This window comes from Sciurus vulgaris, assembly GCF_902686455.1.
Source record: "Sciurus vulgaris genome assembly, chromosome: 15".
Lineage (NCBI taxonomy): Eukaryota > Metazoa > Chordata > Mammalia > Rodentia > Sciuridae > Sciurus > Sciurus vulgaris.
In genome coordinates this window covers 62,959,258-63,247,615 of record NC_136476.1, presented here as the reverse complement: position 1 = coordinate 63,247,615, position 288,358 = coordinate 62,959,258, and the positions used below count along the sequence as shown (strand labels likewise).

General features: G+C 38.2%; 2 protein-coding genes across 4 annotated transcripts; both read right to left on the bottom strand.

Annotated features, from left to right (window-relative positions):
* Positions 1–37,417: 37,417 nt before the first annotated feature.
* On the bottom strand, positions 37,418–62,826 carry LOC306645562 (choline transporter-like protein 1; the record flags this gene model as incomplete). Its single annotated transcript, XM_079113472.1, is given in 9 exon segments — positions 37,418–39,809; positions 42,288–42,368; positions 44,097–44,163; positions 44,165–44,331; positions 51,537–51,674; positions 59,724–59,807; positions 61,183–61,339; positions 62,091–62,258; positions 62,804–62,826. Coding segments are annotated over 9 exon segments (909 nt in total). The 3' UTR covers positions 37,418–39,785.
* Positions 62,827–85,514: 22,688 nt separating this feature from the next.
* On the bottom strand, positions 85,515–222,133 carry SLC44A1 (solute carrier family 44 member 1). 3 transcript variants are annotated; one of them, XM_079113291.1, is made up of 15 exons: positions 222,090–222,133; positions 171,228–171,317; positions 136,827–136,963; positions 125,107–125,200; positions 118,196–118,365; positions 116,204–116,293; positions 113,233–113,372; positions 111,503–111,689; positions 110,318–110,483; positions 109,407–109,563; positions 107,937–108,020; positions 99,730–99,867; positions 92,256–92,492; positions 90,431–90,511; positions 85,515–87,916 (listed from the first exon to the last, which is right to left on the bottom strand). In XM_079113291.1, exons 1-15 carry the CDS (start codon positions 222,116–222,118, stop codon positions 87,893–87,895), a joined length of 1,824 nt encoding a protein of 607 aa, XP_078969417.1. In that variant the 5' UTR covers positions 222,119–222,133; the 3' UTR covers positions 85,515–87,892. The 3 variants fall into 3 exon arrangements, with proteins under 3 accessions (XP_078969417.1, XP_078969416.1, XP_078969415.1); XM_079113290.1 differs by lacking the exon at positions 222,090–222,133 and adding an exon at positions 218,175–218,471; XM_079113289.1 differs by lacking the exons at positions 85,515–87,916; positions 222,090–222,133 and adding exons at positions 160,997–161,139; positions 218,478–218,653 and having other exon boundaries at positions 89,885–90,511.
* Positions 222,134–288,358: the final 66,225 nt, after the last annotated feature.

The window sequence follows — 288,358 nt, the reverse complement described above, 5'->3', positions numbered from 1 at the left end:
CAAAAATGATAAAAAAAAATAAGTGTCATCTAAAAGTCAATTTCTTTTTACTCAATAATTCATTCAGAGTTTAGGAATGTGTACTTAACAAAAAGGGTAGAGAGATAAAGATTTCTACACAAGGATGATCGCTGTAGCTTTATCAATATCCCTTAATTTTTCAAGGAAATTGCAAAATGTGATTACAGAATGATTGTACAAAATAAAGAATATTTTAATGAAAGAATACTGTAAATCATTAGTCCTGTTTTCAAGGAACTCTTAATAATAACATGAGGAAGCTCTCATATAGTAGGTTTATTAAGGAAACAGTTGAGAATCGAACCCAGTGCCTCACATGTGCTAGGCAAGTACTCTACCACTGAGCCACAACTCCAGCCCTAGAAATTTTAAAATACATTTGATATCTTCTAACATTTTATGTTTAGTATTACCTGAATTAAGTAAGCAATAGATAGATATTAGACAGATACACACCTAAAGGAAATATGCCAGAGGATTAAAGGTTATTGTTTGAGGATTATAAGACTAAATATGACTATTTTTGTATACATGTATATTTTGACTGTAATTTTTTAAATTTTTGAGATGGGGTCTTGCTTAATTGCTTAGGGTCTTGCTTAATTGCTGAGACTGGCTTTAAATTTGCAATTCTACTGCCTTAGCCTCATGAGCCACTGGGATTATGAGCGTTTGCCACCACATTTGGCTTTGGGCTGTATTTTAACTTTATTGTTGTGATTGGTATTTTTTATTATCTACACTGAGCTAAGTGTTTTTTAAAAATCTATTTATTTTTATTAGATCTTTATAGTTATACATAGTAGTTGGGTTCATCCCAACAAACTCAAACATGCATGGTACATTTATTTATATGTAGTCATTTTATTTACTTACTCGTTTCTTTACTTATTTATCAATTTATCCATGTAATAATTCGTGTAAAAAGATTGGGCTTGAATAGTGCTGTGGCAGATAATAAGTATGACTTTGACAAATTACCAATCTTCTCCAGCCTCTTTTCTCATCAGTAAAATGGAAAGAATACTACCTGTTCTGCAAGATTACATGGTGTACTGTATATAAAAATCCTGTACGATGACTCACTAGTAAAGGTATTGAAGAAATAGCAGTTGGTATTAATTGATTATTGTTAGTTTTTAAAGTGGAAAAAGGTTTAAGAAGCAAAAAAGTAGTGGGGAACTGAAATGTGGGGCAGTTAGGGGAAATATTTTTAAATAATGTCGTAGCAAGAGCTTTAGAATATGTTGCATTCTTGTTAGCTAAAACAAGTGTCAATGTCAGCATATATCAAAGATCAAACAAAAAACATAATGTTAGGCATAATGCAATGCTCTGGGTAACCCCTGCAAACTAAGGTACTTAGTAACTCTCACATTGCCACCTTGTGGAATTAGTGATACATTACATGTCCCGTGAAGATTTTATTTTGAAGCAAAATAAATGGAAAGGCTAAATTATACAAACATTCTCGTATAAAAACCAAAACAAAACAGTATTTAACACAGTAAGAGCATATGCAAATTGCTCAAGCCCACATTTATTTTAAAAGCAATTTTCTCTCATTGTAGAAAGTGGTGTTACAGGAAGATTGGCAAACGAAAATAATCACTATAATTCTATCACTGTAATGCAATAACATAATTTAAAAATTACTTTTATTTCATTCCAATTTATTTTTAAGTTAATATTATATTGTTAGAATTTTTCATGCTATTATATTCTTCATGATGATTTTTAATGACTGTATAACACTGTATTGAACAGATTTGCCAGAACTTGACCCCTTAATGTTGGACATTTAGCCTGCTTCCAAGGAAAAGGAGTCAATTGTGATAGTTTCTGTTTAGGTAGATACTTATCTACTTAGATTTAAAATTAAAGTGTGTGATTACGAAGATAATGTGTGATCAGATTTTAAAAGATAAGCAAAAATAAGAAAACAAACTGCAGTCAGTTTCCCAACCCAGATAACTACTCTAATACCCGGAAGATTTTTTTACACACATATGGGGAATATACGTAGTATATGTTGACTATTTTTGTCCTGAAGATTGAACCTGAGGTCTTGCACATGCTGGGCAAGTGCTCTTCCCCAGAGCTCTACCTTAGCCCTTTTTATTTTATTTTGAAACAGGGTCTCACTAAGTTGCCCAGGTTGGTCTTGAACTTGTGATCCTCCTACCTCAGTCTCCCAAGTATCTGGGATTACAGGTGTGCACCACCAAACCTGGTTTACATTGGCATTTTAAAACAAAATGAAATTATGTTACTAGAACTTGCTCTTTTCACTTAAAATTATATAACATACAACTTTCTTGACAGTTATATCTATTGAAAGCATGATTGTTATGACTAAATCATGTTCCATTATAGACTGAGTAATTTTGTTTTCAGTACTAGGGAGTGAACCCAGGGCCTTGTGTGTGCTAGGTGATCACTCTAGCACTGAGCTACATCCCTAGCCCCACTCCCCATTATCTAGATTAGTTAATGCACAGACAAAATGATGCTGTGCACAGGACTAAGTTCTGATTTATACATTGTTGAACATGGTGTTTACAATTTGATGGGGGAAATAGGCATTAAATAAATAAATAGGGAAAAATACATAAGCATAATTCTTGATTAAATGCCATGAATGAAGCAGGCTACTATGAGAGAAAATAACAGGGCTATACAAGTTGGTTGCAGAAGGTCTGAGGGAAAAGTAAATTTGGACTTGGAGGCTGAAGAAGTGGACATTGGAAAAGCAAAGGAAGAACATGCTAGAAATAGGCAGCATATTTAAAAGACCTCAGGTAGAAAAATTCTTAGTAAGTATTGAAAGTGAAAGATGGTCACTGTGGCTACCATGGTAAGCCTGCGACAGGTGAAGCCAGAGGCCTTCTGTGCCATGGTAGGTGTATTGTGTTTTAATCTGTGAGAGTAACACATGAATGATGGTTTAGAAAGCTCACTCTGCCTGGTAGGTGCTGGAGAATGGAGTGGGAAGCAAGAGTGTGACGGGGAGACTAGTTAGGCGAATAGTTAGGCAAGTACCACAATAATCCAAACGAGATGAAGGGGGAATGAAGCAGGGTAGACCTAACGGATGACTTGAGATATAAAGGAGTCATATCTTATGTTGGTGTGGGGAAGTTGGTTAGTCCTGAGAGTTAGCAGTGGACACTGCATCAGAATGGCTGCTAATACTTATGGGCTGTGAAGTAGGAGGAAAGTTTTTAAAAACTCTACCCCTGTTCTCTGCCCATCCCTTGCACTCACCCACAAGTTCACCTGTGGACACCTGAGCCCTCAGATCCACACTCTATCCACATCATCCTCCATAGCCATGGCCAGAATTCCCCCAAGAGGAAGTTCCTAAGAGACCCATTCATACCTTGTTGGGGGTGGGGGGAGTTCTGGGGTCCTGGGCTTCTGGGATGTGATCTTGGGCTTTAGTCCCCTTAGCCCCATGGAGTTCTTGCCCCATGGAAGAAGACCAGGAAGAAGAGGACAACAGCAGGATTCTACTGTTCAGGATCTAGAGGTGGATACTGATTGCAACTCATCAATAGTAAATTTGAAAAATATCTTAAATCATTCACGTAGTATTGCATGTATGTTGCGTGAATATGACCCTATATCATGTTGTCCATGTTCTCTATGGCTCTCAGTTTAATTTAATCTTTCACGAAGTTGGTGGAGTCAACACCCACTTACCTGGCTACTTGGACAACGTGCTACCTTCTGTATCCACACTGAGCGAACCCTTAAAAGTATTCACACCTTCTTTATACATGGGCTTTTAGGTTTGGTGCCTCTAGTACCTGCTTTAATACATCTGTATCTTCCTGTATACTTTGGAGAATGATAAGACTTGGAATGACATGTTGAAAAAGACAGAGAGAAATTTAAAAATGAATCTAGATTTTCAGTTTGAGCAGTTTGTTTAACAAGTGGTACTATTTGCTGAGATGGAAAAAGCTGGTGTAGATGTCACACAACCCACTGATGCCATTCCTTATTGTTGGATACTTGGGTTGGTTGTCCTATTTTATAACTAGGAAAAATACTCTGATTTGGAGGAAAATCATATCACTAATTTCTAAGCAGTTTCTGGGTAAAGGGCATGAGTGCCAAAAGACATATACCAATGGACCTCTATTTTATTTATTTATATGCAGTGCTAGTAATTGAATCCAATGCCTCACACATGCTAGGCCAGAACTGCTACCACTGAGCTACAGTCCCAGCCTGTCAAACAACTTTTAAAGGACTTGTTAACACTAGGCTAAAGCTAACCTACTTGAGCTCTAACTCTCCTTCCCTGCTACTTCCCCTCTCTCCCATGTTTTCTTTGACCTTTTAATAATGAACTTTTGTTAAGTACCTACTATGTCTTATACAGGTCTGACATAAATCTACCTTGTTCCTTATTGGGGGCTGGGAGATGACTGGGGAAAAGAAAATGCTGCATCAGACTAAACTTTTGATTTTGGATGACATGGATATCCTACCCAAAAACTTGTTTGGCACTGAGTACGAGGCCAGATAAATTGAAATTTCTTCTTCATTCAGGTCAGGTTGGTGATGTTGCTCTGAGAGTCTAAAAGAAATAAAATGTTTAATTTTGTGCAAACCACAAATAGGACAGTGAGATTAGGCTTTGCCCCAAACAATTTTATAGGGTACCATTTTACCATAAGTCTTTAGAACATTATGCAAATTTTGTACCTTAACCAATGGCCACGTCAAGCCTCCAGTTCATGAGGCAGGATTGCCCTATTCAGGGGTCTAACTCATGGCTCCTGATAGAGAAGGATGGAGCAGGAGACCCAAGGTCAGGGCAGGAATTCTCCAGAATGAGGGCCCTTTTTAGCACAGTAGGATAAACTCCTGACCCTTTATTTGAGAGTATTTTTTATACTACTTGACTTGAGTACCCACTTTGCTAGCAGTTAACTCTGACCTTGAGGAAAAACAGGAGTGGGCAGACTTCTTTACCGTTGTAATTTGAGAGAGTTCAACCTGACTACAATATTGCTCTACTCACAATGGCACTTAGTGGAAGACGTGAGCATGAACAGCTCAGGTTTACTGCTCTCAAGGGTCCACAGTTATTGGAAGACTTAGATCTTTGCAAAGCTGGAAAACAATGACAATGCATCCATGTGTTGAAGTCATCACAGGGAGATTCCTGGAGTATTGTGAACCTAACACAAGACTTGATTATGAGTGTTGCTGCTAACTTGTCTAAACACGGCTATCATGCAAGCTCCTGTGATCGAGAATGGCTATAGACAGTTAATGACCGTGGCTCTAATGCTTCCTTAAGAAACTTCTTGAGTTTCTGAGTTGTGCTCTCATCTTTAAAATAGGAACAACTCTATGTCTCACGATTTTTGTAAGAATTTAAAGAGATGATTCACGTAAAGCCCTTACTACAGTACCTTTTGCATAGTATTTAGCAAATGATAGCTGTTCCTGAAGCAATGTGTGCTATTCTAGTACATCTAATTCATAAAATATTAATGCATTTTATTTATCATACTGTATGTTTGAAAACTACAGGAACCATTTCCAGGTGTTGTTTTGTAATGAAAAACAAGTCATTTTTAAGTGAAACTCTCCTTAGAAGTTTTAACATCTGCCTTTTTAAAAACACAGGTTGAGTATCCCTAATCTGGAAATCTGAAATCCAAAATGCTCAGGACTGGCATCATGCTACAAGTGGAAAACTCCACACCTGACCTTTCATGAGGGTCACAGTCATAACTCAGGCACACTAAAAATACTGAATAAAATTACTTTCAGGCCTGGTATGGTTTGGTGTCCCTGTAATCCCAGGAACTCAGGAGGCTGAGATAGGAGGATCCAAGTTTGAGGCCGGACTCAGCAAGTTAGTGAGATCATGTTTCAAAATATGAAAAACTTAAAGGGCAGGAGATGTAGCTTAGTGGTAGATCACTCTAAGGTTCAATCCTTCAATATTCCCTTCCACAAAAACAAACAAATTGCAGGCTATGTGTATAAGATATATATGAAACACAAGTGAATTTTATATTTAGACTTGGGTCCTATTCCTGAGACAGCTCATTAAGTATATGTGAATATTCCAAAATTTTAAAAATCTGAAATCTGAAACACTTGTTCTAAGCATTTTGAATAAAAGTTACTTAACCTAGATATGAAATGGTCAATCCTTTGGAACTCTAGATAGTTGTTAGTTTATTCCCAAAATTATACTGTAGTTCTGCGTCTTTCTGAATGGGCTCTTGCAGAGCCTTGCTCAGTTGAATGCTAAGGCAACACAACAGCAGATCTGTCTAGACCATCAGTTTTAGGTAAACTGATGGCACTGATCCTAATCGGTTCAATTTTCTGGCACTTCGTAGACTTCCATATTTTGGAAGGAAAGAAAGACATCTGAAAAAAGATGCGTGTTTCCCAGGAAAAAGAAGAGTCTTTGTAACTTTCCCTCATACCCCACCATGCACGTATGTCTCTGGGACAAATTACAGAATGTTATAATTTCAATTTTCTATGCCCAATAAAGGACCAGCATTTTGTAAACAATAATGGTCATAGATGACCCTGACTTTTATTTAATCAAGCGTTCTAACCTTCTCCCTTCTTCCTAGTAATCTATTGAGAAGTAAAACAGGACACTCAGTCCTATTTTATCTCTTCCTGCCAAAATCTCGGGGTGCTGCGTGACAAGAGAGTACATTCTGTCCAGAACAGGGGATTCTGGAATGGGTAGAGCTCTGGAGACCTTGCATTTGTTCTGAATAATGACCAATTAAGGAGACTCTGGCCAGTGCGCCAAGACCTGAGGAGCTGTCTGGACACTGGCTACTCCAGAGACGAGCAGGGACACTGTGTGGCTGGTCCGGCCACAGCAGCAGCTTCTGCTCTCTCCCCATCAGAGCAGGCAGCTGGGAGGCATGCTACCTCCTAGGAAGACTTCCCAACTGGGAAAAAGCAGGAATGGCTGTTCATTTCTATTAAGAATTAGTGGTTGGCTCTCCCTGCAGGTTGTGTGTTCCAAAGCAAACGAGAAGCTTCCCAGAATGCAGGATGTTCAATCCTTCTAGATTCCAGACTGAGACATGTGATCTAACCCAAGACCTTTTTCTCCTGATGTGTATTTCCTGCCAGATATTCTCTTTGTAAAACTGCAATGAGGGTACAATCCCTTTCCCACCCCGTGAAGCTTCTTTAAATGCTAAAATCAAAATTACTTTGGACATTTTTTAAAATCCTTCAAGTGCAGACGAAGCAGGGTAATATTTCAGGATCATTATTATCCCACTGTATCAGGCACCAGCTTTGTCTTGTAGCCACTCGTGGGCAGGTACTTCTATTTTGGTACTGCTATTCAGAAATACTAAAGCTTTGCAAACTAGCATGTTTCCTACTGCATGTCTATGCTAACACTAGGGTTCTTCAGCTTGTAAATCTTTTTCTTTTGTACTTTTTAGTCTTTTGTTGCTTGGCCCTATTTTCATTGTCATGTTTACTGCCAAAATTTTTTCAGTTACAGTTTGCCAACATCTTGGCATTTCCAGGCTATTAAAAATAGATAAATAGAACAGAATATGTGCAATGTGGACCACCCCCACCCCCAAATGTTATCCCTCTAAGTCAAAGATTAACTTTGGACCAAATCTTTGAGAGTAATGTCCTTTAGGCTGCTGACTTAGCTAATGAACAAGAAACCACACTGTGTTAGGCAATATCTGCCAATAAGAAAGTCAGACACTGGCAGGAGTGGCTGAGACCCTCTCCTGACTTGGGGCTGGGCCAGTCAGGCAGAAGCTGCTTATCTGTGTAGATAGGACAGCCCAGCCCATATGCCAGGAAATTCTGGCTTTGGGGATCACATCAGTGTGGTGGCCCACATCTGGTGAGCAAATATTGACAGAACTGGAGTCCTCTTGTGTGGGGTGGGGTAGGGGACAGATTGGTTAATGACTGTCAGGTTCCATACCTAAAAGAGCTCAAAATCTTTGCAGAGAGATTGGGACAGAAACTAAGAAAAGTGCTATTATTTAATTAACCTGTTCTAGAGGTAAGCTCCACAGGACAGCACAGAACAGCATGAACTAGTGACCACTTATCACTGTCGCAGTCTGAAGGCTGTGTGTTTCTGGGTCTTTTGATGACTCACTGGTCTCAAGGGAAGGACAGAAAAAGAAGGGCAGTGAACTAACATTTATTAAGGACATGCTATGTGTTGGGCACTGGTGTTAGGATTTCATGCACATTTTTCTCATTTAATCCTCAAGGGAAGGTATTATTAGTTCTTTTTGCCAAGTAAAGAAAGAGAAATGACTTGTCAACATGATGGGGTGGGCAAGATCCCAATTCACGTTCATCAGATTCCAAATCCCATGCTTTTCCCACTAGTCCAGGGTAAGTGACAGGATATGCATGGTGTGGCTGAAGACTGAGCAGGAGGGAGAGACAGAGGGACTGCTTAGCCATCCTGTATGAGGGCAGGTCTTGAGTGTGTGTATGATCACAAGGTGAGCAACTTACTCTGTTGTGGAAACAACAGGGAAATATACCATTATCACTTATTTGTAAAGGTGCAAAATTATGCAGAAAATCACGAGTTGGTTTATTTCATACCTCAGTTTCTGAATAAACTCTTAGACTCAATAAGGACATCAATTTTCCTAGGGTCTGTGCGATGGGAATGCTTTGTGTAGCACTGCTAAGGGGAGGAGACGGAACCTCCGAGATAAAAGGCACAGACATCCACCTCTATCAAATATCTACACTAAAAAAAACAAAAACAAAAACAAAAACAAAAAAAAAAAAACACACACACACACAAAAAACACAAAAAACAACCTGTTCCAGCACACAGGTCAAATCTAATTGCCAGAATGCTAATGGACTTGCCAAATAGACTGGGAATTTTTGTGTTGAATCTGCATAAAATACCTAACAGACCCGATATTAGTCAGGAATTCTAACCCACTTGGATTTGATCACTGTCAGATAAATGAGAGGTCCTATACTTTGGGCACTGATATTTCCAGTGGAATGAACAATCCAATAAAAAGCAAATCTTAAACTCCTCTGAGGTTACTCTCCACCTATTGAATAAAACTGAACCTTCCTTGCATGTGGGTGAGGCATAGCTGACTCCTTGGCCTCACCTTTCAGAACTGCCAGCTCTACACTTTATAACAGCAAATGATTGTGAGGCGACCCCTTTCCAAGTAGATGCACCTTTTCTTAGCACGGATAAGTCTCTCTTCTGGGAACTTCTTACCTGGTAAAGTCTGTTGCCCACCTTGTTCCTTGACCCCACTCTCTAAATAGGATGAAGTGCCACCACCTTCCCCAATGCTGTGACCCACCACACACACTTCCATGGCTATGATACCATAGAAGGTTTTTTCTTTATCTTGTTTGGAATCTTCAACGAAGGATAAAAATTGACTTACTATTTCCCTAAAAAAGCACAAGGAATAAATTTCCTAGTTGAGAAGTTCAGTAAATGCTTTCAGTGGAAATCCAAAACTTAATAGTTTTTCAAATAAACATAATATAGGAACATTTGTTCTAAGAACATGTAAATGAATTGAAGGGCAATATTTTTCAAGTAGACATTGATTCTGCTCCAAAGCTACTAAAAAGGAGATACTATACTAAACCTACCTTCCCCTAGATATCAGGGGCTTTGGATATATTGATTATCAGTGTTAGAATTCAAACACTAAAATGTCGCACCCTCAGTATTGCAGGTCCCAAAAGAAAATACTTGGATAGTTTCAGGGGCTGTTTGCTAATTACCGCTCTCAACCAGCAGGTGTCGCCAGAGACAAGTACATTTGCTACGGCTGCCAACTCAAGGACCTACCAAAAATCCTGCTCCAGCTGCAGTCTGGCCTCCTCTTAAGGTCCAGTCAGTTTGCAGAAACTTCAGCTGCAATGACTAGCATGCAGGCCCAGAGTACTCAAGGCTTATTTTACAGGAGAAGCCTCTGGGATGGGGATGTATGTGAAAATGCAGAGTCCTGGGCTCCAGCTGGACTGATTTTAGGAAGCATGGAGTGGGGCTCTGAGTAATTTCCATTTTAAGTATCACCCTTTATCCTCCCCGCATCTTCTATTGTGAGGCACTTGCAGAAACCCTAATTGGCTCCCTAAGCACACTATCTATTATCACCTAATAGCCTCGACACAGAGACAACCAGGCTGCAAAGGGAGTCACTTGTTCATTCATTCAACAGACATCTGTAGAGCCTTTCCATCTTACCAGGCACCATCTGATACCTCCACAAAGTCACGCAGCTCATCCTGCTATCTCAAGTTTGAGATTACCATCAGGGGATCAGTCAAGGAATCCAGAGAAGTTCAAACTTTCTTTATCTACCCCATCAAAGAACCTGGTTTCCACCACGAGAGGAAAATGATCTCTTTTTCCCATTAAAAGCATTCATGTATTTACAGAAAATGTTGCCAATAAATTCATTCCTAGTACGTAGTTTATAGGATACTAGCATTTCAATAACATACTTGGGAATGGGTCTTATCAATATGGCTTTAAACACACAAAAAATAATAAATCCATTAGTATCTGAAAATCAAAATGCTGCTATGTTTTACTGCCATGTTACTTTTGTGAATCCAAGCTAAATAAAAAAATTCTAGTGGTAAAAAAGCGGGATAAATTACATGGCAACAAATGAAATACAAACATTCCATTAGGAACCCAAAGTTGCCACAATATGGTTATGGGGGGAGCGTTGGTTAAGGGAAAATGCACTTTTAGAAATTTTAATGAAATCATGCATCTCAATGCAGATGGCAGGTGAACACCACCACCACCACTAGCTATCCAGTGAACCAAACTTGGTATCCCCTGTATGTACCCACTTTGTCTTTTTTAAACTTATTATAAAACTTATTATAAAATATTATCTGAAGAAAGAAATTAAGGAAGACCTTAGAAGATGGAAAGATCTCCCATGTTCTTGGATAGGCAGAATTAATATTTTCAAAATGGCCATACTACCAAAAGTGCTATACAGATTCAATGCAATTCCAATTAAAATCCCAATGACGTACCTCACAGAAATAGAGCAAGCAATCAGAAATTCATCTGGAAGAATAAGAAACCCAGAATAGCTAAAGCAATCCTTAGCAGGAAGAGTGAAACAGGGGGTATCGCAATACCAGAACTTCAACTATACTACAAAGCAATAGTAACAAAAACAGCATGGTATTGGCACCAAAATAGACAGGTAGATCAATGGTACAGAATAGAGGACACAGACACAAACCCAAATAAATACAATTTTCTAATACTAGACAAAGGTGCCAAAAATATGCAATGGAGAAAAGATAGCCTCTTCAACAAATGGTGCTAGGAAAACTGGAAATCCATATGCAACAGAATGAAACTAAACCCCTATCTCTCACCCTGCACAAAATTCAACTCACAATGGATCAAGGACCTTGAAATCAGACCAGAGACCCTGCAGATTATAGAAGAAAAAGTAGGTCCAAATCTTCACCTTGTTGGCTTAGGATCAGACTTCCTTAACAGGACTCCCAGAGCACAAGAAATAAAAGCAAGAAGCAATAACTGGGATAGATTCAAACTAAATAGCTTTCTCTCAGCAAAGGAAACTATCAGCAATGCGAAGAGAGAGCCTACAGAGTGGGAGAATATCTTTGCCTCTCATACTTCAGATAGAGCACTAATTTCCAGAATATATAAAGAACTCAAAAAACTCTACACCAAGAATACAAATAACCCAATCAACAAATGGGCTAAGGAAATGAACAGACACTTCACAGAAGAAGATCTACAAGCAATCAACAGATATATGAAAAAATGTTCAACATCTTTAGTAATAAGAGAAATGCAAATCAAAACTACACGAAGATTCCATCTCACCCCAATTAGAATGGCGATTATCAAGAACACAAGCAACAATAGGTGTTGGTGAGGATGTGGGGAAAAAGGTACACTCATACATTGCTGGTGGGACTGCAAATTAGTGCAGCCACTCTGGAAAGCAGTATGGAGATTCCTTAGAAAACTTGGAATGGACCTACCATTTGACCCAGCTATCCCACTCCTCGGTTTATACCCAAAGGACTTCAATCAGCACACTACAGAGATACAGCCACATCAATGTTCATAGCGGCTCAATTCACAATAGCCAGACTATGGAACCAACCTAGATGCCCTTCAATTGATGAATGGATAAAGAAACTGTGGCATAGATATACCATGGAATATTACTGAGCTATAAAGAATAATAAAATTATGGCATTTGCAGGCAAATGGATGAAATTGGAGAATATCATGTTAAGTGAGATAAGCCAATCTCAAAAATCCAAAAGAGGAATGATCTCACTGATAAGTGGATGATGACACTTAATGGGGGGTGGGAGTGGGACATGAATGGAGGAAGGAGGGACTGTATAGAGGGAAAAGAGAGGTGGGAGGGGTGGGGGGAAGGAAAAAAATAATGGAATGAATCAAACACCATTACTCTATGTAAATGTATGAATATGCAAATGGTATGCTGTTACTCCATGTACAAACAGAAACAACATGTATCCCATTTGTTTACAATAAAAATAAATTTAAAAAATATTATAAAATATTTAAATTATTTAATTAATTTATTTAAATAATTTTTAATTATTTATTTTTTAATTTTTTACAGACTGCATTTTGATTCATTGTACACAAATGGGGTACATCTTTTCATTTCTATGGTGCAGTATGTAGATTCATACCATTTGTGTAATCATACACGTACATAGGGTAATGATGTCTGTCTCATTCCAATTTCTCCTACCCCCACTCCCTCTCATTTCCTTTTATGTAATTTGAAGTTCCTGCATTCTTCTCTTACCCCCCACCTCCCACTCCCATAATATATCATCATCCACTGATCAGGGAAAACATTCTGCCTTTGGTGTTTTGGGATTGGCTTATTTCATTTAGCATGATATTCTCCAATTCCATCCATTTATTTGCAAATGCCATAATATTATTCTTCTTGGTTGAATAATACTCCATTATGTATAGATACCACAGTTTCTTTATCCATTCATCTGTTGAAGGGCATCTACGTTGGTTCCACAATCCAGCTATTGTGAATTGAGCTGCTATAAACATTGATGTGGCTGCATCACTGTAGTATGCTAAATTTTCTTTGCACTAGAAAAGACTTTAAAGGTCACTGAACACAGCCTGTCACTCTGCTCAGTCCTGCTTCACACCATCCTAGGTGCGGTAGTCTCCCAGTCCCTGCACTCTTCCTTTTTGGCCAGAGTTCACTTATTCCCCTGGATCTTGCAACTCTGCCAGTTCCGAGGAAGTTTTCTTCACATTCTGTCTAATAAGCAGGGAAAGTCTCCATCAAAAAGACTGTCAACTCCTAGGACTTAGCAAAATGCCTGGGTTAGGACAGAGCGTCAGCTGCCTTTATGTGAACCTTGCTACAGTGGTTAAACAAAGAAGGGATGAACTCTCCAGGTAACAAGTCCAGAAGGCAGCAAGCCCAAGTCCAGAGAGTTATGCAAGTGTTGTCCTCCAGAAACCCAGCTCCTTCGGTCTTCCAGTTGTGCCATCTTCAGTGTCTGGCTTTTGTCCTTGTGGGTAAGATTACTGGTGTTCCTCCAGTATGACATCTGCATTCTACGTAGGCCAAAGAAGTGGGCAGACAGGATGGAAAGCACCTGTGTCAGGAAGGCGAAATGTTCTTGGAGAGCCCCATTATACTTTGGCTTATATCCCTTTGGCCAGAACTATGACACATGGCCACTTGAAGCCTCAGGGCACTTTACTAATCAGAATGATATCTGAATTACGTTCTTGAGGAAGAAGGGCAGAACCAATATTGGGTAAGGGCAATTAGCAGTCACTGCCACAGTCTGATAGTTACAGATTATTAACACATGTTAATTGACTAGTGAAACAGAAATCTGTCTTCACAATATTAGAGCCCTTTTACAGGCACAGGATATGACTATAGAGATGTTTTTTTTCTAATGTCCTTTCAGATACTTAAAACAGGGACTGTTTCTTGCCCATCCCAAGATGTCTCTTTTCCAAACAGATGTCTTTTCTAGGTTTTCTTTGAAAACACTCCCACTTGTTTATGTTCCAGGTGCAGACTGACCTACAAAAAGTAATGCAGAGTCACAATCTTCTGCTGGATACTGTGCTATTAACAGAGCTTAAAATCCCCTGCACTGAAATATCCCACTGTCAATTCATAGGAGGTAAGCCTTGCAGTCAGATGCTTCTGGGGAAAGGGTAGGAGCAAGTGGGACATACATCACTGACTCCCTCCCTATGAATTCCATCATCTCCTTAATAAGACTTAGACCATTCAGAAGGTCTCCAAGCCACATTCATCTCATTTGGCCACTGAGAGGCTGCTTTTATGGACACTGGGAAGCACCTTACATTATCACTGCTAAACTCCATGCTATCAGATTTAGTCCATTGCTCCTGAGCTCGGTTATTCAATGAATTATATAGTCAGCATTCAGTCACCTTAAAAACAGGTTATACTTTTGGTCTTGGTTAGGATTTTATTCACCTATTAAGGAAGTCCCCTAAATAACAGCTGCTCCCATAAGACAAGTTTATTCAAGTAGTCTGGAGGGTGTCAGCCCAGAGTTGACACAGTGTGTGCCACAGTGTCAGAGATGCAGGTACCTCCTATCTTGTTGCTCTGTCATGTGGGTCTTCTGTTTTCAAGGTCACTTCATTATCCAGGATGGTTGCTGGATTTCCAGCTCTCCTGTCTGAATACCAGCCAGCAGGGAGGAGGAAAAGCCAGGAAAGGGCTTTAAACACATTTCCTGTTAGTCACATGTCATCCCCACTTACATCCTGCTGACCAGAACTGAGTTTTGGGATTATAGCTTAGCTCCAAGGGAAATGTAGTCCTTGCTCAGCATGGCTATGTGTCCATTTAAAAATTAGGTGACTACTACCATCAAAGACTAAGAGAAAGGATATTGGGAGATAGCTGGTAGTCTTGGCCACTCCTTCCATTTCTTTATTCACATTGGTGATATGAAAATTAAACTATTCAAGACTAAGGACAACAAGTGTTCATATTTATTGTGCATTTATTATGTGCCAGGCTTTGCTCTGGGCACTTTCCATGTAATCATGTAGCTAATCCTCACAAAACCCTTTTAAGTAAGACCCTATTTTTACCCTATTACATAGATGGGAAAACAGAGGTCAAGAGAGCCTAGAGCCCAAGGTCATATAGCTCATAAGGGTTACTGCTAAGTTTGGAGTCCAAGTTCTTAATTAACTAAGTACAATGCATTGCCTTTGGGCAGTGTGAGAGAGGCATAAGCATGTCTTATTTTGGTAACTGTTATTTTGGAATTTTTTGTCACTCATATCTGGAGTCTGCCATCTCTGCTAGAGACCTTCCTTGGGTTGAAATTAATTAGCGAGCCATGGGCAATCCTTCAATTAATGACTACTCCACCCCTATTTCTTCTCAAGTCTGTTAAGCAGCTGAGTCTTGCCCTTTATAATTAGGAAAAATAGGGTCAGATCCCAGGACCAGCTTTATGCTTAGGAAGAATGGGAGACGCATCCTACCTAAGGCGGAGCAAGCGTGGCAGCCCAGCAAACCCATCTCCTGGCAACTGGAGTGCTGCAGCTTCAAAAGCTCTGGAGCAAGAAAGACCTCAGGGTGAATTCTCCTTGACCTCTCAACGTCTGTGGAAAAGACCCCTGTGTGTGTTTGTTGTGAGGAGAAAAGTGCCGGGTATGCGCACACACAGCGTATCGGGTGGAGTCTGGCACCTAGCAGGCATCTGCTGCTTTATTACTTGGTGATGACTAGTGAACACTCCGACCTACTTTTGGATCTCCAGGCATCCATGAAGGAGAAAGAAATGTGAAGGATCAGAGGCAGAAAAGATGGTGAGGGGGATAAACTGTGTCACATCCTTTTAGAAATGTTTCTCGACTTCAGGGAATTTATCTGAAGGAACAAATTCAACTGAAACAAAAACCTGGGTGCTAGATTTTCAGGACAATCCCAGCAGCTAAAACCTCAAGATCACCTATCACACACGGGGAAAGGAAGGACTTGCACTAAGGAATCATGGGAATCATGGGTAGCCTGTAAGAGAAGAGGAATTGAGGCCCTGCTTCAATGTGGAGAAATATTTAGGATTTCATATGGAAAAAGGAAGACATAAGTGGCATGATACATGTTTGCAACTATACCTACATGTCCATTTCCATGTAAGACTAGAAGAAAGGAACTACCATTTGAATACATTCTCCAAAACCCATGTGCTGGAAACTTAATCCTTAATGCAACAATGTTAAGAGGTGGAACCCTTTAAAAGGGATTAGGCTATAGGCAGATTAATGTCATTATTGGAGTGAGTTTGTTATTGTGGGAATAAAAGGATGAGTCTGGCCCCTCTTGATCTTTCTCTCACCCTCTATTTCCCTTCCACCTTCAGCCTTGGGACGATGCAGCACAAAGGCCTCCTCAGATGCAGACCTCTTGATTTTGGACTTCTCAGCTTCTAGAACTGTAAGAAATAAATCTCTGTTCTTTATAAATTACCCAATATCAGGTACTTTGTTAGAGCAGCACAAAATGGACTAAGACAGAAAGTATAAAAAAATAAAAATGGATTTGGTACAAGAATGTGGGAAAATTACAATATATCCAACATTTTCACACACTTCTATTGAACAAAGCCAACAAGGGGGCTGGCTGTGTAGTTCAGTGGTAGAGCCCTTGCCTACAATGTGCAAGGCCCTGGGCTCAATCCCCGGACCACGGAACAAACAAACAAAACCAAAACATTTTAATGAAGGATTCCAAAGTTTCATCAGGGAGAGTTAGTTTTTGGTCTTTTTAGTAATAGCTCTCACAATGAACCCAGGCCTTGGTTTCTAAATACCAATTTCCATTGAAAGGAACTCCTCAAGACTCCTTGAGGACCTGGCTGATTACAGTGCCAAGTTAGGGAAAGCACAAGATGAACCTGGAACATCTGGTTGTGTCAGTAAATAAGAAAATACTCAAAGAATGTAAGGACAGGTCAGAAGGACGGGAGCCAGCATGAGCGAGGTCTTACTGGTCAAGTCAGAGAAAAATTGGGCATAAAAATAAATGATGGTAATAAAAAAAGAAAGAATCCAGACTTTGATATTTATTTATTCACCTAATAAATATTTATAAATAAATGTAAGTATACATAAATATTTATTAGGTGAATAAATGAGAGAATTAGGGAAAGCTCTTCCTTATTAATACAGGTAGGAATTAATGATTATGGAAATGGAAAATCACTGGCCAAAACTACAGCAAAAGTTGTTTGAAAAAGTACATGAATACATGCTAATGCCAGGGGGTGAGGTTGATGAGAAACAGGATTTTTACACAGTCTCAAAATATCTCTCCATAACACACTCTTTAACACTCCTATTAATTTACAAAGGGAGAACTCGTGAATCTATAGTGTAGAGGTCAGGAAGGTCCCCTTACCAGATGAGCTACCTTAACGTCACAATGATGGAATGAAGGATACCCGGTGCCTCCACATCCCTGGGAAGAACGTGGCACGGTGTCTGTGCTATTTTTGCCAAAAATGCAAAACTGAATCTAACTACTGGCAAACTTAGGACAAACCCAAATTGAAGAACATTCTGTAAGACAAGTAGTCTCTTCAAAACATTCTGTAAGTCAAGATCATGAATGACAAAGGCAGAGCAATGGTTCCAAATGAAAAGAGATGGAAGAGGCCTGGGAACTAAATTTAATGTATGATCCTGGAGGGATCCTGGACTAGAACAAAATTTTGTCTTTCACCATAAAGGACATTAGTGGGGCAATTGTCAAAATGTAAAGGTCAGCAGAATATGGGAAGTGGAGGAAGGAAGGAGGGACAAGGGGGCACAAGAGGAAGAGTGAGAAAGAGAGAAATCAATACAGCAAATTAATAAAATAATAATATTTAGGGAATCAGAATGAAGAGCATATAAAAATTCTTTGTACTATTCTTTCAGCTTTTCTGTATGTCTCAAATTATTTCAAAATAAATTTCAAATATCATTAGTTTTTACCTTTATTGTGGTAAAATATACATAATATTAAATTTACCATTTTAGCTATTTGAAAAGTGTACAATTCAGTGGCATTTAATGCACTTATAAGGTCGTGCAATCAGTACCACACCATAGTTCCAGAACATTTCCATCGCACCAAAAGGAAACCCTGTATCAACTAAGCATCCCCCCTTCTCTCAAGAGTCTGGAGTTCTCTCTTTATGAATTTTGTGTATTCTGAACGTTTCATACACATGGAATTGTACAGTGTGTGGCCTTCTGTGTCTGGCTTCTTTGTGTACATTTGTGTACAACTTTTTGTTTGGGCATTCGTTTTTAATTATCTGGGCTATACACCTGGGAGTACAATTGCTGGGTCATATGGTAATTCTATGTTTAACTTATTAAGAAACTGCCTGACTGGTTTTCCACAGTGGCTACAACCCTTTACATTCCCACCAGTAATTTCTCCACACTCTTGCAGCACTTGGTATTGCCTGTGCTGATAGCTATTTTAGGGGTGTAATGTTACATTTCATTGTTGTGATTTGAATTTCCCTAACACCTAATGACGATTCTTTTCATGTCCTTCCTGGCCATTTTTTTTTTTTTTTTTTTTTAACCTTCTTTGGAGAAATGTCTACTGAAGTCTTTTGCTCATTTGGAGTTGTTTTTTGGTAGTTAAGTGGTACATTCTTTATATATTCTGGACACTAGGCTCTTATTAGACCTATGATGAACAAATATTTCTCCCATTCTGTGGGTTTCTTTTTCACATGTTTATGCCTTTCAAATGAAAAGATTTTTAATTTTGATGAAGTCTGATTCACCTATTTTTCTTTCGTTGCTTGTGTTTTTGTTATCATATCCAAGAAACCAAAATTCAAAGTCATGAAGATTTACCCCTATGGATCTTCAAAAAGTGTTCTAGTTTTAGCTCTTGTATTTAGGTATTTGACCCCTTTTTGGATTAATTTTTGTGTACCTTGTGAGGTAGGGGTCCAAATTCATTTCTTTTTTTGCATTTAGATATCAGGTTGTGCAAGCATCAATTATTGAAATTTCAGACTATTCTCTTCTCATTGAATGGTTTTGGTACCCTTGATCACAGACACATGGATTTATTTCTGTACTTTCTATTATACCCACTTCAATGTTTACCTTTATGTCAGTATCTATTGATTATTGTAGACTTGTGGTAAGTTTTGAAATCAGAATGCCATGATTCTCCAACCATTCTTCTTTTTGAAGATTCCTGTAGCTATTTGGAATCTCTTGAAATTCCGCTGAATTTTCAAACACTAGTTCCACTTCTGAAAAGATTGGGATTTTGACAGAAATGACATTGACTCCGTAGATCACTGGGTAGCACCACCATCTTAACAATATTCATTTCCAATCTATACACATAGATGTCTTTTCATTTACTTATTATGGAGTTTTATAGGTTTCTGTGTAAATGTTTTGCACCAACTTGTTTAAATGTATTTCTCAGTATTTTATTCTTTTTTTTGGTGGTTTTTTTTTTTTTTTTTTTTCTTCTCACTTGAGCAGCCGGGGATTCGAACCGCAGTCCTTGCGTATGCTAGGCGAGCGCTCTCCTAAAGGAAGTATTTTATTCTTTTGAAAGTATTAAAAACGAAATTTTCTTCATTTCTTCTCCAGATTGTTCACTGCTACTGCATAGAAACAAAACTGTTCTGTAGTTTCCTTTCTTTCCTATTTGGCTTTGGTATCATTGCAATGTTGGTCTCATAGAATGAGTTAGGAAGTATTCTTTTCTCTTTCATTTTTAGGAAGAGTTTTAAAAACAACGGTGTTAATTCTTCTTTAAACATTTGGTAATTCATCAGTGAGGTCATCTGGTGCTGGTATTTTTTTTTGGGGGGGGTGTAGTTTTTGATTACTAATTCAATCTATCTAAGTCTGCTCAGAATTTCAATTTCTTCTTGAGTTAGTTTTGGTAGTATGTGTGTATCCTAGGAATTTGTCTATTCTATCTACCTTATCTAATTTGTTAGGGTACAATTGTTCATAGCATTCTCTTACAAACTTTTAAAAAATTTTTCTGCAAAGAGTAGTAATGTTCATACTTCCATTTCTGATTAAATAATTTAAGTCTTTTGTTTCTTAGTCTAGATAAAATTTATTAATTTTGTTGACTTCTTCAAAGAGTTGACTTTTGATTCCTTTATTTATTCCTTCATTTGTTTCCATTCTCATCTGTATTCTTTTTGCTTGCTTTTAGTTTGCTTTTCTTTTCCTAGTTTCTTATTTAGGTTAGTGGTTTGAGATCTTTCTCTTTTAATGCTGGCATTTACACCTATAAGTTTCCCTTTAAGTGCTGACTTAGCTGCATATCATAATTAGTATATTGTATTTATGTTTTCACGTATCCCAAAATATTTTCTTATTTCCCTGATTTATTTATTTTTTGACCCAGTGATTATTTAGGAGTGTTGTTTAATTGCCAGAGATTTGTGAATTTATGATATTTTCTTGTTATTGATTTCTAAATGCATTCCATTTTGACTTAGAATATACTTTAGATGATTAAATCTTTTAGAATATACTGTAATTTGTTTCAGATCCATTGTAGAGTTTAACCTAGGGATCATTCCATATGCTCTTGAGAAGAACATTGTTGGTGGAATAATCAATAGATATTTGTTATATCTAGTTGTCTTATGGTGTTGTTCAAGTTTTCTATTTCCTTGATTTTCTGTCTAGTTGTTCTATCCATTTTGAAAATGAGATAGTGAAATCCAAATTATTATTATTGATTTTTCTATTTCTTCCTTTAATTCTCAGTTTCTGTTTCACATATTTTGGGCTCTCATATTGTGTGCGCTCGTGTTTGTAATTGCTGTATGTTATTGATGGGGCTTTCTTTTATGGTTATAAATGTCCTTCTTCTCTAGTAACAATTTTCACCTTAAGGACTATTAAGATGGCCTTAAGATATTTGTATAGCCACTCCAGCTCCCTTTTGGTAACTATTTTCATGAAATATCTTTTTCTATCCTTTCACTTTCAACCTATTTTCAAACTGAGTCTCTTGGAGACACACTATATGGACTATGATTTTTAACACATCCTGCCATTCTGCCTTTTAACTGGAGAGTTTAATCCATTCACGTTTAAAGTCACTACTGACAAGTTAGGACTTTTCCTGCCATTTTTCTTTTTGTTTTCTATATGTCATATCTTTTTTTATTCCTCAATTCTTTCTTTCTTGTGTTTAATCTATTTTTGTAATGTATTACTTTTTATTCTCTTCTCCTTTCCTTCTCGAAAAGGTTTTGGTTCTTTTTTGAATGTTACTTTGGTGGGTTAACATTTTAATAGGTCTAGTTTGAGTTAACACCAATTTAGCTTCAATAATACACAAAAATTGTTCTTATGCAGCTCCATCCTCCCCCCTTGTGCTGTAATTAATATATGGTATTTTTCTTTAAAATGTGAATGATACCTCAGTCATTTTTGTTAACAAGTAAAACTCAGGGAATTCCAGGTTAACATTTTTGCCTGTGAGCTAGTTATTGACACAGAAAAAGTTTCATTCTTTTGTTCCACATTATTCTGCTGTGCTTTGTCCAAATAAACACTTACAAGCCAGTGGTCATCCAGTTTCATGTGGAGTCTCTTGCCCATAATTTCACTTGGAAAGACCAATCCTCAAAGATTGCACTGTGCACAGCTTTCCGGTGTGGCTCCTGGGATACTTTTGCTGATTTTTCACACAGCTTTTAAAAATTGATTTAGTTGAGCAGTAAAGGTCACATGTTTCCACCTGAATTTTTTCCTTCAATTCACTGACTTGCTAGAGCTGGAATTTCTGATAAGATTTCAGTTGAGGTTCTAAAAAAAAACCAAGATTGATAGCTTTTCCAATACCAACAACTTAATTTCCTTGACTGCTGTGATGTTCAGCACCCTTGCCCAAGTTCTCCTCCAGCTCCAGAAGTGCTGAGAAAGACTGAACTTACCCAGCTACTCAGTGTTGGGCTTCAGAGTTCTGGTGCCCAAGCCAAACACGGCCTTCTTCTTGTTGGGCACATCTTAGGAAGAGTATATATAACAGCTTTATACATTTTTGTGTGCCCACTCAGAGAGATTTATAATTATTATTTTTTGCATTTGCCTTTTAAATCATATAGAAAGATATATATATATATATAATTATATATAAATAAAAATAAGTTTTATATTTACCTATATGGTTACCTTATCAGTGTTCTTTAGTTTTCTGTATGGCTTGAGTTACTGTTCTTTCATCTTTGTCTGAGAAATGTTCTTTAGAATTTAAGGGCAGGTCTGCTAGCAACACACTCAGCTTTTGTTTATTTGGAACTATCTTTTCTTTGCTGTCAATAAGAAATTTACTTGTTTAAAAAAATCCAAATGCTAGCATTCTCTAGAAAAATTTAAGTTTTCTTGTTATAAAGTTGAACCACTGAAACTTGTTCACTGAAACGTTTTGACTTGCATTAATGCTTTACAACCCTGCATTTACATTAAAAATTCATACACAAATGAAAATGGAAAAATGGCCAATACCTGATTTGTGTTCCCTATTTTTCTACTGCAATCATATACTTAGGTACCTTTTGACCCCATGGAAAAAAATATCCAACGTTCAGAACTACTAATAACAGGAAGAAGAGAAAAAAATAATTGTTTTTTTGAGAATGAAATGTTCCCCATCATAGTGAATTCTTAGGCACGTTCTCCATTTATGAGGCATACTAACTAGTTAGATGTCTTTTGGCGTAATTGTTACACGTTTGGCTTGGATAACACATAGGTTGGTGTCTTCAAAAGGCCAACCGGATAGGCCTCACTTTCCTCCTGCAAAGCACCAATAGCTGGTCTCTGGAAGCGCAGATCTGTTTTGAAGTCCTGAGCAATTTCTCGCACCAGACGCTAGAAGGGGAGTTTATGAAGCAGAAGTTCAGTGGACTTCTAATAACCTCTAATTTCACTGAGTGGCACAGTCCCAGTCTGTAAGGATGAGGTTTCTTCACCCCTCCAGTAGAGGGCGCACTCTTGCGAGCGGCTTTTGTAGCCCATTGTTTCCCGAGTACTTTACCACCTGTTGATTTGTGGGCAGTCTGCTTTGTAGGATCCGGTGGTGAGAAGACCGCCTTACTTACCCCGCTTCTCCTTGGGCTGGAGCTGGATGAGGTAGAGTCCGTGCTGGCTTTAGAGAGCTGTGGCAGCGAGGCCACGGCAGCCTATTTGGGAATATCTTGCTTTCTCTTGGGGTTTTGAAGAATGGTTTTGCTGGATGAAGAATTGATTGACATTTTTTTTTTCTTTCAGCACTACAAATATGTCATCTCACCGTCTTACGGCTTCCATAGTGTCTGATAAAAGATTAGGACATAATTTTACTAAGACTCACTTGTATGTAATGAGTTGCGTCTCTATTGCTCCATTCAATATTTTGGTCTTTGTTGATAAATTAATTCTAATCTGTCTTGGTGTGGATCTCTTTGAGGATATTTATTCTACATGGAGTTTGTTAAACTTCTTGTCTGTGCACGTTTTTTTTTTTTTTTTTTTTATCAAAGTTAAAAAGCTTTCAGCCATTTTTTCTTCAAACATTCTCTCTGCCCTTTCCTTTCTCTTCTTTACCTCTGGAACTCCCATTATGTATATGTGGGTATGTCTGATGGTGTTACAAAAGTCTTCTAGGCTCTGTTTGTTTTTCTTCTTCTCTTCTTTTTTTAGTCTTCCAACTGAAGCGTCTCTGTTCTCTTATCTTTAAATTCAGTGATTATTTTCCTCCCTCCCTCCCTCCCTTCCTTCCTTCCAAGTGAACCCACGACCTTAGTGCTCTGCCACTCAGCTATATCCTCGCCCTATTTTAAAATTTTGAGACAGGGTCTTACTAAGTTTCCCAGGCTGTCCTTGGTCTTCCAGTCTTCCTTCCTTAGCCTTCTGAGTAGCTCAGCACCACCAAATCTGGCATATTCAGTGATTCTTTTTCTCTGCTTACTCTAATTCCTTGTTGAACTTTGATAGTAATTTTTTTTTCCATTTCAGCTTACTTTTCAACTCCAGAACTTCTATTTAATTCCTTTTTTAGAATTTCTATCCCTTTGTTGAGAGTCTCTATTCACTAAGATGTTGTACTCTTGGTTTTCACTTTTTTTTTTTTTCCTGCTTGTTGTGGGTTGTAGTTGCTGATTTGTTTAGTGACTTTTCTAAACTACTTTTTGATAAAATTGTATTCTCCCTAAAGATGGGTGTGTATGGTCACTGAAGTCTCTACTCAGCTAGTGATTTGAGAGATTTTTCTTAAATGCTTAGTGCCAAAATAAAACAAAACAAAAAATCATCTTCCAGTCTTTGTAGGTTCATCCTGTGTGTGAAAACTCCTTAATGCTGAGCAAGACATTTTACAACCCTGCTTTAGCTTCCACTTCCTGCATGCATCCTAAGTATCAGTCAGGGGTGAATATTCATGGTCTTCTCATCCCTCCACCGTAATCTAGCCCTGGATGTGTGGCATTCTAAATTTCCTTGAAAGCAGAGGAATTTTCAAAGTCCTCATTCCCCACATATGTCCTTCCCTAGCCTCTCTCTTCCCAGGCTTTTTCATCTGTCTGTTTCTTGCCACATATTCCTCACACCAGGATGCTTCATCTACTATTTGCCTTTAAGTATTTTTGACAAATATCACTGGTACAGTTACTTCAGACTGAAGAAGGTTCTAAGGGAGGTGAAAAAAAAAAAAAAAAAAGACAAATCTCTGAGCTGATCCTTCAGAAAAGGCATCACACAGGTCAAAACAACAACTATGATTTTTTGAAAACAAGGTTCACGCTGGTTACTCTGGCACCAGGAAGCCACATCAGAAACATGTACCATGCCATTGTCCCCACAGCTGCTACTGAGCTGGTGAGTGGGGATGTGATACAGATTAAGTTAAAATGCTCTCTTACTTAATTTTTTTTTTTTTTTCATTTAGCAGTCTCCTAGTTGTAAGTTTTTTTTTATTAGATTCCAGAGTTTGACAAAAGTTGATTTATGATTTTGTCAGCTTGGTCATTTCCTTTAGTGGAAGAAGTTTTTGAATTTCCTAATCTGTCACTTTAGCCATATCACTTCACATTAGCTTTCATGTATAAAAGGACACTCCAGCTTGTTGTGTCAATCCTATATTCTCAGCTTCTAGTACATAGTAGATACTCAAATGTGTTAGGTGATGACTGAGTGGGTGAACAAATTATCACTTGACTACAAATCTTCACAGACATTATTATTCCCATTTTACAAAGGAAGGTACTGAACCTCAAAAGGCTTTGTGACTTTCCCAGTTTACCCATCTTATGCAAGTGGCAGAGACATTCAAATGCACATTCATGATCCCAATCTCTTGTTTTCTTTCTTATATTATGCTGGCTCCTTTAGGCATCAGAAATAAGGAGATAACAACTCTGCTGCATTGAACTGCTTTCAAAGTATATTCCTATCCATTACTTCATTTAATTATAATAATAATCCTACTGCATGGACTGAACATATTTCATTTTCAGATAAGGAAATTTTGGCACAGAGAGGACAAATAACCTGTAATTGGATTGGAGAAAGTGGAGATGAATCCAGATATTCCAACACTTAATTCAGTGCTTTCTTCATTGTTTATCTTTACTATAAGTAAACAGGGCTTTGAACTTAACATGGTTATTTCTAGGTGAAAAGTAACTGATCTTTCAGTGCAATACTGCATGCAAACCAGGACTTGGAGATTCATACTTGACTCCCATCCTTCACTTGGCCACTTTACGCCAATACACTCTCTGATTCTACCTTTCCAGTAGCTCTTCCAGATATCCTTTTTTCTCTATTCTGCTGCTGGTGCCCTAGTTGAAGATCTCAACCTTGCTCATTTGGCATAATATAAAAGTCTCCCCACTGGTTTTCCTGACCCAGAATAAACTCTTTCCACACTGTATCCCCCTACTGCAGTGAAGAGTGATTACCCCCCTAAATTACCCTAAATTGTAAATATCATCAAACACTCTCTTTGCTTATAATTCTTCAGTGAGTTCCCATTTTCTTCAGCATAAAATTTAGTAACATGGTATGGTCCACAAGATCCTAGACATCTGATCTCTTCTGACTTCTCCAATTGCATATCCCACACCCAGTCCTCAGTACAGACTCACAGACATGTCATTTTTTCACATATGCTGTTGCTTTGCTTGGAACACTTTCTACTGTCCCTTCCCCAAAGGCTTATTTACTTATTATATGCCCGTTTCCTTACTGCTCCCAGTTAACTTCAGGGGGTGTCTCCCTGTCACTCTGGGTTAGAACTGTTAGAGCAGCTCGCACAACATCATATTACAATCACCCGCTTACCCCTCTGCTTTCCTAAATGGACTGTACATTTTTCAAGGGCAGAGATTGGGATTTTCATTTCTGTATCCTCAGCGATACAGGACTCATTAAATGTCATTAGAATAAACAGACTACCTTTCTGTTTTACTTACACTTAACTCCTGAGTCACATCTGGATAAAATATGTGGGAAGAAATTCAGTTAAAGCATCAGAAAATTACATGTTGGGACTCTACCAGCTCAGCACCTCCAAACCCCCATTCAAAAGCCATTTGCAGATTGTTTTTGCTTTCACAGTAGATTGAAGAATGCATATATCTTTCTCTACCAGTGAATACAACTCTATAAGTCTCCGTGTTTTCCTTTCTTTTCAGGTTGCTCAGAAGCTCAGAGAATTAAATGCCTCAATGTACTGTGATCATGTTAGTTCCTACAGTATACCATATTTGTTTCTTCTTATGTCTTTGCTTTCATATTTTCATTTTAATAGTTTTTTTGTATATACATCTTTTGGAAGAAAGTTTACATATTTAAATATGTCTACATCTATATAGACAACATATTAAAACATATTGAACGTTATTTCTTATTAGCATAGAAGCAAAACAGATGGTTAAGGTAACAATGCAGGAGAGCAGAGCTGGAGCCCACTGAGGCCAAGTTTGTCTGCAGCCATGTAAGCCACTGTTAGGTGGGAACTCTCAACTGAAAACCAGATGTTAGGTAGATCCATTCATCAGGGGATGGAAAAAAATTTTTGCTGGTGCAGAGAAATATTTCCAAGAACCTCTAACTCTTGTCTCACAGGATCCTTGGTGTCATTACAGAGATTTTGTAAAAGATGGCATTGAGAAGAAAATGTAAAATTTCCAATGTCAGTGAATTAGAGAATCAGAGCCTGGATGCAGTTGACCATCTGGCACAAGCCCCATCTTTCAACGAAGAAGTGGCGTACCCCATTAGAGTGTGGGCCTGCATGGTTTATTTTCCCTTCCTCCCCAATCTAGTCACCAGGTCTGCTGGGTTCCCCACTGGAACTCTCCTCTTCTCCACTTCCTTTCAGGCCCTGGCTCAGGCCTCTTCCTCTCCCAAATCTCCCCCTTCTATTTCTACCTCCATTCCAGCCTCCATACTGCTAGATGACTCTGCTTAGGACCTGTCGGAGACTTCCTGTGGCTCAAGCTCAGGTCTGCACACATGCCTGCAAGGATCCTGTATCCCCCCCAGTGCTACCTCTAGCTGCACATCCACATATTCTTTGCCCTGGACATCCTGAAAGCCTGCATTTCCTGGTGTTGCTGATTGCCCATGCTGTTCTGTTCTCTCTGTGCAGAGGCACCCCACTGTCTTTCATCATCTGGCTAATGCTTGTTCATCTTTGTAGACTCAGCCTTCGATCGCTTCTTCTGATGACCCGAACACCTTCCTTGTATTCCCAAAGCACCTTCAACTTCTCATCATAACTCTTGCTGCTGTCTGTCTCCCTCATTAGTCTGTGAGTTACTTAAGATCAGGGAGTATTTACCGCTGAGCTCCAGGAATACAGTTCTGCCTGACCAGAGAAGCCTCAGGAAATGCTTGTTGAATGAAGTGACTACTGAGGTGGACGTGCTTAGGAAGAGCATCTGAAAGGGACCTCTTGCTTACCACATTTCCACAAAATGTGATATGTGGTCTCACCAACTCCCACAGTCTATTATTTCTGTTATTTTTTCTAATCCTTCTAAACTTATCAAATCCTCTCCGTTCTTTCCCTTGTCTAATTAAAAAAATATCCTTAATCCATTTGGATTTGACTTAGTTTGAAAGCAAATTGTCCTAAATACCATTTATTAAAAATTCTTTCCTTCTTTTTTCATTTGAATATTCATTCTCATCAATAATAGGATGGTGGGAGACTTTAATTCTATTCTGCCACTTGTCTATTATCATACTAGTTTAGTTACTGTCACCTTACCTGCCTATTTGTTTTTTAATACCACTTATTTTTTCATATTGAAATATGACAGAGGAATTTTTAAACATAAACAAGGAAAGAAAAGTCCAGTTAAAGTTACTCTCACAATAGAGATAACCTCTATTATCCTTTTGATGTAACGAAGTGGTTCCTTAGCTAACTTCATCTTCCCAGATTAACTGACATTCTCCCACCTTCTGTAGAATGTACTGGTTGGTGTCTACAGTATGCTGAATGTTCCTGGAGAGGAGCTATATCTGGGGCCCTGTGTACTCTGTTCTCAGCATCAGTGGGGTCATGCTTGGCAAGAGTCGGCTGTGTTTATTCTCGTATGTTGTGCAGGTGTGGTGGTTACTCTAATGGTTTACTTAAATATTATGTATATTGATAAAAACAATGAATATGAAAAGAGAAGCTTCTGTGAAACTAATGCTTTGAAAAACTAAATGCTTTTGAAAGATTCAATAAAGGTAAAATGCTAAAAATACTGCTCTTGGGTTACATCTATAAGAAATAAAAACATTGGAAAGACATATAAAAATCCAGGAGTCTACAATCTGTGGGTTTCCTAAGTATCTCTAAATTTCTCAATCTATTCTTAAAAATCAGTATTTTACCTTATTATATTTTGGGTGGTATTATTAATGCAAAAAAGATAGTAGACAACTTCAGAGGAGTCCAGAGTGATAAAAGAGAGAATTGATATACCTATGTCAAAGATTGGTCAGTGCACAACACATCTTGTAGTTTTAAAAAATTCAGGGAACTTGTAATAACTAGAGAGGTCTTCAATTTCTATTGAACTTTTTGAAAAGCCTATGAAATGGTCTAATAGTGAGGTATGCTTTTTCTGGAATCCTAAATTTAACCTTAGGTGAATGTCCTAAGTAATTCTTTTCCTTAACCAAAATTTCCAATTAAACCCATTCAATACCACTGTCAATAGAATTGATAAATACAGCATCTAATATACCTTCATTTTAAGATATTTAGAACATTGTATTTTCCATGTGAACATATTATAAATAGTTTTTGTTCTCCCCTACCCCTTTTTTACTGACTATATTGTGAATGTGATTCCAAGTGATTGACTTTTTTTTTTTTTTTTTGGTACCAGGGATTGAACCCAGGGGCACTTAAACCACGAGTCACATCCCCAGTCCTTTTTTATATTTTATTATACAGGATCTCACTAAGTTGCTTAGGACCTTGATAAGTTGCTTGAGGCTGGGTTTGAACTCAAAATCCTCCTGCCTCAGTCTCCCAAGGTTGTGGATTACAGGCATGTGCCACACAATTACCTGGCTCCAAGTCATTGATTTTTTTTTTTTTATTAAATTTTTTATTTTAAAAATTTGTTCTAATTAATTACACATGACAATAAAATGCATTTAGACACATTGTACAGACGGAGCACAACTTCTTCCTCTGGCTGAACATGGTGCAGAGTCACACTGGTAGTGTAAAAGTCATTGACTATTACTATGTCATTGTTAATGTCTGCCCAGTCTCTCCTATTGAAATTCTATTTATGCTTTCTCTTATTTAACATTTTAACCCTATGTATCTTTCTTGATCTCCTCTTTGCAAGGACTGATAGAGAGCTTGGAGTTTAGCTTTACACTAGGATTTTCTTTTTTTTTTTTTTTTAATTTTAATTTATTTTATTGTAAACAAATGGGATACATGTTGTTTCTGTTTGCACATGGAGTAACGGCATACCATTTGCGTAATCATACATTTACATAGGGTAATGATTTTTGATTCTTTCTGTTATTTCCCCCCCCCCCCTTCCCACCCCTCTGGGATTTCTTAAACAGCTAATCTCCTTTCAATTTTCACTTGTATTTTTTTTTTAAATTTGGGTTGAAACTGTTTTATTTTGTTGTAAGCTTCAAGAATCCTTCCTAGAAGATGGACAGAGTAGACCAACTCCAAATCCTTCCCATCCTGTCTCCCAGTAGAGGTTACAGGATGCAATATGAGCTTGACTGAAAGTCTCCCTTTTACATTAAAGGCAATTCCTCTTCATGGTGGCCTCCTCGTCTGAAGGACCTGGCCAGGGAACTTGTAAACACCGAGAGCGCTTTAGATTTCTACTTAATTTTTTGATACTTCTATGAAATGGTCTAATAGGTAGGTCTACTTTTTTTGGAATCCTAAATTTAACCTTAGGTGAATCCCCTAAAAGTTATTTTTTTCCAGAATTTGGATAACTAATGAGACATAATATCAATCAATCAAAGTTGCAATGTACTTCTTAACTTCACTATCACTATCAATGGCACAAAAACAAAAACAAAACAAACAAAACAAATACCCAAAAGCTAACCAACCAAACCCTACGAAGTGGTACAATCCCATGGGTTAGTAGTTATCAGCACCTGATTGTAAGATAGAAGCCAAAGAACCTCATAGGACACTGGCTTCTTTCTGAACTGTTCAACATCTAGAAAAGCTTTGAGCTGTAGAGCTGTTTGAAGATAGCTCAAAATTTTATTGCTACTTACTTACTGAGCTGGGGTGCACAATACAGTCATGCACCTCATAAAATTTCTGTCGCTAATGGACCATATACACAAAGGTGGGTCCATGACATTACATCAGCTAGTGACGCTGTAGCCTTCCTAGTTTGTGTAAACACATTCTGTGACACTTACACACATCATTGTCTAATGATGCATTCCCTAAATGTGTCCCTGTTGGCAGGTGACACATGACTACCTTGGATCTCCTGAAAGAACCCTCTGGATTTTTCTTTATTTTGGGAAGACTGAGGATAACTAGAGTGTACTTTTCATAGCCTACAGAGAAAGATTTCTTGGTAGCTTTTAGGAGATGTGAAGATTTTCAGACTCTTTAAGATTATATAAGAGAAATTATGCAAATGTTATCCAGAACTGTTCCCCAGAGGAAAAAAACAGTCCAGGACTGGTCAGTACTGTGCAGTATCTCAAACACCTCCAGTGTCTGAGGACTCCTCACGAGTGTTCTCTAACAACTCCTGGTATCACCACCAGGCCTGTCATCATATGACGTTAGCTAATGAGGGGCAGTATGCAGATTAGCCTTTCGGGGAAAATCCAAATTACCCCAACAAATTAAGAGGGGTTTATTGTATTTTGACAGGTCTTCCACTTAGGAAGAACATCCCTTTCTTAGTCTCTAACATCACTTAGAACAACTACTCTTAAGCAATCTTGATTCTTCCAGATTGTAATGGGAAACAGTTATGCCTGAATGACAGCACCCCACAGTACACACACCCACTAACTCCGTATAAATCAAGGCTTTGGTTCACGTTCAGGGCGATGCACCAGGCACAATGTTTTCCATGGGGACATTATCAATGGAAGGTCTTTTACTCTGACTGAAAATTGAATTCAGTTCCAACCTTAGCATTCACACGGCCACTCAGACTCCAGCTATGAAGCCTGGCTGTGCAGTGGATGAACGCTGTACTTCAGAAATTGGTTTCAGTGCATCTATATTTCATACCCCATGGATCCTGAACATGCTGGAAGACACTAGACAAGAAGAGCTGGGAAATTCTTGATACTCTTGCAGCACACCAACCTAATGTGAAACCATGATCACTTCCTATCAGTCACCACTATGGGCACAAGGAGGGTGTTATAAACCAGTAGACAATGACAATTCTTTCCTATAAAATTTATTTATTACATAAAAAATTCTATACATTTGTTAGACTAAAATACAGTTTTCATATAATTCTGGCAATTGAGTCAGTACACAGAGAAAAACTTGCAATTAGATCAGCACTTTTTTTTTCTAGTTCATATTTCTGCACAAGAAAAAAACATTTCAAAGCTCCATTTCATATAAGCTCATCGTACTCTGAAGCCAGATGGAATGCCATCCAATTCAGAGCTCTTAGAAGTTATTTCTCAGCAAGATTTGATAACTCCAGAAAGTTAATTGCTGAATATACATATTTTTAAGTCCTCTGAGAGCATAGTGCTCCATCTGTAAGAGTTTGCAGTGTGTCGATGACGACAGTCACAAACACCAGGGCTACAACTGTGTGTGGGGCATGTTTCAAGCACCTACATGGTTGTTTCCCCACATGCATACAGTGTAGGGACACTGTACAAGAAAACACCGCACAAAATGTTAAGGTAAGTGATCCCCAACTGTGTAATTCATGGAAGCTTAACTGCAGTCCTCCAGTTTGTATGGACAAAGACAGGACATGACATGATTTATGACACTCTGAAACAGGATGCAGATGGGGAAAAAAATGGACGAAAGGGCATTAGAAATATGTGGCACCACAACTTACTTCTCATGCTGGATTATATAGCAGGAGAACTCAAGACACTGGTGGGCCATTTTTCTGTTTATATCACCCATAAAATGGTCTGGGCTTGACGGTGGATGTGAAAACACAGTGCCCGAGAGACCAGTAGCAGGTCCCCTATTATATTCACTGGTCTTTAAAATTTGGTTGCCTTATTCTAAGAGTTCTGTCTTAAACTCAAGTTTGGAAAGGTTATGCCAAAGCAGCACATGGAAGCTGGGCCTTTGGTCTTTAGAAGAAAGGCTTTTGTCTTTGGTTGTTTTTCCAGAGCCACTGCCGTCCTGCTGGATACTCTGCACACTTTTCTACCTGCCTTCACCTTTGTTAGTAGGAGAAAGTTTTTTCCTCCTGTAATGAAATCAGCTAACAATCCACTTGAACTTCATTAGGTACAAGACCTGTTAGAAGTGTATTTAGTAGTCATGGATATTCTGACAGTAAAATTGAAAGGCCTTTTCATTAGGGAACTCCCAGCACTCTCACAAAGAGAAGAAGATCAGGAAACGTCAACCCAGCAGAATCTAGTACTATTAGGGCAACACAGTAGGAAAAAAGGTAACTTTCCCCACATGGTTACCTCCAAAAATCAAAACTAGTAAAACCAAGAGGGGTCAAAAAGACGTTCTGAGCACAGAATACTGGAACCTAGAGGGAGGAGGAAATTTACCTAACAGTCCCTAATAGTCCCTGTTATCACCACCCTCCAAAGCTGCTCTATTATTGTCAGATTCTTACACAATTTATGAAAAAGTCCTGACCTGATTATCAGCATAATAAATAAGAAGAGCCCTTACATTCTTTTGTGGCAAGACAGTCCCTGGCACCCCTTCTATCTGCCCATTTATTCCCCAAGTCTTTTCAATGTTAACTAATTCAAACTATATTTCCAGCTCACAGGATAGGGCTAAGACTCATACGCAAAGGTCAGAATATTTTCTTTAAAAGTCATACCAGACTATGACAAGTTTAAACTGGACACTGGCTCTTTTCTGTTGCACAAAGAAAGTGCTACCAGTGGTATCTCTCCATTTGCTGTTGTGGAAGTTTCATTAGATCCTTTTCTAGGCGTGTAGGGGACAGGAAGCTGAATTTTCTTTGCTTTTTTAACCTGCCAGTTAGGACATTTCCACTGCTTTCTTCAGCCTAATTATGTAGGGAGCAATCTGCTGTCTGATAGGAAAATCATGATCCACTGGAATCAGATCTTAACAGAACTTCCATCTCCCTTAAGGCTTCCTGCTTTCTTTTTCCAAAGGCCCTTCCTGAAGAGCTGCCATGTAGCTGCAGCACCCTCACCTACCAGTAAGTTGTAGATGTGGAGAATTCCATATGCTTCCCTAGAGAAGGAAGAGGAGTGGACATGGGAAATGGAGGCCTGGCCCCACTAGTTCAGTAGTTCAAGGCTGCTCTAGAGAGTAGAAAACACTCAAAACAGGAAATACCTCCCTGATTTAAGTTGTGTGTGTGTCGGGGGGCAGGGGGTGGGGTTGGTAAAACACCTTTAGAATTTCCACCCCCAGCATCTACTCCTTCAATTTTTTATTCACAATTTTTGGCAAGTATGTACTACATACACTTGAGTTTGCTAATTTATCATTATCTTCAACTGTTCTGAGTGATACTGACATATTTTAAGACAGTGATATACTGATGACACTATATCACATGCCATATCTACAATAAAAATAATCAAGTGTTTTGGTAGATGGATAATTACAAAGATGCTATTAATTAGTTCTTGGATTTTTCTGTTGTTATCATTCATTGAAAGTAATTTGGTACCTTGCAAAAATACCCCCAGAACATGCAGACCCTCACATGTCTAAGAGAAGAAATCTTACTATTTTTGAAAATTCAGTGTTGACCATATTGTTATTCATTCAGATCAAAGTGTAGTTTCTATATCCAAACCTGGTACTAAATTACACAAAATCTTAAGTTATAAAAATTCCAGACCAGAGATGAAAAGTATCATCTTAAAAAGATCTTTAGTGGAAGCCTAGCCATTTCTGTGAGCATTTAAAATGTTCACAGATGTGCTATGTGCATTTAAGAGAAAGTCCGCAGCTTTCGTAAGTTGGAAGGGACCAATGGCCCCTCAAATGTACCTGTTTTTGAATATCAAATATTGAATTCAGATCTTAGCAAATATAAGTGGAAAAATTCTGAACATTTATAAATTAACATTTGTGTGTTCAACTAGATCCTGATTAGATCATGACTAAAAGTTTCATTATTCTGAGTTCCTTGGTCTGGAGGAAATAATTTAGGTTGTAAAACATCAAAACTGAAGAATAGCCTACTAGTTGGGTTCCAAACAATTTCATATGTTTTAAGCAAGTTTTCTAGTGAATTCCCTTAGAAAATACCAAACTTAAATTCTGTCCATGTAATTTACAAAAGTGGCAATTGTTTGTGTAAAACTGAAACTAAAACATCATTTGTCTATTTTTATACATATGAAAATCAACATGTGGAGGAAGAAAGGGCACTATAGTATTTCTATAGAAAAGAAAGGTTTTCCACAGAAATTCACAATGTTAAATAAACTTCATATTGAAGTTTTCTATAAGAAAGATATTTCCAAAGATTTAAATCTTGGAATAAAATTGTCTTCTTGAAGTAAAACATGGAGTACAAGAATTTTGCTCAAATTTGTGAAATCTGAATGGGAAAAGTGTGCTATTTTAAATTTATTAGTCCATACAACATAATTAGTTTCTGTTTTGTTTTCAGAGGTTCTTAGCTTTAGACTTCCTCTTAATAAACCCAGGGTTTCTGCTTTTTCAAAGTTTGGGCTATGCGCCACTCAACAAAGATGAGTTAATTCCAAAAGCAGTCACTGTATATGAACAATGCCTATTTTTCCAAAGGGCTAACATGCATTTCTTAGTACACAGAACTACATGAATATGCATTTAAAGCAAAAGAATTCTATGCTATGAATATAGAATACACAAATCTCTGCTTTATGCATTTACTTATGAACCCACAATTCTCCAATATATATTCACAGACCTCATCTTAACTCTCGAAAAGCATTTCTGTGTCAGATGAAATATATAAAAAGAATACAAATATTAACCATGTCAGGTACACTAATAAGCCTCCAGACTCTGAGGATTTTTTTTTTTTTTCAAAGACATAAGAAAGCAGTAGCGAACTTACTTATTGAAAAGTGAAAGCTTAAAGAATGTTTTTTGAAGGAAACTTTCAGGGGCTGTGTTAAAGCTGTTGGACACTCCAATTCAAGTAAGAAGGTTTCTGACCAAAAACAACATAAAATAAACTGTTCAAGCCACTGTAACTTACAGTTCTGGTTTTGGAACTGATCTTACAATATCACTTCACGTTAGGGAACTTCTTGACAGAGCCTTTAGTAGTGAGTGAGTCTGCATGGTAGAAATGTGTGAAGGCTCAGGGTACTGTATGGCCTTGCAAATATTTGATGAATGCAATTCCTGTGGTTGTTTTGAGTAAGAGGGAAAGAGGTCTCATTCTGGGTTAAAGGAGCTCAGGACCAGGATAAAGAGGTTAGCTCCTCACCACCTACTCCTGGGTCAAATTCTGAAACTGCCCTGGGAAGGCAAGGGAGCCCTTGGTAGATACCAAGGTCGATGGTGTTGGAAGAACTTATAATCAAGGGTTTAATGCCCTTCACTGGGGGTGGGGAGGAGAAGAATAGATCATCACTATAAAGAAGAAACTTATTTCCAGCATATTTTTAAATAGGACTCAATACTTCCCTCCTCCTTAACCATTATGGAAAAAGTTTGGGACCAACACAGTTAAGCTACTTAAGTTGCAGTGACTTAGGACTTAATTATCCTGTATGATAGGATAAAAACTTCAATCCTAAACATTAACAATTGCACTAATTGGTTTAAATCAACAATCTACTTTGAACTCTGTTCATTCATGCAGATTTTACAATCTCAGTGCCCTTGCTAAATTACTAATGTTTTCTTATTATTGCACTAGTAAGGCCTCCAACCGAAGATGGGTCTCTTGGATTTACACTGAAATTGAACCTTTTACCTCCATATTATATTACAGCACAGTTTATTCTCGAGGAAGGAATCTAGAAGGCCTAAACTACATGCCAGAGCATTAACTATCTGATGGCAGAAACCACAGTGACACTCTGGACAGTACTACCATTTACAATAGGGGAGCCTAACTATAAATCTAGAGATAGGACTCCTAAATGCAGTTTTGTAGAACCATCACAGAAAAGGACACAAATCACAACACAGAATCGATGGTTTATAAAATTATTCAGGTATCCACATTTCACAGATAATTTTTGATCTTCATCTATTCTTCTCACTTGGGCAGAAGATGGAGGCAGTGAGCAAATAGCAATAAGGCAGCCCACAGTTAGCTGAAGAATGACTTGCAATGAATGAAGGAGGCAGCAGGAATATCTGAACACAACTGCAAAACATTTAAATATTGCTGAAAAGCCTCTAGGAGGCTCTATCAAATTAATCATGTAGTGAAGCGCATGTGAGAGTGAGAGATGCATCAAATATCTCTCTGTGTGTGCCTGCGCAATATATGCATATTTGCATATATCTATATGGCACACAAATTTACTTAGGGAAAACAGCCTGGAAATTAATTTGGAACTCAAATGACATGGTTACACATAGATCATAATTTCTAAACACAATGTTAGTAAAACAAAATTTATTTGTAAAACAGGACCTGTTATATAAAATGGCACACAATCAAGTTATACAAAAATACAAAATTTCTTTCTGATTACAGTTCTAGTTGCAAATGATAATTAGAAAGCATTCCTGGTGGCTTCCAAATAGCTGAGATTGCGAGCACATGAAAACAGGGGCAGCAAAAGTCCATGATGCAGGGATGTCCAAGTGAGTAGAACCTAGTTTCCAAGTTCAAGACTTCTGTCAGGTCACTTTGGAGGAAGACCTCTGAAAATAGCTAGCTCCTGAAATGTCTTCCATTTTGATACCCATCTTCCAGACTTTTGCCAACTCTAAATTTAGTTCCCAATGTTTCTGAATGTCCAAAATCTGTGGGCTATGGAACAGATGGTATTCTGAATTTTCTTACATGATTTGCTCTCTCACCTATTTGGACAGTTGTTAGTTACATAATTATATTTATTCCATTTCAAATGATATAAAAGAGTAAAGTGACACTGTTTGGTGACACTAGATGTTAAATGTTAACTTCTGGAGAATTATTTTTCAAAATAGCTATGCTCACAATGTTGGTTTCCCAGATCTTGCTAAGACATGAACTCTTAATTGTGTGTATATAGTTTTTCTTTTTTTTGAATCCAGATTCTTATTGCAAATATTCTGAAAAATCAGAAATATTACATGAGCTTTGAAAAGAAACCAAGGCATTTAGCAAATTTTAGCCTAGCTAGAGTAAAGAACACTGATACTTAAAAAAAAATACAATTTACCTTTTGCAGCAATTTAAAGGTCCAACCCTTTGAAAGGAAGCACATTAGCAAACAGCTGCTTATTAAGCCCTAGTGACATTAATTGTATGCATTTCCATAAAACCAGTCTACTTCACTGTCTAATTCTGGTAGGGGCAATGCTTTCTTTCAAAAGATTCTCCTTCCATGGAATGATAAAATGCTGAGGCTTTTTTTTTTTTTTTTTTTTTTTTTTTGTACAGAGCCTGTATTTAGTGCAATAAGTTTAAAAAATTTGCTCTGAAATATTTACTTTACATTAACAAAAAGCCTTTTTTAAAAAAATTGTAACAAAAAGGAGTTATCGCATAAACAGATCATGAATTATTCTTAGCAAATTACACTTTTTTTTTCTTAAAGCATTCACCATTACAATAAGCAGAACAATGGAATATTAGCCATTCATATCTGGTAAGCTTCAGGAATAAAAAACAAAAACCCAAAAAACCCCAAGCCCACTCCCAAACATAAAGAACATTCACACTCAAGGATCAAAACATGAACCGATTCTTTAGTTAAATTGTATAACTCTGGATATGCAATGGATTGCCAAGGAGAGGAGCACCTGCCAGTGTGTTTTCAGATTTTATAGCAAGCATTTGAATAAAATGGCCGTTTAACCCTAAGCCACTGTTTCCTCTGAAGCAGCCCAAGCACTGGAATTTTCAATGCTTTATGTTCTGGGTTTCTATTCCTTTTTTATTTCTCCCAGCATTAGTAAATCTACAAATCAATACACAGAACTTAAAGGCTAAACTTGCTGGGTGCCCCAGCTTCCTTTCAAATCAGGCACACAAATGTGTGGAGAATGTTACTAAAGTCAAGGGAAAATAAAAGAGAAGAAAAAAGAAAGACAAAATGTAAGAAAAGAGTTTGCATAAGAAAGATTATCTACCCTTTTCTTTTTTTCCTACTTTCTTTTATAGAAGCATTAGGGTAAACTACAAATACCTGAGGAGTTGGTTACTTTTTAATGTTGGCTGACAAATGTATGAGCTATTTATGAAAATTCCCATAATGGCCCACCTGTATGTTTCTAAAGTAAAATGACATGGCTTCTTTGATTGGGGGAAACTGATTGGAGAAAATCCTTATTTATCTGAAAGCACATGCCTAGTCTTAATGCACTAGGACTTATGCCTCAGTTAAATAAGATCTTGATTTTATACACACATCAGGGAAATCATCCCTGACTAAACTTTAGACAAGAATTTGGTACAATAATTTTATCTAATTTAAGTAACTAAAGTTAAAATCTCCTCTAAGTTTAAAAATGTTAATCAGATATGAATCTAACATTTCCATTAAGACAATTACAATTGAAAACATTAAATGACGGAAGTTGCCTTGTAAAAGCCACCCGTATGAAAGGAGTACATGTTTGACAAAAATAAGCATAAAAAAGGTATTAAATCCCTGTTCCTTTTCTCTGATTTTGGCTGATTATGTGTGTGTATATATACATACATATATATACACACATACATATACATATATACACACACCCACACACAAATACATAGTTATGTGTATATTGTTTTGGAATGTCAATGGGTTCCATAACCGTCGGCTAGGTTCAAGCAGAACTTGCTCCCGAAGCCTAGAAAACAAAGTCATACAGAGTATAATCTTAGACAGTTACCATTAAAAGGAGGTCATGAATGATGTTACAGATATACACATGGTCACAAACAGCAAAAGAGCAAAATGGATTGACTCCTTCTCCCCTGGGGCTGAAATTCCTACGAATGTTAAAGGTCACATTTCCTTCAGGGATCATCTCTGAGATGTGCACAGCATCATTTTCTGGCCTGTGTCCCTATAGAGCCCAGGCTTCCCCCCTTTTTCCTCTGTAAGTTCTAACCTATACGATAGCAGACAACGGGTAAGTTTTTCTAAAAATCATTTTTAAAGAACTGTAGGAAGACCTCATTGATCTTTAATCTTTCCTGAACTTGTGAGGCTCTCTTAAGAGAAATTCCAAGAATACTGGCAGTTCTCCTAGGTATTTCAACGATCCCCTGTCAAAAGGAAAGTTTTAAACCTCACTTTCCGGAACATTATTTTATAGGCTAAAAAAACCCTAAGTTAAAATACCCCATATTAAGGAAGAAGACAGACAGTAGCAGTGTTTCTAGACATATTACAAAAATAGGCATGATGCTCTTCCATAGAACTTTCACTTAAGAGAATAATGTGAGCAAATATAAATAAGCAAATCTATATTCTATCAAGCCCCAAATTTTGGGGGGCAGTTTCTTTGATGATTCTTTATGGAACAGGGGACAGTGACAGTAGGGGTCAACTCTAATCATACTGTGAGAGAGAGAGAAGAAAGATATGGTACTAATTCTTAAAAAATAAAGTTACTTTAGTCAAGCGCAGTGGTATAAGCCTATAATCTCAGCGGCTCAGGAAGCTGAGGCAGGAGAATCACAAGTTCAAAGCCAGCCTCGCAACTTAGCAAGGTCCTAAGCAACTTAGCATGACCCTGTTTCAAAATAAAATTTTTAAAAGCATCGGGGATGTAGTTCAGTGGTTAAGTGCCTCTGGGTTCAATCCCCAGGGCCATAAACAACCAAACAACCAACCAACCAACCTACCCTGTGAGCAACATTTCACATTTCTCTTTCTGGAATTTGAAAACCATTTAAAACATCATACTGAGGGACCAAAATAATGCAATGTCCAAAGCATCAAAAGAACAATGCACAGAAAAGATGTATTTTGGGACACAGTGGAGGGTTTTTGTCATTCATTGGTAAGCAACGAACTGATGAACAACATAAAATGAAAACAAAAACTGAAAGAAGATTTAAATGCATCGTTGGATTAAAAGACACTGTTTTAGAACTGAAAATACTATTAGGAAAAAGACTCTTCCTAAAATTTTTGGTTTCTGGCAGAATGCCACATAACTTGGGCCATTCTTCTAGGATTATTGCCTATAAATTAGGAGTTTAGGTAAAAAAAGGGATATTTGCATTCTGGTCTACCACCATTCATCTACCATTTACTAAAGAATAATATGGAAATATATACCAAGACAAGGTCAAATTAGCTAGTCCTCAGCTTCTAAATATTTCTCCCTTTCTTTAAATGCTTATTACTGGAGAAGGCTTTAACAAAGTCTCAATCACTGGAAAGACAGAAAGGGGGAGAGACAAACTAATGTTTTAAGGTTTTTGTATGTCCTTCTAAGTTTTAGGCTTAGAATCTTTATTTCTGGAGCAATGAGGACAACCCAGCAACAGAGGGAAGGAAGCTTTCCTGCATCCTCCCTTTCTCACAGGGTGGGCAGCATCTTTGCTGCTGTCCTGATTAGGAATACCTGCCGGAGACATCTGTGGTTATACCACGGTGAGGATGTCTATGGCAAAAGCAACTCAGGATTTGCATACTGATTAACTTCAATTTGCTTTTTTCAAATTAGAGTAGGACTATGTATAAAATTAGCCAGAGAAATTCATCCTTTTCACAAGTAAGCTGGGAGAAGACTAGATGGTTTTACTGAGAGGGAATGTGGGTTTGATGGAAACAGCCTTGTTTGCTACAAAAAAAAAAGCTTAAGAAACAAATAAGGTACAATTCAGGCAACAGAAGAAAAAATCAGCAAAGGGCAAAAGACTGCAATGTAAACAGAACATATTTTCAAAAAGGAGGAATATGAAATTTTAGCAAGTTGAAAGGAATTGGTATTATCACCTTCCAAAATGATAAAAATCAAACCGTCAGTTCACACGTACACCCTAATGTTCAGATGGATGAAAACCTAACACTGACAGTTGAAAAACAGAGAAACAGCAGTTGCACCTTAGGGACCAAACTGTTACCCCCCCCCGTAACACTGGTGAAGATGCTGTTCCTTTCAGCTTACTTTTACAGAAGGTGGTCTCAGCTGTGACAAGAATTCTGCCATCCAAGTGATGGGTAAGCACACAAACAGAAAGAGCAGCACATCCTGCGTGATACAGATAACAAAAGCTTCTCCTGAAGAAGTGCAGTCAGTGAAGACAGAGAGAGAGAAGAAGTGAAAGTGAAATTCTTGGAGGGCGGCCGCCTCCTCATCTCCACCTACCATCGGCTTTAGCTCTCTGGCATCAGCGACGCCTCCCTTACCAGCTTCCTTCATTGCTTTCCTACTGTTTTCCACAAACTCCTGCAAATATGGACCACATAGCATAAAATTTGGGATCTTTTCAGATTTCAGTCAGTAGATGAATTTCTAAAGGACGTTTGCATATTTGACTCAATCTTGGTATAGCAGTAAATAACATAGAGTATTAAACATAAAAGCTGTTAAATTTGTAGGGATGGATTAAAATCTGCTGTCGTAAAGATCTTCTTTCCATCTATCATTGTGACAATCTCACCCAGGGTCCAGGAGTTAGCATTAGTTCTACACTGAGGAAAGAAAAAACACCTATCATTTTTAAGATACTATTTTTTTCATACTTAGAATATTGCTTTATTTTTCCATATCAAGGTTAAATGAAACAAGAACAATTTATTTCATAAGTCTCCACTTTTAAAACCCAGGAGGTAAAAGCAATAATACTTCTAGGCACTTTTTTTTTTTTTAACCCAAACTATAAATACGCCATTTAAAAATGTCTATCTGGTTTTGACATTACTTCCTAAAGCAAGAGACTAGAACTTGTGGTCAGAAGTAGTTAAAATAGAAATATGCCCAAAGGAAACATTTCTATTCTGTCAAAGTTTATGGAGTACTTCCTCATTAAATATCCTTATCATTCTTACAGAGAAAACTGAACAGGAAAAAAAAAACAAAACAAAACTATTTTTACACTGCTTTTGATCAGTAGCTTAAAAAAACAAGTCTTCTTCTAAATGCTTTAATCGCAAGAGAGATGCAGTGCTCATAGATCACATTCCATTATGAAAACAACCAGTTAGAATTAATTTAGGCATTAGGAAAAATGTCCAAAATTTAGTTGATGATTTTCTCAGTAAAAGTGATAATTAGTACCAAATAGGTCAGCTAAAGCATGTGGAATTTCTGCTACTGAAACAAATCTAGCTCACTTATTAATATATTTATTTTCAATTTAATTGGGTAAATCATACTCTTGGAAAATAAGTTATTATTTCAGTATTTTGTCTTTAATATTACCTATTCTGGAGATAGGAATATTTTACATTATTGTTAAAAAGCACCTTTTATCTTGTATCACTTAACACTGAAGAAAATAGTACTTAAACCATTCTAACATAGTTTAAAATCATTTAAAATTTTTAATTGAGACTCTAGTAGAGGGATCTACAGAGGTTACATAACTAAGAGAAATCTGAATAAAGTATCTGTGTCAAGATTCCGATCTTGACTAATATGAAAAGACAAAATAACGTACTGGTTAGAGGTCAGTTGTCTGTATTCATTAGAAATGCCTTCAGTTTGGACTGGTATTTTAGGGTGATGACTTTTAACTAGGGTTGACAGCAATAGCATTTGGAAAGGTGGTGACTGGTGAACGACAGGTACTAGGAAATAAGACATTTTGTCCTTAATCCCCATTTCAGGAAAAGGCACTTAGAACATCAGTGGCCCATGTTCTAATTCAAGGGCTACAAGGCAAGTTTAAAAGTCACTCAAATCCGTCTGACTGCAGAGAGAGCAGCAGTCTAGGACAGTGTGTATTAAGGACCACTAATGAGTACGGCTCTAGCTGGGTGGATCTGAAATGATCTTTGTGCCAGGAAGGCCTTCTTCCCTGATTTCTCCATGCATAGTCTCATTCACGAGTGAGTGCTACAGGTTGAATTCTGAATTACTCTGTTGCATATTGTGGAATTAAATACAGAGAAAGATATGCAATAATTTTTATATTTTTGTCCCTCGGCAGTAGAGGGCAATCGAGGTACTTACCATCAACACTTTATCCATATAGAATTCTCTGCCAGGGCTCCCATCATTGTATTTTGTATCAATGGCAACACAAGAATAATACATCCACTACCATTTCATAAATGGACAGGAAGCAATGAGCGACTAGGAAAGCAAAGAGGCAGACGATGATCAGAGGCAGCACCCATACTGTGTAATCCTGCTGGTAGTTGAGCAGCATAATCCCAGCCAAACCTGTGCTGCAGACTATCAGCACCTGAAGCAGAGAGAGCAAAGACCACACTTAATATTCTACTAGAAACCCACCATTTCTCATCACTTGCAGACTTAAAATTCTCTTTACTATTTGTAAAGGGTCATTCCATCTCAAATTAAGAAGTATAGCCAGACATGGTGTGCACGTCAATAATAGCAGCCACTTGGGTGGCTGAGGCAAGAGGATCCCAAGTTTGTGGCCAGCCTCAGCAATTTAGTGAGAACCTGTCTCAAAAAGTAAAAAGGGCTGGGGATGTAACTCAGTGGTAGAGCATCCCTGGGAGCAAATCTCAGTTTAAAAAAGCATAATTCATAATACCCATATAAACCCAGTTTTATATGTCATATGATATAAATTTTAAAAATCATATTTTAAATGACTTTGGTTCACAGTAAAAAAATAGAGTTTTCCAAATAGTGTACGGGTCTCTCTTTAGAATCTGTGGCAATTTTTAAGATAAATATATGTATATTTTAAAAAATTATACATATTCTTAGCACTCGGTAAAAAACTATTGACATTGGTATTGGTATGTAATTTTCCTTGGCATTCTTACATATATGAAATAGTATTATATAAACAAATCAAAATGCTCTTCATTCATATTTATAGCATCATTATAAGTGCTTCATAAATACTCTACTACATAATTTCATCTATGGGTGATTTAAAATTTATTTACCCATTCTCCTTCCTGTTGGAGATTTATATTGTTTTCAGACATAAATGATGCTGTAGCAAACATCTCTATTCTTAGAACATTTCCTGTGTTTTGTGTTTTATTTTATATAGAATATGTGGCAAATTTTTAAAACTTTCCATAAAGTGTAGATTTGAACTGTGAAGAAAAGATTGCCAAAAATACCCATGCTAGAAAAATAAGAGAAATAACCAATGTGTTATTGTCAAGAACATTCTGATGTTTCATCATCTCATACATAGCATTTTCAATTTTTATGGTTATTTGAATACTTTTTAGTTCAGCTTTCCAATAACTTAATAATTATTTATGGTAAGCACTATCAACCTGACTTTATAGACTGAGAAACACACTCAGAGATTCTAGCCAACCTGTGCAAGGTCACAGAGCAAAGAACAGATTCCATTCAAGTAAAGGACTTAAAATGCCAACCCACTGCTCTTTCCAGGTAAAAACTCAGCAAATATTTAGATACTGACACATACCAGTAATGGATTGTACTGAATCCTAGACACACACTTCCTTAGCCCTTTAATTAGCCTAGCATCAGACACTAAATAAAGGAAAAAAGAGTACTCTCTATTTGCAGCCACCTTTCGTTACTTAGTGCTAAGGACAGGCAAACTTCTGCATCCTCGCACTGTTAATCAACAGAGCAACTCTCATTCACTGTTATCTCAGTCACGAGTTATAATGCATTAGATGATACATTGGTTCAGCTATAAATCGATCCCTCTCAGATACTTTTATGGAGCAAATCTGGGTTTGCCCAAGTTTAAGACTCCTCCCACCATTTTTATAGCAATATACCTACGAATCATCTCTTACGGTGGCTTATTTTCTGGGGTGGTTTTCACAGATGGTTAATGTAGTATTCATTTTCTTTCACTCCTGTGGTTTCAATTTTTAGAATGAGTTATTTCTTATACTGTCTTCAAGTTTTACATCTACCCTGTTAGAAAGCTGGGGTTCTTTATGTCCTTATGATGCCACTAAAAGTTAAATCACATTGGAAATGCTAAAGTCAACCAGAGGAAGAAGGTATTGCTCAACAAAGTAATGAGACCAAAAGCTACTGAGATTGAAGCCTGGATATTATGTCATGTGAAAAATAACTTCAAGAACCAGTGACAGGCAAAAAAGTCATATAAATGTGATAAATATTATGCATTTATTGAAGCAGGATATAATAATGGTTCTCAAACTATAGACAAGCAGATTTCTGGACTCTGACCCCAAGAGTCTGATTAGTTGACTGTGAAATAAAGCCTGCAAAATGCATTTTAAAAAATATCCCAGGTACTGATGAAGTACACAACATTCATCTCAGGAAGTGCTGGTCTAAATCTGTGATCTTCATGGTGGGGAACATGTGTTCTAATATGTATTCAACAGGATCACCTGGAACTTCTATTTCTATTTCTCATACATTTAAATTTTCTTTTTTAGTATGCTTTAGAATGCACCAATTAGTAGAAGCTGTAAACATGTCATAAAGGTAAATGTGTTAGGGAATTGTGCTCAAACTTCGTTTTCTAATAGGGCACATAATTTAAAAAGTTTAGATACTCCTGTTATAGAGGACAAGTTATTGGGGATTCAGCAGAAGAGATTCAAACACAAGAGGGTATAAGAAGCAGGAAGGAAAGGACACCAGCTTTGGAGTTAGAAAGAGGTAGATTTGAATTACAGAGCTATTACTTTAGCTTTGTGACTTTAAGGAAGTTCATTTAACCTTTCTGATCCTGTTTTTCCATATTCAAAAGAGACAATAATACACATCCCATGATTAAAACAGCATTTGACTCAATGCTTGACAATATCTGTCCCCCCTTCCTTTCTTTTTTGCCACTATTAAGTCCTGCATTTATGATGTTCTTTCATCTTGGAACCCGTATTTTGAAACATTTTGTTTACCAATAAAATAGCACTTATGAGCAATAATTCACTTTTTTTCTTTCTTTCTATTTTTGGTATCAGGAATTGAACCCAGGGGCATTTTACCACTGAGCCATATCACCAGCCCTTTTTAAAATATAGGGCTGGTGATGTGGCTCAGTGGTGAGTGCTTGGTTTGCATGTGTGAGGCACTGAGTTTGATTCTTAGCACCACATAAAAATGAATAAATAAAATAAAGGTATTGTGTCCATCTACAACTAAAAAAAATTAAAAACAACACTTTATTTAGAGACAGAGTCTCGCTGAGTTGGGGAGTACCTTGGTAAGTTGCTGAGGCTGACTTTGATCTTGTGATCCTCCTGCCTCAGCCTCCTAAGCCACTGGGATTACAGGCATGCGCCACTGTTCCAGTCACATTATCATTTTTATTAATCCAAGTCAAGTAACTTGTCAATTAAAAGATGTAACTAACGTGAGAAAAGGTTTTACCAAATAGAGGTAAAATAATTTCACACAGAAGAGATTATTTTGTTTTTTGGAGGGACAGATTTATTGGGGGCAAATATCAATAATTTTTGGACTTAGAAATACTTATGAGCTTGTAAATTTCTATTCTAATGCAAACCTAGAGGACCTATGGTTTCTTCCAAATCTACCTCATTCTTCTAGAAAAATCATTGCTGTTCCATAGAAATAGGATCTATGACATTACTTTTTCGTTCTGTCTTGAATTTCAAAGTTTTTAAAATTCAATTTTAAGTTTTAAGGTAATGGTGAATCTATCTGCAGTTGTAAGAAGTGACACAGAGTGATTCCATGTATGACTCATCCAGTTCCCTTCAATATGACAACCAGTACTGAGGTTGACACAGTCAAGATATAGACAATACCCACAGTATCACAAGGATCCTGCGCTCTGCCCTATTACAGCTATTTTATAGCTATTTACAATGAGGACCACCACAGATACATTATCCATTCTCAAGATGCTGTCCTTTCAGGAATGCTACATAAATGGAATCATACAGTATTAATCTTTTTGAATTGGATTTTTTTTCACTTAAACTAATTCTCTCAAGATTCATTCAAGTTGCTGCATGTATCAATAGTAGAGGTTCCTGGCATTTATCTTTTATAATGTTTACTATGGCTCCCTGCTCAGAAACTACTTCTGCACACTAGCAGCCATTCAACTGTAACAAAAGAAACTCTTTTCAAAAGATTTACTGGATTCTATAATCAGAAGTATATTCCTTAAAAAAGGAAAACTAAATAATCCTATCTTAGTATGTTAGAAGCCTGGAAGATATTTTTTCCTTTTTTAGTTTTTCTTTTAGGATTTTTTTTAAATAAAAATTTATCTTTTATGATTTTTAAAGTCCTTTTCAATGATGGTATTAGTATCATGTTGAAAATATATCTTTCTGGAAAGCAATTTGGTAATGCAAACCAAGAACTCCAATTAATTCTAATTGTAGGATTCTAGGATTCAAATAAGCCAGAAATGATGTGGGCAAGAATTCAGACAAGGAAGATTCACGGCAACATATGTTAGGAAAATATTGGGAACTTTTTGACTGTAAAACCAGGGGATAGATTAAATAAATGAAACAATAACTGTATAAATATGGTTAGAAAAATTTAGTATAACAGGAAAAACTTAAAATAACAAGTGAAAAGAGGAATATAAAACTGCCTTTTCTACTTGGTTTTAAATCAAATTTATTGACCAGTATATAACTGGCACCCAGAATAGCCCACAGCATTTGCTGGTAAACACTTAATATTGCTGAATGAGGGGTTGGGGTTGTGGCTCAGTGGTAGCGTGCTCACCTAGCATCCATGAGGCCCTGGGTTCAATCCCCGGCAACACATAAAAATAAAAGGTATTGTGTCTACCTACAATAAATGAATACTTTAAAAAAATGTTATTGAATGAATAAAAGGATATTGAAAATCTACAGGAAAAATTCTGACAAATCACTAGACTGCTGAAAAACTCAAAAGCAATTTTAAAACATTGTATTTTATCTTCTATATATTTTTCATTATAAAAAGAATGAATACTCAATGTGGTAAAGAAAGGGATTTGAAGTCATCCATATTTTCAAAATCCAAAGGCAATTGTTGTTAACCTTTTGGGTATTAATTTTCTTTCTTTTCCTTTATGCACATTTTATTTTTAATCAACTTTTTTTTTTTGGTGTTGCTGGGGATCAAATCCAGGGCCTCATTCATACTAGGTATGAACTACATCTCGAGCTCTTACACACATTTTAAACAGTACTGTGATAGTCTTACTATAGTTTTACTCAGTTCTTTCCATTAATTATATTGTATTTTAGCATCATATTATAAACTCATAATAAAACATGTTTATTAGGTGAATAATAGTCTGTTGGCTATTATGCCTAACCAATTCCCTAATGGTAGGCATTAGATTATTTACAATTGGTCACTTTTATACTATTATAAATAATAAACTTTTTTGTATTTAGAACTATTTCCCGGGGTAGTTTACCACCATCAAAATTAGTAAGGGAGGGAAGGAAGGAAGGGAGGGAGGGAGGGAGGGAAAGAAAAGAAAGGCCCAAGGGCAAATTTAATGTCAGCTGAGGCAATTATAGTACACAATGATCATCTTGGAAGTCAGACAGGCCTGAGTGGAACCGGTGTTCTGCACGTTCCAGTTCTCTAAATTTGGCCAATTTAGTTCTGTCTCTGAACTTTGGTTTCCTCTGCTATAACATGAATCCCGCCTCACAGAGAGGGCCAGTGTTGCCTTCACTAAAGCTCCTTGCTCAGCACCCAGTGCTGCAAGCACCTTAATCAGAACTTAAGAAAATCACCACCATCACCGTTATCACCACTTACTAGAAACTTTCCCCTTTCCCTCTAAGTGGCTTTTCTCTTAAAAAAAAAAAAAATGCCATGTGTATATATATTATATGTTCTGATTCTACTTCATCTCTTTCTAAACTCTAGACACAAATTATAAATATGTTTAAAAAGAATGAATCTGCAGTCTTTTGGAATTAAACAGAAAGCACATGAACAATAACAATGTCAGATGTTGTTAGTCCTTAACAGACTAATTCATTCTACCAACACTGTAAAATTTGTCTTCTATATAAAAACATAATAAGAGTAAATTCAATATAATATTAATTTAATTACAAACTTTCAAAATAATTATCTGTCGTTTTCTTCTGTGTTCAGAGGAAGGTTGCCTGCAACCCTACCCACTTAAAACTACACAGTGCTGTCAGGTGCAATGGTGCACGCCTACAATCCCAGCAGCTCGGGAGGCTGAGGCAGGAGGATCATGAGTTCAAAGCCAGCCTCAACAAAAGTAAGGTGCTAAGTAATTCAGTGAGACCCTGTCCCTAAATAAAATACTATAGGGCTGAGGATGTGGCTCAGTGCTCAAGTGCCCCTGAGTTCATTCCCAGGTACCAAAAAGCAAAACAAAACTACACAGAGCTGTGCTTTTCCATGCCAAAGATCTTTTCCTTTTCAAAAACATTTTAAAAGTGCAATAGCTGGGGTGACCTTAGTGTTCATTAGTAAGAGAAGGTTTAAGGACAGCATTTGATGGAATGTGGAACATAATGATAATGAGTAACTAGGAAGATGATCAAAGCAAGATGCAAATGTATATGATATACTGTGCAGTAAAAAGGGGAGGACAGACAGGCATGAAGGTTATGATGTTGTACTACAGAAACAAGTCCATGAAATAATACTGGAGGTGATATACAGAAATGGTAAAAAGAGTCAGGAGGTTATAGTGGAGATATTTCAAGCCTTATTGTTTCCTCATTTTTTTCAAAATTTCTGAGTATTTTATGGTTGGAAATAACAGGTACAATGAAATTGAATTATAATGGATGCTATTTATTATTTTGCAGATTTTAATAGTATGGCATAAATTTTCTCTTCTCAGACACTTCTAAGGAAAGCAGAAGTCTCATTCCCTAACAGCTCTATTTTAAAAGGGTTTATATACGGTAACAATGATAGCTAACCGTCACCAAAAATTGCTAACATTCACTAAAAATGTACAACGTGTTGGGCACTGTCCTAGATACTCTATATGTATCAGCCAGTCTACTCTTCACAACTTTACAAGTTTGGCTCTATTATTGTCCTAATTTTACAAATGGGCAAACTGAGGCACAGAGAGGTTATGTAACGTGTCTCAGATTCCACAGCTAGTAAGTGATAGAGTGATGATTTAAAGCCCGGAAATCAGGCTCCAGACAAAATACTACCTTAATCTTAACATTGACTGTCTCTGAATTCTTTATTGTTCAAAATATGTAAGGTGAAACATGGGCAAGATACTTAGCTTCACTGTGTCGCTGTTCCCCCATGAGAATAACAGTATTTAGCATATAAATTTGTTGTGAGGATTAAATAAGCACAATACATGTAAAGAGCATAGAAAAGTATCTGATGCATGTTAAAGACTTTGTAAGTGCTTGCTTTTATTAAATACTTTTAGTTGGGCAAGGTTTTTTGTGTGGAGGGGGGTTAGGTATTTTTAAAACTAAAAGGCACATTTTTGCAAAAAATTTACTCAGACAATACACTTGGTCTTACCTTGCCTAGGAATAGCATGAAGTCTCCCACTGTGTTGATGGCAGCCACTCGCAATGCATTCTCCACCAGAATGACAAAGGCATCCTTTGCTGAGGTGCAGAAGTTGGTGCTGTTGATAGCGGTGGCTGTATATGCATTCTGGACAAAAGAAAATGCAGTATTTCATCAATAAATTGACTTTTTAAGCATCGCATAGTTAAAACACAGATTTTAAGAGTATTTTGGAGTCAAACCCACGGCTTCACTGAGGTTCAAGTTGAAATTGAGCACAAAGAATATTAAACACTGGGGAAAAATCTAATATGACAAAAAGAGCTTTCCAGGTAGCTTAGTTTCAGCCCTTTTAAAAGTTATTTATTAAAACACACACACAAACCTTTCTAACATCCATTTACCTCTTCCCAGTCTTAGTAAATCAAACATAATTTAATCTTTTCTAGATGTCAGGTTCGTGACTATGAATATCAGTGATACACTTACACCATTTCGGCGGTGGTTTATAAATGGCAGAGGTAAGTGTGAGCACCAGATAGCTGTGCGGTATTATGCTGAATGCCCATCACCTTCTGCTGGGTGGCTTTCCTCTATGCTCTTGCTTCTCACAGCTCTTACAGGAGACAGTCATTTCATGCCTGGCACTTTTTATACCTTCCCATTCTGGGAATAGGACCCCAAGCCTCATTTGAGAAAATAGTCCTTTTCTAATTAGTCTAAGTGGGGTTGACTCCCTCTTCAGCTCTGGGTGTGGGCCATCCATCACTGATATGAGCCAATCCGTGTGTTCTGCCCACCTGGCCAAATGTCAGGCTGTCATTACATAAGCTAGTCAGACCCAATGAAGGTAAAAGAGATGATCCCTGGGGTTTCTGGGAAAAAGAGGGTTCCTGTCTTCTCCACAGGCATGGGTCTCCTGAAGGGTGGAGTCTGATGGGCATAGCTGTTTTGCCAACTAACAGGAAGAGCTCTTGGAGCTCACAGTGTGAAACTGAGGCTTAAGTCAACACCACAGAAGTCAGAACAGAGAATCCAGGTACTTGAACCTGGTAACAGTATTTGCATCCCCCACAAAGCCAGGAAACTAGTCAACTTTTTGAGTATAGAAGCTAATATATTGCTAATAATAATATGTTGTCCTCTTGCTTAGGCTGGATTGAGCTGGGCATTCTGTCTTGCATAATACCAAATCCCAACTGATACACTTTCATTCAATTACACCTGTGTCTGCAGCCCTTGTCTATTTGAACCATTGGATACAGACTCTCATTTTTTTGCAAGACATTCTATTTTCTGAAAATAAACTTGCATTGCTATGTCCTAAAAAACGTAAATAAGTATCACTACATCAAATCCATCTGAGTCTTAAGAAGGGAGAGTATATGGAATTAATGATTAAAACTTTTGGTCTTGAGGAATTTTTGATTTAGTGTTGACTTAAATAATTAGTATGTGCAAACTACTGTAATTGTTGAAAAACTGCTAGACTTGAGGGTTTACTTCATAGTATTCAGTGTTAAGTTTTTTAACACTGAAACTTGGAAGAGAAAGTCTTTAATTTCTGAATATTCTATTGTACACTAGTATGCTTGTTGGTTATTATGAACCTGTACGAAGATAATGTTTCAGTTATTGAAAATTTAATTTGCCATTGTATGATAAAGTTCACTGATAAAAAATGTAATACATTCCAGGGCCAAATGAAGAGAACCATACTGAATAGGTCTTTCCTTGTGGTTCTTAAACTTTTTTCAGAAATGGAATAGTAGGAAATTACAACATTCTTTGATAAATATAGTAGAGTTGTATAAATTAGGGTAATTCCCTATCAGAATGTTACTATATTACATTTGTATGTTTTTATGTCAAAAGCTAACATAGCAACTATTTTTAAGAAATCATACTATCAAGGTTTTCTGTTAGCATTCATTCACTGCTCACTCCTTTATATGTCATCTGCCAGTGCTTCTTATAGTTAAAAGATAGCAGGGACCAAACAGTTAACTATATAACTGCAGTGCTCCACATTTTTCCAACTCATACAAAAACTTCTTTTGAAACAGTCTGTGAAATGCCTCAGTGATATAAAAATAAACTCTACTTTTGATCTTGTGTAACAGTAACCCTGCTGAAAAACCATGAAGAAGAACTGCCCCAGCCAGACCTATTCTCAAAGAACACAGAACAGTTCCCAGTGCTCACTAATTCTCTAAGTATTCACAAAAATACCCATTTACCAATTTATTCTGGAGCAGGGATGGTCAAACCACCACCTGCGGGCCATATCTGGCCTGCTGACTGCTTTCATAAATAGCGTTTTCCTGGAACACCGTCCCGATCATTTGTTTACATGCTCTTGATGGCTTCTTTCAGGCTACAAAGGCAAAAACTAAGCAGATGTGAGAGGCCATGTGGCCCATAAAGTCACAATATTTACTCTCTGGTCCTTTACAGAGAAAAATCTGCTGACCTCTGTTCTGTCAAAGATCAGTATTGATCTCATTTACAAGGGGACCCACCTTCTTATCTTTTTCAAAATACAAACAACATGTGCTCATTTCAAGTTTTAATAACTTCTTCCACAACTTCTAGTCTTTTAGCATCTCCCACGACAATTCTTTAGTTCAAAAATTTAACTGACAGCGCTCTTCTATGATCAAGGATGTAACTCCGGAAGAGAAACACCTTACTTTCCATAGGTCTAATCAATCACTTATTAATGACAGGTTTTCAGGCAGAATATAATCTACCATAACTGCTATTTATACTGATTTGAGATACTTCCTAATATTAAAAAGCATTAAAATGTTCAGAATCAAAATGGGATGACCTGTTTAAACCAAACCCCAAATGAGGAACAACCCATTCTTCGCTGTGCTGTTTGCCCTTTCCAGTTTCACCAGGAGTCTCCTGGAAACTGAAGACAGAAACAAGAGAAGAGGAGGTACCCCATTCTCTCTCTTATCTCTGGTCAGCTGACTTCAGCAGGGGGCCAGACACTTTCTAACTAAACTATAAAAAAGCTTCTGAGGTCATCTGAGAATTATTATTCCTCCTTTTGCTTCTTTCTTCCCTCTCCATCCTGCCACATCCATCTGCTTTTAGAGTAGTGGCCTATTTATATGTACATAGGAGAGAAGCTGCCATAATGCCATTTCTCCACCCTGGGTTTCAGGGTAGAATAACCTCACAGGGATTTAATCATGTTGGCATTAATTCTGCAGATATGGTGCAACACCTCTGTATTCCACCTAACTGAAAAAAAGTTGGTGATTATTTTGCTAGTTCTTTCACCTACTCCCAAGGCAGGAAGATCAGCTGTGTGAGAAACAAAAAGGTCAAGGTGACCTCTTCAGGAAGAAAAATGTGCTATAGATGACAAGCAGGACAAAGAAATTTCCCTCTGTTTCTGTACCTCCTAGTCTGAAAGGATTCATGCTAAGGTTCTCAAGAAGTTCTGAGTGGTGTTCCCTGATAACTTTTCTCTGAGCTTTCTGCAGACTACTTTTTGACAGTCCATCTACTTTCTCAGTTTTCCTTAACCTGAGGAAAACGAAACTGTCCCCAAGAGCATCAGATCAACATTTAGCCCACATCAAAGATCTGCTCAGACAGGACCCAGGCTTGAGAACACTCAACTTCCAGAAGTTAGATAAGGACAACCACCATCCAGGAATCTTTTGAAAAGGATGCATGAGCCCCAGTGACCCTTGGAAGTATTTTTGCATGACAGAATTTAGTGGAAAAGTCATGGTTACGTGGAAAAAAAATTGCTAAGGCAGAGGGGTCTTCATGCAGATAATCAAGACTGCTGGACACCTGTCCCAGAGCACAGTTTCCACATTTTCACACCTTTCCTTTCTTCACTGAAGGACACAGAAATTCTCTTAAAGTTTAAAATAGTTACATGATGACTCCCTTCAGAGGGAAAAGTCAGACAGCAATGGTAAGAAAAGGGAACATAATGTGGGCAATTCCATGTGTGGATTCTTATAAACTGAGGAAAGGGTGATTATAAACATGCCTTCCTTATTTGGAGACAGGGATAAAGGGCCATGCTATGTTCTGAACACCTGAGCTCTTCCCTAGTTCATAAGTTGAAAGTTAATTACCAAAGTGATGGCACTGGGAGGTGAAGGTGAACAAATGGGATTAATGCCCTCAAAAAAGAGGCTCCAGAGATCCGTCTTGTCTTTTCTACCATGCGAGAACATAGCTAGAAGGTAGAATTTATGACCCAGGAAATTGGTCTCATACGACACCAAATCAGACACTGCCCTGATCTTAGGCTTCTCAGTTTCTTGACCTATGAAACACATTTCTGTTGTTTATAAGATATTCAGTTTATGGTATTTTGTTAGAGTAGCCCAAATGGACTGAAATAGATTTAATAAAGTTTTGTTTAAATTCTTAGATGTTAAAAAAAATTCTTAGACTTTTTTAAAGGTTGTAAGAATTAAAAATACTTTGCGAAATGTTACCATTTAGATATGGAGTATCCCCCAAAAGCTCAAGCGTGAGAAAACGCAAGCATTTTCAAAGGTAAAATGATTAGATTATGTCAGGTGTAACCTGATCAGTGGATTAATGCTCTGATATATATTAACTGGTGGTAACTGTAGGTTACAGCTGGAAGAAGTAGGTGGCGGAGGTGTGCCTTCAGGGTTTATATTTTGTCTTTGGTGAATGGAGCTCTCTGCTTCCCAACTGTCATAAACCGAGCAGCACTCCTCCACCACACCCTTCCACAAGGATTTCTGCCTCACCTTGGGCCCAGAGCTATGGCATCAGCAGACAATGGACTGAACTGCTGAAATTGTGAGCCAAAATTAACTTTTCCTTTCCCAAGTTGTTCTTGTCAGGTCTTTTGGTTACAGTGATAAAAAAGCTAATTAAAACACAAACCTTAATTAAATGTTCTTTAAATTCATTACTTGTCTCAGTTTAAAACATGAAAATTTGAGAAGTCTGAATATTCTCTATACTAAACTCTCTCTGTATGTATATATATGTACATATTTTTATGTTGCACAAAAAGGTGGATATACTTACATGGGAGGCAGTGTGATATAAAGGAAAGAGCTAAGTAAACGTGGATTTGAAAACCTCCTTACCTCTAAGTCATGTGATCTGTTACAAGATGCTTGTTTTAATTTTCTCATCTATATGACAGAGGAAATAATGCCTGCACCACAGAGTTCTTGAAATTGATAATGTATATAAGGTATTTAGTATGGCATCAGGTGTGTAGTCTACTAAAAACTCATTCTCTGTAATTTCTGCTCTATACTATATAGACAAATCTTTATAAAATTAGAGCTCATAAGTCAGAGAACAGATATCCAATATTAAATGTACTATCTACAAATGGTAAAGTAAAGCAAGGCCTGAGTGATACAGTGCCCAGCAGAAAACACATTATGGTTGTAAAAATCTATCTACCTAAAGTGAATTCTGCTAGACTAGATGTATCATCACCTTCATGTCACATTACACACCTGCAGAACAAAGAGCAGTTCACAGTTCACTCTGTGTTTGCAAAACTCTAGCACCTCTGTTATAAATCACATGGCCTATCAACACTCCTCTTTACTACTCCTGTAAATTCTCTAAAGCAGTGGCAGAGAACTGGTGGCCGCTGGATAACACATATGGTATAGCTCTAAGGTCTATTTACCCTGGTGCACTCAGAATTTAATTATCAATATTTTAATAGCAGGAGGCAAAACACAGACATACAGAATTCTTAAAAAATTAGGAAAAGAAAGAAATTGTCTATAAGTTCTCACATTACCACAGTCTGTAAGACCGGGGGCAGTGACTGCCTTCCCTAGACAGAATATGAGCTCTCCAGTTAACCACGGTCTCCACTGCATGCTACTGTCTCAGATCCCAGCCTGTTTCATTCATTATATTACCTCAACTAGGCCTTGCATGTGTTTGGATTTTCCCCTGCCCAAGGCTTTTGATAAGTTGCATGCAGATCTCAGAAAAGAGAGCAAAAGTGAGGACAGGAGGAAACATGAAGGGGCATTAACTCTTCATTACCCATTTTCCAAAGACAAAACAATTCTAAACAGGAGATGCTGCATGCACAGCATTAGGCACAGAGCCTGGCAGATGGTAAACACTACTCAATAAACGTTAGCTGGTGGATGCTCACCCAGCTGGAAAACATTTCATAGAAAGAAGGCTTAAAACATTCTACCCATTCTTTTGCTCAACCTTTTGTGGCAAGAAGTTTTCTAATATGTTGACCTCATTTTAAATGAAGCCTTCCTTATGAGCACAGGAGACATGAATCACTGCTGATGACCAGTCCCCACACTGCAGCACTTCACATTCCCCCATGGAACTACTGAGTTCAGAATTCTCCCTAAAACACTGCTCGCCTGTTTGATTACTATTTTAATGCTTCCTTTTGAACCTCAGACACCATACCAACAAAACAAAGATCCAAAATGGACAAATCTGGTATAGGAAAGACCAGCCTCTTAAGACCACAGTACTGTCAGTGACTGTTAGCTTAGATATGTTGGAAACAAAATTTCTTTCACCTGGTTACTGACTATCTTGACATTACGTTTACTTCCTTCAGTTTAACTGCATATCTCCTTTTGAGTTGCTTATTTGTAGTTTTGCATCACCTTGTTAAGTCTTTTTGAAACCAAATATTCACTAGTAAAACTCATAATTCATTCAGAAAACAAAGACCATCTATTGTGCACCAGGAATTGTGCTAGTTTCTGGGAAGACAAAGAAAAATAAGATCCCTGCCTTTAAGGAGATGAAAGTCTAAAGTGACCATAAAGAAGGAATACACAATTCCAAATTCTTAGTGTTTTCACAAGGTTGAACTGGTGCTTTGGAAGCTGTGATGGGGTTGGCTGATGAGGGAAAGCTTCCAGGAGGGAGGCAGTGCTTAGGCAGAAGCTCAGCGGGAGCTGGTCAGCTGTAGGAAGGAAGTCATTCCAGGCACATCTGGGAAACTGCAAAAGCAAAGGGTGCCTGGGAAAGTGGCAGGAACCGAGCTTAGGAGGCAGGGCTTTTCCTCTCTCTCTGAGGAAAAGATAGGTACAAAATGTTATGATGATGTTTAGTGAGTCCATCAACTTTTTGATAAGGATAACTTAACTTCAAACCAGATTTCAAATAATATTTTTTTCAGGTTGTTATAGGTGTTACTAGTTATTTTAAAATAAACTTCCAAACTCTTGTACATCCATAGGAAATATTATAATCAGGAAAGTATGTATTTGGCTACAAATGCCATACCTATTTTCCTGTATTAACCATAGAGCCCAATAAAGCAAAGTCCAGGCATGCTCAATCCAGGGCCCCAGGACTGTCATCCTTTCAGCTATCCTGGAGTGAATGGAAAGTGTAATGCTAGAGCTAAGTGGTGGGAAAGCCGATCATTAGCGGTAAATGGTGAGAAAGTCAATTTTGCCTTTGGCCTATTAGATAAGGGCATAAATACATTAGAATTGATCTTTAGGGAATGGGAAAGGCGAGAGAGGGAGGGTAGGAGGGAGGGAGAGAGAGAAGGAGAGAGAGGGTGGGGGGCGGGCAGGTATTCCACAACAATCCTACATGCTCAAATATAGAAAGACAGTCAACCTACTCTCCCAAGAACTATTATCTCATAAGTATCAATTCCTCCAGACAACCTTAGAAACAGCACTTCCTTTGATAATATTTCTCTGGCACCACAGTGCTTAGCAGTTGAACCAAAAATAAACAAACAAACAAACAAACAAATAAATAAATAAAGGAGCAACACAGCATACTGGTTTTTGAATGACAGTAGATAATTGCAAAAAAGAAACAAATGTCACAATAGCTTTACACTAAACTAAAGCTTTCAACACAGCTAAAATAATTCAAGAATAACAGTGGAAAGATTCTTAGATAAAATTTTAAAAGGATGTGAATGTCTCATCAGGAAAAAACCTAATGATGTTTCACTCGTGTAATGAAATTAAGATTAATATAATAATGAATCTGTTAAGAACACATATTAATTTGAAAAAGAACAGGATTCAAGTATGTCTATACTTGATCAAGGCACAATGTACAATATAATACCACACACACACACACACACAAAACATCTTTCAGTTAAGTTCAATTTTTTAATCTTGGGGGCAGAAACAACCTACTTTTGAAAGTGAAAGATTTAAAATATTTTACCTGATTTAAATAATTTAGGCACTTTTCAAGACACCAAAGGCAACAAATGCAAGACTTCAGTATACATCGTGCACAAGCATTTTCCTGGACAGGGGGGAAAAAGTGAAATAATTAAAAAAAAAATAACCAAACCATCATATAGAACACTTCAAACGTTAGAAAAATAAATTTAAATATTATAAACTAACTTCAAAGCCTCCACATCCACCCTTTTCTTCTTTAAAACATAATGGCTGCATTGTTTTTGATCAATTCAACATTTATGTAGTCCTCATTGCATGTATGACACAGTGAGGTATAGAAGACCAGTCAGGGACTTACAATCTACTAGGAGAAGAAAATGCTAAACATAAGAGGTTAGAACAAGAATATGATAAAAATACTAAGTGTAATAGTGGAAAATGGAAAGACTATTGCATGGGAGATGGGAAGAATCAGGAAGGTTTCCAGGAAGAGGTGGTCTTTGAACAAAACTGTTGAATTGCATGTTATTCTCATAGTAAATATAGGGAATTCCTTATATATTCTGGATATTAACCCACTGTCAGATGTACAGTTTACAAATATTTTATTCTACTCTGTAGGCTGTCTCTTCATTCTATTCTGTTTCCTTTGCTGTGCGGAAGCTTTGTAGTTTGGGATAATCCCAATTATCAATTTTTGCTTCTGGGGCCTTATCTAACAAATTCTTGCCCCAACCAATGCCATGGAGCATTTCCTGTTTCCTTCTAGTAGAGTTGATCAGTGGGTACAAAATTACTGTTGGATAGGAGGAGCAACTTCTAGTGTTCTATTGTGTAGCAGGGAGACTATAGTCAACAATACCATACGGGATATTTCAAAACAGCTAGAAGAGATGATTTTGAAAGTTCTTACTACAAAGACACAACAAACATATGAGGTGACAGGTATGTTAAACATGAGGACATGCTTATCGCACAATGTGTAAATGTATCAAAGCATCACACAGTACCTCATAAAATAAAATTAAAAAGTAAAACAGGACCCGTAAATCCCAGCAGCTTGGGAGGCTAAATCAGGAGAATTCCAAGTTCAAAGCCAGTCTCAGCAACTCTGCAAGGCCCTAAGCAACGTAGCGAGATGTGGTCTCAAATAAATAAATAAATAAAAAGAGGGCTGGGATGTGGCTCAGTTGTGAGTGGCCCTGGGTTCAGTTCCTGGTACCAAAAAAAAAAAAAATGTATAGGGAAGAAGATCTAAGGAGGAAGGTGTGTAAGTCAACACAAGAGAAGCACAGCACATTACTGGAGACCAGTGATTCAATGAATTTTGCCAGAGCATACAGAATGCATGAAGGGAGATGAGGAGGAAGAATAGGATTCCACTGTGTGCAGACTGAAGAAAACATTCACACACAACTTTGCATTTAGCATTGTTGGGTGCTCAAACTGTGGAACTGAAGTATGGCATGTGCCCAGAGAGAACATTTTCCCCTTACCTTTCCTTTCAGCTGACTGTGAATGTACATAAGGATCATTCGTGGAATTTTGACTAATGTAATAATGAAAGATCCTTTTGCCACAGTACCCAGGTGATAACGGATAAGGCGATTCACTGATGCCAGAATAGGTGTAAATGGCAAGTTCCTTTTATCCCTATTTTAAAAGTGACCAAAAAGATAATTAAAACAAGGTTGGGACCAGGAAGAAAACACAAGCACGGTTTAAAGTTCAGTGCAGTTCATTATTCTTATTCCAGCTTTATGACAAAATTGCAAAGTAACATTTTACGAATGCAAATGCTACAGATGCATCACGTAAAATTAATGTTTCATTTCCCTATGCTAGTTTTATGTGGTTCTTATGCTCTATGACTTCAAGTTAAATAAAACTGTTCTCTCAGAGATTTAATTAATGGATACTGAAGGAGTTATTTATATAATCAGAAAATGGAGTTTAAAAAGATGTTTAACACAGATATGGTACCTCATTTTAATAAAAAAAACTATGAAGACTATAGCTTTAATACTCAGCTCTGAAGTCAGCAGAGGGGACTCGCAACCCTTCTTCATAAACCCAAACAAATTTATAAGTCCTTTGGTGGATATTTATATAAAGCAGAAGGACATTTGGTACTATTACAAAGTTTACTTTTTTAGTAAATTATATCATGACCTGCTATTCTGATAAACTGAGACAATTATAGAAAAGGGCAAAGAACAAAATAATAGCCTCCTACTTTCTCACCTCCCATAATTATCAGCAACAACACTCACATTCATTTCCAGCTATTTTTTTTTTTTAAAGAAGTGAAAGTCACCAGCCTCAGTCCTGTTCCCTCTTGCTCCCTGACGCAGACGTGAGTGCTTAGATGAAACTGAGTTTTCCAACACGTACAAACTCTCACCTAGTAAAATAGTATGTCACCACAGCTCCTGCCACAGTCATTTGCTGACATGCTAGAATAAATTCACTGATCCAGATCAGGCCCACCACGTACCACTCCAAACAGATGTCTTTTCTAGGTTTTCTTTGAAAACACTCCCACTTGTTTATGTTCCAGGTGCAGACTGACCTACAAAAAGTAATGCAGAGTCACAATCTTCTGCTGGATACTGTGCTATTAACAGAGCTTAAAATCCCCTGCACTGAAATATCCCACTGTCAATTCATAGGAGGTAAGCCTTGCAGTCAGATGCTTCTGGGGAAAGGGTAGGAGCAAGTGGGACATACATCACTGACTCCCTCCCTATGAATTCCATCATCTCCGTAATAAGACTTAGACCATTCAGAAGGTCTTCAAGCCACATTCATCTCATTTGGCCACTGAGAGGCTGCTTTTATGGACACTGGGAAGCACCTTACATTATCACTGCTAAACTCCATGCTATCAGATTTAGTCCATTGCTCCTGAGCTCGGTTATTCAATGAATTATATAGTCAGCATTCAGTCACCTTAAAAACAGGTTATACTTTTGGTCTTGGTTAGGATTTTATTCACCTATTAAGGAAGTCCCCTAAATAACAGCTGCTCCCATAAGACAAGTTTATTCAAGTAGTCTGGAGGGTGTCAGCCCAGAGTTGACACAGTGTGTGCCACAGTGTCAGAGATGCAGGTACCTCCTATCTTGTTGCTCTGTCATGTGGGTCTTCTGTTTTCAAGGTCACTTCATTATCCAGGATGGCTGCTGGATTTCCAGCTCTCCTGTCTGAATACCAGCCAGCAGGGAGGAGGAAAATCCAGGAAAGGGCTTTAAACACATTTCCTGTTAGTCACATGTCATCCCCACTTACATCCTGCTGACCAGAACTGAGTTTTGGGATTATAGCTTAGCTCCAAGGGAAATGTAGTCCTTGCTCAGCATGGCTATGTGTCCATTTAAAAATTAGGTGACTACTACCATCAAAGACTAAGAGAAAGGATATTGGGAGATAGCTGGTAGTCTTGGCCACTCCTTCCATTTCTTTATTCACATTGGTGATATGAAAATTAAACTATTCAAGACTAAGGACAACAAGAGTTCATATTTATTGTGCATTTATTATGTGCCAGGCTTTGCTCTGGGCACTTTCCATGTAATCATGTAGCTAATCCTCACAAAACCCTTTTAAGTAAGACCCTATTTTTACCCTATTACATAGATGGGAAAACAGAGGTCAAGAGAGCCTAGAGCCCAAGGTCATATAGCTCATAAGGGTTACTGCTAAGTTTGGAGTCCAAGTTCTTAATTAACTAAGTACAATGCATTGCCTTTGGGCAGTGTGAGAGAGGCGTAAGCATGTCTTATTTTGGTAACTGTTATTTTGGAATTTTTTGTCACTCATATCTGGAGTCTGCCATCTCTGCTAGAGACCTTCCTTGGGTTGAAATTAATTAGCGAGCCATGGGCAATCCTTCAATTAATGACTACTCCACCCCTATTTCTTCTCAAGTCTGTTAAGCAGCTGAGTCTTGCCCTTTATAATTAGGAAAAATAGGGTCAGATTCCAGGACCAGCTTTATGCTTAGGAAGAATGGGACGCATCCTACCTAAGGCGGAGCAAGCGTGGCAGCCCAGCAAACCCATCTCCTGGCAACTGGAGTGCTGCAGCTTCAAAAGCTCTGGAGCAAGAAAGACCTCAGGGTGAATTCTCCTTGACCTCGCAACGTCTGTGGAAAGACCCCTGTGTGTGTTTGTTGTGAGGAGAAAAGTGCCGGGTTGCGCACACACAGCGTATCGGGTGGAGTCTGGCACCTAGCAGGCATCTGCTGCTTTATTACTTGGTGATGACTAGTGAACACTCCGACCTACTTTTGGATCTCCAGGCATCCATGAAGGAGAAAGAAATGTGAAGGATCAGAGGCAGAAAAGATGGTGAGGGGGATAAACTGTGTCACATCCTTTTAGAAATGTTTCTCGACTTCAGGGAATTTATCTGAAGGAACAAATTCAACTGAAAAAAACCTGGGTGCTAGATTTTCAGGACAATCCCAGCAGCTAAAACCTCAAGATCACCTATCACACACGGGGAAAGGAAGGACTTGCACTAAGGAATCATGGGAATCATGGTAGCCTGTAAGAGAAGAGGAATTGAGGCCCTGCTTCAATGTGGAGAAATATTTAGGATTTCATATGGAAAAAGGAAGACATAAGTGGCATGATACATGTTTGCAACTATACCTACATGTCCATTTCCATGTAAGACTAGAAGAAAGGAACTACCATTTGAATACATTCTCCAAAACCCATGTGCTGGAAACTTAATCCTTAATGCAACAATGTTAAGAGTGGAACCCTTTAAAAGGGATTAGGCTATAGGCAGATTAATGTCATTATTGGAGTGAGTTTGTTATTGTGGGAATAAAAGGATGAGTCTGGCCCCTCTTGATCTTTCTCTCACCCTCTATTTCCCTTCCACCTTCAGCCTTGGGAATGCAGCACAAGGCCTCCTCAGATGCAGACCTCTTGATTTTGGACTTCTCAGCTTCTAGAACTGTAAGAAATAAATCTCTGTTCTTTATAAATTACCCAATATCAGGTACTTTGTTAGAGCAGCACAAAATGGACTAAGACAGAAAGTATAAAAAAATAAAAATGGATTTGGTACAAGAATGTGGGAAAATTACAATGTCCAACATTTTCACACACTTCTATTGAACAAAGCCAACAAGGGGGCTGGCTGTGTAGTTCAGTGGTAGAACCCTTGCCTACAATGTGCAAGGCCCTGGGCTCAATCCCGGACCACGAAACAAAAACAAAACCAAAACATTTTAATGAAGGATTCCAAAGTTTCATCAGGGAGAGTTAGTTTTTGGTCTTTTTAGTAATAGCTCTCACAATGAACCCAGGCCTTGGTTTCTAAATACCAATTTCCATTGAAAGGAACTCCTCAAGACTCCTTGAGGACCTGGCTGATTACAGTGCCAAGTTAGGAAAGCACAAGATGAACCTGGAACATCTGGTTGTGTCAGTAAATAAGAAAATACTCAAAGAATGTAAGGACAGGTCAGAAGGACGGGAGCCAGCATGAGCGAGGTCTTACTGGTCAAGTCAGAGAAAAATTGGGCATAAAAATAATGATGGTAATAAAAAAAAAGAATCCAGACTTTGATATTTATTTATTCACCTAATAAATATTTATAAATAAATGTAAGTATACATAAATATTTATTAGGTGAATAAATGAGAGAATTAGGGAAAGCTCTTCCTTATTAATACAGGTAGGAATTAATATTATGGAAATGGAAAATCACTGGCCAAAACTACAGCAAAAGTTGTTTGAAAAAGTACATGAATACATGCTAATGCCAGGGGGTGAGGTTGATGAGAAACAGGATTTTTACACAGTCTCAAAATATCTCTCCATAACACTCTTTAACACTCCTATTAATTTACAAAGGGAGAACTCGTGAATCTATAGTGTAGAGGTCAGGAAGGTCCCCTTACCAGATGAGCTACCTTAACGTCACAATGATGGAATGAAGGATACCCGTGCCTCCACATCCCTGGGAAGACGTGGCACGGTGTCTGTGCTATTTTGCCAAAAATGCAAAACTGAATCTAACTACTGGCAAACTTAGGACAAACCCAAATTGAAGAACATTCTGTAAGACAAGTGGCCTCTTCAAAACATTCTGTAAGTCAAGGTCATGAATGACAAAGGCAGAGCAATGGTTCCAAATGAAAAGAGATGGAAGAGGCCTGGGAACTAAATTTAATGTATGATCCTGGAGGGATCCTGGACTAGAACAAAATTTTGTCTTTCACCATAAAGGACATTAGTGGGGCAATTGTCAAAATGTAAAGGTCAGCAGAATATGGGAAGTGGAGGAAGGAAGGAGGGACAAGGGGGCACAAGAGGAAGAGTGAGAAAGAGAGAAATCAATACAGCAAATTAATAAAATAATAATATTTAGGGAATCAGAATGAAGAGCATATAAAAATTCTTTGTACTATTCTTTCAGCTTTTCTGTATGTCTCAAATTATTTCAAAATAAATTTCAAATATCATTAGTTTTTACCTTTATTGTGGTAAAATATACATAATATTAAATTTACCATTTTAGCTATTTGAAAAGTGTACAATTCAGTGGCGTTTAATACACTTATAAGGTCGTGCAACAGTACGCACCATAGTTCCAGAACATTTCCATCGCACCAAAAGGAAACCCTGTATCAACTAAGCATCCCCCCTTCTCTCAAGAGTCTGGAGTTCTCTCTTTATGAATTTTGTGTATTCTGAACGTTTCATAACACATGGAATTGTACAGTGTGTGGCCTTCTGTGTCTGGCTTCTTTGTGTACATTGTGTACAACTTTTTGTTTGGGCATTCGTTTTTAATTATCTGGGCTATACACCTGGGAGTACAATTGCTGGGTCATATGGTAATTCTATGTTTAACTTATTAAGAAACTGCCTGACTGGTTTTCCACAGTGGCTACAACCCTTTACATTCCCCACCAGTAATTTCTCCACACTCTTGCAGCACTTGGTATTGCCTGTGCTGATAGCTATTTTAGGGGGTTGTAATGTTACATTTCATTGTTGTGATTTGAATTTCCCTAACACCTAATGACGATTCCTTTTCATGTCCTTCCTGGCCATTTTTTTTTTTTTTTTTTTTTTTTTTTAACCTTCTTTGGAGAAATGGTCTACTGAAGTCTTTTGCTCATTTGGAGTTGTTTTTTTTGGTAGTTAAGTGGTACATTTCCTTTATATATTCTGGACACTAGGCTCTTATTAGACCTATGATGAACAAATATTTCTCCCATTCTGTGGGTTTCCTTTTTCACATGTTTATGCCTTTCAAATGAAAAGATTTTAATTTTGATGAAGTCTGATTCACCTATTTTTCTTTCGTTGCTTGTGTTTTTGTTATCATATTCCAAGAAACCAAATCAAAGTCATGAAGATTTACCCCTATGGATCTTCAAAAAGTGTTCTAGTTTTAGCTTCTTGTATTTAGGTATTTGACCCCTTTTTGGATTAATTTTTGTGTACCTTGTGAGGTAGGGGTCCAAATTCATTTCTTTTTTTGCATTTAGATATCAGGTTGTGCAAGCATCAATTATGGAAATTTCAGACTATTCTCTTCTCATTGAATGGTTTTGGTACCCTTGATCACAGACACATGGATTTATTTCTGTACTTTCTATTATACCCACTTCAATGTGTTACCTTTATGTCAGTATCTATGATTATTGTAGACTTGTGGTAGTTTTGAAATCAGAATGCCATGATTCTCCAACCATTCTTCTTTTTGAAGATTCCTGTAGCTATTTGGAATCTCTTGAAATTCCGCTGAATTTTCAAACACTAGTTCCACTTCTGAAAAAGATTGGGATTTTGACAGAAATGACATTGACTCCGTAGATCACTGGGTAGCACCACCATCTTAACAATATTCATTTCCAATCTATACACATAGATGTCTTTTCATTTACTTATTATGGAGTTTTATAGGTTTCTGTGTAAATGTTTTGCACCAACTTGTTTAAAATGTATTTCTCAGTATTTTATTCTTTTTTTTGGTGGTTTTTTTTTTTTTTTTTTTCTTCTCACTTGAGCAGCCGGGGATTCGAACCGCAAGTCCTTGCGTATGCTAGGCGAGCGCTCTCCTAAAGGAAGAGTATTTTATTCTTTTGAAAGTATTAAAAACGAAATTTTCTTCATTTCTTCTCCAGATTGTTCACTGCTACTGCATAGAAACAAAACTGTTCTGTAGTTTCCTTTCTTTCCTATTTGGCTTTGGTATCATTGCAATGTTGGTCTCATAGAATGAGTTAGGAAGTATTCTTTTCTCTTTCATTTTTAGGAAGAGTTTTAAAAACAACGGTGTTAATTCTTCTTTAAACATTTGGTAATTCATCAGTGAGGTCATCTGGTGCTGGTATTTTTTTTGGGGGGGGTGTAGTTTTTGATTACTAATTCAATCTATCTAAGTCTGCTCAGAATTTCAATTTCTTCTTGAGTTAGTTTTGGTAGTATGTGTGTATCCTAGGAATTTGTCTATTCTATCTACCTTATCTAATTTGTTAGGGTACAATTGTTCATAGCATTCTCTTACAAAACTTTTAAAAAATTTTTCTGCAAAGAGTAGTATGTTCATACTTCCATTTCTGATTAAATAATTTAAGTCTTTGTTTCTTAGTCTAGATAAAATTTATTAATTTTGTTGACTTCTTCAAAGAGTTGACTTTTGATTCCTTTATTTATTCCTTCATTTGTTTCCATTCTCATCTGTATTCTTTTGCTTGCTTTTAGTTTGCTTTTCTTTTCCTAGTTTCTTATTTAGGTTAGTGGTTTGAGATCTTTCTCTTTTAATGCTGGCATTTACACCTATAAGTTTCCCTTTAAAGTGCTGACTTAGCTGCATATCATAATTAGTATATTGTATTTATGTTTTTCACGTATCCCAAAATATTTTCTTATTTCCCTGATTATTTATTTTTTGACCCAGTGATTATTTAGGAGTGTTGTTTAATTGCCAGAGATTTGTGAATTTATGATATTTTCTTGTTATTGATTTCTAAATGCATTCCATTTTGACTTAGAATATACTTTAGATGATTAAATCTTTTAGAATATACTGTAATTTGTTTCAGATCCATTGTAGAGTTTAACCTAGGGATCATTCCATATGCTCTTGAGAAGAACATTGTTGGTGGAATAATCAATAGATATTTGTTATATCTAGTTGTCTTATGGTGTTGTTCAAGTTTTCTATTTCCTTGATTTTCTGTCTAGTTGTTCTATCCATTTTGAAAATGAGATAGTGAAATCCAAATTATTATTATTGATTTTTCTATTTCTTCCTTTAATTCTCAGTTTCTGTTTCACATATTTTGGGCTCTCATATTGTGTGCGCTCGTGTTTGTATTGCTGTATGTTATTGATGGGGCTTTTCTTTTATGGTTATAAATGTCCTTCTTCTCTAGTACAATTTTCACCTTAAGGACTATTAAGATGGCCTTAAGATATTTGTATAGCCACTCCAGCTCCCTTTGGTAACTATTTTCATGAAATATCTTTTTCTATCCTTTCACTTTCAACCTATTTTCAAACTGAGTCTCTTGGAGACACACTATATGGACTATGATTTTTAACACATCCTGCCATTCTGCCTTTTAACTGGAGAGTTTAATCCATTCACGTTTAAAGTCACTACTGACAAGTTAGGACTTTTCCTGCCATTTTTCTTTTTGTTTTCTATATGTCATATCTTTTTTTATTCCTCAATTCTTTCTTTCTTGTGTTTAATCTATTTTTGTAATGTATTACTTTTATTCTCTTCTCCTTTCCTTCTCGAAAAGGTTTTGGTTCTTTTTTGAATGTTACTTTGGTGGGTTAACATTTTAATAGGTCTAGTTTGAGTAACACCAATTTAGCTTCAATAATACACAAAAATTGTTCTTATGCAGCTCCATCCTCCCCCCTTGTGCTGTAATTAATATATGGTATTTTTCTTTAAAATGTGAATGATACCTCAGTCATTTTTGTTAACAAGTAAAACTCAGGGAATTCCAGGTTAACATTTTTGCCTGTGAGCTAGTTATTGACACAGAAAAAGTTTCATTCTTTTGTTCCACATTATTCTGCTGTGCTTTGTCCAAATAAACACTTACAAGCCAGTGGTCATCCAGTTTCATGTGGAGTCTCTTGCCCATAATTTCACTTGGAAAGACCAATCCTCAAAGATTGCACTGTGGCACAGCTTTCCGGTGTGGCTCCTGGGATACTTTTGCTGAGTTTTCACACAGCTTTTAAAAATTGATTTTAGTTGAGCAGTAAAGGTCACATGTTTCCACCTGAAGTTTTTCCTTCAATTCACTGACTTGCTAGAGCTGGAATTTCTGATAAGATTTCAGTTGAGGTTCTAAAAAAAAACCAAGATTGATAGCTTTTCCAATACCAACAACTTAATTTCCTTGACTGCTGTGATGTTCAGCACCCTTGCCCAAGTTCTCCTCCAGCTCCAGAAGTGCTGAGAAAGACTGAACTTACCCAGCTACTCAGTGTTTGGGCTTCAGAGTTCTGGTGCCCAAGCCAAACACGGCCTTCTTCTTGTTGGGCACATCTTAGGAAGAGTATATATACAGCTTTATACATTTTGGTGTGCCCACTCAGAGAGATTTATAATTATTATTTTTTGCATTTGCCTTTTAAATCATATAGAAAGATATATATATATATATAATTATATATACATAAAAATAAGTTTTATATTACCTATATGGTTACCTTATCAGTGTTCTTTAGTTTTCTGTATGGCTTGAGTTACTGTTCTTTCATCTTTGTCTGAGAAATGTTCTTTAGAATTTAAGGGCAGGTCTGCTAGCAACACACTCAGCTTTTGTTTATTTGGAACTATCTTTTCTTTGCTGTCAATAAGAAATTTACTTGTTTAAAAAAAATCCAAATGCTAGCATTCTCTAGAAAAATTTAAGTTTTCTTGTTATAAAGTTGAACCACTGAAACTTGTTCACTGAAACGTTTTGACTTGCATTAATGCTTTACAACCCTGCATTTACATTAAAAATTCATACACAAATGAAAATGGAAAAATGGCCAATACCTGATTTGTGTTCCCTATTTTTCTACTGCAATCATATACTTAGGTACCTTTTGACCCCATGGAAAAAAATATCCAACGTTCAGAACTACTAATAACAGGAAGAAGAGAAAAAAATAATTGTTTTTTGAGAATGAAATGTTCCCCATCATAGTGAATTCTTAGGCACGTTCTCCATTTATGAGGCATACTAACTAGTTAGATGTCTTTTGGCGTAATTGTTACACGTTTGGCTTGGATAACACATAGGTTGGTGTCTTCAAAAAGGCCAACCGGATAGGCCTCACTTTCCTCCTGCAAAGCACCAATAGCTGGTCTCTGGAAGCGCAGATCTGTTTTGAAGTCCTGAGCAATTTCTCGCACCAGACGCTAGAAGGGGAGTTTATGAAGCAGAAGTTCAGTGGACTTCTAATAACCTCTAATTCACTGAGTGGCACAGTCCCAGTCTGTAAGGATGAGGTTTCTTCACCCCTCCAGTAGAGGGCGCACTCTTGCGAGCGGCTTTGTAGCCCATTGTTTCCCGAGTACTTTACCACCTGTTGATTTGTGGGCAGTCTGCTTTGTAGGATCCGGTGGTGAGAAGACCCGCCTTACTTACCCCCCGCTTCTCCTTGGGCTGGAGCTGGATGAGGTAGAGTCCGTGCTGGCTTTAGAGAGCTGTGGCAGCGAGGCCACGGCAGCCTATTTGGGAATATCTTGCTTTCTCTTGGGGTTTTTGAAGAATGGTTTTGCTGGGATGAAGAATTGATTGACATTTTTTTTTTCTTTCAGCACACTACAAATATGTCATCTCAACCGTCTTACGGCTTCCATAGTGTCTGATAAAAGATTAGGACATAATTTTACTAAGACTCACTTGTATGTAATGAGTTGCGTCTCTATTGCTCCATTCAATATTTTGGTCTTTGTTGATAAATTAATTCTAATCTGTCTTGGTGTGGATCTCTTTGAGGATATTTATTCTACATGGAGTTTGTTAAACTTCTTGTCTGTGCACGTTTTTTTTTTTTTTTTTTTATCAAAGTTAAAAAGCTTCAGCCATTTTTCTTCAAACATTCTCTCTGCCCTTTCCTTTCTCTTCTTTACCTCTGGAACTCCCATTATGTATATGTGGGTATGTCTGATGGTGTTACAAAAGTCTTCTAGGCTCTGTTTGTTTTTCTTCTTCTCTTCTTTTTTTAGTCTTCCAACTGAAGCGTCTCTGTTCTCTTATCTTTAAATTCAGTGATTATTTTCCTCCCTCCCTCCCTCCCTTCCTTCCTTCCAAGTGAACCCACGACCTTAGTGCTCTGCCACTCAGCTATATCCTCGCCCTATTTTAAAATTTTGAGACAGGGTCTTACTAAGTTTCCCAGGCTGTCCTTGGTCTTCCAGTCTTCCTTCCTTAGCCTTCTGAGTAGCTCAGCACCACCAAATCTGGCATATTCAGTGATTCTTTTTCTCTGCTTACTCTAATTCCTTGTTGAACTTTGATAGTAATTTTTTTTTTCCATTTCAGCTTACTTTTCAACTCCAGAACTTCTATTTAATTCCTTTTTTAGAATTTCTATCCCTTTGTTGAGAGTCTCTATTCACTAAGATGTTGTACTCTTGGTTTTCACTTTTTTTTTTTTCCTGCTTGTTGTGGGTTGTAGTTGCTGATTTGTTTAGTGACTTTTCTAAACTACTTTTTGATAAAAATTGTATTCTCCCTAAAGATGGGTGTGTATGGTCACTGAAGTCTCTACTCAGCTAGTGATTTGAGAGATTTTTCTTAAATGCTTAGTGCCAAAATAAAACAAAACAAAAATCATCTTCCAGGTCTTTGTAGGTTCATCCTGTGTGTGAAAACTCCTTAATGCTGAGCAAGACATTTTACAACCCTGCTTTAGCTTCCACTTCCTGCATGCATCCTAAGTATCAGTCAGGGGTGAATATTCATGGTCTTCTCATCCCTCCACCGTAATCTAGCCCTGGATGTGTGGCATTCTAAATTTCCTTGAAAGCAGAGGAATTTTCAAAGTCCTCATTCCCCACATATGTCCTTCCCTAGCCTCTCTCTTCCCAGGCTTTTTCATCTGTCTGTTTCTTGCCACATATTCCTCACACCAGGATGCTTCATCTACTATTTGCCTTTAAGTATTTTTTGACAAATATCACTGGTACAGTTACTTCAGACTGAAGAAGGTTCTAAGGGAGGTGAAAAAAAAAAAAAAAAAGACAAATCTCTGAGCTGATCCTTCAGAAAAGGCATCACACAGGTCAAAACAACAACTATGATTTTTTGAAAACAAGGTTCACGCTGGTTACTCTGGCACCAGGAAGCCACATCAGAAACATGTACCATGCCATTGTCCCCACAGCTGCTACTGAGCTGGTGAGTGGGGATGTGATACAGATTAAGTTAAAATGCTCTCTTACTTAATTTTTTTTTTTTTTTCATTTAGCAGTCTCCTAGTTGTAAGTTTTTTTTTTATTAGATTCCAGAGTTTGACAAAAGTTGATTTAATGATTTTTGTCAGCTTGGTCATTTCCTTTAGTGGAAGAAGTTTTTGAATTTCCTAATCTGTCACTTTAGCCATATCACTTCACATTAGCTTTCATGTATAAAAGGACACTCCAGCTTGTTGTGTTCAATCCTATATTCTCAGCTTCTAGTACATAGTAGATACTCAAATGTGTTAGGTGATGACTGAGTGGGTGAACAAATTATCACTTGACTACAAAATCTTCACAGACATTATTATTCCCATTTTACAAAGGAAGGTACTGAACCTCAAAAAGGCTTTGTGACTTTCCCAGTTTACCCATCTTATGCAAGTGGCAGAGACATTCAAATGCACATTCATGATCCCAATCTCTTGTTTTCTTTCTTATATTATGCTGGCTCCTTTAGGCATCAGAAATAAGGAGATAACAACTCTGCTGCATTGAACTGCTTTCAAAGTATATTCCTATCCATTACTTCATTTAATTATAATAATAATCCTACTGCATGGACTGAACATATTTCATTTTCAGATAAGGAAATTTTGGCACAGAGAGGACAAATAACCTGTAATTGGATTGGAGAAAGTGGAGATGAATCCAGATATTCCAACACTTAATTCAGTGCTTTCTTCATTGTTTATCTTTACTATAAGTAAACAGGGCTTTGAACTTAACATGGTTATTTCTAGGTGAAAAGTAACTGATCTTTCAGTGCAATACTGCATGCAAACCAGGACTTGGAGATTCATACTTGACTCCCATCCTTCACTTGGCACTTTACGCCAATACACTCTCTGATTCTACCTTTCCAGTAGCTCTTCCAGATATCCTTTTTTCTCTATTCTGCTGCTGGTGCCCTAGTTGAAGATCTCAACCTTGCTCATTTGGCATAATATAAAAGTCTCCCCACTGGTTTTCCTGACCCAGAATAAACTCTTTCCACACTGTATCCCCCTACTGCAGTGAAGAGTGATTACCCCCCTAAATTACCCTAAATTGTAAATATCATCAAACACTCTCTTTGCTTATAATTCTTCAGTGAGTTCCCATTTTCTTCAGCATAAAATTTAGTAACATGGTATGGTCCACAAGATCCTAGACATCTGATCTCTTCTGACTTCTCCAATTGCATATCCCACACCCAGTCCTCAGTACAGACTCACAGACATGTCATTTTTTCACATATGCTGTTGCTTTGCTTGGAACACTTTCTACTGTCCCTTCCCCAAAGGCTTATTTACTTATTATATGCCCGTTTCCTTACTGCTCCCAGTTAACTTCAGGGGGTGTCTCCCTGTCACTCCTGGGTTAGAACTGTTAGAGCAGCTCGCACAACATCATATTACAATCACCCGCTTACCCCTCTGCTTTCCTAAATGGACTGTACATTTTTCAAGGGCAGAGATTGGGATTTTCATTTCTGTATCCTCAGCGATACAGGACTCATTAAATGTCATTAGAATAAACAGACTACCTTTCTGTTTTACTTACACTTAACTCCTGAGTCACATCTGGATAAAATATGTGGGAAGAAATTCAGTTAAAGCATCAGAAAATTACATGTTGGGACTCTACCAGCTCAGCACCTCCAAACCCCCATTCAAAAGCCATTTGCAGATTGTTTTTGCTTTCACAGTAGATTGAAGAATGCATATATCTTTCTCTACCAGTGAATACAACTCTATAAGTCTCCGTGTTTTCCTTTCTTTTCAGGTTGCTCAGAAGCTCAGAGAATTAAATGCCTCAATGTACTGTGATCATGTTAGTTCCTACAGTATACCATATTTGTTTCTTCTTATGTCTTTGCTTTCATATTTTCATTTTAATAGTTTTTTTGTATATACATCTTTTGGAAGAAAGTTTACATATTTAAATATGTCTACATCTATATAGACACACATATTAAAACATATTGAACGTTATTTCTTATTAGCATAGAAGCAAACAGATGGTTAAGGTAACAATGCAGGAGAGCAGAGCTGGAGCCACTGAGGCCAAGTTTGTCTGCAGCCATGTAAGCCACTGTTAGGTTGGGAACTCTCAACTGAAAACCAGATGTTAGGTAGATCCATTCATCAGGGGATGGAAAAAAATTTTTGCTGGTGCAGAGAAATATTTCAAGAACCTCTAACTCTTGTCTCACAGGATCCTTGGTGTCATTACAGAGATTTTGTAAAAGATGGCATTGAGAAGAAAATGTAAAATTTCCAATGGTCAGTGAATTAGAGAATCAGAGCCTGGATGCAGTTGACCATCTGGCACAAGCCCCCATCTTTCAACGAAGAAGTGGCGTACCCCATTAGAGTGTGGGCCTGCATGGTTTATTTTCCCTTCCTCCCCAATCTAGTCACCAGGTCTGCTGGGTTCCCCACTGGAACTCTCCTCTTCTCCATCTTCCTTTCAGGCCCTGGCTCAGGCCTCTTCCTCTCCCAAATCTCCCCCTTCTATTTCTACCTCCATTCCAGCCTCCATACTGCTAGATGACTCTGCTTAGGACCTGTCGGAGACTTCCTGTGGCTCACAGCTCAGGTCTGCACACATGCCTGCAAGGATCCTGTATCCCCCCCAGTGCTACCTCTAGCTGCACATCCACATATTCTTTGCCCTGGACATCCTGAAAGCCTGCATTTCCTGGTGTTGCTGATTGCCCATGCTGTTCTGTTCTCTCTGTGCAGAGGCACCCCACTGTCTTTTCATCATCTGGCTAATGCTTGTTCATCTTTGTAGACTCAGCCTTCGATCGCTTCTTCTGATGACCCGAACACCTTCCTTGTATTCCCAAAGCACCTTCAACTTCTCATCATAACTCTTGCTGCTGTCTGTCTCCCTCATTAGTCTGTGAGTTACTTAAGATCAGGGAGTATTTACCGCTGAGCTCCAGGAATACAGTTCTGCCTGACCAGAGAAGCCTCAGGAAATGCTTGTTGAATGAAGTGACTACTGAGGTGGACGTGCTTAGGAAGAGCATCTGAAAGGGACCTCTTGCTTACCACATTTTCCACAAAATGTGATATGTGGGTCTCACCAACTCCCACAGTCTATTATTTCTGTTATTTTTTCTAATCCTTCTAAACTTATCAAATCCTCTCCGTTCTTTCCCTTGTCTAATTAAAAAAATATCCTTAATCCATTTGGATTTGACTTAGTTTGAAAGCAAATTGTCCTAAATACCATTTATTAAAAATTCTTTCCTTCTTTTTTCATTTGAATATTCATTCTCATCAATAATAGGATGGTGGGAGACTTTAATTCTATTCTGCCACTTGTCTATTATCATACTAGTTTAGTTACTGTCACCTTACCTGCCTATTTGTTTTTTAATACCACTTATTTTTTCATATTGAAATATGACAGAGGAATTTTTAAACATAAACAAGGAAAGAAAAAGTCCAGTTAAAGTTACTCTCACAATAGAGATAACCTCTATTATCCTTTTGATGTAAACGAAGTGGTTCCTTAGCTAACTTCATCTTCCCAGATTAACTGACATTCTCCCACCTTCTGTAGAATGTACTGGTTGGTGTCTACAGTATGCTGAATGTTCCTGGAGAGGAGCCTATATCTGGGGCCCTGTGTACTCTGTTCTCAGCATCAGTGGGGTCATGCTTGGCAAGAGTCGGCTGTGTTTATTCTCGTATGTTGTGCAGGTGTGGTGGTTACTCTAATGGTTTACTTAAATATTATGTATATTGATAAAAACAATGAATATGAAAAGAGAAGCTTCTGTGAAAACTAATGCTTTGAAAAACTAAATGCTTTTGAAAGATTCAATAAAGGTAAAATGCTAAAAATACTGCTCTTGGGTTACATCTATAAGAAATAAAAACATTGGAAAGACATATAAAAATCCAGGAGTCTACAATCTGTGGGTTTCCTAAGTATCTCTAAATTCTCAATCTATTTCTTAAAAATCAGTATTTTACCTTATTATATTTTGGGGTGGTTATTATTAATGCAAAAAAGATAGTAGACAACTTCAGAGGAGTCAAGAGTGATAAAAGAGAGAATTGATATACCTATGTCAAAGATTGGTCAGTGCACAACACATCTTGTAGTTTTAAAAAATTCAGGGAACTTGTAAATAACTAGAGAGGTCTTCAATTTCTATTGAACTTTTTTGAAAAGCCTATGAAATGGTCTAATAGTGAGGTATGCTTTTTCTGGAATCCTAAATTTAACCTTAGGTGAATGTCCTAAAGTAATTCTTTTCCTTAACCAAAATTTCCAATTAACCCAATCAATACCACTGTCAATAGAATTGATAAATACAGCATCTAATATACCTTCATTTTAAGATATTTAGAACATTTATTTTCCATGTGAACATATTATAAATAGTTTTTGTTCTCCCCTACCCATTTTTTACTGACTATATTGTGAATGTGATTCCAAGTGATTGACTTTTTTTTTTTTTTTTTGGTACCAGGGATTGAACCCAGGGGCACTTAACCACCGAGTCACATCCCCAGTCCTTTTTTATATTTTTATTATACAGGATCTCACTAAGTTGCTTAGGACCTTGATAAGTTGCTGAGGCTGGGTTTGAACTCAAAATCCTCCTGCCTCAGTCTCCCAAGTTGCTGGGATTACAGGCATGTGCCACACAATTACCTGGCTCCAAGTCATTGATTTTTTTTTTTTATTAAATTTTTTATTTTAAAAATTTGTTCTAATTAATTACACATGACAATAAAATGCATTTAGACACATTGTACAGACGGAGCACAACTTCTTCCTCTGGCTGAACATGGTGCAGAGTCACACTGGTAGTGTAAAAGTCATTGACTATTACTATGTCATTGTTAATGTCTGCCCAGTCTCTCCTATTGAAATTCTATTTATGCTTTCTCTTATTTAACATTTTAACCTATGTATCTTTCTTGATCTCCTCTTTGCAAGGACTGATAGAGAGCTTGGAGTTTAGCTTTACACTAGGATTTCTTTTTTTTTTTTTTTTAATTTTAATTTATTTTTATTGTAAACAAATGGGATACATGTTGTTTCTGTTTGCACATGGAGTAACGGCATACCATTTGCGTAATCATACATTTACATAGGGTAATGATTTTTGATTCTTTCTGTTATTTCCCCCCCCCCCTTCCCACCCCTCTGGGATTTCTTAAACAGCTAATCTCCTTTCAATTTTCACTTGTATTTTTTTTTTAAATTTGGGTTGAAACTGTTTTATTTTGTTGTAAGCTTCAAGAATCCTTCCTAGAAGATGGACAGAGTAGACCAACTCCAAATCCTTCACATCCTGTCTCCCAGTAGAGGTTACAGGATGCAATATGAGCTTGACTGAAAGTCTCCCTTTTACATTAAAGGCAATTCCTCTTCATGGTGGCCTCCCTCGTCTGAAGGACCTGGCCAGGGAACTTGTAAACACCGAGAGAGCTTTAGATTTCTACTTAATTTTTTGATACTTCTATGAAATGGTCTAATAGGTAGGTCTACTTTTTTTGGAATCCTAAATTTAACCTTAGGTGAATCCCCTAAAAGTTATTTTTTTCCAGAATTTGGATAACTAATGAGACATAATATCAAATCAAAGTTGCAATGTACTTCTTAACTTTCACTATCACTATCAATGGCACAAAAACAAAAACAAAACAAAACAAAACAAATACCCAAAAGCTAACCAACCAAACCCTACGAAGTGGTACAATCCCATGGGTTAGTAGTTATCAGCACCTGATGTAAGATAGAAGCCAAAGAACCTCATAGGACACTGGCTTCTTTCTGAACTGTTCAACATCTAGAAAAGCTTTGAGCTGTAGAGCTGTTTGAAGTAGCTCAAAATTTAATTGCTACTTACTTACTGAGCTGGGGTGCACAAGTACAGTCATGCACCTCATAAAATTTCTGTCGCTAATGGACCATATACACAAAGGTGGTCCCATGACATTACATCAGCTAGTGACGCTGTAGCCTTCCTAGTTTGTGTAAACACATTCTGTGACACTTACACAACATCATTGTCTAATGATGCATTTCCCTAAATGTGTCCCTGTTGGCAGGTGACACATGACTACCTTGGATCTCCTGAAAGAACCCTCTGGATTTTTCTTTATTTTGGGAAGACTGAGGATAACTAGAGTGTACTTTTCATAGCCATACAGAGAAAGATTTCTTGGTAGCTTTTAGGAGATGTGAAGATTTTCAGACTCTTTAAGATTATATAAGAGAAATTATGCAAATGTTATCAGAACTGTTCCCCAGAGGAAAAACAGTCCAGACTGGTCAGTACTGTGCAGTATCTCAAACACCTCCAGTGTCTGAGGACTCCTCACGAGTGTTCTCTAACAACTCCTGGTATCACCACCAGGCCTGTCATCATATGACGTTAGCTAATGAGGGGCAGTATGCAGATTAGCCTTTCGGGGAAAATCCAAATTACCCAACAAATTAAGAGGGGTTTATTGGTATTTTGACAGGTCTTCCACTTAGGAAGAACATCCCTTTCTTAGTCTCTAACATCACTTAGAACAACTACTCTTAAGCAATCTTGATTCTTCCAGATTGTAATGGGAAACAGTTATGCCTGAATGACAGCACCCCACAGTACACACACCCACTAACTCCGTATAAATCAAGGCTTTGGTTCACGTTCAGGGCGATGCACCAGGCACAATGTTTTCCATGGGGACATTATCAATGGAAGGTCTTTTACTCTGACTGAAAATTGAATTCAGTTCCAACCTTAGCATTCACACGGCCACTCAGACTCCAGCTATGAAGCCTGGCTGTGCAGTGGATGAACGCTGTACTTCAGAAATTGGTTTCAGTGCATCTATATTTCATACCCCATGGATCCTGAAACATGCTGGAAGACACTAGACAAGAAGAGCTGGGAAATTCTTGATACTCTTGCAGCACACCAACCTAATGTGAAACCATGATCACTTCCTATCAGTCACCACTATGGGCACAAGGAGGTGTTATAACACAGTAGACAATGACATTCTTTCCTATAAAATTTTATTTATTACATAAAAAATTCTATACATTTGTTAGACTAAAATACAGTTTTCATTATAATTCTGGCAATTGAGTCAGTACACAGAGAAAACTTAGCATTAGATCAGCACTTTTTTTTTCTAGTTCATATTTCTGCACAAGAAAAAACATTTCAAAGCTCCATTTCATATAAGCTCATCGTACTCTGAAGCCAGATGGAATGCCATCCAATTCAGAGCTCTTAGAAGTTAATTTCTCAGCAAGATTTGATAACTCCAGAAAGTTAATTGCTTAATATACATATTTTTAAGTCCTCTGAGAGCATAGTGCTCCATCTGTAGAGTTTGCAGTGTGTCGATGACGACAGTCACAAACACCAGGGCTACAACTGTGTGTGGGGCATGTTCAAGCACCTACATGGTTGTTTCCCCACATGCATACAGTGTAGTGACACTGTAACAAGAAAACACCGCACAAAATGTTAAGGTAAGTGATCCCCAACTGTGTAATTCATGGAAGGCTTAACTGCAGTCCTCCAGTTTGTAATGGACAAAGACAGGACATGACATGATTTATGACACTCTGAAACAGGATGCAGATGGGGAAAAAAATGGACGAAAGGGCATTAGAAATATGTGGCACCACAACTTACTTCTCATGCTGGATTATATAGCAGGAGAACTCAAGACACTGGTGGGCCATTTTCTGTTTATATCACCCCATAAAATGGTCTGGGCTTGACGGTGGATGTGAAAACACAGTGCCCGAGAGACCAGTAGCAGGTCCCCTATTATATTCACTGGTCTTTAAAATTTGGTTGCCTTATTCTAAGAGTTCTGTCTTAAACTCAAGTTTGGAAAGGTTATGCCAAAGCAGCACATGGAAGCTGGGCCTTTGGTCTTTAGAAGAAAGGCTTTTGTCTTTGGTTGTTTTTCCAGAGCCACTGCCGTCCTGCTGGATACTCTGCACACTTTTCTACCTGCCTTCACCTTTGTTAGTAGGAGAAAGTTTTTTCCTCCTGTAATGAAATCAGCTAACAATCCACTTGAACTTCATTAGGTACAAGACCTGTTAGAAGTGTATTTAGTAGTCATGGATATTCTGACAGTAAAATTGAAAGGCCTTTTCATTAGGGAACTCCCAGCACTCTCACAAAGGAAGGAAGAAATCAGGAAACGTCAACCCAGCAGAATCTAGTACTATTAGGGCAACACAGTAGGAAAAAAGGTAACTTTCCCCACATGGTTACCTCCAAAAATCAAAACTAGTAAAACCAAGAGGGGTCAAAAAGACGTTCTGAGCACAGAATACTGGAACCTAGAGGGAGGAGGAAATTTACCTAACAGTCCCTGTTATCACCACCCTCCAAAGCTGCTCTATTATTGTCAGATTCTTACACAATTTATGAAAAAAGTCCTGACCTGATTATCAGCATAATAAATAAGAAGAGCCCTTACATTCTTTTAGTGGCAGGTAAGACAGTCCCTGGCACCCCTTCAATCTGCCCATTTATTCCCCAAGTCTTTTCAATGTTAACTAATTCAAACTATATTTCCAGCTCACAGGATAGGGCTAAGACTCATACGCAAAGGTCAGAATATTTTCTTTAAAAGTCATACCTGCCTATGACAAGTTTAAACTGGACACTGGCTCTTTTCTGTTGCACAAGGAAAGTGCTACCAGTGGTATCTCTCCATTTGCTGTTGTGGAAGTTTCATTAGATCCTTTTCTAGGCGTGTAGGGGGCAGGAAGCTGAATTTTCTTTGCTTTTTTAACCTGCCAGTTAGGACATTTCCACTGCTTTCTTCAGCCTAATTATGTAGGGAGCAATCTGCTGTCTGATAGGAAAATCATGATCCACTGGAATCAGATCTTAACAGAACTTCCATCTCCCTTAAGGCTTCCTGCTTTCTTTTTCCAAAGGCCCTTCCTGAAGAGCTGCCATGTAGCTGCAGCACCCTCACCTACCAGTAAGTTGTAGATGTGGAGAATTCCATATGCTTCCCTAGAGAAGGAAGAGGAGTGGACATGGGAAATGGAGGCCTGGCCCCACTAGCTCAGTAGTTCAAGGCTGCTCTAGAGAGTAGAAAACACTCAAAACAGGAAATACCTCCCTGATTTAAGTTGTGTGTGTGTTGGGGGGCAGGGGGTGGGGTTGGTAAAACACCTTTAGAATTTCCACCCCCAGCATCTACTCCTTCAATTTTTTATTCACAATTTTTGGCAAGTATGTACTACATACACTTGAGTTTGCTAATTTATCATTATCTTCAACTGTTCTGAGTGATACTGACATATTTTAAGACAGTGATATACTGATGACACTATATCACATGCCATATCTACAATAAAAATAATCAAGTGTTTTGGTAGATGGATAATTACAAAGATGTTCTATTAATTAGTTCTTGGATTTTTCTGTTGTTATCATTCATTGAAAGTAATTTGGTACCTTGCAAAAATACCCCCAGAACATGCAGACCCTCACATGTCTAAGAGAAGAAATCTTACTATTTTTGAAAATTCAGTGTTGACCATATTGTTATTCATTCAGATCAAAGTGTAGTTTCTATATCCAAACCTGGTACTAAATTACACAAAATCTTAAGTTATAAAAAGATTCCAGACCAGAGATGAAAAGTATCATCTTAAAAAGATCTTTAGTGGAAGCCTAGCCATTTCTGTGAGCATTTAAAATGTTCACAGATGTGCTATGTGCATTTAAGAGAAAGTCCGCAGCTTTCGTAAGTTGGAAGGGACCAATGGCCCCTCAAATGTACCTGTTTTTGAATATCAAATATTGAATTCAGATCTTAGCAAATATAAGTGGAAAAATTCTGAACATTTATAAATTAACATTTGTGTGTTCAACTAGATCCTGATTAGATCATGACTAAAAGTTTCATTATTCTGAGTTCCTTGGTCTGGAGGAAATAAATTTAGGTTGTAAAACATCAAAACTGAAGAATAGCCTACTAGTTGGGTTCCAAACAATTTCATATGTTTTAAGCAAGTTTTCTAGTGAATTCCCTTAGAAAATACCAAACTTAAATTCTGTCCATGTAATTTACAAAAGTGGCAATTGTTTGTGTAAAACTGAAACTAAAACATCATTTGTCTATTTTTATACATATGAAAATCAACATGTGGAGGAAGAAAGGGCACTATAGTATTTCTATAGAAAAGAAAGGTTTTCCACAGAAATTCACAATGTTAAATAAACTTCATATTGAAGTTTTCTATAAGAAAGATATTTCCAAAGATTTAAATCTTGGAATAAAATTGTCTTCTTGAAGTAAAACATGGAGTACAAGAATTTTGCTCAAATTTGTGAAATCTGAATGGGAAAAGTGTGCTATTTTAAATTTATTAGTCCATACAACATAATTAGTTTCTGTTTTGTTTTCAGAGGTTCTTAGCTTTAGACTTCCTCTTAATAAACCCAGGGTTTCTGCTTTTTCAAAGTTTGGGCTATGCGCCACTCAACAAAGATGAGTTAATTCCAAAAGCAGTCACTGTATATGAACAATGCCTATTTTTCCAAAGGGCTAACATGCATTTCTTAGTACACAGAACTACATGAATATGCATTTAAAGCAAAAGAATTCTATGCTATGAATATAGAATACACAAATCTCTGCTTTATGCATTTACTTATGAACCCACAATTCTCCAATATATATTCACAGACCTCATCTTAACTCTCGAAAAGCATTTCTGTGTCAGATGAAATATATAAAAAGAATACAAATATTAACCATGTCAGGTACACTAATAAGCCTCCAGACTCTGAGGATTTTTTTTTTTTTTTCAAAGACATAAGAAAGCAGTAGCGAACTTACTTATTGAAAAGTGAAAGCTTAAAGAATGTTTTTTGAAGGAAACTTTCAGGGGCTGTGTTAAAGCTGTTGGACACTCCAATTCAAGTAAGAAGGTTTCTGACCAAAAACAACATAAAATAAACTGTTCAAGCCACTGTAACTTACAGTTCTGGTTTTGGAACTGATCTTACAATATCACTTCACGTTAGGGAACTTCTTGACAGAGCCTTTAGTAGTGAGTGAGTCTGCATGGTAGAAATGTGTGAAGGCTCAGGGTACTGTATGGCCTTGCAAATATTTGATGAATGCAATTCCTGTGGTTGTTTTGAGTAAGAGGGAAAGAGGTCTCATTCTGGGTTAAAGGAGCTCAGGACCAGGATAAAGAGGTTAGCTCCTCACCACCTACTCCTGGGTCAAATTCTGAAACTGCCCTGGGAAGGCAAGGGAGCCCTTGGTAGATACCAAGGTCGATGGTGTTGGAAGAACTTATAATCAAGGGTTTAATGCCCTTCACTGGGGGTGGGGAGGAGAAGAATAGATCATCACTATAAAGAAGAAACTTATTTCCAGCATAATTTTTAAATAGGACTCAATACTTCCCTCCTCCTTAACCATTATGGAAAAAGTTTGGGACCAACACAGTTAAGCTACTTAAGTTGCAGTGACTTAGGACTTAATTATCCTGTATGATAGGATAAAAACTTCAATCCTAAACATTAACAATTGCACTAATTGGTTTAAATCAACAATCTACTTTGAACTCTGTTCATTCATGCAGATTTTACAATCTCAGTGCCCTTGCTAAATTACTAATGTTTTCTTATTATTGCACTAGTAAGGCCTCCAACCGAAGATGGGTCTCTTGGATTTACACTGAAATTGAACCTTTTACCTCCATATTATATTACAGCACAGTTTATTCTCGAGGAAGGAATCTAGAAGGCCTAAACTACATGCCAGAGCATTAACTATCTGATGGCAGAAACCACAGTGACACTCTGGACAGTACTACCATTTACAATAGGGGAGCCTAACTATAAATCTAGAGATAGGACTCCTAAATGCAGTTTTGTAGAACCATCACAGAAAAGGACACAAATCACAACACAGAATCGATGGTTTATAAAATTATTCAGGTATCCACATTTCACAGATAATTTTTGATCTTCATCTATTCTTCTCACTTGGGCAGAAGATGGAGGCAGTGAGCAAATAGCAATAAGGCAGCCCACAGTTAGCTGAAGAATGACTTGCAATGAATGAAGGAGGCAGCAGGAATATCTGAACACAACTGCAAAACATTTAAATATTGCTGAAAAGCCTCTAGGAGGCTCTATCAAATTAATCATGTAGTGAAGCGCATGTGAGAGTGAGAGATGCATCAAATATCTCTCTGTGTGTGCCTGCGCAATATATATGCATATTTGCATATATCTATATGGCACACAAATTTACTTAGGGAAAACAGCCTGGAAATTAATTTGGAACTCAAATGACATGGTTACACATAGATCATAATTTCTAAACACAATGTTAGTAAAACAAAATTTATTTGTAAAACAGGACCTGTTATATAAAATGGCACACAATCAAGTTATACAAAAATACAAAATTTCTTTCTGATTACAGTTCTAGTTGCAAATGATAATTAGAAAGCATTCCTGGTGGCTTCCAAATAGCTGAGATTGCGAGCACATGAAAACAGGGGGCAGCAAAAGTCCATGATGCAGGGATGTCCAAGTGAGTAGAACCTAGTTTCCAAGTTCAAGACTTCTGTCAGGTCACTTTGGAGGAAGACCTCTGAAAATAGCTAGCTCCTGAAATGTCTTCCATTTTGATACCCATCTTCCAGACTTTTGCCAACTCTAAATTTAGTTCCCAATGTTTCTGAATGTCCAAAATCTGTGTGGCTATGGAACAGATGGTATTCTGAATTTTCTTACATGATTTGCTCTCTCACCTATTTGGACAGTTGTTAGTTACATAATTATATTTATTCCATTTCAAATGATATAAAAAGAGTAAAGTGACACTGTTTGGTGACACTAGATGTTAAATGTTAACTTCTGGAGAATTATTATTTCAAAATAGCTATGCTCACAATGTTGGTTTCCCAGATCTTGCTAAGACATGAACTCTTAATTGTGTGTATATAGTTTTTCTTTTTTTTGAATCCAGATTCTTATTGCAAATATTCTGAAAAATCAGAAATATTACATGAGCTTTGAAAAGAAACCAAGGCATTTAGCAAATTTTAGCCTAGCTAGAGTAAAGAACACTGATACTTAAAAAAAAATACAATTTACCTTTTGCAGCAATTTAAAGGTCCAACCCTTTGAAAGGAAGCACATTAGCAAACAGCTGCTTATTAAGCCCTAGTGACATTAATTGTATGCATTTCCATAAAACCAGTCTACTTCACTGTCTAATTCTGGTAGGGGGCAATGCTTTCTTTCAAAAGATTCTCCTTCCATGGAATGATAAAATGCTGAGGCTTTTTTTTTTTGTACAGAGCCTGTATTTAGTGCAATAAGTTTAAAAAATTTGCTCTGAAATATTTACTTTACATTAACAAAAATAGCCTTTTTTAAAAAAATTGTAACAAAAAGGAGTTATCGCATAAACAGATCATGAATTATTCTTAGCAAATTACACTTTTTTTTTCTTAAAGCATTCACCATTACAATAAGCAGAACAATGGAATATTAGCCATTCATATCTGGTAAGCTTCAGGAATAAAAAACAAAAAACCCAAAAAACCCCAAGCCCACTCCCAAACATAAAGAACATTCACACTCAAGGATCAAAACATGAACCGATTCTTTAGTTAAACATTGTATAACTCTGGATATGCAATGGATTGCCAAGGAGAGGAGCACCTGCCAGTGTGTTTTCAGATTTTATAGCAAGCATTTGAATAAAATGGCCGTTTAACCCTAAGCCACTGTTTCCTCTGAAGCAGAAGCCCAAGCACTGGAATTTTCAATGCTTTATGTTCTGGGTTTCTATTCCTTTTTTATTTCTCCCAGCATTAGTAAATCTACAAATCAATACACAGAAACTTAAAGGCTAAACTTGCTGGGTGCCCCAGCTTCCTTTCAAATCAGGCACACAAATGTGTGGAGAATGTTACTAAAGTCAAGGGAAAATAAAAGAGAAGAAAAAAAGAAAGACAAAATGTAAGAAAAGAGTTTGCATAAGAAAGATTATCTACCCTTTTCTTTTTTTCCTACTTTCTTTTATAGAAGCATTAGGGTAAACTACAAATACCTGAGGAGTTGGTTACTTTTTAATGTTGGCTGACAAATGTATGAGCTATTTATGAAAATTCCCATAATGAGCCCACCTGTATGTTTCTAAAAGTAAAATGACATGGCTTCTTTGATTGGGGGAAACTGATTGGAGAAAATCCTTATTTATCTGAAAGCACATGCCTAGTCTTAATGCACTAGGACTTATGCCTCAGTTAAATAAGATCTTGATTTTATACACACATCAGGGAAATCATCCCTGACTAAACTTTAGACAAGAATTTGGTACAATAATTTTATCTAATTTAAGTAACTAAAGTTAAAATCTCCTCTAAGTTATTAAAAATGTTAATCAGATATGAATCTAACATTTCCATTAAGACAATTACAATTGAAAACATTAAATGACGGAAGTTGCCTTGTAAAAGCCACCCGTATGAAAGGAGTACATGTTTGACAAAAATAAGCATAAAAAAGGTATTAAATCCCTGTTCCTTTTCTCTGATTTTGGCTGATTATGTGTGTGTGTGTATATATACATATACATATATATACACACATACATATACATATATACACACACCCACACACACAAATACATAGTTATGTGTATATATTGTTTTGGAATGTCAATGGGTTCCATAACCGTCGGCTAGGTTCAAGCAGAACTTGCTCCCGAAGCCTAGAAAACAAAGTCATACAGAGTATAATCTTAGACAGTTACCATTAAAAGGAGGTCATGAATGATGTTACAGATATACACATGGTCACAAACAGCAAAAGAGCAAAATGGATTGACTCCTTCTCCCCTGGGGCTGAAATTCCTACGAATGTTAAAGGTCACATTTCCTTCAGGGATCATCTCTGAGATGTGCACAGCATCATTTTCTGGCCTGTGTCCCTATAGAGCCCAGGCTTCCCCGTCCTTTTCCTCTGTAAGTTCTAACCTATACGATAGCAGACAACGATTCGGTAAGTTTTTCTAAAAATCATTTTTAAAGAACTGTAGGAAGACCTCATTGATCTTTAATCTTTCCTGAACTTGTGAGGCTCTCTTAAGAGAAATTCCAAGAATACTGGCAGTTCTCCTAGGTATTTCAACGATCCCCTGTCAAAAGGAAAGTTTTAAACCTCACTTTCCGGAACATTATTTTATAGGCTAAAAATAAACCCTAAGTTAAAATACCCCATATTAAGGAAGAAGACAGACAGTAGCAGTGTTTCTAGACATATTACAAAAATAGGCATGATGCTCTTCCATAGAACTTTCACTTAAGAGAATAATGTGAGCAAATATAAATAAGCAAATCTATATTCTATCAAGCCCCAAATTTTGGGGGGCAGTTTCTTTGATGATTCTTTATGGAACAGGGGACAGTGACAGTAGGGGTCAACTCTAATCATACTGTGAGAGAGAGAGAAGAAAGATATGGTACTAATTCTTAAAAAATAAAGTTACTTTAGTCAAGCGCAGTGGTATAAGCCTATAATCTCAGCGGCTCAGGAAGCTGAGGCAGGAGAATCACAAGTTCAAAGCCAGCCTCGCAACTTAGCAAGGTCCTAAGCAACTTAGCATGACCCTGTTTCAAAATAAAATATTTTTAAAAGCATCGGGGATGTAGTTCAGTGGTTAAGTGCCTCTGGGTTCAATCCCCAGGGCCATAAACAACCAAACAACCAACCAACCAACCTACCCTGTGAGCAACATTTCACATTTCTCTTTCTGGAATTTGAAAACCATTTAAAACATCATACTGAGGGACCAAAATAATGCAATGTCCAAAGCATCAAAAGAACAATGCACAGAAAAGATGTATTTTGGGACACAGTGGAGGGTTTTTGTCATTCATTGGTAAGCAACGAACTGATGAACAACATAAAATGAAAACAAAAACTGAAAGAAGATTTAAATGCATCGTTGGATTAAAAGACACTGTTTTAGAACTGAAAATACTATTAGGAAAAAGACTCTTCCTAAAATTTTTGGTTTCTGGCAGAATGCCACATAACTTGGGCCATTCTTCTAGGATTATTGCCTATAAATTAGGAGTTTAGGTAAAAAAAGGGATATTTGCATTCTGGTCTACCACCATTCATCTACCATTTACTAAAGAATAATATGGAAATATATACCAAGACAAGGTCAAATTAGCTAGTCCTCAGCTTCTAAATATTTCTCCCTTTCTTTAAATGCTTATTACTGGAGAAGGCTTTAACAAAGTCTCAATCACTGGAAAGACAGAAAGGGGGGGAGAGACAAACTAATGTTTTAAGGTTTTATGTATGTCCTTCTAAGTTTTAGGCTTAGAATCTTTATTTCTGGAGCAATGAGGACAACCCAGCAACAGAGGGAAGGAAGCTTTCCTGCATCCTCCCTTTCTCACAGGGTGGGCAGCATCTTTGCTGCTGTCCTGATTAGGAATACCTGCCGGAGACATCTGTGGTTATACCACGGTGAGGATGTCTATGGCAAAAGCAACTCAGGATTTGCATACTGATTAACTTCAATTTGCTTTTTTCAAATTAGAGTAGGACTATGTATAAAATTAGCCAGAGAAATTCATCCTTTTCACAAGTAAGCTGGGAGAAGACTAGATGGTTTTACTGAGAGGGAATGTGGGTGTTGATGGAAACAGCCTTGTTTGCTACAAAAAAAAAAAAAAAAAAAAAAAAAAAAAAAGCTTAAGAAACAAATAAGGTACAATTCAGGCAACAGAAGAAAAAATCAGCAAAGGGCAAAAGACTGCAATGTAAACAGAACATATTTTCAAAAAGGAGGAATATGAAATTTTAGCAAGTTGAAAGGAATTGGTATTATCACCTTCCAAAATGATAAAAATCAAACCGTCAGTTCACACGTACACCATAATGTTCAGATGGATGAAAACCTAACACTGACAGTTGAAAAACAGAGAAACAGCAGTTGCACCTTAGGGACCAAACTGTTACCCCCCAGCCCGTAACACTGGTGAAGATGCTGTTCCTTTCAGCTTACTTTTACAGAAGGTGGTCTCAGCTGTGACAAGAATTCTGCCATCCAAGTGATGGGTAAGCACACAAACAGAAAGAGCAGCACATCCTGCGTGATACAGATAACAAAAGCTTCTCCTGAAGAAGTGCAGTCAGTGAAGACAGAGAGAGAGAAGAAGTGAAAGTGAAATTCTTGGAGGGCGGCCGCCTCCTCATCTCCACCTACCATCGGCTTTAGCTCTCTGGCATCAGCGACGCCTCCCTTACCAGCTTCCTTCATTGCTTTCCTACTGTTTTCCACAAACTCCTGCAAAATATGGACCACATAGCATAAATGTTGGGATCTTTTCAGATTTCAGTCAGTAGATGAATTTCTAAAGGACGTTTGCATATTTGACTCAATCTTGGTATAGCAGTAAATAACATAGAGTATTAAACATAAAAGCTGTTAAATTTGTAGGGATGGATTAAAATCTGCTGTCGTAAAGATCTTCTTTCCATCTATCATTGTGACAATCTCACCCAGGGTCCAGGAGTTAGCATTAGTTCTACACTGAGGAAAGAAAAAACACCTATCATTTTTAAGATACTATTTTTTTCATACTTAGAATATTGCTTTATTTTTTCCATATCAAGGTTAAATGAAACAAGAACAATTTATTTCATAAGTCTCCACTTTTAAAAGACCCAGGAGGTAAAAGCAATAATACTTCTAGGCACTTTTTTTTTTTTTAACCCAAACTATAAATACGCCATTTAAAAATGTCTATCTGGTTTTGACATTACTTCCTAAAGCAAGAGACTAGAACTTGTGGTCAGAAGTAGTTAAAATAGAAATATGCCCAAAGGAAACATTTCTATTCTGTCAAAGTTTATGGAGTACTTCCTCATTAAATATCCTTATCATTCTTACAGAGAAAACTGAACAGGAAAAAAAAAACAAAACAAAACTATTTTTACACTGCTTTTGATCAGTAGCTTAAAAAAACAAGTCTTCTTCTAAATGCTTTAATCGCAAGAGAGATGCAGTGCTCATAGATCACATTCCATTATGAAAACAACCAGTTAGAATTAATTTAGGCATTAGGAAAAATGTCCAAAATTTAGTTGATGATTTTCTCAGTAAAAGTGATAATTAGTACCAAATAGGTCAGCTAAAGCATGTGGAATTTCTGCTACTGAAACAAATCTAGCTCACTTATTAATATATTTATTTTCAATTTAATTGGGTAAATCATACTCTTGGAAAATAAGTTATTATTTCAGTATTTTGTCTTTAATATTACCTATTCTGGAGATAGGAATATTTTACATTATTGTTAAAAAGCACCTTTTATCTTGTATCACTTAACACTGAAGAAAATAGTACTTAAACCATTCTAACATAGTTTAAAATCATTTAAAATTTTTAATTGAGACTCTAGTAGAGGGGATCTACAGAGGTTACATAACTAAGAGAAATCTGAATAAAGTATCTGTGTCAAGATTCCGATCTTGACTAATATGAAAATACAAAATAACGTACTGGTTAGAGGTCAGTTGTCTGTATTCATTAAGAAATGCCTTCAGTTTGGACTGGTATTTTTAGGGTGATGACTTTTAACTAGGGTTGACAGCAATAGCATTTGGAAAGGTGGTGACTGGTGAACGACAGGTACTAGGAAATAAGACATTTTGTCCTTAATCCCCATTTCAGGAAAAGGCACTTAGAACATCAGTGGCCCAGTGTTCTAATTCAAGGGCTACAAGGCAAGTTTAAAAGTCACTCAAATCCGTCTGACTGCAGAGAGAGCAGCAGAGTCTAGGACAGTGTGTATTAAGGACCACTAATGAGTACGGCTCTAGCTGGGTGGATCTGAAATGATCTTTGTGCCAGGAAGGCCTTCTTCCCTGATTTCTCCATGCATAGTCTCATTCACGAGTGAGTGCTACAGGTTGAATTCTGAATTACTCTGTTGCATATTGTGGGAATTAAATACAGAGAAAGATATGCAATATATTTTTATTAGTATTTTTGTCCCTCGGCAGTAGAGGGCAATCGAGGTACTTACCATCAACACTTTATCCATATAGAATTCTCTGCCAGGGCTCCCATCATTGTATTTTGTATCAATGGCAAAACACAAGAATAATACATCCACTACCATTTCATAAATGGACAGGAAGCAATGAGCGACTAGGAAAGCAAAGAGGCAGACGATGATCAGAGGCAGCACCCATACTGTGTAATCCTGCTGGTAGTTGAGCAGCATAATCCCAGCCAAACCTGTGCTGCAGACTATCAGCACCTGAAGCAGAGAGAGCAAAGACCACACTTAATATTCTACTAGAAACCCACCATTTCTTCATCACTTGCAGACTTAAAATTCTCTTTACTATTTGTAAAGGGTCATTCCATCTCAAATTAAGAAGTATAGCCGGACATGGTGTGCACGTCAATAATAGCAGCCACTTGGGTGGCTGAGGCAAGAGGATCCCAAGTTTGTGGCCAGCCTCAGCAATTTAGTGAGAACCTGTCTCAAAAAGTAAAAAGGACTGGGGATGTAACTCAGTGGTAGAGCATCCCTGGGAGCAAATCTCAGTTTAAAAAAGCATAATTCATAATACCCATATAAACCCAGCTTTTATATGTCATATGATATAAATTTTAAAAATCATATTTTAAATGACTTTGGTTCACAGTAAAAAGAATAGAGTTTTCCAAATAGTATACGGGTCTCTCTTTAGAATCTGTGGCAATTTTTAAGATAAATATATGTATATTTTAAAAAATTATACATATTCTTAGCACTCGGTAAAAAACTATTGACATTGGTATTGGTATGTAATTTTCCTTGGCATTCTTACATATATGAAATAGTATTATATAAACAAATCAAAATGCTCTTCATTCATATTTATAGCATCATTATAAGTGCTTCATAAATACTCTACTACATAATTTCATCTTATGGGTGATTTAAAATTTATTTACCCATTCTCCTTCCTGTTGGAGATTTATATTGTTTTCAGACATAAATGATGCTGTAGCAAACATCTCTATTCTTAGAACATTTCCTGTGTTTTGTGTTTTATTTTATATAGAATATGTGGCAAATTTTTAAAACTTTCCATAAAGTGTAGATTTGAACTGTGAAGAAAAGATTGCCAAAAATACCCATGCTAGAAAAATAAGAGAAATAACCAATGTGTTTATTGTCAAGAACATTCTGATGTTTCATCATCTCATACATAGCATTTTCAATTTTTTATGGTTATTTGAATACTTTTTAGTTCAGCTTTCCAATAACTTAATAATTATTTATGGTAAGCACTATCAACCTGACTTTATAGACTGAGAAACACACTCAGAGATTCTAGCCAACCTGTGCAAGGTCACAGAGCAAAGAACAGATTCCATTCAAGTAAAGGACTTAAAATGCCAACCCACTGCTCTTTCCAGGTAAAAACTCAGCAAATATTTAGATACTGACACATACCAGTAATGGATTGTACTGAATCCTAGACACACACTTCCTTAGCCCTTTAATTAGCCTAGCATCAGACACTAAATAAAGGAAATGAAAGAGTACTCTCTATTTGCAGCCACCTTTCGTTACTTAGTGCTAAGGACAGGCAAACTTCTGCATCCTCGCACTGTTAATCAACAGAGCAACTCTCATTCACTGTTATCTCAGTCACGAGTTATAATGCATTAGATGATACATTGGTTCAGCTATAAATCGATCCCTCTCAGATACTTTTATGGAGCAAATCTGGGTTTGCCCAAGTTTAAGACTCCTCCCACCATTTTTATGGCAATATACCTACAAATCATCTCTTACGGTGGCTTATTTTCTGGGGTGGTTTTCACAGATGGTTAATTGTATTCATTTTCTTTCACTCCTGTGGTTTCAATTTTTAGAATGAGTTATTTCTTATACTGTCTTCAAGTTTTATACATCTACCCTGTTAGAAAGCTGGGGTTCTTTATGTCCTTATGATGCCACTAAAAGTTAAATCACATTGGAAATGCTAAAGTCAACCAGAGGAAGAAGGTATTGCTCAACAAAGTAATGAGACCAAAAGCTACTGAGATTGAAGCCTGGATATTATGTCATGTGAAAAATAACTTCAAGAACCAGTGACAGGCAAAAAAGTCATATAAATGTGATAAATATTATGCATTTATTGAAGCAGGATATAATAATGGTTCTCAAACTATAGACAAGCAGATTTCTGGACTCTGACCCCAAGAGTCTGATTAGTTGACTGTGAAATAAAGCCTGCAAAATGCATTTTAAAAAATATCCCAGGTACTGATGAAGTACACAACATTCATCTCAGGAAGTGCTGGTCTAAATCTGTGATCTTCATGGTGGGGAACATGTGTTCTAATATGTATTCAACAGGATCACCTGGAACTTCTATTTCTATTTCTCATACATTTAAATTTTCTTTTTTTAGTATGCTTTAGAATGCACCAATTAGTAGAAGCTGTAAACATGTCATAAAGGTAAATGTGTTAGGGAATTGTGCTCAAACTTCGTTTTCTAATAGGGCACATAATTTAAAAAGTTTAGATACTCCTGTTATAGAGGACAAGTTATTGGGGATTCAGCAGAAGAGATTCAAACACAGGAGAGGGTATAAGAAGCAGGAAGGAAAGGACACCAGCTTTGGAGTTAGAAAGAGGTAGATTTGAATTACAGAGCTATTACTTTAGCTTTGTGACTTTAAGGAAGTTCATTTAACCTTTCTGATCCTGTTTTTCCATATTCAAAAGAGACAATAATACACATCCCATGATTAAAACAGCATTTGACTCAATGCTTGACAATATCTGTCCCCCCTTCCTTTCTTTTTTGCCACTATTAAGTCCTGCATTTATGATGTTCTTTCATCTTGGAACCCGTATTTTGAAACATTTTGTTTACCAATAAAATAGCACTTATGAGCAATAATTCACTTTTTTTCTTTCTTTCTATTTTTGGTATCAGGAATTGAACCCAGGGGCATTTTACCACTGAGCCATATCACCAGCCCTTTTTAAAATATAGGGCTGGTGATGTGGCTCAGTGGTGAGTGCTTGGTTTGCATGTGTGAGGCACTGAGTTTGATTCTTAGCACCACATAAAAATGAATAAATAAAATAAAGGTATTGTGTCCATCTACAACTAAAAAAAATTAAAAACAACACTTTATTTAGAGACAGAGTCTCGCTGAGTTGGGGAGTACCTTGGTAAGTTGCTGAGGCTGACTTTGATCTTGTGATCCTCCTGCCTCAGCCTCCTAAGCCACTGGGATTACAGGCATGCGCCACTGTTCCAGTCACATTATCATTTTTATTAATCCAAGTCAAGTAACTTGTCAATTAAAAGATGTAACTAACGTGAGAAAAGGTTTTACCAAATAGAGGTAAAATAATTTCACACAGAAGAGATTATTTTGTTTTTTGGAGGGACAGATTTATTGGGGGCAAATATCAATATATTTTTGGACTTAGAAATACTTATGAGCTTGTAAATTTCTATTCTAATGCAAACCTAGAGGACCTATGGTTTCTTCCAAATCTACCTCATTCTTCTAGAAAAATCATTGCTGTTCCATAGAAATAGGATCTGTGACATTACTTTTTCGTTCTGTCTTGAATTTCAAAGTTTTTAAAATTGAATTTTAAGTTTTAAGGTAATGGTGAATCTATCTGCAGTTGTAAGAAGTGACACAGAGTGATTCCATGTATGACTCATCCAGTTCCCTTCAATATGACAACCAGTACTGAGGTTGACACAGTCAAGATATAGACAATACCCACAGTATCACAAGGATCCTGCGCTCTGCCCTATTACAGCTATTTTATAGCTATTTACAATGAGGACCACCACAGATACATTATCCATTCTCAAGATGCTGTCCTTTCAGGAATGCTACATAAATGGAATCATACAGTATTAATCTTTTTGAATTGGATTTTTTTTCACTTAAACTAATTCTCTCAAGATTCATTCAAGTTGCTGCATGTATCAATAGTAGAGGTTCCTGGCATTTATCTTTTATAATGTTTACTATGGCTCCCTGCTCAGAAACTACTTCTGCACACTAGCAGCCATTCAACTGTAACAAAAGAAACTCTTTTCAAAAGATTTACTGGATTCTATAATCAGAAGTATATTCCTTAAAAAAGGAAAACTAAATAATCCTATCTTAGTATGTTAGAAGCCTGGAAGATATTTTTTCCTTTTTTAGTTTTCTTCTTTTAGGATTTTTTTTTAAATAAAAATTTATCTTTTATGATTTTTAAAGTCCTTTTCAATGATGGTATTAGTATCATGTTGAAAATATATCTTTCTGGAAAGCAATTTGGTAATGCAAACCAAGAACTCCAATTAATTCTAATTGTAGGATTCTAGGATTCAAATAAGCCAGAAATGATGTGGGCAAGAATTCAGACAAGGAAGATTCACGGCAACATATGTTAGGAAAATATTGGGAACTTTTTGACTGTAAAACCAGGGGATAGATTAAATAAATGAAACAATAACTGTATAAATATGGTTAGAAAAATTTTAGTATAACAGGAAAAACTTAAAATAACAAGTGAAAAGAGGAATATAAAACTGCCTTTTCTACTTGGTTTTAAATCAAATTTATTGACCAGTATATAACTGGCACCCAGAATAGCCCACAGCATTTGCTGGTAAACACTTAATATTGCTGAATGAGGGGTTGGGGTTGTGGCTCAGTGGTAGCATGCTCACCTAGCATCCATGAGGCCCTGGGTTCAATCCCCGGCAACACATAAAAATAAAAGGTATTGTGTCTACCTACAATAAATGAATACTTTAAAAAAATGTTATTGAATGAATAAAAGGATATTGAAAATCTACAGGAAAAATTCTGACAAATCACTAGACTGCTGAAAAACTCAAAAGCAATTTTAAAACATTGTATTTTATCTTCTATATATTTTTCATTATAAAAAGAATGAATACTCAATGTGGTAAAGAAAGGGATTTGAAGTCATCCATATTTTCAAAATCCAAAGGCAATTGTTGTTAACCTTTTGGGATATTAATTTTCTTTCTTTTCCTTTATGCACATTTTATTTTAATTAATCAACTTTTTTTTTTTTGGTGTTGCTGGGGATCAAATCCAGGGCCTCATTCATACTAGGTATGAACTACATCTCGAGCTCTTACACACATTTTTAAACAGTACTGTGATAGTCTTACTATAGTTTTACTCAGTTCTTTCCATTAATTATATTATATGTATTTTAGCATCATATTATAAACTCATAATAAAACATGTTTTATTAGGTGAATAATAGTCTGTTGGCTATTATGCCTAACCAATTCCCTAATGGTAGGCATTAGATTATTTACAATTGGTCACTTTTATACTATTATAAATAATAAACTTTTTTGTATTTAGAACTATTTCCCGGGGTAGTTTACCACCATCAAAATTAGTAAGGGAGGGAAGGAAGGAAGGGAGGGAGGGAGGGAGGGAAAGAAAAGAAAGGCCCAAGGGCAAATTTAATGTCAGCTGAGGCAATTATAGTACACAATGATCATCTTGGAAGTCAGACAGGCCTGAGTGGAACCGGTGTTCTGCACGTTCCAGTTCTCTAAATTTGGCCAATTTAGTTCTGTCTCTGAACTTTGGTTTCCTCTGCTATAACATGAATCCCGCCTCACAGAGAGGGCCAGTGTTGCCTTCACTAAAGCTCCTTGCTCAGCACCCAGTGCTGCAAGCACCTTAATCAGAACTTAAGAAAATCACCACCATCACCGTTATCACCACTTACTAGAAACTTTCCCCTTTCCCTCTAAGTGGCTTTTCTCTTAAAAAAAAAAAAAATGCCATGTGTATATATATATATATATGTTCTGATTCTACTTCATCTCTTTCTAAACTCTAGACACAAATTATAAATATGTTTAAAAAGAATGAATCTGCAGTCTTTTGGAATTAAACAGAAAGCACATGAACAATAACAATGTCAGATGTTGTTAGTCCTTAACAGACTAATTCATTCTACCAACACTGTAAAATTTGTCTTCTATATAAAAACATAATAAGAGTAAATTCAATATAATATTAATTTAATTACAAACTTTCAAAATAATTATCTGTCGTTTTCTTCTGTGTTCAGAGGAAGGTTGCCTGCAACCCTACCCACTTAAAACTACACAGTGCTGTCAGGTGCAATGGTGCACGCCTACAATCCCAGCAGCTCGGGAGGCTGAGGCAGGAGGATCATGAGTTCAAAGCCAGCCTCAACAAAAGTAAGGTGCTAAGTAATTCAGTGAGACCCTGTCCCTAAATAAAATACATACAGGGCTGAGGATGTGGCTCAGTGCTCAAGTGCCCCTGAGTTCATTCCCAGGTACCAAAAAGCAAAACAAAACTACACAGAGCTGTGCTTTTCCATGCCAAAGATCTTTTCCTTTTCAAAAACATTTTAAAAGTGCAATAGCTGGGGTGACCTTAGTGTTCATTAGTAAGAGAAGGTTTAAGGACAGCATTTGATGGAATGTGGAACATAATGATAATGAGTAACTAGGAAGATGATCAAAGCAAGATGCAAAATGTATATGATATACTGTGCAGTAAAAAGGGGAGGACAGACAGGCATGAAGGTTATGATTGTTGTACTACAGAAACAAGTCCATGAAATAATACTGGAGGTGATATACAGAAATGGTAAAAAGAGTCAGGAGGTTATAGTGGAGATATTTCAAGCCTTATTGTTTCCTCATTTTTTTCAAAATTTCTGAGTATTTTATGGTTGGAAATAACAGGTACAATGAAATTGAATTATAATGGATGCTATTTATTATTTTGCAGATTTTAATAGTATGGCATAAATTTTCTCTTCTCAGACACTTCTAAGGAAAGCAGAAGTCTCATTCCCTAACAGCTCTATTTTAAAAGGGTTATATACGGTAACAATGATAGCTAACCGTCACCAAAAATTGCTAACATTCACTAAAATGTACAACGTGTTGGGCACTGTCCTAGATACTCTATATGTATCAGCCAGTCTACTCTTCACAACTTTACAAGTTTGGCTCTATTATTGTCCTAATTTTACAAATGGGCAAACTGAGGCACAGAGAGGTTATGTAACGTGTCTCAGATTCCACAGCTAGTAAGTGATAGAGTGATGATTTAAAGCCCGGAAATCAGGCTCCAGACAAAATACTACCCTTAATCTTAACATTGACTGTCTCTGAATTCTTTATTGTTCAAAATATGTAAGGTGAAACATGGGCAAGATACTTAGCTTCACTGTGTCGCTGTTCCCCCATGAGAATAACAGTATTTAGCATATAAATTTGTTGTGAGGATTAAATAAGCACAATACATGTAAAGAGCATAGAAAAGTATCTGATGCATGTTAAAGACTTTGTAAGTGCTTGCTTTTATTAAATACTTTTAGTTGGGCAAGGTTTTTTGTGTGGAGGGGGGTTAGGTATTTTTAAAACTAAAAGGCACATTTTTGCAAAAAATTTACTCAGACAATACACTTGGTCTTACCTTGCCTAGGAATAGCATGAAGTCTCCCACTGTGTTGATGGCAGCCACTCGCAATGCATTCTCCACCAGAATGACAAAGGCATCCTTTGCTGAGGTGCAGAAGTTGGTGCTGTTGATAGCGGTGGCTGTATATGCATTCTGGACAAAAGAAAATGCAGTATTTCATCAATAAATTGACTTTTTAAGCATCGCATAGTTAAAACACAGATTTTAAGAGTATTTTGGAGTCAAACCCACGGCTTCACTGAGGTTCAAGTTGAAATTGAGCACAAAGAAATATTAAACACTGGGGAAAAATCTAATATGACAAAAAGAGCTTTCCAGGTAGCTTAGTTTCAGCCCTTTTAAAAGATATTTATTAACACACACACAAACCTTTCTAACATCCATTTACCTCTTCCCAGTCTTAGTAAATCAAACATAATTTAATCTTTTCTAGATGTCAGGTTCGTGACTATGAATATCAGTGATACACTTACACCATTTCGGCGGTGGTTTATAAATGGCAGAGGTAAGTGTGAGCACCAGATAGCTGTGCGGTATTATGCTGAATGCCCATCACCTTCTGCTGGGTGGCTTTCCTCTATGCTCTTGCTTCTCACAGCTCTTACAGGAGACAGTCATTTCATGCCTGGCACTTTTTATACCTTCCCATTCTGGGAATAGGACCCCAAGCCTCATTTGAGAAAATAGTCCTTTTCTAATTAGTCTAAGTGGGGTTGACTCCCTCTTCAGCTCTGGGTGTGGGCCATCCATCACTGATATGAGCCAATCCGTGTGTTCTGCCCACCTGGCCAAATGTCAGGCTGTCATTACATAAGCTAGTCAGACCCAATGAAGGTAAAAGAGATGATCCCTGGGGTTTCTGGGAAAAAGAGGGTTCCTGTCTTCTCCACAGGCATGGGTCTCCTGAAGGGTGGAGTCTGATGGGCATAGCTGTTTTGCCAACTAACAGGAAGAGCTCTTGGAGCTCACAGTGTGAAACTGAGGCTTAAGTCAACACCACAGAAGTCAGAACAGAGAATCCAGGTACTTGAACCTGGTAACAGTATTTGCATCCCCCACAAAGCCAGGAAACTAGTCAACTTTTTGAGTATAGAAGCTAATATATTGCTAATAATAATATGTTGTCCTCTTGCTTAGGCTGGATTGAGCTGGGCATTCTGTCTTGCATAATACCAATCCCAACTGATACACTTTCATTCAATTACACCTGTGTCTGCAGCCCTTGTCTATTTGAACCATTGGATACAGACTCTCATTTTTTGCAAGACATTCTATTTTCTGAAAATAAACTTGCATTGCTATGTCCTAAAAAACGTAAATAAGTATCACTACATCAAATCCATCTGAGTCTTAAGAAGGGAGAGTATATGGAATTAATGATTAAAACTTTTGGTCTTGAGGAATTTTTGATTTAGTGTTGACTTAAATAATTAGTATGTGCAAACTACTGTAATTGTTGAAAAACTGCTAGACTTGAGGGTTTACTTCATAGTATTCAGTGTTAAGTTTTTTAACACTGAAACTTGGAAGAGAAAGTCTTTAATTTCTGAATATTCTATTGTACACTAGTATGCTTGTTGGTTATTATGAACCTGTACGAAGATAATGTTTCAGTTATTGAAAATTTAATTTGCCATTGTATGATAAAGTTCACTGATAAAAAATGTAATACATTCCAGGGCCAAATGAAGAGAACCATACTGAATAGGTCTTTCCTTGTGGTTCTTAAACTTTTTTCAGAAATGGAATAGTAGGAAATTACAACATTCTTTGATAAATATAGTAGAGTTGTATAAATTAGGGTAATTCCCTATCAGAATGTTACTATATTACATTTGTATGTCTTTTTATGTCAAAAGCTAACATAGCAACTATTTTTAAGAAATCATACTATCAAGGTTTTCTGTTAGCATTCATTCACTGCTCACTCCTTTATATTGTCATCTGCCAGTGCTTCTTATAGTTAAAAGATAGCAGGGACCAAACAGTTAACTATATAACTGCAGTGCTCCACATTTTTCCAACTCATACAAAAACTTCTTTTGAAACAGTCTGTGAAATGCCTCAGTGATATAAAAATAAACTCTACTTTTGATCTTGTGTAACAGTAACCCTGCTGAAAAACCATGAAGAAGAACTGCCCCAGCCAGACCTATTCTCAAAGAACACAGAACAGTTCCCAGTGCTCACTAATTCTCTAAGTATTCACAAAAATACCCATTTACCAATTTATTCTGGAGCAGGGATGGTCAAACCACCACCTGCGGGCCATATCTGGCCTGCTGACTGCTTTCATAAATAGCGTTTTCCTGGAACACCGTCCCGATCATTTGTTTACATGCTCTTGATGGCTTCTTTCAGGCTACAAAGGCAAAAACTAAGCAGATGTGAGAGGCCATGTGGCCCATAAAGTCACAATATTTACTCTCTGGTCCTTTACAGAGAAAAATCTGCTGACCTCTGTTCTGTCAAAGATCAGTATTGATCTCATTACAAGGGGACCCACCTTCTTATCTTTTTCAAATACAAACAACATGTGCTCATTTCAAGTTTTAATAACTTCTTCCACAACTTCTAGTCTTTTAGCATCTCCCACGACAATTCTTTAGTTCAAAAATTTAACTGACAGCGCTCTTCTATGATCAAGGATGTAACTCCGGAAGAGAAACACCTTACTTTCCATAGGTCTAATCAATCACTTATTAATGACAGGTTTTCAGGCAGAATATAATCTACCATAACTGCTATTTATACTGATTTGAGATACTTCCTAATATTAAAAAGCATTAAAATGTTCAGAATCAGGGAAATGGGATGACCTGTTTAAACCAAACCCCAAATGAGGAACAACCCATTCTTCGCTGTGCTGTTTGCCCTTTCCAGTTTCACCAGGAGTCTCCTGGAAACTGAAGACAGAAACAAGAGAAGAGGAGGTACCCCATTCTCTCTCTTATCTCTGGTCAGCTGACTTCAGCAGGGGGCCAGACACTTTAAACTATAAAAAAGCTTCTGAGGTCATCTGAGAATTATTATTCCTCCTTTTGCTTCTTTCTTCCCTCTCCATCCTGCCACATCCATCTGCTTTTAGAGTAGTGGCCTATTTATATGTACATAGGAGAGAAGCTGCCATAATGCCATTTCTCCACCCTGGGTTTCAGGGTAGAATAACCTCACAGGGATTTAATCATGTTGGCATTAATTCTGCAGATATGGTGCAACACCTCTGTATTCCACCTAACTGAAAAAAAGTTGGTGATTATTTTGCTAGTTCTTTCACCTACTCCCAAGGCAGGAAGATCAGCTGTGTGAGAAACAAAAAGGTCAAGGTGACCTCTTCAGGAAGAAAAATGTGCTATAGATGACAAGCAGGACAAAGAAATTTCCCTCTGTTTCTGTACCTCCTAGTCTGAAAGGATTCATGCTAAGGTTCTCAAGAAGTTCTGAGTGGTGTTCCCTGATAACTTTTCTCTGAGCTTTCTGCAGACTACTTTTTGACAGTCCATCTACTTTCTCAGTTTTCCTTAACCTGAGGAAAACGAAACTGTCCCCAAGGAGCATCAGATCAACATTTAGCCCACATCAAAGATCTGCTCAGACAGGACCCAGGCTTGAGAACACTCAACTTCCAGAAGTTAGATAAGGACAACCACCATCCAGGAATCTTTTGAAAAGGATGCATGAGCCCCAGTGACCCTTGGAAGTATTTTTGCATGACAGAATTTAGTGGAAAAGTCATGGTTACGTGGAAAAAAAATTGCTAAGGCAGAGGGGTCTTCATGCAGATAATCAAGACTGCTGGACACCTGTCCCAGAGCACAGTTTCCACATTTTCACACCTTTCCTTTCTTCACTGAAGGACACAGAAATTCTCTTAAAGTTTAAAATAGTTACATGATGACTCCCTTCAGAGGGAAAAGTCAGACAGCAATGGTAAGAAAAGGGAACATAATGTGGGCAATTCCATGTGTGGATTCTTATAAACTGAGGAAAGGGTGATTATAAACATGCCTTCCTTATTTGGAGACAGGGATAAAGGGCCATGCTATGTTCTGAACACCTGAGCTCTTCCCTAGTTCATAAGTTGAAAGTTAATTACCAAAGTGATGGCACTGGGAGGTGAAGGTGAACAAATGGGATTAATGCCCTCAAAAAAGAGGCTCCAGAGATCCGTCTTGTCTTTTCTACCATGCGAGAACATAGCTAGAAGGTAGAATTTATGACCCAGGAAATTGGTCTCATACGACACCAAATCAGACACTGCCCTGATCTTAGGCTTCTCAGTTTCTTGACCTATGAAAAACACATTTCTGTTGTTTATAAGATATTCAGTTTATGGTATTTTGTTAGAGTAGCCCAAATGGACTGAAATAGGTTTAATAAAGTTTTGTTTAAATTCTTAGATGTTAAAAAAAAATTCTTAGACTTTTTTAAAGGTTGTAAGAATTAAAAATACTTTGCGAAATGTTACCGTTTAGATATGGAGTATCCCCCAAAAGCTCAAGCGTGAGAAAACGCAAGCATTTTCAAAGGTAAAATGATTAGATTATGTCAGGTGTAACCTGATCAGTGGATTAATGCTCTGATATATATTAACTGGTGGTAACTGTAGGTTACAGCTGGAAGAAGTAGGTGGCGGAGGTGTGCCTTCAGGGTTTATATTTTGTCTTTGGTGAATGGAGCTCTCTGCTTCCCAACTGTCATAAACCGAGCAGCACTCCTCCACCACACCCTTCCACAAGGATTTCTGCCTCACCTTGGGCCCAGAGCTATGGCATCAGCAGACAATGGACTGAACTGCTGAAATTGTGAGCCAAAATTAACTTTTCCTTTCCCAAGTTGTTCTTGTCAGGTCTTTTGGTTACAGTGATAAAAAAGCTAATTAAAACACAAACCTTAATTAAATGTTCTTTAAATTCATTACTTGTCTCAGTTTAAAACATGAAAATTTGAGAAGTCTGAATATTCTCTATACTAAACTCTCTCTGTATGTATATATATGTACATATTTTTATGTTGCACAAAAAGGTGGATATACTTACATGGGAGGCAGTGTGATATAAAGGAAAGAGCTAAGTAAACGTGGACTTGAAAACCTCCTCTACCTCTAGGTCATGTGATCTGTTACAAGATGCTTGTTTTAATTTTCTCATCTATATGACAGAGGAAATAATGCCTGCACCACAGAGTTCTTGAAATTGATAATGTATATAAGGTATTTAGTATGGCATCAGGTGTGTAGTCTACTAAAAACTCATTCTCTGTAATTTCTGCTCTATACTATATAGACAAATCTTTATAAAATTAGAGCTCATAAGTCAGAGAACAGATATCCAATATTAAATGTACTATCTACAAATGGTAAAGTAAAGCAAGGCCTGAGTGATACAGTGCCCAGCAGAAAACACATTATGGTTGTAAAAATCTATCTACCTAAAGTGAATTCTGCTAGACTAGATGTATCATCACCTTCATGTCACATTACACACCTGCAGAACAAAGAGCAGTTCACAGTTCACTCTGTGTTTGCAAAACTCTAGCACCTCTGTTATAAATAGCACATGGCCTATCAACACTCCTCTTTACTACTATCCTGTAAATTCTCTAAAGCAGTGGCAGAGAACTGGTGGCCGCTGGATAACACATATGGTATAGCTCTAAGGTCTATTTACCCTGGTGCACTCAGAATTTAATTATCAATATTTTAATAGCAGGAGGCAAAACACAGACATACAGAATTCTTAAAAAAATAGGAAAAGAAAGAAATTGTCTATAAGTTCTCACATTACCACAGTCTGTAAGACCGGGGGCAGTGACTGCCTTCCCTAGACAGAATATGAGCTCTCCAGTTAACCACGGTCTCCACTGCATGCTACTGTCTCAGATCCCAGCCTGTTTCATTCATTATATTACCTCAACTAGGCCTTGCATGTGTTTGGATTTTCCCCTGCCCAAGGCTTTTGATAAGTTGCATGCAGATCTCAGAAAAGAGAGCAAAAGTGAGGACAGGAGGAAACATGAAGGGGCATTAACTCTTCATTACCCATTTTCCAAAGACAAAACAATTCTAAACAGGAGATGCTGCATGCACAGCATTAGGCACAGAGCCTGGCAGATGGTAAACACTACTCAATAAACGTTAGCTGGTGGATGCTCACCCAGCTGGAAAACATTTCATAGAAAGAAGGCTTAAAACATTCTACCCATTCTTTTGCTCAACCTTTTGTGGCAAGAAGTTTTCTAATATGTTGACCTCATTTTAAATGAAGCCTTCCTTATGAGCACAGGAGACATGAATCACTGCTGATGACCAGTCCCCACACTGCAGCACTTCACATTCCCCCATGGAACTACTGAGTTCAGAATTCTCCCTAAAACACTGCTCGCCTGTTTGATTACTATTTTAATGCTTCCTTTTGAACCTCAGACACCATACCAACAAAACAAAGATCCAAAATGGACAAATCTGGTATAGGAAAGACCAGCCTCTTAAGACCACAGTACTGTCAGTGACTGTTAGCTTAGATATGTTGGAAACAAAATTTCTTTCACCTGGTTACTGACTATCTTGACATTACGTTTACTTCCTTCAGTTTAACTGCATATCTCCTTTTGAGTTGCTTATTTGTAGTTTTGCATCACCTTGTTAAGTCTTTTTGAAACCAAATATTCACTAGTAAAACTCATAATTCATTCAGAAAACAAAGACCATCTATTGTGCACCAGGAATTGTGCTAGTTTCTGGGAAGACAAAGAAAAATAAGATCCCTGCCTTTAAGGAGATGAAAGTCTAAAGTGACCATAAAGAAGGAATACACAATTCCAAATTCTTAGTGTTTTCACAAGGTTGAACTGGTGCTTTGGAAGCTGTGATGGGGTTGGCTGATGAGGGAAAGCTTCCAGGAGGGAGGCAGTGCTTAGGCAGAAGCTCAGCGGGAGCTGGTCAGCTGTAGGAAGGAAGTCATTCCAGGCACATCTGGGAAACTGCAAAAGCAAAGGGTGCCTGGGAAAGGTGGCAGGAACCGAGCTTAGGAGGCAGGGCTTTTCCTCTCTCTCTGAGGAAAAGATAGGTACAAAATGTTATGATGATGTTTAGTGAGTCCATCAACTTTTTGATAAGGATAACTTAACTTCAAACCAGATTTCAAATAATATTTTTTTCAGGTTGTTATAGGTGTTACTAGTTATTTTAAAATAAACTTCCAAACTCTTGTACATCCATAGGAAATATTATAATCAGGAAAGTATGTATTTGGCTACAAATGCCATACCTATTTTCCTGTATTAACCATAGAGCCCAATAAAGCAAAGTCCAGGCATGCTCAATATCAGGGCCCCAGGACTGTCATCCTTTCAGCTATCCTGGAGTGAATGGAAAGTGTAATGCTAGAGCTAAGTGGTGGGAAAGCCGATCATTAGCGGTAAATGGTGAGAAAGTCAATTTTGTCTTTGGCCTATTAGATAAGGGCATAAATACATTAGAATTGATCTTTAGGGAATGGGAAAGGCGAGAGAGGGAGGGTAGGAGGGAGGGAGAGAGAGAGAAGGAGAGAGAGGGTGGGGGGCGGGCAGGTATTCCACAACAATCCTACATGCTCAAATATAGAAAGACAGTCAACCTACTCTCCCAAGAACTATTATCTCATAAGTATCAATTCCTCCAGACAACCTTAGAAACAGCACTTCCTTTGATAATATTTCTCTGGCACCACAGTGCTTAGCAGTTGAACCAAAAAAATAAACAAACAAACAAACAAACAAATAAATAAATAAAATAAAGGAGCAACACAGACAGCATACTGGTTTTTGAATGACAGTAGATAATTGCAAAAAAGAAACAAATGTCACAATAGCTTTACACTAAACTAAAGCTTTCAAACAACATCTAAAATAATTCAAGAATAACAGTGGAAAGATTCTTAGATAAAATTTTAAAAGGATGTGAATGTCTCATCAGGAAAAAACCTAATGATGTTTCACTCGTGTAATGAAATTAAGATTAATATAATAATGAATCTGTTAAGAACACATATTAATTTGAAAAAGAACAGGATTCAAGTATGTCTATACTTGATCAAGGCACAATGTACAATATAATACCACATACACACACACACAAAAACATCTTTCAGTTAAGTTCAATTTTTTAATCTTGGGGGCAGAAACAACCTACTTTTGAAAGTGAAAGATTTAAAATATTTTACCTGATTTAAATAATTTAGGCACTTTTCAAGACACCAAAGGCAACAAATGCAAGACTTCAGTATACATCGTGCACAAGCATTTTCCTGGACAGGGGGGAAAAAGTGAAATAATTAAAAAACAAAATAACCAAACCATCATATAGAACACTTCAAATGTTAGAAAAATAAATTTAAATATTATAAACTAACTTCAAAGCCTCCACATCCACCCTTTTCTTCTTTAAAACATAATGGCTGCATTGTTTTTGATCAATTCAACATTTATGTAGTCCTCATTGCATGTATGACACAGTGAGGTATAGAAGACCAGTCAGGGACTTACAATCTACTAGGAGAAGAAAATGCTAAACATAAGAGGTTAGAACAAGAATATGATAAAAATACTAAGTGTAATAGTGGAAAATGGAAAGACTATTGCATGGGAGATGGGAAGAATCAGGAAGGTTTCCAGGAAGAGGTGGTCTTTGAACAAAACTGTTGAATTGCATGTTATTCTCATAGTAAATATAGGGAATTCCTTATATATTCTGGATATTAACCCACTGTCAGATGTACAGTTTACAAATATTTTATTCTACTCTGTAGGCTGTCTCTTCATTCTATTCTGTTTCCTTTGCTGTGCGGAAGCTTTGTAGTTTGGGATAATCCCAATTATCAATTTTTGCTTCTGGGGCCTTATCTAACAAATTCTTGCCCCAACCAATGCCATGGAGCATTTCCTGTTTCCTTCTAGTAGAGTTGATCAGTGGGTACAAAATTACTGTTGGATAGGAGGAGCAACTTCTAGTGTTCTATTGTGTAGCAGGGAGACTATAGTCAACAATACCATACGGGATATTTCAAAACAGCTAGAAGAGATGATTTTGAAAGTTCTTACTACAAAGACACAACAAACATATGAGGTGACAGGTATGTTAAACATGAGGACATGCTTATCGCACAATGTGTAAATGTATCAAAGCATCACACAGTACCTCATAAAATAAAATTAAAAAGTAAAACAGGACCCGTAAATCCCAGCAGCTTGGGAGGCTAAATCAGGAGAATTCCAAGTTCAAAGCCAGTCTCAGCAACTCTGCAAGGCCCTAAGCAACGTAGCGAGATGTGGTCTCAAATAAATAAATAAATAAATAAAAAGAGGGCTGGGATGTGGCTCAGTTGTTGAGTGGCCCTGGGTTCAGTTCCTGGTACCAAAAAAAAAAAAAAAAATGTATAGGGAAGAAGATCTAAGGAGGAAGGTGTGTAAGTCAACACAAGAGAAGCACAGCACATTACTGGAGACCAGTGATTCAATGAATTTTGCCAGAGCATACAGAATGCATGAAGGGAGATGAGGAGGAAGAATAGGATTCCACTGTGTGCAGACTGAAGAAAACATTCACACACAACTTTGCATTTAGCATTGTTGGGTGCTCAAACTGTGGAACTGAAGTATGGCATGTGCCCAGAGAGAGAACATTTTCCCCTTACCTTTCCTTTCAGCTGACTGTGAATGTACATAAGGATCATTCGTGGAATTTTGACTAATGTAATAATGAAAGATCCTTTTGCCACAGTACCCAGGTGATAACGGATAAGGCGATTCACTGATGCCAGAATAGGTGTAAATGGCAAGTTCCTTTTATCCCTATTTTAAAAGTGACCAAAAAGATAATTAAAACAAGGTTGGGACCAGGAAGAAAACACAAGCACGGTTTAAAGTTCAGTGCAGTTCATTATTCTTATTCCAGCTTTATGACAAAATTGCAAAGTAACATTTTACGAATGCAAATGCTACAGATGCATCACGTAAAATTAATGTTTCATTTCCCTATGCTAGTTTTATGTGGTTCTTATGCTCTATGACTTCAAGTTAAATAAAACTGTTCTCTCAGAGATTTAATTAATGGATACTGAAGGAGTTATTTATATAATCAGAAAATGGAGTTTAAAAAGATGTTTAACACAGATATGGTACCTCATTTTAATAAAAAAAACTATGAAGACTATAGCTTTAATACTCAGCTCTGAAGTCAGCAGAGGGGACTCGCAACCCTTCTTCATAAACCCAAACAAATTTATAAGTCCTTTGGTGGATATTTATATAAAGCAGAAGGACATTTGGTACTATTATAAAGTTTACTTTTTTAGTAAATTATATCATGACCTGCTGTTCTGATAAACTGAGACAATTATAGAAAAGGGCAAAGAACAAAATAATAGCCTCCTACTTTCTCACCTCCCATAATTATCAGCAACAACACTCTCACATTCATTTCCAGCTATTTTTTTTTTTTTAAAGAAGTGAAAGTCACCAGCCTCAGTCCTGTTCCCTCTTCCTCCCTGACGCAGACGTGAGTGCTTAGATGAAACTGAGTTTTCCAACACGTACAAACTCTCACCTAGTAAAATAGTATGTCACCACAGCTCCTGCCACAGTCATTTGCTGACATGCTAGAATAAATTCACTGATCCAGATCAGGCCCACCACGTGATACCACCACATGTACTGCAGAGGCCCGGAAATTCTGAACTCCACGAAGCCTTGTTCATTCTGAACAGCGCTGCCTAGGAAAATGTCAAGGAAGGAAAGAAGTGGCACATAAAGTACAAACCAAGAAATGTGGCCATTCGACACAAGTCCATCTCATTTCCAACAAAAGATCCCTAGCCCTCATCCCCAAACTTCATGCTCTTACTGCTATTTCATTAGGAGACAAAAGCAATAATCCCTTAAAAAGGTGTGAAATGAAACATACAATTATGCATTTTGGTTTCCTTAACGGTACCATATAAAGCTTTTCAACGTTGATTTATCTGAATATCGTTCTTATTTATTACACTGTCATGAATTTATTTAGGCATGAATTTTCAAACACTTCAGTGTTTTTCAGAGTTAGGACTTCTCCAGTAATTATAGATCTAAGTTAGTAACTAAGTTTAAAAATTAAGATTATATTCTTTGTGATGAATGAAAAAGAAGTTGCATAGAAGTTTATTATCCTCACAATTAATTCCATGTAGACTTAGACTTTGATATTGAATAAAGCTACCAGCAAGTCAGAGAGTGTAACTATGAATGAACTGTATCATCTGCAGGAGCCCTAGTTATATTCAGGGTATTTCCAAACTAGGAAATCCCAAAAAGCAAGTTGGTCTTTGGCACTAACTGGGCTTTGAAGTAACTCCAGAGAGATGCTGCACTCATTGGTTCATTCCAGAATATCTGAGTCAATATAGAACTCACTTCAAATCCTCAAACACCTCAAAATTAGGCTACAATTTCATGCCTTACCTGGTCTAGACCCACACTGCTAGGATGCTCTAAAAATCATGAACAGGAAGTAGGTTACTGAAGAGTCAATACCACTGCTAGATCTGATGGTTACTGGACCTTAAACAGCAAACTTGCCAAGAGTTATCTGATTGTGTGTGTGTGTGATGCTGGGGATTGAATCCTCAGGGCCTGACACATGCAAGGGAAGTGCTCCATCACTGAGCTATAGCCCCAGCTCAATTTGATGTTTTACAATATTTAATGCAAATTAGATTTATTGCTAAGAGAAAGAAACAGCACATCTTCTTACCGGTGGTGCCAAGAAAAAGAAGTGTCATGATCCAGTACACCCAAAACAAGACAAGAGCAAAGAAAGTCCAAAAGGGCTGGAAGACTAGCAGAGGCAGGTGAATGAAGACCTTGCCAGCCACGTGGAACAAGGCAATGGTGAGAGCAACACGCTTGCGCATAACCAGCATTATCAGGAATAAGATCACCTGAGTGGGGAGAAGGGAGGGAAAGGTCCAGTTAGTGTCCTGCAGTGGAAACAAACGGAAAGTGGTGGAAATGTTTAATTCAATCCTTCAGACCCAAACCTGGAAGTATCATTTTCTGAATCCCAAGAATACTTTAAGTTGGCATCTCTCTTAGAGTATTAATGGCTCCTAATTGTATTATGGTTACTAAGGGTCCTTCAAAGCGAACCACAGAGAATTTCTCAATTTATTAAATCCAAGTTCCTCCACCTTTCCCTTTACCACTTACTACTATCAAAATGCTTTATTCGTCAGTCAGAATGAGACCCATTTGAATAGGTACATTCCTGTCACTTTGAGAAACGGGGAAAGGACAATATGCTATCACTTTAAAAGCATGGTAGGCTGGGCACAGTGGCCCATGCCTGTAATCCCAGATGCCAGGGGGGCTGAGGCAGGAGGATTGCAAGTTCAAAGCCAGCCTCAGCAACTTAGTGAGGCACTTGGTAACTCAGTGAGACCCTGTCTCTAATAAAATATTAAAAACAGGGCTGGGGATGTGGTTGAGTGGTGAGCACTACTGGGTTGGATCCCAGTACCTATAAAAAAAAAAAAAAAAAAAAAAAAAAAAGAGGTATTTATTTGTATCTCATCTCTGTTACTGAACCAAGAGCTCCTTAAGAGTGGGGTCCAGGCAGATTCACCTTTTCCTTCTCCCTCTCCCCACACCCTCCCCCTAGTAGCTAGCACACAGAACTTTACTTGGAGCATTATTACCAAGTATCTTTTGGTACAACAATTCTGTGTTGGCTTTGTTTTTTGTTTTTGATGCTCACAAAATGCTTGGTATTGCTCCTAGGAATGGATAGATTTTTCTCCACCTTTCTTCAGAAAGGAGGTAACAGCTATGTACATGTATGATTACACAAATGTACTTCATGTACAACCAGAGAAACAACAGTTGTACCCCATTTGTGTACAATGAATCAAAATAAATAAATTATTAAAAAAATAAATTTTAAAATTACCAAAAAGAAAAAAAGAAAGGAGGTAACAGGGAATTAGAGATATTAGTATTACTTAACCATATGATAATTCAATTTTTACTGTGTAATACCTGAGCAGTGAATCTGACCTATATTTGTGATATATTATACATCATTAAAAGATAGATTTAAAAGGAAAAAAATGGGAAAAAAATTCATGAACAAGTAAATGAAGTGATAACAATTTTCAACATACTTCTCTACCATTAAGAGAATTGGTTTTTAGACAATATCTTATGACAATAATAAATATGTTCTTAGAAAATGATAATGTAAAAATTCCAGGTGGAAATCTCTCAAAAAGCAGGCAGGATAGAGGAAAACGTTGATCACAAGCGCACTCTTTAATTAAGGAAGGCTCCAGCGGACCTGAAAGCATTTTGTATACTGTGTGACAGAGGTTTCATCTAATGGAGATCAGGGTTAGGACTGCAAAGGCCAGAGGTGAGCTTCTGCTTCATTAATGATCACCTGCTATTAAAAATAGAACTGAAAGATACACCTGAGCCTGTACTCACGGTGAACACTGTAGCTGAAATGGCATAGATGAGGAGTGCCCGAAGATTGTCTTCAGCTATCTGAAGCTGTTCAGGAATAACAGTTTCTTTGGGAGACCTTCTTTGTTTTGCATACAGCCACCACAGTACACCTGTGCCACCTGGAGATAAAAAACAAAACAAAACAAAACAACTGTTTTTGCAATAATAAGCACAAGAAAATATGTGACATAAATCCTCAATTTTCTGAACCTTTCCTGCATATCACCATGGGACTGGCGCTGTGGTAAACCGTTTTACAGGAAGATATATGGCTCACTTTTTGCCAGCTTTAGGGAAATACCAATTATTCCATTACTGCCCTTCACATTAAGCACTTCCAAATCCTCTAGTGTATCAAATAAACTATCTTCAAATATATTTATCATTGACTTTGAAGCTGCGAGAGAGCCAGTTAACAGACACCTCTAAGAGGAAATGGTAACCCTGGTGCCTAGTGCTGATACAGAATCATACCATTGATTCTGTGTCCATGTTTGTACAACGAATAAATGAAGATCAAAGGAATACTTCCCACCAAAGATAGAAGCAAAGACAGGAAATATTTGATAGCAGTGGGAGTTAGGAATAAGCATTTCATCTCTAATACTGTCTCATAGATCAGAGAACCAGACTGAAGGGGGAGGCAAGCCCATTCCATATAAGAGAGCTGGATTACATACCATCATTCAATCCATTCTGCAGACATTTTTGAGAACCTAAAGCAACTACTGTTCTATCTGGGGATGGAGCAGTAAATAAAACCAAATCTCCACTCTCATTGCTCATGAGCTTATATTGTAGCAGGGAAACAAAAAATAAGGAAACAAGTGAAAACACAGTATACTGGAGTCTAAGGAAAAAACCTGATAAGAAGAATAGTGCTTGGGTTGAGAAGGCACTGCAATTTTATATAACATTGGTAAGCAAGGCCTCACTGGGAAGGTGACGTCTGAGCAAGAGACCTGAAGCCTGAGTGAGAGAGAGCGCACAATCTATGAAACTATCCAAGGGAAAAATGTGTCAAGCAAAGTTCTAGGATGCTGAGGTGGGACCATGGCTAGTATAGACAAAGGAGGAGACCACTGTGACATCCCCAGTGTCAAGGAGGAAAGTGGTAGAGATGTGGGCAGAGGCAGCAGTGGGTCCCCTGTAAGGCCTAGTAGGCCACAGTAAAAAATGAAGATTCAGAGCAGAGCTGTGAACATAGGTTGGATAAGACAAATGCCAAAGATATACAAAAAACTGGGTTAAGCTTCATGCACATCAACCTGTCCTACATCTGGATTCACATAAATAATTAATAGGTCAAAGGGAAAGCCCATGTCCTGTTGGCAAATACCAAGCATGAACTTTTTTTGTCTTGAAGATATAAAGAATCCAAAACAACCAGAAGTCTGTGAAAAACACTTCTTCCCTCTGAAATCCTGCACATACAAGAAAATTGTCTGGAAAACTATGTAACATATTCAAAAAATGGAAGAAAATGTGTTCTCTATAAACAGGAATAAAAAGTTACAGGGAAAGCTGAAGTTCAAGGAAAACATGAGATAATGATGATAATGTCAAGGAGGACAGAGACATTGTTCACTATAGTCATGGAGACATCATGCACTAGGCACTTAGATTTGTGTTAGATTAACTCAGCTAATCTCTTTATGGTTATGACCTTATTTAATCACAACACTGTTAAGATGTTATTATTAACTCTACAAATGATAAAACTGAAATCTAGTAAAGTTAAAGGATGTGCCAAATGTCACATATGTAGGAAGTGGCAGAACTTTGATTCAAAATTTAGATTTATTACAAAATCTATTCATGTAAACACAGAATTTAGATACTACAGCTATAAACTGAAATGAAACCAAATGTGGTAGAGATGGAAGAAATACAAATAAAATAAAATTGGAACAATGAAATTCAGAACTTCATTTTAAGAAGCCAGGGACAGAACTTATAGTGAGTCAAACTTATAGTGTGAGTCAGATTTCACACGTGAAGGAAAAGGCAATTTTAGATAAGCAAGAACTGTGAAAATATATAGTCCATAGGTCCTTCATGAAAAGCTTACTTGAATTCCAGTCACTATAAAGATGAACCAAAATTAAGAATCCAAGAATGAAGGTGTATGAAGACAGGACCAGAAGTTTCTAAAACTAGTCCAAGAAAGCTTAAATATAAATATACTTTCAAAAATTTTCAATGCAAACATTTACGCTTTTTTTAAGATAAAAAATGTGAAAATAATATTTTAACTTTAATAATGACCTGAATACAAAAGCTCAGATTATTTGACAAGACTAAAAAGTGGGCATGAGTAGAAGGGAGTGGGAGATAAAAGGAAGAAAAGTTTATGCTAAATTTTAAAAAGGCAAGTGAAAACTCAACATGTGCCATTTCAGCTTTTAGTAATCATAGATTGCTTGATTACAGAGTATTTTTCTAAAAGCATATATTACCAATCATAGAATAAAAAATATAAAAATATAAAATATATCATCAAAAGCAAAGGTGAAGTTAGAGAAAACAGTCATATAGCAAAGATAGAGAAAATAAGAAAGCAAAAATTTCAGGTAAACATAAAACAGATAACAATAGTAAAATGAAAGATATCAGTTAGGATTATAAATTAAATGAGATATCTTTACTAAAAGTTTGAGTTTCATATTCAGCTAAAATTTTTTATCTGAATGATGTGTGCATTTGTGTGCATGTGTGTACACATATATATACATAAACATACATAGGAGAAAGTTCTGGACTTTAAATGGTAACAGTGGTGAAAAGAGGAGGGGAATATAGTTATGAAATTCTTAAAGCAAAATAGACATACTTTAAGGAGGAGCTATTATTGCACATAAAAATAAAATTTCAATTTTCTTCTTTATATTTCGATTTGCCATTATAGAATGAGTGAGGTACCATGAAAACAATAAAACAAATAACTTACCAAGTGACCCCAGTATGACCAGAATTGTTAAGATCCACACAAGTACTCTTGATATATACCTGATTATCACCATCAAAATCATTGATAGAACTGCAGGGAAGATAAACAGAGAACACATACAATATTACTTGAAAACATAGCATATAAAGAGAAGCCTCTTCAATTGTTGTTTTTTTTTTTCTCCAGGGAAATAATTTGTTGCTATTCACTAGTTCACAACCACAATTTGCTACTTATACCACTTAAATAGCATCATTTGAAACCAAAGGCACCTAACTGTGTGGGTTTATAAACTACAGAAAGGAATACATGCAAATGCACATGGTGACTCAAAAACAGCACAAGACTGTTGTGGACTCACCAGAAGGAAAACATCAGACATGCAAACATACATGCCAGCACACAAAGTATAGAGAATGACATGTCATGTTGGTGACAAGAAAAATTACCACATGTAGACAGAGATTAGTTAAGTTAGTGCTATACTGCCTTGAGTGAAGTGTGCATTTTAGGACCAACTTCTCTGATGGTCAGTCAACACTAGATGGCATTTCATCTTTATCTGGAATTTTATCTTTAACTCCAGAACTCCAAGGGAGAATATGACCCTATAGGATAATATCCTGAAGCCTACTGAGACCAAAATCCCTCTGACCTCATTTCTCAACTGATTAAAAAGCTTGTCCTCAAAAATGAGCAAAGTTTAGTTTGAGTTACTTAGCCAATACCTTTATCTGTTCCAAAATCCCAATGTGCTAAAATCATGGGTAGAATTCTCAAAAAAGAAAGGGAGGATTTAAACCTTGCAAAGGAAATATATTTCTGGAATAATAATATGTATATCTTTAATGATCTACAAACAAATGAGCAAAGGTATTTTTTGTTTATATTACATTCTTAAGTCTTACTTATAAAAATGGAGTTTTAATGGTTTCACAAAATTATTGTCACTATTTTTAAGGTTTGGATTTTATTTTTGGTTTGAATTCAGCTGTTTTAGAAACCAAGTAATTTTTATATAGTCTAATAATCAAGCTGCTTTGGGCCATTTGGAACGTCAAATAAACAGGTAGGATCTCTGTCTAGGAATATTATTAAGGTACTCACTTTTGTAATAAATGTACAGGAATGAAAAACAGATGGGAGCCCTTTATATATCACAGAATTAGATTTTCATATGGGCGGCATAATTTCATTTGAGTCAAGTACTACCTAAGCAAAAAGAAAAACTCTCTAATGACAGGGAAGATGGAAATACAGCTTGTATCTTTTCAGTGACCATTGCTATTAACAGTCATCAATACTAATTTTACTTACATAATGAAACAGTTGGTTCCTACCAGTTTACTTCTCTCAACTATGAAGGTCTATAAACTCCAATATGCCCTCATATTGTTCTAGAGCAATAAAGTGAGTCTTCATCTTGAAAATGAAATATTTATTTAATTATATTATCTATCTATTGACTAGAAACTCAGTGGCTAACAAGTGGAGATTTCCTAATTTTTCCAGCAGTATAGTGATACTATGAGTTGTAGCAATGAAAAGAAAAATCACAAATTTCAAAAGTAATCTATAAGAAATCTATATTCTTAGATGGAAATAGATAAGAGAAGAGGTGGCCTCTTTTATAAATAAATATACATTTTAGAATCATAACCAAAAACATAGGGTTGTTGATTCATTAAAAGAAGCCGCCTGCTATCAGATTTAAAGTTAGTCATAGACTTAGTCACTGAAGTTTGGGAAAATACGTTTTCCCTAAGGAAAGAAAAAAGAAGGGAAATAAGTTTCAGATATATATATATATATATATATATGTATACATACGTTTATGTACATGTTTATAACTATATATAATCTGAAACAATTATTTTGGCTATGGGAAGTTAAACATTTTACAAGTATCCCCAGTTGTATTCATACTTTGGCTAAAAGAACAGTTTTCTACTGCGGTACTATGCAATAGCTAATAATGAGAAAAACAATTACCTAGTGATAACAAGCAAAGTCCCAATATAATTTCTTTGCTGGTCATTACTCCACTAATCAGCCTGTGTAAGACACTATTGTCACTGACAAAGGTGATCAGGGCCTCTGCAAACTTGGCATAGCAGGAAATGTTCACAGGAGCACAGCGATGGAAGAATGGAATAGGTGCACTGGTGACACAAGAAAAAAAAAATCAGAAAAAAAATTACTCCTACTTAATATAAATGCCACATCAAACACACAAATGAAAGGTGAATATGGCTGCAATACACTCCACCCTCCACACATCCTTATGGGAGCTAAGAGCTATGTGCTTAATGCTATGAAGATGACTGTTATGGGGAGTGAAGCAGTCTTACCACAAGCCTTATCAAAGAGGGTGGAGTGCATGTTCCAACAGAAGACATTACCCTCCCCTTCTGAAAAGAAACGCACACATACACATACACACACAGAACTACCAGAAGCAAAACCACTTGAACTCCTCATCTACCAGTCAAGAGGCAGATGACAAAGCTTACAGACATATATTTCATTGAACTGAAAATGAATTTTGGCCATAAGCAATTTAAAAGTAAAAAACACACATGCTTGTACTTGAAATGTGCCACCATTAATAGACTGTTTTCTCTAACAAAACAGTAATATAAAACTTTAGATTAATAAAATGTTCAGGGCACAAACTCAGTAACTCTTATATAAACAAAGTCATGCCAAGACATCAACGTACAGCATAGTATGCAGCTACTTAAAAAAATAACTGTGAGAGCTAATATATAGAAATGCTTATAATGTAATAATACAAAGGGGAAATTATGTCTAATGTGACAGTGACATCAATCCATATAAAATTATAAATTAAATAAAATGGGATCAGAAAAAGAATATTAAAAAAGTGAAAAATATCTGACATGTTTGGAATTCTGTACTATTTTTTTTTATGTTACTAATAATTCAAGATTATATGTGTTCAAAAAATGGGGAAATAACCAATTATTTAATCAGTTAACATTTAATTCAAGCTTACATGAACAACAGATTTGACTTATAAAGAAACAACTGTGCATGAGCTGTGACATAAATTTGGTTTGTAATAACATGGTTCTGCTTCAACTTCTGAGAGGACAATATACATCTAATCAGTGAGAGAATTTTAAAGGCGTATGGATATACTTTCATTGTGCCCTGTCAAGAGTCTTAGAGAGCCCGTATGTGTGATATGCACTTATGGGTGCATTAACTTAAAATTTAGCCATCATTAATTAAAATGAAACCGGTTTTTGAATTGTTCATAGAACTAGCACTGGCAGGTCTGACATCAGATTTTTGATTAGAATGACGTAACTGTGTTCTCATTCTTGGCTGGCACTGTATCTTGATCTTTAGTGGATATGATTATATGATTGGATATCAAATTCCAAGCTTTCTAATCTCAGCAAAACAACTTTGTCTGACCTGAAGCAAAATACAATTATTTATTTTTAAATAAGAATGAGAATAATTACCTATCAATTTTCCTTAAATGTCAGTAAATGAGTACCAAGAATAGGTAAGAATAAGTAATCTCTTCTATGCTGTTATACTCATGAAACAAAATCACTGATTTAGCCTTATTTTAGTTATGCTTCAGTAAAATGTATCCCAAAAATGATGATGTACAATATGAATTAATCACTTAAAATATTATCTCATGTCCTTGGCTGTGGATTTGTGGATACCTCCAAAATGGTGTTAGGGAAAGTTCATGCCAAAGATTTGACATTTTATTAGGAACTGTAGGAAGCCAGACCATTCTGTATAATGTTTGAATTACAGGCAGGTAAGTCGTCGTTTTTTGACCAAAAGTTGTTTCACTAATAATGTAAAAAGATACTAACTTAGAAGAATCAAAAAGGATCATAAATTTCTAAGTTGGTGGAGGATGATTTGGGGTAGAAGTCTTTACTGACAACTTTGTTGTAACACAACTTTCTTATCTCTGCAAAGTTAACATCTTTAAGAACTTTTCTAACCCTGCTTTTAATTAAAGCCTGTCTCTCTCTCTTCAAAACTAAAATCCTCTCTGCTCCAGAATTATCTACATCTTCATCTGTGTTACCCTATCATCTCTGATGAAGCCTCTGCTTTACTCACTTGCCTCCATCCTTGAATATAAAATGTGTCCACCTTAAGGATTCTGCTGTCTATTTCTTGTTGATAGTGCTCACTAATTTTCTTGGTCCCACTCATTTCCTTTTTCCTGTCAGATAACTATAAAAGCCCACATTCTCCTCACACTGCAGAGCTGCGTGTTATTCCATTTCTTCATTAGTTTGTCTATCTGCCTGCTGAAAGGGTAGGAGTAAGGACTCTATAAATCTCTTCAGATCACCACCACCACCATCCAAGAACTCACCTACAAATCAATGACTCTAAAGTACATAGGAGCAGCAGAGCCAGTATATTCTGCTTTGCAAACTCAGGAGGAGGGTCATTGATTTGAAAAGGAAGGATTATTTTCTCAAAATTCTAATTCTTTTCATTTAGGAGGAAATGATGAGTAATATCTGCCCTGAACTTACCCTTTTGAGTAATTTTAAAAATATATATAAACTCTTAACCTTTTGGAAGGAGTATTTTTATAAATATCCTTCGAAGAATTGGGGTAAAATAACAACAGTCTTTGACCCTACAATTTAATCTATGTCAGTTAAAATAAAAAAATGATGGCTCGAAGTTTAAAGGGAAAAAATTAGCACAAACCGATTAACTGCTTTGTTTAGTTTATAGTCAAAATCTGCTCTTGGTCCTAATGAATAACAGAAACTGAAGGCAAATAAAAGAGAATATAATATATGAACACATTGTTCAAAAATAAAATTAAAAGCTTAGCTAAAAAGAAGATTCCCTTGTTTGTCATTCTTTTTTCTCACCTCTTCCCCAAACAAAAACAACTTTACCAGACATGGGATTTTGATACTTGAATTTATTTTTCTTCTTCTTCTTCTTTTTTTCCTGCTGGCAATTGAACCCAGGGCCTTACATGTGCTAAGCACGTGCTCTACCACTGAACTACACCCTCAGCCCCTGGGATTATTTTCTTATTTAAAAAAATGTGAATAATCATGGCATTTAAATGGTTTCTCCTACATTTTACCATTTAAATCCCATTTGATTTAATGAATTTAAGATGAATTAGCTCATATCGTATACCTCTGAGGAAATAATACTGCTGAGAACCTAGTGTATGAGATCATTTCTACTTTAGTGTCTAACCTAAATGACACATTCTGTGCTTCTTAATTAAGAAGAAGAGCATAAAGTATTCTATTTACAGTAAGTCTTCCTACCTTTAAAAGCATAGACTATTGAATGTTTAAGAAGTCAATGTAGTCCCATTAGGAACTGATGTTGTTTCACATTATTGAAACATTAGTCGACAAGAACAAAATGAATTCATAATGAGTCTTTAAAAGATTTTTAAAAATTAACCACTCATGGGCAAATTGTATCTTACATTGGCAAATATACCATACATTTGCCTTTAAGTCCAGATTATCACAGATAATAAGCCCCCTAAAGTATAAGGACAAAGAGTGTCTACTATCTCTTGTCCATATGCTCCACAAAAGAAGGTAGGAGTTGTCCCTCATACAATTATTTTATAATCTCAGGCTAAAAATAAACAACTACCCACAATTTCTAGCTAAAGTTTTATTTAAGAAATAATACCTATAAAGGATTCCATTAAGATCCCTATAGAATACAAAAGGCAGGAAATAAATAAGTCAGGAAGATAATATTTTAATGGCAATAAACAGTGGTTTTCATACATTTCTATTTTATTTGTTTTTCAGCCTTCCTTTACTCTTGTACTCCTTAAAAAACACTTAACCATGGTATAGACTCTACAAGATGCTGCACTCAAATTCTGATTCACAGCAACAACAACAACAAAAATGTGGCCTTGGCCTCATCTTCCATCTACTTATCTATGAATTAGGGTCAGTATCTGTAAAGGTTTTTGTGAGGGTTAAATTAAATAATACGTGTGAAAGTATATTGGCTGGCACACAGCAGATTATTTGTAAATGTTAATTTGCTCTTGAATTTTCAACAATATGAATAAACAACATTGTTTTCTTGAATGTCCATTTCTCACCTCCATATCATATTATTAATTCCCTGGTACCTTGTAAATTTTGTGGCATCCAGAGGTACTCTAATGATGAATAAACTGAATTTATGTCATCTAATACTGCTGTTTTTCTCTGGTTATAAGCAACAATTAGCATTGTAAACAAACAGGATAGCTACTGCTCATATTGTTGCCATGCTTGGCATTTTACCAATAAAGAATTTTATGAATCTGGATAAAATATTGGGCTGTCTAGGTATTTGCTCTTAAACCAAAATAATCTTTTGGTTATTATGCATCATTAGAGTGTCATTGCAAATTAGTTTACAATTGTGTTTTCCAAACCAACTATTGCCTATTGCTGCAGGTCTTTGGGTATCCAGGAAGGTTGAGGCAAAGAGAAGGGCTCTAAAAGTTTAGAGAAATGATACTTCCTAAGCTAGGCACCAAACACAATAATGGATATTTAATAGGTATTATCTTTTTTTTTTTTCAGTGCTAGGGATTGAACTTTAGGGCCTCACACATGCTAGGCAAACACTTTTACCACTGAGCCATATCCCCAGCCCTATATTATCTTATTGAGTCTTAATTCTATAAAAGAAGTATGAATATTCCCATTTCACACAAGGGAAGCCTTGGTTTTCAGAGAGGCTGAGTCTCGTTTGAGCTGACAAATAGAAAATGGTGATGTGACATTAACCTCCAGGCTGATATGGACTCAAGTTCATGCTCCTGTGTGAGATGTGAAAGATGTTGAGGGTTACTTGCTTACATCAGTTTTGCCTGGTGTTAGACAATGTTAACAAAAATGTAGTCATTACTAGACTGTGAGTTGAAGGACAGAGTCCAGGTCTTACTCATTTTTGGAGACTTGGTGCCTAATGCTCTGTGTAGAATGGGATAGTGTGTCTAATTTCTTTTTTATTAAAACAAATATATCTTGTTCTCATATCCTTTCACTTTGTTTGCCAAATGCTAAATAACTCTGATATTTAAAAGCTTCTATTTGTCTTCCTTCTGTTGACTGTTTCTTCTCTTTTACTTTACAACAAGCTTAGTTTAGACAGAAGTGGTAAGATACTTAAGACTGGGAGGTATTATACTAAGTGAAACATAAAGATCTTTGAACACAGTGTAGAATGAGTTTGTAAATAGTACAAGTTCAGCAATTTGTCTTCCATTAGTGAGGTACATGATGACCCTGTTAGAAGCCAGGTCCGTCCACCTATAAAACTTAACGCCCCTGATACCATGCTTTGCCTTCTAGTAAATGTTCAGAGGATGCTGTGAAGTGTGTGTGTAGCCAGGACTGGGACACCCAATATAACTAGGAACAGGCAGTGCTCAACACAGGGGAGTCAGAGGTCCAAGTGGGGGAGGATTCAAAGTATGAGCCCAGTCACCTGTCCTGGCCCACCCACAATTACTACAGGAGCAGAGCAACCTTCTTTCCATACCCAAGCTTTCTGATTATCCTACCATAGTATGTTTTGGCCTTGAAAGAAAGACTCTATACTCAAAGTGTAGACATAAAACAAACTTTGTCAGTTAGGTAGATAAATGTATAGGGCTTTTCTTGTTTTTATATCAATAACTTTTCTCTGATAACTCTATTTAAAGGACCTCCTTTGCTTCACTGTTGCCCCCTCCCTCACATCCTTAATTTTCATGAGCACAGCTTCCTTACCTGTCATTTTAAGACCATAATTTTTAGGTCCCTTTTACTGAGTATCTTTTAAAATAGTCCCTTTACTTTTATATCTATAGGCTATAAATTTTGACTTTCAATAGCAACTTCACAAGACTCAAAGAGCTAGAAATCAATTTAACTGATATACCCATTTTCTACTATCTAACAGAAAATTTCAAATTCAAGTTAATAAAGCACAAGTTATAGCCATAAATGTTCTTTTAAAAAGTAGACACGATCTGCTTTCGTGTTTCAAATTTCAAAATTTTTTACCCAGTTGCTCCCTATAATATATTAAGATATACTGAAAGTGGCTTAGAGTCATTTTTTCTGGGGAAGTTCTCTCATGCCATTCTGTTAGCAGTTCACACTATGGCTCTCAACACCAGACATATTCCCAAGTGTGCATGTATGTGTATACACACACACACACATATATACCTACGTACCTACATAATTCCACAAATATATTCTACAAGGCTTCAGAATTTATTTTTAAAATCTACTTTTAATTTAAAAATTCACTTTCATTTTAATTACTGTGAGATCACTGTTACATCCATCGCATGCAGCAGGTACTTAATAATAAATGTTTGTTGAATAAGACCTTGGATAATACATGGCAAACAGCCAAATACAGAGAACGTACCTAAAGGATATAACTTCAAACAACATATGGAGAATAGTTACTGGCATGCTTTTTAAATTTACAGTGTAAATTAAAAAGCAATCCCAGAAAGTAATACTAGGATTAACCTCAAAGGATCTTTGGAGACTGTGAGACTTGGTTTCTAAGTCTGTTGCAGATCTGATAATGATTCAGCAGTTTTGTGTACTTGAAAATTATGGCATGGGAAAAAAAGTAAGCTTCTAAAGAAATTTAAAATAACAGAACAAGAAAAGTTGTTTGGGTGTGCATTTTTCTAAAGATGAAAAATACATGCTGTTATGTCTTTTGCTACTTTTAAAATTTTGTTGTAAAAATACTGGACGTGGGCAACAGGTATCATCAAAGTGACTCCTTTCTCAGAATAACACATATAACGTGAAATTTACCTACAAAAACAAGTCACAGGTTAACAACTTTGCAATAAAATTTACCTCGCTGGAACTGGAAGTTTGGGGCAAAGAACTGAAGATTTTGAAGATGTAGTATATTCAGAAGGCTTTAGGTTGTAGCTACATAGTGCTGAGCCTGTTGAAAGAAAAGTTACATGTTAACTGGCAGAACAGAATCTGAACAAATTCTCTTCTGATTCACTTTAATTTTAGATGTTAATACAACTTTTCAACATTATAGAATTCATAAGCATCTGATTTGGTCTATATCATTAGTCCTCAATCATTTAAAACTCTCTAATTACGGATAATGTAATTTTTGTACAAAGTTTAATTAATATTAAAGATAATAACAAACAACTTTTTTTGAGTTATCTGCCCCTACGTTAGGTTCTATGCAAGCTGACATATATGTATACATCATTACCATAACTCTTTAAGGTAGGCATTATTAAGCCTACATTAGAGGAGGAAATACAGGCTAAGAGATAAGGTAAATAACCTGCCCAAGAACACAGAACAGTAAGTGGTAGAACTGGGATTAAACACATCTCTTTGATGATGCTCAACTGCACACATTCTCTCTTCCTATGCTTTCCACTACTAAATATTTAAAATTACTGCATAAAGCACATGCATTCAGATAATACATTTCTTTTTCTTACATAAAAAGCAGGAAACACTCCTACTGTAAATAAACTGAACAACTGATAAAACTGATAAATTTATATGCGATTCCCAGTTTTCAGAGTTTAAGATACCTTAAATCCAACTGTAGATTGGTTTAACAAAGAGCCATTTATTTTTCTGATTATATGGCTAATACATATCTAAGCAGTACTAAAGATTTAGAGGGATAGAGTCCAGCAGATCTAGCATGCATTATTTTACTGACCTGTTCTATAATAAAATGACTAGGATCCTGGAAGACTCATTGAACAATAGGTTTTGGTAAATGAGGAGATTTACATTCCAGACTTAAAGATGCCAATGACCTACTGCATTCTATCACATAATAGGCTTATATCTGGTTAACTAAATTTCCTACCAGATTTCTAATTTGAACTAATATCTTATTATTAAATACAAACAGAATAGCTTTGTACTTGCACTATAGCAATAATGGACTTTATACTGTACCATGTCACCTCCATGGTGATGGAGGGGACTTAAAATACAATGTGAGGCAAAAGTGGCAGACTTCATCACTGAATTAATTAATGGAAAGGGCATGTGATCATGGGAAGGAAATGTAAGGGAAGACAGAAAAATGAACACAGCCTGGTATGCTGGGACAACAAAGTTGGCAGTGAGTTTATTTCAGTTATTTCTTGTCTGACCAATGAAAATGATTTTTGAAAAGTCACAAACCACCATTTAACTCAGCAATGCTGCCTCAAATCAGCAAAAACCTAAGTGTTTAACTATGTGGGCCATAATAATACATTTATATAAATATATGTAGCATGTATTTTATACAAATATAATTCAAGTAATTTGACAATGCAATATATATATATATATATACACACATACATACACATATTTATTTATTTATACATACATACATACATACATACATACATACTTGGACAGGGTCTCAGTAAGTTGCTGAGGTTGGCCTGGAATTTGCAACCCTCCTACCTCAGACTCCCTGAGTCATTGGGATTATAGGTGTGTAGCACTACACCAAGCCACAGAAGTATTTTTAGAGAAATAGATACTTGAAAGTTATGTAGCACTGTTTCTCATACATTTTTAGCTTTTGATAAGACTATAGGATACTAGGTTTAAATTTTTTTTTTTTTTTTTTTTTTTACTGTTCTTTTTCATTTTAATGGCAACTTTTTAAAGAAGTTAAGCACGTGAGCTAGGAACATGGCTTGATGGCAGAGCACATGCCTGACATACTTGAGGCTCTATCTCCAGCACCATGAGAGAGAGGAAAGAAAGAAGGAAGGAAGGAAGGAAGGAAAAAGAAAAGAGGAAGAACAAGAAAGGAAAAGAAAAACATTAAGAATGGAAGTTGTTTTTAAATATTTAACTCTTCTGAAGTATTTTCTCAGGTTTGAAGATACACTAGATTTTATTTATAGCGATTTTAGAAAAACGTGACAGCAAGGGCAAGTAAACACTTTAATCCTAAAATAGCTGTGAATCCTATATTAGAATCGCTTATGAAAAAATAGCAACCATGCCAATAACTGCAGAGCACTCAATGTGACCGTCAACTTCTCAACCTGAATTGTCAACTTATTTCTTTCAGAGTCCAAGATGGAATCAATTTGCACAATATAAAAGGCACTAACTAAAGCACTTTGTTGTCAGTGCTGCTAAACCCACTGCTTCATCTGAATTCAGTGAACACCATTTCCATCCTCACCCTTTTTCATTTAGAAAAGAGGTCAGCAGGTGCCACAGAGTTCAATTTTATAAATACTTTCCCAGGATAATACTCAATAAAAGAATAATAGCCTTATCTCTGATGGCCTTCTGGGACACAGGCCAGTACTAAGCAGATCCTGTACTAAATAAGTTTAAGGAAAAAGATCTTTACAATGTGTTAGTGTAACAAACATAAGAATCATTTTGCTGTTTCCTGATCAAACAGTTGATGAACAGAGGAGGAAGAACATTAAAACAATAATGACAAATATTTTACAACCGTTTTTCTTCTCATGTTTATCAGCTAATGCATTTTCAGTGAACATTTTAAAGGTAGTATTTACTTTTTTACAGTGGAAGTATAAACAACACTTTGCACAAGAGGTTTAGACATAAAAAATAAGAGATAAAGTTTTCCTTCAGATGCAAAAGTTAGGTAAAAACCATACCTGAGTAATGACAAGTCAAAAACTAAAAAACAAGGGCTTATCTAAAGCACACTGCAGGCAATCCAGGTAATTTAGCCAATGTTATTCAAAGGCTATCAAAATGAGAGATCTTAGGAACCCAATTTGGGTATACAAACACTTATCATGGCAAATGGTTGCTAGGATCTTCAGAATGTTTAAATACTACAATTTTTCAAATGGCTTATAATATTTAATTATTTATTCTCTAGCTCAATATCAAGTAGATCAACTCTCCTAAGAGGTACATTTCTATCACTACACTCCAAAACTTACAGATTCAGAAGGAAAAAAAAAAAGCAGCACTTTCATGGTCTTACAAGCAATCATTGGCATATTTAGAAATAGAATTCTTTACTCTTAAATCACTATGCTTCTTTTGTGTCATTCTTAATAATCAAAATCAAACAAATATTAAGTAATTTCTTGGGAAAACAAACAAATAATAAAAACGTGTTCCACAAATACTTCAAAAACAATATGTTTGAAGAAAAATTACTTTCATCACTTATTCTCCTCCTCTATATTTTCTATCCTGGTTAATGGTTTCACTTTCCATGAAATCCCCAAGGTGATTTCATGCAAGTCACGTGTTCTCTTTTTTACCTATCATCTTCTCATACCATTCAAGGTGTTCAAGATACCAAGTCCTGTCAATCACACCTTCCTATGTAATCTCAAATCTTGAGCTGAGAAGGTCAGTTTAAATTCGCTCCTCAGAGGGTTTCTTGTCTCCCTCTGCACATGACCTTCAGAATGCAGATCCCTTCTGTTACAGCCCTACCCTCAGGATAAAGTACACACTCCTTGAATTCAAGGTCTCCTAAAGCAGGATTCTACCTAAAACTCCAGCTTCACCTCAACACAATGAACTATTTAGAATCAATTCTGTTTATCAGGCTTCCAGACTTCATAACATGCTATTCTTTCTGCTCGTTTTGTACTTCTTAGCCCAGATCTGAGTGCTAAAGTTTAAGCAGAAATTCTACAGAGTACTCAAACTTCACTTTCTCTGCCAAGCTTTCTCTGACCCACCCAACAAAGCTATTTGCCACTTAGCTCTCTTATAAAACATAGCGTATTATTTTGCACTTTGCTTTTGTTTACTTATTATCTCCATTTTTAGAGTATGTTCTTGGAGAACTGGGACCTTGTTGTGGTTTTGAAATATCTTGGACTCCATCTACTGGTATCTAAGTAACACCCAAAGCCTTCTATTTAATAAAACAGACATCCTGATTAGAGGGAAAAAATTAAATAACTGTTATAAGTCTCCTATATTTTGGTGTTGCATGTAACATATAATTTTCATATGCTTTCTACTGTTCATAAAAAATATACTATCTAAAAGGGTTTTACAACTTTGTTATTATGACATTTTGTGCTAGGCAATGCTTGGTTATAGGGGGGCTTTCCTGTGCCCCCCTATAGGGGACATTGATTCACTTGGCAAATATGTATGTATAGTACATATGTGTCACTAGAGTCTGACAGGTCTCTATTCACTAGATTACCCTTGCCCAGTTATGACAACCAAAAATCTCTCTAAACATTGCTAAATGTCTTTGGGCAGGCAAAAGCACTCTTAGTTTTTAACTGATGGTTTAAAACATAAAATTATTTGAAATAAAGACATATAACCAAGAGTTGATGTATTGGGGGCTACTTTTTGGGCTGTAAAATTATGTTTAATTTGCTATCTCACGTGTATAATACATTAAAATTAAGCAAAAAAATATAGTCCTTGAAATATGATGGAGAAATTTGCAGTGAGTAGCAAAAAAAAAATCTCAATGCAGATCAGTTTTCATTATGAAAAACAAATTCTACTGCTTTGTGATGTCCAATGAATTTAATCTCTCATTCTCTAATTGGAAAAGTATATATATTTACATGCGGGAAGAACAGGAGACACTTTTTCTAATTTCAATTCCTAGTAACCTGAAAAATCTAGATGTATTTATAATTTCCAAGAAGCTTCATCTATTAGCCAGCTGAGGTATGACATCACCTGTTAACTACTAGTGGCACATCCTAGGCACACCATAAATATTTGCCAAGTGAATTAATTTTGAACATCTTCTATGTGCAAGACTTCTACTAGGTATTATGGAGAACAAGGAGAAGTCTGACTTTACTATACTTCAAGCTCCTTGAATGTGGGACTGTACTTTGTATCTTTGGCACATCCTTAATGGGTACTAATTGTTAGATGAAGGAATCGGTTTAAATTCTATATCAATGTGTAAGCATCTCCCCCTAACCCCACTTTCTTTGACCTGGAGGCAATTAAATTAATTACTACAACTGATAATATTGTTTTTAAATATATTTTTTAGATGTTGATAGACCTTTTATTTTATTTATTTATTTATATGTGGTGCTGAGAATCAAACCCACTGCCTCGTACATGCTAGGCAAGTACTCTACCACTGAGCCACAACCCCAACCCCAACTGACCATACTGTTCATTTATAAATGTTATCAAGTCCAAGCTTTTGACTGACTGTGCCAAAAAGAATTCCTACTAACTCTGTGGTTTAAGTTATACTATTACTGACTGGTAAGAAAAAAGGCAATATACTGATTTTCTACCAATATTGACTCTAAGCCTAATAAGTGGATAATGATAACCAAAAGTCTTATTAGTATTCACAAACAGCAATTTTTATCTGAATGGATCATATAGTTTGTCAAAGTTTTAAATGGCAAAAGCAGTGATCATTAAGAAAGCACCAAACTGCACAGCCATACAACAAGTGAACATGGGCTGGGCACAGTGGCACATGCCTATAATCCCAGTGCCTTGGGAGTCTGGAGCAGGAGGATCATGAGTTTGAAGCCCACCTCAGTGACTTAGCAAGGCACTAAGCAACTCAGCAAGACCCTATCTCTAGATAAAATATTTTAAAAGGCTGGGGATGTGGCTCAGTAGTTAGGCACTCCTGGGTTCAGTTCCTGGTTCTAAATCAAACAAAAAATCCAAAAGAAAGGTGAATGTGCTTCAAATGGCAGTTCATAAACCTCTCAGAATTCTATAAAATACAGTACATTAAAGAAGCACTCTCAAGTGGTACTGCTTTTTCACACGCTATAAATGGGATGCAAACAAAAGGAAAATAAGATGTCTGCTACAGTTAACCATCGTGCTGGGAAGACAAAATATATATTATAAAACAGTCTGGCAAGAGTAATGGAAAAGATAATAAGAATCTCATAAGAAGCATCCACACCAACTGAGAACATGCAGTCATCCTCTAACTCACAGGTTATGTGCATTTATTTCTAAATCGCTGGTTAGTATTTGGATAGTAAATGGAAAAGAACAAAACAACATGCAAAGCCTCTGGTGCAGTGCTGGTACATAGTAGGCACCAATAAATGACACGTTGAAACAAAACCCAGGGCTTAAATTATCTAAGACTCAGACACCCATTCAGAATAATGGGGACTATTGGCCGGAGATGGTGGGCCTGAAGCAGAACTAAAGAGGGGAGAGAGAGAAAGGTGCTGGAACAGGCACGGCTCCCCTTCCATCACCACCTGTCATGGCATGGTTGGGATGAGACGAAAACTGCATACAAAGCCAAAGTCAGCTTCAGAAGGAGGGGGATTTGTTTCCCCCTACAATATATGCACCATTTGGGTTTTCAAAATTAATGATTAAATAAAGGAGAAAAGAAAACTGTTCATTAGAAATTGGAGGGAAAGAAAGTGAGAGTGAGATGGCATTCATGCCCTGCTGAAAATAAGAGTGCAGACCGGGAGCTCTTAGCAGATGGTTTCAATTTTCTCGGTAGGGCATAAGGTTAGGAAAAGAGGATGAACAAGAGGGCTTAAGGGAAGAAAAGGTATGAATAATCACTTGGAGAGTGTGTGTAAGAGAGATAAATGAGTAAATAAGATGAATTATTTAGAGATGAATAAAAAGAACTGATTTCACAGCAATTCTGGTTAGACTGAAGCTAAACAATTTACCTGCTGGGGGCAACTCACATGGATACAGAATGGAGCATAAAACTTGTTGAGAGAATGAGAAATTATTAAGTGGCAATAGAGATGAATAGGGAAATCCAGTCTTTCAGAAAACATTTATGGATATCTACTATGTAAGCTCTTATATTAGGGCCTGGATATTCAGAGATGAATACAGCATGATCCTACCCCTTGAAAATTTATCAATGACTGCAGGAAGATGAGAAAGAACTGAAAAATTTGATACTGAATCCTTATGGTACTTGACAACTTTAATTTTTTAAAGAATATTTTACAATTATTTTCTTTTCTAGCATCATGTATATATTATTCATGTCTTATATGAATCATGAACCATAAAGACAAAATGGACATTTGTGACCTACCACCCAACTCACAGCCTAAATTGTATATCTTCATATTCATCTAAATTCTTCTGCCTGCTTTCAAAGCTCTTTGTATAAGGCAAGTTCTCCAGAAAAGTAATCTAATTTCCAGGTATTTCTTCTGAACTCTATTTTAGTCAGACATACTTGACAAAGGCTTTCCAAAACTCTATCCAAGAAGCAAGTCCATTTTCTTGTCAAAGAAACAAAGATTTGAGGAAATATTTTACTTGCCTAATAAATGCATTTCTTTTAAATATTGCTATAGGATCCAAGAGCTTCCCCTTATAAAATTTTCAATAATTTCTAAAGATAATAAAAGTTCATGTGAATGGATGTTGGTAAGTGCTAAAAAGTACTTTGAAATGTTGTCATGGAAACTTAAAATTCTTTGAAAAGGATTTATATTGTATTTTCATTGTGGTAAGACAGAAACTTATTATTTTACATTGCATTTTAAAATCAGGTTTAGAATTAGCATATAACAAGTTACCACCTCACCCAGGATGCATTTTTTAAAATTATGGTAAATACACATAAGATCTGCTGTCTTAACCATTTGCAATGGTATGGTTTAGTACATTATATACACTCACATTGTTGTGCAACTCTAATTTACCCAATACACAGTGACTTCCTACTCTACCCTCCCCATAGCTTCTGGCAACTGCCACTCTACTTTCTGCCCCCATGAATTTGTCTATGCTAGGGCCCTCATATCTGTGGAATCCTACAGTACTTGTCCTTTTGTGAATGGCTTATTTCCCTTAGCATAATGTTGTCAAGTGTCATCCATGTTGCAGCATATGGCTGGGTTCTCTTCATTTTTAAGGCTAAATATTTAACTGCATGTGTATACCACATTTTATTTATCTTTCTATGGACATTTAGGCTGCTTCCACCTCTTGGCTGTTTTTGAATAATGCTGCAATGAACATATTTGTGCACATATTTTCTTGAGGATTCTGTTTTTTTATTCTTCTGTATATATGCCCAGAAGTGGGACTACTGGATCATATTAGTTCTATTTTAAAATTTTTAAGGAACTTCTATACTGTTTACCATAATAGCTACACCATTTTCATTACCACCAACTGTAAACAAGGATTCCAATTTTGCTATAGCCTCATCAACACTTCTTTTTATTTTTTTTTTCAAGTGGTAAATCTTCATATGGCCTGAATATTAACCCTTTAAAAGATGTATTATTTGCAAATGCTTTCTCCCATTCGGTGGGTTGACTTTTCACTGTTCATTTTGTCCTTTAATGTGTAGAAGTTTTTAATTTTGACACTGCAACTTTTCTAGTTTTTCTGTTGCTTCCTGTGTTTCTGGTATCATTTAGTGCCATTCAAGAAATGATGACATCCAATGCCATTAAGTTTTCCCCTATGTTTTCTTCTAAGAGTTTTATAGCTGTAGCTCTTATGTTTAGGCTCTTCATGGACTTCTAATTATTCTTTCTTACAGATTTGAAAATTTCCCACTTACACCTAAATCATCCCTTAAAGACACTCCTCTGATATTAATAATTGAGACTTGTATACTTTAGATAAAAGGCCTATGTATTCTCTAACAGAAATATAACTGTAAGACGTGGATATAGGTACCAATGAAAATTACCAGTTCCTTTTGAATCAACTTGTACTTCAAATGATGGAAAAGTTATAAATATTGGGGGAGGAGGGCATAGTTAATGCAAAAAGCAGAGAAAGAAATCTCGCAGTGATAAAGATCATATTGGAACTAAATTTTACCAGGTCCAGTTTTAAGTCACCAATCCAAAGAAACAGCAGAGGTTTTTCAGAGAAATTCAAAAATTCCAACTTAGGTTTTTCTCCTAAAATAAGACATATGGGCCCCACTCCACAAGCTCCCTCTCCATTTGAACTGTACAGCTTTTCTACTTGCCTTTCTGAAGTTACCATCCTCTCCTATGTGCTTCTTGATGCTGCCATCATTTTTTATACTGAACTTACTGACTTATTTTATACATAGCAACTCCCAAACCTAAGGCTGCTTTTGTAGCTGGGCACTGATTTAAGAAGTCTGTTTTCTGAAATAATGTTTATTGATTAAAACTTCTTGAACATTTACTTTATGCAACACAGTTGTGGAAAATGCAAAGCTGCAAAACCCATGAGGAGCATTTTCTTAAACTAGACCTAAATAAACCACACTGAGGATCAGTTTCATTTGGAAGGACACTGGCCTGTGGACAATACATGCCAACAGGAAGGCATGGGTCATCTCTCCTAAAGGGACCATTGAGCAGACCACATAACTGAGCTGAAGCTAGCTCTTTGACCCTCTCGATGACAGCTCAGCTTCAAGATGCCAAGGCTCACATCCAGTAGGCTTGAGGGGACATGTTGAAAGAGGACATGCTTATGTTTAGATCAGAGCTTTGATTGCCAGTATAAGACATAGAGACTTTTGTTTTTCACCACTGATAATTTCTGAGCAATGGGTTAGTGTTGGTTAAAACTCTAAGAACATTCACATGAGAGCAGTATGTAAAGGAGTTAGAACTAGAGAAAAGGAGGCAGTAAGACTATTACATTACAGTAGCAGAATAACGGCAAGAGTAGCAGCCAAGACCATTTTTTAGCAACTTGTTATTTTCCATACAATGCTGTAAGCATTCTTTCTCCATGTATTGACTTGTCATGAAAATCCTAACGAGGTACATTAAGTATATACATTATCCCTGCACCACAGATGGGGAAACTGAGGTACAGAGAGGTAAAGCAACGTGCCCAGAGTCTCACAACTATTAAGAAGAAGGAGCAACAGTTGAACCCAAACAATCTGACACCAGAGCTCATACTCTCAACCACTCAACTACACCACCTATCAGGTAGACAGGTCTACTCCTACTATCCAGGAGTTGGAAAAACCCTTCAGGAATAACTCAGACTTCCCTAAGAAACCTGATAATGATAAAGCTGGTAGATCTGCTAAAAGGTTTAGCAAGGCAAACATGTGGGGCTATAATGTGGGAATTGAAAATGAGATCTTGAACTGTAGCTGGCACCTCTTGATTCAGTGCCTATCACAGGTCCAGTATTATTCACGCATCATCTCATTTAACCTTCATAATCTATGAGGGAGGTACTATTTTTAATTTACATTTTTTTTTTTTTCAGATGAGGAAGTCTAGGTTCAGAAGAAGCTCTCTCTCATTTCAGAGCCAATTAGTGACTGGATCAGAATTGGAATCCAGATTCGAATCAATAGCGCGCCGTGCCCCTTCTACCTACCATTTTATGCCCAGGGCAGGGAGTGGTAGCCCAGGGATGCTACCAGTCTTCCTGCCCTGAGAAGGCCAGCATCCCATCCCACCCCATCTATTAGATGCAGGAGGCAGGCTGCCGTGTGCATAGTTATAGCCCCAGGCTGTTTCTCCACCCAACTAAAAGTTCCACCAGATGAATACAAGTCAGCTCTTGTTCCAAGGAACCAGAAGCAGCCTTGGATTTGGGAAGGCCTGAGGAGTACTAACCACAAAACAAAACATGAAACTTCAGGAAGCTCAAAAACATGGGCTTGCGGGGCCAGCAGCCTATAGCCCTCCAAATTGGTTTAAACAAAAATTCTCCCAAGATAACTGAAACAAGCTGTTTGGAGCTGAGGATAACACATTCGGAGATAAGACTCTCAAGGGAAGAGAGTGGATTACATGTAACTGACTCTTCTGGTTTTCTCAGCTAATTCCCACACATTTAACCTCAAAGTTCCTCAAAACTATTCTTACAAATACTATGACTATGACATAGTGCTAAATTTAAAAAAGCAGAACACAAAGTTATATGTATACTAACACACTGAAAAAGAACTGATGGAAGAATTTTGATTTTTATTTTATACTTTTGCCTGAATTTTTCAAACTTCCTTTAATATGTGCATATATTACACTGTTAATCACAGGTTAAAAAATACACACACACACATACATACACACAAACTAAAATACTTTTAATCAACACTTGTCAAGAAAGGAAAACACCCAAATTTTAGAGAGTAGTCTAGGAATTCCCAAATACTCATCAGGTTATATCAAAATCATCTGAAGCATTTATAAAAAATGCAAATTTCCAGAACCCAAAGAGCTACTCAGAATTTCCACAGGAAGTGTCCAAGAATCTAGTTTTGTTATTGTTTGAGTAAAGGTGTGAGATAATCTATAGTATGGTCAGTTTTTGTTTTCTTGTTTTTTTCTTTTTCTTTTTTGAGATGGAATCTTGTTTTGTTGCTCAAGTAACCTGGAACTCAGCTCACGTGAGCCTCTGGCCTCAGCCTCCCAATAGCTGGGACTACAGGCATACAACACAGAGTCCAGTGAATCTAGACTTTTAATAAGCTCCCTAGGTTGACTCTAATATTTTTAAATAAGGAAATCCAAAATTACTTCATTTCTCTTTTTCTTTTGAAGGTTCTTTGATCACTTATTTAATGTTAGGACAAATTCACATGGGTATATAAACACACAATATTTAACAGAAAGATAGATAACTAGAATGTAGATGTGTGTGGCCTAAAATCTCACCATTTGTCTCTGCAAACTTCTGGACATCACTCAAGGTTTTCAATTCTTGTCTTGGACATGCTGCTACACACAGTGCTACAGACTTAATCTTCCGGTTTATCAAGTCCAGATTGCATGGATCCAAAAAGAATACATACCTAAAGCATGGAGAAAAAAACTGAGATATTATTTCACAAAACACATTCTATTTCATTGTATTTGATGAAGCCTAAAAGCAAAGAACATTTATTCCATACTCTTCTACCATAAACATTTTACAAACCTAATCATAATTATGTAATCTTTAGAAAATAACTACTTATAATGTTAACAGTGGGAATGGGGTAATTGAAGGACAAAGTTTTCAGACTATATTTTTCTAATAGTAACATTTTTGTCATGTGTACATATAGGTTTCATCATCAGAAATTATCTATTTAATAGTCTCATTGTCAAACTTGTACCAAAAGTTATTGGAATATCCCAATACTGCCATATGACATGAATTATAGTTTTTATGTAAGTTATAAATTAATTTAATTTTAATAATTAAAATTAATATTTATATGAATATATTTATATGAATTAACATATACTGAATTGATATATAAAGTTGAATGGAAACAAGAAAAATACACCAACATTTCAGTCATCTCTAGCTGATTTTGATTTTCTTTTCAGAATTATTTCTAGAAAGAATGCAAGTTACTTTTGAATGGAGATAATGGCAATAAATACTATTTATTTAAAAAATCCATTACAGATAGAAAAAAATAATCCTTCAATCCTAAATTATTCCCTCTGGATCCTGGATATTTGTATTTTTAAAAAGAGAAGGTTATATAAATCACAGGGCAACAGATAATTTTAATGTGATAAAGCAGAAGAAATGATAAAGACTGCAGATGTTATCTCTTGCCCAAAGAGAAAGTGAGGCCCCAACACTCTTAGCTGAGAGAAGCAAAGGGTGATGCTATGGAGGGAGGAAGGGAGCAAGAGGAGGAATGCTTGAGTTAAGAACCTCCATCCCCAGGCTCACTTTTTTTGAGTCCTTGGAAAGTCTTATAAAATCACATCATCTGTCATAGTCTTTACCATAATGTGACTCAAATCTGCAACTGGCAATGTAACCAAATGTAAGGATTAGGGTATCACCTCTCAGCCTTTTGGCTACGATCAAGTGAAGAATAAGGCAAAAAAACTGAAAAGCAAAAAGAGTAAAGTCAATGCATGTGCAAAGATAGACACTATAAAAGAATACCAGGGGGGAAAAATCAAGTCGAAAAAAAGGGCCGAGGGAACCAGAGAGGCCTTTGCACACTTCGGTGCTGTGAGGGGACCAGGAACCCAACAGGGAGGGCAGGTAGAAGCTATAGTACAAAGTACCAAACCAAACAACAACAAAAAGTCACCCTCTTAGTGACTCCAAAACCACTGACGTTCTAGATAGATAAAAAGAATGCAGAGAAGCCAAGAAAGGGATGTGGTTTACAAGTGGAATTCGTGGACGGTTTCCATGGCTAATGACGGGAGGCAGTAAGGGCATAGAGAACTGTTTCTGGCATCCTTAGGGTAGAAAAACACATTGCCTTACTAATTCTCCCTCCATCTGTCCTTTGCACCTCATCGAGCATGTCCAGGCCTGGGACTGGTACTATGAACTACACAAATCCAGAATCTGAACAGGGAACACCCAGGTCTTGTGGAGGGTCCTAAAACCTTTGAATCAATGACCATTGCTACCACCAGCACCACTATTAATACCATTAACAATAACTGTAATGGCAGCCAAATTGACTGTGTACTTACTGTGTACCACACGCTGCACTGAACCCTTCACAAGTGTCAACGATTTTATCCTCACAATCCTGTGGTGTCTTGGGAGGTGGAAATTGGGGTGGACCCAGGGTGGGGGAGAGGAGCTACGAGCAAAGTTCTAAGTGATGAGGAATGCCCTGAGAAGTGTCTGGAAAAATCACATGACTATAGAAAAACAGGCTTAAAGAAAAGGGAAAGGCCAGAGGCTGCCAGGGCTTTGCAGCTGGGCAGAGACTCTCAGTGATACCCTCCTGAGAGCACACTGTCTGATTGTCTGGTGAGGTTCTGCCTCCTCCACCACCAAAAGTGCCGCAACTTGTATTTATGTTGAACTCTAAAACACATCCCCTCCATTTTCACTAGTGACCGAGGAGCAGCCTCACACCATGCTTTAGTCAGACCAACCTGAACTTGCTTTCTGTTCTCTCTCTTACGATGGGATCTTGCTAGCCTTTAACTTGTGATCTTCCTGCCTCAGGTTCCCAAGGAGCTGGGATAACAGTCACTAACCACTGTGCCTGGCTTTTGGTTTTCTCTTTTAATAGCTCTTTGACTTTGGGAAACATATTTATCCTTCTAAACCTCAGTTTCCTTTTCTGTAAAACTGCACATCACCTATTTCATAGTTTGCTGTAATGTTATTGATAATATATATAAAGTATCCAACATATACATATGCTCTGTGATTCCTATCATTAAGAAAACTACTTGCCTTTCACAAATTTTACATTTGATAGCAAGGCACTACATTCAACACTTTCTTTCTGATATGAACATAAAACAGGATTATAATACTAATATTTAGTTTTCATTTGGAGTATTACTAAGACTGGTAACTGTTAGGTTATTAGTCTTAATGAGAACTAAGTAGGTCTCTAGAACAGGTCCAGCACAAGGAAATAAGAACAAGAGGATGAAGGGAATTCCACAATGACTATATAGCACTGTAACACTAACACTGTACTTTTTTTTTTTTTTTTGGTACTAGCAATTGAACCAAGGGGTTCTAAACCACTGAGCCATATTCATAGTCCACAGTAAGTGGAAAATTCTACAAATAGTTCGTTAAGTTTTAAATAACTTTTACTATAGTATATTGTTATAACTTCTATTATTATTATTGGTTATTATTTTAATCTCTACTCATGCCTAATTTATATTGTATGATAGATACGTATACATAGGAAAGAACATCATATTCATATAGGGTTCAATAGTGTCTGTAGTTTTGGGAATCTGCCTAACATCTTAGAATGTATCCCCTGAAGATAAAGAAGGACTGCTGAGTGTAACTAAAAACTATGAATCACTGGTTTTCAATTGAGAAGGTAAGAATCATAGGTTAAAAAGCCACAAAACATTCTATAAAGATTTCTCAAAACCCAGTCTAGTTTCATTCCCACCAGGCAAATGGTGGGGACAGGGATGGGCGTGTGAATTTTGTAAAAAAGGTTCTCAGATGACATTGATGACACACTTTGGCCTCTCTGCCCCATCCCTTCAAGACAGCAAACCAGTGTCACAGGTAATTTATAAATCTAAGTTAAAAGGAAGTTTTTCACTGCTATTCTTAATGGTTCTTTTACTAGCCTTATTAAAAACTTAATAATAGCTTTGTTGAAGTTTCACATCCTTTAGAGGAACTGCAATAAACAAAATACCAAAAGTGGGAATGAGAGCAAGATGGGAAGCAATATTAGAGGAAAATACTTCAGACACTAAACAGCCTAGACACCTGCAGACTTTAGCACATACAACACACACACAACACAATCACGTGAGACAGAGAATGCAAAGGAATCGCAAAACACCCTAAGCAAGCTTTGAACTGAGAAGTTAGAGGGAAGTAGGAAAAGAATGCTCAGACCAAAGTGTAAAGCAAACATTAAAGAGGGCAGCAAGTAAAGCGTGTAAATACTTATTACAGTGGAGGTGGCTTCTAGCATTGTTTTTGGGAGATAGAAAATAAATTCACTTTAAATTGATAATTTTGAAATACAAGAACAAATTATGTCCTAAAGGCAGGAAAAGAAAAAATGTCTAAGTAAAACATTCTGTCCACACAATGAACAAGAACACAGATGAAACAAAGCAAAGGAGACAAGGGAGGGACACAGAAGCTCAGGAAAAGGGACAAGGGACTTCTGAAAGTCACCTGTGTGCACAGCAAGAAGGTGAAAGTGAATGATGCCAGAGAGGGCTCAAAGCTAGCTTAAAGCTGGATTTTGCATTTACTTTCTTCACTGAAGATAAAAGAAGGTACAGAAGACCTACCAAGAATTCACTGAGTCACAAAGCATCTTAGGCTCCGTCCTTACAATAACCTAATCCAATAAGTGGGGGAACTGATTTAGAAATCAGGCAGCTAACATAAGGCCACATTAGTTGACCCCTGGGGAGACTGATGTCCAAGTACTACTCTTTCCAATTCAAAGTAGAAAGTGAGAATATATGTAATGGAGAGTGATCTGGGGCTGATTAAATCAGGTTACTCTTCTGGGATCTCCAAACACACAGTCCCACCTGGACAAGATGCAGGGCTCTGCTCTAAGTAGATGATACTCATGTGATAAGAATTAAACAGGATGACATGAAAGGAAAACCTCCCATTCGTTTGATAAACATTACTAAGTATTTACTCCTGCAGTAAGGAGTAAAAGATTCGTAGAACACAGTTTTTGAATGCAAGTAACTTACAAGTAGCCTAGAGAGGAAGAGACAAAAATATAACTAATTGTTTCAAAACCACATGATGCATGCCAAGGTTGAGATGGCAGTGGAAACCGTGTAGCTCTGCGTGGTTGGTAAGGGGTTAGAGGAAGCATTAAGAAGGAGGAGGCAGTATCTTAGCTACACTTTGAGCAGGAATTTTCCAGACAGATGGGGAAGGGAGCACTCCAGGCAAAGGAAACTGCATGCCTAAAAGCAGAGAAGCATGAAAGAGCATATTTAAGGAACTGCAAATAATCTGATAAGGTCGACTATAGGATGAGGCATCAAAGAGCTGTGCGCCAAGGAGAAGCAGGAAGCCAAGAGGTCACCACCCTCAGACTCTGGAGGACCTTACAGCTCCACCCCTTGGGGCAACATGCACTCAAATGGCCCCGGCACAGTGATGCCCTGGCAAACCGAGCCCCTTGGGTTGAAGGCCAGGGTGGGAATGGCTGGGTCACAGCAGCACTGCTCCAGAGATGAGCCTTTGCCATTAAACTGCCTCCTGCTGCCATGGCAACTCTCTGCGGCAAGGCTTTTTGGAGCAAGAGGTGGCAAGCAGATACTGGGTCTGCTGGCCGCCTCCTGCCGAATTTGGCTGCTCTCCTCTCTAATCAGGACGAAAGCACGGCAGCACGGAAGCTGGAGGGCTGGATGAAAAGCCCTCCACTGCCTTCTGCTTTAGTGATTCCTGATGCGGTGTCTTTCCCGAAGGGGAATAAAAATGGAGTCTGATCATTTTTCCAATTATTACCTCATATCAATTTACGATTTACAGCCCCTTTCTACAGAGTGTGCTGCTGTCGTGAATCACATGAAAGGAAAAGCACCATAGCCTAGCAGAGGCTTCTGCTGTTACTAACTAGAGGTTACAGAGAGCCCCGAGGAGCTATACTCCACCCACGGAAGATTCTGCACGGAGGAGGCCTCTTATTTTCCTGGGGGTGGGAGATGCCAGCAAGGCAAGTCCAGTCATCTCTGGGGTGGGATCTGAATGCCCACGAAGAACCGTGTTATAATAGGAGAGAGTTCTTTGCAGGGCCAGCACACCAAAGTCGGTGAAACCCAACTAAGCTATCCCAACTAACTGCAACACATAATTAACTTAAATCCTCTCAGCCCCCAACTTTCAGGAACAAAGCTAAGAAATAAGTTGAGAGCAGCAATTTGTCTTCAAAATAGTAACTGCAGGGGTTGAGGGTGTAGCTCAGTGGTAGGGTGCTGGCCTAACATGCAGGAGGCCCTAGGTCCATCTCCAGCACCAAAACAAAACTAAACTAAAAGCCAACAAATCCATAACTCCAGATGGTGGCAGAGGGAGTTGGGAGTTGTACAATGTTCACAATACCCTCAGCCTGCATGAAGCTATGGTCTGAAGGTTTGTCCCCTCAAACCCACACAGTGAAATTTAGTTGTTGCTGTGATGGTATTAGAGGTGAGACCTTTAAGGGGTACTGCCCTTGTGAATGGACTAAAACATTATCTGGAGAGTGATTACTAATTATAGGAGTGGGCTACTGAGGAAAACTGGAAGTTTGGTCCTCTTGTGAGTGAGAGAGGAGACAATGTTCTGAATGAACATTCATTCTCTCTCAATCACTATGAGATGCATTCTATCATTTTATGATGCAGCAAGAAGACCCTCATCAGATGTAGCACCTTGATCTTGGACTTTCCAGTCTCCAGAACTGTGACTCAAATAAATTCTATTGCTTATAATTGACCCAGGCTCTGGTATCCATGATAGCAGTAGAAAATGAACTAAAACAGACCAGAAAACAGAAAGAAAGGAGACCTGTGGTAACTGGAAAGCCTGACCTATTTAGGCTGAAGACAGGGATGTCCCACATCTTCACCTCCCTCCCCAATCCTGAAGAAAAGGTAGAAATATCCTGAGAAAGATGTACCACAATTACAAATGCTAAGAATGAACCTCATCAATCCCCAAAGAAGCAACTGCAGCTAACTGGCACCCCAGCCTCCTTCGCCTGCACTTCTCTGGCCCTTGATTTACAGACAAACTGCTAAGAAGAGAGACCTTCATAGTCCCTTCTCGTAGTTCAGAGCATCAACTGAAAACAAGTTCAAGTAACAGAGGACACCCAAGGATCAGACTGAGAAGGCAACACTCAGAGGAAGTTTGTCTCTCTGACCTTAACTCCCATTGGTCTCCCCTAGTCCCCTTTCTAGTCCTCAGACTATTTGGCACACACCTTGAAGCCTTTGCACCATCTGTCTGGAATTTTCCTTCTCTAGACAGCAACAAGGCTAGTCCCTCACTTCTTTGAAATTTTCATCCAAAACTCATCTTCTCACTGAAGACTTCGTTGGCCACCCTAAAAGGCCAGCCCTTTACTCTGATGCGCCCTCTTCCCTGTTTATTCATTTCTCCTCAGCACTTTCATTCACACCCTGGGTATTTTACTCATTTATTTGTTTATTATCTGTCTCCACCAAAAAAACTGCCAGCTCCAGAAGGCAGGGATATTTGACTACTAATCACTATATCTTTAGTGCCTAAAATAATGCTTGGTACAATGAAGGAGCTCCATAATTATTTACTGAATTAATTGATAGATGGTGATTGTACAAGATTTTGTCAAGTGAAGCCGAGGTCAAGAGAAAAATGGTAAAAAGATATTTTAGGTAGAGAGAAACTCTCTTTTATTCAACAGAAATTTATTAAACACCTACTCTGCCAGATAGAGGATTAAGTAAGCACTAGAGATAGAATGATAAAGATCACAAGCAAGCCTCTTACTTCCCAGCGTTCACAGTCCAGAAGTGAGGGAAACAGCTGAAGCTCTGGACAGCAGAGGAGGACCCGGATGGGTCTCATGAATGGAGACTAGACGTCCACAGAAGAAGTATCTAAAGCCAGAAGTACAGAGTGGTAAGAGTTAGCCAGGAATGGAGGAAAGGGGATGAGCAGGAGGAAATGAGCCCCCAGGGCATAAAGTGAAAGGAAGCATGGCTCAGCTGAGATTATAAGAAAGGTCAGCATGACTGATATACGCACCACGATGGAGACATGGTGGCTGGACAGGAGCTGAAGCGAGGCTGTCTAGGGCCTTCCAAGTGCTATTAATGGAGTTAACGAGTTTGGAGTCCATGCTAAAGGCCCTGAGAAGCTGTGGGGAGTTTATTAGCTGCAATACACAGAATGACTTAAAGGTGAACAAGACAGAAAGTAAGGAAACTAGTCAGGAGGTTTCAGGATTTCCACCAAAAAATGAGGCCTTGAACTCGGGTGGAAATGGTAACAAGCAGGAACAGATTTTAAACAATTTAAACACAATTAAAAAAATACTTGATGACTGATATATGTAGAGGAAATGGAAAAATTGAGGATGATCCTTAGTATTAATTCAGACCAGGGTGGCTGGGGGATTCTGGTTTGGGATCCTGGTTTGAGATTTTGGGATTGAAACAAAACAAAACAAAAAAAAGATGGGAGCTTTTCTTAGAAAGGATAAAGATGTGAAGTATCTGTAGAGCATCTGAGTGGACCTCAAAAGTTAAAGTATCCGAGCAGAGAACCCTGGACAAGGGCAGAGATTTGGGACCAATGAGCATATAAATGGTAACTTACACCTAGAAGCAGAAGAGGTCACCAAAGCGAGTGTAGTTGAGATTCCTAATCTGTGACCCTCCTGAAATCGTAAGCAATTTCACAAGTATTTTCCTCCATAATTCACAGTTTTGAACCAACTGTCAGTGGCACAGAAAGAGATGAAAAGTAAGACCCTCACACACACAAATCAAAAAAAGGAGCCAAAGATATACTACCATAACAAGACAAAGGCATAAACTGTAAAAGCATAGGAGAAAAATGATTCTTCTATTTAGCTGTAAAGCTGGTCTCCTTATATTGAGGGAGAAATCACTGCCAGAATAAAAACCAGGAATCACTAATGGTAAATTGTGTTTCTCATAATAAGCGGAGACAAGAAAATAAATAAAACACCTTTTAAAAACATTTCACAAGAGCTGCAAGAAAAAAAGACTTTCTCTATTTAGCCATATTAACTGGAAGAACACCTCCAAAAACAAGTTCAATGTCAATACTACATAATCAGAAGTATTCTCAAAATCAACTTTTCAAGCAATCATACTGAGAAACAGTATGTATCATGAGATGAGGGCAAGAAAGTCCATTTTCTCTTTAGTTTAACAAGTTTATTGAGGTATAATTAACATACCGTAAAGTTTGCCTTTATCAACTGTGCAATTCAATGTTTTAAGTGTATTTTACTGAGGTTTTCACTAAAATCTAATTTTAGAGTATTTTCATCACTCCAAAAGAAATTATTTATTAGCAGTCACATTCTCCTACATCTCTTGTCTCTCAACTCTACACAATTATCAATCAATACTTCTTCCCCTAGAAATTTGCTTCTTCTAGACATTTCATGAGTGGAATCAGACAGTATGTGATATTTGTACCTGCATTCATTTATTTAGCCTAACACTTTCAAGGTTCTTCATGCTATAGTAAATACCAGTTCTTCATTCCTTTTTATGGCTGAATAATATTCAGTTCTGTAGATATACCAGTAATGTTTTGTTTATTCATTCATCAGTTGATGCACATGTGTGCTGTTTTTCCTTTGAGGCTATTATGAATAATTCCATCAACATTTTCATGGGCAAGTCTTTGTGTGAACATATTTTTAATTATTTTGGGTAGACACCAAGGAGTGGGACTACTAGATTACATGGTAATTCCATGTTTAATATTTTTTTTAAAAAACGGCCAGACTGTTTACCCTGAGCAGCTGCACCTTCTATATTTCCAGCAGCAATGTATGGGGGCTCCAATTTCTCCATATCTTTGTCAAAACTTGACACCGTATTTTTCCATTACAGCCAGCTATTCTAGTGGACGTGAGAGGCAACCCACTGTGGTTTTGATTGGCATATTTTTGATGTTATGGTTTGGCTATAAATTGTCTACCAAAAGCACATGTGTTGAAGGCTTGGTCCTCCAGTACAGTACTGTTTGAAGGTGCCATTTTTGGGAAGTTATTTGGTTATGAGGGCTCTGACCTCATCAACTGATTGATCCGCTGAGGGATTCATAGCTGAATGGAAATTGAGAAGTGGCAGAAACTGTGGGTGGTAGGACCTAGCTGAAGGGAGTGGGTCCTTGAGGCCATATCCTTGGGGATTATATTTTGTTCCCAGCCCTTCCTCCTGCCACTGCTTCCCAGCTCCTATGAGATGAATGGCTTGTACCAGAGGCTCCTGCTGCCATGATGTTCTGCCTTGCCTCAGGACCCAAAGCATGGAGCCAGCCAGCCACAGACTGAAACCAGGAGCCAAAAATAAATCTTTCCTCCTTTAAATTGACGTTCTCAGGTAGTTTGTCACAGTAGCAAAAAGCTGCCTAACATAATGGCTCATGTTATTGAGCATCTTCTCATGTGCCTATTCATGTACCTAGTCATTCAGGTATCTGTTTAGGGGAAATGTCTATTCAAATCCTTTGTCCTTCACACATTTCTTTTCAATCTTTGTTGACGGCAGAGTGAGGTAGAGACAGGCACTAAATATTGTCACAATATTATGAAAAAAAATATGTTACAGGAAAAAACAAGCGTAAAAGTAAAAAGAAAAGACCACTCAGGAGAAAATACAGGAGTCAAAAGATTAGTGGCAAAAAAGAACATACAAGTTGGAAAGAGAAACCTGTGGCCAGAATGGTGAGCTCTTGAATTATGTGGATTGATTTTTTAGGTGGATCAATTAAGGTGATGACAAAGACCATGCTGTGACTATGGATGAAGTGAATCCTGAGAGTCTCCACCGAAAAAATTTAAACTACTTCCCCGGGCTAGAGTGAGAATCAGTGAGAAAGATGATGGGCAATGTACATGTGAAGTTGGGTCAAATAGCTGCTTTTCCCCATCTGGCACTGCACATTCATTCCCAAACACCCTAGGAAGTGGGTACTACTACTGTTAATATTATAAACAAAGCTCTTTAGTTCAAACATTATTCTTATTTTCTACAATGTAAATTATCCTTTGGCGGTCTACTGGATCTAACCCTATGGATACATCCCCAATTACATGAAAAATTTTACTACTATTAAAAAAAAACTGCAAATACTGTTTTCATTGTGTTGCTTTTATCTTTGTATCAGAGAATCAAATTTTTCATCATCCAAACATGCCAACCTTGGTATTACTTACTTTCTTTATAGCTTTAACAATGTATAAATTATCTCCTCTCTAAAGCAAAGATAAGTATAATATTCATTTCAAAATATTTAATTCATCTGGAATTTAGTTTGCATGGTATGAGCTAGCTTTCTTTGTAATATCATTCAACTTAATATTTTTTGTTAAACACTGATTGCTTCCACAGGTTTTATTTTACTTGATATATATATATCAATCCACTACCAGTTTATTTCTTCTATTTCTATTTTGTTTCCATCATTGCTACTAACCTATGTTTAGGTAGTCTGTGGATGTACTCTGGAAGAAGTTTTAGTTTAGAATGGCTAAACTCCTTTTATTCCTCTCAAACGCACACAATTATTAATGGCACAATGAAAACTATAGATATGTAATCTTTATTCAGTGAGGAATCCTTCACTCCCACATATTTTGTTTGACCAGTACACTAATTGTCAACATTGAAAAATCAAAAGATCCTACAAGTCTTGTGAGCTCCCTCCCAACTCTTCTTCCTACCAACAGATTTCTGGACTCCCCTGAAAATTTGGCATCACAGGCTCCTCTATGTACATGCCAAACCCCAGCCAAAACCAAGTAGCAGCTATCTCCTCTATATGAGGCACACATACAAAGTTCAGAGGTCCAATATTTCCTATTGTGTTATACCCAGCCCACTTATGCAATTTATAGTGTCTGCCTAGAGGTTTCTCGATTTTTAACCCCTAGTGAAAAACTCACAAGTTTGTCTTTCTGCCTTCAAAATCAGACAATTTCCAACTAATCTAGTGCTCAACTTCAGTAACTACACTTAGCCTAGACTTCTGCTATAATCTCTTCTGCACTTCTATTGTGGCTCCCAAGTTCGATTTCCTTGTCTTTTAATAAATGCACCTGATTTTAATCTTCTCAAATTATTGTGAGAATAATTTAAAAAGCATTTTTTTCCTCTGAAATTCTTAACTGCTTTTTTATTCTGCATTTTATATTATTGATCAAGTTAAAGTCAACATCCAATTGGGATCTTAATTGATACTGTGTTAAGTCTATAAATTAACTTTAATACTGTCATCTTTATTAAGACTATTCAACCAGAAATAGATTAAATTTATTATTTGTTCTCTCTTTTTTCTATAAAGTGTTATAAATCTCTATATTTGGCCACACACACACACACACACACACACACACACACACACACACACACACTCTCTTCTTGGCTTTTATTTTTCAAAAAAAACAAGTATTATCTTTTTCCTTTTATTTTTCTGCATAGTGATAAACGACTGAATTTACTTAGACACATGTTTTATAATGTATAATTTAAGCACCTCATTTCAAGGTGTTTTTATTGCATCTCCTAAACATTCAATGTGATAGTCCCCTGTCATTGGCAAATAGTATTATTTTCTCTATAATGACCTACACACATTCCATTTGTCTCTTTTATAGGATTTGTTGCAACTAGTTATTTGAAACAGCAGTATAAAAAAGGTGACATCCTTGTTTGTTTAATTTGAGGCAAACTATTTCTATTACTCTATAATACTGGTGGCTATCCCTACTAGGAACTCCTTTTGTTCCCGCAAACTTAAAATAAAAATCTATTTTCAACAAAGATGTCAGGATAAATCAAAAGGGAAGATAGCCTTTTCAATAAATACTGCTGAAATAACTGTAATTTTGTATGGGGGTTGGGGAAGAAAATCATAACTTTCTATTCACACCATATAAAAATTAAATCAAAATATAGACAAAACCACACAGGCTAAATTAAAAAAAAAAATTCTAGAAAAAAATCTTTGTGAACTTAGAGGCACAGAAAAAAATCTTTGTGAACTTAAAGGCAATGATTTCCTAAATAAAACACAAAAATACGAACCATTGATTAAAGTGGATAAATTTGACTACATCAAAATTACAAACTTTTCCTCTTAATGGCAAAAGATGCATTAAGAGAACAAAAAGGCAAACCACAGATTGGAGAAAGCATTTGCAAAACATATACCTAACAAAAGCCTTATATCCAGATTATATGAAGAACTCTTACAAGTCATTAAAAGAAACCAATTTATTAAAAAATGTGCAAAAGGTATTAATACTAAGGAGATTGATGAATGTTTTGATTAGTGCTCAAAAAGATGCTCAACACCACTAGTCATTAGACGTGAATTGAAAACAATGAGATACCACTACACACCCATCAAAATAGCTGAAAATAAAAAAGACTGATGATACACTTGTTCATGGGGAGGTAGAGCAACCCCTAATCCACCCACTTTCCTAGTGAGAATGCAAAATGGGGCAAACACTCTGGAAAACAGTTTGACAATTTCCTATAAAGTTAAATATACCCTCACAATATGACTCAGCAATCCCAGTCCTAACTATCCACCCAAGAATAATGACATATTTGTTCATAAAAAATCATGTACACATTTTCAAAGTAGTATCATTCATGATAGTAAAAAAAAGTTTTAATATAAAAATTTTAAAAAGATGTACACATAAAAAAAATGTAGTATAGCCATGCAATGGAATACTACCTGGTAATTTAAAAGATCCACCTACTGATGTATTTAAACAGCACAGATAAATCTCATTAACCTTATGCTATGTGAAAAAGGCAGAGACAAAACATTACATACTCTATGATTTCATGACAGTCTAGAAAAAACAAACCTATACTAACAGAACAGATCAGCGGTTGCCTGGGGTAAGGATGGAGGCAAGGACTGCATATATTTACCAAATGGGTGAATTTTATCATATGTAAGTTACACCTCAATAAAACTGCAAAAATAAAATACATAAAATATCTTCTTGAATGTGCACTTTACAAAATTTCAATTTAATCTACAGTCCCAGTGTGTAGTAAGAATTTAACTTTACTTAGAAAGAAGTTCGGACTTTGACCTTGACTTCCTGGGAGTTAATCTCTACACCTCTTAGGAGTGTCCTTGTTTACTTGTGGTCTTGGGTCATGGCAGATAGTCTGACAATGTGATTCAGAGTGAGGGCGGGCCACATCAGATAGCATGTAGGGCAGGGGTTGACCACTCTACAAAGACCAACAATGGCATGTATACTGGGAGTTTTGGATCACATGTGGTATCAGATTGACCGGAGGGGCTGGAGGCTAAAGATTGAGTCGGAGGCAAAATCACGTCCCAATAAAATTGCTGAACACTGGGGCTCAGTTGACCTTTCCTAGTGGCCATATTCTGTGTGCACTGTTACACATCAGTGCCAGGAAATTAAGGTGCTCTGACTCCACTTTGTTCTGTTCTCCAAGAGTGTGAATATTGGAAGCTCTGCGTCTGCACTCCTTTTGTTGACCGACTTTAATCTGCATCTTCTCCCGGTACTAAACTCTAAGCAGGAGTATAATAGCTTTCAGTGGGTTCTGTGAGTCTTTCTTTCTGGCAAATTACTGAACCTGAAGGTGGTCCTAAGGAATCCTGAATTTGCAACTAGGGTTAACTATGTGCCTTCTAACTTTTCAGGTGCTCTCAACTCTTACACCCAGATGAATATAAATAGGTAATGAATCAAGGAATGTAAAATTCATAGTTAAAGTTGTTAATTACCTAAAGTGCATAATAAAGATCATGATGTACGAGCTTATGGACAATGAAAAAAGCTTTTAAAAATATTTGCAGGTATCAAGTTAACTTGGAACCAACCGATATAGTGAAACTCTGGATTGGGCATGTAGATCAGCTGTCTAACTTAGATATAGCAAGTATACATTCACTCCTAGTCAGGCAGTACAGAGACATACCAATTGCCCCAGGCTTGCCTACCTACATCCATGTCATCTAATTCTGTAAAGTGGCATTCCACCTCCCTATTTAGAATCAGCAAAACATTTTGGCTGTTGACTTCTGCATTTCTCAACATATAGACAGATCTTTCGAATTGCTAGCATAATCCATAGCAGGTATTATCCTAGAAGCAGAATTACAATAGCAAAAGTAACATCTGTACTTTTGTAAGGAGATAAAATTCAAGCTTAAAGAGTAGTGTGGTCACAAAATATAACATCAACAAAAAACATTTTCCAAAGATGTCTCCTTTAAATTTGTCTTCTGAAAATTTAGCTCTCTCTTTTATAACTTCTAACATTTTCCATAGGAGAAAATGAAAGTTTTGAAAAAAAGTTCATAAATAATACATTAGGTTTCAGTTTAGAACATCATAAATGTTACTATTTCTGAATGCTGGTAAATTTGTGGAAGCACAAATCCAAGTTCACAGGAGGTATCTATCTAGGCTGCTCTTTCACATAGTAAGCTGAACTAGAAGAAGTGGTAAGTTAATGCTGGAATCATAGTGACAGGAGACAGGACAGTGTTTTCCCTTGAAGTAAAGATCAAAATCTTGAAGGGTTTAGAATACCACCATTTGCTCAAAATTGTCCCTAAGTGTGGGAACTAGAGATGAGCTCCTGGGCTGGTATGAGGAATGTGTAAACTCAAGCACTAGCACACCACATGAATGTACCATCTCTTATCCTCTATGCTTCTACAAACCCCATGCAACAGTCAAGAGCTCCTTCCCATGTGAGCCAGTCTTCACCTGGCTTTAGCTTGGCCTGTAAGAATTCCAACCTACAGACTCAGTTGGCTGTTCCTCAGTCAACAAGAACCAAGCCTGGCCTTCTACTCAGAATTCCATCCTCACTAGAAGGTGTGCTCTGGAGCCACCTGTCAGCCCAATAGTTCTCATGACCATCCATTCACCAGCTTCGCTCTCATCACTTATGTGTAACTGAGACCAACTCTGTGTGATTTTTTCCCTGACAGGATGCAAGCCCTGCCCTGACCTCAACCTTTTTAACTAGGGCTCTAAAATTGTTTAAAACTGTCTGTCCCTTAGCCCCCAGTCACTGGCTGACCCTTCAATCCTTATGTACAACCTATAATGAAGATGCTGCCCTAAAAAAAGGTCAGCAGGATTCAAGAAGAGTTTCACCAGATATTGCTGGAAGGCTGACTCCAGAAGATGAGAATGACTTCCAGCTGACAGCATGGAAACATACCTTGGCCCTATAGCCACCTGGAACAGAACTGTCAACACCCGAAGGAGTCTGGAAGACAATTCATTGCCCAGAGTCATAAGAAAAAATTGCAGCCCCGACAACTGAGCCTATGAAACCTGGACCAAAGAACCAGCTAAGCTGTGCTGTGTTCCTATTTCTGATTTACAGAACTTCATTGTTTTAAGTTGCTTAGTTTGTGGTAATTTGTTACAGCAACAATAGAAAACTAACAGTGGTCCCAGTTCTACCATCAAATTGACTTATGTTTCTTTCCTCACCAGCCTGCTGTCAGGAACCCAGGAAAATGGAGTCACCCAGCATTCAGCAGACACTGATACAAGATGATCCCATTGCACTGTCGTCATTTATCTCTGCATTCTGTCTTCCTCACCAGAACAAGCTCTTCAAGGATAGAGACTACAGTTTTTTTTAATCTTTTTCATTAATGCAAGTAATAGATATTGCTTGTAGAAAACTTAGGAAAAGAGAAATCTAAAGGAATATAATATAATTCAATAGTTCATCACACTGTTAACATTTACATGTCATTCCATACTTTTCTAAGTACATGTACATTTTTACATATATCATTAAAGTCACGCTGCCTCTACTGTGTTATAACTTACTGTTCCCTTAATAACATATGCAGATACTCCCTGCTGATGGACATACGTCCACAGATCATTTTTTTCTGGCTCCACAGTGCCTCAGATGGCATTGCCCTTATACCTCTCTTCACAAGGCTTTCTTCAGCTGAAATAATCTGTGGTTACATGACGAGTTTATGAAGTTCTGCTTTCTCTATTAGATTTCAATTTCCATGAGATAAAAGTGTGTCTATTCAGTTCGAGAGCAAACATAATCTCAAGTCCCTAAAACAAAGAAGACGGCCAAAAAATAGCTTGTGAATGAGTGAATTTACACAAACTCCATTTTTCCCCCCAACCATTTTGGCCATTTCCTATTTTATTAATACTAAAAGAGGTCTCTAGGCTGGGGATATAGCTCAGTGAGAGAGTGCCTGCCTAGTATACACGAGACTGTGGGTTGGATCCCCAGCACCACAAAACCAAAATAAAATGAACCAACAAAAAATTGGAAATATTAACCTAAAAAAAAAAGTCTAGCACACAATTGATTTTTCAATTAATTTTTGCTGAGGGTTAAATAAAATAATAGAATTTTCAGGAATGTAAAAAATGTAAAGAGTATTTCTTTAATACATAGCAACTCCAGTCAAATCAGGAGGCACAGAAATAAATCCTAATCACATAAACACAAAGAACTATACTTAGCTGATAAAAAGACTGTAAAAGCAAATATTTTAGCAAATTTCATCTGTAATTAGTTTTTTGTTTTTTTGTTTTTTTTTTTTTGCAGTGCTGGGGATCGAACCAGGGTCTTGTGCTTGCAAGGCAAGCACTCTACCAACTGAGCCATCTCCCCAGACCTGTAGTTAGTTCTTTTTCAAACAGGGACAGGTATGCACAATCAACAGATTTGATAACTCTTTTAAAAGTTTTCAAAAGAAGCATGTTTTACACATTGACAAATTAAAGAAAAATGTTTTTTCCTAAAATAGGTGGTTATATGACATAGTATGGGCACAGAAAGCTCAGAAACTAGAAACTGTTTTAAGAGCGAACACCTTCTTCATATTAGTACAACATCATTACCAACCCCCTAAATAACCTTTATATGTAAGTCAGTAAGCTAATCAGTGATCCTAGGGTAGACTGAATCACATACACTGAACCTACAGAACTCTGAGCTTTAAAGGTGATCAATGACCACGAAAAGTCCTACAGTGTATCCACGAAGATCATAAAAACAAAGTTTCTCTAACACTACTGTTCATGAGTCAATCAACTGTCTTACCAAAAAAAAAAAAAAAAACCCATCAGTTTTAAATGAGGTGTTTTTTAGTAAATATTTAAAACATACAAATGGTAAAAAAAAATGTGAAACAAGAACAACATATTTCATCATCACTATTCATATTATTTATCTGACAGAGATAGAAACAGACAAGATTGCCTTCAAATTATTCAAAGCCTTCATAGGTTGTAGAGGTGCTGTGGTTCCTTTCAAAGTCTCTTTAGTTATAATTTTATCAATTTATATAACCTGCCCTTTTTCTCTCTATCTTCCCATGAGTTTCTTTCATTTCCAAATGCTGACATTAAAGGATCCCCAAATGAAAAAGATGGAAAATCAGAATCACTGTACAGTTCACCAGGGACACTGCAGACTAACACAAAGAGCACTCAGCTGAGGGTGAGAGCAGAGTGCGGGCCTGCTCTTACAGACAGTCCTCCAGATCCATGGGTTCTGGGTCCCTGGATTCTGTACCAGTGCATTTAACCAACTGAGAACTGAAAATATTGGAAAAGAAAGTGCCTCTGTACTGAATATGTATGGACTTTTTTTATCTTGTCATTACTCCCTAAACAATACAGTGTAATAGCTGTTTACATTATATCAGGCATTACAAGTAGTCTAGAGATGATTTAAAGTATACAGGAGGATGTCTGTAGGTTTCATTCAAATACCACTTATACAAAGGACTTAAGCATCCACAGATTTTGGTGCGTGGAGGTGTGTATGTGTGTGTCCTGTGGATACTGAGGAAAAAAACTATCTTTCTTCCGTCTCTCCTATTGCCTAGACCCCACTTTTTTTACTCGTAAAATGTAGGAGCTCAATGATCCCAAGGGCCTTCTAGCACAAATATTTTCAGCTGTGAACTTACAATGAGAATGAGAACAAAAGAAGTAAAACACACTCAGAATTGGAGTTTTCGCTTGGTATCTTGTTAAGATGATGCAGGAAATTGAAAAAGGTGCCAAATAAAATGCTTACAGACACTGTACTCATACACAGATACCATCACCCTCCTCAGACCTCTAGTTCACCTACATCCTGTTAACACGGATTATCTGAAATGTGAGAGGCATTTTAGGATCCCAGAGCTTTAACCAATGATTGGAACTTTAAACGGCTTCCTCAGAGGAAAGACTAAAAAGATAATGAAAAAATTAAATTTGTGCAAAAATCTGTCTTTAGAACCACTATGTACAAATCAATATAAATAAAATACACTGAGAACTTCTTGGAGTAACAAAGAATGTGAACACTAAACTCTGTCAGGATTGTTTGCAAGATGGAGAACAGAATTCTAATAAGAATAGCATGCCTAAATTAAAACAATTAAAAGCAGTTCCCCAGTCTCACCCAGCTTTACAATATTAACAGCCAATGCCACATCACCATATTCTCTCCCACCCTGGACATGGGAACACAGCACCCCACCCCTGCTCCAATCTTCTCCCCAGAGACCAAGAAAGCTAGACCTTCTGTCCCAGCACAATCCCTTATTCCACCAATTCAGGTATATTAGAACTAAATAGGAGCATCCCTGTTCTGTGTCCAAACTTATATGGAAGACAGGGGGCTTCCTCTATGGGAAGAATTTTAATAATAATAGCACTCTCTCTAGCTTCCCATTTCAAGATGTGGTTGTTTGCTCCGAGGGCTCCCCTACACACTCCTGCCCTAATCCAAACGTGATGCCATCTGCAATTAAGCCTTCACCAGAGGCCAGGGTAGCTTTCTGATCTTGGACCTTGAACTTCCAAAATTGTGAGCTAAATAAACCTTTTTCTTTATTAAAAAAAAAAAAAAAAAAGAGTAATAATAATAATTTTTGGTCTCAAAATTGACACATACACTCTTAGGTTGCTTACATATTACAGAGCTGAAAAACAGTAGACAATCTAGAATGTGGCAGAAAAGATATGTCTTTTGGAATCGCCAGAGTTCAAAAATATATTCCTTCCACCTTATTCCTCAACATCAAAAAAAAAAAAAAAAAAAAAAAAGAAAAAGTTATAAACCCTACCTATGTTCTGTGGTAGTATTATTACAAAAAAGCTCAACTACAAAGCAAGACATTCTCATTTTAGGATTTAGTTGACACTCACAAATACTTGATGGGCTTTAAGGAGCTTGCACATTAAATAATCTTAAAGATTCTTTAATCCTTGACACTTTCTGGTTCTAAGATAAATGAACTTTTCTGAGTTGACTCAGTCTTAGAACCATATCTAAGCATTATTTTTATGCAGAAAAGTTTTAAATATCTCAAGCAACTGACTTAAAAATCAGCTTAATCTATTTGAAATTAGTGTTTTCATATTATCTCACAAAATACTGTCTGCCATCTTTCTATGCATCCTTATTACTGCAACAAATGTATTAGCATGTCAAAAATACTACTTGGAGAAAAAGAACCCATTATAATTGGAATAAGAAAATATTACTTTTTCTTTATTCCTAATAGAATTCTTTTAGTCATCTTGGCATCTTAAACATTCTAGTTAAAACAGATCAAAGTTATCCCCTTCTGATTTTTCTCCTGATTTTCTTCTTTTCTTTATTATTACAATGAAATAAGCCCTTCTTATGGAACTCCTAGGTGCTCAGCTCTGAGGGCTAAAGGAAATACGGTGTTTCAGGAGCAGAGCTGGCAGGGTGGCAGACAGACTGTAAGAGGCCTCTGCTCTCCCTGTGTCTGACTGTGCCCTTGTGTCATCCTCTCTTCCTTGGGTTTTCTTCTAATCAGTGGAATATGGCAAAGAGGGATGGATATCACTTAGGACTGTAACTCTGATCTTTCTAGCAAACTCTCTATTGATGCTCTCACTGTTGGCTCTGATGGAGCAAACTGCCCATCCACATGGCCTGTACTGAGGGGGCCTCCAGTGGCAGCCAGCAAGTCCAGCATCCTCAAGGAACTGTATGCTGCCAGCAACCACTTGTACCTGGAAGGGGAGCCTTTCCCCTCTGACTGACCCTTACTGACCCCTTGACTGCAGCCCTGAACAAACTGAGGAAGTTGAAGGCCAAGGCAAGCCACATCTGGATTCCCAAGCTGAGATGAGAAACGCTTCTTGTTTAAAGCCACTAAGTTTATGGTAATATGGTTACCTAGCAACCGACAATTAATACAGACAGATGAGAAACACAAAATAATTAGAGAACAAATTGAAGGCAACAGAATAACCAGTATGAGATAGGAAAAGTTCAGGTAATCAAAGTAAAGGAAAGCTCACTATGTGATGGGTTACTTTTGAAACATTTCATAAAAAGGTGAGTTGTGAGTTTCATTGTGTTTCAAAGAATCAGATTGGCAGACAGGCAGAAGGAATACCACAGAGGTAGAATTAATTGAAGGTCACGGGCAATAATAACAGCACACTGTGGAACAGTGAGAGAGGTCTGGAGAGGTGAAATGGGTCCAGACCGCAGAAGGCCTGGAATGGCGGAGGCTGAGCGGGCTCATCTTTGATACCACAGACAGCAACAAGAAGGCAAAGGCTCTTGAACAGGAAAATGACAAAATAAAAGCCCTGTTTTAAAGAACTTAATCCTATTACAGCATAAAGGATGGAGCAGATTAGAGATAAGAAGACCAAGAATAGATACGCTTGCACAACAGTTTTCATGAGAGGCTAACAAACAAGTGGAAAAAGGTTCATAGTCATTAATAATCAAAGACATACAAATTAAAACTATAAAGCACCATTCTTTGGTCTATCAAAATAGTAAAGAAGAAAAACTAATAATACCAGTAAAAATAAAGCAGTCTCAGACACTGTTGGTGGGAATATAAATGGAACTGTCTTCATTGAAAGTCATTCTGCAATATGCATTAATAATCTTAAAATATTCAGATTCCCAAACTCAGTTATTCATTTCTTAGAACACACTCCTGAAGTAAATATATTTTCTCATTCTGCAAGCATTTAACTGGGTGCCTACTACTTTCAGGCTTTGAGATGTGCCCTGGGGATAGAGCAGTGAATAAAACAGTGAATAAGAGCGGCTGCTTCTCTCGTGGCACTTAGGAGAGACACACATCCAACGAGCCATGGAACAATCAATGTGTAATTGCACATATTACAGGATACAATGCTTAAATTCTGAGATCAAAGAAGACCTCTTTGGAAGTGACATTTATGCTGAAAGCTGAAGATTAGTAGAATTTAGCCACATGAGAAAGGAATGTTTTTTTTTTTTTTTCTTGACAGAGGAGGCAAAACTTATGAAAGCAAGAGAGAATTAGCTGTACCTGACTTTGGAGGACTCATCTGTTGATTTATTCAACAAATAGGTATGAAGGTTCAAGTAAGCATTAGGTGCTGTAACAGGGACTAAGGATCGAGGATGAGAGAAAGTGATCAACACAGAAAACTGGTATAAAAACACTCTAGAGCTACAGAAGGGCCTGGAGTTCATAGTGAAGCCAAAGAAGTATAAGGAAATGAATGGCAAAAGAAGGAAGTCAATGCATTTGACATGTGAAAGAGGAGGATGGAATAAAGACAATAAACATGAAGACTACTGCCTTCCTTTCACTTTCCAAATCCAAGTACTATACACTTACCTCAAAGGGTATGTTAAAAAATTTACCATTCATTGAAAATAATTGCCATTTACAGACAGAAATACTTAAGTGGATTAGTACTACAATGCTTATAAGGTAGAAAAGGTATAAGCAGAGATGGAAAATAAATTTTAAACATGTACAGATGAGTTAAAGAATAGCTATAGTTGAGAAATTATGCTCCCTAAAGTTATATATGAACGGTTCTCAATGATGCTAAGCATTCAGGGAAGAATGACCACTGTCTCAGAATGATATGCAGTTCCTCTTTATAAGAGACCAACGTGTACATAGAATAATCCAAGGACTTGAAATCTCTGCTACTGGCCTGAGGAGTCATGAAAAGGTAAAATGTGAAGAGTGGCATTTACACAAATCTTATCATAAGACTATGCTCAGAGTCATTAGCAAGTTACCAAGAAAGCCATAAAAATGATTACAATCCCTGTGAGCAGTGCACCTGATAGAGGAGAGCCCTTTGCTTCTTATTTCCTCAGTCACCTAATTTTATATTTTATATTTGGTATAGGTCAACAGTATTAAAGAGTTAAACAATATTTTACAGCATAGATGCTCCCTGAAAGAAAAAACAGCAGAACTCTGTACTACTTTTGCAATGTCTATTGAGTTCAAAATTATTTCAAGATAAAAGGTAAACAAAAGAGATATGGATAATTTTGCTAGAAAAAATAACACAATATCTAAAATTTGTGTTAAATTCAAGGAGCAATCGTAAAGGAGAAAACATTAAGCAATCTTCCAAATTACTAAGAGTCTAATTTTTCCTTCTCTTATGGGATGCAGGTGCCTATTAAGAGAGAAGCTTGTAGTCTGCTCTGGATATTCTACTGCCCACCAGTCACATGGCCTCAGAAAGTCACTGCAGTCTCTAAGCCTCCATTAGACCACCTCACAGGGTGGCATATACTTGTCCACTCTGGCATGCTATACAAATATTCATTATTATTACTAAAATTTTGTTTACTTTAGCTGCATTCTCTCTCCTTCATTTAAGGATGCAATATTTCAGAAATAGTTATTTGAATTTCTTCAAGTCTACAAAATTATCAAATTGATCTTACACAGAGGGATTGAGTTTTAAACAATAGATTTACACAACAATAAATAGCTATTTCAAATTATCCTCCTAGAAAATAGGTGACATAGCTTTAAAAATGTTTATGTCTGCTTAGCCTTTTCCTATAAAGTATATTAGACTGATTAGTCTGGTTACCTTATAATTAATTTTGTTAATTCTGAAGATATGGTTTGATACTGGAAAAAAATCTAAAAAATTTTGATGGGGTATAAATGTACAGTTTGAACAATTACACTGGCATCATACATAAAATATATTAGATGAAATATATTCTCCCCAGACATTAAAAATAAAATAGTAGTGCTTTTGACAAAAAAAGGCAATTAAGTCAGGAATCTCAAGAAACCCAAAAGATGAATATTGAGAACCCAAAACAAATTTCACAGTTTGACAAGAAAAATATATCTTTTATAAAATTGGAAAGTGATGTGTACCTACAAATGATGCATCACAAAATGTTACATTATAACTTTAATTTTTCTATTTATTATCATCCCTATTTCTCATCAAGTGTAATCTTAGAAAAATACTGTTATTTTCTGGGTTAAAACAGTGCAACCCAAAGGCTAATGGGAAAACAGAGTACAAGAGTAAGCTTCCCAAATCAAGCTTTTAACCATTCAAACCTCAAGCTACTAAAGTAAGTCCATTTAACATGGCAGCTAATTTTGTTTCCCAGAGGATGTATTTGTTGACTGAAAACAGGAATGATTCAAATATGCAGTTTAAAAACAAACAAAAAACACCAGCAAAAGTCATAAAAATATTCAGTAGATTTATCTTTAAAGTAGTTAAAAAAAAAAAAAAAAAAAAAAAAACCACAGGATTTTCTCTGTGTCTCCTTCAAAGTTTCCACAGTGTTCATCATTCAGCAAGTCTACTCACTTCCGGTGGGTGTGGTCCATGCCACTGTATGGTATTGCTTCCAACTTTGCATTTTTCTGCCCACAGATATTTCCATAGCTGTCGTATCCTGACACTAGTCTCGCTGCTGCACCTGTTGCTACTGAAAAGCCACATATAAATCCCTAGGAAAGAAACAGAAAAAAAACACACACAAATAAACCATTTCAATACCAACAGTCACTACTCGATATGATAATGAGTTTCTTTTGTCTGCTGAAGGGAACAAAGAGCTATCTTTCCTTATTGCAAACACTATTCCACTGTTTTCCTTGGATTGCAAATGAGCAGCACAAAGAAGTCCACAGGGAAATACTATTTACTACCCTAACAAAACAAATCTCCAGCTTTCACATCATTAGCTCATCTCTGCATTTTATAATAATAATGGCAGTCTCTCTATGTTGAACACCTGCTCAATGCCAGGCTCTGTACTAGGTACTTATCACGAATTGTCTCTAATCCCCACCATGAAGAAACTGAGGCCCAGAGAAGTTAAATGAGCTACTAAGCCCACAGAAGCCAGGAAAGATCTGAGCACAGAATCAAATCCAGCTTTCTTCATTCTTTTGTTTTATTTGGTTGTAAAGGGACTCTATTAAATGAACAAGAGCAAAATATAAATGAAAAAAATCCAAAAAAAAAAAAAAAAAGGTTTGTGGGTTTTGAATCATTTTCACTTCAGTGCACACAACACTTTCTTATTTTCTTCATGCACTAAAGCTGTATACAAGCCAAGAACTCTATCACCAAGCACTGCTGAGCTCTTCACATTAGAGACTCAAGGACAGTAAGTGAAGCACTGGCTTTGTGTACTGCAAGGGTCACTTCATTTTGTGGGAATATGCTTCATCACAGTACCAAAGGCAAAGGAGAGAAACTTCAGAACCACATCATGCTTGCTAAGTCAGGCATGCGCTGACCAAAACAAAGCAGTAAAAGCCTACATGCAACAGCAGATTACTGGGCATGGGAACTGGAAGTGAGGGGAATCACTGCTGATGAACTGGTTGTACTGTGGGGAAAGACTGGGGTTAAGAAATGTTTGTGCAGCCTGGTCATTAAAAGGGTAAGTTTTTGTTATCTGCACTAAAGTGGCTAGGAAGGCAGAGATCATCACTGCCAACTATCCTGAGCAGTACTTATCTAAATAGTGCTGCTCGATCGCAGGCCACAGTGGTAAACACTATACTCAACATACAAACTCTTCAGAGAACTATAGTTCCCCCTGTAAGAATACTTACCTAAAAAACTAAACAAAACCCTTCTACTTTCATTGTGCAGGTGAGGGAGGTGAGAAAGAAGAGCCGTGAGTGTAGCTCTTTTCAGAAGAAACTTCTTACAAATATGTAAGAAAGCAGACTCATAGAGACTATGCCTGATTTGCTATTCTTTGGCTCTCTGATCCTGGTCAAGGATCTGCCTCAAGTTACTCACCTGTAAAATGGAGATAAAGAGTAAATAGCTCATCAGGCTATGGTAAAGGTTAAATGACACAACCCACTGTGGTAAGAAATCTTCCAGGCATATAGTAAGAGCTCAATGAATATTAGCTATTAATGCTATTAGAAATGAGAAAATGCTATATGGGAAAGACTACAGGCTTTGGAGCTAGATAGCTAAACCTGTGTTATGAATGAAATACTGATGACTTAATTTCCTACTTGTGTGATGTTGGACAAACTTGCTTAATGCTCTGTGCCTCAGTTTACCCACTTTAAGTTAGAGCTAAAACCACTTACCACAGGGCTGTTAAGAGAATTTCTTGAGATTATATATATAAAGTGTATGTCTCAATACACTTTGGTACCCTTCTACCTCAAAGCAGCACCGGTTTAGGCAAAGCTGGTCAGTACCTACATTCCCCTGTTGCCTACCTCCCTCTCTCCTGACTCCTCCAAGGCTCCAAGGGCAATCAGTCCCACTGGTGTTAATCAAGTCCCTGTGTTAAAGTCTTGGTCCCTGTCCTGTGGTGCTGCCAGGAGGTGGTGGAACCTTTAAGAGGTGGGCTTAGTAGGAGAGCTTGAGGTCACTGGAGAAGTGCCCTTGAATAGGACTGTGTGACCTCAGTTCTTTCCTTCCTATTGCTCTGCCACATGTTGCGAGGTGCCAATACAGTCCCAGAAGCACACAGCCAACCAATCAAGGACTAAAACCTGTAAAACTAGGAGTCAAGACAAATCTTTTTCTTTATATATTGATTATCTCAGGTATTCATTACACTTCCAGAATGTGAACACACTTTCCACTGTATTTCTTTAATAAGAAGCATCAGGGTAATAAAAAGGGAATGGACTTAGAATTCAGAAACACCTGAATTCAAATTCTCTCTACCACTTAACTACCTGTGACTTTGATCCAATTACTTACTTAGACTCTGCTCTGTTCACCTCCAACACTGAGCAATACCATCTACCTCACAGCCTAATGATGAGGCCTAAATGAGGTAACATATATCCAATTCCTAGCTGAATTCTACTGCATGACAGGTGTTCAATAAATGGCAGCTGTTCATGGTAAATTTGAATGGAAAAATCAGACTAAGGGGGATAACAATAGTAACAGGAGACTAACAAAAGTCTCTGCTTCTCTGTTTTAGAACAAAAATTTCTAGGGGGAAAAGGAGAAAAACAATATCAGTAATTTTATTACTACACAAACTACTCAGACCACAATTAATCTTCTTTCACTACCACTCTCAAATAGCAAAGCTGTTACATAAATAAAAGGTTAAGGTCTTTTACTTCTTATAGGAATTTTTTTTATGTTTGATAAGTATGTTGTTAAAGATTCTTTAAACAGTTTTTGATTTCCCTTTCTGACTATTTTTAACAGTACTGTTGGACATTTGGATTTTTTTCTTTATCACAAGCTACTGCACATCCCTCCAGGATGTAGGCAGGGTATAAATTATAAATGTTACATATATATGCTAAAATGGGACACTGAAATATTTTCACATAGGTCATTTAAACTTCTTAGTAGCTTCCAGAAACATCAGAATAGAGAGGGTGAGAAGCCGAAGGCAGAGAAGGAAGGCAAATAGCAAGATAATAAGACAGGAAGAAACCATGACTATTATCCTAGGGACTTCCTCTACAGCACAAGCAATGACAATGGGGAGCTAGGCCACATACAATTAAAATTACAATCTCCTTAAAAAGAAAAAAGCTAAAACCCAAATGCAGGAAGCAATGTAGTTTCAGAAGAGAAAAAAATATAGTACATAAAATTAAAACATGGTGAGAGAAACTTTATAAAATACACTCGATAATTTAATGGCTTCACAGAGAGGGGAGGGAAAAGGCTTCCCACAGAGGAAAATCACATTAATGAAGCAAATGATCAGGAGGGTAAGGAAAGCTTTTATAAGCATGGAATAGAAAGCAATCACTAGAGAGAAAGTAAGCCAGTTAGTAAGGAAGAGAACCATGGCTAAAATCTTAAAATGACTGAGTTGCTGAAGTGTTTTCAGGACTATTATTTTAAGAGAGAGGAGGAGCAGAAAAATCCACTCATATACAGGAGGTGAATGGAATCAGGTAAAAGCATACAGGGGCGATGGGTCATGGGCAAGACCTAGTGACTAGTCAGTGCTTACCGCCTCCGTGGGAGAAAGACAATTTGCTAATTAACAAACGGTGCTCATTTCCCCCTCACATCACAAGGTCTAGTTCTATTTAAGTAAAAGCTTTTGCTTTGCTTAGATTCATTCAGTACTAGTGGAAGGAAGGAAGGAGGGATGGAATCAAGGAAGGAAGGAAGGGAGGGAGGGAGGGAGGGAGGGATGGAAAAGAAAAAAGAAAAAAGAGGACACACTTTAATTTCACAAGTGTATGTGGATTTCACACTTAGAGCTTCTTTTTTTGGTATTGGGATTGAGTCCAGGGACACTACCACTGAGCTAAATTCCAAGCCCTTTTTACTTTTTTTTATTTGTCTTGTTTTGAGACAGGCCCTCACTAAGCTGCCCAGGCTGGACTCAAACTTGTGACCCTCGCACCTCAGTCACTGGGATTAAAGGCAAGCACCAATGTGACCAACTCACACCTAGAGCTTTTACTAAGCAACTGAGAAAAGAGGATGGCCTTAGTTTGGGGGGTAGAGGGACAACAAAAATAATGTATGGAGGGCAGAGGTAGTATGTGAATGTAACAAAATGTTTCAAAATAAAAAAGATGGGGGAAAATGAGTTGAGGTTATAGCCCTCTCCCAGGGGTTAGGGAAAACTTTTCCTGACTATCTCTCTGTCAAACACCACCTCATTTATGTCCCATATCTCAATCAACACTTGGGGTCAATCTCTTAACAACTGATCCGCAGCACTTGACTTCTATTTCTTTTCTTCTGAGAATCCTGAGACAAGAAAGGCTATTAGGACCCAGGAGATAGGCAAAAGCTGAAGGCCTGGTATAGAACTAATATTTCTTCAAACATACTAAAAAAATAATAAAACTTTTGCCAGGGTGCCAAACTTCTGGATTCCTTTAAAGTTTAATAGAATTTATTGCTTCTAGAGAGAGAAGAGGCAAAAAAAAAAAAAAAAAAAAAAAAAATCAAAATCTAGGAAATGTTCACTCAATAAGCATTTATCGAGCATACACAAATGCAAGTCTCACCCTAAAAGTCCTAAAAGCAGCTGGGCACATTGGTGCACACCTGCAATCCCAGCAACTCAGGAGGCTAAGTCAGGAGGATTGCAAGTTCAAAGTCAGCCTTAGCAACCTAGTGAGGCCCTAAGCAACTTAGTGAGACCCTGACTCTAAATAAATAAATAAATAAGGGCTGGGGATGTGACTCAGTGGTTAAGTGCCCCTGAGTTCAATCTCTATTCCCCCCATCACCCCCAACTACCACCAAAAAAAAGGCCTAAAAGCAATGAAATGTTCTCAATCAAAAAAGAAAGTAATGGGGCATTCAGGAGCAAAATGAGAGGCTCAATTTCACGGAGAGCTAGAACAATGAATAAAACAGACAAGGAATACTGAGATCTGATCCTGGCTTTGCCACTAATACAACTCTCAAGCCTGGGCAGGTTAACTTTGAATTCTCTAAGTCCACTTTCTTATTGGTCCCAAAGATTGGACTAGATCAATCGCTTAAATCATTCCTCTTCCAAAATTTTATGATCCTATGGGAAAGCAGAGACAGTTAAAATTTTAAGAGTATTCTTGCAGGGAGAAGTATAAACTCACTTGGTTTACTATTGTAACTGAGAGAAAAATAAAGAGTAGATTAAAAACAAACATTTTTAACTGAACTATATACTTAAAAATAGTTAAAATGATAAATTGTACACTAGGTATGTTTTACCACAATGTTTTAAACAAGAAATGGACTTAACAAAAAATAGGTAGTTATTTGATTAAGCCACCTTATGGTAATTCTTGGCATGCTGTTCTTTCTATTCTATGATCCTGGATAAGAACAGACCATCAAACAGGTGACTAAATACTGCAGTGAATCTCTCTGTGTGCCACACACTCAACCATAGTTAATGAGGTAGAAACATCATGCCCCAGGAACTACACTAATGCTATAAAATAAAAAGGTCCTTGAAAGCAGTCTGAAGGGCCAACCTATGCAATGTCTCTTAAATCCAGCTCCCGTCCAGATCATGGTCTAAAATTCTAATTTTGCATTTCTAGCTTATCCTTACCTACAAGTTCTATCATGTCCATTCCATATTTTCTGATTCCACACTTCCCCAAACTATTTTCTTTTTCTTCATATCTCCACTAGTAGCAGCATTATCTGATAGGCTCCACACACAAGATAGAGCGGGAGGACTCCTTGGTCTCTTCTCTCCATCCTTCTGTCCCTCACCCTAGCTTCCTAACTCCACAGTAGAGGGAGGAGTAATGCTTAGATATTTGGTCAAAGTCTGAGACACTGATGAGATCACAGTTTCTGGCATACAGGTCCATGTTCTGAACAACTTTTTCTGTTGTTCTTGATTCTAGGCAATAAAAGTATAAAGTCTACCTCTTGAGGACTTCTCTCCTGGCCACAGTGAAATCTTAAGCCAGGTATGGAACATATTGAATATACCTCTGTACTTCTGTTTCCTAATCTGTAAAACGGGGAAAGGATAACAATAGTGTATACTGCACTGAGTAGTTGTAAGATTTAAGTGAGTGTTTGTGTCCGGTGCTCAGTGAAGCGTCTAGCCCCTGGTGAGCAAGATTGACTGCTTTCCATGGAGGCACTCCTGGTAGGTCATCCGGTTTCCTTTCTTTCCTGCCTTAGTGTGGTAAGCTGACCTGGACTGGTATGGTATGTAGCTCTCCCTTTTCTCTTCCTCTATTCTCTTCTCAGATATACCTTAATCCAAGAATGAAGTAAGACGATCCCAGATGGGAAGGAACTTCAGCCCATGTGGCCTGAGTCATTTTTACCCAGGAGTGCTTCCTTGGGCATAATCAAGTGCCTGCTGGGTGACTGTTTATTCATGCAGCTCTTACTCCCTAATATGTACAAAAACCATGGTTGGGAATCCAGGAAGAATTGGAATAGGATTTGAGCTAAAAAACTCTACCCTTAACCCCAACACAAGAACCTCACAGTAACCCTTGCTCTGCCTCTCATTTGTAACATTAAAAGCCACTGACATTACTGATCTTACATCTCTCTCTCCTCCTCCTCTCCTTTACCACTACCTTATTTAAAAATTTCACCTTACTGGGTGTGGTGGCACACACCTGTAATCCCAGCAGCTCAGGAGGCTGGGCAGGAACATGATGAGTTCAAAGCCAATCTCAGCAACTTAGCAAGGTCCTAAAGCAACTCAGCAAGACCCTGTCTCTAAATAAAATATAAAATAGGGCTGGGCATGTGGCTCAGTGGTTAAGCACCACTGGGTTCAATCCCTGGTACCTACTCCTGCCCCCCAAAAAAATTTTCACCTCTTACCTGGACTGTTGCCCCAGCCTCCAAAGTGGCCTACCTAAAATTTCTTCCTCCTTTCATCTTCAATAGTGGCTGCCAGGGTCACACTTCTAACCCAGTCAAATCACTTCTTACTCAACACTACTGTGGCTCAACAATGCCTATAACAGAGAGTCTCAACCTTGGCTGAACACCAGAATCACAGAGATTATATCATAATCATTGAGGTGAGCCCCAGGAAAGAAATCTGGTTTTGTTTGTTAGCATTCCAGTTGATTCTCATGCACAGTTAGGGTAGAGAACCACTCGTTTACCACCTTCATTGAAAACAGAAATTTAGAAGTGCAATGCTACTTGTGATTTTTTAGAGCAAGGTAAGCATATGCCCACTAATTTCAAAATTGTGATGAAAGTTTAAACATGGAAGATGACAAGCTCTCAAGAAGTCTGATGCCAATTTATTTTGAAAACCCTCCACATTCTAGACAATTCAAGCATAGAAAATCCTTGAAACTAAGGGAAGAAATAAAAAAGAGTATCAAAAATGAGGAGGAGATAAACATGTATAAATAAGGATTTCATGACAGAGAAGAGTGAAAGATGACAACATTTAAAACATTTAAGAGCTTTAGGTATCAAGGAGTGAGCAAAGACCTACAGGTAAAGACAAGAGAATAAAGACATGGTTTGAACATTAGGCTTCAAGATAACTGCGAAGTAGCCTATAAAGGAAGAGGGCACGTAGACCAGTAGGTGAAAAGAACACACCCAGAAAGTTCCAGTCCTGCTTTGTCTTTGCCACTTATTAGACAAGCTAAGCTTAACATCTCTATACCTCATCTATAAGCTGGGGATAAAACCTATTTCACCAGGTAACTGGGAGAATTAAAATAAGATAAACACACATATGTGGAGCATAAAACAAGGCTCAAAAAATCTGTACAGAAAGTTTCCTTTAAAGTACAGGGTGAGCATCCCTAATCTGAAAATCTGAAATCTGAAATGCACCAAAATCTGAATTTTATAGAGTGCCAATATGAGCAGTAAGTGGAAAATTCCACAAATGACTTAAGGTGATGTCCAGCAGCCAAAATGCAAGTACACTAAAATAATGTATAAAATTATCTCAGGCTATATGTATAAGGTATACACGAAACAAAAATAAATTTTGCCCAAGACCTTATTATGTATATGAAACTGTTCCAAAATTTTTAAAAAATCTGAAACCTGAAACACTTCTGGTCCCAAGCACTTGGTATAAGAGACATTCAAAATGTGCTAGAGAATGAACTCCATGGGAGCATAAATCTTCTAAAAAAGACATATAAAATAAATACTTAGAAGCCAAAAGAACTTAGAACCTCTGCTATGCCAATATCATGGGCAACAGAACGTGGAGATTTCTCGAGTTTCTGCATGGCAAAATTTGATATTATCTCAATTCTATAAAAGTAATCTGTTCAAAAAAATCATTCCAAAACAAATAATGCTATGCCTGACATTTAAAAGTACACACAGTGGGTCTTAATTACCATCACACTGAAATCAACATTATATTAATTACCATTGCATTAAAACGTTTCAGTAAACAAATAACTCCTTACTCTCAAGTCACTTCCAAATCAGTCTATTAACATTAATGACTGCACTTTCCTGAGCTATTTTAGCACAGAAAATCAAAAGCACCTTGGGTGGCATGGTACATGTTTTTATAAATATAATTTTGAAAGGTCAGCTGCTATTTGTCCCAGGGTTGCATTCAGAAGGTGAGGAAAGGCTATGGACTAATTCTATTATCAAAGAATCTTCTCCACATCTGCATGAATATTTGTGCATACCACCTTTCAGTTGCCATCCTATTAGAATGCCATTCCATTAAGTAAAATCTTGAACAGTACTCCATAAGTCCTAAGTTAGGAAATGAGTATTTTGACCCTTTCTAAATATCATTTATTTGGAAAAGCTGCACTTTTATCTTTAAAACGAACACTTTTTACTTTACTGAATTTCTTATATCTCATTAAAATTTACTGCTTTCTTTTCCTTGGTTCACGGGCAGAACTGGTACCTACAGTTATGACCACTGGCCAAGATTATGGTTGTTCTGTGATTCACAGATGGCACTTGTGAGGTGAGTAGTTATAGAGAGACATAGAATAAGGTTTCCGTAAAGGTCTTCATAAAAGTGTGGGAAGAAGGGAGTTGAAAATACACCTGACTAAGACAAAGGCTGCCTGAGATAGTGTACTTGCATTTTGAGTTGCAAAAGACTAAGAAAAAAAGCAATACTGTATCTGCTCTATCCCCTCCACAAGGAGGAAAAGGGAGGTAGAAAACAGCACTGGCCCCAATAGAGACCAGGCTTCATTCCCAGCTCAGCCATTAACTAGCAGTGTTGCCTGGGGACAGACATTTCCATTTCTGGGTTTGATGTTTTAATCTATAAAGTGAGGGTGATGGACCAGAAGAGAACTTCCAAGTCCTTTCTAAATAGCTCTAAAACAGCTGTTTGTCTTTTTACCAACCCGCACCCTGGCAGTGACTCCAAAGCCAAGGACGTCTGCATCAGGCACGTTGGCAAGGCAGAGCAGTATGCCAGCAAATAACCACATGCCCAGCACTGTGCACTAGGGACTCTGCTCTTCATCCTCTATGCTCATTGGAAAATCACCTGGTCTCTTGATCTTCCACTGAGAAATGCACTCATTACACAGTAGATTGCAGGGGCCTCACATGGTCTGAAGGAGAAAGAAGCAGTGAGGAACCACCTCCTACCTAGGAAGAACTAAAAAATGTCAGAACTGGAAGTACTGTAGATATCATCTAGTAAAACACCTACTTTTCTATAAAGGAACACCAAGCCTTTGAGAGAACTGACTGGTCCAAAGATAACCCTCGGGCTTAAGTGAATGGGTTGAGTAAATCCTCAGGATTCTTAGCTCCATGGCCAGGGATGATCTGCTCACCACTCCATCAAGATTACTGTTCAAAGAAACTTAGGTCAGATACTCTGGCCTTCCAACATGATCTATCGAATGAGAGAAGAGTCCCAGTTGCTCCTTGACTTTGATCTCAGCTTTCATTTTTTAAAAAATCTATCTACCAATCATCAATCAATCAATCAAGGGATACTAGATATCATTGAATTGTTTTGAGAGGGAAATAACCTGCTTAAATGGTATCTTAGGCCCTCCAATTATAAGCAATGCAAAAGGGATAAAATTCATACACACAAGCATATACAACAAGCCCTCTCTTTAAACCAACTCCCCATTGTTCCCTTGGATAGAAAGTATGGGTTTGGATCATTTGTGAATTTCCTTACCATCCCAATGCAGAAGAGGACAAAGAGTAGCAGCCATGGTATGTCTGTGCAGCTACGGTCCTCCAGTGGCTTCCACTCTCGTTTGGAGCTCTAATTGAAAACATAAAACAAGAGAGCGTGGTCAATGTTAAGTGTGATTAAAATTGGAAAGGCAGGGCTGGGGAGGTAGCTCAGTGGCAGAACATTTGCCTACAAGGCACAAGACCCTGGGTTCAATCCCCAGTATACCAAAAAAAGGTGAGGAGGGCACAAATATATCATCATATACCTAGCTCTCTTCTTAGCCAGACAAGTTTACGCAACTCAACTGTCACCTCTTCAGAAAAACTTACCCTAACTGCCTCAGCTGACCTCCACTGGCTCCACTTCCATGCCTCTTCCCCGTCAGGCACAGATCAGTGCTTTTTTTGGTACCCCTGCTGGAGTATTTAGTATGCTAAACTGTTATTCTTAGTTGTCAAGCTGTGTCCCCAGCAGATTGCAAGTGTTTCAAGGGAAGAGGGCAGTCTCATTAACCAGCACCAAACGTGATTCCTAAGTGTTTATGATATGTTCTCAGGAAGGGCTTTTTAAAATGAATAAACTCACAAATGAACAAACTCTTCCAACTTCAATCTTAGTGCTAGCTTTTCTTTGTGTGTCCAGATGCTACACTTAAAAAAAGAAAAAAAAAAAAAAAATTAGAACGTGCTCTCTATATGTTCTCTTCTGGGAAGAAAGCCCATCAAAATGAATTTCTATTCAGGGGTAGATTCTTCCAAGTAAAATAAAATTCGAGAAGGAAAAATTCAATTTTTCTAGACAGATCTGAGCAACTCCTGAATAAGTGTCCATGGATTTCCACTGTGTTCCTAGAAAACATTGAAGAGTTCCTAGATTAAACACAGATTCCCTAACTAAAGAACTAGAGAAATTCTAAACGTTAATTTGCAAAATATTGATTGGAATTCCAAATGCATTTTTTTTCTTATTTGCAATAGTCTTGTGTTCTTAGGTCAGCTCACGCATTCTTTTCAATCAAAACGTACCTGAAGCAACACCCCTGAGCCTTCTAGAACAAACATCCCTGAGTCTCATGGAAACAAGAGTAGAGAAGGTAGCCCTGAGAAAGCTAGGGAATGTTCCTGCAGCAAAGAGTTAAGGCCTTGGCTTCCAAGAAAAGATCAGGAAGCTGTCTGGAAGGCTTGTCAGTAGGAAGGGGCACCAGCAGCAGGGGGCTGGAGATAAGGGAGCCCTCTATAATTAGTGCTTGAGTGTAATTAGGCATAGTTCTTCCTTCTAGAACAATGTCTTAAACTGTATATCCTTTGATAATCTGATGAAAACTACAGATTATTTTCCTGAAATATATATTTACAGAATTTTCATAAAATTTCATGGAATTCGGGCTCCAGTTTAGGAAACTCAACTTTAATATAGTTGCTAAATGACAATGAGGACAGAGAATCAGCTCCAACCACTTTCTCCTGCCTGACCCCTAAAGTGTTAACTAGACAAGTGTCTTATTACTGCCTTCCACTGTTCAATTGTTGCAACCAAAACACAGAGCTTGTTCCCAGACACCCACATGAGAAAACAAAAGAGCGCTAGTTAGTCATGGAAAATAACCTTGCCACAAGACTCTAACTAGCATTAAAAACCAAGAATGAGTAGGCAGTTTTTTCCAGAAGAATGCAGCACTTTCTGGCATAATGGCTACAGAACTTCTCTCTCCCTGGCTCTGTCATCAGCTAGTTATATGACTTTAAAGAAACTGCTTTATCCCTTGGGTGGCAGGAAGGAGCCCTTGGGTTCCTTCCAACTCTAAAAATCTATGATCAGAAATGGACTTCTGTGACAACTTTTGTGATGACAAGAAAAAACAACTGTAAAATAATCTGACTTTATTCCCTGTGTTATTCAAATAAGAATGCCAGTATTGTGGTCTGCATTTTGGAAAACAGTGGCTCACAGTGGGAACAAAGAATGTTTCTTTGTATTAAATAATTTTAGTCTTGAATAATGCCTATTCTAGCAAAACTACTCACAAACAGAATTTGGACACTTTTTTGAAATTCATATTTACTCTGTAATAATTTGTACATTAATGGCTACTTTTTTAAAATAAATTTTTTTAGATGTTGATGGAACTTTATTTTATTCATTTATTTATATGCAGTGCTAAGAATCGAACCCAGTGCCTCACATGCTAGGCAAGCACTCTACCACTGAGACACAACCCTAGACCCTACTTTAAAATACTTGGTCTTTTTTTTTTTTTGGCACTGGGGATTGAAATCAGGAGCACTCAACCATGATGCCACACTCCCAGCCCTATTTTTTGTATTTTACTGAGAGACAGTGCCTCACTATTGCTGAGGCTGACTTTGAACTTGCAATTCTCCTGCCTGAGCCTCCTGAGCTGCTGGGATTACAGGCATGTGCCACTCTGCCCAGAATATTCAGTCTTAATAAACAGTGTGGGGGTGGGCTCAGGTTGATTAAGCAGTTTCTTTAAAACAATTTCTTCACTCTTTTCACCTCAGACCAACAGTTTGCTGATGCATCTATTTTCATCTACAACATCAAGGAAGAGGGATTTCACTCTTGACGAGAAGCATACAAAGACTCAACATCTCCACAATTCAACTCGCTGTGTGTGCCACTACTGAGCCAAATACGCCATCTCTCACTGGGGCCAAGACGTGGGGAGGCGGTGGAGGTACACATGAAAAAGAGTGATCGAATCCAAACCAGAGAGGAAGAGCATAAGGACCATGTGATCACCCTCACTCCAACAGAGGCCGGCTGCTCAGGAGGGGTGCTCCTTCACAGGGTTGTTTTGAGGACAGACTGTGACATCCCTCACCTAGGGAGCACTCAGTTGCTTGGTTATTGTTATTACTTACCAATATTCTCTTTTCGGTTAACCCACTCCATATTGTTACAATATCCTCTTGCCAGGAGGCTCTTTCCACAAAAGGGGATAAAATGAATATAATATTAGACTCTCCTTTCCCCATAGCCATACTAAAATTTTGACTTCATAGTGGCCTATTTTATTTTAGCTACCACTCTTAATGCTATGGGTGGGTGACTGATTACCATTAACCAGACAGTAGACCTAAAGCTTGACATGCCTCATCTTCCACCTTCAAAACTGCTCTCTGGTGGAGGCATCATATCTATTTCATAGAGGAGGAAACTCAGGCTCTGAAATAAATATTCAGCCCAAGGTTGGAACATTTGGACTACCGGGATTTGAACACACGTCTGTGACTCCAAACCAACTCCAACGAAACTATTATCCTTTAGTCAGTTAAGAGCAACAACTTTCATTAGTGTTTCCTCACTGCAAAAGTTGGAAGCCAGGCTGATAATTTAAAATTCTGTAAGTGCAAAGAGAGTGAGTGAGACGTGTTGAGCCATGAAATTTCTCAAATGAGTCAGGAAACCCCACAGTTGAAAAATTTTAATGATTCTTTATCAGATTTAACCAAGTGGCAACTGGATTTAATGCTATGTTTCTTCCAATTAAAATTCCACATAGAAGTAGCAAAAGTAAAACATTTTGCAAAAGTACTTCTTAAATGTGATTTTTACGCCTTTTTCAAATTTTACATGAGATTAATACAGGCTGTCAATAAATGTTAGATCTCTCCCCCTTCACAGAATCATGCAGTCCAAACATTTAATGACAGTGACTAAGATCCAGAGAAGGAAAGAGAAGGCACTTGTCCATGGGAACACATTTATTTTATCCATGATCTCCTAATTCTCAAAACAATTCTATCATTATTATATATTCCCAACTTTCCTATTTTGTAGAAGAGGAAACCACAGTTCAGGGAAAATAAATGAAAAGTCCACGTCTGAAACCCGAGTCCTCAAACTCCAGCAGAGAGAAGCTATTAGAAATAGCTCAGGAAATGCTAAAAATTAAAAAATACACATGGTAACAGATGAAAAATGCCTTTGTCAATCTCACTGCTAAATTAAATATAGCCATGGAAAGCTTCAGAAAACTCCAAACATGTCAAATACCCTAACTTAAAAGACAAATCAAAACAAGAATGAACATTAAAGAATCCAAGAACTAGAGGATAATGTATATGATCTAACATATGTGTAACTGAACCCAAGTAGAGCATAGAGAGGCTGAGGAAACAGCTCAAGATATAATAACTGAAATTTTTCTAAAAATAATTTTAAAAATCAGAGAATTCCAGACAGAATAAATATAGCACACACAAGCACACGCATATACACACACACCTATACACATATTCAAACTGTTGAAAATTAAAGGTACAATGATCATACTGAAGGTAATCAGAGGGGTTTTAAAAAACGAAAAAGACACATTATATTCAGAAAGACAAAGATTACAGCAGACTTCTTTTTATAAACTATGCAACATAGAAAACCATGGAATGGCATCTTTAAGTTGCTGAAAGGCATCACAGATCCAGCATCAATACCTAGAAGAAATGCCTCTCAGAAACAAAGGCTTCAGACAAAAAGTTATTAGCAGCAGATCTAATCTACAAGGAATGTCAAAGAAAGTTCTTCAGGCAGAAGGAATATAATACCAGACAAACTTGGAGATACAAAAAGAAATATTTCCAAAACTGGGTACAATGAAATTTGAAGTTGTCCATGAAAGAAACTTCTTTTTTAATGTTTAAAAATACAGGTGGGGGGTTGGGAAGATAGCTCAGTTGGTAGAGTGCTCGCCTCACAAGCACAAGGCCCTGGGTTCAATCCCCAGCACCACAAAAAAAAAAAAAAAAAAAAAAAAATACAGGTGGGACTATTGTATAATGGCATCCACATTACATGATCATTTTTGCACATGCCCAATATTAATATTCTAGAAAGCAGAATTATAATTTATACTATAGGTAGAACATCCTTAATTTCCCTAATTCAAAAATCCAAACTCTGAAATGTTCCAAATCCAAAGCTTTTTGAGCACTGTTTGATATAATGTCACAAGTAAAATTCCACACTATGAAACTTTGTTTCATACACAAACTTATACAAAAGAAGTACAAAATCACCTCCAGGCTATGTGTACAAGGTATATATGAAACATAAATAAATTTTATGCTTAGACTTGGGTCCCATCCCTAGGTGTCTATTATATATACAGGATGCACTCAAATTGGTGATCTTCCCACTTTGCATCCCAAGCAGCTAAGATTACAAACCTGTGATATCACACCCAGCCTGTAAATAGTTTAAACCTAACTTTCTATGTTGCTTCAAATGAAGACGCAGTTGTTAAGTACGGTGTCTTATTTGTAGATAATACCAGCACGCAGATGCATGGTAAGTAATATGTCATCACCAGTTAGGAAAAGTACTGGTGGGCATCAGCAGCAACAGGGCAGGCAGGGGGGCCAAGGCCAGGGGGATGAAGGCCAGGGGGCAATTACATAAAAAAAAAAGTCTGGCAGCTATGAGTACAATTCATAGAAATTAGGGCGGGAAGAATCAGAAAGATCTAAACCGATCAGATGGGCAAAGCAATGATTCAGATTTAATTCAGATTCAGATTCGAAAAGAGTCAAATAGCTCTCAGGTATGGAGGCACACAGGGTGCCAAACCTTGGAACCCAGGTAACATCTAAAGGAAAAGACTGGACACTCCCTGCCCCGTTTTTACATTCTTTAAAAAAAAAAACAAAACAAAAAACAACTTTTTAATTGTAGATGGACACAGTACCTTTATTTTATTTATTCTTATGTGGTGCTGAGGATTGAACCCAGTGCCTAATGCATGCGAGGCAAGCACTCTACCACTGAGCCACAACTGCAGCCCCTCGTTTTTATATTATTTTTATTCATACTGTCTATAGACTACCTTCTCCTAATTAAGACAGAGGCATAAAGCTTCTCAAAAATATTCTTATGGTAATATAATAACAGTATCATCTAATGCTCTGAAGCTTTCCTTGATACACCAGGTTTTTGTGGGCAAGGTTCCAAAATAACAGAAAATGTGCTACAAAAAGGTTAAGTCAATTACATTAAGTTACCTGATTTTCAGATGATATTCTTAAGCATTTCTTTGGTTCTTTAAAGTACCACTAAGCATCACACAAAAGAAATGCTTATATTTGAGATTCAAAGAAGGGTAAGGTAGTGCCCTCACTGAGCTCTAGTGGGAAAGACACAACCAAGCACTATGATATCACAGACAACGTCAAAGTGGAGACAAGAGACACTGTAGGAAGAGAGATGGGGAGCCATTAAGTAGACATTTGTGATATCTGCTGAAATTGCCTTATAAACTTTTACAGCTTATATTCTGAGGCAAACACTGGAATGTCTAAAATAGAATGTGTGGTTTGCCCCAGAACACACTAAAAATTCTCGCAAGCTGTGGTGAGGAAATAAACTGACTGCCAAATAAGAATTTTTCTTCTCAGAGCCAGGTGCTGTGGTGCATGCCTGTAATCCCAGCAGGAGGCTGAGGCAGGAGGATTACAAGTTCAAGGTCAGCCTAGGTAATTTAGTAAGACCCTATCTCAAACTAAAATAAAATAAAAAGAGCTTGGGGTGGGGGTGGCTCAGTGGTAGAGTGCCTCTGGGTTCAATCCCCAATACTGGGGGTGTGTGGGGTGGAGAGGTCCACTCAAAATGTTAAGTAGTAAATGGATAGAACATTAAATTGGTTTTTTACAAAAAAAAATCAACTATTTCTCACTTTGTGTTAAGATTTCTTTATATACTTACAGGATTTTATGGCTGTAGCTAGGAAGAGGTCTTTGAAATGAAAAATAACTTCATTTCTAACATAACTAGTACAGGGCTATAATTACTAAGCTACTAGAACAACATTTTCACATAGATGTCACTGGTGAGATACATATTAACCCTGGTTAAGTATTATGTGGTCACAGATATCAAGAGTGCTACAACTCAGAATTTCTGACATGCTAAATGAGTCCCTTGTCATTCCCCCAGGATAAGCCAGAGAACTGTTTTCTTCTACATTCAAGTAACAAAAAATGGCATCCTGGGGGCTGATCCAAAAGAAGAAAAGTGGTGGACAGGCAGGGTCAATCCTGCAAACAAAGGACAAATAGGTGCTGATTCCAATCTCATTTAAGCTGGAAGTTCACAATGACAGCACTTCCAACACACTTGTTTTCATTAGTTGCGAGCTATTCAAATATTCATTACTGATTAAAAAAAAAAAAGAAGAAGTTCTGAAACTTAGAAATTTAAGCAGAATTAAGATTACCCTTCTGCCAGGCATGGTGGTAAATACTTGGAATCCCAGTGACTCAGGAGGCTGTGGCAGGAGGATCACAAGTTCAAGTCCAGCCTGGGCAATATAGCAGAACCTTGTCTCAAAATAAAGAATAAAAAGGGGCTAGGATGTAGCTCAGTGGTAGAACACCCCTGGCTTTACCACCCACTTACATATATGTGTGTGTGTGTGTGTGTATGTATATTTATATATTTATATATATATATATATATATAAAACCCAGCATTGTGATCACTGATGCATGCTTGCATTCTTACAGGTTAGCAGTAAGGAGAGCTAAGCTGATGGGTCAGGAATTGTACATAACCTGAAGCTGACACCCGATGACAAGTTCATGAATGCCACTGTTATGTATGCCCAGATATCTGCAGCACAGGTCCATCACTGCTGCCTTTCCAGATTCCAGCAAAAGGCCTCTTGCCTGCCACAGAACGCAGAAGTATTCAGATGTAGCATTGAGTAATTTGTTGAATCGACCCTCAATTATTTCATTATAAATACACGTGCGTGCCCGCGCGCACACACACACACACACACACACATTTGTCAATGGACCCTTATTTATTTATACGTGGTACTAAGGATCGAACTCAGGGTCTCACACAAGCCAGGCAAGCACTCCACCGCTGAGCTACAACCCCAGCCCTCAATTTTTTCTTGAATATCACGGTCTTGATATCCTGGGTAAACAGATCATTTCCAAAGCAGTCTCCTAGTTCCACAGCTCTGCTGCAGGTTTTACTGTCCCAACCACTTCTTGGTTCAACCTACAGCCACTGGAATGGTCACTGAATGCCTCTATCTTCCAAGGTCCCTGCTACTTGTGTGATTTGAGCACATGTGTGGCAAACACTGGTCACTCTGTGAGGACTAACTTTTGTTCCTGCCAATCTGTTTTACACAAAATCCTTCAATATTAAAGACAAATAGTTGTACGCAAAGAATCTCCAAAGCTGCCTCCAAGGACATACTGCTTCATTAAATTTCCCAATACAATTTTATTTGCACAGAGTAGTAACAAAAGAATAAAAGAGCTGATGTGTATCATTTTTGCCACAGTTTTCAACAGAGTGAGCAGACATGATGAAGTTGGGTAGCAATAAAACATGGAGGCTCACAGCTTTCTGTTCGTTGCACCTGCAAATAAAATCTTGTAATAGGATTTTTTGAAAGACATTGCCTGTCCTTTGGGAAAGCTCTATCAAGGGCCCAGAGTACATAACTACTTACAGGTTACCACAAGTAATCTGTTTCATTTGCTAAGCCTGATGATGGCAATTTATACGGGAAAGGTAAAAATAAAAGCATGATTTTAACAGGCATTTAAAGGTAATAAGATACATTGAGTGGAAAGATACAGGCATCTGTGTCCAACTGCTTCTTAGTTCATGAACTTTATGCTAAATCACATTCATCCATTTAAGGAAAAGACGGGAAATGGCAACTGCAGCTGCTTTATGAGTTATGCGTTTACACCACGAGAGGAAGATTACAGAGTTTTGACTTCATTCTTCTTCCAACTCCCATAAAAATAACTGTGGGCCTTTTAGACTTCTCAGTGACTGTCTCTCTTGAACATAAGCCCATGATAATTACTGGGCACAGGTCGAGTTAATCCTGCTCTGCAACATAGCTAATAATATCTTCTACCTCCATCATCAATGAAACGCCATCAAAATTACACAAACGAGCCTGCCTGCAATCTTCAAGCAGTATTTCTAGTTTGTTTTTCTCCTGAGTCAGTGGTAAGCAGTCTTTTAAATTTAAAATTGCTGTTTAACTTTCTAAAATTATGGTTTTTATGGGTTTCATTTTTTCCCATCACATCCAACAAGTCAAAATTTCTTCAGAACCTGATGATTCCACAGACAGACTGCAAGGACCCAAGCTCTACTTTGAACCTCCTACCTGCTATGTTAGAGTCAGCCTCCAGAGTTCTAATAGGTTTCCTAACTTTTCTTGTTTTACCATTGTATTTTTTTATCTTATGGGTATCCATTATAAGATTCTTACTTCAGTCTAGCTTCCTTTCCATGATGGAACACATAAAAACTGATTTATGAAGCCTCCACTGACTTCTAAGTGGCAACATAAAAGTTACACTGATCATAACATAGCAGGTGAGTGGTTAGAAATGAGTGAATTTGTTTTAAATCAAAATCAAGTATTATCTTAGTTGATGAAGATATGTTTAGTCCACAGTAGTGAGGCACAGAAATAAATATATGTTCAGTTCTAGGGCAGTGACCTAAAAACTCTAAAGTGAACCAAATCCATTCTGTGATTTGAAAAATAACTTAGGAACACCCAAAATGTGGATTGGGATCCCTTCCTTTCTGTTCCTTTGTGCACACTATGTTTAAACCATCATCATAGTAATTATCATTCTATATAATTGCTTCCCCAATAGATTATGGGGTTCTTGAGGGTAAGGTGGCAAGATGTTAGGGAAGACATCCTCGCTTCCTCTCCTGAATTACCTAAAATGTATCCTACTGCATTGGAGGCCAGCTCCTTTCCCCACAGACATACAGTATGGCATTTCCCAAAGATGTCTGCTCATGGGTTGTTTGAGAATAGTAAGTTCCATCCTTAAGTAAGTTTTGGAAATGCTGATTAATGAAGTCGAGTCTTTTGTGCATGACTTCTTTGAGCCTTTAAATGGTGAAACTCTCCAAAATTTATTTGGTCATAATCCTACTGGGGGACATGCAATCTCTAACCCCTAACCTTCATGGTTAGGATGATACGCCCATTGAACAACTTTCAGAAGCAAAGACTGGCAACAATGGTCAAGACCATGCTGAAACTGAAAGTAACACAAATTAGCCATTTGCTTTTAATTTAGCAGTATGTTTCAAAACCAAAGGAAATATCTACAGCATTAAAATAACTGCACATGGTATGCTCAACGCAGGACTATTATGAGAAATAATTAGAAATTAATTAGATAATGATAGAAAACAGTTAAAAATGAAAGTGGAATATCATACAATCATAAAAAATTATAAAGGCTCCATGGTAACATATAAAAGTGATTATGATAATAAGTTATGTTATAAAATAGGGCATGAAGTTATATCTCTGATCTGGTCATATAGCTAAGTAAAACAGTACATGCAAATGTAAAAAAGCATTGGAAGGAGAGGGTGCAATTTTTAATGTTTAATTTATAATGCATTTTTCCTATTTTGATTATCGTTAATGCTATTTAATTAGGCAAGAGGTAACAAAAAAGAGAGAGAATATTGGCTTCCATTTCTCCAGATTATTCTTTTCTCCTTCCTTACTACAATGACAGCTATAAAGAAATACAGGATGAAAACCACCAGAAAATGTTTAAGTCATTCTACCTGACACTTATTGATGGGAGATCAGAACACTTCAAACTTCATCAGAAACTATCTCCTGAGACTCACGTTGGCAGAGCAAGGCCCCTCTTGAGGAAAACAGAACAGGCAACATTAGAAAGGCAAACCAGCGCAGTGAGGAAAAGGAACCAAACCTGGGTTTCAGTCCTAGCTCCTCTTCTTCACGAAGTGTGATTGGCTGACCGGAGCTCTCTACTTGTAAGGTAAGGATGACTACCCCTTCCAAGGGGTTCTAAGTTTCTAGCTAAGACCAGGCTCTGATCATTGCTAATGGCCTCTCCCAATGAGCGATGGAGAAAGTCTTCCCCATGAGGCATCAAAAACAGTAAATTCCCACAAAATTCACCTCAGACATCTTTAAGTTATTCCCATACTATATATACATTCCAAAATATGTAAAGGAAATAGCACCAGAGGAAATGAATGAGCACACAGTTGTACAGACACCTGTGATAAAGAAACATATCAAGAGTGTTTTTCAAATAATAATACAATAAGAGCAACTGAAGGCCGTCCTTATATCTTAAAATTTCCCTGAGATTTATTGAGGGATAATGGAGTAACAATAATCATATAAATTTAAGGTGTACAATGTGAAGTTTTGATACTGTATGTTTGTGAAGTCTTACTTTTTTTTTTTTAATGAAAACTGAAGGAAACTCCAATTCTGCATCCCATATAGAACCAAACTACTAAAACATCCATTGATTCAGTAAAGAGTTAATTATCACCACAGGAAAGAAAAAGTATGTTGGAGCTTAAGAGATTAGGTCACTTTATTTTCATCTTCCGGCTTCCTCATCTTCAGGTTCTGCTTTTTTTCTCTCCCTTTTATAACACAATCCATTTGAGTTCACACATGACAGTTGGTGAAGTGACAAACAAAACTGCACATATTTTATTGAAGGCAGAAAAAGTTATGGATCAAACATATTTAGGAATATTATCAAAGCAATCTGTTTTAATACATGTACTTGAAGTACTTGTGGGACACTATTACCATACAAACATGCAGATTATAGCTAACATCATTGAACATATTCCATGTACCAGACATTTTGCTTATAATAACCCATTTCATCTTTATAACAAAGCAATAAGGTTGATATCAGTATTATTCCCATCTTACTGATAAGGAAGCTATAGCTCAAAGAGACCAAGTAACATGCCCAAGCCACACAGCCCCACATTAAGTTCCACTAAAGGGATATGAAGCTGGCAGTTGGGCTCTGAGACCCAAGACTACTCTGCTCTGCCATGTTTACTGTGCTCAACAGAAACGCATAGACACTGTGGAATGATCTGTGTGGAAATGAGAAGGGAAAATAGAAAAATGGGAAGCATAAGAACTGCAGAAAAAATACCACAGTATGTTACATTCTGTGGTTGAATTGATCTAAATTATATTTTTACATTGTTAATTTTTTGTTATGGGAAAATTATAGACCATAAGTAAAAATGACATTATTTCCAAATGTCCAAATATTATTCTTAATATTTAAAGAAAACAGTGGGCTGGGGAGATAGCTCAGTTGGTAGAGTGCTTGCCTTGCAAGCACAAGGCCCTGGGTTCAATCCCCAGCACCACAAAAAACAAAAAAACAAAAAAAAGAAAACAGTGATGTTTAGCAGGGAGAAACAAATTAACAAACTATTGTTTTCCCCTAGGCATCTGTAACTTCTATGTTTTATAAAATGATTGTATTTAAAAAATATAATAATATGTAAAGTGCTACTTTACTGTTAAGAAATCACAAACCAATACCCATCAATATATAAGTGATTAAATATAGTGTTGTCCATTAAATAAAGTGTTGTCCAACAAAGTAGTGATGCAGGCCACAGTATGGATGAACTATGAAAACACTGTAAGTGAAAGAAGTCAGACACAAAAGACCAGAGGTCATATAGTTCCTTCCACATGAAATACCCAGAATAGTTACATCTATAGGACAGAAAACAGAATAAAACTTGCCAAGGGCCGGGTGAAACTAAGGGAAAATGGGGAGCGACAGTAAATGGATATGGAGATACTTTTGGGAGCAAAGCAAACATCCTAAAACTGATTGTGGTGTTAACACAACTACGTGAACATATTAAAAACCACTGAACAGGACACTTTGGATGGGTAAACTATATATAGTATGTGCATTATTTATCAATAAAGTCATAATATTGTAAAACAAATCACATAACAACACTTGAAAAGGGGTATACGGGCTACTTTGTGTGTAGTGTTCTACAATTTCACATGTAAACACTTTTCATATAGTTATCAAATCAAGTATATGACAAGTAAGAGCAGAAGAGCTTTAAATAAAGTAAAAAATTGGGTAATAATGAAATTTGATGAACCAAAGCCTTTGCTGAGAAATCAGAAGTTATTTGAATTACAAGATAAAGTGCTGGTTTTCACAGAAAAGTTCAGTTCCTCTATAGTTATTACAAAGGGAAAAAAAATGAATAAAGATAGAGAGAATTAAAATAAAATATAAAATAGACCATAGTAGAGCTGGGGGGAAAAAGTCAACTTTTTTTTCTTAAACAATTTTTTTGTTTTAATATTTTTTTTAGTTGTCAATGGATTTTTTATTTTACTTATTTATATGTGGTGCTGAGTATTCAACCCAGGGCCTCACACATGCCAGGCAAGTGCTCTACCACTGAGCCAAAACTTAGCCCAAAAAGTCATCTTAAAGAGACCCAAGGACACATGCCAAAGCAAAACTGAACGGTGATATAAACAGTTATAGAAAGATCCGTCTTCTCGGGAAAAAAAGGGACTACTTACTTAGCACTTATTAGGTGCCAGGATCTGAACTTGGTCAGTTATAATGAAAAATGAAGGTCTGAGAAATCAACCCTGATACTGCCCTTTCAAACTGTCTTGGGGAAGAGGCATCAGGGGAGCAGACTCATGCAGAAGTGTCATTACTACTGAGTAGACAGTCAGGCAACTGAGTTGTTGCTGCACCATGAATCATCCAGTCTGTTCCCCTTCATCTCATCCCATGACATCAGGTACCTTCTGACTGGCCTCTGGCTTCCAAGAAGTTGACAAGCACATATGCATAACAAAACTAGAGGACTGGGGGGTGGGGGGGAACAAACCATAGAGCAACTGAGGTGATTGCATCTACACAAGGTCTGAAAGAATATATACATACTAAGCTATCAAGCATCATTATCTTATGAGGTGGGATCAGATACATATTTGAACTGAATTTTTTTTTTTAAACCCACATTACTTATTTATTAAGAGTAAATAAAGGGCTGGGGGTATAGCTCAGTGGTATAGTGCTTGCCTCGCACGTGCAAGGTTCTGGATTCAATCCTCAAATACTAACAAAAATAAAAGAGAGATAGAAAATAAAATAATTCTCAATAATGATTTGGTTTTATCTTCATGCTAGCCAAGCTGACAAAATTTTTCTATTCTGTATGTCAGCTAAATCTTCAATAAATTAGACTTCTGGGTTGACACATGTCTTCTGATGCTGTCTTACATGAATCTACTATTAACAGAAGGATGCACACTAAATGTACTAGCAAAATTATAGCCTCCAAAAGCCCCAGGGTTTAATGAGTTGTAAGGTCAAGGATCCTAGTAAAGCCTCTTGGCAGCTGTCAGCTGGCACTCCCTGGTAAAACCTGAACCACACCAACTACTCTCCATTCAAACGCTAAAGGCAGAAAATATTGAAGACTATAATTTAAAACACAGCTAGAGAACCTCCCCCAGCATTTACAAACAGGCAACTCCTGGACCTGCAGACCAGGCTTAGTCAGCTAACTTTGAAAGCAAAGAGGTTATATTTCTCCATAGTCAACCTCCAACACCATCTCTCTGCCCCTGAATAGACCAAAACCAGCGAGGAAGCCCCAGGAAAAGGACAGAGCTGAGTTTAGCCTGGCCCCAGGATTTAGCTCCTAAATCCACCTACACCCTTACCCGCTGCCTGGAGTCTGAAGCTAAAGGTCGTAGCACCCTGCAGCCATGGGCGCTGAATAGTAGGCAAAAAGTTCAGCAGAAAGCAGCTGGCCTTCAGCTACCCCAAGAATGACCAGCTGGTTATGTCCAAGTGACTACTGAGTGTGAGGACAACATACGTCACTAAGTCTCCAAGTCCTACTTCTTGGTAAAAGTCAACCATCGAAAATCAAGACCCAATCAATTATTTAAGTCTAAATCAGAAAAGAAAAAAACACAGAAAATGGAAATATCAAATAAACAGCTTGACTAGAAGACAATTACAATCCTTCCCAACCTTGAAATTCAGTGGTTTCAATTGGTGATGGCAGGAAAATACACAGCCACATCAGAAGCTGAAGTAATGAAAACCAGCTAAAGATCCACAAAATGATTAAAGGAAAACAAGAAAAAGACTAAAAACACCCAAATCAGTGAGGGGAACACTGAATCATCAAATTAATTCCCCTGTAAATGAGTGATACTAAACAAGTTCTGAACAAAAAATTGACAAAGAAAAACGAATGTTAATGGACCAAACTGGAATAACTAAATATTTTAAAAACAACCATCTGTAAATCTGCACACCCAATGAGTCATTAAAACATTCCACTCATAAGAAACCATTCTTGACCATCTCCAAAGCTAGATCCCAAGCTCAGACAGACCTTAACAGATCTATATGCAATTCTAGCAACCCACCCATACCTTGCCCACAAGCCAACCCTCTAAGTATATATTACAGGTCCTTTTATCATATGCAAGATTAATCTTCAATAACCCCTTAAAAGTAACTACTTTTTCCCCCTCTTTCCTCTCTGTACCTCTATCCCAGCCCACCCCAACTGGTTCTCTCTGTACTCCCCAAAATAATGATTCTCAATCACAGTGTCCAAATAACTACACAACTCCTAATAACATGGCTCTCATACTCAAAGTTTTCACATCTCTGAAAACATCCAACTAAATCCTTCTTCTTTCCACAAAGTTGCTCTAAGAATAAACTAATCTTCCCTTAGAACTGAAGATAAGACCACAAGGGAACAACCCATCCTAAGATGGCACACACAAGAGGGGGTTACCAAAGGAGCAGCTAGTGGTCATTCACGATGGAACAGAACAGCCCTTGACAGAAGCCCTACATCAACAAACATGACACAGGCTCCAAGGCTCCATAGCCAAAAAAACCTCCCTTCCTGACAATATGGTGACTTTCTGGTGACTGTGAGGCACCTCCTGTACTACAGGTTATCCCCCTAGGTCACTTTTTCCAGATAATCCTTCAAGCTCTTTCACAGTCACACCCCCAAAACTAATCTTTCTGGAGATCACACTTGTGAAAACTATTATAGGTAATAATTAAAAAAGGTCAAAAGGAGAGTTAAAAACGGGATGAGAAGATAAACATGCAAACAGGAAAAGAGTGAAACACATGTACCGCTCCCCAGAGTATTAAGGGTTTGCTCCCAAGAATATTAGGGTTTCAGAAGAAGCTACCAGAGAAACCCCTCTGCTCTGATCCCACTGTTCTTTTTCTGCTGTGCATTTGCTTATAGCAACACCTCCGCCTCAGTCCGCACCCACTGTATGATGGTCCCTGAAAGGGTTGCTGTGAAGGTAAGCCCCAGCCACCCCACAGGCTCCCTCCACTCAGACATGCGGCTCCCTACCAAGTGCTCTCCAGGGTGACACTGGACATTTTATCTCTACTATCTCTACCTTAGGTTTCCTGGGAAGATAGCTTCAAGCAGCAACGTGATTAGGCCTGTGAGCCAGTTTACCTCTGTGACCAGGTGATCTCGAGTTGGCTTCTCAGCATGCTCGGCCACTCGTGTGCTGCAGTCAGTTTGTGAGCACCAACTGTGCACGATTCTGTGCCAACTCCTGCTCTTGAACTTGAAGTTGCTCACTTGAAATCAGTCACGGTGGGAGCATTTACATCAGGGAAATCAGCAAATGTGGGTATTTTTTTTTTTTCTTTCCACAGAGAGCTGGTTGTGAAATGAGCCGGGTGCCTCAGTTTGTCATCTGATTTCTGAGTTTTTAGAAATATAGTTTGGTACAGCCAAACTGATTTGACTTTAGACCTTTCCTCACTGCTTTTAAGTTCTTCAGCTATTTGATATTGTCCTCATCTTCTTGTTTATGGTTTCATGGAATTTATTTTGATATAGTGGGAGCTGTCCCACATAATACCTAATCAATGATCTGTTGATTCAGAATGGCACCTTATATTTATTCTACGTCTATGTGTCAACTATAATCTTCCATGAACCTACTAAAATTTTCTAGTTGATTTTCTTGGTTTTTATGGTTTATCTCCTTCCCAATCATTATACTTACTTTGGTTTTATGGTCTACTGCACTAGTCAGATCTTTTAGAACAATGTTAATGATGATAGAAGGCTTAGGTAATTACATTCCTAATGTAAACAGAAAATTCTCTATTTGTCATTGTCAAGTGTGACATTAGCTTCTAAACAAGTGGTTCTTATTAAAGATGTACTTTTTACTTTCTAGTCTTTAAATGATTTTTTAAAGGAATAAATGCTGGATTTGAGCACACTGTTAAATTGATTTTAGGGTGTTTCTTACTAAATTCTTATTCAATTAAAAAAAAAATTCCAGACTATTTAAAGAAGGAGATCTGAATTTGGTTCTAGCTATAGGTCCAATAAGGAGCCCCAGGACAGCAGGATTGTCTGCTCTGCCATACTGTGCTTCCTGGATGAGCATTACACACATGACTGGCAAACACATGAATGAATGGCATCTGTAGAATGGAGAAGTCACATCAGCTCATACATAATTCTTTTCCCTAGCATGTAATACTTTCAAGTTGAGAGGCTTAGCAATAAAAGACAATCTCAAGGAAAAAAGAAAACTGAAAATCAACAGAAGTGACTTAACTTTGGCCCAACCGGTGACTGATTCTGTGGCTTCAAACCACTACACTTCCCTTCTTTTAAGTTATCTGACAAAGCTATGAATGCAGATGGGGAAGTAGACAGGCATTCTTCCCTGTATTAAAACAATGGATTAAGAAGGCTATATGCTGAATCAGCTTTTTACTTTTCAAAAAAAATGGTCTCTTTAGAAGGAAGATATTCTTGTCAAAGAAAGCATGAGCCCCAGAATTTAAGGCTACACAGAACTTCCCGTGACACCAGGTAAACACCAACAGTTAACTGTGTCCTTATTTTTTTGTTTTGTTTATTGGTACCGTTATTAGAACTTCTTGGTTAAAGTTCCTCAGTTTTCAGTGTTCTATCCTACCTCTATTTTCCACATCAGCCCTGCTGTTTTCAATGCCTGATTTTGCAGACGTGGGGTAATTTTGTTTTAAGTTATTTCTGAGGTTTCAGCTTTGTTCTGTTTTCACTTGCATGATTTTTTTTATCCAGGTTTCCCTACAAGGTGTGGCAGCAGAAACATCTGTATTCATCACTAAACCACTGGGTCTAATGCTACCTAATACCAAAGTGCAGCCAATTGGAGCTCTGAAATTTTTAATCCAGTTAGCAAACAAACATGAGTACTTACCACCAAGGAATTTAAGACACTTGATTCAGACACTGAAAAGTTTAAATCATTAATCCAAGAGAGAGTGGCTGTAGAGAAGAGCAGGGGGTGTAAATTTCGGAAGTGTATTCCTGAGACAAAGCTGACCACTCCCAGCCTCCTCCCTCTTGTTCATGATGCACAACGGCTTTCCCCATCAGGAAAACAGTGATTCCACCTTCTCAGGATCAAAAACCTGACTGCCACTTCCTCACAGCATATGTCTAATTCATCAGGAAATGCTAATGGCTCTGTCTTCCAAAAACGATGAGAATCCAACCGCTGTTCACTGCCTGTCTGCTGCGACCACCCAGGTTCAGGCCACCATTACTTCTAACCTGTCACTACAGTAGCCTTCCATCAGCTTCTACCCACGACGCTCTAGCACTAGTTTCAATAAAGTGAGACTCATGATCAGAAAGCCAGAGCACACTGCTCCTCTGTTTAATGTCTTCCTGCCTTACTCAGAGCAAATGCCAAAGTTTTTATGATTCACAACATCCTCAGTGTTCTGGTGCCAACCACCTCTGACCTAGTCCCTTCCTTCCACTACTTCACCCACTCTGGCTTTCCTGCTACCCTTTGGCCTCTCTGGATATTTTTGCAGTTGTTGTCCTCTCTGCCTGGAATATTCCTTTTCTGGATATCTACCTGGCTTGCCCCTTCACTTCAGGGAGGGTTTTCCTGAATAGCCTGCAAACACACACACACATACGACATCCCTTCCCTAACTTACTTTTCTTCACAGCAGTACAGATTGTCATCTGCTGTACGATTTACTGAAACTTGGTGTTCTGTGCTGTATCCCCAGTACCTGGAATAGTCCCTGGCTAGACATGCTCAATTCTACTTACTGAATCAATGTTCACTGCATGAGGTGATGAAGTGACAGATGGAGATTGTGACTCGAGGCTATCACCTTAATCATCACAAATTCAAGAAATATTTGGAAGACGATGAAGTGGTGCACAGAAGCTGACTTTATTTTAATGCAGTCATATGGCTAAGTTGTGAAAACTTGTTCAAGAGATTTATTGAACTGCTTCCTCAGTTCAAGGACACTTGGAATTAAAGGGTTTTGAGTGGCTCAACTGGTCAGACCCCCTGGCAACTCACAAGATTGTTCTCCTAGGATGTGACATGATATCTGAACACACTAAAACTGAAACTGCAGGAGGAAAAAACAGGGGCACTCTGGACAAGATCAATGAAATACCAGCATTCTGACTCCAACTGGAGGCGCGAACAGAGCAACTAGAGGCTGTGCTTGTTTTCCATAGCTGACCACGCTGACTTCAAACACTAGAGAATACTTCCTAGAAATCAGCTTCAAAAGGTCACTAATTTTTACAAAAAGGACTGGTGCTTCCACTGTGTTTGCCTCTGAGGTATATCTTCAGGGACAGGCCTGAATTACCAACCATGTATCCCACTGGCATGATGCACTTTTTTATAAACAAAATATTAGAGCTGAAGGCAAAATTCGGACAATATTCCTGCCACTCTGAAGCTGAGTTTACAAAGTATAGGGTTTTCCACTACCTTAAAATTGCTGTTCAATTTTGGAATGCATTTACAATCTTCGACACTGTTTAACACATTTCTTTCATGAAATCAAAGCTGGAGCTATCATCTGAGGGGTAAACCTAGAGTCAGTGACAAATTGAGATACGCCAAGCTAATAATATACCCTAAAGTCATGCAGTATGGTTGCTTCTTAAAATGCCACTTTCCTATCATTAGATCAATAATGCTACGTGACAGGTCCAGACCTTTAGCTTTGTATTTTGGAGAAAACAAGCTTATTAATTTATTTTTCAAACTGATTTTTAATTAATTTTGAAACCATAATATCACAGATCTGTTTTACATCATTATTAAGAAATCAGACATCACATGGCCCACATGTAGGGACTCTGAATTAAACAATTCATTATTTAAAAAGCATAGGTGCATACTTTTCAATACTTATGAAAGATAAGAAATGCCTGAGAACTGTCACAGGATGGAAGAGTTAACTAAGGAGATATGATGGCTAAATGCATTGAGGGATCCTGTCACAGAAAAAGGATGATAGTGAAACAACTGGAAAAACCTCAGTAACATCTGTAGTTTTGTGAATGATATACCACTGTTAATTTCTTAGTTTTGATAAATGTACTAGTCATGGAAGATGCTATGATTATAAGAAGTTGAATGAAGGGTATGAGAACACTGTGTACTCCTTTTCAGAAGTCTAACCTTTCAAAATAAATATTAAACCACAACAAAATTTTAGGCATTTTTAGAGTGATATATTAAAGAAAAAAGCAAGACAATGTCATAAAGTTGCTGTTATTTAAAGTTATTAACACAGAAAAAAGAAAGGCTATAGAAATCTGGAAATTCAGGTCCTTTCAATAGGCGCATTTCCAAAAACGGACGAAATGAACAACAAAATCTTCCATTTATCACAACAAAATATAAACAGACTCAAACACAAATAAAGGCATATCACCTCAAAATAATAATAGTGACCACACCTATATAGACTTGAAATTATATAAAGAAGAGAGTAAACCATTATTTAACTAATACTGGATATGAAGAACATTCTAAAGGAAGGGATTTAAAGTATATAGTGATCATCTCTATTTGTTGAAATTAGCATGTTAGTCGGCTTTTCACTACTGTGACTGAGATATCTGACAAAAACAACTTAGGGGAGGAAAAGTTTATTTTGTGTCTACAGTTTCAGAAGACCAGTCCATGCTCAGCAGACTCCATTGTTGTGGGCCTGAGATGGGGCAGAATATCATGGCAGAAGGGCATGGTAGAAGAAAGATACTCCGTTCATGGTAGACAGGAGGTAGAGTCCAAAGAAGCAGAGAAAGAAAGCAAGGAGCCAGGCAAAATATAATCACCGAAAGCATGCCCTCAGTGACCTACTTCCCCCAGCCACGCTCCACCTGCCTACAGTTAGTGCTCAATGAGTCCATTCAAATTGTCAATCCACCAAATGGATTAATCCACCAAGTAGGTTATAGCTTTCATAATCTAATCATCTCACCTCTAAACATTTCTACACTATCACATGACCTTTTGGGAGACATCTCATATTCAAACCATAACAACTATGAGAGATTTTTTTATTAAACTTTACAATGAACATATAAACATTGTATAATGTGAACATTTTGCTATTAGTGCACATGATCTGGAGCTGAAATAATGGGTGGCCATGTCTATTCCTGCAAGCTCCCTCTCTGTCCCTATCACTCTGGGTTGGTTTGTACTCTTATCAGTACCCCCCATTTCTGCACCATTGCCAGTCCCCTGGACCCCTACACTCATCCTCACTCTATTCTTCCCATTCTTATAAGTTTTTTCCTAAAATTCAGGTTTTAACATATCACTTCTCTATCAAAACAAAGCTACACCTAAACAAAAACGCTAATAGCTCTTCCCATTGTCTAAAGGAGGAGAAAATAGCACTCTGAGGGTGAAAGGATTCACTGAAGTCATAATTTCTAATCTACTTTTTAAAGCTTAGCATACTAAGTCCACCGTATTTAGTCCCCAAAGACTAAACTCTTCTATAAACTCCAGGCTTCTACCCTCCAGGCTTCCTCTAGGCCTTTGTTCAAGTTCCTTCCTCATTTAAAAAAAAAAAATAATAATTATTTTGGCTAACATTTACTGAGGGCTTAATGTGCTAGGCACAATGCTAAAAGATTCATATACCTTTTTAAAAAAATTATTCCTATAGTCTTCTCACCAATCCTAGGGGTATTGCTGCCAAATGAGGAAAGGTTAGCTAATTTCCCCGCGGCTACTTGACTAGTAAGTGTTGATGTAAGAACTTGAATCACAATTTCCAAAATCTCCAGAGTCCAAACTCTGAATCTCTCTCCAACTTCAGTCCTTTCATTAAGTCTCAGAAGAAATGCTGACTTCTAGTACTGTCCTTAATTCCTCCCATTGAAAATGATTATCTCCTCCCTGGACCCATATGTCGATTTAATCTCCTTCTATAGATCTTATTTCATCCTGCCTCTTCTATAGGTAACAATGTATACATTGGCACTGCCCAAGTGCTTTGAGGACAGTTAAATTATTATCCTGAACAACTGGAAGCATGATGCCTTGAATAGGGTAGCCCTACAAATTAATAATGGTCAAAAAAGATCCTCATATTTGGGGGAAATCAGACGTATAGTCAATTCTCTCAGTTGTTAACAACAACGAAGTCTGAATTAGACACAAAGAATTTCAGCATGCACCAAGGCATAGTACAAAGAGCACAGGTTTTGAAGTTCCCAGCCCTGTTCTACTTCAAAGAAGCTACTATATAACCTCAGGGCAACTCATTTAATCAATGCATGCCTTAATTTCCTCACCTGTGACAGGTGTGAGGCTAACCATAACATATGTAAAATACATAGCACTACACAGAGCAAAGTCAATGCTTGGCAAGTAGTCAAGTGCTACTGTTCTTTAGTTTAATAGTATGTTAATTCTAGGCATGAGAACTTGTTTCGTGATCAGCGTGGAATAAAGAGGAAGGCTTCCTGAAAGGAGGGAATATGAGCTGACTCATCAGGACAGAATTTGGATAGAAGGGAGAAAAATTCCAAACAAGGACAATATCATAATTAAAAGCAGTGAAGCAGGAGTGAAGATGCTGGTTCAAAAAGGCCAGTACGCCTCCAATACAGTTCTTGCTCAGTGAGCAAGACCTGATGAACAAACTGGATGGCCGAGTCTAGGGGAAATTTTGAGTATAATGCTGGTATAAAAGATATACTGCAAAACAGAAGTGGAAAAGGAGAAGCTTGATATTGCTTAAAGGAAATGTCCAGTAAGATGCAAATCAGTGGTTTGCCTAATAAATGAATGAATAAGAATTTGCTATAATGAGCATAAGCAAATCTTATTGAACACATCCTTTGTTTTTATACTCTTTATTGTTGTTATTAGCTTTATTCACTATTTCTGTCTCTGATTTCAGTGTTAGTATTTCTACCCTACCCTGTATTTAAGCACCATGAAGCATATTTATATGCACACAGAAATAACGACATAGAAAAATATCATAGTCATGAACATGTGACTATGTGGGTGTGGATAAAAAGCAGAAGACAACAGAGCTGAGGGTTCCTTGTAACTTAAAAATGCTGTTTGATCTCTGAAGAGCTTGAGAGCAAGGGAAAGTAATTTATTATTAATAATACTAAGAACAAAAAAATTTAGACACATATTGTTGAGGAAAAAAACAAAAATAGTAATTTTAGAGTAATTAGCCAAACTGGTTAATGAACTATGATAGGATATGTACAAAGATATGAACTACCACTGCTCTGTGACTGCAGATAAAGAAACAGACAACATGCCCAGAACACAACACTTGCTAGCAATGGACTCAGATCTGTAAGATTCCCATTGCTTGAATGAAATTCACTTAGTTGCAATTTTACACAAATCATCTACCATGAAATGGTATATGAGGCCAGCATCCTAGGTTTACATATAGATTTTTTCAAATCAATGGGCACCTGTTCAACTGGAATTGGAAAAACAAAAAAGGAAAAACGTAGCTCACACAAATTAATAAAAGCAGAATGTAGTCCATTCAACTCACAGTCCACATTAACCATGTTGACAATAAGGAATAACCCCCCACCCAATTTATCAACACTGTATGTCCTAGAAATAAATGTTAGTAATTCTTCCTCTAATCAAAACTAACTCTTACCCTAACCACAATCATCAGTCAACAGCAATAATTTAAGCCAAATGGAGAAATCTCCTTCAAGAATTACAATGTCACTATTGAAAATGTATGAAAATTAAGACATGCTGAATGAAATGACTCTAACAAAATATGCAATGTGTTACAAAGTATTTGTTTTTCCTTTTCCTATCTACTTTCACGCCTGTAGTATTTGTTTTTCCTTTTCCTATCTACTTTCACGCCTGTATCACAAGAAGGCCTACAGGCTTTGAATTTGCTTTTGTCCTTTATCGAATGGAGAAAGTCCACTTTCTGCACTTTCACAAATTGTATTTTTTCCCCACTGGCCTCTAGGCCATTCATCATTAAGTGAAATTTGGGGTACTTAAAAAATAAAGGAAAGAAAATAACATAGGATCTGTGCTGTAATTCCAATTGCTTACCAGCTAAACATTCTTAGCCCTTTAACCTCTAAGAGTTAGTTTTCTCTTCTGTAAACAGGCTACACCTAATACATAAGGTCACTCTTAGGGATATCCTGATTCTTCTGCACTAGGGTACAGTCAGTTCTTTCATTGAAAGGAGGTACATAGGATGCCTCTGTACAAGACTGCACTGAAGATCATGAAAATATTACTGTTCAATCAAAAAACAGGAACTTAAGAGATACTGAGGAAGCGAAATATCTTCCAAATTCTGATTGATCCTGGTACTGCTTGTTGTAATGATTACATACTATAAATGAGGAAAGTGATGTGGGAGATACAAAGACAAAAAAATGAATATCCACAATACAGACTCTTATATGCAATAACAATTATATATTTCCTTTCTTAAATTAATTCAATAGAAAAACTCTAGTCTTCTAGATTAGGAAAATTAAACCTTCTTATCAGAATTCAACTGAACTCAACTCAACATTGAACATCTATCATGCATAAGCTTATTCTATAAGGTGCTGCTTATAAGCTTATTTTATGAGTCTGGGGCATAAAAATAGTCCTAACACCCTCAACTAACAAATATGTAAAACAGAACAATGTAATTCCTGCACCAGAAATATAAAAATATTACAAGACCAGAGTACAAACACCCATAATCCCAAACCTAGCACACTGAAGGTCAGCCTACCTTCTGGCCAGACCTCACTAAAGACAAGCACTTCAGCTACCCCAAACCACTTTGGTCAAACAAAACATGTATTTCAAGCATCTAAGTTTTCGCTTGTACCATTTTCACAGGATAGAGTTCCTTTACTTGTGTCCCACTCAAGTTATTCATCATCTTTCAAGGCCCATTTCCATTCCTTTTCTCTTACAAAGCCTTTCCCAAACATCAGAATTAAGGTGGGAGATGTGGGGGCGGTGGTGGGGGAGAGGAAAAAAAAAAAAAAACAGAATACAGAGGAAGAAAAATAATGTACCAGAAGAGCTATAAGAGAATTAGGAGACTATGAGACTAAGGATTATCAGAACTTTCTAGAAAACCACCATGCCATGCTACACTGAAAATTAACAAGCCCAACAAGGTCCAACAGGAGGAATCCAAGAGGTGAGAGAAAGTCAGTCAAGACTACAGGGATAACAAGAAAACTAGCAGCAGAAATTTGAGCAATGTGCCTAGGAATTAGAAAACTGAAGAACTTTGAGCCACAGTTGGTCTTTTCATCTATTATTCCAATAGGAACATGAAGCATGTAAAAAATTAACCACTGTTTACAAAGATGGCATCAAAGAACAGAATTCAATTTGTACAGTTTTAAGACACTGCAAAGATTAAGCACTTAACTCTGGCAGGGAGAACATAGGTAAACCTGGAAGAATACCCATGCCCAGAAACTGGCCCATCTCATCCAAAGGGTTTTGAACTGAAAATAGAGGGGCAGAAAGAAACAATTAGAACTGGTACCACACACAGCATCAACCATTCAACACTGACCATCTCCTGGGTGCCAGGCTCCCTCTCAAAATGGGAATATAGCAGACAAAAAACAGAAAAAATCCCTGACTTTATGGAACATATGGAAGGAGAGGGCCCATAAAAATATGCAAATGATTACAAGTGGTGATCCACTTAAAGAAAAACACAGTCAAGCAAAGATAAGGAAAATACCAGGGTAGGGGCAAAGGGCTACTGTAGAACTGAGAGGCAAGTCTAGCAGAACTGAGGAGAGCCAGATGGAGAGGAAGGCCCTGAGACAGGAAGGATGTCCCCTTGACTGAAAACTGAGAACTGGGCCAGAACATCATAAATGAGAAGAGTGGCGGGGGTGGGGGAGGGGCTTGTGAAGAGGAAGACAAGGCAGATTCAGGTAGAGAGGAAGTCTGCATAAGTTTGAAGAAGCCACTGGAGGGGAGAGGACAAAGGGTCTGGGTTACCTTTTGGATCACTCAGCAGCTGTGCGAAGAAAGGACTGCAGGCACCTAAGCACAAAATGGCAGTGACTTGGACTGGGGGGGGGGGGTGGCAGTGAAATGGGACATGTCAGATATGATACATAAAGAAAAAGCAGACAGTCCTAGAGAAAAGTGTTGGGAAAAGGGACCGTCATATCTAACCTCCAACGTCAATGTAACAGGATGGTCCTGCCACAGACTTCACAACTAGCACTTCTTCAACCCTTTCCTCCCCGCTGGATGGTGAGCTCCAGGGCAGCAGCTCTACCACCATGCACAGTGCTTGGGACACTAGCAGGTACTCCGAAAATTTTTTTTTCAATAAATCTTGATACTTTAACACAAGTACAACTTAACAGACATCACCAAAATTTATGGAATGAGACTCAACACTGGTCTGTAAGCACTGAAGTCCAACAGGTGAACAGGTAAAAAAAAATGCAGATAGAACCTCAAGATGTTTCAAATAAATAAGCCTATCAAAACATTTACTACATGTTTTCCACATGCTAACAGGCAATGCTCCAAGAACACAGAGATGAAACACTGCCTCTCCTGTCTCCCAGGGAAAAGGTTACATCCGGGTAGTCCAGACAAGTTGCATGTCCATGCCCCAAGAGGATTTGTGCAAAGAAGTCTGCTGAGCAGCTGCCCACAGCCCTCAAGCAACAGTACAGAACCAGAGCAACACACGACTGAGAAACACGGCAGTATCCCCATTTTCAAAAAGCGAGGAAGAGTGAATGTCACCCACTTTGTGATGGAGCATCGCTTCAATTCTGGGTGGAGTTTTAGAATAGAACATCAAAGGGAGGGTTTGTGGACACTTACAAAAGAAAAAGGTGTGGACACAGTGGTGCACACCTGTAATCCCAGCTACTCTGGATGCTGAGATGGGAGGATCAAGTTTGAAGCCAGCCTGGACAACTTTAAAAAAAAAAAAAAAGGAAAAGGCAACAAATAAGAGCCAGCACGCGTACCTGAGCAAGCTATTCCTGCTAACCGCACATTCTTTCTTCACAGTTAGGAGAGAAGACTGGGAAACACAAGATATAACTGAATTTTATTAAAATCTGTCCATACTACTTTAAAGATCTCTGAGAACAAGATGGGAGGAATAGACTAAAATAAGGGTCAAGTATATGTGGAAGTGCTAGAATGGTTCTGAGAAAAGAGCTAACCTGCCAAAGAAAGTGACTACCTAAAAAAGAGGTATTGAAAGGAAATAAAAAATAGTGGTTAACTATAACTAAAATAAAATGACAAATAATGTTGAGGCCCAAGAATACTGACCATAGGGTTTCTCAAGGAAATAGACCAGCCAGACCACCCTACAGTGAATACCACAATCAGCAGCTCTTCCCCCACCAATAAATACAAAGACATAAATGGCGTGCTGACCCAATTATCAGAGAGAAAAGCTTGAAAAAGGAATAGCAAATTCACTGGATAATGACTAGATAACACAAGTGGAATTCTAAAAACTCATGAAAGTCTAGAAAACTGGGCAAAATCAACAGTTCTAAATTTCCTGGGGAAAAATTAAAGTTTTGTACTCAGGTTTTAAATAACTGACATTATGAAACACCAGCACAGGAGGAAAAAGTTGGCTTAGAGCTGCTAGTGGACAGCTAGCTAATGTAAGTGAAGTGATTGAGCAGGCTAATTGAACCACAGGCAACATTAAAATCCAGAAGCACAGACAGCTTACCTCTAATCAAGCGGGGTTTTGTGTACCACACTTTAAGAAGACTGTTAACTAGAACTCATGCAGGTGAGAGGCTTCAATATACTTAAACAATGACTAACTGGATATATACACTGAACTCTCCTCCCTTCCAAAACTCCACTGAAATGATAATAAAGGAATTTAAAATAGTTGCAATTGGGAAATCCCCAGGAGAGAATAAATTGACTTAGGAGATTCCAAATGTGGAATTCTGAGCCAACAGTGGGAAAACACAGGAAGCCAACCAAGTTATGTCACCCACCTCTCCCCAAACTCAGGAATTACAGAGACAACATATATCTACAACTGGAGGTGCCAAGGGGCTAAGAATAGGAGAACCCATTGAAAGGTTGCTTAAGAGCAGACAGATCCTTGAACAGTTGGGAAATGAGCTGCCCGCGTCTACCCGGAGAACTGCACCAGAGAGCTACCACACAGAACGCAAAAGGACTAAGTGGAAGTTTACATGTTGAATACTGAGACCAACCCCTATCCCAACTTCTTGCCTTGTTTGGGTCTCAGAATTCTGGCAGTCAGATAATATGTGCTAGGAGACCAAAAAAGATTTCTCTGGAGAAACCTGGCCAATTCAAGAGTAAAGTCCAAATGATACTAACACGGTTTCCCAAGGAAACCGGCCAGCAAGGCTATCCCATTGTAAACCTCACAGTCAACAATCTCACTCTCAAATAATACAATGCTTTCAAACAACCTTGAGAGCCCCGTCCTTAAATAATGAGCGGACAGCTAAGGATCACCAGACACTTAAGGAATTCTTCGGTGTGAGTGGCAGAGACTTCAGAAGAAAAATGACAAGGGAGAAAAAGATGACACAAACACAGACAGAAGTGAACCTAAAACAAATGCACACGTCTATCCAAAGATAAGAACACGTGACGCAAAAACAATAATAATACTGAAGAGAACGAAAAAATACCCTATAAAATTAAGAAATCATAGCAGAAATAAAAATGCATTAGAAATACTGAAAGATAAACTAAGAAATGGAGTAAAGACAAGGTGTTCAAAATGGAAGAAAACATAAGGAAGTAAAGGAATAGGAGGAACATATGGGAAGAAATCAGAAAGAATTCAGGAAAAAAAAAAAATGTCCCAACTACAAAACATAAATCTCCAGAGTTAAAGAGCCCACACAGTGTCCACCATAATGGGTAAAAGTAAATCCACATAAGGTACATACTGAAAAATGTCAGAATGGAGGTTACAGAAAAAGGTTCAGAGAGAACAAAACAAATAGAATACAAAGAATCAAGAATCACACTGCAAGACTTCAACAGCTACCAGAGAAGCTAAAAGACAGTGAAATGACACACTTAAAATTATGAGGGAAACGAATTTCCAACCTAGAATCCTATATCTATATAAAAGCTATATATGTATGAGGTAAGAATAAAAACAGGTAAGGGGTCAAAAAGTTTACCACATGTTCCCTTCTGAGGAAGCTACTAAAGGAGGTACTCTGCCAAATCATGGGAATACACCAAGAAAGAAAACACTGGGACAGAACACTGCTGAAAGAAATCAAAGAAGGCTTACATAAATGGAAAACCATACCACACGCCAACTGGAAGACTCAAAATTCTTTGACAATTCTTCTGTAATTGATGTGAGCTTTCAATGCAAGTCAAATCAAAATCCCAGTAGGACTTCTGTAGATAATCATAAGCTGATTCTAAAATGTGAATGGAAAGGCAAAGGAACTACAATAGCCAAAATAATTTCAAAAAAGATGAAAAAAGTTAAAGCACTCATTTACCTGATTTCAATAATACCATAAAACTACAATCACCAAGACCACCACGTGGCATCAGTGTTAAGACAAACAGATCAAGGAAACAAGAAGTTCAGAAATAATCCTACATATATATGGCTCATAGTTGAAAAAGGTATTCAATGGAAAATGTCTTTTTTGACAAAGCATACTAGAATAATGAGACATCCATATGAAAAAAACAAGCTAAACAACTTGTAGCTTGAACCTTATACAAAAATGAATTCAAATTAGATCACATACAAAAATTAACTCTATTCAACCATAGATGTAAGTGTGAAATGGATTAGAACATTTTTGAAGGAAACACAGGAGAAAATATTTGTGACCTTGAACAAGGCCGAGTTCTTAGCTATGACACCAAAAGCACAATCCATTATAAAAAAAGAAAAAGTGGTAAGGCAAACTTCATTAAAACTAAAAATGGGGACACTATTAAAAGAAACACAAAAAACATACTAGAAGAAATATGTACAAGTTGCACATTGGATAAAAAAACTTGCATATAGACAGTATAAAGAACTCTCAAACTAAACAATAAGAAATTAAACAACCCTATTAAAATTGAGCAAATGATTTAAAAGATACCTCACCAAGTAAGATATATGAATATCAAAAAAGCACATGAAAAGATGTTCCACATCACTGGTCACAAGGAAAAGTGCAAACCACAACCACTCTGAAATTCTACTACACACCTATGGCAGCAACTATGCCAGTACCAAAAGCTGAGAGGGACGTGGTACAACTCAGCGTATATTGCTCATGGGAATACAAAATGGTTCAGCCACTTTGGAAGCAGCTGGGCAGTTTTCTATAAACATTCACTCGCTCTATGCTATAGTTTGGATCAAGAGTGACCCCAAAGGTTCAGGTGGTGAAGACTTGTTCCCAAGCTTGGGAAGCTATTGGGAGGTGAGGGAGTTGGCAGTGGGAGGTCTTAGGTCATTGGGGTGTGCCCTTGAAGAAGACACTGTGATCCCAGCTTCTTCCTCTTCCTTTCTCTTGCACTTGCAGGCCATGCGGTGAGTGGTTTGCCCTGCCAAACACTTCCACCATGATGTACCTCTTACCACAGGTCTACAGGGACAAATCTGAAAGATAAAATACACCTTTTTCATCTATTTTTTGTTTGATTTATCTCAAGTATTTGATACAGTGACAGAAAGCTAACACACCCAATGACCCATTAACCCCACTCCTAGATAGTTACCCAGGAGCAGTAAAACTTTACATTCCTATAAAAACTTGCATGTAAGTGTATATAGTAGCTCTGTTAATAATCACCCTGAACTGGAAACAACCCAAATGTCCTTCAACTGATGAAGAGATAAATTGTACTATATTCATACAATAGAATATTCCTCAGCAATAAAAACAAACTACTGATACATGCAACAACATGGATGAAACCTTAATGCATTATACAGAGGGAAAGAAGGCAAAATCAAAAGGCTGTTAATGTGGCATGACTCCATTTAAATGACCTGGAAAAAGCAAAACTACAGGTACAGAAATAGATCAGTGGTTGCCAGGGGGTGGGAAGGGATCTGATTACAAAAGGGCAGCTTGGGGGAATTTTTAGATGTGACAGAACTGGTCTACATTTTGATGGAGGTAGAAATTCCAAAACTCTATGCATCTGTCAAAGCCTGTAGAACTGAACAACAGAAAACTTCTGTGTGTACGTTAAAAATCAAAATTTTTAAAAGTACCAGATAATTGATACTCCAATATAAGAAAAACTAAAGGAATCCCAGGTATGATGTGAAGGGAGATCTTAAATTGACAGCTTCGATTCACACAAGTAGGCAAGAGTTTAGAAGTCAATTAGTGGAGTACATAGAAAACTAGGCAAAGAGAAGAACAAGACAACTGTTGTTTCCAAAAGCAACAAATGACAAACAGCTACATGACTCAGCTATGAGAGCATTTATTAGTCATAATGTAAAGACTGAACATTGATCCAGTCACGGCATACCTATGGTGGAAGGATAAAAGCAACCCTCGGTAAGTGTGTGTGTGGGGTAGGGGCAGAGGATGGTGTCGCAGGAGAATTTGATTTTTATCTTCCAGAGTGGAAGTCAAAATTAATGTCAAAAACTGAAGAATGAGAACGCAGCCACATAAGCATGTTAGGGGAAAAGCCAAAAAATTAAGATTTTAAAGTGATGGCCTTTGGGTAACAGAAAATGAGGTGGTATGATTTTGTTGTTTTAAAAAACAAGCACAAAGAAGTGTTTAAAGCTCTTTAAAATATATGCATGTATAGCTTTTTAATAAAAAGTAAATAAACATCAATGCACAATGAATTTAAAAATCAAAGCCTAAGAGGAGCCCAGAATAGCAAAGGACTCGCAGCATGACTTCTAGAAATGGATGTATATACTAAGGGTCTTCAAGTTTAAAACACACACACACATACAAACGGCACACGTTAAAGACTTGACTTCAGCTTTTCATTCTGTTCTGGCCCATGGGTACAGAATCGGGACCAACACGAAGTTACATGGACCCAGGGCTCAACAAGCAATAATAAATTTCTAACAACTTAGAATACAGTGAACTGTATCAGGAAGCAGTCAGTTCTCTACTGCAGCTGTTTAAGCAGAGCCTGAATAAAATCCATTTAGTGGCCATGATGTAAAATTCATGATATCTTGGTGGGTTGGTTGTTCTACAACCTCTTATGCCTGTGCCAGTGGTACAACTCTGTGGAAGGAGTCCGTGCAAAAGCTTCCTCTGGAGCAGTATCATCCTAAAACAGGACTAGAAATGCTGGTGGGTGAAGCCATTCGGGCATCCAGCACATTTGTGTCTCCTCTTTCATTTATCCCACCACCACTTCTTCTTAGCTTTCAGTTTTTCATTTCAAAAAGTCTTAAATATATTTACATTTGATTACAAATCATCTAAAAATATTTTTGGAAGCAGATGAGGAATAAATATTTTTAAAGAGTAAATGAGAAAATGCACGAGTGAGAGAAAGTTGGACGAGAAACAAGGTGGCCTGATACACCGTTACGAAATGAAGAACTGGGGGTCCTGAATTCACCCTGTGCTTGGTGGCCACAGGTCCTTAGATAGGCCACTGCACCCAGGTAAGTATGGGACTTGAGGGCCATGACAAGAGCTCTTGGGTTTCCTGGTAGGTGACAGGGCAGATTAATGACTAGAATGGATAAGGCAGCAAAAGGGATCAGCCAAATGGAAGAATAATTTCAATATGTTCTACTTTAAACTTTCTAAAGCCTTGCTCTGTTAAAGAACAAAAATCACATCTTAACTGTTAGTCATTTCAATAAGATTAAAATATTAAAACATATTGGAGGTACCATCTTGTCTACAGGACTATTCAGAATGTTTAAGTTAATTCTGGTGGGCTGTTAAACCTGACCTTGTTAGCATGTGTTCCTCTGTTACAATGAGGTCTCTGTGAGGACCTCACAGAGAATCACTGTGACTTGCCTATGAGCATCTGAAGCTTTGTTGTCTTCTACTTAAGGACAGTATTTTTTCTTTCATTTTGTGTCACTAGACACAATAAATTTATCCTAAATTTAGTCAGCTCCATTCTCACCAGTTAAGCATCAACACAAATCATATTTCAAGAACATCCAGTTTCTTCGGGGACACTTTTGTAATTCTAGCTCTTAGTTTTGAAAATTAAGTTTGGAATCTACCAAGAATTCATCTGCACTTTACACCTTCTAAACCAGAGTAATGCTTAACTGTTTAAGAAAGATTCAGCTATGCTCTGCACCCTGACAAAGCTATGACTCGTCTCTGTAGTGTCTCCTTACTAGACTGCATGCTTTTAGAGCAGAAGTCTCATTTTTTGTTGAATCCAGTACCCAGGAGCCTGAGCAGCACACCAGTTGATAATTATTGAAGAGAACCAACGCATGTGGCCAGCTTGGAATTTTTTAATTCTAATGACATTCTTGACTCATTTTCTTTTCAGCATCTTCTCCCTGGGAGATTCCTCACTCCTGCACTCATCAGAAGCACAGGTCGTTTTTGCAATGTGCTGCTTCCACCCTCCTGGTGGTAATTTGAACAGAATATGTAGGGTCTGTAGCTCTCCCCACTCTGCTCCCAGGCAGGCAGTGAGATGGACTAGAAGGACTTTCATCACTTCTTCTGCAATGTGGGCCAGTGACAAGGGTAGGTTTGGGCAGGGATCAGCGTGGACAAAAGGGAAGGGAACCCTCATTCTCATAAATCTACTGACCTGTGCAGCTGACCTGGCACACTTAGGTGCTGATGAGCCCAGAGTTCTCTGTTATGATGAGGATTTTCTTCCCTTGGCTATGAGGTCCTCACAGAGACCTCATTATAACAGAGGAACACATGCTAGCAAGGTCAGGTTCAAAAGCCCACCAGAATTAACTTAAACATTTTGAATAGTGGACTCTTTCCATTTTTATGTTCATTTCCATTCCTCTCCACTGACAGGTTCTGTTTACTTTAACAGTAAACTTAAGTATCACAAACTAAAATTTAGTCTCCAAATAACCCTCCCCCACCATTTCTCTTCCAAATTGGTTCAATAAACATTTACTGGAACCTATTATTTGCTTGGGCATATAACACATATAACACCAAACATGTCCTCCATTCTTCCTGCAACAAAAAAGTAATCAGCATTTGATCAGCAGGTCCCATCTCTGCATGGCCATCTGAAGTGGTAAGTGATAACTTACTGCCCTGAGTGTCTCTGCAGCAGACCTGGAGGAAAGGAGAAAATCCTAAGTACAGAGGGCTGGTTCCTCTCTTGCCCTTGGCTTAGGTGGCCCCAGAGCAGTTCTGATTCTAAAGTTTCAAGCTTGAAGTTTCCTTTAGTAAACCACTTACCCTTCCCTAATTTCCTTAGAGATCCCAAATCACTCATAGGTCAAACAATGGTCCCTGAGAAAGGCTTTCTATTTATAATATACTTGAGTGCCCTGAAATCTAGTTACACTATCTGGCCAGCATTTTGAAGAACACATTGAACTTTGTGATGTGTTTGGACTCAGTTTCAATTCCACAGGAGTGGGAAGTTACCTGATCCAACAAGCTTCTTACTTTTGTTGTTAGGAGACTGGAATTGAGAAACGACATTTCAGTGTTTTTTAAATGTGCTCTGCAGTATACATCAGTAGTTGAAGATACAATGAAAAAAAGATTTAAAGGAGGGATGAGTCCAGAGAAAGTCAGGTAGGCAAAGTTTAAAGTGATTTCCTGGAGCTGAAGAGGAGGAAACAACCCTTTACTACGTTAACAAGCAAGATGTCTTTTTGAATAAGGAAGATGGTTGGGGAGGTGGTATGGAGTGAGCAAGGACTTCCTTCCTGATTAAGGTATTCTTGCAGAAGTAACATTTGTATCATTAAATTGGGCAGAATGTGGAATACCTACTACCCAGAAGAGAGCTAGAGAAGCAGTAGGTCCTTTCCTGGCCCAGGAGACTCCCTGCTCCTTTTGCTTGTTACTACCTCAAAAGAAATATGTATTTCCACTTGGTCTCGGTTTACTTTCTCATATCAAACCAAACTATACACTTTCTAAAGGAATCATCAAAACTAGAATTGCATTCACTTTTAAAATGAAATATCTTATTAAAGTTTTACTTCCAAACCTCCATAACTGAAATATGCTTCAACTAGCAGGGTACATTCCAAAATGTTTTTCATGAGGAAAATACACTTAGTTTGCTGGATTTTAAAACTTAATGTCTTCAAGCTGTTTTCTAATACTTGATGCTTTTACAATTGTAAAAATATAGAATCACATGCAAAACAGATCTGAAGAACTTCTGGGTCTAGCAAGCAGGGATAACATTCTTTTAAATACGTTGAGTTTTAAAGTGCAGTGAAAACCTAACAAACAAAATAATTCCAGCTCTTGCCCTAGTGGGGAGAATCTCTGCCACTGCAATTTGCTCTTAATGTGCATGCTAATCATTTTGCTACTGAATCAACTTCACTATGGCCATTTCTTCACCCTTTCCTTTTTTACTGCTCTCCAGAGCCTTGTTGAAACTCAGTATCAAATAACATGAGCATCAACTACATTAACCCTTTCAGAGGCCAGGATTTGATAAAGGTTGACTAAACATATAAATATATACTCTACATTTAAAACTATAAAACAGTGCTCTCAAGAATCACAGAGTCATTCGCAGGCATGGTGGCTCGTGCCTGTAATCCCAGCACCTTGGGAGGGTGAGGCAAGAGGATAGAGAGTTTAAAGTTAGCCTCAACAACTTAGTGAGGGCCTGCCTCAAAATAAAATATAAAAAGGGCTAGAGATGTGGCTCAGTGGTAAAGCGCTCCTCAGTGGGTTTGAGCGTGGTACAAAAAAAAAAAAAAAAAAAATACCAAGAATCAACAAGTCAGGATAAACTTGTTAAAGTTCTTAAAAGGAAATGGAGGAGAGTCCCAGAAGAAATGCATGACAGACCCTTAGAGTCTCAAGTTTAATAAAAACCACTTACATAGACTCTGCCCCCAAGTGCCATACCCTGACCACTAGTTTGAGGTGTGCTGATTTAAAATCAACCTGCACAGACTTTAAATAGAGGACAGCACAATTTCTGAACTTAAGTGACATAACTAAGGTAACTTCAACATATCACTCACTTACTAGTTCTTGGGAAGAAGGCCTCCCTACTGCAGCAGGAAATGCCCACACTTCACACTACCTGGTAACCTTGGACTAGGTACCTAACGTTTTTGAACCTCAGTTTCATCTGTAAAATGGGCTAACACAGGTATCCATCTCAGAGTTACAAGAATAAAATGGGAAATGTATATAAGACATCTAGTCCAGAACCCTCCAAAGAGTAAATCCCCAGTAAGACTGGCCATCCTGTTCCCTGGGCTCTTGTATTCAGGACCCTTTTCTGCCCCTGGGGTATTGCTCACCCTTAATACATCACCTCCATACTTATGACTTGAAAGGTTTTTCTAAAATCCCATTTTGGGTCTCCAATTGACTATGGGAAATACTAGCTGAAGGCATTAACACTAGTATCACCTCAACCTAGTCCATATGAAATGATTCACATTTCGCTCCCCACATACTATCATCCCCACCTCACCCCCCGCCAGGTCTCAACTCCCACTTTCATCACTTACAATTCCCTTCTCCCATTATATGGCATTCTAAACCTCTACCCTATCCCTCTCCTTTATCCCTCACGTCCAGATGAAGTCAGGAGAGTCCATGGGTTTCAACTCCATAACATCTGTTTCCCATTTATACTGTTTGGTGAGTCATCGGGCAGCTTCCTATGTGGCCTCTGCCCTTCATCTCATCCACTTCCGCCTGGAGCACACTACTAGTCTTCTTTAAACCACTCTGGAAAACCCTCCACGGCTGCCCATTTCCCTCCCACTTTATACAAATACATCTCCTACAGATAACACTTCTGGTCTCTGCTCAGGTGTCCTTTCCGTAATGATTCACAGCAGCTTACTGTCTGTTCCTTGCTTTGGATCCAGCTGGCCTTTCCACTGGAATACTCTTGGTCCTTTTCTATTAAAATCTGTCCATCTTCCCACTTTTTCCAGGCCCAATCCTCCAGACCAGATCAGAAGTATTTTCAGGCAGTCTACTCTCTGACTCTCCATCCTTCCTTGATGTCCCCACTCCCTGAGTTCCCAGCCACCCCATGTAGCTTCTCCTTATTAGTTGTTGGTTTCATTCTTAGCACCCATCTCCCTGACATAAATTAACATTTCTGGAAGTCAAGGTCCCTATTCCAAAACTAAAATAAGATTTTTTTTTTTTTTTTAAGGGGACAATTAGTGGATATCGGAACATCTGGGAGATTTAGTTTACATAAACATGGCAATTTCTGAGAGATATTTTCATGGTTTGTACAGTTTGCTACAAGTATGTGAGATTTATTGTTTCCATTTTTCTTCTGGTGAAACTGTGAAATCAAAGAAGGAAGAATTTGGCCCAAATAGTCCAGCTGGGGACAGAGCTAAGATTCAAACCCCTACTGTCTGGCTAGAGCCCATACTCCTGCTAGTATACAACAGTGTTCAGTCCTCTATATTTGAATATCCCGAGAGAAGAAGTGGGGAAGGAAGGCCTTCCTATGCAGAAGGCAAAGAGGCACTTACTAATGGATCATCTAGTTCGGAATGGGATATATAATAGATTACACTTTTAAAAATTTTACATTAAGAAAACAAAGTTTCACACCAGAAATGTAATGTTTAACACTGAACTCTTTTGCTATTATAAATTGCTTCAATAGAAAGATTCCTGCACATTACTTTACTTTTGAATTACTCAACGAAGGATGTCAACTTTTTAAAATGGCTCTTAATGTATGTTGTCAAGCAGTATCCCAGGAGGGTCATTCCAATTTATTCAGCAAATCAATAAAGTATATTTGAGTCAAAACCACACAATTAATATTATTAACTTTTACCAAAGTTTCAAGCGTAAAATGGTGCCTGTGTGATTTAATCTGAGTAGCAAGATTGAACATATTTACATATTAGTTCATTATTTCCCTGTCTCTAAATTATCTATTTATTGCAGAGATGAAACTGGCATACTGAAGAGTTCTTTTTTTTCATATCAGAGAAACTCAAATAATTATGTGAATTTTCATTTTTTTATGGCTTATATATGAAAGAAATTGAAATTAAACAGGTAAATAAAAAAGAAAATGGAGGTGTTCTCTTTTTACCTCTTTATTTGAATATATTTTAATCTATATAATATAGCTCCTTAAGTGTCTCAGATGGTAGTGGGAAGAAAAGAAAGAAAAATGAGAGTTTTAGGAAAAGGGAGATAGAAAAAATGAATACAAAACAGATAAATGCAGACAGGAGTGAAATTTTTAAAAAGGAAACTAAGAGTTATTAGAGACTGAAGAGGTTCTAACTCCAAGGCTTCATTAGGGACCACTGCTTGCAGGGACACTGATTAGCACTGGAATCTTACTCCAGCCTCAGAAGGCCTTTTTCATAGGAAACTATCCTTAGGTCAGATGGGGAAAGGCAGCGGGAGTGAGCAAAGGAGAAAGTAGGGTTTCCACAAAGACTAGAACCCTCTCATGGGTGGAGTAAGATCATTGTGACTTTCAGCTAGATCTGTAAAAGGTCTGTGTTGGATTTATAAAGCAAAATGTTAGGAAAACACCACAGACGTGATTTCACAGGCAGAAAAAATATGGCAAAATTATGGAGCAGGTACTACTGGCTGCCTTACCCAGCACGTCTCCCATAGGACCCCTCTCCCCCCACCACCTCTGCCTCACTGGCCGAGTCCCACTTTTGTTGTGGCGTCATTCCCCCAGCCACCCCACTAGATTCAAAGGGAAATCCTGGTTGGTCTGAACTAATGACTGGGTCCTTTGCCTCTCCCTTGCTAGACATTGTTTAGAGATAAATATGCAGCATTCCCTAATTCCTATTAAAGGAAAATCAGTGGAAATCTTTAGCTTGGCAAAAGCCACAGGCATCTCTGGATCAGGAAGGAAGTTACTTTCCTTAATATGACAGAAGAAACAAGCAGAGTCCTTGCTAGGTCCTTGCTAGCATCACCAAGCCACTGAACTAACCACCTGGAAGTCACCCCACCCCTCAACTTCCGGAAGATAATAAATCTTCCTTAGTATTTCCACTATTTGGACTTAAGTGTATTTTGTTGTAGTTGTTTGTTTCTTACAGCTCCAACATCCAAAGTGGTTTATAATGACAAATCTTAAAAGATCCTGATCATATTATCACAATGCTACAAGATACACTGCTATTCAAGTATCTTGAAGTAATCATCTCTTTTCAATTTTTCCATCTCCTTTTCCTTACTTGACATTATATGAATGTATCCAAAAATAAAACACTTCTGTTTAATAATTTTCAACATATCTGGCAACCCTAAATATTGAAATAAAAATCACTCTTAAGAGTTTCTCTAAACATCTAAATAGTGATTGTGGGATGTCACAAAAGCACCTAAGAGGAAGTAATGTCATTTTCACACATGCTCACACAAAAATATTTCAACAGTTTATCAAGCAAATGTTTGTTAATAACTAAGTCCTCTTATTACAACTATTACTATATTGTAAAGTTACAAAGGAGTTCAGCAAAGGGGGAAAATGGACACCCCTCTGTTGAGTATAATAAAACACTGAAAAACACAAATCTCTTTTTAAAAAGATACTGAATTTGATATAAAGCATAAATATAAATTTGGAACATTATGCTATATCATATTCCAAATAAATGAGGAAGCAAAGTATTAAAAGGAAATATTATCATATTAAAAACTTTATCCAGTTAGCCACAAGTTAAGCAAGAGTACTGCTGACATTTTTGTTGACTATCTTCTTCTAAAGAAGATCTGTCTTTTGAAAAAGACTTCTGCATCAAATCTTAAAGCACCAGAGTCGCTAAGGTAGGAATTTATCCATACCTATTGATAGAAGGAAAGAGAACATTTTTCAATTTGTACAAACATTTCATGAGTACCTACCGTGTGCCAGTACCAGCTAAACACACTGAATAACAGTAATAAACAAAGCAGACAAGATCATCTCTTCATTAATCCAACCTAGAACAACGGTCAGCAAACATTTTCTGTAAAGAGTCACAAAGTAAATATTTAACATTTGCAGGCCATGAGGTCTCTGTCTCAACTATTCAACTCTGCCAGTGTAGTACAAAAGTAGTTACAGACAATAAGTAAATGAATTAGTATGGCTGTGTCCCAATAAAACTTTCCTATGGACAATGAAATTAAAATTTCATGTAATTTTCATGAAATAACAACCTCCTGATTTGTTTCAACCATTCAATAATTCATATGCCATTCTTAGCTTGCAAGTCATACAAAAACAGGTGAGCAAGTCAGATTTGGTCCACGGGCTATAGTTGGCCAACTCCTGGTCGTAGACATTGATAGTTACTGCACAATTTCTTGCTTATTGCTTTAAGTACTCAAGGGAGAACACATAGAGCTCTGGGGAGTTTAATGAGGATACATGGCCTAGTTTGAAGAATCAGAAAAGCCTTATCCAAGGAAGTGAATTTTAGGCTGAAACTTAAGGTTACCAGTCAAAGGTGGTGAGGGAGAGAAGCAAAGGGCCTTTTGTAAAAGTGAACATGTACAAAAGTCCTAAGAGAGGAAGGCAGGCGACTGGCTGAAGAACCTGTGAGGCTGAATCAGGAAAAGTAAGAACACAAAAGCCTCAAATAAGATGAGGATGCTACACAGAGAAGAGACCAGTCCACACAGGGTCTCGCTGGCCTGGCTCAGGGATTCTGGAGTTTGTACCAAGGGCAATCAGAAGCTAAATAGGGGGAATACAATCAATCAGCTTTGGATCTTCAAAGATCATTAAGACTACAGTAAGAGCCAGGTGAGATGGCACACACCTGTAATCCCAGCAGCTAGGGAGGCTGAGGCAGGAGGACTGAGGTCAAAGCCAGCCTCAGCAACTTATCGAGGCCCTAAGCAAATCAGTGAGACCCTGTCTCTAAATAAAATACAAAAAAGGGCTGGGATGTGGTTCAGTGGTTAGACACCTCTGAGTTCAATCCCAGGTTACCCTGCCCCCCGAAAAAAAAAGAAAGAAAGCAATATGAAAAAGGTTCAGAAGAGTATGAATGAATACAGGGAAACCTATAACCAAGGTCCTGGCTGGAGATGACACAGGCATGGAGAGAGGTGTTGGCAGTGGAGTTGAAAGATAATTGAGATAAGATGTGGTGACTACACTGGAACAGTGGAAAGCAAACTCCCTCCATGACTCAGATTTCCAATTTCCACAACCAAGACATCGGTGTAACATTCAGTGAATCAGACATACTGAAAAGGACATGCGAGTGGGGAACAGATTTACAAGTTTTGAGTTCAGTTGTGGTTTTAGAAGTGGTGAATTGAGATGCCTATACAATGTTCTGGTGTCAATGTGTTGCTTAAAACAATCAGAAGCCAGGACATTCAGTACTTCAGCTTGGGAATTAACAGCATACAGGTTGTAACTAAAACCTTTGGAAGAAATGAAATCACCTAGGGAAAGGTAAAGAACAGTGTGATTCCTTGTGAGAATCACCAGTGGCACATGAGAATCACCAATAGAAACTTTAAATTTTTTTAATGCCCAGAATCTCTGGGAGTTGGACCCAGGCATTGGTATTTTTTAAAGTTCTCTAAGCAATTCTAATATGTAGCCAAGTTTGGGAAGGAAAAGGACTAAGACATTAAGAATTAACAGTAAACTGGGCATGTTGGCACACACCTATAATCCAAGGAGACTAAGGCAGGAAGGATCAAGATTAAGGCCAACCTAGGAATTTAGCAAGACCCTGACTCAAAGCAAAAAATAAAAACAGCTGAGATGTAGCTCAGCAAGCATCCAGGGGTTCAATCCTTAGTACCAAAATAAACAAAGGGTAAGACCAAGAGATTATGAGACTAAGTAGGTTTCTAGTCCAGTGACTTCATAGTATCTCTCTTTATTTCACATTTTTAAAGTCTAGTTTAAATAAACAGAAAAGTGAGAAGGTAAAACCAGTTCATCTCTAATATATCCTAGAGTCCCCAAGACGCAACATGAGCTTAAAAAAAATAAAGTATTTCATTCTTTGTTGGTAATTTGGGGAGAAGGCTGCACAGAAAAACAGTTATTAAACCAGGACCAGAATGTATTTTTAAATGATAGAGTTAACAACACATCAAAGGGTATCGCACAGAATGTGGTAAGCATGGAAACATTCTAACTGTACTAACTTTGCTATATTATACAATGTTATTCCTCAGGTGGTACCTGCAGAAGTTCAAAATGGTGGCATGAAATTTAATTTGGAAATTCTTTAATCCAAAATTGACCTTCTCTAAAGATTAAAAAAAGGGAGCTCCAACTTAAGATTTAGGAACTATGCGCATGAAGAAGCATACAACTCAGATTCAGAAGATAAGCTCAAATTTAGATCTATCTCTTAGTAGCTCTGTAACTTGATCCAAGTTTCCTGATCTCTAAGTCTCAGTTTTTTTAGCTGTAAATGGAAGTAAAATCAACCTGAGTTACTGTAGAGACTAAAACATGAAAATGACTGTGAAAATAATAGCTACATAAAAATTACTATGATCTTCTATGCTAACTGCACAGTAGTCTCAATAAGGCAAAAAAGAAAAAAGAAAAAAAAAAACAACTTCATGTCAGTTGTTCCTTAAAGCAGGTTTACTTTGCAGGTCATATTTTAATTGAATAACTTAGTCTTTGTTGGTAATTTCCACTAAACTCTTCAAATTTCATTTTCACCATATGACTGCAAATTCCACAAAGCAGGTGTAGACTATAAGTTCTATTAGAATTTTCTTAAGGCAGTTAAGGTACTCAAATGCTAACCAGTATTTGTGAACCACTTCTGATTATTTTTCATTAATCTCAAGTTCAGATATGAGAGCTAAAAAAAAGACAGTTAAATATACAGCCCTCAATTTAAGACCATGGGACAAGACAGTAGACAGAAGTCTGCTAAAATCCGTCAGACAAAGGGCAGAATGTTCAATTGGAAAGATTCTCCTCTATCCCACTCTTAACTTCTAAGGTTAGAACTGAAGGACACAGAACTTCAGAATACTTGCAAAATCTCCTGGCCTCCAAAGCACTACTATGAGAAATAATGATCTAGCCGTTAACGACAAAGATTTACGGCAATTTGCTAAGTAATCTTTCAAAAGCCTCCTTCATTTAAACTGGTTTGTCAATGGGAAAGAACATTTAATAAATCTGAAGATTTACAAGTGAACTTTGAAGTTTAACACTACAAGAATAGAAATTATGTCAGGTTATAACAGAAGAAACGAATTATGGAGAGATGGGAATAAATTTTAAGAGTCTTAGGAAGGATTAGGGCTGTAAAAAGAAACCCGAGACTATCTTACTTTTATGTTCTTTTCAAAGAGACTTAGGCAAAGACTATCATGTATCAGCTTGTTTTCAGTAATTACTAAACAACTTGTAATGGTCACTAATAAAAAAGAAAGACAGACAGACCTAATTAAGAGTCTATAAGAACCCAGACTAAGTTAAGATTCTTAGATGCCTGATACAGTACAAATTATTTTGCCAAGAATTTGCTCCTTCAGCAATAAAAATACTAGTATAGAATGTGATATTAGTAAATTTAAATCCTAAAACAGAATAATTATTTGGATGGGAAATTAATACACAGACTCTACCAAGAAAATGAAAATAATACCAGGACAAATTACAAGAGATAAAGTTTGGAAGACTATAAACTCTTTTATGAGTAACTTCGACATGGGGAGAGACTATAAGGGAAAACATAATATATTTCAAAAGTGAATTCCTACTACAAAAAGACAACACACTGTATTTACATTGATAAAGTCTACCGGGGCTTCAAAGTTGCTGACAATAACACTGAGAAAAGCTACGCTGGACTGCAGATTACCTCAAAGCATGTCGTTTTGATGTGCTAGGCAGGTTATCATTAGAGTTTGCAGACAAGCTCTTTTAAGATGTTATAGCCTCTGCTCCAACTGAAATATACACATTGAGCAGGGAATTGAGAAAAAGAGAAAATCTGCTCAATTTTGATACCAATGATACCAATGACAGAATTGGAAGAAATGGGGGAAAGGCATATAAGTTTTAATTTACACAGTTCAGGTTTGAGTTCAGAAGAGGATGGCTTGGTGGAATTAGTCCACCAGCCCATAGAAGTGAAACACAGGTCAGGGCTGCATTCATAATCAATGTCATTTGCCAGCTAGATGTTCGAATTTATGTGTATACATTCCATTCAGTAACTATTGCTGAGCAACTATTATGCTCAAGGTACTGTGAGGCACTACACAAAGATAAGGAAACAAAAGCAGCTACTATAATCAAGAAGCTTTCAATCCAGTAGTACCAAACATTTTCTGCCTGAAAATACATTCCATGCCTAAGAAGGTTCAATGGTGTGAAGGTTTACATCTAAAGATTTAAATTTGGCTACGCCTATAATCCCATCAGATCAGGAGGCTGAGACAGGAGGACCTCGAGTTCAAAGCCAGCCTCAGCAAAAGCAAGGCGCTGAGCAACTCAGTGAGATCCTGTCTTTAAATAAAATACAAAATAGGGCTTGGGATGCAGCTTGGTGGTCGAGTACCCTGAGTTCGGTCCCCAATAACTCCCCCCCCCCAAAAAAATTAAAGTTTCACCCCTATTTTGTTTCAACACAACACATAGAATAGAATCCTAAATATGTGATGCTTCTCAGAGGAGTGTTAAAATGCCAGGAGATTGGAAACACTTCACAAATGAAAAATGCCAAAAATCTCAAATAAGGAAAAAAAAAAATGATGACCAGCTAGCTCTTTGGTGCAAAGACTGCCTCCTCAATGCTCCACTGAACACTACAAGTCCCCAAAGCTGAACTCAAAGGCTTGTGACAGCTGCTGATTGGCTATAGGAACCCACAGAAAAAATACCCTCCTTGGGTGCATGACATGCATCTTGTCTGTAGAACACAGCACATGGCTGTGAAGAGGAGGAAAAAGCGAAAAGATGCATTTGATGGCATTCTGAAAAGTATGATGTAGAGCTAGACAAATGTAAGATCCACTACCTTTATAGAGCTGGTGCAGAATCCATCCCTCCCAAATTAAACTGTTCGTGGATTGAACATAGCATTCATAAACTATCAATACTTTCCTGTCTTAAAGGCATTTTGCCACCAAAAGAGAAAGTAAAGTAACCCAATTCTGAAAAAAAAAAAAAAAAAAAAAAATACAATATAAATGAAAGTCCTCTTGGCAAAGGTTATATTTAAGTAAATATTAAATGAACAGTTCCCAACTAGATGCCCTGTCCCAAAATATCCCTGACCAGTTGAAGGTCTCTATAATTTTATACCAGTATACGTTAATATGAAAACCAGACCTATCCTAACACCACCACACATAGTTTTTCTTTGCGATTCTAACTGAATAGGAAGGTTTAACTAACTAAACCAATCAGCCTAACAACTGGACAAATAGGATGGATACCTACTAAAGCATAAATGTTCTCCCATGCATCTGCAATTCTAGACATTTTCTCTAACAGATCTCAAGATTTTCAGAATGCAGGTTATTTAAAACCGAGTTATATATAGTCATTTAGCAGCAGCAAAACACTTCTGGCATTAACACAGATGCTATATCTCCGGAGGAATTTTTCCCCCAAACTAGCATTTTGCTTCTCCAAGAACCAACCAGCCTTTATTTCTAAAAACAAGAGTCCGTTTCTCCCGCGTCCCCTGCCCCCTCCAAAAAAATCACAGAGCACAGTTAAAATTCTACGCTAATGAAACTGTAGAGATCACATCCCAGGCGTTGTCTGAGCCTATTTTTCATACACCACCACCAGACAGTTTGATGCAGTATTCCTGATTGCTTTTTATCGTATTTGTAAATACACTCAGTAATCCACTAAATTAGGTAATTTACAAACAGGTCCTCTCAGTTATTAGTGGCCAGCAGTCAAGTTCTATTACATTTGATCCTTAAACAGTTGTCTAAACATTTCCACCCAGGGTAAGGGCTTGGATTGGAAAGGGAAGGAGGTTAGCGAAATTTGGATGGGGGCAGGGTAGAAGCTGGGAGAAATCTCTGCATCTCGGCGACAACATTCAGCCAGTGCCCACAGAAAAACTAAATTCGGCACCTCTTCCTCCTGTTACACTGGCAACAAAGAGGGAGTTTCCGTATCGCTCCCGTCACCCACCAGGTGCCCAATCTCCTTCCCAGCCCAGTCCCGGCGCTCCCGCAGGGGCCTCGGTGTGCAGAGAGGCCGCGGTGCCCGGGGTCAAGGCACTCAGGGGGGATGGGGTGGGAGGCGAGCGGGTGGGATCTGGGGAAAGGGAGGTGGAAGGGCTCCGGGACCCGATGAAACACTTGAACCCGGCCGGGGTGGCGGCGGGCAAGCGAAAAGGGACAGAATATCTAATGGAGCAGAAACTGGAATTAGGAGAGAGGTGAAAAGCCCAAGCTGGGGGTACACCTTCTTCAAACAGAAAATAGTCGGCGGATGGGAGGGGGACACTCCACCGAGGTGGGAACAGAGGCGCAAGGCCCGGAAAGGGAGGGAAAGGGATGCCACCTGGGGCAGACAGGAGGCGTCTGTGTAGCTTCTACCTGCAGGCGGGCGGGACGGGCCGCTCAGGTGTGACCGGGAGAAGGAGGCCAAGTCGGGAAGGGACCAGGGAGAGCTGAGGGCTCACCGGGGGCGCGCAAAGGCGCCCGCGGGTTGGCAGGCGCTGGAGCCAGCGCAGGGGCATCTGCGGGACGCGCGGAGGGAGAAGAGCGGTAGGGGTCTTTGGAGTGCACGCTGGGTGAAGGGAGGCTGGGGGAGCGAGAAGCACCGGGCGCGGGCACCCGCTGGCAGCGCGGCGCGGGGGAAGCATCCGGGCGGGCGGCCGGGAGGCGGGAGCCCCTCACCTGCGCGGCGGAGGAGGCGGAGCTGCAGCAGCCCATGGCGGGGCCGGAGGAGCCCGGAGGCGGCGCCGGGCGCGCAGCTACGCCCCGGAGCCCCTCGGCATGCGAGCCGGCGGGCGCCCAGGGAGGGCGCGGCCTGGCCCCGCACGACTTGGCGGCGACGGCGACGACGGCTGCGAGTACTCAGGAGGCAGCGCGGCTCGGGGCAGGCGCCGGCCACATCCCCCGGCGGCGGCGGCGGCGGCGGCGGCTGCGCGGCTCCTGCTCCGCTCCTGCTGCTGCAGCTGCTCCCCAGCGGAAAGGGGCGGGCGGCGGCGGCGGCGGCGCCTCCCCCTGTCCCCCGCCTCCCACCACCCGCGCCCAGTCCCTCTCCCGCTCCCTCTCCCGGGCCGCCGCCTCCTCAGCGCCGAGCGCGTCTCCCATCAGACTCCCCGCCCCCAGTGCAGCGCGGCGTGGACGGCAGGGCGGCGGCAGCCAGAACGAGGCCGGGCCCTTGGGCGCGCGTTGCAGCTTGCGCGGCGCCGGGCCTGTTTCGCGGTGGCACCGTGGCAGAGCGCTGCTTCGGGGCGAGAGGGCATCTAGGGCTGAGGCGCCCGAGGACCGGGCAGGCTCGCAGTCGAAATGGAGCCGTGTTGCTTCCGGACCCGGGAGGCACAGAGGCGGTATTGGAGACTTCTCCCTCTCTCCCCTGGACGTGCAACCGTGTTCTCAGATGACTTTTCACCTCCCTGTGGTCTGCTTCTTTAATCCAGAAGAAAGCGTACGTAATAAACCTTTTGTGGAGAAGGAATAGATGCTAGAAGATGAAGAGACACAATCATCTGTTGCTACTTCCCCCATTTTGCCGATGTGGAAACTGAGCCGTGAAAGGGATCAAGAACGTAATGAAATGTACCCAAGTTGAAATTATTATAGAGTCTGAACTGCGGAAAAGGCAAAAAGTTCTCCAAGCCCGCAAAACAAAGCCATATTGAATCTGAGCTAAGCTTTTTAATGCAGGATATTCCGCGAAAAACAAGAGGCCTTAATTCACATGTAAAAATATTTACAGAAAAGATACTATGTTCAAGTAACTTGTCAGCACTGGAAATAAAGAGATGAACAAAAGAGACAAGTCCCTGCTACTAAATTAATGCATTCTGGGGGTAGCAACAATTTAAAGTGGACATGGCCACTATCTTCAAGAAATTATCAACTCCGAAAAAGTCTTGAGAAATATAGTGTGAGGAGAGAAGAATTAAAGGGTAACAGGAATAAAGATCTTGGTTAGTAATCACAGAACAACATATGGGCACTGTTATAAATCTTTATGTCTTATTTCTTTTTATCAAAGAGTGTCTCAAAAAATAGGAAGAAAAGAAAATGTTTATTTACAAAGGTGTGAGACTCCAGAAGTGCTGGAGTCTTGGCGCTGCAGGGTTAAATCAGATCACCAAATAAAAGAAAGCAAGGTTTAAAGATTATACACTCAAAGTTAGTGGGGAGGAAAAAGAGCACAGAAGTTGACTTTATGTGCATTGAAAGGAAATCTAAGCACAGAAAAGTTGGAATGGGAGCTAGGGACAAAGAAAAAGACTGGAGAAAGAGAATTCCTGGTTGGTGTGTTCCATTACCATTTCCAGGGTCTGTGACCATAGATGCATTACTTGTCTAAACTTCACTACCCTCCTTCCTGAAATTCTGATAACAGGGATGCCTGCCAAGGGTTGTTAAGATTAAATAACACAAGAAAGCAGCTGGTAGCTCCATGAGTAAGTTTTTAGCAAGTCCTTGAGATCACTACTTCCTCTACTTTCTTCCTATGTTCCAATTTGATCAGAGGCTCCACCATACCACAGTGCTGGTGAGTGAAGTGTGTTAATGGTAACTGGCAGGCCATTAAATGGGAATGAAGAAATAAACCTTTTATGTCTCTCTTCTCAATTCTGAGTGTAAACTCCACAATTAGATTGTAAACTCCCTGAGAACAAGGAAAGTATCTTATCCTTTGTATCTCCTCAGTTCTCTCAAATGTTTGTTGAATTATTCAATACAGCCAGGAATAAAAATCCTTCCCTTGAGATTTTCCCTCAAAGCCAGAAAAGTACATCTTGTTTTTAACTGAGGGAGGAGGCTGAAAGTAAAATTACAGTCTTAAACAAGAAGCCATCTGTCTTGCTTCTTTATAATCAAGGAGAAACGAGTTGTTTCTCTTAGCAGAGTCAATTTGGGAGCATTTCTCTTAGATTATAAAAATCTTTTTGGCTAGTGCATTTGTTCCGTATAGTAGCTAATGCTTATTTTGTAATTAGAACTGTAGAAGCAGTTAAATATGTAACAGGCTGTAGCAGTGCTCATAAAAATGTATTTTACTTTTTTGGAGATCTCTTTCCTAGACATGGAGGATGAACAGATATGATTGAAAGGGAACATTCCATTGTGCTCGATCTTGAACTCTAGTTTTCCCTTTTAGGGTTAATTTGACTAGGAGTCAAAGTTCTGCAAGGTTCTTTGTAAACATACTAATTATGTATGTATGCACCATATATACATATGCATATGAAGGTAAAAATTATACCTTGTCATTAACATGAGAGAAACTAAAGGCTCCTGCATTTATATTCTGTACCTTCTAAGAGCAAGTCTCTTTCCCAACCCCCATGCCCACAGACGCCTCATAAAAGGAGTGATTTAGCAGTTAGGGGTTGTAGCTCAATGATAGAGCATGTACCTAGCATTCCAGAGACCCTGGGTTCAATCCCCAGCTCCAAAAAAAAAGGAAAAGAAAAAGAGTGACTCAGAGGCAAATCACTCTCCTAAACAAGGATACAAAACATTCCATGAAATTTAACTACAGCAAGTTCAGAAAGACTGTTTTCCCCTCTAGCCAGTAATTGGTACTAATCTCACCACTTTGGGATGGCATCATGGTAAGCCCCTTAGGAAACGCTTAGTTTTCTTTATCTTTTGAGGAAAAGGGTTTAAAAAAGAAAAGAGGAAAAAAAAAAAAAAAAACTTATGTAAGAAGAACATCTGCACTAACCAGGATAAAATTATAAGGTCTATCAATCTTGGTGCTGCAGGGTAAAATCAGATCACCAGCTGAGCCAGCCAGAAATGCTTCCCAGTGGTCTAGTATTGCATAATTGACCGTGTGAATTCTGGGGTTTCCAGTTTCAGATCGGGGGTCTTGGTGCTGGTCATTTACTGAGGGAAAACTAATGGTCTTTCCAATTTTAATAAAGATTGACTCATCGTTCAGGTTTTTGGGTAATAGAAATATAGATGCATGTATGCATAGAAATATACATATGTATATCTGTAACTGCTCAGAATAGTCCTCTAATTCAAAACCGTGGCATTTGGTGCCTTGGCTGTGTTATTTACATTTTAGCACATGCTGTGTTCACAGCCACATCCCACAAGAGCACATTTTCTTCCAGTTTCCAGAACCGCCTCACAACCTCCTCCTCAGAGCATTCACATGTCACCCCGGGAGATGCTCCAAAAGGGAAAACTAATCGTAACCACGGACTGTGACTGTTCATTCATACCAAGAGGCAAGCGCAGGTCTCTATTCAAGACTTTACAGATGTAGCTCAGCCTCCCAGTTAAGCTCAGAAGTTAGGGACTCACCTGAAAAGATCTTTCCTGAATTCAGGCATGTTAACAGAAAAAGACAACATTGTTCCCAGCCAGATTCTGGAGAGATTCATAAATCCTAGCTCTGCAACTTTGCTTCTGCCCACACTTGTAAGTTGATGTTTTTTCCAGTGTTAATTATTAACTCTAACTTTGATTTGTGGTTTCACTTGGATTTTTGTTGCAAGATTAGACAACTTAAAAGTTCTCTCAAAATGCTTGCTGTGAGCTTATATTTTGGGGGGGGTGCAACATTTCCCCTATTGCTTTTCTGAATGACTTAAAAATTGAAGACATTCAATTCATTTTATATTTTTAAAATTGATTCCTTCCTAAGAGTTCAGCATGTTTGATTTGGATGAAGTACATGTGCTCAGACCTCGGTCCTTGGGGAACTGAGTTGATCCCAACCTAAAACTAGTGTTTTAGGTTGGGGTGGTGGGGTGAGTAGGGAAGGGTAATGGAGGCAGGTTACGAGTATTCGAAAGGAGGCAATTTATTAAGTAGGAGAATTCATTAAGAGTATATTTCTTAAAAAAAAAAAAAGGTATATTTCTTGAGACATTACAATGGACCACATACCTACTTAGGTACCTGGAATTCAAAGTTGATTAAGGCACACTTCCTGTCTGTAAGCAGCTTACATTCTAGTGGCGTGGAAAGAAATTTTATGTATTTAGGTACTGGGGATTGGACCCAGGGGAGCTCTATCACTGAGCTACTTTCTCAATCCTTTTCATTTTCCATTTTGAGGCAGTACTCACTAAGTTACTGAGGCTGGCCTCGAACTTGCAAGCCTCCTGCCTCAACCTCCTGAGCTGCTAGGATTACAGGTGTGCACCATGGTACCCAGTTGAGTGGAAAGAAATTTAAACCAAGAATCAGAGTATAGTTTAAATATAACAAGAGAAATGAGTCCATATGCTATGAAAGTTGAAAGGAGGTCCACAGAGACCAATTTATTTTGTTTATTTAACATGATATATTATCTTTTTTTTCCTGTTTATCCTTATAGTCTTCCCTCCACTAGACAAATTCCCATTGTGTTACCAAATGCCAAAAATAAAAAAAAAGAGCTTGGTATCCAGAAGTGTTTCATAAATATTTCTTCAATGAATAAATATATTTTGTCAATGAGTCTGTAGGAATTTATATTTGTAAATGCCTAGAATGTCTCAAAGGAAAGTATTTCTAAAATATGAGATTACTTTTTTAAAAATGCATGATTTTTCCTATAAAGCTTATGAAATGAAATGTATTTATTTTTTAATAGAAAACTTTTCTTTGGATGACAATATAGCCTAACACTGAACAAAAGAGAGATAGGATTAACTACATAAGCATTATAAAACTCCTGGATGCAAAAGATACCCCAAAGAAATACAAAGAACAAACAGATAGATAATACTTGTAAAGTCTATATGAAAGGTTTACATAATACACATGAAGTACCTGTTTAAAAAAAAGAAAAAGCTCTGTAGTGAAAGAAATACAAGGACTAATAAAAATGTGCAATGTTGCTCAACTTCACTAATAATAAAACTGTATGTTAAAAATTAAGGGCTATCATTTCTTCCTTTACAAATTGACAAAGATTTAAAAGCTCAATAACAACTATTGTCAGGAAAGATCACAGTTCTCAGTGTACTATTGATGGGGATATAAATAGTTACCCTCTTTCTGGAGAAGAACTTAAGAATTTGCCTCAAAATTTTAAAAGGTCTATTTCTTTTAACCAAGCAATTCTCCTGAGAATGTCCCATAGCAATATATTCTTGTTTTTAATGATGAAGAGTGGGGGAAGACCTAAATTCCCACATGTAGATTAATGAAGTAATTGGTTAAATAATAGGAAATACTATATGCTTATTTAAAAATATGAGGTAATCTGTATTCCTGACATAGACCAGGTAAAATGACAGTGTACTGTATGACCACAATATATAGTCAACTACTAAAAGCAATTTACACATCAGTATTATGATGGAGTCCTGTTTATATAAATTGCATGTGTGTGGTGTGTGCACATTTACATGTAGAAGAGATTTTGAGGAATATATACCAGACTTAACAGCAGATGTCTGTGGAAAGGTGATGGGGGTCCTATTAATCTGTTTTGTGCTGCTATTAAAAAAAATACTGGGATATTAAGCTAAAGATGTAGCTCAGTGGTAGAGTGCTTGCCTGGCTCATGTGAAGTCCTGGGTTTGAACTTCTTGCCATGTCCTTATATGGTGGAAGGCAACCAGTCAAAAAGTGAAAGAACACTGTGTCTCACATCACAGAAGAGCACAAGAAGTCGAACCCACTAGCATAAAGCCCCTTTTATAATGCCATTAAGTTATTCATGACATAAACAACTCCCAAAAGTCCCCACCTCCCAACCCTGCTGCATTAGGGATTATTTCCAACCCAGGGGAGACACATTCAATCCATAGAAGAGGTAAATTAGGGCAAGGCAGAGCAAGAAGGAACAGAAACAGACACTTTCTCAATTATAGACTTTTCAAGGCAGTTTTGAGAAAGACATGTACTGCTTTTTAAAACCATATTGGAATATTTCAATCAAATGACTAGTTAGATAAGGGGTCTCCCCGAATGACCTATTGATCATGGAAAATTATGCAAGTGTGCAGATTAGAGAAAAAACATATCAAAATCAGTGTTGATGTTTCCATTTGGAAGAAGTGGTATTTCAATTGGTCCACGGACAACAGGTAGCTTTGGAGAAATGAAGATGGGGAGGAAACAGAGGACTCTCAGGTGTAAAAATGACTTAAGCAAAGGTGTGGGCTAAGAAAGGAATAAGATCTACTGAATGTTCCAGTTATAAATTGTTGCCTCACAAATCAAGCTAACCGTTGATGACTTACAACAGGAACAGTCATTCTTGAGCCTCTCACAGTTCTGGCTCAGCTAGGCAGTTTCACTTGGGTGGCTTTCTGTGGCTATGGTTGTATAGTAGATGAAGCAGGAGTTATCTTAAAGTTTCCTCACTCATATGCCTGGCAGTTGATGTTGGCTGTGGGCTGTCAGCCAGAATACCTGCTTGGGGCCTCCCTATGTGATCTGAGTGTCCTTGCAGCATAGTGACTGGGCTCCAAGAGTGAGCATTATAGAAGAGCCAGGTTAACACTTTTGTTTTTGTTTTTCAGGACTGAGGATCAAACTCAGGGCCTCACATATGCCTGGCAAATGCTCTACCACTGAGCTATATCCCTAGTCCTACATCACCTCTTATAACCTTGCCTCAGAAAGCATATAGCATCACTTTTGCTATAATCACAGTCCATTCAGATTCAAGGGAAGGGATCATAAATTGCTCCCAGCTCCCACCCTTGATGGAAGAAATATCAGTTTCACACTGTAAGAAGAGCTCATGAGATGGGAGGCCATGGCGTGGGTCTTGTTTGCCACAGTTCTCAACACTCTTCAAAGTCTCGACCAACAAGGTCCAGTTTCTCCCATCTGTGTTATCTCCTGGCATTCATCGGCCTTGGAGTTTTTACTCCCTACAGAGAAGAAAAAACAGAGGATTCTGAAGAAAGTGGTAATAGACTGAGATGTTTGCTTTAAAAAAATCACTATGATGATAACTTACAGGGAGGAATAGAGGGAGGAGAGATTAAATAATAAAAACAGTGGGCACCAAAGCTCTACCCCTACTAATCAACTCCCCTGCTCGATACAGCAAAAACGATGCTTAAGTGTGATTGATGGACTCCTTCATATTCTTTACTAAAGCATTCAGTCCTCAGAATGCTCTCAATTCTTGCAGAACCAGATGCTCCTATGCCTGGCAGGAAATTACTAGGCCACAGGAAGTAATTGAACTTTTTGAGAATCCATACTGAGGTATCACTTTGGGGATACTAACTGATATTCTCCCACTGAGTGAAGGACACAGACTCCCTGACAAACAAGCCTGACTTCACCACAAACTCACTTACTTCCCAAGAGCTCCAATAGTTTGTCTGAGTGTGGAGCTGCAGAACAAAATGGAGGACAGGGTTAGGGAAGGCCAGGAGGTCTGACTGGACTAGCAATTTGAAGCTTAACTGCAGTCATTCCCTGCTTCCCTCAAGTCCTGTTAAGAGATTTGTGTCAGGCAATGAAAATCGTAGCATGAGCCTGGTTTTTAAGTGTCTTTCCTTAACTATTATTATTTTATTGGACACACTGTCAAAATCCACCTATTCTTTCTCTCAGAGCTCCTTTCTTCCTTTCTCATTGGCACTAGACAGAGTCGTTTTCCCTAATACTATGTAATTTAGAAGAGGCTATGTCAATTGCATAAAATATTTCTAATCTCCATAATTAAGATGCTGCTGGTCTGACAGCTTTGCTCTCTTACTCCCCCTCAGCTAGTTGCAGGGATGTAGAAAGACATTTAAAAAGAGTACTAAAGCAAAAATGACATGCTGTTCCCTTCCCGAAGGACCTGCTCATGACTGTCACCAGCTTCCCTAGGCTCCCTCCTGGAGAGTTACATTTATGGTTTCTTCAAAAGTGGAAAAAAGAAACTATGTCAAGTTTCTCCAGACCATCTTCTCTGAATTCCCAGAAAATGTGTGCCTGTTTTCGTTTTCGATTCAGGAAAAATCCAGATTCCCCCTACTTGTGGCTTGTCTTTTAGATCAGTTCCCAGCAAGACATTTGACACACAATAGCCACCAATAAATCTTGGTTGAACAATTGAAAATCCTGAAAGCAGAGAGAAATAGGGAGGTAGAGTAGCAGATTATTGGAGTTAGTGGCAAGGAATCCTTGAAGATCATACAGTTCATTGTCTTTTACTTTTGTGTGGGGATGGGGAAGAGAGAACAATTCACCAAGATTGCCATATATTCAATACTTTCTTCTTTCCTCTTGCTAGTTTGATAACCTATTCAGGTATGACATATAAAAGTCTCATTTCATCTTCATGGTAATTCTATTAAGTAAAAATTATTATCACTATTTTAGAGATAGTAAAATGAGGTGTAAGAAACGTCTAGATAGACTGGATTATGCTGTTAAAATGAAATCACCCTCAATCTAAGTGGATTAATAAAACAAAATATCTTATTGCATAAAATATTTTTAATAATAAATTATCCTTTCTCCCCTGCAGTATGTGTGACACTGCATTTGGCCCACCTGGGGAGAGGTAGGGTTAAAGGGGTTGGTAGTGTCTACTCCACGGTCATTCAGGCTTATATGGAGGATCTAAGATATTTAGCTGCATTCTATATAACTAGAGGTTTTCCAACTTCTCAGGTGAAGAAATGATTAGATAATTACTTATGGATATATATACATATATATTCTTTTACTGCATCAGTCCCAAAACGACATGTATTACTTTTGATTGCATTTTATTAGTTAATGTTAGTCATGTACCTTCACGTAATATAAGAGGGAAGAAATGTAGGAGAAATGGATTATTTGGTAAATTGTGTTGTGACTGTCACTGCTCTAACAGGTGATCATTTGCCCACTGTTCAGCAGCTAGCAAGAGGCAGGATTGGCATCCAAACCCAATCTATCTGACTCCAGAACCCAGGCCCTTAACCACTGCAGTGTCTTCACAACTTCATAAAGTTGCTTTGAGGACAGAAGTGGCCAGGGTGTGGGTAGGCAGCTGTCATGTGCTGGAAAGAGTCCTGGACTTGACCCAAGTGAGTTTATGTACCCATTTTGCCATTTACTGGTTTTGAGATCTAGGACAAATCCCTTGGGCTTTCTACTAAAAGCAACTTTCCCATTTATAAAGAAGGGATGAAGAAAACACTCATCAGATCATTGAGAAGTTCGAAGTATGACACACAGTACACCCTCAGAAAGGCTTAAATATGAATCCTCATCATTTCTTCTTCATACTCCTCTTTCCATCATCCTAGAAAAGTAGAATCTTCCATGGTAAGAACTTGCTGAAAGTTCCGGGTGAAATTTTGCCAGAGGAAAGACTTGAGTTACCTGATCCCATCTCTCTCAGCATTCAGGTTTTGATTCTATTACTGGTCCTTTTCCTGATATCAGCAATTTTCTTTATTTGTTGCCAAGCACAACTCATTCATGACTTCAGGGAAAAGAAAACGATAATGTCACTGTGGAATTAAAAGTTGTGGCTTGAGAGCCGTCTCACATTTAAAAACATTGTAAATGTTGGAGCTTCTCTCGCAAGTAAATGTCAAGGCTCATGTAATGTAGAGTGAGCACCCAAGCCTTCAGGTATCAGCTTATTTGGTTCTTCATCACATCTTCTTCTAAACTCCAAAAATAGGTCCTCTGTATTATTTTAATATGATTTAGAAAAAATTAAATGTCAATTAAAGTGACTAAGTAATAGAAGAAAAATGTCTTGTTCAGAAACCAAAAGGCTTATTTCTGCTCCCCTCTGCCTATGGAAAAGGGAAGTAAATTGCTTACTAGGGAAGGATGCATGAACTCTTTCAGACCCCTGGGTAATCGCTCAGGAGAGTACTGGTGCAGATAATTTACAATCCAGGAACCAAGGTTCATGGCAAAAGTAATGAACTTCCCCAAGCAAGGCTCCTTTCAAGGAGCCTGAAGCTCAATAATCTCTGTTCCTCCTTTTGTCTTTCTTGTTAGCAAACCACACATCCCGACCCGCTGGTCACAGTTTTGGGCTCTGGAGCCAGGCAGATGTGAATTTGATAACCAGCTCTGCAAATTTCTGGCTGTAGGACCTTGTGCAAGTTAGGTAAATTCTCGAAATGAACTGACTTGTTTGACCTGGAACAGATCATTTTAAGTTCACTGCTGTAGATGACAAAATTATTATCAGTAACAATCAATTGTTTAACATATGTTTTCGTTTCAAAGAAATTAATAACTTTAAAGAAAGCATTTCAGGGTGGGGACATAGGTCACTGGAAGAGCACGTATAGGGGAAGACCTGGGTTAGATGCCCACACTACAAAATAAATGAATAAATGAAAGAATACATGTAAATTTTAAAATATGATATGTATGTTTTGTATAAACTAAAATTTATATTTACTAAAATGAAGTGTTGCATGTCACAGTTTACATTTTCATTGATTTTAAGTTTTAAACCCAAATAAAAATTCAAATTGTCACAAAGGATGATGGTATTACATTAATCCAATTTTGTTTCTTCATCTTTAGAACCACCACTGTCATCATTTGTTTGTATCTACTGTTTGAAAATAGGATTATGCCATACTTCAGGGATTGGAGATCTGAGCAACGACATCAGTAAACTTTAGTAATGCCTAACCATGACAAGCTTAACTCTTGAAGCAAACCCATGCAGTATGTCCACACGTGTCAGGGTTGACCGTGCAACTAGGGGCTGCCTGGGTTAATTTCCATGGAGAATATAGTGCTAATTGAGAGACAAGTAATGCATATTTGCTAATTTGAAGCACCTTTGTATATTATGCATTACGTGTACATATTATGTACTAAACTTGTATATTTATAAGTATACAATCATTAAAGCTTGACAGTTTCAAAGATAAACCAGTCAAAAGTTTTGTGGAGAAGAGTATATTGCCAACTGATGTTGTTTAAAATTGTGGGCAAATGATGATGATAAAAAGGAGACAGATGAGCTTTAATATATTGTATATATTTTACATATTTATATATTTTATATATTTTATTTTTTTGTTAGAGTCTCTGCAGGCAATGCACCCCTTACTGCTGTACCAGTTTGGGCACAGTTCCTGGAAGAGAGTAAGCACTTAGTGCATGTAAACTACTATTATTTTACTGCAAGACTTAAAACCAGAGAGATCCCTAGGGTTGTACTTTGGTTTATTCGGAAAGAGAAACAAAGATGTGAAAATACAAATAAAAAGAATTAACTTTTTAAAACCACTTTTCTTTTTTTTTTTTTGGCTGGAATAATAGCAATTATTGATTTTTAACTTAGGTAACATACAAAAGTATTTTAAAATGTATACAGAAGATAATAAATAATGACAATCACTTATTGATCATTTTCTGTATCCCAGGAGCTACATATTCATTTTCATTATTTTAATCCTTACTATAAACCTATGAACTAGATTCATTTTTTTACATTTTCATTTTTCATGTTTGCCGACCTGCTTTTCCTCCCCACCTTCCTTCCTTTCTTCCTTCATTTTTCTTCAAAGAAGACAACAGAGACCTAGAGAAGTTATATATGTAGCCCAAGCTGGTAAGCCCACGTTTGTGAGTGGCAAAACTGAGATTCAAACACAGCTCTGTTTGACTAACAGCCTAATCTCTTAACAACCCTGCTATTTTATAAAAATTCTGTGTTCCCTGCTGACCATTATTAATATTTTGGTGTTTTTCCTTTCAGTTTCTTTACTACATATGATGTGTGTTCTTTAGACACATATGTGGTATTTTTGAACAAAATTGAGATCATGTTGTGTATAATGTATTGTCTCATACTTTTAAAACCCAATGTTACATTGTAAGCATTTTCTGCATCATTACATAGGTCTCCAAAGTATGATTTTCAATGACTGCATAATAGTCCATCATGTGCTCTACCATGGTTCAATGAACAAATCCCATAGCATTGAACTCCGTGATGCTTTTACATTAAACCAAATTTCTAGAATCAAATTGTTACAGTCTTTCTGTGTGTCACTTTGGTACTATATCATGAACTTTATCATAATCTTCTAGAAAAATTTTCAGAGGAAATAAACAGAATTTTGGTCAAAGATTTATGAATGAGGATGTTTATTATAGTAGTTGTAAAATCTTTGTGTGCTGGAAGGAAGATGAGACAGAAGCAATAATACATTAGCTATGGTTAACTCTTAGTTACTGAGTTATTGATTTTTATTACATACATTTTTCAGTTATTTCTGAAATTCCTATAAACATGTATCTTCTAAAATTTTGAAAGATTATTTGAAAAACATTGGTAATAACTTTTTAATAAATCCTTATCAATTGTTGAGTCCTTATCTTCCATATGAAGTTGAATGAAAGTGGTCTATGAGGTTCACACTTTCCACCAAGGTCTGGGTAGGTTGGATATAAATGTCCTGTTATTGTCTAGTCTCATAGCTCCTTTCGTCCTCAGCTGTCTTTTACTCCACCAAGTCTATGATTGCTTCTAAACTTGCCAGGGAGAAGGCATTCATTTACTTCTTTAATTGCTTGTTTTAAGAGTATCCAAATTCTTTCTTTCATTAGGAAATTTAAAAAGTATTTATAGAGACTCATTTTCCAAAATCAGATTTTCTATATTTAAAAATGTCTTCCTTGTAACTAGATTTCTCCAGAAATTTTGAGCATGGTTGGCAGTTTCTAACATAAGCATAAGCTTTTTGGATTATCCAGGTAATAATATGTTGTTAGTAGTTATCGTCAGTAAGTCTCTTCACTTAGGACGCAATTTTCTCATCTGTAAAATGAAGATTTAGTCATTGAGCTGTAAAGTCCCTGCCTCATCTTAATCCTTAGGTAAAAACGGACCAGCAAAGGACTGGGTATTAGTTCTTCCTTCTGGTCCCAATTGTGAAGGAAGATGTGTAAAAATTCTCTGAATGGCATCTGAGCAAGGGGCTGCAGTACAGAGGCTTTGGGCAGTATTGAGGAAAGATGCTGAACTCAGACCCAACTGACCCCAGAGGAGGCATGGCATTTATTTGGTACATGGTCTGGAACAAGTTAGAAAATCCCTGTCTGCTTTGCAGATTTATCTGATATACTGAGGTTTCTGTACAAAGTGTCCAATATGCATTTATTTTTGCCTTTCCTGATTGCGTACGTTTGGAATTATAAAATCTACATGAATGGTATCTTTTATTGATTTTAGAAAAGTCCCAGCAATTCAATAATCAAATACTACTTCTAAGGGCAAGATGATATGATCTCTGAGAATGGTGTTAGAACATATCAACAAACAGAGAAATAAACAGAAAGCAAATGAACAAATACAGCAAAATATTATGCAGGTATACTTAAGAAATTTTATAATAAAAGTAGACATATGAGGAATACAGCCACTCCCCCACTTTCTTTTTTTTTTTTTTTTTTTTTTTTTTGCTTTTATGCAGTACTGGGGACTAAACCCAGGGGTGCACTACCACTGAGCCACACCCACATCCCCAGCCCTTTAAAATTTTTTTTTTTTTTTAGTTGTCGATGGACCTTTATTTTATTCATTTATTTTTATGCAGGGCTAAGAATGAAACCCAGTGCCTCACACATGCTAGGCAAGTGCTCTACCACTGAGTCACAATCCCAGTCCAGCCCCTTATATTTTGAGATAGGATCCGACTGGACTCCCAAGACTGGCCTTGAACTAGTGATTCTCCTGCCCTATCCTCTCAAGTTGTTGGGATTATAGGCATGTGCCACCATGCCTGGAGTCATTCTGTCCCCTTCTTTTTAATTATTTAATTTAATTTTAATATTTTTAGTTTTAGAGGGGCACAATACCTTTATTTTATTTATTTATTGTTATGTGGTGCTGAGGATCAAATCCAGTACCTCCCACGTGTGAGGCAAGTGCTCCGCCACTGAGATACAACCCCAGTTCCTGTCCCCTTCTTATGGAGTTTTAATGGAGGACCTTTTGATTCTATTTTCATGCCTCCTAATGCTCATATTTTCTGTATTTTTATCTCTCATATGACATTCTGAGTAATTTCGCCTATCTATTTTTAGTTCCTTTAGTCTGTCTTCAGTTATATTTAACATGTTATTGAGTGTTAAATTTGGTTGTAATTTTTATTTATGGACATTCTTTTCAGTTCTTTTTAAAATGTTACATTACTTTTTATACTTTCTCATTCCTTTTTTTTTTTTTTCTCCAACCAGAAGTGAGCTTTCTCCACGATTTTTTTCCCCTAAATGCTCCCTTTCTTAACTTTTGGTGTGTGTGTGTGCGTGCGCGCGCACACACGCACGTGCGCAAAAAAAAAAAAAAAAAAAAAAAAAAAAAAAACCACTTGTTGAAGTGTAAGTGTGTATAGCCTGGATCTCATAGTTCCACCATCAGAAATCTGTGAATATCTGGTTATATTTGTTCTGTGGTTTTTAAAGTTTCTTGTTCATGGTACCTTGATTGTGTGCTTGGTTATTTTTGACTGTATGCTACTCATTTACTTGAAAAAGTATATGTGAGTTCCTTTATGATCTAGAATGAAGACATTTTCCTCTAGAAAGGATATACACTTGATTATGTCAGGTGTTCAAAAGTATTGACCATTCAGGACCATTTAAAAATAAATTCAGAGGTTGCATTTCTTTGAATCAGTCAAATTCAGTGATATGAACGTAGGCTGCAAATTTGAGTGACAATTGAAACTTCATCCGCTGCTCCTTTATGGCTCAGCAACAAGGCAGTGTTCTTGTAGTCTCTGGAGCTGGGAAGGGGTATAACTTTGGTGCCCCTACTTCCTTGAATAAGTGGATCTCTCCTTAAGAAATCACTCTTGGGCAGGACACAGGCTTTGATTTCCTTCCTTATTGCCATGGTAAATTAACAACACTCTGGGGAAAAAAAAATAGCTTTAGAGTTTTCTCTTGCCTTCTTGGAAAAAGATGAGTAATAAACCACTCCAAGGTCTAATTTCTTCATATATCAGAGTATAAGTTTTAAGATACAAAATGCCCTTTGTAAGTTATAAGTCACAATTTTGGAATTTTGGGCCCTTAAGGCTTGGAGGAACTTCTTCAATTCGCTTGGTTATTTGTGGGCATGTGCATTTTCTATGTGCATGTAAGAGGTTACCATATATGTAAGATTTAAAAGTGACTGACAACAAAAATTTTTTATAGTAATTGAGAATGGAAATGATTATTTGAAATTAAACAAGTAGAAGGGGAAGAAGAATGAGCTACTGTTTATTTATTCATTTAGATGTTTCCGAATTTTTTAAATCTCTGCCAATGACCAAACTAATGATTATATGCTCAAGGAAACCATTTTTTCTCTGTTCTATTCTAAGCTACAGTTTCATATGTGTGGAGTTCAAGGGTAAGAGGGGAAAAATACATAATCCAAAATTAAATGTATTAGTCCTAGTTCAAGTTTGGCATCCGGTAGGAAGAGCATTTTGTTCCTTTCATAATTTATTCCTTGCATATTTCCATTCATAGGTGCATAGATTTAGGATGTTAGAACTAGCTGGATCTGTAGAGATCAGCTCATTTGACCTCTTTTATTTATATTTAAGGATATCAAAGAAAGGACAAAAATGAATTTCTTAGCATTATAAATGTAGCAAATATTCCAGAGACTTTCTCATAATTAAAGTGTTGCTTTTGTCTTAAAAATAATAGTTGTCAGTAGAGTCTGAGATAGCCTCTCTCTTTCTCTACAGCATCACCAACATTACCCTTCAAGCCCTGATCAAATGTTTTCTCTTCTGTGAAGTTTTCCTGGCTCAGCTGAGATGATCCATCTCATCAATCACAAAGGCTTTCTGGAATACTAGAATTCCTACTGTAACTGCCCGATCTTTCCCACAAAGCAAGACTTGCCATAATCTAGGATCAGAGCAAGAGAGAAATCAATAGTGAGAAGACAGATAATGTGTAGGTTTAATTCCAAAGATGGCAGTGGCCACTCACTCTTTCATCCAACAATATTTATTAAGTGCCTGCCATATGCAAAGACTTGGGATTACAATAATGAATGACATACGTGGCCTCTATTTCATAGTCTTCACACCACAACTTCAGTCAATGTTATCTCTCATTTGCACAACTCTGTGTATCTTCTGACATTTCTGCTTGTACCTGATCTCCCTTTGATATATTCTCTACCCAACAGCCAGAATGATCTTTTGATCGTGCTTAAACGTCCTCTTTAAACTTTTCAGGATTTCTACTTCTGAAACAGTAGTATGGAGAAGCTTTATGGAATAAACCACTCCCCAGAGAAACAGCCATAACTAGGGAACAAATATATAAAAACAGTATCTTAGTCATTTAATTCCTGGGAATTGTCCAAAGGACATATAGCACACAAAAAAAAATTTATTAAAGAAAATCTACTAAATCTTGATAAGAACAGCAAGTCCTTAATATCAATCACCCTCTCCCTCCTCCCTTCCCGTCTCATCTTGATGACAGAAGCTCTAATCCTGTCAAATATTATCAAGAAAACAGAGCTCCTCTCCCCTCTGTTCCCAGTCAAAGGATGTAGTACTACCCTGGAAGGAGCAGGTCTCCAGCATTTATCATCTCTAGCACTGAATTGCCCAAACTAAAGAGGTCACAGGCTCCCTTCTTCCACCCAGCTCCCATTTACAAGTGGAGGTTCTATTTAGGCATAGTAGGCCAAGAATGCAGGGGTCCCAGCAGTCCTTGCTCCAACTCACTTGCAGGGTGGAGGTCTCACATCAGAAGAGACAAAAGTGGACCTGAGGCTACTACCTGCTGGTCGCATCACGTGTGTAAAGTGGGGAGGTCCAGGAGAGAAACAGCTACCATCCTCTCAGCCCACCTTCACAGCAGTGGCTCAGAGATTTTGCTCCACAGAAGAGAAAGTCTATAAGAATAGAGAACTCCGAAGCTCTTCCCAAAGAAAATGACTTTATTTGAAGCAGACTATAGAGAAATTTAAATGTAAAGATTATCTCAAAAGCAATAGAAATTCTGGTGGGAAACAGAAGAGAAGGTTGGGAGTTCCATATAGTGATAAGCTAAACTACAGGCCAATTAGTTTACCAGAGATAACCAGGGAAAGATACAGCAAAGAAGAATGTTCCTGGGGTCAGAACAAACTTCAAAGACTTGCTCAAAAATATCCCAGGGGATGAAATTTAATTGGATCAGATTATGGAGCCATTTATGTTACAGGGCATTGTCAAAAACAATAAAGCAATCAGTTGGCAATTATTGGAGTCTAACAAAGGAAGGCAGCTTAACAGAGAGATCAGGGAAAGAGACAAAATGCTCCTGCTAAAACTATGGTCATCCATGGTGGCCGCACAAGTTCAAGGCTTTGTATATCCTCTGAGGAGCAACATCAGAGGCTTCACTGCCAGGGAAATAGGCTTCACAAAAATAATCCAGGGAAGTCACTAAACCAATAAGCAAGCAAACTAAAAAATACAAGCTCTGGGGTGGAGTGGGAGGAATAATATATTCTGAATTTTATAATATATTACCAAATGTCTGCACAAAGATCTACAAAGAAACAGGAAAGTATGATCTATACACAAAGGGAATAAAGCAGGGACTAGAATTGCCCTGAGGAGGCTGGCACAGATGTCAACTTTGAGGGACAAAATGTTCAAGGCAGATGTTATAAATAAATTCAAAGAACCAAAGAAAATCATGCTTAATGAAGTAAAGTAAGGAATGATGACATTGTGTCATCCAATAGAAAATACCATAAAGAAACAGAAATTATAAAAAAGAACTAAATAGAAAATTGGAGTTCTAGACTTGGAAAGTCTAATAACTGAAATTAGAATTTCACTAGAGGGATTTAATAGCCCATTAAAGGAGTAGATTTGACCTGGAGGAAGAAAGAATCAGTAAACTTGAAGACAAATTGATAAAACTTATATGACTAAAGAACAAAGGGAATGAAGAACAAAGAAAAGTCAACAGACGTGCAGGGAAATCTGAAATCCAAGAGGCTCAACAGCTCCAAGAAGGATAGGGACTCAGGGATTCATATCCAGACACATTAGAATAAAAGTGCTGCAAGAGGAATTTTCAGAGAGAAAAATTTGAAAACAAGAAGAGAAAAATGACTCATCACATACAAGGGAATCCTAATAATATTAAAAGCTGATTTTTCATCCAAAACAATGGAGACCTGAAGGCAGTGGGAGGAAATATTCAAAGTGTGGAATGAATGAAACCTGCCAATCAAAAATATTATATCTGGAAAAAACTCTAATACTTTCCAATTACTTTAGGATAGAGTCACAAAGCTGGGTGCAGTGGTGAATGCCTGTAATCCCAGTAATTTAGGAGACTGAGGCAGGAGAACCACAAGTTCAAGGATGGCCTCAGCAATTTAGTGAGGGTATAAGCAACTTAACAAGACTCTGTCTTAAAATAAAAAATAAAAATTTAAAAAATGTCTGGGAAAGTAGCTTGATGGTAAAGTGCCCCTGGGTTCAATCCCAAGTACCAAAAAAAAAAAAAAAAAAAAAAAAGAGTAAAAATAATGTATCATGGTAGACATACACAGTCTGCCTGTCTACTCTACCTTCTCTTCCTCCTCCACCTCCTCCTCCTTCTCCTCTTTTTTTTTTTTTCTTCTTTGAAGTACTAGGGACTGAACCCAGGGGTGCTGTATCACTGAGCTACATCTCCAGCCCCCTCCCCCCTTTTTTTTTTGTGGTGCTGGGGATTGAACCCAGGGCCTTGTGCTTGCGAGGCAAGCACTCTACCAACTGAGCTATCTCCCCAGCCCTCCAGCCCCCCTTTTTTAAAATTTAGAGACAGGGTCTGGTTAAGTTGCTGAGATTGGCCTCTGACTTGCAATCCTCCTACCTTGGTCTCCCAAGTTGCTGGAATTACAAGTGTACGCCACCACATCTGGCTCCCCTCTACTTTTTATGTTTTTTCTTTTTTTTATATTATTTATTTATTTTATTTTTTACAGACTGCATTTTGATTCATTGTACACAAATGGGGTACAACTTTTCATTTCTGTGGTTGTGCAAGATGTAGATTCATACCATTTGTGTAATCATACATGTACATAGGGTAATGATGTCTGTCTCATTCCACCATATTTCATACCCCTGCCTCCTCCTCCCTCTCATTTCCCTCTACATAATCTAAAGTTCCTTCATTCTTCTCTTACCCACCAACCCCCCCAGCCCCATTATGTATCATCATTCACTTACCAGGGAAAACATTCGGCCTTTGGTTTGTTTGGGTTTGGCTTATTTCACTTAGCATGATATTCTCCAGTTCCATCCATTTATCTGCAAATGCCATAATATTATTCTTCTTTATGGCTGAATAATATTCCATGGTGTATGTATACCGCCATTTCTTTATTCATTCATCTGTTGAAGGGCATCTACTTTTTCTTAAACTACACTTCCCTTGTGAACAGGATCAGGCTGTGGCCTGTTTCCTCCTGCCACAGGCCCTTTAAACATATTACTCTATCTCTCCAGAACACTCCCTCAATTTCTCATCTAATTAAATCTTACTTTAGATCTCAGCTTTAACTTTGCTTCCTCTAGGAAGTCTTCCTTCATTTCCCTGCCTACGTAAGCTGCTACATTCTGCTATGCATCTCTCAGCTTCCTCTTGAGTTAATTAATTAATTTTGCAGTCCTGGGATTGAACCCAGTTCTTCACATTTTACCTGAGCTGGTGAACTTGATTAAAGCTACTAAATTATAAATTCTACAAGGCTATAGGGACAAGGAGTGTGTAGGTGTGTGTGTGTGTGTGTGTGTGTGTGTGTGTGTGTGTGTGTGTTGCTTTAGGTTAAGAGGACTGAAAGTCATTCAAAGGTTTTATCAGAGGACTGGCATAGCCAGATTAGCATGTTTAAAATATCACTCTAGCTGCACTTTTAGAAAGTAGAGGACACAACTCATCATGGATGCAAGGAGACCATAAGGAAGTCTTTGTAGTAGTGGAGAGTAGAGGTGATCAACCTGTTCAGACAAGGTAAGGGAATGCAATGAAAAGTAGACCAATTGAAGAGGTAAAATCAGAGAGGAGAGGACAGTGGTCAGTGGATGGAATGTCAGGTCTCTGACTTGCCTGACTGAATACAGTGGTTCCACTTATTAAGAGAGAGGGCACTAGAGAGAAATCAGGCTTTTGAAGGTGGGGATGATGGTAGACCATGAGTTGAGTTTGGAGTTGTTGAATTTGGGGTTACATTGAGACTTCCAGTCAGGATTTTAGGTAAGCAGTTGGGCACAGGGTTCTGGAACAGAGCTTTTGAAACTGCAGATATGCCAAGTCAACTTGGGGCACGTGTGGTTACTTCTGGGGAGCCACTTCTCCTTGGGTCCAGGTGAAGCACCACTGCTGTTGGCCTCCCACAGCATCTTGCTTGCCCCACGCTAGCAAAATGTCCTTCTCTGTGTCCCTCCAGCTGGTGAATTCCTGCCCAGTTTGCAAGTCCTTCTCTGAATCCTACCCTGTAGCAGGGGTGTGTCCAAGCTCCTGGGGATCCATTTGTACTAAGTTGGTCCCAAGAAGAAAAACAGCTTCTAAGAGTTAATGAAAAGCTCTTTTTGTGTCTCTTACTTTAATTCGATCCTCTCAGTTTGAATCCCAGAGGAGATGTGTGTGCTGAATTCTGAGGGTGAAGGCGTGTTTTTCTGCTTGCTGGTTAGTTCTCAAAGGTCAGGCAGCAGGCCTTCCTCGTGCTAATAGGATGAAACCTTCCATGGAATCACAGATTTTCCCAGCTCAAGGGGTTTTTAGAAATCTTACAGATGAAGATATATCTCCAAATCACAGTGATAATTACTGGTGAAGACACAACTTGAACTCAAGCCTGACAGAAAGCCCATTGCTTTTTCTACTCACAGCACTCTGCATAGTATCTGGCTTTCTTGATGGACTCTTTCTGCACCAAGCACAATTGCTGACACATAGTAGTATTCTACTTGTTGTCGACTCAGTAAACAAACAGTATCTACTCTCTTGCCCAATTCCTTTCCCTGTAGAATAGCAGCATAAAGAAAGCAAGCCAGCAGAATGCATTTGGGGTTTCCAAGCAGTATAATCAGCACAGATGAATGAACTTTGAGTCTTCTGCCACTCAAGTTATTCAATCAGGTGGAAATCGAATCTATGAAGAACTATTGTCCATTCTTAGCACAATCCTAAAGGACACAAACCAGTTGGTAGAAATGAACAACTCTGGTCTGTTGTATAAACAATATCATGTATGAAGGTTGAAGGCCAGATGCAATTCCAAAATGAGATGCCTTTTTACGGTTACCACAAGCATCTGGTTAGAAACAGAAGGCACCCAGGGAGTCTTAGGGTGTGTTTGCTGAAGTGAGTTGAGTTGAATTGAATTAGATTCATTTCTTCGGTGATTACTCAAAGGGTCAATGCTCTTGTCTTTCAAAGTGGAAAGCAGGATGCTACATCTGTTATTTTTTTCTATAGTGCTTCAATTCGCCCTCCTCCCAGAAGCCAAAGGACTCCAGAGAGGCATGTTTAACCTGAAGGTAGACTTGAAAGTTTGTAGGGACTTGGCCAGTTGCTGCCAGATTGCTACCACTTGGAACCCACCATAGAAACTAGCATGTAAGAAATCAGAGCCAAGAAATGGGAGAAAAACTAAATCCAGGTGACTCCCTTTGAAGCCTGAATCCACTTGTTTGGAGTCAGCACTAGCTTTGGGTTTTTCAGAGTATGCTTGTGTGGTGTCCGTTAGGTTCCCTATTATCACAGTCAAGAGGGTTCTAGCTTGAATAGGAACAGCTCTCCTCTCACCCCTTCTGTGTTTCCCCCGGTTTTATGTAGTTTAGAGTACAGCCACCCAGGTGACAGGAAGGCAGCGTGATTCACTGAGATGCCCTCTGATTTCTCTCCAAGCTCCATGCTACTACCAGGGTCATCTCCTTGAATGCAATTTGAGGTAAGAGAGAACTGTTTTATTCCCAATCACGTAGCCAATAGGTGGGGAAGCCTCAAGACCATGTCCTGTAATTTTGGATCTAAATATTTTAGCTGGGTGTGGTGGCACATGTCTACAATCCCAGAGACTCAGGAGACTGAGGCAGGAGGATCATGAGTTCAAAGCCAGCTTTGGCAATTTAGCAAGGCTCTAGGCAACTTAGCAAAACCCTGTCTCAAAATAAAATACAAAAACGGGCTGGGGATGTGGCTTAGTGGTTAAGCACCCCTGGGTTCAATCCTAGTACCAAGAAAAATAAATTAAAAAATATTTTTCATCCATTTATCACACATTTGTATTGTATCCCACGGGGGCTCATGTAATGGGGGGTGAAGAGCACAGTGTCAATAACCACCCAGACACCAGGAGCCAGGTAAGAGCAGGCGAGAGCTGTTGACTCATTTATTGCGGAAGCTGCTTCTTTTATTGAGTACCTATCCAATCAGTGCGTCACACCATTCGAAACCACCAATCATTTGAGGGTTTTGTATTTTGCACCAATGGGGATATATCACTCCACACATTTGGATCTCCCTTTCCTGGCTGCAGCCATATATTTTAGAGTTGCATTTATGTGATAAAGTAGCTGCTAGCTTCATGTAGCTATTAAAGTTAAAGTTAATTAAAATTAAATAAAATTTAAAAATTTTCTTTAGCCATACCAATTCCATTTCCAGCACTCACGAACCACATATGACTAGTGACTACTGGATGGGACGTTGCACATATTTCCATCATTGCTGGAAGTTCTACTGGATGGCTCGGCTCTTGACACAGATTCTTTTTTGTCCACAGGTAGGGTCAGAAAGTCTGATACAATCTTGTGTCTCTCTGAATGGGAAATGAGGCCAATGGAGAGATGGCAGACTATGAACTATTGAGTCACCTATTTATCCCATACTTTCTAAACCCTTACATGGAACTGATAGCCTAGCTTCTCATCTCTGGGATGGGTAAATCTGAAACATGCTACTTAGGGATGATTAACCTGTAGTTATATAAAGTCCCTTGAACACATTATATAAATAAATATAAATTAACATATATCTTCTTATCCTACTGTGTATATATATTTATAGAGATTTAGAAGAACCTGATGTTTCAGTCTCAGGCTGGTGATTCCTTAAGAACACATTTCTCAATGACGTTTCCACAGATCATAATTCTCTAAACCAAAATTATCATCCTAAGTCTCTGGACCCATTTCCCTTCCACATTAAAACTCTGAGAGAAAGAGCTAAATATTTCAGTTGTAACACGAAGTTAAGCTCTCCAGTTGAAAATTTGTAGTAGATATTCAAATTGGGAACTATTCACTATGGTATAAAATAAACCTTCTTTATTGGATGGAATATACAGATGAAACATTATGTTGTCACCTAGATACTACAAATGGGTTATTCTCTTGGGGAGACAGAGGCTTGGTTCTCTTTGTTATATGTCAAAATACCAAAAAAAAAAATTGATAACAATAAGAAAGCATATAACACACAGGACCCTGGTGACAATTTTTTTTTACACAGTTCATATTTGCAAACATCTTCTATTCACTTGTGTGAAATAATCGGAGAAAAGCACACAATTTTTACAAAATTGGAAAAGAAGAGGGGGGTCAGTTTCAGCTCTAGTGCTCCCTTGTTGGGTGGGTAATTTTGTATCAGGAGGTAGCCATGGCGACCATAAAAGTTACTCACGCGACTAACGATGCAACTAATGATGCCCACAATTACTTAATTGCAGGCATGCTTAACAGCTTTTGCCATTTTTGGAGGGTGCTTATGGCTAATTGTGGCTGCAAGTGGGTAACTACAGGTGCAATCAGATGTGTTCCTAATTTTTACATTTGTGCTGACAGCAGGAGAATAAACCAACCCTTCTAAAATGGGGAGCTATAAAAGGAGGGTTGAAATTAGCTCTTGCAAGTCTAGTCATGGTGGAACAGCCTCTAACATGAAAACAAACACAAGTCATTTCATGTTTAAGCAGAGGAAATTAGCAGTTGACCTGCCAGCCTTATCATTTATTATTTTCTTTCCCCCAAGATTCTCCCCCTGGGATTCCTGCAACTACTACTGTTAAAAGGCAACTCTTACTTTCTTCTTATACTTCTGTAACTTTTATCCCATCATGAAATGAAAATAATTTTTGTGGTATTTACAAGTATTTTTAGTACATAGTAATATATGTATATATGCATATTTATATATACACAAGTATGTGTGTATCCGTGTGTATACATACGTATATATTTATGTGTATACATAAGTACATGTTTTTATATACATATATACATACATGTAAGTATATATTCATGTATGTATATATATTCCATGAATATATATGTATGCATACATATATCTATATTTAAATGAACTCTAATATATACCATGGGACAGGTAGTTAGTGTTAAAATTTCTCTCATCAGGAACAAATACCCCAAAGATGGTTAAATAGCACTTCAAATATCTTCATCAAAATCTCACATGAGAGTTTTTAATTAATGTAAGAAATGGTAGAGATATTTTTTAATAAGTAAATGAGCCTGGTTCAACACATGTGGTTGGTTAGAAAGACTGAAGCTCCACTGCTCTTGCATGAATGAGGTATACAGGTTCAAGTTTACTGGTTATATTTTCAGTACTCAAGGTGTTGTTCTCCCTGGTCCATGAAGGCTATGATTTGACCCGGCAAAAGGGTGGGTTGGTTCTGCCACAATCCTCAGAATATCCTCATGTTCACCTTATCATGCCAATATTATTTGTTGTTCCTAAGGCAGAGAATGGGTCTTCCACAAAACCTCAACAACCAGTTGTCAGACTGTCCATGTACCTACTGGATAGTAAAGTGTTTTAGCTTTGGCAGAGCGTGGTCTAAAACTGCACCTGATGTGGAAGTTGTAAGGTGGGGAATGTATGATACCACTCACCAATAACTTCTAGATACTGCTAATATTTACCTGTGACTAATAAGTTTTTGTCACTATGACCAGAATTCCTGACAAGAACAACTTAGAAGAGGAAAGATTTATTTTGGCTTATGGTTTCAGAGGATTCAGTTCATATTTAGCCAGCCAGCTCCATGGCTCTGGGTGAGACAAACCATCATGGCAGAAGGGCATGGCAGAGGAAAGCTGCTCAGCTCACAGCAACAGGGAGGAGAAGCAGACGGGGGGTGGGGGGGGGAGTGGGGGGAGCGAGCATGAACTAGCAAGGACAAGATAAACCCTTCCAGGTCACACCTCCAGTGGCCTACTTCTTCCCACTTGGTCCCATATCTCAGTAATCCATTCAGCTATCAATAGATTAATCCATCAAATGGATTAACCTGCTAATGAGGTCAGAGGCCTCAGAACCAATCATTGCCTAAAAGCCCTATCTCTGAACCTTGCTGCATTGGGGACCATGCTTTCAACACAAGAGCTTTTGGGGGACATTTCAGATCCAAACCATAATATTACTCAATGGAGTTTGGCAGTTGCTGACTGACCAAATTAGATTCAGCCAGTTCACAATATCTTGATTTCCCATAAATAACTCTCATAGACTTACATTTCCAGAAAGAACAAAATGAAACAACTAGGTTTCTTAATCTGTTTAGGTTGCTATAACCTTAGATTGGGTAATTTGTAAGCAACAGAAATTTATTGCTTACAGTTCTGGAGACTGGTAAGCTTAACACCAAGACACCAGGAGATTCAGTGTCTGATGAGGGCTCTCTGCTTCATAAATTGTCCCTTCTTGCTGTGTCCTCATAAGGAGGAAGGGGTGAGCACACTCCCTTTTAATAAGATCACTAATCTCATTCAGAAGGGCAGTACCTCCATGACCTAATCACATCTCCTGTAATACCAACACACTGGGAATTAAATTTTGTACCATGAATTTGGGGCGAGGACCATAAACATTCAGACCATAGCATAAAAATACAAAGGTACTTAATGCAGAGAATTGAACATGTTTTCCAAGAATAGCAAACTGCCCCTACCTAAAGGGCTGATCTGCCTTCTCTCACATCTTGCCTGGCCTCTGTCTTTCTCCAAGTGCTGTGTGTCATCTTTTCCTGTCTCATAAGAGATGCTGATTAATCACACAGACTACTCTATTCCACGAACAATATCAAATATGCATCATGTGTTGCCCATTGTTCTGGGCACTGTGGTGACTCAGTGGGATGAACAGGATGGGCTCCTCATCCAAGGGGTGATTTCCTGTGCATAAGCTCTGTATCCTATGAAATGTTAACACTTCTTATTTGGGTCCCAGGGTAGAAGCTTTACCCACAGCCGAATGTCAGAACTGTGAGGAGTTGCAAGTAAAGAGGTGGAGAGAATGTTGGTCACCAGAATCCTGTGCAGGAGACTTTTCCACCTGATGAGAAGAAATACTTTTGAGATGACATTTGGAGTGGAAGAGGAAGTGGCAAAGCCCTTCTCCATCAAGACAAGATGTCTGCTAAACTTTTGCATGAGGCAGGAGAGGAATTATGTTGTCAATAAGAGAGGGGAGAAGAGGGAGGACAGGGAGATGGAGGAATGGAGGAGCAACCCCATGCAGAAAGAAGACTTGCCCATTGTAACCTTGGTGGTTACACACACAACTTTGGCAAAATATACGAAATCAGTGAAATGTTTGGAATGGGTGATTATCTTGTGAATATTAATTAAAAGGTTGAATTTGGCACCCAGATGGAGGTGAATACCAACTCTGGGGTTTTCAGTTTCATAAACTCACAATACTCCTTTTTTGCTTTAGCTGGTCTGTTGCTCTCTCTTGTTTGGAAGCTGTAGGCCATGGGTTTCTATTTGAGGTCACAGTGCACCAAGGATCACACTTGGCACAATGCAGAGCTCGAAGTGTGAGTTGAATGCATCTTTTGGTTTACCCAGGCAGTGTCTGTTTATGGGAGGTAACTTGGAAGAGGAGAGGAAGTGTGGATTCTGGAATCCAGCTACCAAAGGATTATAGACTGAAGTGTGTCATCTCAAAATTCCTATGTCCCAAGCTCCAGAACCTCAGAATGTAAACACATTTGCAGGTAGCCTCTTTAAAGAGGTAATTAAGTTAAAATGAGATCATTAAGGTGAAATTGAATCTGCAGTGACTGGTTACCTGATGAGAAGAGGAAATGTGGACACAGACTCATAGAGAGGGAAGACCACCTGAAGGTCAAGGGAGAGGGCCATCTCCAAGTCAAGAAGAAAACTCTGGGATGGCTCCTTCCCTCAGCTCTTAGAAGGAACCCACCCTGCTAACACTAAGATCTCAGACTTTTGGCCTCCAAAACGGTGAGAAAACAACTTTCTCTTTGTCGGGCCACTTAGTCTGTTGTAATTTGTTAAGGCAGCCCTAGAAAAACTAGTACAGTAGGACTGAATTCCAGCTTGGCAACATCTCAGCTCTGCCACCCTGGCAGAGTTACATAATCTAAGTCTCACTGTCCTTTATCTGTAAAACAGGGACAGTCATCAAAGCTATGCTGTGACAATTAAATGATACATGAAAAGTGCTTAATATAGTGCCTGTCTAAAGTCAGGTCTCGATAACTATTAGCTGCTATTCTTAATATTATTTTTCTAATAATTTTTTTAGCTTCATGATGTAGTTACAGTGTAATGAAACTTAAACGGGTCAAAACTCCTTTATTGATTCCATTCCTCCTCAGTCACAATCATGAATGTAGCCACACCAGCTGCTTATATCTCACACATCGGAGGCAGAAGACCTGTTTTAATGAGAACTGGTAGGCAGGTCCCCTCAGGGGTGAGGAGCACATGGCAAGGAGCTGAAGCCATAAGATCAAGTGTCAATCTGGGATGTTTCTTGCTCTCTTTACTCCTGGCCATCCCTGAAGGGAACCCCCCTCTATGTTGAGTCTGTGGTTGTTTTTTATTTTTAACTTTTAATTTTTATTTTAATTTTTTGCACCAGGGATTGAACCCAGGGTCACTTACTGAGATACATCCTCAAACATTTTTATTTTTTAATTTTGTGAAACGGTCTCACTAAGTTGCTTAGGGTCTCTCTAAATTGCTGAGGCTGGCTTTGAACTTGCAATCCTCCTGCCTCAGTCTCCTGAGCCACTGGGATTATCACCTGTGCCATTGTGCTTGGTTATTTTAAAATTTTTATTGTGGCGAATCTCAAATTACACAAAAGTGGACAATATAGTTTAAGAACCCCAGGTGTTCATTGTTAACTTATGTGGCATCCTGCCCATTCACACCGCCCCCCAGTGTTCTTTTGAAACATTCTAGTCATTATATAATTTCACTATTAATACTTTATGAATCTTTAAAAAATGTGGTCTATCTTTATTTTAAAATAACAACGTTCTCACATGACTCAAAAAATTACCAATACCAATCATATTTTATATTATAATATTAAACCAGTTTTAAAATTCCCTTTCTCATAAACTCATGTTTGATGACTGAAATAATCCTCATTAGGTAAATAAGAGCTACACGTTGCAATTAGTTAACATATCTTTTAAGTCTCTTGTAATTTATAGGCTTCTCTTTATTTGTTGGAGAACTCTGCTTGGTTGTTCCATTGAGTTTCCCACAGTCTGGATTTTGCTTTCTTTCCTGGGGTGGCATTCAATGTGGTACTCCATTTCCTGTACCCTGGATCTGAAAACTAGAGTCTTGATCAGAATCAGGTTCAACTTTCAGCAAGACTTCTTCACAAGTGGGTTGTGTTCTACCATGCAGGGCATATAATGTCTGATTGTCTCTCTCTTGCTTGTTTTCCATTTGTTCCTTCTCAGACTTCCTATCTCATCTTCATGGTTCTTGGAAGGGGTGTTGAGAGGTTGGGGTGGGGAGGGCTGCCAGCCTTTCTGCTCCTGCCTGGGATTATTGTCCTATCTTATCCCCTGGCTTTCTACAGAGCCATTAGCATGGGGACATCATGGTAATGATAAAGTGCTTCCTAGGACTGGGTGAGGAAGAGACATGCTGAGAAAACTGTGGTCGGTAACACTCAATTGCTTTTGCTCTTCCACACTATGGAGTGCCAAGTTTGAGCCCTGCCTGGCTTGCTCGTGATCCAGATGGCCAACAGCTGTTAGCGGGGGAAGGAATGACTAGGTAGGGAAGTAGCTGAAGTATTTCCTTCCTGACCTATGCAGAATGAGAATACCATTTCCAAATACAGTTGGTGCCCAAAGTTCTCATTTAGTGCTCGAGGACTGAAATTTAGCCCATAAGCATCTTCCAGATCTCCCAGACCTTGGTTGACAAGGGACTTCCATATATAAAGGATTTGCTCAACCATATATTGCCCACACAAATATGGAATCCTTGATCAAATTCCAGACTATTTTATTTTATAGATTGACAATCTAGAAGGAAAGAAAGTTACTAGTCTTCACAGTCAAGCTTTCTAGAAAATGAAGCAAAAAAAAAAAAAAAAAAAAAAAAAAAAAAAAGATTCATTCTTGAATCCCAAGAGTTGCAGATACTATTAATGCCTCACCCCACAGCCTTCTGGTCTACCTCTGAGTTTATATGCAGTTGTCACAGGACAGTCCTGGGTTCACTGGCAACTTTCTGCCTCATGTGCTGGTGATTCTTTGCTTTTTTGCCTGAGGGTTTTGTTTTATTCCACCAGAAATTAACTGTCAGACACTGGAGGTGTTGGGGACTGCAGGTATCCCGAGGACACCCTCGACCACAGAGAGATGAGAGTCAGTGGATGCATGCCTCCGCATTTAGTGGAACAGTACTAGGGTGGATCCTCCTTGGTCTTTCAGACAGTTCCCAGCAAGATCTATCAATAGTGAACTTTCTTGCTCATCAATACAACTTTTCTTGACTTTTCTCCCTTTCCAATCTAACTTTCTTCCACCATCTCACTTCAGCTTGCAGGACTCATCTCCCAAATAGGCCACCTATACCCAGGGACTCCTTTTGGGGGTGATCCCAGCTAAGACAGGAAGTAATTCTGTAAGTTGTATTTTGAAACAAATGTGTATAAATGATCAAACAACTGAAATATAGAGCATTATGTGCTAGGTACGTCTACATGTTCTTTATCTCCCATCTTTTGTTTGGAGTGAGCTATTGTATCATCATTTCGTAAAAGAGAAAACTGAGAATTAAAGACATGGAAAGAGCTCTTCAAGATCACAGAACCAACCAGAATGGAGCTGCTGGTCCACAACTACCCTCAGTATCGTTTTGCCTCCTGTTCTCCATTTTGTTTCCAGTGGAAGATTTCTTCTAATAGCCAGTAGGACTCTATCTCTCACTCTTTCTTATTTGAATTGTTCCATTTGCTTATCTGTATTTCAAATGAGAATTTCCTGCCAGTTGAACTTCAAGTTGTAAGTAAAAAGGCCCATCTTGGTGTGGTCTCCTAGCAACAATTTATGAAACACTTTAAAGCAATTATTCTTCTCAAGCACGTTTCCAAATGTTGAAGCATGTTCATTCACTTCGGTCATTAAAATCCCCAAGAACATTCATTGTGTAGCACACAGTTCTGGTAATTATAATCTCGTCAACAGGTTGCTTAGCGAGCTGAGAGCAAGGACAGACCACACTCCCTCCTGGAGCTGAGTACTTTGTTTCCAGCCTAGCAGGGCAGGGCAGAGCCACTCCTCTCCAAAGAAGTCCTAATTGACTTGTTGGGAGGGATGAAGAGGGAAGAATATTTAAATCCACAGTAGTCATCTGTAAAATGTGAACCCATGGTAACACACAGTCCAAGGGAGGATTCAAATACCTAAGACCAAAGTCCCCTAATCAGGCAGCCTTTTGCCTTTCTTCCTCCAGACCCTCCTCTTAGACCACCCTTGAGCTAAGATTCAGTTAGACACAGGACCTATTTCCCTCTCCCCCAGTCCCTTGAAAGTTCAGTTCTGCCTTAAATTAGTCACCAGTGCTTCGCTTTGAGTTTATTTTTATTTTCCTTTAAATGCTTCAGGACACACATCTGAAAGGGGACCTGGATCACAGGTGTTCATACTGTAGGAGAGCCAATAGGAATGGCAATTTGGCAAGTTAGGGAGCTGTCCTTTGGGGCTATGGTTGTGAAGCCACTAGGCCTGACTTCAACTCTGCTGATGAGGAATTCACAATTTGGGTGGTGCCTTGGGATAAAAGCTAAGTACCCATAAGAAGTTTAAGCCCCAAGAAAGAGGGAATGATTGACTTCCTGATAATCTGGGCAGTTTTAAAAATGAATATATTTTCCTTTTTAATTGACATAGAGTAGTGGGGGGTACAGTGTGCTGTTTCCATGTATGTACACAATGTGTACTGATTAGATCAGGGTAATTGGCATAACTATCCCCTCAGACATGTGTCATTTCTTTGTTAGGGACATTCAAAATCCTCTCTACTAGCTATTTCGAAATACTCAATTAGTGGTTGTCAATCACAGGCACCATACTGCACTACAGAACTTCAGAAGTTATTCCTTCTGTCCAGCTGCACCCGACCCATTAACCATCCTGTCTCTATCCTTCCTTCCTCCACTCCCTGCCCTGGCTCCGGTAACCCCTATTCTATTCTCTACTTCTCTGAGACCACCTTTAGCTTTCACATGTAAGTGAGAATGGGCAGTAATTGTCTTTCTCTGCCTAACTTATTTCACGTAATGTCCTCTTGTTCCATCTACATGGCTGCAAATGACAGAATTTCATTTTTTTTTTTTTGTTGCTGAATAATGTTCCTTGGTGTACACATACATTTTCATCATTCATTCTTCCAATTTTGAAGCATTCTAGATTTACAGAAGAGTTATTATATACCCTTCTTTACTTCCCCTAGTCTAGTATCTTAACTCACGGTATGGTCATGAAAATGAAAAATTAGTTGTATTTCAGGTTCCTCATGGAGGGAAATTATATGAATCTCAGACTAGTGAAGCCAGGTGCATGCACCAGCCCACACATACTTAAGACAGACACAACACACATACAGATAAAAAACCAGTACAGATACATTCAACACACATGAACAAATGATAAACACACAAATACAGCACATGAAGCCTACATGCATATATATATACATATATGAAGCATACACTCTTATACAAATGGATATATACAATAAACATACAGATACACACAAAACATATACATAGGTATGCATAGAATGCATGTAATCAGAGACATATGACACACTCCACATATAAACAGATAGACATGCACACACTATAAATGCTGTTTTCTAGAATTAGGAGCTCCTGCTATCCAAACCCAGAATGTTTCTTGAAGGAATTTGTGTTTGTGTGTGTGCGCACTAGGAATTGAACCCAGGGCCTCATGCATACTAGGCAGGTGCTCTACCACTGAGCGACACTCCAGCCCTCTTGATGGAATTTGAGCTAGTTGGTGAAGACATAAAGCAGCTGAGAGAGGACCACAGATAATGATGAAGTAGGACAAGTCAGAAAGACCTGGAGATCATTATTTCTTTGTGGAGAGGGAGCCGCTATCATAGTAGTAGTTTGGGTTGCAAAATCTAACCCACCACCCAGGCGGAGGGAGACTCACTTGGATAAGCTTCAGAGGTCTCCACAGGTTGACAGGGCAGGCTTGGTGTTTAAGTCAGTTTTTTGACTGCTGTGACTAAAAGGATCTGACTAGCACAATTACAGAGGAGGAAAGGTTTATTTGAGGACTCACGTTTCAGAGGTCTTAGTCCACTGAAGGCGGACTTCATTCCTCAGAGCTCGAGGTGTGACAGAGGGAAGCAGCTCACATTATCAGGAAGCAGAAAGAGTCTCCACTCTCCAGATATAAAATCTATTCCCCAAAGCCAGTCCCCAATTCCAATCTCCTCCAGCCACACCCCACCACTTCAGTTACCACTCAGTTAATCCCACCAGGAGATTAAATCACTGATTAAGACTCTCACAACCCAATCATTTCTCCTCTGAACCTTCTTGCATTGTCTCACATGTGAACCTTTGGGGGAACATCACATTTAAACCATAACATGATCAGCGTAAATTGCTTGGGTTCTCAGGTGGAGATAGGAGCAGAGATGAGAAATGTCTCCTCCCTGAGACTTTACAACAAGGTGCAGCAAGGAGAATAAGAATCCTGGGAGATGGTGGAAGCCAAAATCTTCCCCAAAACTGTTGTAAGAGCATCACAGGCCTGAGGTGAATATCATTCGCTGAATATTTTGACATTTTCTCAGTACTTTCCTGTGTGCATTGTCTTCCTGAAGTTCATGTCATACTTCTGATATTGTATTCAGCCGTTTTGTAAACATGTACTAAGTCATTTAAAGGCTTTTAATAAGAATTAATTTTTATAGGTGGACATACATATGTATATGTACTTCTTCTCTTGGTTTACATACTCATTGTAAAAAAGCGAAATACTCTAGGATTGTATTAGGCAGAAAGAAAAAGTCCTCCTGAATGTTACTTCCTGAACCACTGTTGATGGTATTGCTATGTCTTTCCAGACATTGTTCTTTATATTTATAAGTTTACGTAAGGTCTATTTGTAGATAATTCAAAATTTTTCTATAATTTATTGTAGCTAAATACCATCATAAATGTTACATAAGTGAACACTTTTTAAAAAAATCTTATTTTTGCCCTTTAAAAATCTTATTTTTCCTTACTGCAAAAGTAGTAAGTGCTTCTTTAAAAAGTATCATTTAAAAAAAATTTTTTTAGATGTTGATAGACCTTTATTTTATTCATTTACTTATATGTGGTGCTGAGAATCAAATCCAGTGCCTCACACATGCTAGGCAAGCTCTACCACTGATTCACATCCCAGTCCTAAAAGTATCATTTTTGTGGTTAACATTTCATTATATCAGGTGGTATAATATCCCATCATATAATATTCCATCATACACAAATGTAAATGCTTATCATTTATTTAGTGGTTGCCCCTGTTATTTCCACTTTTATTGTTATGAGCTACCTTTTTAACTTCCCCCTGCATTTCTGATTATTTCCCCTGGTTCAATTCTGAGAATTAGAATTTTCAAGTCAGGTTTCAGTAAGCATGCACTATGTATTTGCTATATGTATATATACATTTTTCATATCCATAAACACTTTTAGACCAACTAAAGTAGACAAACTTTTTCTTAAAGGACTATATAGTAATATTTTAAGCTTTGCATGCCACATAAGTCTCTATTAAAGCTCCTCAACTTGGCATCGTGGTGTGAAGGCACTGAAGCATTTTAGACAGTTGTTCTTTTAATTTGTTTAGAACTATTTGACACTTATGAACCAAAGCTCTAACTTTCTGAGGCTGCTTAAAATATTATTTAATTTTTTCACTTCTTATTTTCCCTCAATCTTATTAAGCATACTAGACTCATAGAGCTGAAGTGCCTACATGATTTGTTTTTAGTAATGCAATAAATTCAGTGTATTTACTGGTTATAACAATATAGAATATTTCTTTATAGTAGATTTCTAGAATGGATTTTTAAAAAATATTTATCAGTAACCCCACAACATGTGTTATGATCTTTTTCTGTTTTGGTTCAGGGACATACTTTTTGATGATTATGTTAATAGAAAAGGTGATGTAACAAGACTAATTTTGACCAGGTACAATGGTGCATACCTCTAATCCCAGTTATTGGGGAAGCTCACTGGGGAAGCTGAGACAGGAGTATCACAAATTTAAGGCCAGTCTGGGAAATTTGTTAAGACCCTGTCTTAAAATAAGATAAAATAACATGCTGGTGATGTAACTCAGTGGTAAAACATTTGCGTACCATCTGCAAGGCCCTGGGTTCAATTCCTAATACCACAAAAACAAAACAAAAAAATACCCAACGGTAATTTTGAAAAAAAGATCATTTCTATTTTCAATAACCTAACAGATACAGTTCTAGTGTTTATCTACCCACAAATACATTTTTACATGAGTATAAACATGTGTCCATATCCTTTAAAAATATTTTTATATATACCATAATGAACACTTATTCCCAACCATCCCATTGATCTTCTACAGGAATTTCAAAATTGTTTTACCCTATTTGGTACAGCTCCTGTCCTATCATTCTAAGGAGCTTCATCCAATCAAATTTTATATTCTTATTTTCACTCTTTTTTTAATACAAAAAAATTAAATGAATGGAAAAGTTGAAAGAATAGTATCAAAAACACCTAAGTACTCACCACCTAGATTCAGCAATAGATAACATTTGGCTTTATCTTACAGATACACACATGCATAATTTTTCTCTTAAGCATTTGAAATTAAGAGCAGATGTCAGGACACTTACTCCTAAGTACTTCAGCATCTATCTCCTTAGAATAGAGCTTTTCCTCCATAACCGCAATCCATTATCCTAAAATGAGTAATAATAGCTCCCTGATATCATCTAACATCCAGTCTATATTCATATTTCCTCAATTGCTTCCCAAATGTCTTATATGTTTGCCATTTTGGAACCTGGATCCAATTGAGGTTCACATATTATTACATTAGGTTATTTTGCCTTTTCAATCTTTTAAAATTTAAAACTGCACCCTGACATTCCCCCTACCCCAGATGTTGACTTTTTGAAGAGACTTAGATGATTCCATTATGCTGTCCCCTGGGTGTGTCTCAATGGCTCCTCATGGTGTCATTTCAGTCATTTTATTGTATGCTGTAGACTAAGTCTAAAAATGTTTCAATGTATGCCTAAAATGATAAAAATATCTCACCATCTACTTTTGTCAATTTTGATTAAACATTCTTTTATATATTTGAATTATGTTCTAGGCAGCATATTAGATAAGCCCTGCTTTGGACTCTACAGTTTTATAGCTTGGGAAAATTACTGAACCACCCCAAGCCTCGGTCTCCTCATGTATAAAAAGGGGGTGGTAAGTGCTGGGTAAACATTAGCTCTCTTTCCACAGTCCATAGGTCCTGGATCTCAGGGAGTACTGCCAGGACAGATATCTCAAGCCCATTTTGAAGCGTTCCCGTCTCCTAAGTAAGACAGTAGCAGTGAGAGCGCAATCATTTTTGCGGAGACAGTATCATCATAATGCAATATTAGCTACTGTGAACTTCTATCATTTCCTTCCTGCAGAGTTATGACTGTGGCATTGAGGATTTAAGACCTACAGCCTGAACACTACTCACTACAAATCTCTCACAAAGCTGCTGCAATAAATCTCTTAGAGGAAAGTCATTGCATAAAAAATCCCCAACTCCAGGGAGCTGGCCATTTATTTTCCCAGAAAAGGCCTGTGATGAGAGACACTCCATGCTCCTTTAACTCCATGGAACAGAACCCAACAAAGCATTCATCAGGGAAGGTTGAATGATGGGCCAATAAGACGAACAGGGAAGGAAGATGGAAAAGAAGCGACTGGAGTCAGGCCTGCTCATTTCCTAATTTAGCCTGGGGGTTTCTTCTTAGCCTGGGGACTGGCTCTGCATAGGGTCCACCCTGCTGAGGGTGTGGTTCCTGAAGACAAACTACAAGCAGAAGTGGTAGCCAGGTCTATAATGAGGTTCTATCTACTCCACAGATTTAGTCTACACAGTATTTAAAAATGCATTCCAATAGTTCCCAGGATCAAAAATTAAAATATTTACAAAGAAAGATCCCATCCAAATTTTGTGCCTCTGTAAACAAACTGGAACATGTGACAACTGCGTCATATTCCTCTCTGTTCCCCGTCAGTGTGTGCATCCTCCAAGTTACCACGTCACCTCCCCTTTTACCTTGACTGCCCTGTAGGGAGTGGAGTTTACAGTCTCCATAGGAATCCCTCGCTCTGGGGACCATTCTCTCACCCCTCCTCCCCTCCTCTGTCCCTGCATCAGAACTGTACTTAATCAGTAGGAAATACTACCGATTGACCCCACCTAGTCCACAAACTCATGCCCACCTAAAAGTGATTTCCTCTGTGTCAGGGAGGCAGCCTGCTGGAAAGCAAAGAGCTCGGTTGGTAACTCTAGGCAGATCTCAGCTCAAATTCCATTTCTCCAAGTAGCGGGGATTGAAGGCATGCACCATCACAGCCCCACCCCCACCTCTGGCTTAATCTCTTGACATCTAGCAAATGGCAAAATGGGTATCATAGGTTTTCCCACTAGAACTATTGTAAGGACTAAATGTGGTAAAGGAAATAAATGTGATGCTATGCTCTCTGTTCACTCCTTCTCTTGCTTCTTTGCTCCATCTTCCCTGTCTCTGTTGAAAGCATTCTTGACTGGAACATTCCATAAAATCAGTGTTCCTCAGTGTTCCATCTTGAGGTAACTCACCCCTCCTGTGCCCTTTACCGTTCCTTTTGGAGGTACACACATTGAGCCCTAGGTTATAGAATGTGATTTGCTGTTTTTCTTTTTGTTCAGTTATCATTGCATGAACTTTTTTCTTTGTTGTGACACATTCTTCAGTATAAACGCTAAATGGCTACACACTACCCCATCACAGGAGTAGGTTATAATTAACCTAATTATTCCTCTAATATTGGATGTTTAGGTTGTACTAATTTTTAAAGGCCAAAATGTCAAGAATGTTTTCTTGCACATGTCATTTTCCTGCTTGTGGTGTTTCTCGGCATAATCTCATTTTTTCCATTTTGCTCTATCTTCATTTTGGAAATAAATGAAGTTACTTCCAAATGAGTCTTTTCTCTCATCTGGATCAGACTTACCCCTCAGTCAAGATGCTATTCTCAGGCACTGTGCAGATTGGCCATATGATTAAGGAAGAACTCTTTCCCTTCCTAAGAACTCAGGGTTCTTAGATTATCTATCAGAGGTACTGACTTTTTGGGATGTGATTTATTAATCAAGATTTAGTAATTGATAAACTTAATTTATTTGTAATGAGAAAAATTATTAGTCTAGGTGTGTTATGTTCCTTATTCTCTTCCTGCTATCAAAAGGAATTTTCTGGGCCAGGCCTGGTGGAATACACCTGCAATCCTAGAAGGTTGGAAGGCTGAGGCAGGATGATTGAAAGTTTGAGTCTAGCCTTAGTACCTTAGCAAGACCTTGTCTCAAAATCAAAAATAAAAAGGGCCAAAGATGTAGCTTGGTGATAGGGCCTACTTGAATTTAATCCCTAGTATCACAGGAAAGGGGAAAAATAAAAGGGAATTTTCTGGTAGTCGGTCATATCTTTTTTTTTAAATCTCCCCTTGACCAAAAGGGGAAGGAATCTTGCTTGATGAAGAAAGATCACATAATAAATGGAGGGAGGAGAGAGAATGGGGAGAGAAAGAAGACAGTTTTTGGAAATGAGATGTTGGATGAGTCTTATGGAATATGGAAAAGAAGACTAGAGAAGCCTGAGAAATATGAATAATCGAGGAAATGAAATTTCAGCAAGTGGTGCTATAGCCTACACTTGTGGATTTACTCTGAGTTTTCAAAAATGGCAGGTGAAAATAGAATTACCTTTTAGTCACCTTTTATGAATCCACAGTGTTATTTGAAAGTAATGTCATTTTGAGCCTGATCTACATGAATCCCTAGATCAATAAAAATTGAAATATATATGTATGTTTGCCTTTTTCTCCAAAGGATTTGTGGCAGCTTACAAAAATACAGTAAGTATAATTGAGTATGAGATTAAGTGGAGGTATCTGAGCAAATAGAAAAATTATAATAAGGCTAGAGGTAAGATCAGTACACAAGATTCTGAGGTCCCATACATTTGCTGAATGTGGGCCACCAATTTAACATTGAGTTTCCTAGCAAGAACTGCGAAGAGGCCTTATTCACAATGTACATAAGATAAAAATCAAATTCCTAGAACCAAGATTGGAGAGAAACTTGCTCCTGTGTAATCCAACGAGAAGATTCTTTGTGACAGCCTTTGACAACATGTCTATAAAAGGCTACCGAACAAATTTTTTATGGCCTCTTAAAAATGATCTCCCTCCTCCTAGGTTAATGTCAAAACACCAGACACACCTAGCAAAAGCCAAATCAATTTTTTTCTGACGGTTTCACTTGATGTAAAGGTAACATTTTGATGGCTCAGAGGAATGGGTGGACTATGCATTCTTTAGGCAATTCTTTATAAATATTAGTTTCTGCAACTGGAACTTGGATAAAGATTGCACACTTTAAAGTGTTTTCTCTGGTGTCAACCTGAAGAGAAAAGGCTGTGCTGTTGTTATAGAAAACAGCCACATGCTTTGACAATCTCCTTGTCAGAAAGGGCCTAAATGGCCTTTGGAACCAGGGAACAGCAATCATTAAAACACAACTGTTCTCAAGGTGGGTTTCATACACGAAGTGCCTAAGGTCTTTTCAGGTATGTGACACCTAGGTACAGCAATGCCTTTGAAAGTAACGACAGTTTGTCTTCCTTATTCCTATGGCCAGTATGCACAGTGGCTGAGAATAGCATTGGGACTGAGTCTGATCCAGATGAGAGAAAAGGCTCATTGGAAGTACAGGACAGAATGTTGGATTCAGTTCATGATTTTTTAAGTACTTGCTATGTGCTGACCATGCCATTGGTCTAGGACTACTTGGTTGCTGAATGGAAATACGCTAATAAGATTTGGAGAGAGGAAATCAGATTTGGTAGGGAAGTAGGGAGCAGCCATAACCACTGGGAAGATTGCCAGAAAGGAAGCTGTGGGTAACCAGCTATTTATGACAAGTTGACACAATTCAGTGAGTGGCTAGATGTCTGTCCTGGAACTGTACCTCTTCTTACGAAGAAATGTCCCACCTGGGCTCACCAGGGTAAATTAATGAAACAAACAACAAATTTGTGCTAAGTATCTGTGGTGAGTTTACTGTCCCCGTGAAGCCAGTGGGCAGCAGAAAGATAGATAATGAAATGTCTCAAAGTCAACTTAAAGTAATAAGCCTCCCCACCCCCAATTTTTATACGTTAATTCCTTTCTCCTAACTGTAATATTTTCACTTTTCTCCAGATTTAGCATCCCCATCCTGTAGAAGATTAACAACTGTATCCTTTAAGTGGGACTTTTACCAGGACAGGCAAAAAGGGAATCGTTTGCTATTTCTCTTAGAATAGTCCCTCCACACCTTCTTCTTGTGACACCTTGGGATCTCATATCCCAAAGGTCCAATGTATCTGACCCTTTCCTGATATCTTGGAGCCAAACACATGACTTACATGGCCATGATCCCTCTTCAAATTTGAGCAGCAGAACACACACATCTTAAATACCAAGTAAGAGAGAAGAAAAGCTTCCCAACTGGTTAACCAAGCTGGTTGTCAATGGTGTTTCAAACCAACAGAGAACACAGATCTGTCTTCAGCTGTCTCTATTCTTTAAAACTGAGGGTGCAGCAGGTTAGAGAAAGTAAGAGGAGGAAGGCTGGTGCCAAGTTCTCTGGCTTGTAAGCTGGAATAGTAAACCAAGGCCGTTTCAGCTCTGGAACTTGCTTTTAGGTCTAGGTAAAGCCTGCGGATTCGCTGCAACAGCAGTGGAAAGGAGGGATTTGGGCTACTCTTGCATTCTGAAGCTCTGAGGCTTCCATTTTCTTCATGAGTCCTTGGGAAAGAGAATAAAGAACAGTCTCAAGAGGTCCAGATCAACAGAAGAAAAGTTCTAGGGGCAGTAGTTTTTTAGTTTGAAAAACTTCAGTGTTGCTGATGAATCCAATAGTCTCAGCTATATTGTTATAAAAATATATATTTTTTTTTCATTACTTGGAATTGAACCCAGAGTCTTACACATTATAAGCAAGTGCTCTACCACTGAGCTTCATCCCTAACCCCTGGAAATGAAATTGTCATCTGAAATGAGATTTCAGGAATACTGAGAAGAGTTTGCAAACCAGGCAAAATCCCAATCTGGCTGCTCCTTTAATGCTCTTCAAAAATGGCTTTTGAGTACTATCCTTTTCTTTTTTCTTGACGGATGTGGCCATAGCCCTAAAGAGCTAGCTGGCCAAGTTTATGGTTCCAGTGCAAAAGGACCTTGTTTCCTGGATCACTCCTTCCGGGCAGCCACACCCGCTGTTGCCCTCTGGATTTAGGTGGGAAAGCACAGACTCTGACCTACAGAATTCTGAGCTAACAGATGGGTGTTGCTTCAAGCCACACAGTCTGTGGCGACCTTTGTGGCAGTTTGTCAAGCTGCAATAGAAAACAAATACTCCTACTTTCGTCGTGTATTTCTGGGGAAAACAGCAGAAGACCCATTACTCAGCCTAGCTCTGGCAGAGGGCATCCCAGAATGGAGCACCCATACTGCCCTCTGCTGTGGATTCTGATAACGGGCATCTGTGAGCTCAACACTTTTCCTGAGAAAGGATCTGGTTGGCTGTAGAAATGTGGATGCCAACTCGGTATAGGAATCTCTTCTCTTCAGAGGCAAGCAGACGCAACTGACCAGTCCCACCACACCCAAAGCCCCCTGAAATGTTCAGAAAGAAATAGACTGCACACAGTAACACGACGAGAGCAATAATGGAAAAGAAAAAGGGACTACTTAGGAAGGACAATGTATCAAAGACTGACACCTCCCTGCTGCTCAGTCTATGGTTAAGCATAAACTCTGCCCGGCAGCCTCCTCCCCAATAACTCCGGGTCCTGTGAGTGCTCTCTGACTCCCACATCCAAGTAGAAGGTCCTGGAAAGAAGTTGTCTCAGTGTCCTAGCAGGTCACCCCTCAAAGTCAAGCTTATTCTAAGTGAGGACTAAACCCACACACAGCCCATTCTGGTTTTCTTCTTCCCTGTAAGCCTAGGCAAGCTCAACCAATCTTTACGCACCATAGACCCAGAACCCTGGAGACTGGGAGATGCTCAGAGCTGTGTTTGGGGAACTGTTGAGGTTACGTTTGTTCAGCTCTATACCTGGCACTGCTCAGGAGTGTTTCTGGAAGGTGCAAAGGAGATACATTTCCAGGCAAAATAGAGTGCATTCCCCCACAGCCTGCCCTCCCTCCCCGTTCACTCAAATGCTCTTAATAGCCCTAAAGCCAAGCTGAAGGGGACCAGGTGCTTCTGTATGTCATCTTCATCTTTAGTGTTGTCAGGTTTCTCCACTGTGAAGTTACTCTTTTCCCTTTCTTTTCATACTGTACTTTTTGAAAGACAGTCACAACGTGCAGCCCACACTAAATGAGTGGAGAGCTACAGTCTTCACCTCTTAAAGTGCAGAGAGCATATATAAAGTATTTGCAATTCTTGTGCATGGGAAGGTTTTCTCTTCTTATTTATTTAATCATCGATTTCTATCAGTATGACTGCATGGATATTTATTCTATATTTTGGATTATAATCCAATACTACTTTATTAATTGTTTACACATAATTTTATTTTGAATTTCTATTTTTCACAATGTATTTCTTGTGGTCTTGATTAGATGACATGGCATTGGCATTTGGCCAGGACCTAAACTCTCAAACACTGGGATCTCTTCTTGCCACAGCTACCGCTGCTTTGGAGGCTCCCTATGGAAAACATGCTGGGACAAGGCCAGTCAAAGGAACTTTCCTCATCTCTGGATCAGTCTCTGTCCTCTGTCAAATCATAAAGTGAAACGAAAATAAGACTCTTTAAAGCCATAGAATAAGGATGTGTCAAAGATTTTATTTAACTCATGCATGAGTGAGGGAATCAGTAGATTGGTATATTAGTTGGGGTTCTCTAGATAAACAGAACCACTAAGATGTGCAAACTGAGAGGGAATGGAGATTTTAAGGAATTGTTCCATACAATTATGGAAGCTGGAAAGACCCAAATCTACAGGATAGGCTGGCTGTCTGAAGACTCAAGATTTGAACCGATAATGTAGTTCAAGGTTGAAAGTCATCTATAGAATCCTCTCTTGCTTGGAGGAGGTCTTTTGTTTTATTCAGACCTTCAACTGATTGGATGAGGCCCACCCACATTATGGAGGACAATCTGCTTTACTTAAAGTTCACTAATTTCAATGTTAATCTCATCTGAAAACACACTCACAGAAATATCCAGAATAACATTTGCTTATGTATTTGGGTACCATAGCCAGGAAAGTTGACATAAAATTAAACATCACAGATGACAAATCTGGCTCATAGAGAATTTAAAGAATGGAGATAATTGTAGGCAATTTTTTTTGTTTTGTTTTTTGTTATTTATTTTTTTATTGTAAACAAATGGGATACATGTTGTTTCTCTGTTTGTACATGGAGTAAAGGCATACCATTTGTGTAATCATAAATTTACATAGGGTAATGTTTGATTCATTCTGTTATTTTTTCCCTTCCCCCCCACCCCTCCCACCCCTCTTTTCCCTCTATACAGTTCTTGTAGGCAATTTTAAAAAAAGGAACATCAGCATAAGGTCACTGGGTTAGATATGAAACTTGTTAATATCCTACAGGGCAATAAACCCACAACCTTTGGGATTATCTACTTGTCAGAAATCATTTACTTTTCTACTAGTCACAAGTCCACATTAATAAGCAATGTCACTGATTCTGAGCTTTAATTAATAGTAAATAGCAAAAGTTGTAGTTGGTAACTTCTCATTAGAAGTTAAATAAATCTGGGATGGGCCTTTTAAACAGTGGCTCAGTATGACCTTTGAGTTAGTCAGCTTTGTGTTGCTGTGACCAAAACATCTGACAAGAACAACTTAGAGGAGGGGAAGTTTATTGGGGTTCACACTTCCAGAGGTTCAGTTCATGCTGGGGCTGAACTGCATTATTTGGGGCCCATGGTAAGGCAGCACATCATGGCGGAAGGGCATGGCGGAAGTATGCTGCTCCATTCATGGCAACCTGGAAGCAGGTAGAGGAGGGGGGAAGGGGGAAGGGATCACGGGGAAGAAGAACCCTTCCAGGCATCCCTCCAGTGACCCCTCTCCTCCAGCTACACCCCACCTGGCTATAGTTATCACCTAGTCAGTTCATTCAAAGCAGAATGGACGGATTAGGTCATAGCTCTTATAATCTAATCATTTACCCCGGAACATTCCTGCATTAACGCAGGAGCTTTGGGGGCCACCTCATATCCAAACCACAACAACACTGAAAGAACAGGTTGCAGTCTCTTGAACTTGCAGAGTTTGGGATAAATTTTCTTACCCCCTTACACCCGATGGCATCTCCTGTAGAACTGCAAGAAAGCAATTTGCCTGCCTAGGTCAACACAGTGGACTCCTCCAGGTCCACTCTGATTCCACCTAAAGGACAGAAAGTCCTTTCTGGGCCATGGGTAGCCCCAGGTCTCTCTTAGTCCAGGAGTCAGGGAGAAAGAGAAGACGGTGAAGAGATATTAAAAAGGAGGTCTGGAAAGAGCTCCAGGGAGCCTTGAGCTTTGGCTACTTTTCTTTTTCACACCAAAAGCACCACTTTCTGGCCCAGGGGTCCAAGCAAAATTTAAACCCGATCAGCTCACATCAACACTCTTTTCCTCGAGGATGAAGCAGAATGAAGCTTGGCAGAATGCATAGATCCTTGATTTCCCTTAGGAGAGCAAGAGACCTTCCCTGGCTCCCATATTCTAACCTCTTGTACTCATACTAATTTTTATTTAATGCCCTTTAGACTGAGTGTTGAGGGCCTGGCTGAGCCTTGTGAAATTTTGCATTCTCCTCCGCGTTCTCTGGCAATAGGCCTGGCGTATTATAGACGCTTTGGGAACAGTAGCCACACAATTATAAGGGGGTATTAGGAGTTGGAGGTTTTGTTAGAAATGGGATCATGCAGGCAAGTGTTTTGAGAAGGCTACAGGAATGACTCAGTATTTGTAAGGCCATGCTGTGTGTGTGTGTGTGTGTGTGTGTGTGTGTGTGTCTCTGGGGTGGGGTGTCTCAAGGACATAATACCTCAAAAGTAGTAGCTTCCAAAAGCACAGCAAGGCTTTTTATTTTTTTAAGATGCAACCCAGATGGTAATACCAAATAATAACAATTATGATGATACATTAAAACAAAAAAGATGCAAGGCCTGACAACATCTGACTTTAGATTATAAATTGGCTCATTATCAGGAAAAAAATATTTATTGAAATATAGCAATGATCAATGGGCTCATTATCCTAAAGTGGCAGCAGAGGAGTCCTAAGATGTAAGTCTGTTGTGAAAATCAGGCAGTTATTTGGTGCATAGCTTCTCAACAGGGATAATTTTGTTCCAAGACAAGGACTAGGGACAGGAATCAGGCTTCGGGATCCTGGTCTGATCATCTGGAAAAAAGGGCTAATTGGGATACTCCCTTGGAAGTTTGCTTCATTAATGCTCCATTGAGAGCTCAGAAAGCTTTGAGTTAGACTCCTCAGCACTGTTCTTGGCTTTCTTATTTAAATACAAAACCACATACTACTTAGTCTGTTTCATGTCTTTTTCTAGCCTCTCTGTTTTACTGTTACATAAAGGCTTTTTTTAGGAATTTGCCTAGCTCTATCTCTCTGCCCCTCTGCTTTCTTCTTCAGAAACCTCTTCTTTGTATCCCTTGGAGCATTTTAATGTTATTTGGCATAGAATATACCAAAAGACTCAGATACCTCCAAGGTCACAAATAATAAAAAAGACTGTGCCGGAAGATGAGTGGGAGCAATATTGGCTTTCTACAGCAAGAAGCCTGGTGTAAAGAACACAGGCTTTAGCACTGGATGGCTCTGAAATGAAACCAGGAGCCCAAGCATGCTAGGTGTGTGCCTTTGACATGTTATTTAGTGTTATTGGGTCTCAGTTTCCTCATCAAGAAGAATGCAAAAAATACCTGCTTTGTAGTAAGACCTTAAGAAAGAAGAATGATATTTGCATACTTGTTGAAACACAGCAGATCCTTGATAAATGACAGCTTCTCTCTAAAAACACTGAAGGTGAGAAGCCTGGTAGAGAGAAGTGGTTGTTTGGGAATTCTTTCCTTTATGGTTTCCTGAGCTGGGCACTTGTTGGGAGCATCCATAGGCAGGAACATGTCAGTCCCCTTGAGACTAACCAGTATCAGCTATAAAATAAAGCCTGCCTGGCATGCTTAAAACTGCAAAGAAAGCAGGCAGTGGAAGAAGGGAGACTCAGAAGGGTTGGACTGAAATGTCCATAACCTTCACTGACTTCCACTAGAGTACAGATGACCTCACTTCATATACCAGGAACTGAGGTTCATAGAGGTGATATAGAGCAGTGACCGGAGCTCAGATTCTGAAGCCAGACACTCTGAATGTGCTTCAGTTTCCTTACCTGAAAGCAAGGATTTAGTTGGGACAGGTTAGGTTATACTGCAATAAGAGAAGAAAGTGATACAGCCTGTCAATTTATGGTTGTTCTATAAATTCTGACATTGTGGAAAAACAAAACAAACAAAAAGAATTGACAGACACCACACACACACACACACACATACGCAGAGATGTTTACTTCTCGTTCTTACCTATTGTCCTCTATGAGTCAGCTATGGCTCTGCTTCAGCCTCAGGTCCCAGTGGACAGGGCAGCCCCTCTCTGGAGCACTGATAGTCATCATGGCACAGTGAAAAGAAAAAATGACTATGTTAGTTAGCTTTCCGTTACTGGAAGAAAATACCTGAGGAAATTGACTTAAAGGGAAAACATTTACTTTGGTTCAGTTTCAGGGGTTTCAGAGCATGGGTGTTAAGCCCTGTTTAGCCATGGTCTAGCCATGGGTGTTTAGACTGCTCAGTGGGGAGCATGTAGTGGAGTAAAGCTGCTTACCTCAGGGTGGGAAGTAGAGAGTGAGACAGAGAGAAAGGGGGCCAGGAGCTAGGGTCCCAATATTACCTCGGGGGGTCCACCCCCAGTGACCTGACTTACTTCCACCAGACTCCACCTTTGAAATGTTCCATCATCTCCAAATGGTACCATTGGCTGGGAAACAAACCTTTCACACGCGAGACTGTGGGGGGCATTAAGATCCAAACCACAGCAATAGCAAAGCACACACTGATTTTTAAAACTGGAAGTAGCCCATGACACTTTCTGACCTTCGTTGGTCAAAGAAAGTTGTGAGGTTGCTCCTTAGTTCAATGTGGTGGGGATGTTTAAACCTCTTACAGGCGGAAGTAATGATTAAGTACTAGATTAATAGCAACCCCAGTTAACCACAGGCAATGACAGTGATAGTAAAAGTCCCTACCTTATAGGTTACCGAGCACAACTGAATGAGTTAACCATATGCTAAAGCACTTAGAAGTGTGAGTGACACACACTAATTGTAACATATAATTGCTATTATTATTGCTGACCATCCTACAGTGGGTGAGTGAGAGGGCCAGTGAAATAGACCCAGGTGTCCTGATTGAAAGGCAAATAATATTTGTGTGTACTGAATACTTGGATGCATGGACCACCAAGGGCAAAATACGTGTAAACACTGACACAAAGCAGGTTTACAAAGAGAGCTGAAGCTTACACCGGATAGAGGAAAGATGAAGAAGGAGAAAGAGAGTGACTGAGACCAGGAGGGAGAGACAGGGAGGAGAGAAGAAAAGAAAGCCTAAGCTGCAAAAACAGAGGGACAGACAGCTTCAGAGGACAGGGACACTTAGCGGCTCTTAGAGTGTTGCGTGCAGATCTACGCTTGGTCAGACCCATCTCCTTGGACTCAAGTCCTTTTAGTGGGTTTGTTATGTCTTTCATGAAAATGCCGATTTCCTCTGTGGCTGAAACCTCTTTCACAGTCCCGTGATTGCTCTCACCTGCCTTGAGTCGGTGCTGGATGAGATGGTCAGAGCCCTCACCGGGAAAGAAAATCCCATTCTAGCCTGTCAGGCACTCAGGGCTGGACTGTTGGCAAGGTGATCTAGGCTCAGGGCGTGAGTGGGCTGGAACCCACCTGTCTGGATCGGGCAGGGATTGCCCCTGAATCTGCTGGGTGGGGCCAGCCAATGATAATGAGAGCTAACCTTCAAAAGTCGATAACTACATACCCAACATGCCAGTAAGTGTTCACATTGATTAATTCACCACGTTCGTAAGTCTAGGCTGTACATCACCTTCATTTTCCAGATGGGGAAACGAAGGACATAGAGTTAAGGAACCTACCTGAGCTTACACAGTGTAAGCAGTCGAGCTGGAATTTGAATCCCACTCAGAATCCAATGCTCTTGAAGACCACAATATAACACCTGCCTTTCTAATGCCTGATTGGAGGATCACTTCAACTTTAGGGGCCCAGTAAAGCAAGTGAGTTTTGAATTTAGGCTCTGGACATACAAAACTTAGAACTTAGTTTTAGGGGCTCATTCCTCACACCCTCCATAGGAAGAATTCTTTGCTTATAGAATAACAACTGATTATTATTACATTGGATAATTTGACATTAACTTATCCCCTGAAACACAACCAGAACAAATATTAAGAGTTTCCTTATATCGGATCAGGGAAATGTTGGTAGATCTCAGCAAGATTTCCTTTTGGGAAGGGACTCCCTAGAGCCCTTGGACACAGAACCTACTTCCCAGTCCTCTCAAGCATCAATCTCCACACTGCTTGCTTGGCCTGCTCTTAACCGGCAACTTGCCTGCTCTTGACTATCAATGGCTATTGCAGCCTAATTTTATTGCTGAGTCAGACAATCAGATTTAATTGAAGACTTCCACCTCCAGCTGTGTCTCCACTGTGTGGGAGGAAAAGCCTTTTGGTGCACTGCCCAACTGGATCAGATACCCAGGATGGCAGTGCAGGCCATGTATAGGGTCTTCTGTAATGTCTGAGCTTAGATGTCCTCCATTTTCCTGGGCTGAGCCTGGTGGAAAATGAGGGTCTTCTCTCTCTCTCTTTTTTTTTAATTAGTATTTTTGTACCAGGGATTAAATGCAGAGACACTTAAATACTGAGCCATATTTCCAGCCCTTTTTATTTTTTAATTTTGAGAGTGGGTCTCATTAAGTTGCTTAGGGCCTCACTAAATTGCTGAGGCTGTCTTTGATCTCAAGATCCTCCTGCCTCAGTTTCCTGAGCTGCTGAGATTACAGGTGTGGCCATTCCACCCAGCTGAGGGTCTTGTTCATGTGCTGAGCCTTTCTGATGAGCTTGCCCACCTGTAATGAAACAAGGAAATAATAGGAATTGCTATAGTAGTATTATGTAGTAATAATAAACTGTATTTGGTATTTGCCTGGATTTGTAAAACTAAAATAAAGGCACCTGGTGACACTTGCTGTGTGGCAGGATGACACTCCTGAACAATGCCGATATGAACCTTTATCTATGATTTGAGTGGTGGCTCCTAGTCTAGTTGTGTTCTGGTCTTTATCAATAAGACCAGAGCATGACTGGGCTGAAAATCTCTACTTACACCCCTGGACTTTTGGAGCAAACTGTCAGCAGCACCATGACCAGAGGACTCCACGTTGTTCTGTCTCTTGACTGCCCCGGCTGCTGTCCACTCCATCACTGATTGCTGATTGACAGTTGTCACTGAGACCAGACGACTGACCACCTCTTCTGCGGCGATGACTGCCACCCAGCTTCTGGCTTATCAGACCCCCGAGGACATCCAAAGACATCTGAGGAGCTGAGAGAGGCTACCGCTGAGAAGAATCCCCTCGGTCTTGCTGACTGACTTCTTGGCTTAGAGACGTTGCATTGAGTAAGACCATGGAGTTGGACTCTAGGTGAACAAGGGAGTGAATCTTCAATGTATTCGTGACTTGCTATTATGAGGAACGCTAGGTTGAGCGTGCACTGCATGAATAAAATCCACTTGTTGGAACCAAACTTGATTCCTCTCTTACTCACTGCTCGCGACACCACCTACTTCACTGACCAATACTGAGTCCATACCCTCTTTTTGTCCCTGCAGACTCAATTTTACTTTTCCCCATACTTCTATCTGCCCTGAAAGGTTGATCTTTATGGACCCTAGCAAAGGAAAGTACTCCTTTGCGTTCTGGCTTCTGGTTGGGGTTAGCAAGTAAGCATCCAGGCAGAAGATACATGGCAAGTGAGAACATTTATTTCCCTGATGGCCTCCCTGTGGGATCTCATCAGTTTCTTTCAGATGGAAGATCAGAGCTTCTCTCAAGAGGTCCTGTTCTTGAGAATATGGATTCCACTAAGGGCTCCCTCCTTTTGCTTCCAAAGTGTGCTGGAGATTTAATTATTAGCCCCATTTCTTTGCTATTGCGTGCTTTTTACCTGGATGTGACTTCGCAATTACTCCTATAAAAGGAAAGGTGTACGGTGTACTGCCCTCTACCCTTGGGCTTGGTTCTGTGACTTGCTTTGGTCCATGGAATGTGGGTGCACCCAACCGTCTATGCCAGTTTCAAGTCCAGACCTTAAGTAGCCTCACATGTTTCTGAGAGCCTCTGGAATCTCTGTGAGAAGAGTTTTCCCTGGGCAAGAGTGCCTCTTCCATCTGGGCCTCAGAAGGAACACATGTGAAACAGATCAGAGCTTGACCTGCAAAGAAGAGCCACACCCAGTGGACGCCAACTGGAAGCAGAGCCCCCGTTGAGACCAGCTGACCTCCCGTCAGCCCACATACCACTGCTGTTTTTCTCTTTTCTTTCCTCTCTCTCTAACCCTAGTGACTTTTCAATTTCCAGAGGAATCCCAAGATTCCGTTGTCATCTAATCCTCTCATCTCTCAGTGGCATTTGTTACCACCGCTCTCTCTCCCTTCTCTGCCACTGCTTCTCCTTTTATCTCTTGTTCCATTTCCTGCCTTTGATTCCCATCCTGACTTTTAAATGTCGGTGTTCCTGAGGGCCTTGTCCCAGCCGCATTTTCCTACTCTCTCTGACTCCATCCAGTCCCATGACTGAACCCGTGAGGGTCTCCACTTCCCCTTCTGTCTGCTCAGCAAACGTCTGTGCTTGGGGTTCTGGATGCTCTTCCCATTGAGCCCATCCAATCCAGACAAAACACAGTGACTCCCCCTTGAAACTTCTTCCCTTTTTCTAGGTTCTCCATCTCAGTCCATACATTCCTTACTGCTCACTTGGATAACTACAGATCATATGCCCTCTCTTTGACCCAGATCTGACAGTTCTGCTCTGGAATAATCTTCTCAGTCCTTTGTTTGTTTGTTTGTTTGTTTCTAGTTCAACTTTCTTGGTTCAGGCCCTCAGGATCTCTTACCTGGGATATTCTAATATTCTTTCTGACCTGTCTCTTAGTGCTGTTTCCCTGCTATCATTCTTCTAAATTACATCAAATCTTGCTAACCTCAGCCCAATTTATAAATCTTCCATGGCTCCATTCAGAATATATTCTGAACATTTTGATGTGATACTGAAGCCTTTTCACTACCTTTCCTTCTCATCTCACCTTCTGATGGTGGCCTGCTAGTACTCTGTTCTCCAAAATATGTAGACTGCCCTGCCTATTGGTCCCTAATACATCACGTGCTCTACTGTGGCCTTTGACATGTCAATTACTGTCTTGTATTTTCTTAGATTTAAAAAACTGCGAGTTGGGCTGGGGAGATAGCTCAGCTGGTAGAGTGCTTGCCTTGTAAGCACAAGGCCCTGAGTTTGATCCCCAGTACTGCAAAAAACAAAAAACAAAAAAAACCAAAACAAAACAAACAAAAAAAAAAACCTGCGAGTTTCTGGTTTTCGAAAACAAGTTTTAAAGTGTCCCTTCCACAGCTCTTTAATCTCCTGTGCCCTTCTGAGATTCTTGTAGGCATTTTGAATTCATTGTTCCTGCCAAAGGAAATAGTCAACATGGTATTTAAGTTTTTGAGCAATCTCATTAGAGTTTCTCTGTTCAAAAGGGGCCCATTTGCCATAGCAGTAAGTATTGTCTCCATAGAAATCCTGGCAGTGGAAATTTCTCACCCTTCTGTAGGACTTTGAGTGCCCCCAAGGCAGGAATGTTATGTTACTCATCTTTTTATATATCTCCAGTGCCTGGCACATAGGAAATAGTGTTCGTTTGAATTGCATCTAAATTAGCATTGGGACTAGAGAGTAAGATCTGGAGAGGGCACAAATGTTGCCAGCCAATTGCAGTGAAGGCTGCCAAACATATAATCTATGAGCAGAGAGGCTGGGGTCACCCCATTCCCTGCAGCGAGAGCCTCCAAACCTGTCAGATGTCAGTTGTGTTTGCAAAGCTGGGAGTGCAGGTGGAAGGTTGGATTTTTCTTCATTAAACTTGTCATTCCCTAAGGTGGGGCTCTGACAGGAACCCAGTGAGATGTCAAACTGAGACAGCTGTTGCCAAACCTGGTGGAGGCTTTTCAGACAGCTGGGGATACAGCTGCTGCCCCAGACTTCGTGTGTAACAGCCTTTTATGTTTAAGGAGGTCAAAATGCTTAACAAACAAATAGCAATAATAAAGAAACCACGGGATGATGGAGACAAAATTGGGTCTGAGTCAGGTGACGTGGATTTGGGTCTTCATCCTGTTTATTAGCTATTGAGTAAGTTATGTCACTCTCTGAGCCTCATTTTCCTCACTCATAATATTTGCAGTTGTGAAGACTGAATGAGATAATGTCCAGGCAAGTGTTTTGTATGCTGCAGAGCACTCAAATGTTAGGCATGATTAGAATATATGAAAATTACTTTTAGTTATTATAGCACACATGCATGCATACACACAATATATAGAATGATGTGATGGTTAATTTTATATGTCAGCTTGACTGGGTCATGAGTGCCTAGACATTTGGTCAAATGTTATTTCTGGATAACATGAGAGCATTATAGATGAGATTAACACTGAATTGATAGATTGAATAAAGCAGATTGTCTTCTCTAATGAGACCTGAATGAAACAAAATGACTGAATAAGAGTGCACTCCCCCTGCCTCACTGAGCTGGGTCTCAGGTCTTCCCCTGCCTCTCTACTCTAATTAAACCATTGTCTCTTCCTCGGTATTGAGCCTACTGGCTTTTGGACTGGAACTTTTACTATTGACTCAGTTCTTCAGATTTAGTCTAGAACCACATTCATTAGCTCTCTACGGTGTCCAGCTTGCCAACTGCAGCTCTTGGGACTTCTCAGGTTGTATCCCTGAGCCATTTTCTTAAAATAATCATCTATCTATCTATCTATCTATCTATCTATCTATCTATCTATCTATCTATCATCTATCTATTATCTATCTATCTATCTATCTATCATCTCCTATTGGTTCTGTCCCTTTGGAGGACCTTTATAAATACAAATGATTGATACACATTTGGATACACATTGTCTATTATATGCCTAGTTTTTTGCTTGGAACTGTGAGAGACGCAGAAGATTATATAAGCCACAGTTAACTGACTTTAAAGAAATGTACAAGCTACTTGGGAAATGAGATCAATTTATTCCTTACCCTCCATATTTCCATACTGGGTAAGACATTTCTAGTCCATAACCAAAATAGAACATTTCTTTGTTTCTTTTCTTATTCTTCCTAAGAGAAGAGGAGTAACTGAAATGATTGAGCTTGGGAAAAGGGATTGAGCAAGGTGGCTGAGCACCTTTTGGCCCCTCTCCCCGAAATGTATGTAGCTCTTGGGGAGTGCATGTATCCTCCAGTCTTTCCCACAAAGTAAACCTGTGGGTGGGGTGCGACAGGGAAGAGCTGGGGTTGTCCAGCTCTCTCTCGGCCTGGGTGAGTAGGTTCTGTGGAAAAGGACTGGAAAGAGCTTGTACATTGGCATTAACTACCAGTTCCTACTCTTGATCCCACCTTAAACATGTTTCATTTTTTAAACTTTCACTGTAGATATTTTCCCCCTTTATTTATTTATTTATTTATTTATTTATTTATTGAGATGAACCTGCCACTTTACCCCTGGTGGACTTACTCCGGGATCAAACTACTTCTTTAAGTCTAGATCACTTAAATCAGGCCAATGATGTAGGGCTTCCGCAAGACTCTCCAGGTGGCCTTGCCACTCCAGATGCTACAGAACAGTTTAGGATGCACTCCAAGGGTGATACTTTTCTGTCTGTCTCCATCAATGTGAGTTGCCAAGGTGCTTCTCTATTTTTGTTTTAAAACACTGTTAGAGGGGCTGGGGTTGTGGCTACGTGGTAGAGAGCTTGCCTCGCATGTGTGAGACACTGGATTCAATTCTCAGCACCGCATATAAATCAACGAATAAAATAAAGGTACATCAACAACTGAAAAATACATTTTAAGAAAAACACTGTTAGATATGGTATTCCTTGCGTCTATCTTACTGTGGGTTTATTGAGAATCAGGGATTTGTAAAACAATGTTTGTTACTAACTTTGGGAAGTTTTTGGCTATTACCTTCAAATAGTTTTCTTCCTTTCCTGTATCCATCAGAGAAACAGAACCAGGAGAATATATGATATGTGTTTGCATGTGTGTGTAAAAAGATTTATTTCCAGGATTTGGCTCATGTCATTGTGGGCATTGACTAGGCAAGTCTGAAATTCATAGAGCCAGTTGTCAATATGGGCAGACTGGAAAATCTTGGGCAGGAACTGATGCCATGGTCCACAGGTGAAATATCTTCTTCCTCTAGGGAAGGATGAGTTCTGTTCTAAAGCCTTTTCTACTAACTGGATAAAACCTTTCCACAGATTATCCAAAATAACCTGTACGTGAAGTCAACTTATTGTAAATGCTAATTATGGGCCAGGAAGAGAACTCAGTGTAGATTACTTACCTAGCATGTGCTAAGCCAATTCTCAGTCCTGCAAAACAAACACACACAAATACTAATTACATCTACAAAATATCTTTATGGTAACACCATAACCTAGCTGAGTTGATACTTAAAACTGGCCCTTTCTTTCTTTCCTCACTTTCCAGGACTCCACTTCTAGGTATGTGGAAATATTTGGCATTGTCCTGCAAATTTCAGAGGCTTTGATCAAGTTTTCTTCATTTTTTTCTTTCTGTTATTTGGATTGGATAATTTCTGTCTCAGTCCGGTCAGGCTGCTATTAACAAAATATACAAACTAAGTGACTTATCAACAACAGAAATTTATTTGTCATAATTCTGGAGGCTAGGAATCCCAGATCAAGAAACCAGCAGATTTGGTGTCTGGTGAGGGCCCACTTTCCCATAGAGAGCCACTTTGTCACTCTCACTTTACATGGTAGAAGAGGTAATGGGTTTCTCTTGGGCTTCTTTTATAAGGGCACTAATCTCAATCATGAAGACTCAGTTCCCATAACCTAATCACCTCTACTACCATTACCTTAAAGGTGAGGATTTTATCAGATGAGTTTTTCAGGAATATAAACTTTCAGGCTATTGCAACTTTTATTGATCTTTCTTAAGTTCATAAATCGTGCCATCTCAAATCTGCTACTGATCCCATCTAGTGAATCTTTGTGTTACAGTTACCATAATTTTCAGCTTTAGACTTCACATTTGGTTCCTTCTTAAAATAATTTCTTTTCAACTGTCGAAGTTCTCTATTTGTTGGCTCATAGTGAGCACATTTTCCATTAGTTCCTCAAACATATTTTTCTTTAATACTTTAAATGTATTTATAATAACTATGTTGAACTCCTTGTCTCCTAAGTTTGGGGCCACTGTAAGTCAATTTCTATTTACATTTTTCCCTGCAGGTGGGTCACATTTTCTTGTTTCTTGGTATACCTAGTCATTGTTGGTTGAAAAATGAATATTGTAGGTTGAAAACCAATAGTGTAGATGGTACATTGTAGATAACCCAGTGTACACTGGAGATTCTGTTTTGTTTTGTTTTTTTTCCCCTGAGTGTTTTGGTTATTTTATTTTATGTTTTTGGTAGAAAATTAACCTGCTTGGACTTAAACTGTGGAATATATCTCCCCAGAGAATTTAGCCAGTTCTTTAAAGTCCAGATCCCTAGTGATCTCTCCAATGCTTGTGTAGTTTAGCAGTTCAACCAATGAATTGGACAAAGGGAATTCTCAGATACTTTAAGCCAGTACAGCTTTCACCCTCTACTACCAGAGTGATTACCTCTAGGAAAGAAAGAAAAAGAGACTGGCTTGGGACATACAGGGAATTCTACTATATTTGTAAGGTTTTATTTTTTTTAAATGATGTCAAGAAAATGGGGGAAAATATTAAGATCCTACTTGGTTGTTTGGTGTATTATTCCCAGAGGGTATAAAGGCAAAAATGGCCTGATGGGCTAACTGCACATCTTCTAGGTTAGAGTCAATTTTGGTTGTATGAATTATCAACTGCAGAAACTGCAACTTAGTCTCCCCATGACTCCATTTTTTTTAATCTGCAAAATGGTGATCATAGTAATATTTACTTCATAGTATTGCTGTGAAGATTGTATTAATTAGTTTATGGAATTGGAAGAATATTTGTATGTAATGAGTCTTGATAAGGATTACTTATTATTATTAGGGGTGAATCTTCCATATTTTATAAACTTTTCTTAAGAAATAGTAAACATAGACACACACACACACACACACACCACAAGACCCCAAACTATAGGTTCCCAGCATTTATTTGAAATCTTTTGGCAAAACATTTCATCATTCAGAACATTTGGTTGTATATTACACAGCAACACTAGTGATATCTGGAGCAAAACTCTCTCCCCAAATACATTATCATTTTTGCACTAACATTATGAATATTCACTAAGTGGGATAAATAAATATTCTAGAAAGTTTCATTTCAGTTCAGGTCAGGTTTTCCTGTCTAATGAAGTTGGTGTAAACTTCCCAGATACTTTCAGTTTCAAAGTGTTTTGGATCTTGAAATTGCATATAAAGTGTTGGCAGGTATTTACGGTAATGCGGCCACTTTGCAAACATTAGTTTGTCTTTAAAAAGAATGAGATAGATCTACACATACTGAAAGGGAAAATTAAGGCATGTTGCTAAGTAATGAACTATATATGTAAGCATATATATATACAGCCCACTAAATAATACATATTACATTATCTGTTTACATTTATAAAGAGATTTATAAACATTTCACCCAACCATATTGCCTTGAAAGCAGATTGGAAAGATAACCTGCCAAAGTGTTGTGAGTGGTCACTTATGGAGAAAGGAATGTGGGGGACTAAAGAAGAGCTGCTACCTTTTCTTGGAATTTGAATCTTGGAATTTGAATGCTTGGAATTTGAATCTTGTATGGAAAACTGTTCACATATATTTGGGTAATCAAAATGGAGAGACTGCTTAGAAAAGTAAGTTGGAGCAGAATTGTGGAGAACATGAGAAGCTTGTATTCAAGCTAATGAACTTGAGGAACCATGTATGTTTTGGAGCCTAGGGATGACAACAGGCTCAGGAGAAAAGTAGGTTGGAACTGTAAGGTTTGGATTTACATATGGAAAGGAGAGATACGTGGGTCAGTCTGAACAAATTCTCCTCTTGAGTTCCAGCCTGGGGATCAGAATAGTATACTCTGGATTACTGTGTTTGTAGCTCATGAAGTACCCAAGAAATGTTCTGTAACCATAGACATGAGCCTACAGGGTTTCTTAGCCTCTACCAGATCCTGTAATATTTCTGTGTGACAGAAATCAAGGGAGGGGAGGATTTTGCTAAGGAACTGGCCAACATGGTCCAACGAGGATTCCACTTTTCCCTTTGTCCAATCTATTCTTCAAACAGCAGACAGGGAGTTCTTTTAAAAACACAAGTCTGGTTGTGTAGCAACTTCAGTACCTTTTCCTGTGATCTTTATAAGAAAAACGGGTGAAGGAAAGCCCTCAGTTCCTTTCTGATTGCAAGTCTAGGGCTCCCTGGGGTCATATTTCCTTTCTATTCCCCTGCTGGAAGGGGCTGACTTGAGAGAGAGAGATGCTGACAGAGCAGAGAGCAGAAAACAGAGTGAGAGGAAAGAGATAACAAAAGAGAGGGCTAATAGTATTTAATTCCCTAAATCCAGCCTCACCTTGAAGCCTCGTCGGCCACAACTCCTTTTGAACTTGGTTTTGTTTTTGCCCATGCTAATTTGAGCTGGATTTCTTTCACTTGGAACCGACAGAATCCTGAATAATACCCTCTCCTTCAGTGTCCCAGGAGTTCGTGGGACACGTGACATTTCGTCTGGGCTGGCAGCACACTTGAATTGCCGGACTGGTGAGGTTGATGTCATTTTATGGGATTTAAAGTTTCTAGTCTCTATCTTACACAAACAAAGCAAGCTATATAACTGAAGGGGAAGGAGTGGGAGGTTATGCCAGGTGTCATCACACCTAATATATATCTTAATCATGGCTGTGGTAGCCCTTAGGGCTGCCTCCCGTCACTCCCGTCATTTTTCTCCCCAACACTGGACACAGCCATGTGACTTGGGTTGACGAACATCATGCTGGTGGAAGTGACGCGTGCTGCTTATGGACAGAACCTTCGAGATCTAGTGTGCGATTTGCATGTTCCATTCTCGTTGCCCTGGAGATGGCAGAAGCACCTGTTGAGAGGCCCTCCCGTCACTTGCATGATGGCAGAAGCACCTGTCGCTTGCATGATGGCAATGGACTGAGAGAACCACAGCCAACCCACCTGGTGATGTGGGGGAGAAATGTTAAGTCACTAAAATTTGGGAGGTGCTTGTCATCACCATGAAGTCTATCCTATCACAATTGATACAACCACTAAAACAAAAAGTGTATTTTAAGGTCTGGAAGGTTTTGATTTTGTACTTGTGAGTCTATAATGTTGGAGAATATGGAAATGAAGATATCAACCAATGTGTAGAAGAATCATTCTCCCAACTACTTCAGATTTTGCAGACCTGCCTTACTTTTCTAGTAGCGTCTGGTAATTACTCCTTCTGAATCCATCTTAAAGCCCTCTATAACATCTTATTTTGCTTCATTCTTTCGAAGTCTGTTATTGTTGATGACCTCTGATCCTTAACAAACTTTTATCAAGTCCAATTAAATTTGGATACACTCAAAACACAGGCCCCTAGATTTTTATTAAGAGAAACCACTCAGCTCTCAAAACTACATTTTTATTTGTGGTGGTTTGCTGTATTTTTCTTTGATCTCTGTGCCAGTCTTATTCTTAAGAAACTACTTATCTGAATTTTTAGGCCAGAATTTTACTGGCAGAGCAAATGGGCTTTAGGCATATTTGTCGGTGATAAGCTATACAAATAAGATTTCCAATGAAGCGAGGTGTAGTGGTACACACACCTGTAATCTCAGTTACCTGGGAAGCTGAGGCAGAAGGATTGCAAGTTTGAAGCCAGTCTGAGCAAGGCCCTGTCTCAAAATAAAAAATAAAAATTGCTCTCAGTGGTAGAGCTCCCGGGTTCAGTCTCTAGTTCCACACACATACACACAAATTCCCAATGGATTTGGGGGCAATTGTGCTCACCCAGCATGAGGGGCAAACATATCTGCAACCATATCCTAATATACAGGTCATTCATAACTTTTATATCCTACATGTGCATATGTAAAAATCACTTCATAGAGTCACCTTAGAATTAGTAAAATTTCCCTGTTTCTAGTAGTTGTACTATCTAGGTAATTTGAGCTGGGATTTTTCAATTTTCCCAAATTAGACATGTAGATTTTGGTATCTATCTTATTTATTATTCCTAATTATGAGAGAGAACTTTTTTGGTACTGGGGATGGAACCCAGGGCTTCGTGCATACTAAACACATAGAGTTACTAGATGTATTTAAGTATATCTTGAAGCCAGGGTGTCAGGAGCACCACCATCCACCTGAGCACCTGCTTGTGAGCAGGTGTTAACAATTTGTCACAAGAAAACAGGATCCTATAAGAGGATGAAGCAATCAAATGAGATCCTGGAAAAATAATGGCTCTATTTTGGAGGTGAAGCTCAAATTTGTGAATAAGTCAGTATATGTGTATATGTCTGGAATTGACTTAAGTGCTCAGCTGAAGAGATTACATCGTCAATCATGATACTGAAGGCTATTACAAAGTTGATAATTTTTTTTTTTTAAATTTTGAGACAAGGTCTTTCTATTTTTCCCAAACTAGTCTTCAACTCCTGGGCTCAAATGATCCTCCTGCTTCAGCCTCCCAAGTAGCTGGAACTACTACAAGCACGTTGAGAAAAGATGATAAAATTCTTATGATTCTATGAGCGGAGGCTGTCTGTGGTTTCACTCTCCAAGGAACTCAGAGAGGTCACAGCTAGTAAGGTAAGGATTTCCCAGACGTGGTAACACTATTGATCATTGTGCAGAATGATCTTGTGCAGAAATCTGGCAAGACTAAGACAACCATAGCCTTTATTGACCTTCTATTGGCCTGCGACTCTATGTAGCATGAGCTCCGTGTAGATACTACATTATTGATGTTCCTACAAAACTTGCATTTTAATAGCCCTCAAGAATTCAGGATGGATAGAAATAGTCTTGTGTCCTAATGATCTGAAACTGTAGATAAAAATAGATGAGTGCCCTACTGGATCGAGAGGGTAAGTATCCTCCTGAGTGCTGAGGAAGTGGTTTTAATGTCAAGGTCCAAGGATGGCCTCTGTAATTGGTTCTGAGTAATTAACCATTGTCAGTGCTTTTAATGCAAAGTACTCCAAAGCTAATGTCATGATAGTCAGACATTTCCCCAAATTCAACTGACTTAAATAAACAACACAACAAAACCAAATTAACAATCCCAATAAAACAGAACGCAAATCCATCGTCCAAGTACAGCCAGTTTTCTGGGGATGAATTCGTCCTGTCAAATCCAGTGGAAAGCTCTGTGATTCATTGATACACTATTGACTGTTTTTAATAACCATGGAGGTTACTGCTAACATCTGCTTTGAATATTTTCTAGTTCAGAATAATATCAACAAGTCTTCGTGGTGCATAACTTTGTGTGGAGGGATCCAGGGCATTTCCTGAAGGAAAAATAAGCTTTGCTAGGTTCATCTCCATGTGGGTCCTGGTTAGGTGCCTCAATTTTAAAATAGGGCAACTCCATTAGTAGGTGTGCAAGTGTGTTCTGATGTGGGGGTGTGCTAGAAATGGTTGTGTGCCCATTTTCCCACACATATCTGTGTTCAGTGTTATTGAACTGGTAGCTTGAAATTGGTCATCGAAGGAGTATTTACACCAGTGATTCTCAATGAGGGACATTTTTGCTCCCAAGGGGACATTTGGTAATATCTAAGGACATATTTTGTTGTCAGAACTGGGGGGGAGGGGTGGGGTGGCTGCTGACATCTAGTGGGAGGAAGCCAGGGATGCTGCTTAATATCCTACAATGCAAAGGACAGTTACCTCTCCCATCCCCCAACAGCAAAATAATGTCAAGGTTGAGAAATCCTGACTTAAACCGTGGAAGTTGGCAAACATTATAAACCCAGCCAGCCTGCTGCCCTACCTTCTTTTTATTGAGTGCCAGTTTATTAGCCACTAACCCCAAAAGTGAATTCTTAACACCTCAGCACAGTATAATTTCTAGTTCTTATTAGGAGTCAGCTTGGAGAATTGATGTTCTTGGAAGATGGAAAGCAATATTCTTCCCTGAGAAATTCATATAGATTATGGGTTGGCAAACTTTATCTGTAAAGGGCAGGAGAGTAAATATTTTGGGCTTTGTAGACCTCATGGTCTCGATTGCAACTGCTAATCTCTGGCATTATAGTGTGTGGGCATCCACAGACAATACTTGCAGGCACGAGCATGTCTTCAGTCCACTAAAACTTTATTTCCAAAGTGGGGTGATGAGTTTGCTGACTTAGACCCATCCCAGGCACTGTCTCAAACAAGGCTTTATTCTGATGCCATCAGCCATCTACTTAAGCTCCTTCTCCAGCTCTTGCTGATACTCTGACCAGAATCAAAAAGTTTACCAGATGCCAGTCTCTTGGATTTGTGTTCTTTGATCTTATCCATGAAGTTTCTGCACAGGATCCAGTTCCTTTTAAAATGCTACTGCCATAACACTATCATTCCTTTACAACTGGGCTGAAACTGGGGACTGAATGACAGGAGAACCCAAAAAGCCTCTGAAGAAACATGATGATTCTATAGTTAGTGCACAGAGACCTCAGGTCCCCAGAGGCCAGAGCAGCCACCTCCCACTTCCAGCCCTGGCTCCACCCCATGTAGGCCCCTGCCTCTGGGAGTCAACGCAGCCAATGCTTGCCGGGTGGGTGCTGAGCCACTGCCCCTGCATGGTGTTGAAAACATCTACCCTTTGATTTATATGGGGGAGTTGGTAGGAATTTGTGCTCCTAATCTTGTGAGATCTCAAAGATATGTGAATAAAAGCGATCCCACTGTATGGAAGGATATTACCTCTTTGCTCTTTGTTCTTCCAGTGAGACTTCAGCATTGACACGTCCACTGTCAGTCATGCCCTTTTAGCCTTCCTATTTGTTTTCCCTGGAAGCCTTTTGCAATGAGAAGTGGTAGCACAGGGGTTGTATGCTGTGCAGATGGGAGAGGGGAGACCTTGCCCCGTGAGTCCAACCACAGAATGAACAGCTTCTGTGGCTTTTGACCCGTATTTGCCGTGTCCATAGAGTGGTAGCAGCGACTGAGAGAGGATGGCTGGCCCTGAGTGCTTGTGGGACCAGGCTTATTGCAGAGTGGTCGGGCCATGATTTTGGTGTCCAGGTGGTGGAGGACAGCCCTCTCTGCTGCTGAAGACTGGCTAAACAAGTATGTTAATCTTCCTTTGTCACTAGGTGGCAGAATATAATTAAGATGTCAGAATTTCTTTCATAACATTGAAAGTCATTTGTAGATCCTTTTTAATGACCTCTTTCATTACTTTGCAATATTTGCTAATGACATTTGGGGCCAAGGCAATGAAATAAAATTTTCTTCTGCAAACACTTCCTATGTTTATCCAGGATTTTATTTTTTTTTCATTTAACTAGCTTGCCCCTTAGAAGGAAGCATCCTTAACACAAAAAACATTCTCTTCATAAGGACCACTGTTTGGACAATTCAAGCTTCTTAGTTTCATATATGATTTTGTTACTCTTTGGAGGATAGAAATAAATAGCCTCCTGTCATCTGTAAAATTTTAAATAATCTTATTATAATACATAATGTGATGATTCATTTCATAAAATAAAAATCCATGAATTCAAATTGATGATAAATAGCTTTATTGATTTTCCTAATTATGAAGAAAATAGGTACTCATTTGAAACATTCTGAAAATACAGAAAAGTATGAAAAAGAAAAAATAGACAGAAATCCCATTATCCAGACAGATCAATTAAAAGGAGGACATACTCTTATCAAGTTGATGGTGCAAAATCCTTAAAAACCACATAGATAAACATTAGCCCCATAAAATATAATCCTTGGCTATCTGAAACCCTAAGTCAGTGCTTATGATGCAGACTGTTTTTATTAATATTTTATTATAGCATATTTCAAGCATATACAAAAAAAGTGGAGAGAACTTCATATTAAACCTGATATATCCACATTTAGCTTTAAAAAGTATCAATAAATAACAATCTTATTTCATCAATACATGCCGTCCCTTCTCCTGGCTGGTCTAGGTTATTTTGAAACAAATCCAATATTTTTTCACTTCACTTACAGCTATTCCAGTGTGAATCTCTAAAATAAGAACTATTGTGGTCAACACAAAAAAATAATGAAACTTTTTGAATCTCTGACTTCTGTGCATCATAGTGAGGATATCTACACAATTACTGTGTGTGTGTATGTGTGTGTGTGTGTGTGTGTGTGTGTGTGTGTGTTGATTGTGGGGTGGTCTGACCAGAGTGGCCAGATTGCCTCCCTGTAGAATCTGAGATGTATTTAGTTGGGGAAAATGTGTCCCTGACCATGTGTGGATCTCCTTTCAGTCCTCAGATGAGTATATTCAAAAAGTTTCAATGAACAGAAAGTAACAGACCAACCATGCAGATGGCATATGCAAGCCAAGAGTCTCCTTCAATGCCAATCTTTCACATCCTCTCTACCGCATCTTCTGTCATCAGAGGGGTGCAGAATCTATGGTTGAACCTCGTGTGCTGGAAGCCCTCTCTTCTGGGGTCTTAGTTTCATGCTCCATTTCTTGCTCTTCCAGAGCCAGGCTCAGCACGCATTTCCTCAGCTGTGTGTTGACCTTTCTCATTTCCTCCTGATTCTCACTGGCCACAGAACCCTTCCACCTTTTCCTTAGCTGGGTTGGATGTACCTTTCCTGCAAGTGTTGCTGTATTGCTGTCTCTGCTGACTTCCTCTTCACACTCCCACTGTTAGTTGAAGTTGCCAATCAATTCCCCTTTCTAGAGTGCTAATACCACAAAGTGGGCTGGTGGGCCCCACTACTTCTCTTTCCCCACTTGTGCTTCTCCATGTCCTGGTTGCTCGCTGCATCGTCAGGGCCTGCACTAAGTGCTGGGGACACAAGAATGAAAGGAACAGAACCCCACCCTTGAGGATCTCAGAGGGTGCTGGGGACCTGGTGAGCTGGAGAGAACATAAATGAGGGTGGGACAACGTACGGGCCAGAAAAATGCAGGTGCAGGCAATATGGGAACATTGAAGAGGGCTGGGCTTACTGTGCTTGGTGTGGACAAAAAAGGTTTGACCAGGAAGAACAAGGAAGAACATTTGCTTTCTGTGTCTCTATATATTTTAATTCTGGATCAGCTTATACATACATATAGTTCAATTTTATGAATTATATGCAATTCATAAAAATATGTATTTTCTCCAATTCCCATTACCTTTTTACCCAACCCCATGCTCTCCAAAGATAGCTCTCTTAGTTTCTTTTGTGTTCTTCCAGAATTTGTATGCATACCTGAGCAAACATAAATAAATAACTTTTTTGTTTCTTCCCAAGGGTAACATATTATACTTACTGGTGTGTACTCTGCTGTTCTTTAAAAAAAAAAAAAAAAAAAAAAAAACTTAATGTTATCATTTAGTGATTGATAAAATGGACGCTGGAAACAGAATGTCTACATTCAAATCCCAGGTCTGTAATTCACTAGTTGTGTATACTTGACAAGTTACTTAACCTCTCTGTGCCTTAGTTGCTATATCTGTAGGTGATGCTTTCAAAATCCTGTGACTTTATCATGTAATAAACTTCATCAGGCACTTCATACACAAAACTATGCAACTTTATCACATACTAAAATTTCTTTTGGACATTCTATTCTGTTCTATTGATCTGTCTGTTCAGGCACCTATACCACACCAGGGTAATTTTTGAGGTTTTATGTTATGCTTGCTGCGTGATAGGACTGGTACCTAGATGAGGACTCAGAGGATGAGGGCACTTGTTATGTGTCCTCACATGGTGAAATGGCCATCAACTTTCCTGTGGATTCTTTAATAAGGTCACTGTCCCATTTGGGAGGTGAACTAATCACTCTCAAAACCCCACTCTTAATACCATCACAATGAAGATTGAATTTGAACATAATGAATTTTGGGGTGACACAAACATTCAAATCATAGCATAACCCTATAAGGCAGATATTATGCTGTTTTTAGAAATGTGGTTCCTGAACCTTGGAGAGATTAAGTCATTTTCTTAAGGCCATACAGCAAATAAGTTTAGGGTCAAGATTCAAACCAATGTTCATTTGTGTTATTCTCTGTAGTTCCTGGTCCTTTTAAAACCCAGATGAACCATGGAAAAGACTCTTCATTAGGGATGTTATAAAGATAGAAAAAAAGAAAATTGAAAAAGAAACCAAGTGCAGGGGCTGGGGTTGTCACTCAGAGGGATGGCATTTGCCTAGCATGTGTGAGGCACTGGGTTCAATTCTCAGCACCACATATAAATAAGTAAAATATAGGTCCATTGACAACTAAAAATTTTTTTAAAAAATCAAATGCATAATAGGGAATGGTTATATGGAATTACACACACTCACACACATACACATGGACTGGACCATGTGATTTGGGTGTTAATTCATTGGTTCACCAAATATATGCAGAGTCTACCATGTGTCCAACACTGTGCTAGGTACTGAGGATATAATGTCAAATGGGATCTGGTCCCCAACTCTCAACTCCTCCTTTGGAAGTTAAATAGCAGGTCTTTCTTCGTTCATTGTACCCAAGGGATATCTCACCTGTTTCTTCACCCACCGGTTTATGCCGGTCTTTTTTGTTTCAAAACTGATAGTGCATTTACGATTAACCAGAGTGGGGTTCTTGGAGTGCTGTTTTAAAGATGATGGGGCTCTGCCTGGAGTCAGTGCAAGGAGCGTGGTGATTAGTCATGCCTGCCGTGGAGGCAGGAGGGAGAAATGAAGGCAAACCCACCACGTATTTGTCATACCTGAACTAGTTGTCCAGAATGATCAATTTCTCTCTGCCGTTGCTACAAATGACATCAACCATATGTTTTTGCTCTAACTCACCATTTCTTAAATCTCATTGCATCAGCTATGCCCCTCTTGGGAAGTCTAGAGAAGGAAATCCATTTAACTGGGTTGAATCACAGTTTCTCAAAGATGATTTTGTCCAAGGAGCATTGTCTCTTACATTGTTAATCACGCACCTTACATCAATGCTTTGCTTCAGTTCTGTAAAAATGTCCCCAGTCACTATTTATGAGTGTCTTTGTTACCCAAGTCGTTGTAGTGACCTTTTTTGAGAATAGAAACCCCTGGGCTGAATGCTACTTTGTCCCATGAAGGCCCTAATAATCCCCTCTATCTTCCCTTCTGAAATCCCTTTTGCTGTCACAGCTGTGGTTAAAAATGGTTACTAGTTGCTGTCTGGAGCTTTCCTCTTTGATCTTTTCAAGGACTATACCCAATTGAGTCCTCTCATCTCTGGGATATATTTGAGATAATTTCATTCATTCTATTTGTTGGCTGAAAGCCAAGCTTGCTGATGAAATACTTCCTCTAAAAAATTAATTCTCAGATGGCCATTACCTCATGGGAAATGCATTTGGATTGCGGAACATATTCCTCTCTGTTCACTTGTAGTTAACCACTCTGGCCACAGAGAATTGGTAGGTGGTGTAGTCTGGGCTTGGTGTAGTCATGGAGGGAGTAGGCATTGGAAGTCACGGGGTCTGGGTGCAAGTTTTGCTCAATTGCTTAGTTGCTTTGTCACCTTGAGTCAATCACTTCATCTCTGAATGTCAGTTGACTCAACTACAAAATGAAGATTATGATAATTTTGTCTTCTCTACTTTAGGGAGTTGTTGGAAGGCCTGACTGGGATGATATATGGAAAATACCTTTGCAAACCATCGCTGTTAGATGTCTGGATTTGCGTTTTCCCTGCTGGTTTCCTTTCCTATTGCTCGTGCCTTAACAAGGGGTAGTGTGTGAAATTTGGTCTTTCCTGCAACATGAAAATGTGCTTTTTATGAAAAACTAATAGACCAAACACCTGATTCCAAACCCAACTTGATTTTGGTGATATGATCCCTCTCATTTTTTCTTCTACCACTCTTCTTATCCATCATATAGGACTTAAGCGTAATATCAATCCCAATTCAAAAATCACACTTTTATGTTAATCTCTTTTAACATGTTTGTGAAGAGAAGGGGAAAAAAAAAAAAAAAAAAAAAAAGGAGCTCACCCACCCCAGAAAACTTAAAGAAATTTCACTGAATAAATGCTCCAACTCTTTGAGACGCTGGAAGAAATGAGAGCTTAACAGGAAATAGGGGATTAGAATTGAGTTATTATTTGACAAAATGCTGAGGGTCTGTTCTACACTCTGTGCCTTAACTTGGCTGAAGACGAGGTATTATAAAGTGGGATCCCACTGCCTGGGGTGCAGCTTCCTGGCAGCTCCCTGGCTCTGCCCTACTCTCTATCTTTTCTCTTTTCTTTCCTTCTGGAACATTGACACATCCCTTCCCCAGTGGCCTGCAGAGCATCTAACCCCAGAGTCTCTTCTAATAAGAACTTGCTGCCCATCACCAGGCAGAAGCTTCATGGTCTCTCCCAGCTCACCTCGGGTGACTGGGCCAGGTGGGGTGGACAGGTTGGACTGTTTCCACCTGATGTGAGATACTCTGATGGGTGCCACTTTCTTGGATTTTCCCAGCAGGGCTAGTGAAGGCTTTTGGGGATTGTATAATAGGTCACATTCTTTCTTTGCCCAATCCTGCTTCCTCTTTCTTCCTTTTGCAGATATTAATCTCTAATACATATCTTTAAAAACAGCATTTAAAAATAACAGCTTTATTGAGATTTGTGCGTCATAAAATTTGCTGTTAAAGTGCAACTTAGTGGTTTTAGTATGTTTACAAAGTTGTGCAATCATCACCTCTAATTCCAAAACATCTTCATGACTTAGAAATTCCATACCCATTAGCAGTTTTACCCCATTCCCTCCTCTCTTATCCCTTGACAGCCATTAATCTTCTTTCTATCCTTGTAGATTTGTCTATGCTGGATGTTTCATATAAATGGAGTCATATAATAGGTGGCCTTTCGTGACTGGCTTCCTTTACTTTACATAATGGTTTCGAGGTTTAGCCATATCATAGCATGTATCAGTAGTGCTTTCCTTTTTTTGAGGGAATAATATTTCAAAATGTGATACATCTATTCAGATTCTAATTGTGTTTATCTCTCCACTAGTTGATTACTCATGGGTTAATAATATACATCTTGGGGCTGGGGGTACAGCTCAGTGGTAGAGTGTTACCTGAGCATGGCAAGGTCCTGGGTTTGATCCCTAGCCCTGCAAAATGATCATAACAACAAATGCCTTGCACCCAAAATTCCATCTTAGTCTCTATTTCTGGAGACCTGATCTGCAAACTGCCCACACTTGGAACTTTTGGGATCTTAACTTCTAAAGCAATGGGGGGGATCCTCAAAAAATTTCCCAATAACATATTTCTGCCCAAAGAGAAATTCTAACAACAGATGATGCCAAGGTAATACAAAGCTCTCATGTTATTACAATAAATACAGTAGGCAGATCTGCTAGCTGCTTAGTCTTGTGGTAGGCTTGTTCAGGGAGGAAATTAAGTGCGGTTGAAATCTGGTGAAAAAGAGAAGATAGTAGGGCCAGGCGAGAGGCAAGACCAGAGGGAGCTGTAGGGGTCACATTGGAGATGCCATTTATGTCATGCTGTGATATTTGGATTCTTGCCTAGAGCAGGGAAGACTTATGGAGGGCAGGCGAGGTGAGATCAGGGGTGTCCTCACTTCATTTGTGAATCACAAATAGTGGGCAGCTCTTCTATCTTAGAAGACATTTCAGGTTAGTCAGAGTCCAGGAGGAGCCGGGGTTGCTGAATGTGAAGGGATGAATTATGGTTGAAGAAAGAATGTTAGGGATGGGAGATATGCAAGTGAGACTCAGAGAAGGTGGACAGGAAGAGAGAGAGGCAGGGTAATGTGTTGGAGAGTGTTGTCTTTGGGGTGTGACACATCTGAGTTTTGATTCCTTAGCAGGTCTGTGATATCTGCCAAGTTACCTAACTTCCCTGATTGACTGTTTTCCTCATCGTTAAAAGGAGGTGCTATGGTTTGGATGTGAGATGTCCCCCAAAAGCTCACGTGGGAGACAATGCAAGGTTTGGAGGAGACATGATTGGGTTATAGCCTTAACCTAATCAGTGATTTAATCCCCTGATAGGGATTAACTGAGTGGTAACTGAAGTGGTAGGTGTGACTGGAGGAGGTGGGAACTGGAGCGTGGCTTTGGGTATATATTTGTACCTGGTGAGTGGAGTCTCTCACTGCTTTCTGATCAACATGTGAGCTGCTTCCCTCTGCCACACTCTTCCGCCTTGGTGTTCAGCCTCATCTCAAGCCCTGAGGAATGGAGCTGGCCTTCTATGGACTAAGACCTCTGAAACCACGAGCCCTCAAATAAAACCTTTTCTTTGTGCTGATTGGGTCCTTTAATCACAGCAGCGAAAAAAAACTGATTAAAACAGGAGTTTATTAGTTCTTGCCTCATAGCACTTTTAGAGTGGAATGAAGAAAGGTACCTTATATAAAGCAGCCAACTCCTTCTACCTCATTTTCCCT

Coding starts and splice junctions, on each gene's coding strand:
- SLC44A1 (XM_079113289.1), bottom strand. CDS start 218,513: ATGGGCTGCTGCAGCTCCGCCTCCTCCGCCGCGCAG. Junction 116,294..118,195: donor ACTTTGCTTGTTATCACTAG/GTAATTGTTTTT, acceptor TCTTCCCTGCAG/TTCTATCAATGATTTTGATG. Junction 110,484..111,502: donor TCTTTTTCTTGGCACCACCG/GTAAGAAGATGT, acceptor ACATTTTCCTAG/GCAGCGCTGTTCAGAATGAA.